Here is a 265,729-nt window from a genome sequence, read left to right as displayed (position 1 = left end):
ATTTCCTTTTTCCCAAGGAGCTACAACTACCAATTTGCACACGAAAAAAAATACTATTGCACAAACACATAATTCATTATTCTAAGTTTACACCTTAGTTCATCCAATCCTTTGGAGTTTTTATGGAAAACAAAAAATATCAAACAGATAAACAACTGAACAATTAAATATCACGTTATAATTTTATATATTTCATTGTAAAGACAGAGACAAATGAACTTCACAAATTTTTAGCAGAAATAAATACTGAATGCACATTGCATAATATTTAATATTTAATATTTAATTTTTCTTTTTTCTTGTTTTTCGTGTGAAATTTGTAACAAAAATGTAATAATAAAATAAAATGATGAATCCGTAATGTGCATATTTGTAAAATCGAAACAATAGAGACAATTTCACGGTGTCCTTTCGTGCTTAGACAATCTTTACTAGTATTGAGCATTAATAAATTCATGTATGTGGTCAAATTTTTTTTTTTTTTTTTTACATCGAACTCATTAAATAAATGATGTAGTTGCATATTGTGAACATTATCATTTTTTGTCAGCGAAAAATAAAATGATCAGATAATTTTTTTTTTGAATATTTTCTCAACAATAGTTAAACATAAGCAAATGATTAAATCTACTTCAATGAAATGAAAAAATATATATAATAAAATAAAACAGAATTTAAAATGGATGCGAAGTAATAGTCGCTTTTTTTTTGCTTCATATTACAGAAGCATTCGGTAAAATGGTTTACAAAGTTTAATTTAAATAAAATGGTAAAGAACTGTTCTGAAGCTATTATATTACTATTTAAAAAAATTAAATAATTTTTTTATTTTTTTTAACATAAAGATGTAAGTGGCTTTACCACTAGGTTAATTATAATAAATTATTTATTATATATTAAATTGTAGTAATAATTACAAATGAACACTATTTTAAAATTAGTAAAAAAAAAAAAAATAGTAATAATAATGATTATAATCCAAAAATGAAACAAAAAGAAGCATGACAAATCGAAGCAGATCGACCCAAAAGAAGACAAGAAAAAACAAAAACAAAACAAAACAAAAAATAGGAATATCTTTAGTATCCATTACTCGCAAACATATATTGTGCAAAGTATTTAATTACACATAAAAAAAAAAAAAAAATGAAAACTCAAATTTCTTAAAATATAAAATAAACTGTTCATGAGATTTACAAGTATTTGAGATCATGCACTGACTAAATACCCCAGTACATTTTGGTAACTACAGGTTATATAATCATTTTTTACCATTCTTACTAAATCGCTTCTAATTAGGTACATTATTTTCGTAATTTTAAATCCGTGATAGAAAAACAATTACAAGTATATATATATTTTAATAATTCAAGATGGCTTGATAACAATGAAATGCACTTTTGTTTGATGAGTAAAACCGTGTTATTTTAGTCCTTTCATGTTTCCACGTTTTGTCATTCTTCCGTTTTGTCATTCTTCCGTTTTGTCATTCTTCCGTTTTGTCATTCTTCCGTTTTGTCGTTCTGTCGCTATGCCACATTTGCCAATTTGCAAATGTATTCACTGTTCCGCTATATTCACGCAAAATTTCATTGTTTCATTCGTATATATTAACAATATTTCAATCAAAGGAAAAAAAAAAAAATATATATATTATACTTTTTTTTGGTATTTCAGGTTTATTATATGTTACATAATATTATCTTTTTTTTTTTTTAATATCATCCTTTAAATTAGAATAATTATATACTCCAAACAGTGATTATGTATTTCTCTATTTCATTCTATGGAGTAACAAGAAAAATTAATGCTACCATTTTGTTTATAAATAAAATTGTGAAATTATAATGGTCTTAAAATATTCTACGTTGTAGATATTCAGTCATATCCTTTGTCAAATTGTTTAACGTATCTTTAAACTTACTATCAGCTCCAAGTAAATTAACAACGGATTTCAAAAACGTTTCAATTTCCTGTCCAGAATAATCAGCATTTATATATGCTTGTAATTTCGTATATGGTTCATTATCATCACTTGATATATCAGTAGTATCTTTTCCATTACTATGAGATTGTTTTTTGAGACTTTCCCCCTGTTCAGTATCTTCGTCTGTCTTGACTTCTTCATCTATCAAATCTTCAGATATATTACCTACTCCATCTTCTTCTTGACTTTCTTCCTCCTTCTCTTTCCTTACTTCCTCCTCACTATCAGTAACTATATTTTTGGCTGTATTATCATATTCTAACAAAATTGTTTCTTCTTTATTTTTTTGATCGTCTGGTGTTCCAGATATATGAACATTTGTTTTTTGCTTATTTTTGTCATCTTGTAATAATGTTCTTACTGCCGGTTTATATAGTGAACTGTAAAATAATTTAAATGCTTCAGATAAACCCAAAGTTAATGGATCTAATGTGCTATCTTGTCCATTTCTAGCAGTTGCAGCGCTTTTATCTTCATTATCTGTTAAATATACCTCTTTTGTATTTGGTGCACTAGTGGATGAGATTAATGCTTTGTTTGCTGGTTGAACATGTTCATGAGAATTTTGAAGTTTTCCATTTTTATTACTTTCATTTTCTTCTTCATTTTGTACAGGTATTGTTCTATTAGTTTGGGATCCATTCCTCAAATTAGCTACTCCCCCATTTGTAATTTTATCACTTGCAACAATATTTTTATATAAATATAAACTTAAAAGAAACAAGTAAATAAAAGAAATATTAGGATGTACTCTCCTAATTTTTTGCTTTTATTAAATATTATATAATTTTGGAAATAAAAACAAAAATTAATAAATGACAATTTTATAAAATGCCCTGTTCTTAAGTAGTTTAATTTTTTTTTTTTTTTTTTTTTTTATTATTTTAAATAAATTAGAACAATCATCGGACACTATTTAATTACACTAATAATTATGCGTACAAATTACATTTAAGAAAAAAAAGAAAAAAAGAAAAAAATTAACTTCTATTTAAAAAACAGTGGTACGGTGTTTATATCGTTTTTACAATATTTAGAATAATTCAATAATATAAGAGTATAGAATTATTACATCATAAATAAAATAAAATGAACTATTTTATTAAAAAATAGGAGATATTATGTTCCAGTTTCATTCGTTTATTAATACTTTTTTTTACGAAAAAAAAAAAACGGAAAATTGGATCCTATACACTATTGTGTAACACACAATTTTCTAGTCAATTTTACAACCATCCTGTTAAGAAAAAAGTTTTACCTTATAGTGCGTACATTTTACGATTAATGAATGATAGTACATAATTCGTTCAAATTAATATAAAAAAGAAACATAATTTTTAAATAAATATTTTTTTTCTTTTTTTCTTTATTATTATAGGAAAAAAAAAAAAAAAAAAAAAAAACTAATAATTTTTTTGTAAAAAATTTTCAGAATTTTCACAAATTTTGCAACAGCGAAAAAAAAGTTTTAATTTTGGATAAATATAATAAAATAATAGAACAAAAACACTCTTTTTTTCGTTTCTTTAAATCTTTCACTTTCATAATAACTTAAAATTTGAAACATTTAAAACTAATAATACCTCAAAAGTAAAATATTAACGGGGACGACATCTACAATGTTCAGAAAACATTTTTTTTTTTTTTTTTTATAATGGACAATTGCTATAGTTTATATTTCTCTAATTGTTTTATAACGGTACTTATTAATATAATAAAACAACAATAAGTGAAAAATATTTAAACGTAAAAAAAGACATTTTTATTATATAATAAAAATTATTTTTTTAATGCCACTTAAAAGAAGGTTTTCCCAAATTTTTAAAGTACATTTATATATATATATATTTATATGCATACAGATATATGTACACAAATTTTCCAATGAAAAAATTACATGTAATATAATCATAAAAAAATTAATGTTTACATGCACTTTCATTTAATATAGATAACAATTTTATTTGCACTACGCAGAATAGTAAAATTTGTCAAATTAGTTAAATTTTCAAAGTAATACATGTAAATTCTTTAATTAGTTAAACCTAAAGCACACATTAAATTTCACTAGTTAAATAAAGAATAAAAATAAGTAATGTCCTTTCAATAATTTACTATGAAAAAAAAAAAAAAAAAAATTATTTATTTTTCTATTACCTACTAACATCACCTAATAAAAAAGCCATAAATTTACATTATTAATAGACAGTTTGTTGAACTAAAAATTTAGATTACTATACTTAAGGTTAATACGATTAATAAATTAGTACATATTCGCTAGTCACATTTTCACTTTTTAATTGTCCCTATTTTCAATAATTTTCATAGTGTACTTTCTGCTAATTATTTCTTAAATATGTTACTTTAAGTACCTATTATATTAATCATTTGCGACAAAAAAAATATGTATAAAAATTATTATAGTTTTGAAAACATGGTAGATTAATAGATATATTTATATAGAAATAAATCCATATATACACGCTTTTAACTATACTGCAGAAGCACATTATTTCGCTATTTTATATTATCTTAATATTTGCGTTTTTTCTTTTCGTAAATTTTTTAATAATGAACATTATTCTACCAATGAAATTATCATTAGAGTTTATTTATGTCTGTATAACTGAAACATAAAATTAATAGTTGTACATTTTTTTTTTTTTTTTTCATGTTTTAAACTAGCTTCCTATTCATTTTTCTAATAAAATACAAATTGGTAGACATAATATTTTAAAATGTATTATTATTTTATCTAGTTTAATGAGGGAATATTATTATTTTTGATCGAAATGAAAAAAAGTTTCCTTTTAAAAAGTTCTATTTTGATAAAAAATAAAGAGGAAAAAATTTTGCAAAATTTTTAGGACTATCATAAAACCCATTACAGTCATCAGATAAAGTATACAAATTCTTAATTAAAGCATCAGCTATTTTTCGAACCTCATTTTTACCTCTATAAATTCCAACTAGTGATTTATGATCCTTAAAACCGTTAAGGGGGGTATCAATTAATTCTCCCTTTTTTTCCATATCTTTTTCTTCTATTTCATCCTCGTGTTCTTTCATTTCTTCTGCTTCTTCTGTTTCTTCTTTCATCTCTTCCTCCCTATGGGTAATATAATTACATTTTTATGAAGATACATATTTACATCTTGTGATATTTGAATTTTCCCTTTTTGGTGGTTCGCTAGGAACGTCACTTAAACTATCCCTATTATTGTTTATATTATCATCCCCTTCCTCTCTATTTTGTAATTGATAAGTACAGTATGGACCTGTAAACTGTTCTATTGGTTGCTCTATTGCATGTGCTGATAACAGTGGTGATAATAATGATGATAATTCATGTGATATACTCCGTTCTCCTATTTTTCGTTTTCTATCTCTTTTTCTTTCATTTTCCTTTTCAGTAACACTATCTTCCTATTCAGAAGATACATGTCTTGATTCTAGAGCATACATGTCTTTATTTTAGTTTAGGGATTCCTTGGAAAGGGGATCTGCACTATTTGAGTTTGCAATTACAACTTTTCCTTTTTTGTTTTTCCTTCTTCATTATTAAGGTTCTGTACACCCTTTTTTTGTTCTTTTTTTTCTATTCGTTCTATTCCTGGTCAAGGAAATTTTGTTTCTTTGATTTTCTTCTAATTTTACATCTATATCGATTTTTATAGGTTTTACTATTTATACGTGATTCTTATATTTGATCTGCCTTTATTCCATTTGATCCTTCTTCTTTTTATCTGTATGTTCTCCTTTTCATATTTCTATCGTATTTACTTTTAATCTTTGTTTTACCCTTTATAGTTCTTTTTTTTTTTTTTTTTTGTCTCTTTTTTGGTTCACTCTGTGGTTGCGATCCTAGTACTGGGGTAATTTCTTCTGATAACTTTTAAACCCGAAAATATGCTACTCATTTTTTTTTCGTGTTTTTCACTTCTTATTATGATGGTTTTGTCTTTCAATACAGGTTTTGAATTTTCTTTATGTTTTTGTTCTGTTCATCTTAATGTTTTTGGTTGTGATATTAAATCTCCTACTTCTTGTGGTCCATGAATACTTGGTAGTTACAATCATATTGTTTTATATCAACATTTCTTTCTTGATTTTCTGATTTGTGTTTCAGAATGTCCAAATTGTTGAAATATATTTCCTCTTAATAACTTTTTTTCTGACTTATCAGCTGATGAAGATGGTAATACTTGTATTTCTACTCCCGGTAATTGTGCATCTTACCTTTTTTATTGTTTCCCTTCACATCCTTTTTTTTTTTTTTTTTTTTTCCTAAATTTTCTTCAGTATCTTCTTCACTGAAATCATTTTTTCTGCCTCCTACGTTAAGATCTACAGCAGGAAGGGCTCCTTTTAATAGTTATTCTTTCTTAATTTAGTATGCTGATAATTTATATTCTTCTCCCCATGAAAAATCATAAAGAATAATAGATGATGCATTATCCGATGTACGTAACTTTCTTCCTATTATGTTGTAAGTCCTGTCTCCTTAAAACCTCATAAATCTTCATCAGTCCTTATCAAACTCTTTTTCATTTTATAAAACGTAAACATTTCCTTCCATTAAATTCTTTTCTTTATCTTCAGAAAAATTTTCATTTCATATTTTTGAATTACTATTCTTACCTTATTAATAAAAATGACCAGTTACAGAATCTTTTCATAAATTTTGTTTTCTATGATTCACAATTTTCTTTGCTTGCGCCATTATTTTCATGCTCACAAAAATTTTTAATTATCAGGAAAAAAGTAATGTTCACTTTTTTTTTCAACTTATAGGATCTTTTTAAACATATCAGAAAAAAAGAGCAAAAATTGAAAAAGTTATATATTTTGTTCCATATTCTTGTACAATTCTTTTTTTTTTTATTAAAAAATTAGAAAAATAAAAGACATGTTAAAGCTCTAAAATACTTATAGGTTAGCATGTATAACTCTAAAATGAAAAAAGTTAATTTTTCTTATAATTTTGAAAATTGAGATAAAACTATTTTTGAAACAGTGAAAGACTTTAAAAAATAAATATACATAGAAAGTCTAAAAGTATATATATGTACATATTTTTAAAATTCAAAAAAAAAAAAAATTGACATATAGAATAAACGACTTTTATCATTATTTTAAAGAACTATTTTTTTCCTTAAGGAATATAAAATAATAAAAAATTTTGACTTCCAAAAAATAACTGTAGATTTTAAAAATGTGGGCATCCGAACTGTTATGCGTGCATATAGTTTACTTTTCTTTTTCATAAATAAAAAAATAACAATTATCTTTATCCTCTTTTCAGTTTTTTCTTTCAATACAATATCATTAAGATGGTTAAAACGTAGTTACTATTTTCATTTAAAACGTTTATATATGCATGTATATGTAGACAGAATTCATTGTAACTGTCTGACTAAATACTTGTACATTCCAAGTCGCGAAATTGAATAACTATCTAATTCATTAATTTTCGTAAAAAAATAATGTTTACATTTCATGTTCTAATCGCAGAATTTTGTTTATCTTATTTAAGAAAAAAAATGTTTGTAATATTATTTGCTTTTTTACAATTTTGTTACATATGATAAAAATACAAAATTACAACTTCAGCTAGATATATTTATTCTGATATTTACACATAAGTAAAAAAAATATAAATTTATTATAATATAATAATTAATTATAGTATAATTTTGTTTGGCTATATACATGCATGTATATGCATATATACGTATATATGTGCACATATATATATATATATATATGCATACATATCCTTAATTAGGCTAAAGGCCTATCACCTATTCCTTTGCTGCATATATCCACACTGTTTGTTTATGAATTTCCAATAATTTCGTTATACATCTCTCCACGAATTATTTCTTGCATATTCTTTTTTAATTATATGAATTTTAAATTTATGATAACATATATACTGAAACAATTAGACCAAATACAACTCGTGATAACTAAATATCGATGCAGCAAATTTTTTTTAGTTCATAAGGAATCGATATTCCTTTAATATAGTAGTGTTCCAAGTGTACTACAGTTTTAAATATTTTTTTTTACTTTTTTTAATGATGAATTTTTTTTTACTAAATTGAACTTTCTTTTTTCTTCTATTCATCAAATTTATTATTTTGACATATTAACAATAATGAAACTCTAGTTAAATAACAAATGCGTAACCATTTATGTTTTACTTTATTTTATTTTTCTTCTTTTATCTAGAGAAAACATGTGCCTAGTGAAACTATTCAAACATAATAACAGAATGTTTTTAGAAGTGCCCTATCTTGTGCATAACAACAGCTGTGCGAGGTACTAATATTAATAATAATCAATAAACACAATTTATATATGCTTTTTTGTTTTTTTGTTTTTTTAGTATTTATATATTATTAACCATTTCAGCAAAATCTTTTACAAAAAACATTACTGAATCTACAACCTTAACGACACCCTCATATGTATTAGTGGCCATAGTTCCTAAAGCTTCAGATACTTTTACAACTCTTTCATCTTTTTTAAAATTATTTACAAAAGATATAATTTCTTCCTTGATATTTGATAGATCTGTTTCTACTTTTTTTGAAAATCCTTTTTCATTTTTTTTCTCTTTATTTTTATCCATTTTCTCTTTTTCTATCTGTTTTTCAATTTCTTTCTCTATCTCTTTTTCTATCTCTTTATTTATCTCTTTCTCTATCCCCTTCTCTATCTCTTTCTCTATCTCTTTTTCTATCACTTGCTCTGTATCTTTCATAGTATTAACACTTGATTCTTCAGATATGCCTGTCTCATTTGGTGCATTTTTTTCTACTGTTTTATGTGAATCTATCTGTTCATTTTTCTGTTCCTCACTTTTTCCTGGTCCTTCCTTTTGATCTTGTATTTCCTCTTCCTTATTTTCTTTTAGTATTACTCCTTCTTCCTCTTTTTTCTCTTGTACTGACTGTTCATCATTTTGCTCTTCTTTTAATATTTTAGTATCTTCACTATTATTATGCTCTGTAGATACTTCATTTTTAGGGGTCATTTCAATATTATTTTCTTGATTGCTTAAGTTTTTTACTGCATTATCTGATATTTTATTTTTTTGTACTAGATGATCTAAATTTGAACTTATGTTTGATGTTTCATCTTTCTTTTTTACTGCACTCTTTTTAGCTCCTTTACTTTCTTTCTTATTAGAAATATGTTTATTATCCTGAATTTTCGAAATCTTATTACCACTTGTACTTTTATTACTTTTCTGAACTGTATAATTATTCGATGAATTTTTTACTTTATTAATTTGCTTCACTGAAGAAACCGGTTTTTTTTTGATAACATTTTTACTACTTTCGTTTTTATATCTTAAATTTGACTTTTTCTGACCTAAGCTAGAAATATTTTGATTATTATTTTCCACTTTTCCATTTATTAAATATATACTTATATTAAAAAAAAATAAATAAAACGTAATATGCTTAATATTCTTCATTATCAGCTTTTATTTAAAAAAAAAAAAAAATGTACGTAAAATAAAAAAAAAAAAAAATAAATAAATAAAATAAAATTGGAAATATTAGAATAATTCTACATAAAAAAAATATTAAAGTTGATTATTTTTTTATCAATGCTTAAGAATAAAATAAAAAAAAACAAAATTTTAATTGTACTTTCGTTTCTCAGGGAATAAAATACATTATAGACAAAAAGAAATAAAGAAAACAAAAAAAAAAAATCAATAAGACACACACACATTTATAGGATATCTGTTCTAATGTACAAATCTAACATTATATAATAAAGAAATATATAATTCTCGAAAACAGAATATAATAATAGGAGAAAGCATTTGAATTATTAATAATTCCATCCACTAAATTCGCATTTAAATTCTTTTAAATATTAAAACACAAAATATCAATTACAATAAAAAAAAAATAATAATAATACACTAAAAAAAAAAAAAAAAAAAAGTAGAACATTCCTTCGAATAGATTTTATAAATATGTTTTTTTCTTTATTATTACATATAAAAAAAATATTGAAAAGTAACAGCTTTTTTCTATTAATACATGTAATGCACAATTTTTTGAATTTTTTGCATCTTCATTTTCCTATTGTATATCTTACGAAATAAAATCAAATTATTCATTTGTGTATGTATATTTACACATTAAAATAAGAAACGAAAAAAAGAAAAATTATGCGCTTTACAGACTTTATCTAAAATTAATGGACATTTTTCAATTTACATTTTCCCCTGTCTAAACTTTGAAATAAAAAAATATTCATTCTAAAAATGTGTATATAAGGATTGTATAACAAATTAGGAAAATGAAAAAAATTATTGTAATTTCGATTTTTTTTTTTGTTTTTTCTAACATAAAATTGTGAAATTTATATATCTTAAATTATATGTACAATCAAATTTCCGCATTTAAAATATGGCATGCATATATTATAGACAAATTGTGTGCACTTAAGTTTATTTATTTATTTTTAAAACACCTTAATAAAAAATAATTTTTTTAAATGATAATCTTTTTTTTTTCTTTTTTTTTTTTTTTATATTGTAATAACATAATATTACCGTAACGGCATAGTGGTTACGTAATCTCTCAATTTAAAATAATTAAAATATAATTAAAAAAAAAAAAAAAAAAAACAAAAATGATGACACATATAAACATTTGTTTTATTACATACAATAGTACATTAGAGAAAAAGCGAAAAAGAAAATATACAATTTAAATATCATGAAAATATAGGTGCCTATAAATGTTAATAATACCTGGAAAAAAGTCGTCACGTTTTTTCCAATTTCCTTATTAGGAAGAAAAAGTAAAAATAAATTGAGGCGTATTATTCTTCCTTTTTATGTACTACATTACTGTACATTCGTAATATATAAAAGAAAGGGGTGTATAAATATTTAAAATTTTGTAAACTTCAAAAAAAAGAAAAAAAAGTGTCAGTATAAGTATGAACGGGAAAATGTGAGGATAAGTGTAAGAGTATTTGTAAGTGTATGCGTAAATGTATTCGTAAATGTATGCGTAAATGTATGCGTAAATGTATATGCAAACACAAAATATCCCTGTACCCCTGAGAGTGCAATAAAAAAAATATATTTTTTTCTTTCATTTGTTCTGGGAAATTTAGGAATAACACTATACGCTCATAGTGTAACACAAAATTAACTCAAATACAATCCTGCTGTTAATAAGATTCATATATGTTAGTGAATGGATATATTTCTATTTACGTTAATGTATTGTATGTGTTAATATATTTTATAATATCTTCCATTTCATAATTCTGATATGATAATGATAATTCATATTAAACTAGTAACAAAATTAATTCGAATTCTACTATATACGAAAGGTCAATAAAATAGGTTGGACTCGTTTAGTTATTATGAAACCAGGTCATATTACAGTACTTCTATTTTAATTATGTTTACACCTATATTAAAATACCGAATGAGTATTTCATTCAGCGAGAACAATTTTACACGAATTCAAATAGATAATCACATCTGCGTATGCATATATATGTATATATATGCATACATATATACGCCCACACATTTATGCTACCTTTTAGCTTACACCTTAGGCGCTTTTACTTATCATGGTAAGTAGTTATGTCTTAAAAATTTATTATCATATGATGAATTCAAATATGATAGAAAATGGTAGTAGTAATAATTAAATATGTAATTATGTATATATATATATATATATATATATATATATATATATTTAACATTTAATTTTTCATAATATAGTTGGTAATATCCCCTGCAAAACTCTTTATCGTGTCTGAAACCTCACTATCATCATCAATTAATTCATTCATTGTGTTTACCAATGATTCAGTTAATTTTTTAACAGCATTATCAGATTTATATTCTTCACTATGTGATTCATGTACACTTTTATCACTTGGTACAGTATTTTCATTTTTGATCTCTTCTTCTGTCTCATGGGATGTTTGATCTCTTTCTTTTTCATTTTCCTTCGTTTCAGCTTGTTGATCTCTATTTCGTTGCTCATGTTGTTCATTACCATCATTGTCTTTTTCATCATCTTCGTCATCTTCACCATCATCTTCATCGTTATCTTCATTATCTACATCATATGTATCATCGATTTCTTCATGATTGTGCACAGCTTTCTCCAATTCTTCCTTTTTCTCTGAATCTGCATCATCCTCCTTTTCTTCTTTTTCTGCATCCTCTTCTTCATATATTTTATGTTCATTTTCAAGTATTCCCACCGGTATTAGCACGTTTGGATTTGTGTTTGGCAAGCTTCTTGGTCCTCCTAAAATAATATTTGAATGAGAAACTTCGGAGTTCTTTTGATATGATAACTCTTTTAATGGATCTGGAAAAATTGATTCGTTAAACTCTATTCTCTCGCTTCTTATTCCTAAGATATCTGATGTTTTTGTTTTATCTGATTCTGAAACTTTTTCATCTTCATGTTTGTCATTAGTTACTCTTTTTTGTTTCTCTTCCTCAATACTTTGATTCAAATCATTATATTCATGAACACTATCTACATCTATTTGTTCTGAGTTTAGTTTATCTTCTGGAAGTACTGATTCAGATTTAGAACCTACATCATTTACTTTTTTAACATTAGCAGATTCCATTGTGCTTGACATAATATTATGTGATTCAGTAAAATCATTTTCAGTTTTGGAGTTTTCTGTATTCTCTAAATTTTCCTCTAACGTAGGAAACACATTATCTACTTCAGGGTTACCAGAGTTATCACTATTATGAGTATTATCTAAATTTTGTAATTCTTCATTCCCCTTTGCCTCATCTGTGTCTTTTTCATTTAACGGTTCAGTACTCATTGACATGCCATGTCTTAAATTAGGTTTTCCCTGATTTACATTTTCACCTCTCGTAATATTAATTTCATTTAAACATAAGTTTAAAAGAAGGAAAAAAAAAATACTCGAAATTACATTCATTGAGGAATATTTTTTTTTTTTTGTCTATATATATATATATATATATATATGTATATATCTACAAATATATATGTATATATCTACAAATATATATGTATATATCTACAAATATATAGGTAACTATTTAGAAACGTTTCAAAGGTACGCAAAAAAAAAAAAATAAAAAACAATTAATTATTAATTCTTTATTTGACATAAAAAAGAACTAAATAGAGAAGTAAAAATTGAGTAACATCAAATTTAATTAAATTTTCTACCTTCAAATGTCAATTAATTTTTTTATTTTACAAAAATTTAGATAAAATTAGTAATTACACATGCATTTACTTTTATGAGAAAAATTCATAAAAGGTTCTACTAAAATCAATAAGTAACTATGTCAAATGAATTTGTAATTAAGTCAAATCAATTAGTAATTTATTCAATTGAAATAATTAACAATTTTCCCTAGTTACCTAAGTTTATTTTTTTTTTTTTAGAGAACTAAAATATGGATATTTTTTTTTTTTTTTTGAATATGAAGTACAACGCTTAAAGTTTACAAATTCTAATTTTCTAAAATTCTCATTTAAGAAAATTATGTATGAGTATAAAATTTTCAAATTATGTATTTCATCAGTACTATGTTACAATTTTGATCTGTCTTAATATAAAAAAATTTAATTATCTTCGAATTTATAGTTGCTCTTATATGAACTTTACTATTGACAGTGGCAATTTATCTTATAATTAAAATTTTCAAACATTTTGTTAGGTGCAACATACTTTATGTGAACACAAAGGAGGAAAAAAATAATGGGAACGCAAAGAACAAGAAAAAAAAAAATTATTTTTTTTTGTTTTATCTCCTACAGATAATTTTATATTTTATATTTAATATGAAAAGGACAATTTCATTATTCATAAAGTAATAGTTTCATTTAAAATTTGTACAAGGACAAAACTGAAAATTTGTCTTTTCATTTTAAAGAAAAAAAAAAGGAATATTTAACTTATTATTATTTTTTCATTTCATTAAACAAAAATTACGTGTTTTAAGAGGAAAATAAAAAAAAAAAAAAAAAAAATTCAACCATAACGCGCGCATTCATAAATTGCCGCATTTTTCTGGTATTCGTGTAACGTTTTCACTGTTGTTCCTTCAACACAAAGATTTATCAAAAGTAAATTTTTATTATTTATCTGTTAACTACAACATTTATTTAATAAACAAAGAAAAGGAAAAAGAAAAAGAAAAAAAATGAGAGGTAAATATAACGATAGACATCCCTGTGCTTTTATAAATAGAAAAATAATTTATTTTCATTTTCAGCCAATAGAAAAGCATTTTTAATTGCACACTTAAGTAAGATAATATGCAATGCATTAAACATGAAACAGTTAATTATTGTATATTTTTTTATTTTTTCTATGTTTTTTAGTGTTTACTTATAAGAGTAATTATTCAATTTAACAATATTTCATTTAATGATCATTTATTTGACACATCCACTTATTCGGGAGTTATATCACTATTTCTTAAAATCCTTTAGAATGCAAGATTTGTAAATGTTTTTTTTCTAGTTCTTTTAGTTATGATATTTTAAATTTGTTAGTGCACGTCTGTGAAAACAATTGAATTATTTTTGATTAATGTGTTTTAGTAACATGATTTTTACGCGCGTTTAGTTAGTACTTAAAGACATACCCTTTTTTTTTTTTTTTCAATTTTTACGTACACACGTATACCCACATTGCTGCATCTATTGATTATGTTGTCCTTTTTATTACTTTTTTTTTTTTTTTCTGGGGAATTTTTCAAAATTTAAATGAATTAGTTATTTCACAAAGTTAATTAAAAAATTTTATTACATTATATACATACACCAAAGATTTGTGTATAAAAAAAAAAAAAAAAAAAAAGGTACATTATGGACACAACAATGTAAAACAATTCACTCATCAAATTAAATATTTGTATTTTTTTCTTAAATAATTTATCATCTATTGTGATATATTTAAACTCACGGTAATTTTACGTATATCTGATGTACAACTAATAGTTCTTTGTCTAACTTCTTAGTTATGGACAAAAAAAAAAAACGGAAAAATTATTATTATAAATGCGCATTTTTTATTCATTTCAGTATTAAGGAGAAAAAGCAAATATGATTAACTCAGTTAAGACAGTTCAAGCTCTGCTATATACATATATGTATAGATAAATATATGCATGCAATTTTGTCGTATGTTACCCCTGTAATAAGGAAGTTTTATTTACAGAGGAAAAATATTATAAATATGTAATTATTAATATAAGGAGTAAGAATATTACCAATTGCACAAAATTTTTTTAAGTATTTATCTACACTATCGTAACACATCCAATGACAAATGATCCATTTGGATTATTTTTAAGTTTTATAAAATATTACTCTACGTTTTGCATAAAAAGGAGAATAATTAGTACATCACACATTTTCTATGTGTAAATGTTTTTTTATGTATAAACACATAACTTAATAGAATGTTTATTCTGATGATATCAAAAAATTGTATATATTTTCTTTAATTCGCTAATGTTCATATATGACCTATTCCGATATACTTTCTTTTATTATTATTATAATCGTTATCATTTTTTTGTATTTAATTTTATAGGCGATTTTGTGAATTATTCCTTTTTTTCTTTTATAATTGGTTCGTATAATTTATAAAATTTGCGCACATATTATTAGAAACAAAATTAGATTCAGTAATCCATTTTAATTTAATTAAAAAGATTAACTGCTTTTAGGTAGTTCATCACATAGAAACATTTCGTTTTGTTATATATACGTTTACAGATGCGTTTACAGTACTTAAACTTTTTTTTTTTTTCTTTCATAGTACATATATAGTGTTCAATTTGTTCAAACTCGAGGAGGTTCACATATTAGTTATTATGCATTAAAAACAGTTAATTAAAACCAGTAGTTTTAACTATAATTCTATGTATAAAATAAAAAAGAAGTCACTTCTTTTTCTTTTAGTAATATATTTAATTCTCCCAACTTATTCCTATTTAAATAAATAGGAGGAATTTAAAATATATTGCAACTTCTAAAAAAAACGAAAAGATATAGAACATGAACAATAATAGATACGTAAATAATTCATCTCGTTTCTCATAAATTTATGTCAATAAAAATTGAGTAATATCTTTTGATAAATCTTTGATTGTACTATCAGCCCCATTAGAATTATCGAGTAAACTAATCAATGTGCTAACAAATGTATCAGCCATTTTTTTAATTTCAATATCTTCTCTGTAATCTTTAGCAAGTGAATCATGGGCCTTAGTATCATTTGTTCTGGATTCTTTTTCTTCATTTTTTTGTGATGGCTCTTTCTCGTTTTCCTGCTGTATTTGTTCCTCTTCTTGTTCCTCTTCCTCTTCATCCTCATCATCTTCTTCTTCTTCCATATCTTCTTTTATTGTATCTTCAGTTATTACTTGCTCTTGCTCTTCCTCTTCTTCTGTATCATCATTGTCAACATCTTCAATCTCCTCTTTTACGAGCTCCTCCTCATTGGTTATATCAATATTACCTTTATCAGTTAATTTTATTTCCTGTAGTGAATTGGTTACTGTTGTGTCTGGTTCACTTTTACTTCCTTGATCCTCAGATCTTACATCTGCTTTCTCACCGTTTGTACGATTTTCTGGACATACAGTATTACATTGGGGGCATGTAATACTACCACTGGGACATTCAGCACAAGGTTGTCCTTCACATTCAGAAGGACAAGTACCTGAACCTTTAGAACAATCTTCTCCTATACATTTAGGACACTCATCCTTTTTACAATCACAAGGAGTATCACCTGAATTCTTAGGGCATTTTGGATCTGTACAGGGAGTAGAATCTTTACATTCTGGATTTGTACAGCCTTCAACAGCTGTTTCTGTGGATGCAGTAAGACCTGATCCATGTTCACGATGTGTAGTTCCAGATTGAGATTCTACACCTTCTGCTTGAACGCTCCTCAGATTAACAGTACTTTCTCTTGTATTATCACCACCACTTGCACCGTGACCATCATTACCTACCATATTGATATGATTTCCGTCTTGTTGTAAATTTGCATCTCCATTATCACTACTACCAATCAGTTGACCATTGTACTCAGAACCTTTTCTTAAATTATTTTTTCTATTATTTATACCTTGCTCATTGTTATCGTTATTTGTCGGTCTAGCACTACTTATATATATACAGAAATAAAAAAAAATTAAATAAAAAGTAATATTCAAAACTCTCTTCATTTTCAACTCCTTTATAATTTAACTATTACAAAACTTTAGGTTATATAGAAAAAAAAGAAAATTCTTTTTTTTTTTTTTTTTTTTTTTTAATTCTACTTAATTTATATAAGTTTAAAATTTAACCTAATATTAAGATATGTAAAATATTGAAAACAATTAATAAGGTATTACTACATTACAAATTTTATAACATATTAAAGGTACATTCATTTTTATTATTTTACTAAAAAAAAATAAGAAATGTTACAACTACTTCATTAAACAATAATGTCATAGGCAAAATGATTAATTCACAAATATTTAAAATATAAGTATATTTTTATAAACGGAAAAATTAGCTGAAAAAAGTATAATTTTTACATTTTTCCTAAAAGTGTCATTTCCTTTTTGGAAATTATTGAAATTAAAAGTTTTTTTTTTTTTTTTTCATTAGACAATTCACAACATATATTTTAGGTACTAACTCTATTTATAAATCTTATTTTATAAAATTAAAATAAAAATAAAATAAAAAAAAAAAAAAAGAATGATTAAATGGTTAAATGATTAGGTAGTGAAACTATAATATACATAATTCGTCTTCATTAAGAAGGTATCCACATCTTCCTAAATTGATTTAAAACAGAGAAACAAATTTAAAAAAAAAAATTTCTTTTTTTTTCTTCGTTTAATTTTTAATTATAATGAAATTTTAATCATTTTACTTTTCGTAACATTTAAAATGGTTAAATAGCAAATAAATAAAAAATTATTTTAATTATAGGCAGAATAAGAATTAAGCAAAACGTGAAGACATCATTTCGCGTTTTTGCAAAATAAAAATTATTTAGATGTATATTAAATGTGTGTGCAAATGGAAAATTAGTTATTAAAAGAAAAAATATTTCTATATATTTATTTTTCTACCTACCTACTTATTTATTAATTTATCTACTTCTTTATTTACTTTTTATTTACTTTTTATTTACTTTTTATTTACTTTTTATTTACTTTTTATTTACTTTTTATTTACTTCTTTATTTACTTCTTTCTTTCTTTCTTTCTTTTTTTTTTTTTTTTTTTTTTTTTTTTTTTTTTTTTCTTTCAATTTTTCTTTTTTACTTCTATTAGAACCATTTAACAAGGAAAAGAATTTTCACAAAACAAGGAAATTATTAATTACACGTAAATTACAAAAATTTAATGGAAAGCAAAGATAACTGCTTATACCAGACATGTCTACAATAATTCGTAATGAATTTATATTTTTAATTATTACAACGTTTTAATATTTATGCCTATTAATAATGATATTTTGTACCTGTTACTCCAAAAAAAAAAAAAAAAATTACTTCAATGCAATATTGAAAAACGTTTCCCTCCTTTACTTTTTCTGGTGCGTTAACTCATATATCAACAATTTAGAATAATTTTGCACGCAACTGTTTTTTATATTTAATTTTAATTTAATAGTTGGTCATTTTAAAATTAATTACTCTATTATATTTAATGGACGTATAATCAGATAAATTAATATATATATATATATATATATATATGAAGAAAAAAAAAAAAAAAAAAAGATAATACAGTGTAAATATAATATAACATTTGTTATATGTACATGCAATTCTTTACGGGCATCCCCAGCTAATATTCTCTTAACCTAATTCAAAAATTATAATTTTAAAAAATACTAAACAAAAGGGAAATATTAATACACTAGTATTCACAAGTGCATATTTATAAATATCCTTTTTTAATTATAGTTAAATATATTTGTAAAATATCCCCTTTTAATTATTCACAAACTGGTAAAATAAATTATTCATATCATTTTCTAAACCGTTGAGGATATCTGCTACATTTAGATCTCCGCTGAATGAACGTAACATACTTTTAACAAAAAGATTAGCTGCTTTCTTAGTTTTATGAACATATTTATATTCTTCTATATATGGAGTATAAGATTTTGTATCATCAGCTGATGGATTTGATTCGTCCTTACTTTTCCCTGCTTTATGTTGTTGTTTTTCTTCCACTTCTTTCAATTCGTCTTCTTCTTCCTCTTCCTCTGTCTCTTCCAGTACTTTCTCCGCTTCTGTTTCTGATTGCTCCTCGACTTCCGTCACTTCTTCTAATTCTTTTACTACTGTCTCATCTTCATCATTTTCAGTTAGTTCTTCTTTTACCTCTTGGAGGTACGGATTATTTTGTCCATCACTTGTTGTTACATTTGGAGAAGGAACAGTCGTTCTTGTTGATTCACCTTCATTTCTAATTTGTCCTGTATTTTGTGGAATTGTTGTACGATCTCCTGAAGAAGTATTTTCTTCTTGCCTCTGGTTTGCATCTGCTACTTCGTGTCTTGTTTGTGTACCACCACTAATAGACTGTTTATCATTAGTAGTATCAAAATCATCGCAATCAATAAATTCATCAATAACATGACAACATTCTTCATCTTTATGATGATCTGTACTTTCTGTAGCATGTGAATCACTAGTTTTAGATTCTTTATCACTAGTAGTATCAAAATCATTACAATCAATAAATTCATCAATAACATGACAACATGTTCCATTTTCTTGATGATCATCATGGTCCTCCTCTTCCTTGTGAGTTTCTGTGCCAGCAATAGGTAACGTGCCACTTTCACTGACCTCTGAATTATTTAAAGCAGTATTACCAGGATTGTTGTCGTTAACTAGGTTTCTAGTCAAGCCCTCAGTACGTCTAACTTCACTTTCATGGCTACTATCGGAGGCATCTACGCCCTCATTTAATTTTTCATCATTTCCTCTAATGCTTATATCTCCATGTTGTAAATCTGCAAGCCCATTTACACTATTACCATAAAATTTATTATTATACTCAGAACCTTTTCTTAAATTATATTTTCTCTGAAATGTTCCTTGTTCATTGTTGTCGTCATTTATCACTCTTGAACTAGTTATGTATATGTAGAGATTTAAAAAAAATAAATAAAAAGTAATATCCAGAATTCTCATCATTTCGATCCTTTCTTAAAAAAAAAAAAAATTAAATTTAATTATTATTTATTTATCTTATGAAAAAAAAAAAAAAAAAAGATCTGATATAATAAGATCAATTAAAATAAGTGTTGTTCTAATAAAATGTACAATTTTAACATTACTTCATTGTTATATATGTTACTTAAAAATATAATAAAAAAACGCATATTTTGTTTATATTTAATTATGTAAATTTATTATAAATTACTTTGCGTTGTTATAATTATGTATTAAAAGAAAAAAAAAATTAAATAATTTCACTTTAAAAATTACAAAGGTAGCGGTACAATGTGCATATAAATATGTGGAGATTTGGAAAATTAAATGAATAGAAAAATTCTATAAAAAAGGGAGAAAAATATTTATACAAGCAAAAAAAAAAAAAATATATATATATTATATACATATATGCATATATACGTACATATATGTACATTCGTATTTAACAAAATTAAATATTTTTTTTTTTTTTTTGTTATTTTCAATTTAAAGCCATTTTTCTTTAAAATGTAAAATTTAAGCTTCCTTTTGGCCTATTAATTACAACTTAACAAATAATATTGACTTTCCCTTTATTTTCAAGATCAAAAATAAGAAAAATAAAACTACAATAATGCTAATTTTATATATTATGTACTTGGTTCTTAACTGCGGAGAGTGTTTAATTAGTTGAATTAATCTAAAGCTAATTAACAACTTTTCAAGTGAATACTTTTATGTATCATTTTCACAAAAAATAAGCAATTGTTTATACTATTATAAAATTTCCATTGTAATTCCAGATTAACCACTCTTCATAATTATTTAAAGAAACACTCAAATGACAATATCATATTTATGCAAAGTGAATTTGCAAGCATTTTGTGGAATAAATTATTAAAAATTATTTACAGATGAAGAAATATAGCAACGTGAATAATATATATATGATTAAATAAGAAATTTTTATTTCTTACGAGTGTAAAGTTATCTTGGCCCTTTGTCCTTTATCCTTTTTTCTTTTTTTTTTCTCATCTTAGTTTTACTAATTTATCATTACGCTAACGAAATGAAGAAGAAATAATTTTCTATTAAATGAAAATTATAAAATGACCATAACATGTCCAGTTATATTCCCATATTGGACTTACACAAATACCAGTTCTTACCATTTTTACATTTCATTGAATTATAAGTGTTCTAGTACTTTTACATACTTCTTAACTATAATATAGATATAATATTAAAGGAAAAAAATATGTAAAGACTATTAATAAACCATGAAAGTTAACTTTATTAAGAGATCACAAAATGCAGTATATTCGATTAATTCGTTGTATTGTTCTAGTGCATATTTCTTTAATTCATAATAACTTCCTCCTTTAAAATATTTCTCATTTTTTAATTGCAAAAATTTAAGTTAATGACATGTCACTTTCGAGATTATTTACTCTTAAAAACTCATGATACCATGATTAAAAAAAAGTAGATAAAAATAGATTTGTATACTGCTATAATTTTTATTCACATAACGAAATGTTTAATTAAAACATATTTATGTTAATTTAACAAAACCAAAAAAAAAAAAAAAAAAAAAATATATATATATATATATATATATATATATATATATATATATATATATATAGCAAATATATTTACATATATGTACCACATTTAAAATTACAGTAGAATTCGTATATGTCTAACATTACGAACACAATGCCAAAAATATACCTTTTTTTTTTTTTTTTAATTTTATTATACTTCAAAATAGTGAATAAGAATATATTAGGATTGATGAACAAATTAAATTATGAAATTTCCTGTGTCCTATTCAAATTATTTAAAAAGAACGAAGTCACATTTTTTGCTAGATCTTTAAGTGAATTATCAACTTAGTTACCATCATCGAGTAAACTAATCAAATCTTTCACTAAATTTTAAGCTTCATTTTTAATATTGTTAGCATAATTATTATCTCCGATAAGTGCCTCCCCTTCCGTTTCATTTGATGGAATTTTTTCTACGTCCTCTTTATTTACTTCCTGCTCTTTATGTTGTACTTGATCTGCCTCTATCCCCTCTTCATTTACTTCCTGCTCTTTATGTTGTACTTGATCTGCCTCTATCCCCTCTTTATTTACTTCCTGCTCTTTATGTTGTACTTGATATGCCTCCATCCTCTCTTCATTTACTTCCTGCTCTTTATGTTGCACTTGATCTGCCTCTATCCCCTCTTCATTTACTTCCTGCTCTTTATGTTGTACTTGATCTGCCTCTATCCCCTCTTTATTTACTTCCTGCTCTTTATGTTGTACTTGATATGCCTCCATCCTCTCTTCATTTACTTCCTGCTCTTTATGTTGCACTTGATCTGCCTCTATCCCCTCTTTATTTACTTCCTGCTCTTTATGTTGTACTTGATCTGCCTCCATCCTCTCTTCATTTCCTTCCTGCTCTTTATGTTGCACTTGATCTGCCTCTATCCCCTCTTCATTTACTTCCTGCTCTTTATGTTGTACTTGATCTGCCTCTATCCCCTCTTTATTTACTTCCTGCTCTTTATGTTGTACTTGATCTGCCTCCATCCTCTCTTCATTTCCTTCCTGCTCTTTATGTTGCACTTGATCTGCCTCTATCCCCTCTTCATTTCCTTCCTGCCCTTTATGTTGTACTTGATCTGCCTCTATACTCTCTTCATTTATTTCCTGTCCTTTATGTTGTACTTTACCTTCCTCTACCCCCTCTTCAGCATTCACTTCTAAAACTGCTTCTTCTTGGGTATTGTTAATTGCTTCTTGTATTTCATTTTCATTTTGATCTTCTCCTTCAAATGTATCGCATGGTGTATCAATGGTGTCGACATTATCATAATACCTGTCACTACAACAATCATTTAAACTGTCCCAATCAGAATCACTATCTTCTTGAGAGTCATCTCCGAATTCGGAGGAATGAGGACAATAAGGAGTTTCAGGACATTCAAGAGGTCCATGGCAGTCCAGTGGTTCGGGACAATCAGGGATTTCAGGGCAGTCAGGACATGTGAAATATTCAGAACAATCGGGACAGTCTATATCACACTTGAGGAATTCTTCTGAATGGTTACTAATATTAGACTCCTCTAATGTGTTTATAGAGTTATCGTTAACAATATTTTGAAGAGATTCATCTTCATGATTTGGGGGGAAAATGACAGACGTTTCAGTAGCCGGAGGGTCTGGAACTTGTTTAAGATCATCCACACTTACTGCTTCGGAATTATGAGGCTGTCCATCATTAGCACTATCGTAAGATAAATTATTATCATGTTTGACATTACTTCTTAAATTATGTTTTCTTGTATTTGTGACATCACCATTTTTAACGTTATTCACTTCATTTCCTTCGTACTTGCATACACACGAATTAAACAAAAACAAATATAAAGAAGTATATAAAATGTTCCTCATTATGATCATGTCTTAATATAAAAATGTTCAAATGTTCACATATATGTATATTTATATTTATATTTATAAGTACATATTCTTTTTTTTTCTTATTTTATTCGAATTACAAGCGATTTATTTTGATGCTCACAAACAACAAAATATACCGATTAATTATTTATTAATCTATACAATAAAATAACAAATTTTTAGGAAAACAAAAAAAAAAAAAAAAATTAAATAGTCTTTTTTTCTTTTTTTTTCTTACAAAGTTTGCATTAAATTAAATTTAATAAATTCTTCTACTCTGCACAAAGACAAACAAAAAATGTAACTGTTAACTAGAATAATTCAGTTAACTATGAATTGTTAAATAATATTATACATACATAAATATGTATTAATGTACAGATAAATTAATTTCACTTGAATTCAAAAAAAGTAACGACACTCTATTCATTTGCGAAATTGTGGACATTTGGAAAATAGCAAGGCAGAAGAATTTTTTTAAAAAACAAAAAATTATATTGCAAATGAAAAAATCAAAAAAAAAAAAAAAGAAAATTAATAAAATAAAGAAATTACATTTTACCATAATTCACTGTTATTCTTATGGGTTATTTCCGCTTCTCAGTTAGTTCAAAACCCAACAACAGTTTTTCAAGTATGAGCATTTTTTCCCCTTAAATTTCCCAATAAAATTTAATAGCTCATTTAATGACGACAGTGCTTTTAATATTGTTTCTGTTATAACGCACATCACATAGGAATAGAACAAAAATGAAATTATATCATTTTTTATTTGTTCAAAATAAAAATTACATAATTTTTGAGACAACGTACTCATATTTCTGTAAAATAAGAAATAGCTAGGTGTGCAGTACTGTTGTGTGTGCAAATAAGAAGTCATTTAGTAAAAAAGGGCTTTTCTTCATTATTTTATTATTATTATTATTTTTTTTATTATTATTTTTTTATTTTATTCTTTTTAATTACTTTTTTTTATTATTTCATTATTTCATTATTTCGTTATTTCATTATTTCGTTATTTCATTATTTCATTATTTTATTATTTCATTATTTTATTATTTCATTTTCACTTTATATTTTACTACTATTCTATTATTTTTAACAAATTAATCAATAAAAAGGCCTTTGAAAAACAAAAAAAAAAAATTTTTTTTTTTTGCAACAAAAATAATAAAATTAAAATAGTACAAACAGGTAGACGTCCTCAAATATCGGTTATATATTCATTCATTTACTCTTAAAAATATTATATTTCACAGTATCATAAATACAGTAGTCTTCACGCCAACTTGTCAGCTATAATATTCTTTTTGTGCTAAAATGGAAAATAATAAATTAAACTGTTTAATGGGTTTATCAGATGCTCACTCTTTGAGTAATATGGTGAGGTTCTACTATTTGTTTTATACAAATATATATGCATATATGTATGAATTATGGATGCACGTAGCCTCCTTAAAATAATATGTAGCGTATAATCATTTTAGACTTAATTTTTAAATATAAAATATTAAATATTAAAATCACAACAAAATTATTATTATGATGATTTGCGTTCTTTAATATATGTTATAATTCAACGAAACAGAACATATGTTCAAATGACCTAAAATTATATAACTTTAGTATCTTCTCACATTCATTATTTACTTTTTCATACATCCATCAAATTTTTGATGACGAATATTTCAAAATTTTTTAAAGCATATTTTTTTTGGAATCTAAAGAAATTGTTTTATGTTGTTACATTTATGCATTTTTTTTTTTTTTTTGGAACTAATGATAGTATTATTCAATAAATAAAGCGAAACAAATGATCCTGCTTTATTCTCTCATTGCACTATATCAGCCAATTCTTTCCTTGTAATAATGTAACCTAAAGCCGTAGTAATGTATACATTAAATTTTTTGTTATATAAAGTAAAATAATACAAAAATATTTATTGTAATAAATAAATACATAAGAAAAAAGATAAAAAAAAAAAATAAATAAACAAATATTGTTTTATACAATAATGGAATATTCAATCTTTTAAGAATTACGCCACATTACAAATAGTTCAAAAAAAAGACCATTTTTTTTTTCTTTAAAATAACGTAGATTTATAACTGCAAATAGCATATTATAAGATTATCAGCAAAGTATAAACTATGTAAACGTGCTATACATATTTTTACGTAATTATTTTTCATATTAGAAAACAATGTTGTTACCATATGTTTTCATATAAAACTGATTTTATTACCACGCTGATATTCTAATGAAAAAGGACAAGTAACTTTTATTTATGAAATATGACAAAGCTTAACATACACGTAGGCAGGATGCACTATTGGGCGTACCTATGAAATCCTCAAATTAATGCGGTTATAATAGTCATAAAACATTAGTACTTACAATATTTTCCTAACTTCAATATAATATATATAAAAATAAATATATTTTTATTTCTTCCTACTTAATATTATCCTTTCATATATTTTGTGAAAATGACGCAATAACGAAGAACAATTTGTGAAGTTAATCTTCATTCTATAAGATTAAATTATTTTTTATATTAGCAAATTATCATTAAAAAAAAAAAAAAAAAAAAAAAAACCTTAAGAAAGCAGTTCTTTAGTATTTAAATTTTTTAAAAAAAAGAGTTCTATTTCTTTTAGTAAAGATTTTACTGTGTCATCAACCTCCATATTATCATCAAGTAAATTAATTAACCCTTTTACTAAAGAATCTGCTGTCTTCTTAGCATTATTAGCATCTTTATAATCTCCCATAAGTGATTCATGAGCCTTTGTGTCATTTGGTGGGACCTCATTTCGTTCTTCTTTTCCTTTCTCACCTTTTTTGGCATCCTTTTCTTCTTCTGCGCTTTCATTCTCCTCTACTTCTTTATCCGTTTCCTCACTTTTACGTCCTTCCACCTCTTCTTCATCTTCATCTTCATCTTCATTATCCTGTAGATCTTCATCCTTCAAATGAACTTCCATTTCTGTCACTTCCTGAACACTTTGTTCATTGTCTACTTCATCATCTTGCTCTTCAACTTTTTCCTCTAATACAAGTTCTTCCTTATTCTCTTCTTGTTTTTTGTTTTCATCAGTTACGTCCTTAAGGATGTTATTATTTTCTTCATCATTTTGTTGATCTCCATCAACAGATGTAGTAATTTTTTGTCTACTTGCGTCTCCATTATCTGGTGCATCAGCAAGAGCATTACTGTTGTGTGTATCTGCCCCTTTGTCACTTAATTGGACAGTATGACTATTAACATCGACAGATTCAGCACTTTTCTTCCCATGTTCAACTGGGTCATTCTGATTCGCAATATTGCCAGGTTGAGTAGTTATAGCAATTTCTTCGGTAACTCCATCGCCTGTCCTTTTTTCCACGCCAATTACAGTACTCATAGGTATTGTATTTCCCTCATCCATGTCCTGGTGTTCATCTTTACGTGGACTACTCTGTTGAGAATCTCCTGTTGGTGGACTTGCAATAGCTTCTTTTGGTTCATTAGTTCTGCCATCATTATCAGTCGTAGAAGCCTTATCATCCTCCCTTCGTTCGCTAGTACCTCCCTTGTTATCTCCCCCAGGTGGAGAATTCTCAACAGCCTTAGGTCCCCCATCAACCGTATGTTCTTCATTAACCATAGGACTTTTAACATCCTTAGTACTTACATCCGTAGCAGGAACCTTAACCTCCGCAGTAGTTTCAGCACTTGTCGAATCTGCATCTCCCTTAGGACCTTCTTGAACACTTGCAGTACCACTTTTAGAACTAATATCATTTCTTGGATCTGTATCACCTTTTATACCATTTTTACCAGGGTCGCCTTCAAGCGGACCTTCTCTATCTGGAGTACCATCTTCTTCTCCTTTCGTAATACTTAAGTTTTCATTTTGTGAATCTTTACCTTCTTTCTTTGAGTCATCTATATCTTCTGAGTTTAAGTCACTATTTTTACGTTGTAAAGATAAATTACCAGTTGTAGAACCATTTCTTAAATTATATTTTTTCTGATTCATAACTTCCTTACTCGTCACATTACTTTCATGTGTACACAAATTTAAAAGAATGAGGAAAAAAGAAATACGAACGAATTTTATCATTTTAAGATTTTCTTTTTGTTAAACATTAAAAAGGGGAAAATGTATGTATGTATATATATATATATATATATAAATTCATAATTTAGGGCCAACTTTACTTCAGTAAAAACTGTTTCAACTTTTGGTACGCTTTAAAAAAAAAAGTTAAAAAATTAGCAAAATTCTATAATAAAAGGGACATACGCCCATATTATATATATATATATATGTAAACCTAGTACGCTTAAAAAAAAAACATTACTTCAAAAATTCAAGCTCTTTTCTTTCTTTTATTTTAAGTTTTATTTTATTTTATTTTTTTTTTTTCTTAAAATAAGTGAAATTAAATATTGTTTAAAAAACTTATTTTGCTCATCTAATGGTTCATAAAGTGTCCAATTTGGCGATTATGAACCAAGGAAAAAAAAAAAAAAAAAGGATTAATCATACTAATATACTAATATGCCAACACATTTATGATATAATATACTTAAAATTATGTCATATTATTGTATATGTCACGTCCGTACAAAAGTGCATACACAAGTGCAAGTACTTATTATACGAACTTCACCAGAAAGTATTCTTATTTTTTCAATTTTTTTTTTTTTTTTGCTTCTGAATACGTTTACAAGATAAAATATAATTATAATTAATAAGATAAAAATGAGCAATGTGCAATACATAAAAACTATGGTATCTTCGCGTGTCGTTTCCATGTCCGAATTTTTTCTTTTAGCACTTAATTGAAAATAGTATTATACTTTTCATTTAGGTAATAAAATGAATTTTAGGTTTTTTATACCTCATATATATGTTATATTTAATGTGTGTGCAAAAAAAAAAAAATTTCTTTTTCTTTTTTTTTTTTTTTTTGGTTCATAAAAAATAAAAATTTGTAATCTGTATTTTTCTGTTACATGGCAACATATTATTATTAAACTAAATTTAATGGAAAATAAAAAAAAAAAAAAAGAAAAAGGACAACAAAAAGGATGATATATGATACACTACTTTTTGCTCAAAAATCATTCAAAATATCATTCTTATATGTCAATTTAGCTATCTATGAAGTACTTTTCGACACTCCATATATGAATTATTAAAGACTGTATGTTCATCTTTTAAATCTATTACATATTATTCCAAAAAAAAAAAAAATAATAAAGGAAAATTTTTAAAATAATTTTCCATTTTTTAAACAAAAAAAAAAAAATTATACACTTAATTTCCCTTTTTCAGTAAATACACTCATCATTATATTATCAATAAAAGTCATAAAAAGCATTTTTATAAAATATAAAAATAATAAAATAAATCTATTCCTGTTGACAGATTTACATACTCTTTAATCACCTTTTTTTTTTTTTTTTCTAGGATTATACTTATTATTTTATGTTAGTCTTTGCAAAATATATCCCTTATATGTTATTTTATATTTATGAAATTCTTAATTAATGTTATAGTATTTATAAATAGTATAAGGAGTTGTAACTAACGCTAAATTAACATATTCAGGTAATTATGTGCTCACTTAATTAAAAACCGATAGTGTTGTCAACTTATTTTTATAATTTTATTACCCATTTACATAAACACAAATATATGTATATGTTCTCCTAACGTTAACAAAAATTTGTTTTAATTTGCATAAAATTTGCTAGATAAATTAAGGATGTATATCATTCGAATTCTTTTAAAGGGATTTAATTTTACAAAAAAAAAGTTTGTCTTTTATTTTTATTATTACTATTATTATTTTTTTTTGTTTTTTTTATGGCATTTCGAAGTTATAGCCTAATTTGCGATATAAAGAAGAATATTACAAAAAACATGTCAAATATATATATATATATATATGTATGTAAATATATGTGCTCCTTTTTATTCACTTAAAATTAAGTGAATAAATGAGCTATATCTTTTTCAAATTCCTTCATGGTGTTGGAGACCCCAATTTCTTGATCAAATGAACTTAAAATATTCTTCATTATATTCTGAGATTTTTTAACATGATTGTAAACTTCAAGATCTTTGGCAATTAACTTGTGGGCATTAGTATCATTAAATGGAACATCTTTTATTTCTTTTTTTTGTTCGGTTACATTTTCCTTTGGAAGTTCACCTGCTTCCTCTTTTTTGTCCTCTTCTACCATATCTTCTTCATCTTCTACTTCTGCCACCTCCTCTTTTTCAAGCTCTTCTTCATATATATTTTCCTCTCTCGAATAACCATCATCATATTCGTAATCATCATTGTCATCCTCCTCCTGCTTTTCCTCTTTTATTTCATCTTCACTTGGGTGTATATCGTTATTTTCCCCTGCAGGAATTGTTAATGGTTCTAACGCGTTTTTATTTGATGTTTCTGTTGGGTCTTGTACACTCTCCACAATTTTTGAACCTTCTGCTTCATTATTCGACCCAGGTACATTTACTGCTTTTTCTTGTGTATCCTGAGAAGGTACTGGCACACTTTCCTCTCTTTCTTTGCTTTCTTCTAAAGGCCGTGGTGCTTCTCTTCCACTATCTAATGTTGTTGACTCTGCTGTTGGACGTGGTGCCTGATGTGGTGTACCATTTTTTTCTGTGTTTCCTGATTCCCGCTTCCCAGGTTCTTGTGCATCCGTTGTATCCATATCTCTTAATATTGATCCTGTTTCTGATTTTACTGCAAGGTCTTTTGTAGTTAAATGTGTTTGTCTTTCTTTTTCTGCCAATTCTGTTCCTTCTCTGGGGGGTTCTAGTTCCCTTGGATCTTCAGGTACTTGATGTTCAGATACTTCTGAAACACCTGGTTTTGGATCAGTATTCACTTTGCCATCCTCCGGATCTGGCAAAGATGACGAATTTGATGAATCTGAAGAGTTTAACGAACTTGGTGAACTTTGCGAATCTGACGAATGATTGGGACCTGAAGGATCTAATGAATCTTTTGAATCTTCAAGAACTGGAGAACTTGATGGTTCTAATGAACCTTCAGGATCTCGTGCCCCTGGTAAACCTGATGAATATTGTAGTGTCTGTGACTCAAGTTCTTCCGCCTTTTTCGATGGATCTTTTGATCCTCCCACTTCAGGATTTTCTGTTACCACTGCGGTTTCTGATTCCCCTGGATTTTCAGGTAATTGCGGACCAAGTTCTTGGGAATCTGTTAATACTCCATTTCTTCTATCTACTGAATTTTCTAATTCTTCACTTTGTCCTTGTTTCTTTGAAGGGTCTTCTTCTTCTTCTTTTTCTTTGCTCTCCCTGTCAGTATCTGCATCATGTACTTCTAAGTGTTGTGCTTGTTCCACTGCTCCTGCGCGTCTATCATCAGTAGATGAAGCAACTTGTTCAGGAGAGTCTATTCGTCCATCTTCTACTTGCCTTCCACGTATATCATGTCCATCTGCCTCATCTGTATCTGCCTTATTGCCAGCAGATGCCTTATCATCAGGACTTAAAGCAGCTGGAACATCATCTTGTCCTTTAATTATGTTGTTATGTTCATCATCACAATGTTCTTCACTTCCTGTGTTCACATTTTCGTGTTCGTGTTGCCAAGAAACAATGTCATTTATAGAACCATTTCTCAAATTTGTTTTTCTTTGATTTACTATTTCATTACTTACGAAATTATATTCACGTAAACATAAATTTTGAAATGAGAAGTAAAAAACAACATTAAATATTTTATTCATTTTGAACTTCAAAAAAAAAAAATATATATATATATATATATAAATGTTAAGGTATCTCAAAATGAAATAACACAGAGCACAAGACAAGAAAAAATTGGAAAATTGTGAACAGTTTCGGTTTAACTAATTTTTAACGAAGTAAGAAGAACAAATACACCGATTGTTTATTTATCACATATAATATAAGTTTTAAAAAAAAAAAAATAATAAAATATACGAAATTATTATGTTACGTATAATATCATTCATTCTGAACACTTCTTTTTTCCATCTTTTTTCTTTTTCCTTTTTTTTTTTTATTTTTTAAACAAAAAAATTGGGAAAAAAATGTAACTGTTCCTTTCAGTTATCAGATTAATATAAAAATACCATCTATAATTTTTAAAAAATTAATAAAAACATTTCCATTACCCTAAAAGAAGTTTTTGAAAATGTGAGAAATTTTCCTTTTTTTTCTAATTTTATTACTCCCTTTTATAGAAAAATTTATAGAAATTTGCTTCCTCGTTGTTATCAAATATGCAGATTGCGACTTCGTAACTGTCCTATTTTAACATCGTTAATAAAAAAAAAAATAAAAAAAATAAAATAATTACAACTGTGTAACTATTATAAATATTTACCTTACACATTTCATTATTGTTAAGGAAAAGTAAGCAGTTCACTTGTTTAATATTCAGAAATTCACTGTCTATAAAACATTAATTTTTTTCTAATTTTAACATTATAGTAAGGAAGTTTTACTATGAATATAAAAATTTAAACATATATAATAATTAATTGAGTAAATGAAGGCGTAACTATATAAATTTATAGTTTTCATTTATTTTCGATAAATCGTGCAAAATTAAGTTAAATATTTAAACTATTCATTAGTACTGATTTTAGATTTAATATATACAATATTTTTATTGTTGGGAAGACCTTTGGGTTGATGTACTATCTTTTTTTTTTCTTTTTTTTTATTTTCCTGAAATGTGATTGGTTGCTAATTATATATTTATTTCCTTTATTTATAATAAATTAGAGTTATGTTTGAATTAGGTTTAATAATAAATAAATAAAACTCAAAAAATTATAAGTGTTACTATACATAAACATTATTTAAAAAAAAAAAAAAAATCAACGAAAAACATCTACGGGAATTTAACGTGTTCTGGTATCTCTTACCTCACACATTGTAACATCTCTTCGTAAAAAAAAAAAAAAAAAAAAAAGTTTAATTACGTAAAATTAAAAATACTTTGTTTCCTGTTTTATGGATACTAAAAAATTATGAGCTACTGGTTTCACATATTTAACTGAAATGTTCGTTCTAATATTTTGCAGAAAGTTGTTAAATTATATAATTCGGTAAATTGGGGAAAGATAAAATTAATTATACACCTTTGCAGGTTGAAGAATTTTAATTCGCTAACAATTTTGCAGTCGGTATTTCTTTACCTACAACTATTTTATAGATACAATTTTTATGTACTTGCCTATATATATGTATATATATATACGTATAAAACTTCATTTCAGAAATATTTTTTCTGTATGCAATATGTAACACATAACAACTATGTTAAAAGAGAGTACGATAGTTCTAAGGAAGAAGTAAGATATATCTTCCCATCATACATAAAAACATATTGCCGTATTGTTCGGTCGTATTTTTATATAACTTCATAAACGTACATTTTTTTTTGCCTAATTTTAAGCAGTGCCCCTTTTTTGAAATATTAAAGATTAATTTTAATTTTAAATTATTTGTGGTTATGTATAAGCAATCTTTAATGATAGAAAAGCATCATTCTACGTACAAGCAAAAATAATGATAACTTCATTTAATTTTATTTATTTTTTTATATTTTTTTGTTTGCATGTTTGCTTGCTTGTTTGTTTGTTTTTCCCCCTCATTTTAACGGCTGACTAAATACCACCCGAAATGACTTATTATACATCTCATACTTATGGATAGTTTCATAAAAAAGTAGCTAAATTTAATATGCGCGTCAAATACTACATCAGCTTTTCCCTTAGCGCAATATTTTTATTACTTCACGAGCTGTCATATCAACCTGAAAAAAAAAAAAAAAAAATTCTAATTCAATTAAGTGCGAAAGAAAAAGAAGATATAAAAAAACATATCTTCTACATATTTAAATAATATATTTCCTTTGAGCTTCTATCCTGGTTGGAATTAAAAAAAAATATTGCCTTTTTCTAAAATCGTTTGCTTAAATTTTATGCTGCATTATGTAAAGTTGGTATCATGTATTGTTCGTGTATTCCTATGCATTCTGGAGCTCACACTTATTTTTTTTTCAGTGGCTTGCAACAAAGATATAAAAGTTTAACCAAGCAGTAGTAAGCTGTATATCACCCTCGTTACTAATATATCATACATATAACATAAAAATACATGTGCATATATATGTACACACGTATACACTCTTTTATGTATACATATATACACTTATTTCTCCTTCCCCCCAATTATTCAACACAATAATGTACGATGCTCACCTTGAGAAGCACGGTATCGACTACTTGTTCAGGAAAGATGTAAACAAGCTTGAAGGTATTAAAGGTAAAATAAAAACTATCTATGAAGATTTTCATGTGCATGAAATAACGAAAAATAATAATATTCTGCATTTGAACCACCTTATTAATAAAAAGAAAATTAATAAAATTATTGAAGATAATGAAAAAAATGAAGAAAGAAGTATATTACAAAATGTTAGTAACCCCGATTTACACTTAGACTTACTGTCTAAATATATGGACGATTATAACAGAAATGTCTTAAAGAAATTTTTAAATATCCTCTTTGAAATATATCAATTAAAAATGAAGACAGAAAAAAAGGATAATACACTCGAAAATATAGAAGTTAATAGTGAGTTCAAAAAAATTACCATCCCGTACTGCATTTTGAGTAACCTTGATGATATTACAATGGAGTATAAAAATAGTGTTCTTAATAATTTTATATGTGAAAACAATCAAATAATTGATAAATCAGCACAAACAAAAATAGTACGGAAAAATATTCACAATCTAATAAAACAATGTTATCCCTTTCTATTGACTGAAACTAAAAATGCTTCTTCAATGGAAACTGTTATATCACATGGAAATATACTAGATGATAATTTTTTGAAAGACAATTTGAACATATATTTGGCTGATAAAAAAGCAAATTTAGATGTACCAAATGATAGCAAAATGGATATTCCCGAAAAAAATGTTATCGAAGTCTATCCATCACTAATTTGTCTTAAGACTATATTTCCTAAATGTTTTTATAACAAGCTAAAAAGTAATACGAAAAAGTATCGTTCTGTTAAAAGTGTGGACTTGGAAAAGCTAATATGTGAACGGTTGGGCAAAATGGAAGATTTAAAAAGATGTTCAAAAAAAAATTCTGAACAACATGAACAACTTAGTTGCTCAGGAGAAGCCCAAAAAAAGGACTTGTCAGAAATACAAAATTCGGAGTATACTATCTCCAATTACAGTAATAATGGAAAAGACAATAATGATAAAATTAAACTAAAAAATATGCATGACTACTGTGATGATGATAGTAGTATATTTAGAAAGAAAAGAAAAGTAAAGAATGAAAATTCAGATGTGGAAAATTTATCACAAATAAGTTATTACAATTGCTCAAGTACTTTAAACATATTGGAAACCAATCAAAAGAAAGGAAGTCAGAATAGTGTGGGCACCCTCAATGTTTATAAGCCTCGCCCAACTATTAATTCTTATGAAAAAGGTGAAAAAACGAACTATGAAGAGGAAGATATATATTGCGATAATACCAAAAAAAATGATAGTGAACAAAAATTACTACTTTCTAGCAATAACAATAATAATGGTGCTTCAAAAGAACTGAATTACAATCATTGCAATAACGGGGGAAATGTAACCTTCTTAGATAATTTAAACGAAAAAAGGAAAAAAAAAAGTGAGTTAAAAAAGGAAAAAAAATTTTTACATTTTAATTTATACAAAGAAAATAAAGACATTTGTGAAATATTAAACAAAATAAAAATTAATTTAAAAAAAAAAAATGCAGATATATCGTACTGCGGAATTAAAGACAAAAGAGGAATAACTGTACAGAAATTTTGCATCCATAACTTAAGAAAAGAAGATATATTTAATCTGATTATTAACAATACCAACTGGTGTAATAATGTGTACATATCAAATTTAGAATATAAAAAGTACAGACTATCTCTAGGCGATTTAAAAGGAAACTTTTTTAAAATTTTAATAAGGGGTGTAGACAATGATACTCAAGAACAATATAAAATTCTTTCTGAAAATTTAAAGAAATTTGGGTTTGTTAATTATTATGGTTATCAGAGATTTGGTAGTAAAAAAATAAAAAATTATGAAATTGGAATTTGTATTTTAAAAAAAAATTATAAGCAAGCTCTTTTTTATATCATTGAAAATGCAGGACTGGATCATGAGAAGAAGAACACCTTAATTTCTTACCTAAACGGAATAACAGAGGAAAAAAGAGGTTATTCGAAAGAGGAGCAGGTAACTAATGAGGGAGAAGAAATAGAAGATCAACAGAATTATTATTCATGTAGAGAAATGGCACAGTTACAAAATAATAAAAATCAAGAGCAAAATGTACCTAACAAAAATGCAACATGTACTAGTACTCATAGTAATAACAAAACTTTTGACAAAAAGGAAAACATAATTTTAAAAAAAAAAAATTTTAAAGATGATAATCAATTTAAAATGAAGCACCACACCTCAAAGCAATATCAAGAGGACTTCCTTCCCAAAGAAATAAGAGAAATAATAAATTCTATATCAAATCATTCACATGTAGAGAAAACTATTTTAAGATCTTTGAAAAATAATAAAGTACTTAAAAATGCTTTTATGACTATACCCAAAGATATATTTTCTTTATTTATACATGCTACACAAAGTTTAATTTTTAACATACTAGTTAATATTAGAATGAAAAAGTATGGTTTTAAAGTTATAATAGGTGACTTAATTGAAATGCAAAATAATAATAGGGAAGATCTAAGTAGTGATCAGTCGAATGCATATTATTCTAACGACTCAACAACAATAAATGATGAAAATTTGTGTGAACAAAATATCGTTATGGTAACACAAGAAAATATTTCCTTATATGATATTTATGATGTCGTTTTACCTTTGCCAGGAGATAAAAATACCATTTTTCCTCATAACTTAATTGATGATTATAAGGAAGTATTGCACAAATTTAATCTCTCTTTAGATGACTTTAAATCAGAAAAAGGGTTCTTTACATCTTCTGGGTGTTACAGAAAAATTGTTGTTAAACCACATAACTTCAAATCTTTTTTTATTAAAAACAATCTAAACAACTTGAATACAATACCGTTCATCAAGAGTGACCTACATAAGTTGCTTAACGAGGAAAAGAAGGAAGAGAGAGAAAGACCCCATATGGAATACCATACTACCACAGTGCAAAAATGTGGTAACAAGTGCTATGATATGCGTGATAGCAATTGTGATGGCAATTGTGGTGGCAATTATGATGGCAATTGTGGTGGAAATTATGATGGCAATTGTGGTGGAAATTATGATGGCAATTGTGGTGGAAATTATGATAGCAGGGGTGATGGAAAATGTTATGGAAAATGTGGTGACAAGTGCTATGATATGAGTGATAGCAAATTTGATAGCAAATGTGATGAAAAAAAAATTAGTGCTCACTGCATAAATGAAGGTCGTGCACTTCATAATGAGAGGGACTCGCTTTTAGATACAGATCCAGATCAGACTGATCAGCTAAAGGAAGTCAATGTAGAGGGAACTGCTCATCTGGAAGAAGTTGAATTGAGGAATGAGGAACTAGAACAAATGGAAGAACACTTAACTTTTATCGCAAAGGATTTTTATCACGATCATTTGATTAAAGAAATACCAAATTACCAAACGACATCATCCATTTTTTTAATGTGTACATTGCCGAAATCGTCGTATATCACAGTTGCACTTATGGAGGTGCTAAATAATTAAATTGATCGTTTGTATGCTATGTGAACTTACACTATTATATTCCTTTTAAGAGAATAGCCACTTTTGTTTTATGTTACCAATTTCCATATATTTATACTACCTCTAAGAATATATACTCAAAAAGATCGTTTACATAGATAGAGACAATATTAATATTTTACTATATTTATAATTTTTTCTGCTTATTTGAGGAATGTTTTTGTCTCATCTTTTTTCGAAAGCATCCCAATACTATATATAAAATATATTATCTTAATATTTTATTTTATTATTTTTTTTTTTCCGTTTTAACGGTCCATATGAATTTAATACAGAAGAAAGTTTTAATTTTTTAACGTTATCTTTTATAATCTAATATAATAGTTAAGTTATATTATTTATCTTCCTTTTTCTTTTTTTTTTCTTTTTCTTTAATATTTTTCTCTTTTTTTTATTTTTTGGTTTATCTAACTAATAATAATACTCCATGAATATTTGCCAAATAGCCAAATTAAAATATATATATATATATATATATACGTATAACATATGAATATAAATTTACCTGTCTAAACATACTGTTTTCTAACTTTTAGAGGCTAACTTAAAATAGGTCAATTATTCAAATCAGTAGTTATCTAATTTGGGGAGAATTATGTATACAAATGCACAGCAGAAAAATTTAATGGATGTATAAATATGTGCGGGAAACGTAAACTTAAATATATATATATATATATAGGTATAGTACGTGTGCGCATAGGTATACAAATATCTACACGAGCGTGCACATGCATGCCAATATGTCCCCACAGGGGAGCTTTGAAAAATTAAAAAAATTTTAGCGGCCCGTTCTTCTGTGTGGCGTGATAAAAGGGCTTACCATCAGGTGATGCAAAAACCATTGGTATTGTTTTCTCAAAAAAACAATTACTATTAATAATAGATAATTCTAAGGAGTTTACTTCTTTCTTAGTTAAATTGTCCCTTTGCTTTACAAGTGTCTTATAATTTTTGGCATTTACTAGTGTACCAGTAGGAATATTTTCCTGGGGAGAAAACGAGAAAAGTTCATTATGAACATGCGGAATAATAGCACTAACAGTAACATTATTTATGGTAATTGGTTTAATATTAAGTACTGCAACGGTTAAGGTATTAACAAAATTTGGTTGGTAGGGTTGATACAAAACAGCGGGATATTTTTCATGATCCACTTCTATCTCACATACGGTTGCTTTCAGTAATTCTTCATTTTTTATAATATTAGTAATTTTACAAACTCTCATAATAACCTTCTGAATTTTTATTTTTGCACTTTCCACTTCAAATTTTTTAAATAAAATATGATCATTATTTATGAGAACCCCTTCTTGTAAATTATTTAACCATGGATTCAAATCAACAATACATTTTTTGGGTGCATTTAATTTTTTAAATATTTGTGAAGAAATTGATGGTACTATAATATCTAAATAATGTGCAATAAAATAAATAGATTCTAACATTATTCTTATAATATGTAACTTTTTATTTTTATCTTCATCTTTGTATTTCCATGGAGCTAAATCCGTGAGATATTTGTTCAAATCTTTGCACACATTAACTGTTTTCTCACAACATTTCTGAACACAAAAAGATTTCATATAATATTCTACTCTGTTAATAAAATATAATAGGCTAAAGGGTAAATCAATATTATATTCTTTGAATAATGGAGGGATTTTTGAATCGTTTGATAACTGACATAAGGATAATGTCCTTTGAACTAAATTGCCAATAGTATCTGCTAAATCAGAATTACACATATCAATTAAATTGTCGATATCAAATCGTAGATCGAAACCTCTCTTAGATTCTTTTATTACATGAAAACGAAATGCATCCGAACCATAAGTATCTATAATTTCCACAGGATTAATTACATTTCCTAATGATTTGGACATTTTCTTTCCATCTGCAGCTAATACAAACCCATGAGAAAATACCCTTTTTGATAATTCAATATTAGCTGACATTAATATAGTTGGGAAAATTACAGTATGAAACCATGCAATATCTTTTCCAATTATATGAACATCTACTGGCCAATATTTTACTTTTTCTTCATTCATAAAACAACTAGAATAATAATTTAGTAATGCATCCATCCATACATACATAACATGTTTTGAATCACTTGGAACTGCAATTCCCCATGTGAATTTAGTTCTACTACAGGATAAATCTTCTAATGGTTCCTTTAATCTTTGTAATATTTCATTTCTTTTCTGCTCTGGTTGAATAAAATCAGGATTATTATGTATGTATTCTATTAATCTGTCTTGATATTTTGACATTTTAAAAAAATAAGACGGTTCTTTCATTTTTTCTAATTTTACATTATTCATTAGATCCATATAATTCATTAATTTTGCTTCATTTTCCGTTACATATGTTTCTTCTCTAACATTATACCATCCTTCATATTCACCTAAATATATATCTCCATTCTTTTCACAAATATTCCATATTTCCTGCGCTATCTTTTTGTGTTCATCACGTGTTGTCCTAACATAATAATCTACATCGACATTTAAAATATTATTTAATTCTATAAATTTTAACACATTCATATCACATAATTCTTTCGGAGTCATATTATTTCTTGCTGCTTGATTTGCTATTTTCATACCATGCTCATCAGCACCTGTTGTAAAGAAGGTATCTCTTCCTATGTTTTTATGGTATCTTGCAATAACATCAGCTAAAACTATTTCATATGCATGACCAATATGTGGATCCCCGTTAACATAATTAATAGCAGTTGTAATATAAAATTTCTCATTTTTTATATATGCATTCATATTTTTTTCATGAATTTTTGAAATAAATAAATTGTATATATTTTTAAATTTATATATATTTTCCACGTTTTTTATAACTTTTTGTATATCAGTTAAATTATTTAATTTTTCAATGTAATTACTAATATTCACCCAGCTTTCTTTGCATATTTCAATATTTGAATGTTTCAATGATGTGTATACAAAAACATCCGCAAGGGATGGCTTATTTTCCCCATCGTCGCTACCATTTCCGCTACATATAAAATCTTTATTTTTATTTTCTGTTAAATATAGCTCCAACTCATCTAAACTTTCAATAATATTATTTTTATTTAAAACTTCAATATTCTTTTCCAATAGTTCACTCCATTCAACCCATGTTAAATATAAACGAAGTTTCTCATCTACACTTTTCTTATTTTCATTTCGTAATCGATGGAATAAAAAACATATTGCTTTTGTAGAACTAATAAAGTTGTTCTCATATAAAAGTAATGGCTTTTTATTTATTATTAAACTTTTTTCAACATCAAAACTCCTCGTATAAAAAAAGTCATCACACAGTTCAACACAGAAGTTATATATGTGCGCAGCAAGCATGCATTTTACTGTGTTTGAAAAATATTTATGCGGGTACAATATCATATTTCATTAATTGATATAAGTATTATCCTCTCTTTTTTAAATAAAATAAAGGCAAAAAAAAAAATTTTTTTTTAAAATTCAATTCTGTTATAAAATTTTAGTTCATGGGAAAATAAGGTATTTGTAAAATTGTAAAAAATCTTGCTAATACCTTCGAAAATTACAAAAAGTGGTGAAAAATTGGAAAAAAAAAGGTAAAAAAATATATAGCAAATGTTAAAAAATAAAAAAAAGGATACTTAAACCATTTAATGAACAACTGGATGAACAGATGGATGAACAACTCGATGAACCATTGGATGAACAATTGGATGAACAGATGGATGAACAATTTGGTGAACAATCGAATAAATAATTGACTGCACAAATAAATGACTATATATATATTAATAAAATCAATGCTCTCACCTGAAAAAAATTAGTAAAAGTTATATTAGTAATAATGATAAAGTTAAATTTTTCCATAAATTATTTTTTCTTTTAGTTATATATATATACATATATATATTACGTATATATATAATATTCATACTAAAGGAAAAATTCTGAATAATAATAATTATTCGTGCTTGGTTTAATGCATACACTTATTTCTGTCATATATATACTGCGAAAATTTATGTTTAATTATATACCTTTTTAATTATTTGTATTAAAAATGTAATAATAATTAAATGTACGTTTCGATTTGAACTACTTTAATACTCGTTTGTTATATATCTATATATACACATATATATATATATATTTTTTTTTTTTTTTTAAATTCTACAAATTTGAAAGGGCTTTATAAATATACAATATAAGATTGAAGTAAAAATCATACTGCATATACCAAGAGCTATTTTTTTATTTTTTAATCTCGATATGTACGTACGAATATTCCATATATATAATGAATATACATACAAAAGCATACATCAGAATATATATATATATATAATATTGCAAGTGAAAAATATGGCATCCTTTTGGTATACTTAAAATTTTTTTTTTTTTAATACGGTTTAATAAGCTTATTTTGAAAAAATAGTAGATCAAAAACGAGACAGAAAAAGAAACTGTTTCAAATGATTTGCCTTTTTATAATTTATCTTTTTTTATTTATTTTCAAAAAGAACTAAAACGCGATAAAATTACAAAAATGTGATAAAATTACAAAATATATTATAAAATTAGAATTGTATGTTATTTTAAAAATTTTTATTAAGTAAATTATATGTATTTTTTTTAATATATAATAAAAAAAATTTTGGGAAAAGAAAACAAAATTTTTCTTTTTTTTTATTCTTCTTTAAAGTAAATATTAATGTATTCCAGCGCCTACAAAATATAAGATTAAAATTTTAAATATTTAATTTTTATTAAATTTCTCTATGTTTATCTTTCTATTTTTATTTTACTTTTTTTTTTTTTTTTTTTTTTTATATATTCATTTAATCCCTACGGTAACAGCATCTTTATTATCCTTCATATTTTTTAACACATTTTTAAATTCTACTGAAAATGGGCTGCAGTGACTTTATAACGGGGAAAGAAAAGTATTGTACTGACGATGATCATATCATAATATTAAGATATGCATAAATACTTCTAGTTTGTAAATACATATACAGGAATGCATACATTTATACATACGAATATACACATAATTATATACTCATATATATATACAGGTATGTACACACACATATACACAGACATGTACACACACATATTAACTAATATATCCACTCGTATATACACTCATATATTTGTGAATAATTCAGTATACACATGTATATATAGAACTAGTATGGATAAAATATACTGAATGTACCATTCAGGTATTTGGTTGTACAAGCAAGATAATTTTAAAATATCCAACCAATTATTGCATTCCTCAACATCCATTAGGGAATGATTTGATTTCCTAAAAATAGTTTTTATGTAATAATCTTGTTATTAACTACTACAAAAATAGTTAAATTATATTATTTTTTTCTTTTTTCCTTTAATAAATATTACGAAAGAATTTTTTTTAAATCAAAGTAAATATTTGCCCATGCAAATAAAGTCAAACTTTTGGAAGATAATTTCACAGAAGTCCTATTTTTAATTAATTCATTTATTAGTCGTATCTGGGGGTTAAAAAAATAAAATAATATAAAAATGGAAACATAATTAAATCGTATATAAGAATATATTAGAGCACAAAAAATTTTTTACGCCTTTTTTATTTTTTTTTATCTATTAAAGTTATAACAATTATGCGTTGTATATTTCCTTCGTAAGAATCCAATAAGTTTGAGTTCTAAATTAAAAATTAAAAAAAAGGGGACAATGCAAAAAAAAATAATATATTCAAATATTTGTAAAATAATATTAAAGATAACTTCATTTAAATTGTTGTGAATATTTACTACCTCTCGTTCGTCCTTCTTCGCGTTGTGGTAATAATATAAATTATGTTCTGCATAAAAAACAAAGGTTTACACATCCATATGTATGTATTTATGTGTATATACATATATATATATATAAGTCTGCGCTCATAATAGGCATTGTAGGAAATAATATCATCGAAGCCGGTAGTCCAGAAATAGATAACCTAGTAGCAAATTGTGAACTTCGTTTGTTAGATAAATAGACATATTGTACGAATCATCATATATCTTGGAAGAAAAAAGGAAAATAAATCATTTGTATATTCATGAATATATCATCTATTGTTGTTATAAATGGTGTAAAAATTATTCGTAATTGTAATATATAAAATCATTATTTTTATTTTTTTTAACTATCATAGACTCTTCAATAGAATTATTTTTCAGCAAGAGCATGGACTTTATTGTTATAGCGTAAAAAGAGCTCTCTAATTTGATTTGACTAATGCAAAAAAAAAAAAAAAATAAATAAATAATATAAAATAAAGCAAAATTAAGCAACAAAAGTAAAATATGATATAATAAAATACAATAAATAATCAAACATATGCAAGATCTTCGTATAGGTTATGAGTATAGTTCTTATAAACTTTTTTTTTTTTTTTTTTTTTTTATATATATTCTTTTTGTAAAGTGGTATAACTTATTCTGCCTAATAAAAGAAAAAATTTCTCTAACATCATAGAACTTTTTCTTGTTTAGAAACTCTTCCATACATAATAAAATATATTTGTTAGAAGGGGGGCACAATAACCATCCATTAAAATATTTTAAAAGCTTCAAACGAGGAAAAAAAAAGAAAGAAAAAGCACTTATTAATGGAGAGATAAACATTAAAAGAAATATTGATTTGTAAAATAACTTATCGTAAAATAAAAAAAATAAAATAATAAATAATAATAATAATGATAATAATAAATAAATTGTATTTCAAACTTATTTATTTTATTCCTTTAGTCTTATATAGGATTTTTCTTTTTATTCATAATGTATGAGTACATCTTTTGCTTCGTTAAGTTGATTAGTCCTCAAAATGAAAATAAAAAACATATTAACATCTTGCTGAGTATTTAAGTTTCTCCCAAAATTGTAATAGATGTTTAATAAATGCAAAGACAATTTGTAGTCCTCTTCCGTCTTAGATCTGAAAAAAATATTTAAATTAAAATAATTTTTATCTTCTTGTAATGTTATTTTATATTTTTTGTTTTATATTTATGTTTGATATGTATAAAATCTATCTACAATTTAAAAACTTCAAATAAATCGTCCATTCTTAGTTTGTGCAACTGATTCTTTTTTGCATAGTTTTCCAATATATCTATTTTTGATTTAATCAGTGAGGTGTTAAAACTGTTAAAAAAAAAAAAAAAAGAGCATTTACAGAAATATATATATAAAAAAAAAAAAGAAATAAGTATTCAACATACATTTTCATACTGAAAAGGAAATTTTCATATTTAATTACAATGCATTTTTGTCAGTAACTATACTTATTTCCAATAATTCTATAATTATTTCACAGTGTGTAATATTACTATCTTGCACTTCGTGGTAAAAAGGCAGGCCTTAGTCGGTTTGTTTTCATGATGTTACTTGTATATTAACGAAGAAGCACAAAAAAAAAAGAAAAAAACAAAAACAAAGTAACAAACAAAAATGTATGCAAACAAACAAGAAAGAAGGAAGAGAGACGAAAAAGGAAAAATGAGGACTAACGACGAAAGAGCAATAATACTCCCTTATTAACGAATATGAAAAATATTCATACAAAACAGCACTGCTTCATATTCATTAATATGTGTTATTATAACATGAAATTATTTAATATGAAACAAATGTAATACAATTATTTTTGAGGTGCTTAAAAATTTAATGAAAAAAATGTATTAATTTTACATATTTTAAATTGTTTTAAAGTTTTCTTTATATAATAAATATAACATTCAGAAATATAGAAATGCAAAAACAAATAAAATATTGTAAAATAATTGGATAATATAAATTAAAACAAGGAATCGACAAAAAAAAGAAAAAAATAAATAAAAATGAATATGCATGTATATATTGAGTTTGTATACATATAATATGCTTAGATGTATATATATACATGAATGTTGAATAAAAGTATTGAAAAGTTTATGAGAAACATAAATTGTGAATAAAAATATGCACAAATATATACATGTATATATAATGTTTATCCCATATAACAAATGTTGATAAAATATATTAAATGTATGTATACGTTTTTACTAATACATATACTTAGTGATTTAAAAATTCAAAATAATATATTGATAAATACAAATTCAAATTTGACTAAATGCATACAAAATGTGTATATTTATTTGTGTACGCATAATTGGTTATTACATCTCTTTGATTTATGTTTGCTCGTAAATCTCTTCAACATTTATGTTTTTTTCTTTTTTTTCAAAAAAAATTATTTCATATTGTTTACCATCCAATCTAGGGCTTCTGTAATACCCAGATTTTTAGTTGCGCTTGTACTAAAGATGGCCCATTGCCTATCTCTTATTGATGTCAAATTTAAATCTTTTGATATTTGAGAAATGGAAAGACAATCTTTTACATCTTGTTTATTAGCAAAAATAACTAATAAAACTCCTTCTAAATCAGGTTCCTTTAATATCATATTAATTTCATATTTGGTACTAATTAATCTTTCACCATCTGAACTATCAATAACATAAATAATTGCATTTGTATTTTTATAGTAACACCTCCAATAAGGTCTAATAGATGACTGTCCTCCCAAATCCCATACTTGTAATTTTAAATTTTTGTAATTTACTGTTTCTACATTAAAACCAATTGTAGGTATTGTCTGAACAATTTCACCTAATTGTAGTCTATTCAATATAGTTGTTTTACCAGCATTATCTAAACCTAATATTAATATCCTTATTTCTTTATTCGAAAATAAACGAGAAAATACTGAGGAAAATAATATTCCCATTTTATATATATATATATATATATATGCCGCACTCTTTCCCTGTAAAATAGGTACTCTGATAGATATTTACATATATGCGCATATACACACATATATATAAATAAATGTATATATTGCCTATCCTAAGATGTCATTAATTTTTCTCCCCACACACACTTCAAATTCTTCACTCTTCTTTTTTTTTATACTCTTCTTTATTAGCTTCGTAAATTGTTCATAATTTTTTTTTTTTACAAAAAAGTTGAAATTACACACACTAAACATGCGTTTTTACGCGAACAATAAAATTCATTTTTATTAATACATTATTGTTCTCATTCATTGGACATAATATTTTCGAAATTGTTAACAGTTATTAGAGTTATTCCTGTATTATGTTATATAGTGTGCTTTTTATTGATGTAATATATTTATGCTTACTGCATTTCACTGCGCTATATAGTATATTCTTAATTCTCTGACTTTGTTACTGTGCTACTGTGTAATTATGATTATCCTAGTTCAGTCTAACGATTAATTGGGGAATTATTTCATGCATTTCTCGTATATCATGTATTTCATATATTTCATGTAATTCATGTAATTCATGTAATTTATGTATATCATGTATATCATGTATATCATATATTTTATGTATTTTGCTTATTTTTTTTTTTTTCTTTTTGTCCCTGTTTTCCTTTTTTTTATCACGATCTTACAATTTTGCCATTATATAAATTTACAAAACTTATATTTTTGCTTTAAAAATGAAACAGCATAAGCAGTGGCATAATGCATAAAACAAATTCCTTTCCTTTCGTTACGTTTCGTTAATTTTTTTTTTTTTTTTTTTTTTTTTGTTACTACTATCATATACGTATTATTATTGACTATATGTGCAAAATTTGTTGAAGTATATTTTTTTTGTTCTTTCTTCTTTCTTATGTTTAAAAGAAATTATAATTTTTTTCTTTACGGGAATACAGCTACGTGAGAATTCATTTTTAAACATGAATTCTTTACATTTTATCTAATTAAGGATATAATAATTTTTAATAAATGGTAAAAAGGTATGTAAACAATTAAATTGTTTTTTTTTTTTTTTTTTTTTTTTGTTTATAAAAAATAATATGAATCAACTTTTGCTAAATAAAAAAAAAATTATTTTATTTCCTAATAATAATACAAGAATCAGTTACACATTTTTTCTGCATGTTGTTTTATTCATATTTTATAAGTAAGTCTTTTTTTATAAGGGAATATTATTTGAGAACGAAATTACACGATTTAGGAAAAATTAATTATGAGAGATACGTGTATTATCATATAACAAAACAGGCCTTATATATTTTTCTAGAAAATAAATATGTGCGATATGTGAGTAATAATACGTATGAGAGGGTTCCTAAAAAGGAGGTAACTGCGTATAAATCCATTGAAAGGGCTGAACCGAAAGAGGTGCAACAACATCAGCAGAGGAACGAACAGGAACACATTATAAAACAATCGGGAATAACAAAAAAGGAAACAAACAAATCGGGAATACTCAAAGGGGAAGAAATGAGGTCTAGTAAGGGTAAAAACGATGAAATGACTTTAGAAGATGTCAAATCGAGGGTTAAGGAAAGGATAGTGCCTACATATATTGAAGTAGATAAAGTATGCAATATAATGAACAAAGAAGGAAGTATAAACTCAATTATTTACAAAAATAATTATCCTTATTATAACATAGATCCATCGGTTAAAACAAAAAAAATTCAAATATATTATAACTGTGAAATGTTTGATATGGATAGAAAAATTAATAAAATAAAAAAGTTTTTATTAAATGGTAGCCCAGTCGACATTCTCTTAATTTATAACAGTGACGCCACTATTAGAAAAAAACTTAACAAAAAAAATAAGTATAGGGAAGATGAGAACAAAAAAAAGCATAGAAATTTTTCAAATTTTCAAACAAGTAATAAAATTACAAAATTTACAGAATCGCAAAAATTAAAAGACACCAAGTACTCTTTACATATATACTTCAAAATAAACTTGATATTAAATCACATAAAAAAAATTTCAAAAGTAGACGAAATATTCAGGCATATCCAAAACAGTAACAATATTATTCTAATAAAAGCCTATCCTAAGTAAAGCTTTGCGTGTCTTACGCGCCAAGGAAATTCGCTCAAGTGTAAACATGTACATATACACATGTGCATGTACATATGCATATGTAATTTCTTTCCCATATTATACCATTATATCCTGTCTTGTGAAACTTCTTCCCATCTTACCTCGGATAATATACAAAGGTGCTATTAATAGAAGTATTCGATATAATTTAAAAATACATTAGTTAAAAATAGCGCACAAGGAACATTTTGCGTCTTTTGATTTATTGTCATTTTTCCATATTATACACCCAGTTTATTATTCCTCAGTTGTAAATACATTTCTAATAAGTTGTTACTTTTATTTTAGACAAAACAATTTATTCAACATTTAAAATTATTTGATGTTTCGTTTAAATAAATACATTAAGCGTTTGACGTAACTAAAACAAAGCTGAAATGAAAAGAATTGCAACGAGGTGAAAGGACGTGAAAGAAAATTAAAAATAGGGTAAAAAAATGAAACAAAAAAAAAAAAATAAAAATAAATAAATATGATGATTCACAAATAATGTAACACATTTTATAATTCTTTAAAAACATCCTAAGCATAAGAGAATGTTAAAATATGTGCATACGTAAATATAAAATTAGGGTTAGCACATTTTTGTTTTCTTTTATTCTGAAATCTTATTTTATGTAAAATCAAACAAGAAATGATAGAATATCCTATGTAGATTATACAATAACAAATGTTCTGCATTAGGGGAAAGCTAACATTAGTAACACATGTACAAACATTTAGAAAAAATTAAAAAATAAAAAATGGCATGAGGTCTTATTCTGTGTACACTTCTTTACATGGAAAATACATACTTACATATGTACACATACATGTATATATGTCCATACTAGGAATCCCATGTAAAACTTTAAAAAATAAAGTTAATCATCCAAATCATGTAAATCAAATGTTTTAATAGACGCATTATTCGAGCTACTAAGATCAGCTAAGTTACATTTGCTTACGGCTGCCTTTCCATATTTCTCATACACCTCATTTAATTTTTCAAAAACCTAAAAAATAAAATAAAAAAAGGGGAATAAGTATCTCGCTACGTAACTATTCTAACACATAAGTATTTACGGGTACACATAAAATACTTGTACATATGAATAAATAACCACAGACACGCATACATATATGTATATATATATATATATATATATATATATATGTGCAGCACTTACATTCGAAACATTCGAAAGCTGCCTCTTTTTTTTAAATTGCGAAAGTACGCATGTCTCCCAAGTAATTCTAACAACTTTAATTTTATCATCTGATAAGATTACAAATGGTTTTAAAAAGTACAGCAAAAATAAATTCTTAGGGCATTCACTGAAAAGGGGGGAGAAAAAAAAAAAAATAAAAATAAAATGAATAAATATATAAAACAATAACACATTATTACTTTATTGACCAAAATTAACATAATATACACGTTTATGTGTTAAAGTTATAATAAAACGGAGCAGGTAATATTCATTTTAAGTAACATATTTACAAATAAATTTTCTTATAATTTCGCTATTATTACTGTATTATTTTATCACACATATTTATAAAAATTTGCCTATCATAAAAATGATTACTCCTGAAAATGTAAAAACAAAATTAATAAATGTTGTTAGAACAATCCAAATGTTTTAAATTCTATCCTTTTTTAAACTTGATATTTTATTGATTGAATATGTTATTATTATATTTTATTTTTTTCTTTTTACTTTGCAAATGTGATTATAACTGTTTTTATTAAAGACACTTCGTCTCCACCCGTGAAGGAACGACTCTGTAGTTTGTAATTGTTTTCATTTGTTACTACTATATCTGTATATTTACGAAAAAAAAAAGGGAGAAGTAATAATATATCATTTTCAATACTTTCAACTTTGTAAGTTCATTCTTTTTTTTCATTGTATGAACCTTTTTTGTATTCTTCTACTGGTAATAACTCTCCATTCCCCTTAAAAAAATTGCTTTTAAAAAAAAATAAGAAAAAGTGAATTATAAGTTTTATTAAATTGTTATAAATAATCTATATTTTACTTCTTTTTTTGTTAAAAGTATTGTAACAATATAATTAAAAAATAAATTTTTTTTTTCTTAAACTTTTTTTTCTTTTTTTTGCAATACTATAGACGGGGGCACCCCTTTATTAAGAACAGGTAAAAATAGCTTGAGGTGTATAAGCGAATAGCTGCAACTTCATCTTTGCATAACCTGAAAAATGGGAAAAACGGTGTATATATATACACGTATGCGTACAAATATATATATTTATATACATGCTTACGTAGAAACATATATCTGCATAAAATGAGTAAGTATTTACGCGAACATGTTACATCTAAGAGTACACTTAAATGCACATACATATACTTATGACCATACTCCCATTCAGAACGATGCGATAGAAGGGAATATTTAAAATCAATGGTACCTAAGAAATATGGGAAAAAGACAATTCCTAACTAACCTGGCATCATCAGTTTTTGATACTATCCTAAAAATAATTTTTGAAACTTTTCTGCGTAACGAATAATTTAGCGTCTTAAATTCTAAAACATGAAACAAATAAGACATAAGTATTTTTTGTATTGAACAAGGAAAGAAAGATATAATTTTATCATAATTTTTTAAAATCGCTTTTTTAACTAATACATTTGAATCTCTTAAAAAATAGTAAATAAAAAAGTGGAAAAAAAATAATAATGAATCATTCGTGTAATACTTTTTAAATTTCTCTATAAATTTTATATAAACATTTTCATATTTATTAAGAAATTTTTTATAAAAGAAAAAATTTTCATTTTCCTCATTTATAAAAAAATCGCTTTCATATAAATTTGCATTGATTTGCTTTTGTATTCTTTTTATTATCTTATTATAACTTTCTGAATTTTCAAATTTATCTGTTTTTTCTTTATTTTGATTTGTTCCATTTTTCTCCGAATTTATATTGCGCTTGTCTGTCCAATTATCTTCCCTATTATCTTCCCTATTATCTTCCCCATTGTCTTCCCCACTGTCTTCCCCATTGTCTTTCCCATTGTCTTCCCTATTATCTTCCCTATTATCTTCCCCATTGTCTTCCCCACTGTCTTCCCCATTGTCTTTCCCATTGTCTTCCCTATTGTCTTCCCTATTGTCTTCCTCATTATTTTCCTTACTATCTTCCCCATTATTTTCCTTACTATCTTTCTCATTATTTTCCCTATTATCTTTCCCAATATCCTTTCTCTTAATTTCCCTCACAATTTCTATACTCTCTTTTTTCCCCCTTTTGCTCGTTTCTTTTTCCTGCTTATATGTGTCATTACAATTGTTCTTCTCTTTCTTTCTCTCGGTTAACCGGTTCGATCTGCTCTTCACATTAGTCGAAGCGCTTCTCAAACGAACTACAACTTTATCTCCCCTAATGTTGTCTGTATATGCATTCTCCTTACATTCATTGTTCAACTCGTCTTCTACTAATTTAATATTTTGTATTCGTTTCATACTATAATAAGTCGCATAATCATTGTTAAATGTGTGCATTATTTCTGTGTATTCATTTCTTTGTACATTTTTAAAATCATTTCTGTATTTTTTATTTTCTGCTTTTATGGAATGTGATAAATGGAGACTACTAGTATTTTTTCCTCTTCTCATTCTATTATCTTCCTTTCGTATAAGGTTGTTCAATTTTTCTTGTTCCTTATTTAACTTTTCAACATTAATTTTTAAAAATTTTGCGTCGAATAAATTATGTAAAATATCATAAAATAAGGATGCTATAATTTTCCTTATAAAATAATACGGGTATGTACATATGAAAAAAAAAACATGCGAAAAGAATCTAAAGAAATATTCTCTAAAGATTAAAATTAACATGGGTATATGTAGTGCTGAAATATATACTGCATTTATATTATGTGAGACAATAATATTATTTGGCGTGTCAAAAAAAAATTTTTTTTTTATGGAATCAAAATCAATGGCTCCAATGTTGTATATATCATTGTCATCATCATTATTATCATAGTTAATAGGATCATTATTTCCCTTTTTATTTTTATTCTCCTCTTTCTTTTTTTTTAAAAAAATTTTACCATATATCATACTGCTTTTAATTAACTCCAACTCGTTATAATAACATCCTTTTATTAAATTTATATCGATTGTTTTGTCATGGTTAAATGTGTTATCTATATCAGTTAAGTCATTTTCATTTAAATGAACAAATTCGTTTCTCCTACTTTCCCCCTCCATGTATCCAACATTTTTTCCATCCACACCTTTCTTTTCTTCTTTCTGTTCCTCTTCCTCGGTTTCTACTCTTTTTACCGAGTGATAATTATCAATTCTTCCGTAACGGTCGTCATTGCCGTGTATTTGAAAAAATTGACTTATGCTTACACAAAAATGAGTATTATTAATTATAAGATCATTGATTAAATTATTATTGAAAAAAATTGACGAAGACGACAACATACCGTTTGATGATGCTGAAATTGACGGAAGCATAGAAGTTGAGTAAGACGTCTCTAACAATGCAGATGAAGAGGGAATTAATAATGTTCCCCCCTCTTCCACTTTTTCATTAATCTTAATAATTCCATTATTATTTATATCCTTTTCTTCCAATACTTCTTGAGGTTTTTCATAATATCCATTTATTATATTATATTCATTGTGTTCTATACATATGTCACCTGCACCTTCAATTAATATACTCGAAGAACTATTTGGTTCATTACCCGATGAAGATGAATAATGAACATCCTTTTCTTTCTCATTTTCTTCCCCTTTCACGTATGTTTCCCCTTTTGCCTTCTTCATTATTTCTACTCTATCCATCACTTTTACATCCCCTTCCTTTATCTCAAAGCACCCCTCACTGGTCACTACCGCTACACCTTCACCTTCACTTTTAGATGGGTATATAAGGGCATTTTCCTCCGTCGCTATTTCCCCAGAACTTTTGCTTCTTTCCTCTTTAATACTGGAGTTACAAGTTATCATATCATGATTTAATCCATTCGACTGTGTCGTAATTTTCCCATTTAGTTTTACATTTGCTTCTTCACTTTTATTCTCATCCTGTAAATGTTCGTGCAAATTGTTAATTTCATAATTTCTTTTAATCAATAAATCACCCTCTATTATTATATCTTCCCTTTCCAATAAATTATCATTTATACTCGAACATCTTTTTTCCCCTTTTTGTGGTACAACAGAATGATTTTCATTAGTAGTAGTACTACAACTACTACTCCGTACTTCTTTTTCTATTCTCATTATGTTCATATTTATCAATTCGTCCACTATTAGCCCTTCCTTATCCTCTTTTGTATATGCAATGTCTTCCTTTATAGAACGAAAGGAAGGGTGAAATTCTCTTGATGGTTTTGAAACGAGATTAGCAAGACCAATAAGGGATTCAGAAATAGTCGTACGATCTATGTTATTTTTATCAACTTCAAACCCTTCTTGATTAACATCTTCAATTGGTGCTACTATATCTTTTTCTATACCTTCGTTTGTTTCTGCCCCTTCTATGTAGGTATTTTCATCCTTTGTTATATTCAGAAAAAAATAATTGTTCTTTTTTTTTGCCGTTTCGTTTAAGTAATTTAATGTAAACAGATGAGACGAGAAAACATTGTTAAAAAAGAAAATAATTTTGTGGACATAAAACGGGTGTATTAAATTAATATCCTCAAAAATGCATATAAAAAATAGTAAGTTTATTAAGGAATAATAAAAAATAAACAAATTTCCATTTCTTAAAAAATTATTAAACAATGGTACAAAGAAATTAAAAAATAACGTTTTCGAATATAAAGAAGAGATATGAGCACAATTATAAATATTTATTATTTTAATTATATCATTTTCATCATTACACATATTTTTAAAAATAAGAAAAATTCTTGATAAATCTTCTTCTTTTAACATTTTACAAATATTATAAAAATAAGAAGAGGTGTATATTTTAATTTCTTCATCTTTTTTCTTAAAAAAATATTCAGTATATGGAATTAAAAAACTGAATATTATGTCTCTCTCAAATATATGACATATCTTAATTAATAAAATAAAACCAATTGCTTTATACTCTTCATTTGTTATAAGAGATAATATAAATGGGAATATAATATTCTTTCTATATTTTGAATTAATATGAGTAGATAATATTAATAACGATTTCATTACATTTCCTATGATACTTTTATTATCATAACTTTTTATAAATTTATCAAGAATTGGAAATATCAATTTTATTATGTCTTCACAACCATCACTGTCATTATTATTTTGTAAAAGGTATGCACATAAGTCTCCTATTTTATTACATATTTCATTTTTTATTTCTATGTTATTATCATCACTTAATTTTACTATTAATGGGTAAATATATTTCTTAAAATTCTCGTAATTTATATTATTTAGTAATTTCATTAAATCTTTCATAAATATTATCTTTCGGCATTTTAAATTACTGCTACCAAACAAAACTGCCTTCTCTAGTGGACTTATATTTTCATCAATTTCTTCATTAATGTTTTCTATATTCAGTTTAAAGAGGGTAAATGTCAGACCTGAGAAAAAATCAAGCCCATACGCAAAGGCAAAAAGAAATTTTTTTTTTTTTTATACATGCACGTGCATACATACATTAACATTATGTCAAAATAATTAACTTTTAATAGATAAAATGAAACTTATATGTTTAATTTTTAAAAGATATCACGCACATACGTACATACATACATATACGTGTAAATATATCGATAAACGTATGGAAAACGACGTTTTCTAGATGTATTTCTCATATGTTGTTATGTATTTTTATAAATTCTGTCCATGTCTAGTTCCTCTTATCATAAAATTCTTTTTTTTCTTTTTTTTTTTCATTTTTCATTTATCTTTTTTTTATTACTAAAAAAACATAAATAGTATTACCTGTTAACTTTGAAAAAATTCCATTATTTTGATTTACCATTTTTCTGTACTTGCTTATTATTGCAAAAGTTTAATTTCTTTCAAAAAGAAAATTCAAAGAAAGCTAAGAGAAATAAAATAACTGTTCAATATTTTCATTGTTATTTTTAAAGTCATTTCTAATGATATAAATTCCAGATATCTGATTGGAATACAAAATATCAGTGCTTGCTTCAGACGTTTTTAATTTGATAATATGTATACACCCCTATTAAATTATTTGGCGAACTGCTCTTTCTTTGATTGAACCAATTTAAGGAATGGAAAATATTAAAATGGAGCTATGGACTAAGGTCTCACACACATCCACGAGCATATATGCACATGTTTATTTACATACATACATAAAAACACACGCACATACATACATATATACATACATATATACATACATATATACATACATATATATATACATATATACATACATACATATATACATACATATATACATACATATATACATACATATATACATACATACATACATATATACATACATATATACATACATACATATATACATACATATATACATACATACATATATACATACATATATACATACATATATACATACATATATACATATATGTATGTTTATTTTCTGGACTCCTATTTATGTTACTGTCATTTCACTTCAAAAAATGAAGACGATTAAATGTTTGCTTAAACTCCTTTACAGATATATAATGACAATTCCTTTGAATGTGAGTCTTACTTATTGGTTTATTCTTTCTCAAAATACAAACTGTTTTTAATATTATTTTATTAACATATGTACGTATATACACGATAACATGTGCTGCTTTTATTTCGCCTTTTCAAAAAAAATGGGAAAGAAATCATTCCGAAAAAGATACACATGGATACGCCCTTACGAACATATAAAAAATGTATTTACACTAATGTGCGTGAATATATATGTATATCTTTTCATAAATATGAGAACATATAAAAGTACCATTACTTAGGTTTAAATAATAAAGCACGTTCACTAAACAAAAAAAATAAACACTCACACATATATATGTATAATTATATATATGTATATAAATACGTACATGTATATGATCAAATATTATCTATATTTTCATAATGTTTACAACCAGGTATTGTTTTATTATGTCAAGCAGAAAAAAAACTCTTAAAAAAACTGCTTCCTTTTTCGTTCATTTTTTTTTTTTTTTCCAATTAATTTTGAAACAAATGAGTTAATTTTAATTGTTTTGGGGAATTTTTTATTAGCCTAATTTTTAATTTAATGCAAAAATTAGGTTAAAACATCAAAGTGAATGTACTACTGCAGTTAATGTACAATAAAATTCCCAAATAAAACAAAAATATAAAAAAAAATATAACGCTGATAAAAGTAAAATATATATTTTTTTAGTTGTTTACTCATTTTGTTATACACATGAGTATCATAATTTTTTGGGTTACTTTACCAAGTGGGTCGTCTCACGTGTTTGCTTTGAATTGTTAATCTGGTAAATATAAACATAACACATCCACAATATATATATACATATGTACAAATATGTACTCCTTCGATACCTAACATGATATATATATATATATATAACGTTTGAACGGTTTTTACTAATAAAATTATACAGGTATAATAACGTTTACGTGTGCATAAATTTTCTTTTTGTAGCTTTTAAATTCATCATGTATTATGTTTATGTGTTTTTGTGATTATTCTTATTTTGGAAATTATACTTTAGTAGCTACACCTGTTTTGATTTAGTACTTACTTATTTTTTCTTTCCCTCTTTCTATTATTTTTTATTAATTTTGTTATATCCATTTTTAAGCATTTAATTTCCTTCAAATGGTGTGTTCATATTTTTTTTCTTTTTTAATGTATAATATCCATATTTTTTACTTTTTACTAATTGTGTAGAGACTATAATGCTTTATACTGTTTCTTATGAAAAAAAAAAAAACAAAACAAAATTATGTTAAAACAGTATTGCTGCATAAAAGGTGAAGTTACTTCAATCAAATTGTACAAAATTTGATTTTAATATTACATTATAAAGGCTCCTTTCTTTCTTTTTTTTTTTTTTTAAAATGGAAAATTATTCTCACTCAAAGAGATAAAAAATTTTATATTATTTTATTAATTTATATTTTATTTTTTTTATTTTTTACGAATATTTTTCATTTACCCAAATTTACCTTTTCTACAAGTATTATGTGTATAAATTCATATGTATTTGCACTCATTTTATAAAAAGGAGATTATTTTTAAAACGTTCTTTTTTCCCACCTATTTAAGTATCATTCATTTGTGTTTCCCGGAGGAAAGAGAAAAAAGAGAAAAGATCAGTTGTTGCTTTATTATGTGTAAGGAATATTATAAGAATACAATTTAATACTTTTACAAAAACGTTTTATTTATGGTATGTTATTAAAATAAAATGTAGTTTCTCCTGCTTCTACCTTTTTTTTTTCTTTTTTCTTTTTTTAATTTAATAATTTTTGCCTCAAACAAATAATATAATACCACTGCATTATCGCTTTCTCATCCTATAATCGCGAACATGTATTAGTACTGCGATATATATATTAATATATATGTATATATTAGTATATATAAACATATGCAACTTTTGTAAATGCAAATAACCAATTTGATACGTCTGATTTGTTTATTTCCTTGTTCATGTGCCTTACCTTCACAGTATTCCCACCTCCACTTTATACTTATTTATGGCTTTACTATTATCTGGTTGTGAGAAAGATAAAATAGGTGTAAAGGATGATTAAGAACTGCAAAAAGTACATACAATTTATGCATACGAGTTATTCGAGATTTTCTAGTCTGAAAAGCAAAGCTTATGATGTGACAGATCACCACTATGATGCTGTTATTGTAGGTGCAGGTGGGGCAGGGTTACGCTCTGCCTTAGAATTATCTAAAAATAAATATAAGGTAGCTTGTATAAGTAAATTATTTCCAACCAGATCTCATACAGTAGCAGCTCAAGGAGGTATAAACGCTGCATTAGGTAATATGACAGAAGATGATTGGAGATGGCATGCCTACGATACTATTAAAGGATCAGATTGGTTAGGAGATCAGAATGCTATACATTACATGTGTAGAGAAGCACCTGAATCTATTTTAGAATTAGAAGAATTTGGTCTTCCTTTTTCTAGAACGAAAGATGGGAAAATATATCAAAGAGCTTTTGGGGGGCAAAGTTTAAAATTTGGTAAAGGAGGACAAGCATATAGATGTGCAGCTGCTGCCGATAGAACAGGGCATGCCATGTTACATACATTATATGGACAATCCCTTTCATATAATTGTATCTTTTTTGTTGAATATTTTGTGTTAGATTTACTAATGTTAAATCCGAACGAATGTATTGGTGTTATATGTATAAACATAGCAGATGGGAAAATACATAGGTTTTTTTCACCACATACAGTCATTGCAACAGGAGGTTATGGTAGAGCGTACTTATCTTGCACATCTGCTCATGCATGTACAGGTGATGGGAACGCAGTAGTTGCACGTAGTAAACTACCATTACAGGATTTAGAATTTGTGCAATTCCATCCAACTGGTATATACCCAGCTGGTTGTTTAATTACTGAAGGTTGTAGAGGAGAAGGTGGCATTTTAAGAAATAAAGAAGGAGAAGCATTTATGATGAGATATGCACCTAAAGCTAAAGATTTGGCAAGTCGAGATGTAGTTAGTAGAGCTATGACTATAGAAATAAATGAACAAAGAGGATGTGGTCCAAATGCAGATCATATCTATCTAGACTTAACTCATTTACCCTATGAAACAATAAAAGAAAGGCTACCTGGTATTATGGAAACAGCTAAAATATTTGCAGGGGTAGATGTTACGAAACAATACATACCAGTTTTACCAACTGTTCATTATAACATGGGAGGAATACCAACAAATTACAAAACGCAAGTATTAACACAGAGTGTGGATTTTAAAAAATTAAAAAACAAATCAACAGATGATATTATTGTTAAAGGTCTTTACGCAGCAGGAGAAGCAGCATCTGCATCTGTTCATGGAGCTAACAGACTAGGAGCAAATTCTTTGTTAGACATTGTAGTATTCGGTAAAAGAGCTGCACTAACTATTATGGAAATAGATAAGCCGAATTTGCCCCCAATAAATGGAAACTTAGGAAATATAGGAGAAGAAACATTACAAAGAATAGATCAAATAAGATTTAATAAAGGAAACATTCAGACATCTCATGTAAGAAAAAAAATGCAACTATGCATGCAAAAACATGCTTCCGTTTTTCGTATTGGTCCATTATTAGAAGAAGGATATAAACAAATACTTGATATATGTTCTCTTTTTAAAGATATATATGTTAACGATAAAACCTTAACATGGAATACGGATTTATTAGAAACATTAGAGCTTGAAAATTTATTAACCCTCGCCTCCCAAACAATATTAGCTGCCATAGACAGAAAAGAATCGAGAGGGGCACATGCACGTGATGACTTTCCTGAACGGGATGATAAAAATTTTTTAAAACATTCTTTAACCTGGATGACTGATAGAAATGTTGAAAATTCCAAATATTTTACTACATATAGGAAAGTTATTACAGAACCATTAGACAACGAAATGAAGCACGTTCCCCCTGTTAAAAGGGTTTATTGAAACTTTTGCTTCATTTACTTCCCCTCCCCAGACTATGTAATCTCTCTTTTAAACATTCATAGTGTTTTCCATAATATGCAAATGTGTTTGTGTGCATGTATATATTTTGTTACATATGTATGGGTAGGCACCTATACACAATATGTAAACTCCCACTTCTTCCTACTTTTATTTTTTTTATTTGTTATTACCGTCAAATTCCTGTGTAATAACTTTTCTAATTACAAAAAATTTAAGTTCATTATTTTTATTTGGTACTTTCATTTTGAGAAGTTAATATCTTTTTTTTTAATTGTTTTTTTTTTATGAAATTTATACATATATTCTCGCTAAATATATACATTGCCATCGAAAAAAGATATAAGTTAAAAATTATCCATATAAATATTTCTTAATAGTTCATGTTCCAGTTATTTTTGTTTTCTTAACTATTCTATTTTAATTAAAATGTTTAAAATTACCATAATTATTTGTTCCATATGTTTTGGGGTTATAACAGGTACTAAATGTTTTCACCCCTTTTTCTCTTTAAAAATAATGCTTTATTTTAACGATACAACTGAATTTCATTTGTCCATGTTGAACGTATTTTCTTAAAATATAAAGGGGCGTTGCCGAGTATACAGCATACATACATATACACATACATATACAAATGCATAAACATAATAGATATTCATACATATATATATATTAATATTGTAAAATTCATGTAACATTTTACGCATTAATTATTAGAGCAGAAAAACAGGAAGACACTGCGTTTTCCCGCTACAGATGTTCATTCCAAATGTGTATAAAGTTAAAAATAAAATGAATAATGAAAAATTATCGACAAATGAATTATAAACGATAACAGAACAACTGGACAAAGATGTCTTTATAAATGGACAAGCAAGATATATAAAAAAAAAAAATGCTTAAAAAGTAAGACAAATTTGCAGAAAAAAAGTAATAAAAATTATACAGAATTTCTTACAAAAATTCATAAAGATTATACAAAGTCGGATAAAAAATTACTTAAAAATTAGCAAAAAAATCCATGCATATTTTTGCATCAGAATTTATGTTGTCAAATAGTATATACATTATTACTCAAACTATAAGGGGGCAAAGTGTTAAGATATATATTCATATATATATGTATATCCGAACTTGGTCCATGCTTTGTGTTCCGTAATATAAGCACAACTGTTCATCATTATATCCACCATTATAAGGAAGAAACGAAATGAAAATATAATGGTATAAATTTAATCATTATATTTACCTTCTCTATTCCTATTCAACCCATTCTCCTGCTAATATTTTTACTGTAACTAAATTGCGCTCAATTTTTCGTATATCTACTATTTGATTTTTCCCTAATATTACTTCTTAAACCCTATGGATATTAACTTGTCTAAACATACATGTCCAAAATTTATCCAATTCCCACAAGAATATGTTAATAACGCACCGGAATTCGAAATTACCCAAATTTTCCCCTTAGCATCAAAGTCTATACAAGATATTTTTAAATTATCTTTTATTATTATTTCATTCCAATTACATTCATTTTTATTCCAAATAGCTAATGCTCTCTTTGAGTTAACAGCCCATAGGTCCCCCTTATTATCAAAAGATAAACTTGATAATTTATGAAAACCCCTATATTTTATTTTACACCATTTCGTTTTATTCCATTTTAACAATTCCCCCTTACGGTTTATACACCATAATATATTTTTTCTATCAAACGCTATATCAATAATCTCTTCATTAGCTAAATTGCCAAAATTTTTAAACCTGTTCTTCATTAACTTTAAAATTTCGTAAGAATTATTTATGCACCAAATATTACCTTTATTATCATATCTTGCTTTCATAAAAAAATTAAAATAGTTCTCCATTTCTTCCCATTCATATCCATTCCATATTTTAAGAACATGATTTCTATCAACCACAATAATATTTTCAAATGTTTTTAAACCATTGTTTAAATTTAATGAATCTTCTTTGAAATTATTTGAAGTGGTGCAAGGCAATTCACCTTTAATAATTTTGTAAGTTAACGTTTTACTTTGAATTTTTGTTTTTTCTTTACTTCTTTTCTTGCTACCTTCTAAAGATATGTTTATTTGTTTATCTTTTCTATTTCCTCCCTTTTTTTTGTTATTCTGTGTAAAATTATTCTCTTTATGTGTTAAGTATACTTCCTTATTTTTTACTTCTTCCTCACTTCTATTATATTTTTTTACTTCTTCCTCTCTTCTATTAATATTTTTTTGTTCCCCTTCTTTTCTATTATTTTTTTTTTCACCCTCCCTTCTATTATTTTTTTGTTGTTGTTTTTCTTCAACTTTTTCTGCCTTTTTGTTTATATGAACATCGTGTGCTTCAGATATATCATTCTTTCTATGAGAATTTCTTGAAAACATAATATTATCCTTGCTTTTTACATCTCCCCAAAATAATGTCTTTTGTTCCCTGACCTTTACGTTATCATCCTTTATTTTTGAATATTCTAATAGAACTGAACCTTCTTTCATTATTATCGCCGAATCATTTATATTTTTTTTTATGGGAGGAGCGTATACAACCTTTTGCTGTTCCTTTATGCTTGATATTTCTTTATTATTGCGTTTTACATTTCCTATAGTAATAGAATTTACACTTTTCGCCTTTTCTAGAGAACTCACTCTATTAATAGGAAATTTCATATTTTGATTTTCATAAATAATTTTAGGATTGTTTTTATAATATGATTTTAATGGTGTACTAATACTGGAACTAAAATTTGTAGGTACTACCATTGAATTTGCATTCATGTAGTTACTAGTATTTTTGTTTATATCATCATGTTTCATTTTGTTAAAAAGATTAATCATTTGCTTTCCTTCCTTTCTATTTTCGGGTATATAGCGAGAAATACTATGTTTCAAAGATGCTGTTTCAAATTTGTCCCCAACTCTACTATGTTGCACATATATTTTTGAATTTTCGCTTCCATTAAAATTATTTTGATTATTAAAGCGGTTTGTATTATTATTCTTTAATCCATATCCTTGGTAATCTATTGGTAAAGGAAGTATGCTTCGAGATATATTGGATGGACCGCTTACTATATTTTCATTTTTATAAGGATTCACATTTTTATTATTTATATTTAATATCATCGGATTAGTGTATTCATAATTTGTCTTTTGGCTTGTGTACATTATTAATATTATTACTACTGTTATTATTTTAACTTTTTTTTTTATTTTTTAGTTAAAGACGCACTTTAATGAACAGATCTTGATAAAAGTTTAAATAAAAATTATATTTGTTATTTTTGTTATGATATCTCATACATTTTGTAAGTATAAATTGTTAAAAAAAAAAAAAAAAAAAAATTGCCTGTTAAAAAATGGTATAATTATTATTTTATTTTTCAGTTGCAACCAAATATATCAAATATTTACAAAATAAAATAAAATAACGTATGGACTATCTGAAGTCTGAAATATTTTTGTCTTAATGAGACTTTATTTAACTAACACTGTGCTTTTTACAGTTGTAAAAGAAACATAAAATTAAATTTTATAAAACGTTGATTTTTTTATGTTCTATGCATTATTATGTTGTAACCACAGAAATTTGCTTATACATACATATATACACACAAGATTTATACATAGTAAGACGCACCAGAGCTAGCCATTTTTTTTTTTTTTTTTTAAATTTAAGCTGATAAGTAACTACGACTTTGTAAGAACATATTTCTTCAACTGACAAAGGAGGCCATAGTTTAAATTTAAACCATTATTAAAATAATATATACCTTTAAACGAAATTGTAATACACAGTTTGTATATTACTTCATAACGTATTCTTCTCCATATTAATATAATCATAAATCAGAATAAAAAAAAAAAAAAATATATGAATTGTACATAATTTTTAAAAAAAATAACTATTTTCCCCATATATAAAGAAAAAAAAAAATATATATATATAACATGAATTTGTAATAATTTTTAAAATAAACAATTGTTTATTCTATATATAAGGGGTGGGGAAAAAATAAAATAACATAATACCATTAATGATTACTGATTAATTTTTACTCATTGTATGGTAGTTACCTTGATTTTATCTTTTCATATTTCTCTTGAAAAGCAGTTAAATTATACTGCATATTTAATTTTAACAAAAAAATGATTAATACGAAAAGATAGTAAGTAGTAAGTCACAATATAAAGTTCAAAGGTCATTTTTAAAAGAGAGAATGTAAATTTCATATAACTTTTACAAACTGCTGAAGCATGCTTTCTACAAAAGCACACACAAATGTATATATGTATGTACATATGCTTGTACATATGTATGCACATGTATATATAAGCAAGTTCAACTTAAATAAATAATGCCTATAAAGGAGACATTTACAGCCTTTTGGATCTACATCCAAAGAAAATGAAGAGTCGAATTTTATAGTACATTTCACTTGAAAAAAAAATTGTAAAAATGATAAAACTTACATTAGTATATATAAGAACATATATATATTAAAATGTTATAAATATTTAGGAATCTTAACAAATATTAAAAATAATATATATGTCTCTATCCTTTTAATTTTTTCTCTGAATATTTTTTAAGCACCTTTATGTTATCCATCTTTTTTATTTATTAAACTGATGTCCACATTTTTGATAAACTTATGATGGTAGGATCCTCTCGGTAAACATCTCTAAATGTCATTGGCTTAGGATTACTAACATCGATAATGCTTACAACGCGGTTAAAAAAATGAACCTTTCCGGATTTGATGGCAGTTAGTGTATAATCTCTTCCTTGTTTTACCCCATATCCAGGCTTAAAGGTTCTTCCTCTTTGTCTAACTATAATATTACCAGCATGCGCAAAATTATTTCCTAATACCTTTACACCCAAGTTCTTGGGGTTACTATCCCTACCATTTTTTGTGCTTCCTACGCCTTTTTTTTTAGCCCATAGTTTATTAAAACGCCTAATTTTTATTATACTTACATTTTTATAGGAATTTCTTATAAAGCAATCTTTCAAGTAATGTTTGTTAATAAATAAATTATGCTTAAAATTGTTACATATGTTATTGCTTTTTCTTCCTAACAAATTTATTCTGTTAATATATAAAGGTTTTATCTGCGTAGTTTTGATGTTTTTCTCCCATCCCAAAAATTTTAAATAGGTCCTTGATAGCTTGATATTATATTTTGTTTTTGCACATATAACACATTTGATTAATATAAGTAATGTAAACAAACTTTGGAAGCTCATTTATAAATAATTTTTATAAAAAGGAATTAGCAACTTGCAACTTCGTATTTGCATTTCGCAATTTCTCTCATATATATGTATGTATATATCTTCTGCACATTTGATTCGTATAAAATAATTATTAACATATTTGTATTAAAAGTGTAAACATATATATATGTGTATGTATAAATACGTGTTTACAACTGTACATATTACACAATGCAATAAATTTTTGCGTATCAATTACATAAAAAAAAAAAAAAAAAAAAAAAATGGTCACATCAATATAAAAAAAAATTAGCGTTACTAAAAAAAAAAAAAATTTTACATGTCATAAAATTTAAGAACAGAGGTATACCATTCATTAATTTTATTAAATTGACGCTAAGACTGCATTTCATGCATATCACGAATCTTTTAATCTAAGTATAGAAAACTGTTACATGGAATTAAAAAAATATATATTAGCTGATAGCTAAAAATAGAGAATACGTACATATACACACAAATATTTACACGTGCAATGATGAAGTTTCCATACATTTATTTTTTGTTTTATTGCATTTTAATTACTATAAATTCTGATGAAGAAATATACATCAAGCTAAATGAATATGAAATAAAAAATAATTTTAGTGTTCGTGTCTTGAAAAAGTCTTCTATTAAATGTGGTTTAGAAATTCGTGATGAAGCAGAAATTGAAATGAGGACATTTTGTAAGGCCATTAATATTATTTTTTATGCTCATATTAAACAAATTGTTCAACAGAAAAATAAACTGATGTTCCGTGTAATAGCCATTAATATATATATGTAAATATAGCTTTAAAATAAAAATTTTATTAATTTTATTTTATTTATTTATTTTTTTTTTTTGTCATGCTTAAAATGATCACATGTAGCCCCTGGGGTGAATATTATGCCACAAATATTATCGGTAAAACGTATATAAACATATAATACATACTTACGTACCCACACATATACCTATGTGTATATGTATAATCCGTTATGTGCTATAATTGTCCGTTTTCAAATAAGTTTTTAACATAATTCAAATTTCTCAGGACTATCAATATGGCTATGCTCACCAGAAATTTATAGTAAATTAATATGCGTGTATATATAATGTAATATAATACTTTTTCTCTTTCATTCATCCACCTCTATTTTTTAATACTGCTTATGCCTTATTTTATTATTATTTTTTTTTTTAAATACTTATTTCATCATATTTGTTGAAACACTTGACTTTTTCGAAGGTTGGAGAACATAACGTATCTCCTTTAAATAAGGGATTAAGAGGAATGTGCATTGGTGAACTCAGGTTCAAAAAAAAAAACAGTCCTTTCTTCTTTTTTTCTTTTTTTCTTAGATTATTATAAGCATTAACATTATTTTCAATATTCAACATTTGTTTACATATTGATATATTTCTTCTACTCAGACGTATTGGTATACTTGTGGCAGGCATCGGGAAAATATACTATGAAATCACCCTGAAAGACTATAAAAAGAAAAGCGAAATTAACACAGAACTTTAAGCTGTTTTGAGGCATTCATACATGTACGCATATTCATGCGTATACATTTGCATACAAATTCATGCGCATACATACAATCTATAAGCATTGTAACAAAATAAATTTTCTAATTGTACAATTTTTCAAAGGCATTTACCTGTTGCATTTATACGCTTGAAAAAGATTTTCTCCTCTCCAAAATTTTTTTATACTAATAATATGAACAAAACATTGTACATGATACACAATTAAAATAGCTAATTGCTAATATCTAATAAAAATGAATTTCCTAAAAAACGCAAAATTATTAAAAGAATTTTTCTCTTTATTAACAAAATAATAAAGTAAAATATAAAAAAAGAGTTAATTAATAAGCGAATTAACTAACACTTCATGCTTTAGTGAACTTGCAAAAAAAAAAAATAAAAAAAAAATAGCAAAAATATAAAAAACATATAAAATAAGAGCAAAATAAATAATTACAAAAACAAAACCAAATAAAAAGCACGCACAAATTTGATCATATAAAAAAATTCGTGTAATGGAAGAATAAAAAAATAAAAATAAAAAACAAATTGAGAAAATTAAAAATAGGTTTATACTTAATGTATTCGTTAAGCATACTTATTTAATATGACTGCAAAATTAAAAATATATGAGAAGAAACAAAACAGCTACTTAAAGAATGTACTACAAAATATAGCGCACTGATTTAAACTACTAAAACGCACACCTATTAAGAGGAATTACTGTACAAGTGAACGAGCTAGCAAGCGAGTAAAATATATATATAAATATATGTATATATATATATATGTACATATATGTATGCACATATATGCATGTGTATATATATGTGCTTATATTTATATATGTCCATACCTGTAAAACTTTTATATTCATATGTATCAACCTGCACGCGTATGTAATAACAATCGACTGGGACTACGTTTGAAGTAGCTGGAAAGAAATAACAAAATGTCGTTGAATATTCAGGAGCAACAAAAAAATAGCGCAATCAATATGCTGAACTTAAATGATTACAATGATAGTTTGAACAATAGCGACAATATATTATATTATTCGCATGACAAGATATGGAAAATATTAATATATGATTCGGAGGGTCAGAATATCTTAGCCCCTTTACTGAAAGTAGGAAATTTAAGACATCATGGTGTAACATTAAATTTAAATTTACATAAAGAAAGAAATTCAATACCTGAAGTGAATGCTGTTTATTTAATAGATAATAATAAAGAAAACATAGATAAAGTTATTAGAGATATGATAAATAATATGTATGGAAGTTATTATATAAATTTCCTTTCCTATATAAGTGATGAAAATTTTGAATATTTTGCTAACGAATGTGTAAAAAATAATATAGTATCTTATGTATCAAAAATCACAGACAGATATATAAAATTCATTAGTTTATCGAGTACCACGTTTTCGTTAAATATACCTCATTGCTTTAAAATATTACATGAAACAAGTGATAATTTAATACAAAATGCTATGGATCAAATAACTGAAGGGTTAGTTTCTTTTTTAGTTACCTTAGGGGTTGTTCCAATTATTAGAGTTTCACCAAATAAAACGTATCCCTCAAAAACTATTGCAGAAAAATTGCATAAAAAAATTTATGAATTGTTAAATTTAAGGTCTACCAATAATTATGTTTTTAACTCAAAATCTATTCAAAGACCTCTCTTAATTTTAGTGGACAGAGATATTGATTTAAGTGTCATGATACAGCATGCTTGGACATATCAAGCCTTAATTCATGATATTTTTGACATAAAACTAAATAAAATTTATTTGAATCAAATTAATTCCAGTGAACAAAATAGTAGGAGTGGAAGAAATGGTAACATACCTAATAAATATTACGATATTAATAATAATGACTCCTTTTTTTTAAATAATTGTAATAAACCCTTTCCAGAAGTTGCAAATAATATCAGTGAATGTTTAAACGAATATAATGAAAAAATGAAAAATTTGAACAAGAATGACAAAACGAACAATGATAACATTACAGGGGGTTTAATGTCCGCCATGAATATACTACCAGAAATGACGGAACATAAAAGACTATTAGATATGCATACAAATATATTAACTGATCTAATAAAAGAAATAAAAGAGCGAGATTTAGACAAATTTTATGAAAATGAGTTTGATTTTGAATGTTCTAATGAAAAAATATGTATACAATATATGAACAATATTTTAAATTCTATAAAAGGTAATAATTTTGATAAATATAGAGCCTTTTTATGTTTATATCTTGCCAAAAGGAATTTAAATCCTCAAACGCTTGATGGCTTTATTCAAAAATTAAATAGTTTAAATATAGATACATCATCTGTCAATTTTATTAAACAGTTAGAAAAATTTAAGTCAATGAATATAAATATAAATGTAAATACACCCTTAATTCATTCAAATAGTGGAAGTACAACATTTAAACAACAGTTAAACACATATAGTAATATATTTATTGATAAAGGTTTTAACATATTACAAGGTGCCAAGAATTTATTACCAAGAAGAAGAGAAATAAAAATTACGAAACTTGTTGAAACGCTAATAGAAAATAAACCTTCTTCTTTAAATGAACAATTTATTTATATTGATCCTAAAAACCCTCCAAGTACACAAATGGACAAATTATATATTAAACAAGAAAATATAAAAGATTGTATTATCTTTGTTATAGGTGGTGGTAACTATATTGAAGTGTCAGCTTTAAAAGACTTGGAAGAAAAAATGAATAAAAAAATTATATATGGTACAACTGATTTTGTGCGACCGGAGAACTTTCTTCAAGAGCTCAACGAAATAGGACGAGCCTTTACCGTTTGAGCCTGCCATATGTGGAAGATAACAAAGTGGAGGCCCAAGCGATACTCGTGTGTGGAAATTTGTTATGTAAACTTTATCAGTTCCTTTCACTCTCTTTTTTTGTCTTTTTTTTCGTATATTTTTGGCCAATCTTTGACCAGTTTTTGTTCCATTTATGGTCAATTTTTTCCATTTTTGCGATGCTGCTTAAAATGTTATATTTCGTATGGTGTACCACTGCATTGAAGACCAAACAATTACATATTTATACGCACAAAATTATGACATAATATATATTCAAAAAAACAAAAAATTGTTGAAATTTGAAAGATATATTTGCTGTAAACATTTTTAAAATATTGCAAATGTGAACATATACCATTTTGGTGCCATTTTCCTTATTTTTTATTTAGTCTTTCCCCATCATTCGTTCATTCTTTCCTTCATTCGTTCATTTCTTTTTTCTTTTTTTTTTTTTCATTTATAAGCACAAACAAAAATTAAGCATTAACCCATATGGTGGAACTTTTCTACATTTCGAGCAAGCAGAGGAAGTTATAATATTGGTTGTTACAAATACGTGCATACATAAACATACATATATATGTTCAAATACTTACATATGCGTACCTGTGCGAATATCTATGATTACCCATTTTAAACAAAAAAAAGGAATATGTAACTATGTGTGTACAGTCATATTATGCATTTACGCTATGAGACCATGCAACAAAAATGAGCGTAATTAAATTTATATTTTCCCTTTTGTTTTACGTAAAAAGAGTATTACCACTTCATTAGACAAAAAGAAAAGGAAATATACTAATGAACAAGTTAAGCATCAAATATCTACGCCAATAGGTGAATGGACATATGCGCACAAAAAAAATATGTGATAAATTGTGCATTTACACATACTAATTTATTAACTTTATAGTATTTATTTGCTCCCATATCACCTCAACTTAAGTATATCATTACTTTTCTTTTCAATTTTCCGTACATATATAAATAATTATAGTACGGAATAATTTTAAAAAAATATATTTTATTTTTTTCCTTTCATTAATTTTTTTTTCTTTTTTCTTAATACAATATTGTTAACTTTATACGGACAAAACAAAGTTCGGTAAAACAATATAATCTTATGTCATTATTATCTAATTACAACAAGCTATCATATATTAAAATACATTATACATTGAAATATTTAGCAAAATAGTTACTGTATACATTAAGAATTTTCTTAAAAAAAATTTGTTATTATTTATTTTTTTCATTGAAAAAATTCAATTTAACGTTACTTATATATACTTGGTAATAATTTAAATAATATATGAACCCTTGACAACTCCAATAAAAAAAAAAAGGCATTCATTATGCCTACATGAAAATTTGGTTACATCCTAAATTATAATGTTTTTATATTTGTATATTTAGCTGAAGTTCTATTAATATACGTTTTGTTCAAATTAAATGGAAAGAAAAGTAAAATGATATATAAGGCAAAATTATGCAAATGATAAACAATATATCTACAATAAATATATATGTTACATCTACGCGTCGTTCTTTCAATTTATATTTTCTGCTTAAATATCATTTTCCTGTTTTTCGCTTTTTTCGTTTTTCAGCTTCTTCATTTTTCATTCAAAACGTTTAAAATTTAGAAAAAAAAATTTTTATTTTATGTACAGGTTATATTTAAACGTAAATAAATATTCACATTATTTTTCTTTTTTGTGAAACTACTTCGATATTGTGAAGTTCATCTAGCTCATTGGGTTATATATATATATATATATACTTGTACGCAAAACGCGAAATATGTAATATATATATGTATACTATAAAATATTCATTATTAAGTATACATAACATAAATCATGTGATAAATACATATACATACCAAAATATACGCTATAAATATACATATGTATTTATATATGTACATATATATCACAAAATTTTTACACACATATATAGTAAAATATATACGTATATACATTATTAAAAGTGTAATGTACATATATCATGAAATATGTTTTACTTATATAACACACGAAATATACAATATATAGTTAAGTTTGGTATGTATACTTTTTGTGATGTGAGTTTATTCTTACAAATAAACTTTTTTATTTGTAAATTTGGTACATTGTCAATCTATAATTATATTTCGTTTTAAAGATTTTTGTCCAACGCACTTTAATCAATAATTTTGACGCGACAGTATTGTCTTTTTTTTTTTTTAAGTACGTGATCCTTGATATATTTATTGCTCTATTTTTATTAATTTTACCCTCTTAAATTATATATATATATATATATATATATATTTATTTATTTATTTACGTATATTTTTAATATATATTTGTTTATACATTTGTATATACATTTGCATATATTGCCCATATACTTCATATTTATTTACACATGTATATATGAATAAAAATATAAATTTATTTATATATATATATTATATATATATATATAAAATACATTTTTCTGCATATATATAAATTTATACAAGACGACATGTATAAATGCTAATTTATCGCTTCCTGTATTATTCCATTTATGCTAATTTTTTTTTTTTTTCTTATTTTATTAAAAAAAATTAAGATATTAGCTCATTGATGAGCACGCTTTAAAAGGCTTAGTTTTTATCCTTTTATATTATATATGTATATATGTGTATAATATATAAATATATGTATGTGAATATATGTACAAATATGTATATATATATATATATATATATATATATATATAACATTACATGCATGTATATATATTGCATTATTGCCTTTTTCTTTTTTTTTTTTGGTAAATATATTACACACATTACCCACTTAAAAGATATTTTTTGACAAAAATAGAAAATCCATTTGTTCACACTATTTTTAATTTATATATATATATGTATATATATAAATAAATAAATAAATAGATAAATAGATAAATAGATAAATAGATAAATATATATATATATATATATATATATATGTATTTTTTTTTTTTTTTTGCTTTATATTTAACTTCATGTTTACATATACAATGTATATATATTTGTATATATACGCATGTATATATACATGGAAAATTAAAAATTAATGATTAAAGTTTAATTATGAAATTATGTTTATTCGACTTAATTTAAGTTGTAAAAATATATATTTTTTTTTTTTTTATGATTTAGTATTATAGTATAATATTTGTATAGGAACTTTTATTACAAATCTTTTTCTTTTCTTTTCTATTTTGTTTTTTTTTTTTTTTTTTTTTTTTTTTTTTTTTTTGGTTATATTTTAAATACACACATAATAACCTAAAAAGAGGGCAGAAGAAAAAAAAAAAAAAATAGGAAGAGGTATATATATATTGATGGTAGTTTTCGCAAAAATCAGACACTTCTTTTTGGTAAAAATTAGAAATCTCATTTTTAATAAATCAGAAACCCCCTTTTTTTGAAAAAATCAGAATGCTTCTTTTGATGAAAATTATATCCTCCATCTTTTAAATAAAAAAGGGAAAAGGTTTTTACAAAAGAACAGAAGCCTAATTATATATAAAAAATAAGTCTCAAGTTTTATTGCAATATTATGCCTTAAACTAAAAAGTCATATTTACCACTCCAAACCAAGTTATTGTAAATATATACATTTCTTTGTTCGTCACGAGAACTTCACAAAGAACCTTGCAGAGAACCTCGTAAAAAATCTTACAATTTTTTAGAATTAAATGCCATTTTTTTCCTTTATTTTTTTGTTAAACCATATATATTATATATATATATATATATATATATTATATATAATATATATATATGAAAAATGAAAAGTGAAAAACAAAATATAAATAATATAAAATAAATATTACAAAATAAATATTACAAAATAAATATTACAAAATAAATAATAAAAAACGAAACATGTAGGAAAACCATTTTTTAAGCTACACACTTTTTAAAAATTAAACATTTTGAATAATATACATATACATGTTATGCATACATACATATATAGTACATACATATGTATAAGTATTATATGTGAGTATAACAGTACAGAATTAAAATAAAATATCCACCATCAATATTATCACTACTAGCTCACATTGTACTTTTTATTAAAATAAACATCTATATATTTATTATTACATGCTGCTATCGTCCAAAATTAATATAGTAAGGTAGTTAACAAAGAAAAAAAAAAAAAAAATTATTACTATAAAATTGTTTATATTGTTTATTTTATATTATGTACTTACTAAAAAATCGAAGCAGTAATATAAAGAATGATTTAATTACATATATATATATATATATATATAAATATATATATGTATACACATATCACACACGAAGGGATTAACAATATAATAACATTCAGAGTATCACAAATTCTACTAGTACAATAGCATAAGAAGAGCATCAGAAGGAGGGGAAAAAATACAGAAAAAAAGAAAAAAGAAGAAAAAAAATATTTAGATATATAACAATGAATCATCAAACATCATTAACGAGAAAGCAGTGCGACTTTACCAAGCTGTTAGTACAAAAAAAAAAAAAAAAAAGAAAAGAAAAGAAAAGAAAAAGAAAGAGAGAAAGAAAGAAAGAAAAAAATGAATCCTAACAAATAACTTTAAAATATATATGTAACACCATTTATATGTAAGTGTATGACTTTAATATGCATATATTCATATGTACATGTATAAATGTATTTCGGTATATATAATATATGTAAACATATACAACTGTGTGCATTTCTCGTAGTATTATGGCTGGGTATGATTTAGAATTAAACAATGGAAGCACACAAGATTTTGACGTGATGTTTCATGGGCCAAATGGAAGTAGGAAGACTTTATAGTTTTAGAAATATCTACACATTAGTGTCGCATGCGTGTTTATATATACACATGTGTATGTATGTGAACCTCTTTGTATGCATGTGTGTAAGCGTGTATTCGTATTAATCCTCGTTATAGCATATATAATTACATATGAATTTGTGTTTATAGTGGTATCCATACCTTATTAGTATATATTTGTGTGTATTTTTGATTTCTTTTCAAATTAGCCGCATATGAAGGAGGAATATGGAAAGTTCATGTAACCTTGCCGGATGATTATCCTTTTGCTTCTCCCTCTATAGGATTTATTAACAAATTATTACACCCGAATGTTGATGAAGCGTCTGGGTCTGTTTGTCTGGATGTCATTAACCAAACATGGACTCCGCTATACAGTAAGAATAGGAGTATACAAACGCGCACACAAATATGCATGCGGACGAGTATATGAAAATGCATATGAATATAGGAACGGATAGATGATTGTACAGTATAGCACACCGATACACCTACCTTCTTCTTTTTTTCCTTTTTTTAAGGCCTTGTAAATGTTTTCGAAGTTTTTCTACCCCAACTTCTCACCTACCCTAATCCATCTGATCCCCTAAACAGTGATGCGGCTTCATTACTTATGAAAGACAAAAATATTTATGAAGAAAAAGTAAAAGGTATTCTTTTCGATATATTTTTTTTTTTTTTTATGTTTCCTTTCCAGTGCTTGTGTGTTTTAATATTTTTCAAATTGAATTATGAATATGTATTTTCTTCACTATAAATACATACTTTATCATTTCAATTTTTTATATTTTCATAATTTTTTTTTCCTTATCAACAGAGTATGTTAAGTTGTACGCAAGTAAAGATTTATGGGATAAGCAAAAAAAAGAAAAAAATACTTCAAATATGAATGGTAACATATCACCAGTTAGTGAGTTATCATATGTCGACCAAGAAGTCCAAGACATAGACCTTGACAACTTATGACCCGTACCTTTTTTGTGTGAGTCCCTTATTTATAAATTATGGAAAACGGAAAATATGAATGAATAAGATGAAGAATGTTAAGAAAGAAAATAAGAAGATGAATAAGAAGACGAATAAGGAGACGAACAAGAAGAATAATAAGGAGAAAAGAAAGCAGTAAAAACAAGCTTAATATTGTATATACATGTAGCTCCCTCACTCCGTTTTAGTCACTTATGCTTATATACAACTAATTTATATTTAGTACAGACTTGGGTTTGATGCAATTCTCTTTTTCCTTTTTTTCCATTTTTTCCTTTTTTTTTTTTTAAGCCCTTATTTTTAGTTCGCGAGCAAGAAAAATGAAATTATATAAAGTAAATTTACATTTTTTTATCAGTTGTATCTTGTATTAAAAATTTTTTTTTCCTTTTTTTTATATTCATTAAAATTTAGTACGAGAATATATATATATATATATATATATATATATATATATAATATGTACAAACACAATTCTCCCTTTTTTTTTAACAGAAATTTTTTATTTGTAAATTCATGTTTATGAGTACTTACCCAAATGCATTAAAAATGCTTTCTCTTCTCTTTTCTTTTTAAATATTACTTTGTAAAAAACTTAAAATTTAATATTATACTGTATACTATTTAAATTTAGTAGACCTACATATAATTTTTTTTTTCTCTCTTTGATGCTATATTTCACTGACAACTTCTTTCATAAATATAATTATTTTTTGTGTTATCAACATTTAGCAGCTAAACAAGAATTTAGCGTGTTATATTAAGGCCCTTTCTTTTCAAGTGAACATTTGTTGAGAAGAATGTGTGCCTGTATGGTTCATTTTCGACCTTTTTTCGTTCGTTCGATTGTGCATTTTTATATTCATTCGTTTATGCACTTTTGTGTTCATTCGTTTGTGCAATTCTGCGTCCATTCATTTGTGCATTTTTGTGTCCATTCATTTGTGCATTTTTGTGTTCATTCATTTGTGCATTTTTGTGTTCATTCATTTGTGCAATTCTGCGTCCATTCGTTTGTGCAATTCTGCGTCCACTCATTTGTACATTTTTTCATTCTTTTTTTCTTTTTTCTATTTAAGTTCATTCATTTAACAGTATAAAAAATTAAGCAAACTCTGAACAATTCAATTAGTATGTAAAATAGTAAAATTGAGGAAAAATTTTAATGGAAAAATAGTCTTATGTTGTACATATATATGTATATGTACATACGTATATACATATATACATACATATATATATGTACATACCTGCTTAAATGTTCTCGTATGAACATAAACAAATACACGCACAAGAACGTGTGCATACACATAAACGTATACATTTATATAATCCAATACAAGTTTAATAAACAAGATTTTTTAAAATTTCTTATTTATCAGATTAAATTTATGTGTCAATATATTCTTACAACTGGTGGCATCGTTCTGGGAGAAATTTGTTTATCTTAACATAAACATGTTTTTTAATCATTATACTATGCTCTACTATACTAACTATACTATACTATACTAACTATACTATACTATACTAACTATACTATACTATACTATACTTTTTTTTTTTTTTTTTTTTTTGATAACATTCAAAAATAGCACTAATTTCTTTTTTATAACGTTATTTGTTTCTCATATGTTTTACCTTAGTATCCCTTGCATTTTCTACCTATAAATTGTAGCTTATCTTTTTATTGTAATGGTCCGTTATAATTGTTCTTATTCGCTTTTCCCCTTTTTGACCTTACACTTAGAAACGATTTTTTCGTATAAGCGTCCTTAGTAAAATTCTGTTTACTTCTAACAAAACCTATTTGTAAATTATCTTTATCAAAAATAGTGTAGTAAGATTTTAAAAACACTTGGCCCAAGGTCCAACCATCTATATGATCTTCCTCAGATTGATCATCTGCTTGAATTCCTAAAACACATTCTCTTGTTGAGTTAATCTCATCTAAATACTCAATGACATAGTCATTTGGAGACAATACTAATTCAATAATAGCTGTACCATTTATTGATTTCATTTCTTTTGCTCTTATTTGAAATATTATGTAAGGTAATTTATGTTTATCCTCACAAGAATTTATTGTTAAATCGTTTAAGTAGTTTTCCATAGTCTTTTTTGGAGCATATATTAAAAAGGTCCCCGTATCAACTATGGATTTACTCCCTCCATCGTGAAACCCTTCGTATTTTACTATCAGCTCGTCACCTTGCTCCTTGTTCACATTAGGGGCATTTTCCTTTCTGATTCCAACCAGATCAACTTAGAACAAGTCACAGCAGGAGAGCAAATTGAGAAAACAAATGGACTGTTATTCGCATGTACATACACATACATATACATACATATACATACATGTTCATACATATACATATATATGCATAAATACCCATACATATACATATATATGCATAAATACCCATACATATATATACATAAATATACATACGAATTGGCAAATACATCTATTAAGAAAAACGAAAAAGTGCTGCTTCGCTTTTCTTCGCCTTTCCAGAATCTTGTGAATACTTGTCCAAAAGCCCATTTCAGTTGAAACTGGGGTCCAACTAATTCAGAGGAAAAAGAAAAAGAAGGAATGGAAAATAGAACACAAAATAAAAACTTTTAACGCTAAATTACTAAAAAAAAAAAAAATAAAGGAAATGAAAATTTCATCCCTTACATAATTTCTTCATCGGGCGATCTTTTCAATCGATTATCCACTCCACCAAAGGTAATATATCCTTCTGAAAAAAAAGCAAGACAAAAAAAAAAAAAAAATTATTTATTCTCTTTAATATCCCAAAACAAAAAGGGTTCACGCCTCTTCTCATCCTAGCGTATAAGAACGTATCCATATATGTTTACCTCTATCCGATATATAGTATCCAAAAATATTTTTGTAATTTTTAGCTGTCAAGATTTTGTCATCCTTCACGTGATCTAAACTGAAAATAGTGTTAGAGAAAGATACATGTTTTGCTTTTTAATTCTATTATTTATATAATATTGTTTTGTTGTGTTATTTCTTTTTTTTTCTTCTTTTTTTTATGGATATTATGAATAAATAAAATGTTTTTAACGAACAATGGCTTTACTCCACGTTTTTGGGAATCCTCGTTCTCGAATCCCAAGCCCAATATACCATCCTTATTCGATAAAAAAAGTACACACATAAGAGTATATACATGTATATATATATATGTACATGCATAAAGCACAATTTACATTATTATCAATGCCCAAAAATTGCCAGAATATTTCGTAAAACGCCTGTTTACCCACTTAAAATCTTCTAAAACTGGTATATCTACTTGTGTCTGAGAAAAATAAACGGGTATTATGACGTATATTTAAATTTTGCATTTACATCATTTTAAAATGGGAAGGATATGGTGTGTGTGTGTGTGTGAATATATATTTTGAAATGGGCATAAAGGCATCTTTCAAGAGGACCACGAATCTAAGTGGCTGCAAAAAGTGTGTTGAGACATACAGCAAAAGCGATGTTTGTATCAGGAATGGACAAAGCTTTCCCTAAATTCACTGTATCATATCCTGAAAATGTCCGTAACGGTTATAAAGAAACAGTTTAAAAGTTCGATGGGTTTAGGAATACTTTTTTGATGTATACATACATATATGGATAGGTATCTAATACAAACATAAGTATTATCAGCAATTGAAGTTGACTAAGGATAAAGGAAGAGGTAGTACTGAATAAGCTTGTCAATAATTGTAAATCTCTATCATTTACCGTCAAATCCCATTATTTTTCCACTAAGATATTTTACTTCTAACAAGCTGGGTAATCCTTTCTTGTCATATTTATATTTGAAAGAATTGGTCCTTTTGTACTTATTATGAATAATAGTATTATTAAATTTTGAACCTTTACAATTTTCATAGGGTATCCAAAATTCCGTTGAACCAGTATCAAATAAAACATTAATTTTGTTTTCTGAATTTTTTCCAATTGTTACCTGTCCATAATATGTTGATATTTTTTTCGAAGGAATATCTTGCTTATTTAATTTTATTGATATCACATTATCTCTCTCATTTGTTTGTACAAAAGAACTCATTACAAAAGCTCCTGGATATTCCAAAAATTTGAAGTGCTTCGAATAAGAGTTTCTGATATATTTTGCATTTTTTTCTGGTATTGTATAAGTTTCATTATTTATCCTACTGTTCAAAATAGACAAGACAAACTTTATTAACAATATTTTCAGAAGAAAATAAACACTAATGTGAGCTACTACTCTGTGCATACTTATAAATATTGCTTTAAAAAAAAAAAAAAAAAAAAAAAAGCAATCAGACAGACAGACAGACAAACAAACAAACAAACAAATTTACTTGTGCGGACTAACGTAGAGAACAGTTATAAACATAATAAATAGAAAAAGAAAGATACGATTTTGAAATTTTATCATTAAAAAAAAAAAAAATTAATTTAATTTAATTTTTTTGATAATCAATTTTTAGTTATACTTTTCACTATCTTTCCTCATTTTTAATATCATTTATTTGCATTTCCCTTAAAACTGGTTTAATCTGGTGCTTCCAATTTTGTATGTTTTATTTTTGAACAACATCTGATGTCTTTACACTTGAAGTTTTGCTCTTTTTTTTTTTTTTTTTTTTTTTTAAAACAACTGCAAATGTAATTTAAGTCAAAAGTAACACAAATATTAACCTTTATGTCAAGGACAGAAATCAGAACAAAATGAAATCATATATGTTGTAGATGATGCTTACGTGTTGCTATTCGTTCGAAATAACATAAACATTTTGAAAAAGGAATATCATAATAGGAAACAGCAGCGGGAGCGGCAGCTCCATCTGGTTAGGTGAAGTAAGGGAAGTGATTGAAAATATTTGTATACATATGTGCGCACGTAAATACATACATACATTTATGTGTGTTTGTATACAGAATCAAATGAATCTGCTAAAATTGATTCAAACACTTTACTCCCCAAAACCGATTAGCAAAATATGTATGTGCCAACCCCCCAAATTACGTTTTTCATAATATGCTCATTTAAAAGCACAAGGGTCACAATATAACAGCAAAAGTCTAATAGTCATATGTGTGAGTTTATGTGTAAATAAAATGTATATAGAGTCAACATAATTGTTGAAAAAAAAAAAAAAGATTTATTTCCTCTTATATTTCCAACCACGGTATAGTTTTATTTACTTTGTTTTCTGTTTCATACTTTTTTGAAGTTATATTATTTGTCTAATTTGCATTTTTTAAGATATATATCGCTAAAAATTAAGAAACATATTACTTAAGTTTGAAAAAAAAAAAAAAAAATAAGGAAGAATACATAAATACAATGATCATAATACAAATAAGAAGCACATATAATTATGTACAGATAGGTATGAACATATAATTATGCGCATATAGGTATACCCATATATACATATAATATGTATACATGTGTTAAAATAAAAAAAAAAAAAATTTAGTTTTCTTACAAACACTTTATTAAAAATATATTCATAATTTAAAACATTTTTGAAACAGGGTATAATATTTTAATTTTATGAGGGACACAAATATATATATGTTGAACTGCTGTTTTTTCTCAAATAGAAAAGAGTGCAAAAATTACAAATTGTCAAAACAAATGTACACTTGATACATATATTGCAATGTGTGTGCCTAAATGCAATGCATGCATACATACATAAATACATACATATATACGCACAACTAGTTTACGTTATAAGAAATGAAAAGAAATAATTAAAATTTTTTTTTTTTTTTTTTCTCTGTATTACAATAGCAGTTCCTCATCACAGTAACTATTCTAAACTGTAATTTCCATATGGTACTCCCTTTCTGTTATTCCTGTTTTTACTGAAACATAACTTAGATACTCACTAAAGTTGTTATCCTATTTTTGCTAATGAACCGTTTAGACTACTACGCATTCGGAATGACATGCTGCTCACTCTTGTTCTCTTCATTTGATTGCTCATGTTTAACTTTCAGCTGTTGTTGCTCGTTCCATCTAATATTTTCTTCTTCAACTTTTTGCAGACGCTCATTTATTGTCTTTTCCTTTAAAACAAAATTATTATATCCTGTGACTATTAACTGATTGTTAAAATATGCTTCTATATTTTTTCCAGTAATTGCAACTAGAGAACTTGAAGTATTATATAAACTACAATTATCAAAAACTAATTGAACATCTTTAACAAATTCTGTTGGGGAGGCATATACACCTTTTTTTAATTTCGCCTTTATACAACTAAAAGACATAGGGTTTTTAATTACATCATAATAATCCGGACAATTTTGTTTTTTTGCATCAACTAGTTTTTCAAAAATATGACCTCCTTCATATTTACTTAAACTTTGAATTATTTGGTTAGCTAACATATACCACTGTTTATTAAAAGGATCATTCAAGTTATTTAATTCTGAACTAGCATTGGATATATTCTTTGGCCATAATGCTATATCTGGAAATTTTCTTTCAAATTCTTGTATTTTTATTAATGGCGCATCTAGCCATAGGTGAGGATCTTCATCTTCCAGCGGTCTGTATTGTAGCTTATACTTTTTTCGCAGTATAGTGTCTGAGAATGGAAAAAAAAAAAAAAATATATATGAGATATGTTCAGATATTACTCAAGTGAGCATTTAGAGGTGCGGATTCACCGAAATGCCCATTTAACCCCAGTTATCAGTTGCACCCTCATCTGTTACATAAACATATATTTTTTTTTTTTTTTCAGTTACTGTTACTGTTGGGAGCCACTTGTGTATTTACGCTATTATTATTTTCGTTTTCTACACTGCTTCCTTGGTGGACCAACACATTTTCTATATAAAAATAATAAAAAAGAAAACAATTTATGAAACGTGAAGAAAGTATAAAATTTCAGAGTGTAACTGTCAACATGAACACTCATCTATGACTTCAAAAACATATACTCGGGTGCAGTGGACACTGTGCAGTTAAGCATATTTCCCATATATGGGTGCATGCACCTAGGAAGAAAACACGCTTAACAATATGTGCATTAGAAGTTCCATAAAACGTACTCAAGAAACATTTGTTCATATGCTCATTGGGGTAGTTTATTTTTCTTCACTCAATAAATAAACAGAAAAAAAAATAAAAAAGAGGACAGAAATGATAGCAGAAAGAAAAACAAACATGAAAGCAAAACAGAACACAAAAAAAAAAGAACATAAATAAATACATAAAGGAGAACAAGTGAACGCAAACTTATGTACATACATCCGCAAGCACATATATACGCGCAATATCTTCTTAACATACTTAAGCTGCTGGACTGCGCTGCAGCCTCAGTGGAGGATTTACTTATGGATCCGGCGTTTTTCAGTAGAAGGATAATGTTATTATGACCATTTCCCTTAGCAAATGTTAAGGCTGTTCTCCTTTGAGCGTCCTTTATAGATGGGTTTACACCATTGTCTAATAAACATTTAACGGTATCATACCTTCCATCTCTACATGCATAAAATAAACAAGTTTGTTTATTCAAATCTAATAAATTCGGGTTAGCTCCTTTTTTAATTAAAGTTTCTACACATTCTGTTTTCCCTTCTCTCGATGCGTAAAATAAACATGTCTGACCAAAATTATCTGCATCATTAGGGTTACAACCCTTTTCAATTAAATAATTACATAATTTTGTAAGTCCTTCCCTTGCTGCATAAAATAAGCACGTTTGTTTCATTAAATCTTTAGCTGTTGGACTACATATGGAAAACTTTTCAAGAAGCAATTTGCTTAGTTCAACTGACTCATCATCATTCTTTCTTGCAGTTACATAAAATAAGGGTGTTGATTGTGTTTGTTTATCTACTATTTCAATTTTTTTCTCAAAATCTCCATTTGCATTTACTTGATATTCTTTATAATTTGCTTCTAAAAATTTCAATACATTATCTATACTATCTTCTCTGATAGATTTTATTAAAGGCAATGTATTAAAATCTTCATACATTATTTGTTATATTTTGAAAAAAAAAAAAAAAAAACAAAAAAAAAAAAAGATTGACTGCTCTAGCATATTTTTTTTTTTTTTAAATTTTAATCCTTGTAGCATATTTTTTATTAAAAAATTTTGATTCCTGTAGCATACTTCTTTTTTAAAAAATTTAATTGCTGTAACATATTTTTTTTTTTTTTTTATTCTTCTTATTTTTGTTATATTGCAGATATTAAATAATAATAATGAACAACTAACTAATAAGTTTGGTATATGGTCTCCGCCCTTTTTACAAAGTAATAGAACAGTGAAAATATATTTGTATATATATATATGCATACATACATATACATAAATATTTATACATATGTAAACCTTTCCTTCTCTTTCCCTATTTCACCTATATTTTCCAGTTACATAATTCAAAAAATCGTGGTATTAATGTTCCCTGCTTTTCTATTTACTACTTTGATTTATGGTTTCACTTCCTTGATCTTTGCCCGGTTACGAGCATCCTTCACTTTTACGACGTATGGTATGTACATATAATATGTACGTATATTTACATATATATCTATATGTATATATAATATATACATATATGTATTATACTGTACATAAGTATATTTAACCAAACGATATAATATAAAATATAATCTAAGGAAAAACATGGGCAATATTTCAAAATGTTCAAGCATTTAACTTTTTATTTATGGCTTATATTTTAGTGCGGAAAAAAAGATACTATACTATAAAAAAGAATGATGGTAAAATGATTTAAAAAAAAATTAATTAAAGGTTACTAAAATGAGGAGCAAGAAAAAGGCAAATCAAAAAACTTTTTCTCATAACAAACTATTTAATTTTTAAATAAATTTAATAACAACTTAGCAATAACTATATTTTTTTACATATACAATAAAAAATTATGTGAGCAAGAAATTTTTTAAAAATTTTTCGCATCGTTTGCAGATAATTCACAAAATAAAAAATATACACAAGTGGTACGCAGGTCGAAATGCAAACATATACAAACATACATGTAAACGAGTATACATATATATAAATACCATATGTATGTTTCGTACTCGGCTTGTTAATTACGCCTTCATGAAAACCTCTTTGAATTTTGTTATTTTCTTCCCTTTTTTTTTTTTTTTTTCCAAATTAAAAAAGAATATTATTATAACATGCTAAACGGGTTAGCAGTTATGTTCTCTTAATATGTTTTCACAAACAGTAACTAATATTGTTCGTAAAATTTGGCTTAATAATTTTTCCAACGGGAAGAAAAATTATACGCATATATACATGAAGTATGTATATACGCGTATTATATATATATATGTACATATACATACATTTATATATAAATTCATATACTTATATATATATATATGTTCCTATGTTTACGTAGAAAATGCGAGTGAGATGTTAAAAATATTACGTGATAAACATAAAGTGAAAAGCAAATATAAGGAGATATAAAATTATGCTAAAAATAAATGTATGATGACCTATTTTAGCGAGAAAATTTTTTTTCCCTTTCTCTTAATTTTTTCGATTTAATAAAAGAAAAAAAAAAAGGAAAAGGAACTGATACTTCTATGAATTAATGTTTTCAATTTTATGCTGTAGTTTTATTCGGCGTTGTTTTATTTAGTTTTTTTTTTTTTTTTTTTCTTTTTTGTGAATTTTAATTGTCTTCCGCCAACTTTTAAATGTAATATATAAAAGTAACATAATATTAAAACATCCTAACCTTGTAACAGCATTTAAATGAACCATTCAGCGATTTGAAGATATGGTAGTGTTCGTATTCATAAGGAAAATTATATTTTAAGAAAAATTGTATTAATTTATACTTAATATTTCTGTACAAACAAGTATAAAGGACAAACATTTAAAGGAGTTAATATGAAAAACCGTTCAGTAGGACAGCAAAATTAATAAGTGTGAAATCCTATGTATAGCATATTTTATGGAAGATAATTTTTCCAAAGTGATATGCTTCCAGTTGGCAGTTGTAGCGATTGTACTTTTTTTTTTTACCAATATAGTGTTTAAACTATTCATATAAAAATATAATAAAGGTAACAAATAGAGAGTAAGACTGAATAATGAAGAAAGAGATATAGAAAAATCATCATATTGCGTATAACAAAAGAGAAAAATTGGCAGTATCATGCGTAACTAGAAGACAATAAGCTATTATAATAGATAAGAGGGTGATAAGAATTGAAAAGAAGAATAAAACAAGAGCTTTCTAATAGATCGAGATACAGGAGCCAAGCTAAAATTCGTTAGAGGGAAAAGAAAGCTGAAAAATTAGCACGTAATCAAGCGTCTAACCTGCAAATCGGCTAATTTTGTAACTAGTTGAACGGTTAAACTTCTAACCTATTAACATGCTAATTTGCTACGTCTAACCTAAAGGTAGGAAAATGCGAATTCAGATAAAGGGGGGCATATGGAAGAACTGCGAGGATGAAGTGCTGAAGGCGGCTGTGATGAAATACGGACTGAACAACTGGTCAAGGGTTGCTTCACTACTAGTCCGAAAATCAGCTAAACAGTGTAAGGCTCGTTGGTATGAATGGTTAGATCCATCAGTTAAAAAAACAGAATGGAGCAAAGAAGAAGAAGAGAAACTTTTGCATTTAGCTAAACTATTCCCTACCCAGTGGAGAACAATTGCCCCTGTTGTAGGTAGAACAGCTCAACAATGTTTAGAGCATTATGAGTATCTACTTGATGAAGCTGAAGGAAAGGTACATGATAAGAATAAAAATTTAAGGCGTCTAAGACCTGGTGAAATTGACCCAGCACCTGAGACAAGACCTGCACGAGCAGACCCTGTTGACATGGATGAAGATGAGAAAGAAATGCTTGCAGAGGCAAAAGCTAGACTTGCAAACACGAAAGGGAAAAAAGCAAAAAGAAAAGCAAGAGAAAAACAATTAGAACAAGCTAGACGATTAGCATTATTACAAAAAAAAAGAGAACTAAAGGCTGCTGGTATTACTTCCTTAAATTATAGAAAAAATGACAAAAATAAAATTGACCATGTGAAGGAAATATTATTTGAAAGAAAACCACCGAAGGGATTTTTTGATGTAAGCGAGGAACAAGATATTGAAGATGTGAATGAACAAAATAATAAAAAAATTAAAAGTATTAAATCTATGGAAGTCGAAAATATAAATGAGTCTACACAGTACGACAAGGATGGAAATAAAAAGGAAAAAGGAAAAGGTACAAGTAAAGGAAAAAGAATGAATGAAGAACAGAATCTGTTGTCCGCTATTGATAATTATGACAAGCAATTTAACGAACTTAGCCATTTAAGAAAGCGAGTTCGACTAAATTTACCTGAACCAATTTTGAATGAAAGTGAGTTGGAAGAAATTATTCAAATAAATAAAGAAGCAGCTTCATTCAACCAAATTATTAAAGAAAATAATGATAATTATAATAATAGTAATAATAATAATAATGCTAATGAGTATAGTGGTGGTATTGTACCCATTAATAATATACTTCCGAGCTTAACAAATTCGGTATATATTCTGAACGATAGAGATAAATTCTCCTCTATTGGAACAAATTTTTACAATAGATCCATTGCATTTTCAAGTAAGTTAGACCTAAGTATACAGCAAGCAGCACAAAACATTATTTCTAGAAATATCAATGATCCACTTATAGGAGTGAACAATGAAGCAATGGAACCACAGGAATATGAACAGTTATATCATTGTGATAGTACTAATGGCTATACTAACCAAGCTGATTATTTTTCTCCTACAGATAATACCAACATAATTATTAGAGATAATGTAAAACAGGTAAAAGAAGAAGTAGAAAAAAACAAAAAGATAAATGATGAACAGGTAAATAAGAACGAAAAGGAATTAATTAAAAATGTAATTATTACCGATATAAAAAGTTTTAAAGGAAATATTAGTCAGTATGCAAGATCAATTATGTCATATAAACGTCCGAATAATAATAACTCACTAATTCATAACAACTCTTTACTGAGTGACTTCTATGATGATAATTATGAAGAAAAAATTGACAGAGCAAAATTACTTATAAAAGCATCACTAGCAAATTTGCCAAAGGAAACTAATGTAATAGAACTACAAATGCCACAAGAAGAGGATGTAGTGAATGGTCAAAACATGGACGAAAATGAAGAAGCAAGTTTAGAAAAAGATATTCAAGATATAGATAGAGAAAAAAAAATGCAGGAATATTTACAACAGAAAGAAAAATTTAATAAACAAAATAAAATTGTTAGATGGAATCTTCCAAGACCTTACTTTTTAAATAAAATTAATCTATTTACTAATATGTTACAAAATGATTCGAAAAAGCTGGAGCAGTTGGTACAGGACGAAATGACATTACTAATTAAAAATGATATGTATAATTATCCCATAAAAAACAGCACTCCTATTCAGAACCAAGTACCTCTCAGTGATATCGACAGCACATATATGCAGCAAGCCATTGATTCGATTAACCATGAGATGGAAGAAGTTCACATTGGGGGGAAGGCGAATGATTCGTTGATTAGAATTACCAATATGGGAGGTGCTCAAGATAGAGTTAATGACCGAGATGAAGACCGTGCTGTACATGATGTATGTGAAGCACATGATACACATGATACACATAATACACATAATACACGTGATGATGAAAAAAGAATTATGCCAATCTCGAATGAGCACAATATGCAGTATTGTGAAGAAGACAGTGTAGATATGTGGAAAAGAATTAATGACGGCATAATTTTTTGTCCTTCAAAAAATTTGTACACATTTGTTGAATATATGAACGAAGCTGATATAAAAGCTAATTACAAATACAGATGTGAAAAGCTGAGAAGTTTTATTCAAAAAAATATGGAAATATATAAAAAATTAGAAAACAAATATGATATTTACACTAAGGGATATGTGTTAAAAATTAAAGGTTATAAAAAATCATTTGACTCTCTTTTTAATTCATATATTAATTGCATAAATGAAAAAGATGCATTAAACGCCTTATACGAAAACGAAAAAAAGCACGCCCTCGAGAGGATTAAGGAAGAAAAGGAGGAAACCAAAAAAGAAATAGAGTACCATAAATCCTTGCAAAAGTTGTACTCCGAATTGCTGGAATGCAATGTACAGCTGAAGGAGCAGTGTAAGCAAGTGGTGCAAGTAAGCGGTAAATGTACCGTAATTCAAATGAGCAACGGACATTGAACGCTTAGCCCTTATGTGCATAATTTACACACCTTTTTAGTACTTTTTTTTTTTTTTTTTTATTTTTTGTATAACTGAATGACTTCTTGAAAATACTTCATAAGTCATGCATTTCGGGTGCAACAAAATGTTTGTTATGTGTAATGTGCGAATAGTGTTACGTGTACATGCGTCCATCATACATTATGAAGTGCACACATATGCAAACTGGTGGCTGAGATCCGTTCAAATTAATAGTCCGTAATTTTAAGAAAATTATTTTGTTTCTGTTGTCCATCCATTTTTTGACGCTCATTTATTGCTCCCTGTTTTTCTCCCCAGACCTTGCATGTACCCACACACACAGTTTTTAACTCCACATTGCGGGCACTTGGGTTTTTTCAAAATTTTCGAGTATTCCTGTTCTTCTCCTGAGGAATAGTCAATTATCTTGTTCGGCTGAGTATATTTGTAAGCCTTCATAAAATAATCATCTCCCTGCTTATTTAATTCCCTTTTTCGTAGAAGGTCGACAATATTTTCTTCCTCATCCGTATGTTCTCTCGCTAGCTCACCTTTCTGTATTTCGTCCATACGCTCACCACTATTCTGCTTTACGTCAACTATGAATTTGGAATACGGGTTCACCTGTCTCTTCCTTTCATAAGCATTTGAGTTAAGAGCATTAATAGTTGGGTTCAACTTGTTCTTTTTGTTATGTTTTTTGATTAAAACTTTTCCAGAATGGGTTATTTCAATTTCTTTGGGCAAATTATCCAAATTGTATATATGTTCAGTATTCATATAAAAAGAATTATTTTTTTCTTTTACTTCTTGTTCTTTTCTTTTTGCGCCTTTGTTTATATATTCTAGGACTCCATTTTTTGAATTATGATCATAATATATGAAGCATTTTCCATCAGTGGTACCTAAAAATAGGTGTTTTATATATTCATCATAATGAACACATATAATACCTGAATGTTCATAATATTTTTTATATATCAAATCAAAAGTATTAGTAGTAATATCATATATTTGGATCATTCCATGTATATTTTTTTCCGTTTTATTTACAGTAGACACTTCATTTAAAAATTTGTTCATATCATCATCTCCTTGGTATATTTTTATATAACTATTTGTAAGAAATTCTTTTTTTGAATCTTTCAACTTTTGTGTCTTCTCTTCTTCAAAATCTAGTCTATTTTCTATATATTCGTATGCTTGATTTTTTGCATTTTGAACATTTTCTTCTTTTTTTGAAATTTTTTTTTCTTGTGTACCAATGACTAAATACTTTTCATCCTTATCATAAAAACACATATTACTTTTATGAACAATTGTGTTGATATTTTCAATAGTATTAATTGGTATATTTAAATTTCGTCTATCCCAATATTTAACTGTGCTATCTAAACTTCTGGTATAAAAATAATGGTTCCTTTTTTTAGAAGTTAATATATCAATTACAGCATAATTATTATGTGAAACATTTGGTTTAATAATATGTGTACCTTTATAACTATACATATAATCATTTGATATTTTATTTCTTATTTCTAACTGACCACTCTCACAGCCTATAATAATTGTATTTCCATCCATACAAAATTCGCTACATAAAATATTATTATTCATCATATTTTTTTCATTAACTATTTTCAAACATTGATGATGAACTAATTCATTATCTATACCATAACAATTATTTTTTGTTAAATTCCATATCCTTAATGTACTATCTAAACTACCACTTATAAACACATTTTCCTCTGATGGATTAATCCGACAACTGTTAATTTGTCTTGTATGCCCTTTCGTTTTATTAACATCCTTAATATACATATCACCCCTAATAGTATTCTTAATTAGTTCGTAATTTCGATTATATACATAACATTTATTTCCATTTGCTATCAATGTAATATTATTCTGTGCATCTAAAGATTGTATAATTGAACCTTCAGATAAACTTATCAATTTTGTATACCCTTTTTCATACTTATTCATATTTTTAAATTCATAAATTCTTACATTGTTATCGTTTCCTGACACAACTAATGTACTCCCTTTCCTTACTGATCTTATTTCACATATATTTTTCTTATGTATATTTAGTATTTCCTCCTTCATAAGTGCAAAATTTAGTTTGCTCCTTTGCTTGTCAAAACCCTCGTCTAACGGTGCATTATGTTCATCCCCCTTTTCATTATCCCTCTTTCTCTCGTCACTCTGTCCTATGCTACTTTCGCTGTTCGTTGAAAATTCGTTTGAGGCACTTCCATCTGAAAATTCGTCTAGGTACTCGTCCTCTCCTACTACGTCCTCGTTATTCATCTTTGCCAAGCCCTCCTTCGTTAGCAGTGCTAGAGGTGTTAGCGGTGTTTGCACTGCTTGCGGTTTGGTCAGTTGGTAAATGCCTGTTCCTTTTTGCTTCTTCCCCTTGGCTGCCTCCTCTATGGTACTACCTTCTTACTGCTCCTTAGTTTCCCGCTTATCGTTCATTTACCCAATAACTTACCACAGTTGTTTCCTTTTTAACTTCTCGTTGGAATGCTTGAAGTGTATTTAAGTCATTTTTTTCCTTCTCCCCTTATTACTTTGTGAACTGCCACTATTTCGCTAGTTATTACATATAGCTGGACTAGCGTATAAGAAAGAAAAAAAGGAAAAGAGAAAAGAAGTAAAAGGAATGGTAAATAAAAATGGAAAAAAAAATAAAAAGAAAAGAAAAGAGGATAAATTCTTCTTTTATTAACAAAATTTTTCACAAAATGTTGGTATTTTTTTTTTTTTTTTAAATTAAACCAACTCTTCTTTTTATTTGGTCAGTTTTAATTATTCATAGGAACCTTGAACACGCTTTGAAAATTTTTCTTTCTCTTACGTTTACATTTAATGACTATCATTATCGTTCTCTTTATTTTATTTTTTTTTTTTTTATTTATTTTTCTTTTCGTTTATATGGATACCTTACCAAATTTTATATCGTTCATAATAATGTAAAAAGGAAAAAAAAAAAAAAAAAAAAAGAAAAACTTAAAATCATGGAGCTCTTTTATATAATTTTATTAAATAAAAAATAATTCAGCGTATACCTATAAATGTCTTTTTTAATGAATAAAAGTAAAGTATTCATATGTTATATGCAAATTACGTTTTGTTTTTATTATGCTGTAAGTTAAAAATTGATACATCGATACGTTGCTATACCGTTATGTCACTACATCTTTAAATAGATAAGTGCAATTATTTACATAATACGCATACGTTTTATACATAAAAACATTTGCATGCATTAATAGATTCAAATAGTATCAACGATGTACCTTCTTCGTAGAGATGTAAATTTCATGTGTACACTGACCTTTATATTCTACGTGTGATCAAAAAGATTTTATTAAATAAAATGTTTTCTTAACAAATTAAAGGAGCAGTTTTTTTGCCATATGTGAACTGATACTTCAAAATTGACCGTTGTAAAAAAAAAAAAAAAAATTAACTGAATGAGGAAAAATGAAAAGCCTCTTGAAAAAAGATCATATAATAAATGAATAAACGGAAAAAAATAAATAAATATATATATATATATATATAATACCCATGCTAGTGCTTACTGAAATAACTACATAAATAAACGCATAAATAAATAATAAATGCGTGAATGGATAATACGCACGCAGCAAATGAACGATTAATATATGTGTACGACTGTCGAAAGAACGATTCGTAAATAAATAAAAAAACATCTAACACAAAAGCCAGAGTTCAAAAGTAATTACATCAAACTGATATAAAATATTAATTACGTTTATTCAAAATTAAAAGATAAATAGTGCGTTTTAAAATTTACTAACATTCAACTTATGTTGGGTGCGTGTTTCTTAATGTACATACATATGTAACCGTACACCGTGGTGTTATGATACAGTAATTGCCTCTGAATGTAACAGCACATCCTGCCTTAACCGAGTAGCACATACTATCTTGATCTTATGCTAAATATATGTCCACATGCGTATATATATATATACCATACTCGAATCAGGCAGCACTACCGCTTTTGATCCTCTCCTATATATTGCAGAAGGTCTTTAACACATGAAATATGGCATTATCATTATTTGAAGGGGCTATATATTTTGCACTTGACTTAACTTTATTTGATGCATTGATCAGACTTACTGAATTAGCTAATCCTTCCAACATCTCCATATCATTCTCTCCATCTCCAATTGATAAAGCATTATTTAAACTTATGTTATAAAATTTACATATCTTCTTAACCCCTTCAAATTTATTTGTATTACAATTAAACATTTCAATATAACACTTAAAAGTATTAGCTACATTAAGTTTATGCGAAAACTTTTCCTTACATAACTTTAAAATGTTTGATAAATTATCTTCCCTCAAACACATTAAAACTTTATATACTGTCAATTTTTTAAATTCTTCTTCACTTAACACCTTTGGTGTTATACATTCTACTTCTATATATTCTCGAATAGAATCGTTCATAGAAAAACAGTAAGTAGCGTCTATATTATACCATATGAAATATTGTGATATATTTTCTTTTTTTGAAAAATTATGTATTTCCATTTTTATATCATCATTCATAACATTATCAATAATTCTCTTTCCATTGGGGTCATAAGTAACACAACCATTTAAATATATTCCTGGCATTAAATTTATGTTATGTTTTTTAAGTTCTTCATCAATTATTCCTTCAACAGAGTACAAAGGACGACCAGTTGCAAACACTATTTTTACATCCTTCTCTTTTACTTTTAGTAAACTCTCCAAATTTAATTTAGAAATTTTATTTTCACTGTTTAATAAAGTCCCATCTAAATCTGTAAAAATTATTTTTATTTCATCATTCAGGTTACTCTTTTGAACTTTATTACCATTTTTATCTTTTATTTCAAGCATTTTTGCCTGCTCCTAAAATTTATCTAAAATTTTTCCTAATTTAATTATGAAGAGTTAACTATAGAGCACTAAAAAAAAAAAAAAAAAAAAAGGAGCCTTTAAAAAAGAGCAATAAAGGTAAAGTCGTAAGACAAAGTAGTAAAGGTAAATCAGTTACAAAAAAATATATTTTATACTACAAAAAATGCTTTATTCAATTAACAAACCATATGAGAATTTTTTTTTTTTTCTTTGGTGAATTTATTAAAGGCATAAAAAGCGCAATCTACTCATTCTCATATGTATACATATATACATATATATATACACGAATATATACATAAATATATACATATAAACATTCATACATATAAACATTCATACATATATACATACATATATACATACATATATACATACATATATCCACATATATATACATTCATACATAAATACATACGTGTATGTAGATTTATTTTTATTGAAATATATAATTTTTGGAGCTCCTTTTTTAAATACCGAACTTTTATTATGTGATTTTACTTCTTCTATAATATAAATACTAAAGAGAAAAATAAAGTGTAAATTTTGTATTAAAAAAAATATTTATTTGACTAAAATAAATTTTAAAAATATCCTCAACGCATTCCTTTACGCATTATGTGCATTAATAACATTCCTCAGTGGTCGATAATGATATACTTATAAACGTATATATGTAATATATGAAAGATGATATGTAAAAACTTAATATATACATAAAAAATTTATTATCCTTTCTCCAATTTTTTTTTTATATTTTACGTTTTGCATTTCATTTTATATTTTATACTTACTACATTTTATTTTATGTGTTTTACATTTTACTTTTTATTTTATATGTTTTACATTTTACTTTTTATTTTATATGTTTTACATTTTACATTTTATTTTTTTCATTTTACATTTGATAATTTTTTTTTTTTATTATTTATATATCGAAAGACTTACATTTAATGGTCATATTGTATATTTCAGTTCGTTTTTAACTTTCCCGTAGTTTTTATTACTGTATATTTTTTATTATATTACTTTATTATAATATATATATACTTATATTTTCGCTGTTTCAAAAAAAAAAAAAAAAAAACATGGTTAAACATAAAGATCACAAAAAGAGTGACCTGATACGAATATTATCTTCAAATATTAGCAAAGAAAGAAACAAGGCAGTTAAGCTTTTGAAAAAGTTCGAACCTTTGCCCAGAAAACATTTAGATGACAAGTTTGATGCAAAAAATATTGCTGTTCATAAATATAGCGCCTTGAAAGCTTATATGTAAAGATTAGAAAATTAAAAATTCCAATTTAATACATGCTATTATATATATATATATATACATATATATATGTATGTAATACTTCCATTTCGCTTCAAACAGTTTATTTGGTTTGTTATAAATTTTTTTTTATTTTTACAAAGGTGTTGGAGATGCGATAAGGTGAAACAAACGAACGTCAAAGTTCACTGGGATACAGTAGAAGGTGTGTAGGAAAATTATATTGAGTTGCATATGTACATATTTGTATTTGTTTTTGTATTTATATTTTTAGTGTACGTAGATATAGAGTTTCATTTGTATATGGGGATAAAAATGAAGAATATGATATAATGTGAAAAATATATTAGTATATTTAATGTACCATTATGCTGTTACTGTCTGAGATTAAATTTTGTACTTTATATATGTAACAAGGTATGAAATGATAAATTTGTAGAATATGTGAGCAATATTAAATACATTTTTTGCGTATATAACCTTTTTTTTTTTTAGGAATGAAAATTATATGCACCTCTTGCCATAATAATTTACTTTCAATGAAAGAAGTGGAGAAAGTAAGAAAGGAAAACAATACAAATAATGATATTTTAAAAAATTTAAAGAAAATATAAGTTTTTCTTCCCCCTCTTCTTACAGTGTAAAACTTTCCGTGTTTGTTTACCCATTTTTTTTAATATTAATAATGTTATAATGAAATATATTTAATTGAACAAGTAAAAGAGTTAACTCATCCTTAGTTACTACCAAATAATAAGGAATTACATTATGTAAAAATACGAAATACTTAAGGATAATGCATGCTTAGAAATAATATTCCATTTTTTCTTTTGTTAAATATGTTATAATATTCTTAAAATAAATATGCATAATTTTATTTTTATACGCAGAATAATCATTGTTTGCTTACTTGCTTGTTTGTTTGTTTGTTTGTTTGTTTATTTTTTTGTTTTTTGTATTAATTTCCGCATTAATTGCTGTTTAGAGAGTATATTATAGATTATACAAACAAAAAAAAAAAAAAAAATATATATATATATTTTTTTGTTCTCGTTACATATCTTCCTGTAAGATGTTATCTGCGTAATATTAGTTATATTTAGGTTTTCCTACATATACTCTTTTAATTTTTTTCCCCATGATTCTCTTTCTTTTGAATTCCTTTAAATAATACATTTCAAAATATCATGTAGGATTTTGTAACCATATTGAAAAAAAATTTTATATATATTTTGAAATTAGAAAACTTTTATTATTTTATTTTTTCGTACAGTTCATTTTGAAAAGAATGTATTACTAGTAAATATTTAGTGTTATTCGTCATAGAGATATGTAAATATTTATTCTTTCAAATAGGAATTTTAAAATATTTTAACAGTAAAGAATCCATATATTTTTCTACTTCTCACATGTATTTTTAGTGATCCACGCATGTTGTAGAAACACCGAAGTTTCTTAAATTTTCTATTTTTTTTTTATATATAACATCGAAAAAAAAAAAAAAAAAAACGGACACCATAAAATAATGCTTGTTCAGGTGAAAACATAATTAAAAAGTAGCTATATTATTCCTTATAAAATGTATTTTGTATTTTTTTTTTTTTGGCAAACACATATATGTATATAATGGACAGCCATTTGTGCTGATAAATTGTAATTCGTGTGTAAATATTTTCCTATTATTTTCTGTTAATTTTTTAAATTAAATAAACTGTAAAAGTTGAAATTAAATTTAAAGATTAGACAGAAAAATGCCCTTCGAAAGCTTATTACAAAGGAAAAAAAAAAAAAAATATTGGTGATGCTACCATAAATTATTGCGAATTTACGTGCATTATATAAAAATAATGTTTCCTGGAAAAAGTTCATGTGCACTACATACACATATATATACATACACATATATATACATACATATATGTTTACATCTATAAACACACATACATATATATATATATATATACATATACGTGCGTGTAGTTATGTATTTATGAACTTCATGGTATGAACTTGTGACGCATTACAAAATGTATAATATTAAATACGATTAGTTAATTTTAATTTAAATGAACACTTTAGAAGAACATGCAAAATTTTTTTTGTTTTTTAATTCTACATGAAATATTAAAAAAGAAAAGAAAAGAAATTAATTTGAAAATATTAACCATATAACGTCACTTTATATCATGCAAAATCGATTATTAATAAATACACATATATAAAATTGTATTAATACTCTTTCAAAATTGCACCTTTTTTCATTTTTTTAAATTATAGAAAAAAAAAAAAAAATGCATACGTACATGCATACATATATATATATATATATATATAATAAAATATACAACAAATATATTTTTCTCCTTTTTATGTTTAAAACGCTTCACTTGTCAATAAATTAAAAATATAAAAATGAGAATTTTAGAAAATGTAAAACACGGAAAAAAGGGATATCTAAAAAAATGAAAAATATACTACCATTTAGGTGGTATAAAAGAAGACCATAGGTTCTGATTGAATGATAAGGCATCTCCTTACCTTCAAAAAACGTAAAAGTATTCTGATATATATATATAATTTTTTTTTTTCTAAACATGATTTCAGCTGTACATCAACTTGTTCGATTACAAAAAAACTATGTATATATATATGCGTACTTGTGTGTTAACATACGGTTTATCAGATATTTTCCGAGCACAATTTTATTTCATTTTATCCATTTTTTATATCTAATTTTTGGGCCCTATAAGCATTCACCTTTTTTGTATTTCCCACCTAAGTTTTCCTCGATTAATTATAACCACATACCATTATATCCATTTGATGATTATCTAAATTAATCTGTATATGAATTAACAACATTCTCCATTTTCGTTTCATTATCACAACAACAAAAAGAATATTTAGTTGGAATAATAAGTGGTTCTTGCACACCTACAAAATTATCTCCTCCATAAATTAACGGATTATTATTATTATCTCCATCAAATCCATTTTTAAAAAGGTCGAAATAATCTTCTTTTAACGTTTCACTACGTGCATCTATAACTTCTTCAGGTATCTCTCGTTCAGTTTGTTCACAACTTACTGTCGATGTTGAATAAGTAGGATCTACGTCAGTTACAGTATCTTGTTTATTATCTGTATCGGTAAAAACATCCTTTTTATCAGAGGAATTTTTCAAATCTAACTCCTCGTTTCCACATTCTTGAAAATTAGTGTGCACATTACTATCATGTTCGACATTTGTGCCAAGATTATTACCCTCTTCTAAGTAATCTTCAAGGTTGCTACCCTCTTCGATGCTGGTGTCAAAGTTACTAGCTTGTTCTAAATTATTTTCGAGATTACTAGTTTGTTCAAAGTTAGTGTCGAGATTACTAGCTTGTTCTAAATTAGTGTCGAGATTACTAACCTGTTCTAAATTATTTTCGAGATTACTAGTTTGTTCAAAGTTAGTGTCGAGATTACTAGTTTGTTCAAAGTTATTATCGAGATTACTAGTTTGTTCAAAGTTATTATCGAGATTACTAACCTGATCTAAATTCGCATCGACATTACTAGCTTGTTCTAAATTAGTGTCAAAATTACAAACCTGTTCAACGTTAGTGTCGAGATTACTAGTTTGTTCAAAGTTATTATCGAGATTACTAGTTTGTTCAAAGTTATTATCGAGATTACTAACCTGATCTAAATTCGCATCGACATTACTAGCTTGTTCTAAATTAGTGTCAAAATTACAAACCTGTTCAACGTTAGTGTCGAGATTACTAGTTTGTTCAAAGTTAGTGTCGAGATTACTAACCTGTTCTAAATTATTTTCGAGATTACTAGTTTGTTCAAAGTTAGTGTCGAGATTACTAACCTGTTCTAAATTATTTTCGAGATTACTAGTTTGTTCAAAGTTCGTGTCGAGATTACTAACCTGATCTACATTAGCATGGACATTACTAGCTTGTTCTAAATTAGTGTCAAAATTACAAACCTGTTCAACGTTAGTGTCGAGATTACTAGTTTGTTCAAAGTTAGTGTCGAGATTACTAACCTGTTCTAAATTATTTTCGAGATTACTAGTTTGTTCAAAGTTCGTGTCGAGATTACTAACCTGATCTACATTAGCATCGACATTACTAGCTTGTTCTAAATTAGTGTCAGAATTACAAACCTGTTCAACGTTAGTGTCGAGATTACTAGTTTGTTCAAAGTTAGTGTCGAGATTACTAACCTGTTCTAAATTATTTTCGAGATTACTAGTTTGTTCAAAGTTAGTGTCGAGATTACTAACCTGTTCTAAATTATTTTCGAGATTACTAGTTTGTTCAAAGTTAGTGTCGAGATTACTAACCTGATCTACATTAGTTTCAAGATTACTAGCCTGTTCAACGTTAGTGTCGAGATTACTAGTTTTTTCAAAGTTAGTGTCGAGATTACTAACCTGATCTAAATTAGCATCGACATTACTGCACCCTTCAACGTTTGTTTCCAGGTTACTATTCCACCCGATGTCCATTGAAGATGAGCTGCCCTCTCCTCCTAAATCTTCCTTGTTATACGTCTTGTCATTATTATCCCTTTGAGATTTTCCCAAAAGAATGATATTTTCATCGCTATTTTTGTCTTCCTTTTTCGACTTATCCTCCTTTAAATTTTCTGGTAATTTCTTTTTTTTTTTATTCAAATACACACCAAGCCCTATACCTGTTACTATAACTGCAGCTAAAACTAGAACAGATCCTAAAGAATAAATAATCATTTTATTTTTATTATTTCTTTTCCTTTCCATCTCACCTTCAACTGCTTTTAGGTTGAGAAAAGTTCCTCTAGTAACACCATTATTTTTCGACAAACATAATATTAAAAAATGTGTTACAAAAAATAAATTAAACAAGTAAAACACTTTAGATATTTTCATTTTAAAAATATTGAACAATAGAAAAGTATTCAGAAGGAAGTTTGCTAACACAACTTGTATTTTTTTTTTTTTTTTTTTTTTCTTTCAAGGTATCTAAATATTACATAAATAATTAAGCATATACAAGTATATGTACTTAATATGTTTTTGTATTATAAATGTAACTATATATTTGAGAAATACTAAAAAGGATTTATTTTATTTTGCTTAATATAGATTATTTATTTAAAAATATTTGCCATAATAAAAAAAACAACGTATAATTTTTTTTTTTTTTTTTTTTTTTGTCGTGTTTGATTATCCTTATATCTCTTGTTCTTTCTAATATTACTTAACGTTTCTTAATGTTAATTATTATTATCATGAATTCTATTATTATTATTATTATTATTATTATTACTATTATTATTACTATTATTATTACTATTATTATTACTATTACTATTACTTTTATTTATTTTATTTTTTTTATCTTATTTTAAGGTATCGAAATATTAATTATTGTTTAAGTTTTTCCTATATTTTTTTTTCTATCTAGTAATTTTTACATGCATGCTAATAATTTATTCAAAAAATAATAAAAAAAAATTTTCTTTTCGTCATTTATGTGTGATAAAGCACATGAATATTTTCGTATACTTAAAATATTTTTAATATATTTTTTATTTCATTTATAACTTTTCATTTTTACGTATTTACAAATTTGCAAATATATTAAGTAGAAAGTTGTAGTGTCATACATGTATATATGTATGTATATATATATATATATATATATTTATTTATACTTTTATCATATTGACCGTGTATGAAATTATTTGAAGAGGATAATTAAATGAATTTAATTTCTTATACGGAAATGAAAAGCGAATATACAAAAATGTAAGGAAAAAAAGACCTTTTAAAAACGATATATAGAAATATATATATATTTAATATTCCTTGGATACACCGTCATTAATTTTAGATCTTTTTGCTGAAAAAAAATGTATTTAGCCTTAAGAAAAAAAAAACAAAAAAAAAGGCAAAGTAAAATATAATGATGAATAAATTGGTCGATTGAGGTGTTTTCTTTAAAAAAAAAAAAAGGAAAATTTGTTAAAATAATGGTGTATCAAGGTGGAAATTTTGTACACAAATAAATAAATAAATATATATATATATATATATATATATATATTTTTTTTTTTTTTTTGTATATAAATACATATCTTTATGTATATGCAAAATATGTATTAAATATTAATATATACACGTAATTGTATACTTATGCGCATGTCAAATCATTCGTATGTAAAAACTACAGTTAATCGTTGTGCTGGTCTCTTCACGTTTGTTTTTACTTAAGGAAAATTAGACATTTTATATAATTAAATTTTTCTTCTTTGTTTTTTCTTTTACGCACAAGTAGGGTTTACTCCCTACTCTCGCTCATAATGTTCTGTTACATAAATATGTTTTTTGTAACGGTTTATATATATATATATATAATTGAACCAGAAAATTTTCATATTTTAAAATATTTTAATTTCCCATTTTATGTGTTAACATATATAAATATGTTCACATAATTTCAAAGTTGGACACTTTTACATAATGAAAAAACGTCATTTTCCTTATTTGAATGAACTCGTTAATTCGTTATTAATTTTATATATATAGTTTGTTCCATTCAATGTAATTCTTTTATTTTAATATTTTTTTTTTTTTTCCTTACAAATTTGATAGTAAACGAAAGTTCGACTGTGTTATATATATATGTATGTTTACATGTACATACGTATAAAAGGATCGTATAATATAGTGACCTCTGCAACGTTTACATGATGTAGTAGCAAAAACTCTGCAAAATATATATGCTCTACTAAACCAATTGGTACTACTAATGGATAAGTTCCATGGTGTTTAAGATATATCAAAAGTAATGTACTTCATACGTATTTATCAAAATATAACTTTGTGAACTGCCTATTAATTTTAATTTGTGAAAACTACTAAAAATTCCAAAATTCAAACAATCGAAAATTCGAAAAATATTTTTACAAAATAATACCTTTCTTGTTATAAGTAATGAATGAACATTTAGCCGGAATGTATTTTAATTTTTCATCCTTGCACTCTTATATGTTACATGCAAAAGTTCATTTACTCGTTTTGCTTTGCGGTATAGTGCACCATAGCAAACTGTGTGTATAAATTGTGCGAAGGCGAGCTTAAACGTACATACAAATATATTTATATATACACATAAAGATATACATACGTATTACATATATTTTTTCTTAATAGTTCATTTCAAAATAGCGTGAGCACTTATCCAAAACTGTAATATAACGAAAGTTTATAAAGTAAACGAAAAATTTCTTACTTCAATAATGGTAATATAAATTTCGTTAAAATAAAAGCACATTCTGCCTTTTCTGCGCACTTCCTTTTTGTAATGGATGAATTTTACAGATATACAAATTAACTTGAAAGTTGATTACACTTAAATATATAACATAAATACATATATACAATAAATGCATACATAATATATATGCTCTATGCTACAACTGCATCTGTATATATACTTAAGCCTTGAACAGCTGGAGTTAATGCATATATACATATCTAAATCAAATAAAGCATAGCTTTTTTTTTATATTACATTTTTTCATCATGTATTATTATATATACCCATACTTTATCCCTTTTGTTAATAAAACGAAAATAAGATAAACTATTGAAATTATTGTTAACTTGCTGCTCACATATTTTTTTACTTTTTACTATAGTGAATGCTCTCCAGATACACAATGGCTATTCTTTGTTCATTTGGTAAAAATTATGTTTTACGTCAAGCATACATAAACATATATATATATATATATATACATATATATATTTTTTTTTTTTTTTTATATATGTATATAGCTCATGCTTGTAGAAGTATACCCCCGAAAAATATGGTATACATGCATAAACAAATATTTATATATCTATAAACTATATATTTTATCAATTACGGATATACGAGTACATTCGTACTTAAACATTCCCCCCCCCCCCCATCATGTGTACTATGTTAATAAGCAACTGAGATAGGTTAGCATTCTTTTGTATCCAAGATGATATTACATAAAAATATAAAATATTAACACATGTTTCATTATATATCATGAACTTTGAGCATATTTGAATATACTTGATTATATTTTAAACTTATTTAAACATATGTGAGTATATTTTTACGTGTTCTCAAACATGATTAAAAAAGAAAAAAGAGAAAAAAATGAATAAAATGAAAAAAATGAATAAAATGAAAAAAATGAATAAAATGAAAAAAATGAAAAAAGAGAAAAAAATGAATAAAATGAAAAAAATGAATAAAATGAAAAAAATGAAAAAAATGAAAAAAATGAAAAAAATGAATAAAATGAAAAAAATGAATAAAATGAAAAAGGTAGTTTTTTTAAAATTCATACAATTATATATCAATTTTATTAACCTAGAAAAATGCAATAAATAAAAAAAAAAAAAAATAGGTTCAGTTCATGCCATCCTGTTTCCCCTTTTTTAAATTTGATCCTTTTAATTATAGCATGTTCAGAAATTTATGAAATATACTCAAATATGAAGTATTATACCTACCATTGTGACATGTTTATGCATACATAAATAGTATATTCATAATATATTCATAATATATTCATAATATATTTATACTATATTCATAATATATTTAATTTATATATATATATATAATATATATATATATATATATATATATAATATATATATATAATATATATATAATATATATATATATATATAAAATTCTGACTGCATTTTACCTATATATTTAAAGTCATTAATTTATGTATTATTGTGTAATATATATACATATACTATAACATTATAAAATAGTGAATCTATATATAAAAATAGGCCTTATTTAATTATTATTTTTGTTCGTAATAAGTAAATACAAAAATAAAATGAATAGTAAGTGAATAAACTAACAAAAATAAATAAAATTTATAAAATATATATATAATTCAATCAAATGTGGGAACATTTAATTTTTAATATGCATTTATTATAAAATTATGTAATAATATAATGATATAATACCAAATTAATAATGTATTTATATATAATTAAAAAAGTATAATTTCTCAAAATTAATTTTTCAAATTAAAAATAAAAAAAATATATTAACAAATTTAAAACACATTTAAACGTTAAATAAATACTATATAAGTAAAATAATATAAATATTAAATTATATATATGTATGCAATTAAAAAATAAATTCATAAATTAAAGGAATTTATTATAACTGCTATTTTATGCAATATTTAAAAAATTTAATAAAAATTGTAGTAAGCGCGATGTAAAACATTATAAAGCTTGAACCAATACACAATTAAATTATTATTGTAATAATTATTTTATTATACCTTATAATTTTGAGCTATGCATATTATAATATATATGCATATAATATTATATTATATGTATTTATTATTTATAAATATTTTTATACATATATAATTTATATCATTTATAAAAAACTTAAATTTTAGTAAATTACGACAAAACCATTTATTTTATTATACTATACTTTTATAATTATTTACAGCATATATAGTTTTATGTATGAATAAGATTTAACAAAATAATGAAGTGAAAAAATTAAAGTGTCCTTATACCCATAAAAGTAACATCACTTTAAAAAAAAAAAAAAAAAGAAAATTAACTTGTTGTTTTATGAGTAAGTTGAAACATTAAGAAAAATTTATTAACAAGCATCTGTTATGTTGTTATAAAAATTGAATTAAAGTTATATTAATTGCATGTTAAATAATTTTTTTTATACAACGAAGTAGTAGTAGTGGTACAGTGTTGTATGAATTTTGAATTTTTTTACAGCAGAGCACAGATAAATATGCAAAAATAAATATACACAAATTAATATACAAAAATAAAAAAAACATAAATAAGTATACATAATATATATATATATATATATATATATATATATATATATATATATATATATATATATATATATATATATATGTACGTGCATATTTAAATAAATATATATTTGTGTACGTCCCCCCGTCAACCAAGGAAGCGTAGTATATTATTAGGCAATTCCAGTTTCATTATCATATATATATGTTTCATTACACATATATATTTATATTTTATTACCAATGAATATAAATTTTAGTAGGAAGATTTATTCTTCTTATCCAAGTATAAATAAAGTTATTTTACTATGATTAGCAATAAAACAATTTTTCGAAGAAGCCAACAGAACAGAAAATCCAGGTTACTTATTTTTGCCTGCGCGAATGTAAATGAGGGAATACCCTAGCATATAATTATTTTTATTAATGATTAAGTTAAACTCCTCAGGTTTATTTATATATATATATATATAACATGTAATAAAAGTATCTCCCTTTTTGAACAGTAGAAAACATCCAACACCCATATACAAGTTTGTCCCCCCCCCCTATATATATTACGTGTACATCCTTTTGTACGTACGTACATTCATGTATGTATTACTTGTATATAAACTTGTGCCAAGTACTCTAATTGAGGAAAAACAGATCAGCCCAAGTACCAAGTACAAACGTCGCATTTTGTGGGAAAACAGCTGCATATAGCGTTTAGTGGATGAAGACAGGGAAAAAAAAAAAAAAAAAAAAAAAAGAGAGTTTGTCTGTGAATATATATAATAGTAAATTTTAAGATTGTTCCAAAATAAAAATATAAAAAAAAATAAAAAAATAAAATAATAAATGTAAAAAAAATAAATAAAACGAACGTTCGTTCGCCCAGGACGCATTTTGCTATATATACAGCCTCCCCCTTTTCTCCTTCGCACCATATGTACAATTTTTTCATCAGATTTAAAAATTCTATTATTAATCAAATGTAATAAAATAGCCTTTATTAAAGGAGAGTGATTATTCATAATTCGTAGTCAACAGTTATAGGACAACATTATTTTTTCTAATAATAGACATACATATATATATATATATATACCATTTCCCCCATATTTTATCGCAAAAGTTAACACATTTTATATATATTATCGACAAATAAGCATCTTTGAAGAGCGCCTGTGGCGATTGATTGTGTATTTATATATATATATATATATATATATTCGAAGTGGACCCCTCGAGGAGATATATACTGCCCCTTAGTGCGCACCTACCTATATATTATCCATCCCCAGAACCCTAAAGCATTAGCACCCCACTCCACACGAGCAAAAATGAACTCAGCATTCGAAGGAATCGAAAAGAGAGTTGTCGTTAAATTGAGGAAGGAATTTTTTTCAGACAACAAAATAACATCACTTTTGGATGTACCCAGGAAATTGTGGGAAGATAAGTTAAAACTTATTGGTTGTAGTATTATTTCTGAAATTGAAGAAGATATTAATTTGCCCCGAGATGAAAGATGTAGAGTATACTTACTCTCAGAAAGTTCGTTATTTATATATAATGATACGGTTTTTATCAAAACATGTGGAAAGACTAAAGTATTGTTTTTTATTCCCTTTTTAGTTGATTTGTTGATATATAAGATTAAGAATAAATACGTTTTAGATAAGGATTGCTTGTATGATGAATCGTTTATTAAAAATAAAGACTTAACAGAAATAACAGATTTTATAAAAAATAGTTTTGAGTATTCATTCTTTACACATATGAATTATCAAAACGTAACAAATGATGGTTATTATGAACAAGAGTATCCGCACAAATCGATTGAAGATGAAAAGAACTTTTTTCAATTTTTTTTTAAAAAGATCGAATTTTCCAATACCCCATTATCAATGAATAGGGCACACTATATTTTCTTTGCACAAGTTAGTAGTAATAAGAGCGATGGAAGAGGAGGAAGCAGTAGCAGCAATGGAAGTGCCAGTTATTATAGTAGTAATGGCGTTAATGCACACCCCGCAGCTACCAATTACAAGTTTTGCTCGGAAATACATCTGTTCGGTATTGCCAAGTACAGAGAGATGAAGCATTTTCATGAGTTATATTTGAACGAAGACTCACTGAATATTTTTTCCAAGAATATTGATAGTGCAATAAAAACCTATGATGAAAATGAAAAAGTGGAAATATGTAGTAGTGACTATTCATTGGAATGGACAGAGAATTCGTCCAAAAGTACGACAAATACAAATAATGTTTACAAAGACGGAACACAGTTACTCACCATTACAGATGAAGTTATATCACCCTATACTGAGAAGAAAAGTGTATTTTCAAGTGACATCTCGTTTTCATCTAGATTATTAGAATCGAGTGAAAAGATATTGGATGAAGCAATGACAAGTTGTGAGGATATGGTTTCTTTAAGATATGACGAAGATTATTTGAACACCAATTGTAATAGAAGAAACAATAATAGTACAACCTGTAGTAGTGTCTATGATGAAGGAAAAAGTAGTACCATCTTGTCGAGTGAAACGAAAGATCAGTTCAGACAGAATGCACTTGATTCTATCTCTCAACATAATATAGACGCTGGAAATAAAATGACGAAGAAGGAAATCGTATCCGGAACAGAAGTAAAAAGAGAGAATGCGTATTTAAATGAGTTATACTTTGCACAATATTCCAGCTGTAGAGATGCAGGAACGACATTGATACATTCCAACCAAAGTTATAACAATTATAACATTGATCTGAGAAATACATATACAAGTTTGAACAATAAGTATTCCGTTGATAGTTGTTTGAAGAATGGAGGAGTATGTATGGAATTATCATCTCCATCGTTCATTAGTAATGCAAATAATACGAATAGTAATAATTACAGGAGTTCGGAATATCATGGGTCCAATTTCTGTGTGAAGAAGATAGACACCAATATATATGAATGTAAAAATGTACAAAATAAGGAAAGGTGTTTATATAATGAGTTTTACTTTACCCCATGTGGTTATTCTTGTAATGTGGTTCATAAGAATAATTACTTTTGTGTACATTACTCGCCTGAAGATTTGGTATCCTATGTGTCCATTGAAGTATCATGCAACATAAAATTTGACACGTTTATGAATTTTATGAACAATCAGTTGAATTTTTACAATGGCAAGTTTATGTGCATCATTAACTACTCTTATTATCCGGATGATTGTAGGGCATATTGCAACCCGTTAACGATAGGGAGTGTTCATAATAGCATCAATGTTAGCAGTGTTAGCAATGGGATCAGTAGGCTGGGCAAAGGAGATCAACTAACGTATGGATACACTGCATACAATAACGCGGAAATTTATCAAATAAACAAAAAGTTAACGAAAAACTTAATCATAAACAATAATCAGTATTATTCACTAATCGCACTGAAGCAGAAATCCGTTGGCTTTCTCAAAATTCAGTATTTTGTCTACGAACTTAAAAATATGAATGAGGAAAAAACGACGAACATTTTATTTCCTTGCGGAATTATTAGTAGTAGTGGCAGTAAAAAACATGTGGGGAATAATTTCAGTATCACTCCATTAAGTTCTAATGTAGTCAATGACATGTACAAGTATAGTTACATATTTTGTAAACAGAACAAAGTAATGATAGTAGACATCCCATCGGATAGTAACACAAGCAATAGCAATAGTGCAAACGGATTAAGAAATGTTTCAAATGATTTACTCATCTTGGAAAATGCGGAAAATATAGAAAAGGAGCATAAGGATAGTAGTTCATATGACGAGCAAAAGAAGAAGGGTGCAGAAATAAGAAGAGGTAGAAGTAGTGTAGGTGCTAGGAATTATTCTAAGGGGACGAACAATACTGTAGTTGAGGGGAATGAAGAAGAGGGAGAAAGAGAAAGGGAAGGCGAAAGAAGAAAACTGAATGACGACAAAGAGGAGGGGGAAAATGGTTCAGATGTGAAAGCGCAGAAGGACGAAGCGGGCACATGCATAGAAACAAAGCACAAAGAAGAAATGAGGAATTATTATAAAAAGAATAAAATCGAAATGTTTACACTAAGTAAGATATTAAGTGAAAATATTGACACATCGGTTGTGTGCATTAATGTACAAAAAATTCTTGCACAATATATACGTTTTAAGAAAAATTTGCCGAGTGTTACACCATTTTATTCTGTGAAGAGCAATAATGACGAAATCGTATTAAAATTTTTATATGGATTAAATTGCAATTTTGATTGTGCTTCAGTAGGAGAGATTAAGAAGTTAATAGCAATATTTCCAAACATAGAAAGGAACAGAATTATCTATGCAAATACTATTAAAAGTGTTAACTCGTTAATATATGCAAAGAATGAGAATGTTAATCTGTGCACATTTGACAATATAGAAGAATTAAAAAAAATATTGAAACATCATCCCAAATGTTCCTTACTTTTACGTATTAATGTAGATTTCAAGAATTATAAATCATATATGTCTTCTAAGTATGGTGCGAATGAATATGAATGGGGGAATATTTTACAATTCGGTAAAGAAAACAATTTAAATATTATTGGTGTGTCATTTCATGTAGGTAGTAATACGAAAAATTTGTTTGATTACTGTCAAGCTATTAAATTGTCCAGAGATGTATGGAATATTAGCAAAACTATTGGCTATGAATTTGAAATATTAAATTTAGGTGGAGGATATCCAGAGGAGTTAGAATATGATAGTGCAAAAACGCATGAAAAAAGAAACTATTGTACTCTGAATGAAGAAGAATTAAAAAAAGATATTATGAACTTCTTGAATGAAAAATCAGTTGTTAAAACGAAATATAATTTTTACAATTTTGAAAAAATCGCCTTAGCTATTAATATGTCTATTGAACATTATTATAAAGATATAAAGAATAAACTCAGAATAATTTGTGAACCTGGTAGGTATATGGTTGCGTCTTCATCCACGCTAGCTGTTAAAGTAATCGGGAAAAGGCATCCAACTTTTAAGGATATTATGTTAAAAGATCTAAGGGATGAGGATATTCTTAATTTTTCCAAAGGACCAAACAACGGGGACATTGAAGTAACAAATAATGCTGGGGAAGAGGAGCAGGCAAAACAAGATGATAGGGTAAAGAGTGAAAAGGGAGATGCAAGCGAAGATACATCTGTTGGTACAAGTATAGATACATCTGCAAGTGCCAGAAGTAATGACGAGAAAACTGAGGATGAACTGTTAATGTTATCCCATGCAAATATCGGTAATAATTTTAGTAGTAGTAATTCGAAATTAGGCAATATTACAAATATTAAGAAAGAGGTTGTTAATATTAATAACAATAGATATAATTATTATTCGTATTATGTAAGTGATAGTATTTATGGTTGTTTTAGTGGTATAATATTTGATGAATATAATAGAACACCCGTATATGTAATTAAAAATAAAAATTATTCAAATAATTCCATATTAAGTTCACCATTGTATTTAGCAAACATATTTGGGCAGTCTTGTGATGGACTAGATATGATTAATTCAATTACATATTTACCTGAATGTGATATTAATGACTGGATTATTTATGAATATGCAGGAGCCTATACTTTTGTTAGCTCATCTGATTTTAACGGATTTGCCAAATGTCAAAAGATATATATCTTTCCCAAGAACGAATTCCCCTTTTTAAAATGAGAACATATAATACATACATGCATGCGTAAATACATACATATACATATACCTCACCCTTCACACGCTCACACGAACATACAAAGGTACAACAAGAAAGAACTCATTTTTCATTTGTGACCTTATATATGATATGTAAATGTATGTACGGGGGGGGGTACCATTATACAGAGGGCGCATGGCTCTGTATGACGATCCGATTGTATGTAATTATTTTCAGATTACATGTTCAAGTGAGGTTTTTCAAAGGGGGGAAAAAAGCACAGTAGGTGTAGTTACAACATGAAAAGAAATGGGAGAAATAAAAATAAGCATAAATTGGGAAGTATACAAATTAGAGAAGCAAAGAAGTATTAAAACTGTACAAGCTAAAATATATAAAAATTGTGTAAGCCAAAAAATTCAAAAATTGTATATGTAAAAAAAATATAAAAATTATATAACCAAAAAATTCAAAAATTGTATATGTAAAAAAAATATAAAAATTATATAACCAAAAAATTCAAAAATTGTATATGTAAAAAAAATATAAAAATTATATAACCAAAAAAATATATAAATTGTATAAGTAAAAATGCACAAAAAATAATCGAACCAAAGCGCAAAATGCGTCATATATGTTACAAAACATCAGCGTTCATAGGAACATTTATGAATTTGTTGATATTTACAAGTTTAGGCTTTTTATTATGTCTATCTTTATTTTTTATATATAATAATTAAAAAAGATTAAAATAACAGTAGAATAGGTTATCTTTTTACTTCATTTTGTTTTTTTATTTTGTTTTGTCAAATCCTTTTTTTTTTTTTTTTTCTTTTATATTTATATTTGAGCATTTCGACATAAAATGTGTGCAATAATTTTAAGAAATACAATATTGTAAAAGAAATGGAAGCAAAAAAAATAAAAAAAATCTCATATATATATATATATATATATATAATATAAATTACTATGTTATGTATAATTGTTTTAATTTTTAAAAATATTGGCGTTGTTCGTTTTTATGAATTAGATACACCATTTTAAACTGTTATAAAATGTATGTATTATATACATATATAAACGTATGTATATATAGTGACTGAAATGCGTAAAACATTTAACGTATTATTACATACTGAATACCCAGTTGTGCCATTTTGAATTTTTTATTGTTGTCTGAATAATATAAATAAGCATTTAACGGTAAGAAGCTTTCAATAAATAACAATATGAAGCCTAAAAAATGATAAACAAATAATTAATAATAAAATGACTCCATATATATATATATATATATATGCATATATGCATATGTATACTTAAAAATTTTTTATAATACCCTTTTGTAATTAATCTTTTTTTTTTTCTTATTTTATTATAATATTGTGTTATATTTTTTAATTTCAACTGCATATGCTTTTTTAATTAAATGCAAAATAAACAATTCAAACAATCTCAGCGCTGTCAATTATTTTTTAAAATGAATTATTTCCAAAAAATGTAAAGCGATTTAGCATAATTATATTTTAAGAGCATGCGTGAAACTACTTCAACAAAAAAAAAAAAAAAAAAAAAAAAAAAACAGGTGTTAATGCATATAAAATAAAGTAAAACAGTTAAATTAAATATTAAAAAAAAATAGCACTACAGAAAAGAAAAAAAGGTGTTGTAATTTTAACGGCCATGTGGCATATTAAGGAGAATACTTTTTCTTTTTCTTTCGTTTTATTTGTTCCTTTTATTGCTTTTATTTTGTTCCATTTGTCCGCTTTTTATTTTTACGTATATTTGGCACACTCCTATACTTGCGCTGGAAGGGCTTTATTTTTTATTCTTTTTGGTCTTTGGCGTAGCTTAAAATTGCAATATCTTGAGTTGGAATGTGTATTTTTTTTTCTCTCTGTTTTTTTTTCAAAACTTAAATTAATTCTTCTTTGTTTTTCTGTTATGTTATCATGTTCTTTAAGTTGTACATAATAGTCCTCCTTATTAAAATAGTCCTTTGTATTTTCAACAATATTATCTTGAGCATTTAACTTGGTATAATTTTCATCATTGCTACATTTATCATATATAATGGAATTGCCATTATTATGGTCAGCTATGTGATGATCATCGTTATAGGAAGCGTTAGAATTCACGCTACTTCTTATAACGGCCTGATCTGCAAGGGGGTCTGATGTGAATACGTACTTCCTTCCTTTTTGATAAGACACAGCCCTAACCATCTTATCTCGATTGACTGCTAATCCTCCTCTGCTTATTACAAATCTGTAAATTGCCTTTTCAATAAAATCGTAATTCCCAACCTCTTTTTCTTTCATTAATTCATACAATTTTATAAGCTGATAAGACAAAGGTCTTTTGGCTGATTTTGATGGATATTCATAGACATGAGTAGCACACCATTTGCTTAAGGCTAATAAATAGTTGTTACTAATATAATTTTTTGAAATTAAATAATTTAAACAAATAAAAGGATCATCAAGTTGATTCACATCCTTTTCATTTTTAAATTCATTAATTCTTGTTAAGAATTCTTTAATTAAATCCTTTTCATATAATTCCCAACTATATGTTAATAATTTTATTTTTTTTATATGATCAAATATTTCCTGAACAGTTAATAATTTTAATTCTTTTAATTGTTTTTCATCCACTACATAATAAAATACCTCATCATTTATATCTAACGCTCTTAAACAACCAACAATGGAACATAAATGAAGATAATCAAAAAGATTAATATTTTTAATTATAGATTTACATAACGTTTTTATTAAATCTTTGTTTACTATTTTTAAGTTGGCAAAACATGTTAACATGTCCACATATTCCTCTGGATATAATTTTGAGCAATATTTTATAATTGAATGAAATACTTGTATAAATAATATTCGAGGAAAAATATTAGCTTTACAATATAAATTTATTAACAGTATAAAATGTCTAGGCTCTAAATGATTTATTTGTTTTATAAAAACATCTGAGAAACTCTTATATAAATGTCTGTCCAGAATATTCATTTTTTCGAAGGATGACAACAATAATAAAGCATCAAAATACTTAAACTCATTGCATTTTTCAATGGCATTTCTTGATATTTCACTCCATATAATAACATCATTAATTTTTTTAACACAGCAATTTTCAGAAAGTACCCGAAGTTCTTGACTTTTTAAATTTCTTATATTATTATAATTATTTTCCAAAATTATTTTATGAACATAATCATTACTTTGTGTACAAAAAAAAGAACCAAATATACTTTGCGCATATTTTTTCTTACTATTGCAAATTACTCCACTTAGTGGAAGTAGCTTTACGTATTTAATCATTTTACATATTAAAATAGTGGTGGGACGGTGAGGACGAAGTATAACGTTATACGCTCAAACTGCCGCAAAAGTTCATATAATCATAAACAAGCAGAAATAGTTACACTCATTTGAGCGTGTGTTATTTTTATCTGTTCAATTTTTTTCCGTCGTATGGCAAAAAATGTTAAAAAAAAAATAAAAAAAAAAAAAATATAAAATATAATATAACATAATATAATGAACTAAAGCAGTAAAAATCGAAAGCGCAAAATATTAAAAGGACACTTAAAAAAAAAATGCGAGTAATATGCCCAGTTTTTAATAAGTTTCTATATATATGTACAGATTATTCGTGCATCCGCTTTTAACTGCATATGTTCCCCCATGTTCAACGAAAAACAGGCCTAACAGCATTTAAACCTCCCTGAAATTGCTCTTTCTGTTGACATGTACAGGTAAAAATGATGGCCCCTTCTTCTCTCCTTTGGACTTCATAGTGTAGATTTTTTTTAACAATCCAAAATTGTAAGCATAGCAGTTCGAACAATTTGAATAATGGAGAAAAAAGTAAAAGAAAAAATAAAAAGAAAAAATAAAAAGAAACAAATTAATTGAAGCAAAATTAATGTTTCAACATTAGTGTTGTAAAATAAATGAAGCAAAATTAATGACACAAAATAAATAAAGCAAATTAAAGGGAAAAAAAAATTTCGACATGTGAAAAAATATGCAAAGTTACATTCATCATACACTAATAATATGAGAAATTTCTTTTGTTCTTTTTGTTATTATCATGGATGATTCAACAGATCATTTACAAGATAAACTAAGAAAGGAAAGGACAAATAATCAGTTAATTGTAAATCAATGCAATTTTGATATAATTGAAAAATATGTAGATTCCTCGAGTGAAGCTGAAAAAACAGATGAATACCTGAAAGAAGGAAACAACAATAATCAAAATGACGAAACATGGAAATACAAGCCGCGCTCAAGTTGTATTGACGCAAATACGCGTAAGTTAAATACGAATAAGTTCAGTACGAACAAGCTGTATAATAACACATTGAATTATAACAAGACAGTCTCTCAGCATAACGCTAGCTTTCCCCCAGCTTTGCACAGGAGCAAATTGAACTTACAAAAGGATAACTTAGATGAAAAGCTAGACTTGCGAAGAATTTATGAAAGCATAAATAACTCTCCTGAAGGATATGTTAATGATATAAAAAAAGAATGTAACGATGAGACGATTCATCCAAATTTAGTAAACACATGTAGCATTGAAAGTACGAATAATGAAGAGAAAAGCAATACACATGCTAAAAAAATTAAACGGGTCGAAGAAGAACAAGGTAATGATATGAATGTACAGAATAAATACAACATAACATTTCAGTTAAACAAAAATGAGTTAGCCAAACTGCAATGGACAAATCCTGTAAATGATGATGAAGTAAGAGAAATAAAAAATTTGAAGGAAGTAAAACTACATGAAATACGTTTTGATTTTTCAGGAATATTAAGAATTCAAATAAATGAACACTTATTCAATGAAAAAAAAAAAAAAAATTTTTAACAATTTTGATGGTTTGTATCATCACAATGAAGAACCATTAAATAGTGGATATACATTTCCTGAAATTTTATTTTTATGTCAAAGTTCATATAGTAATCAAGTGTGCATATCACTAAAAATTCTTAAAAATATTTTTATTAATTTACATTTAAAAGTAATTTATGTCACTGAAAAGAAACTCATGCATTTGTTAAATGACTATGATGATATAAAAAACAAATACTGCTTTGGTTTTACCTTTAGAAGATTTGTAAATTATTTAAACAATGATTTAAATATATTCAAAAAATTACTCTCTTTGCTCAATTTTCATAATAACAAAAATGTAGAAATTAACTGTATTCACTGTTTGGCTAGCTATTCTTTCCCAAATAATGTCTCTACTTTAACACAGAATGTAATATTTGATCAAAGCAAAGAAGAACGTTCTTCTAACTTAAAATTTTATATTGATTATGAATTGTTTTGTATTTACGACTTCCTTAGCGATAGCAGCTTCCTTTTTGAAGGTTACAATATGTTTTTTTATTCCAGCAAAAAGGAAAAAAATCGCATGAACAGTACAGGTAAGAGGGGAAAAAAAGAGTTTGAAAGGGGGAAAGAACAGGAGATCGAAAAAACGGAGAGTGACAAAACGGAGAGTGACAAAACGGAGAGTGACAAAACGGGGAGTGATCAAAAGGAGAGTTATGAAACGGAGAAAAATGAGGACAAAGTTGCGGGGGAACAGGATGCAAATAGGTACGTCCACACAAATAAGGCAAATTCTACCATCATTAAAGACGGAAAAGTTAACAAGTTTATAAACTTTATTAGTAAATATAAAGAAAATGAACTGTTCAGAAAAAACGAAAAAGATGATGAAAAAACAATAAAGAGGAGTAATAGGAACAAAAATGAAAAAAAAATGAACAAAGCAGACAAGAATGATACAGATGTTTATTTGAACTATGAGATAGTGGCTAACTTGGAAAGAATAAATAAATCTGTTGATGATCCTTTAAAAAGAAAACAGATAAACTTTAAAATAATAAGTTTATATAAATCTAAAAGTTACAAGTATAGTGAAATTCTGAACAGTTTAAGTAATGTGTTGTTAACCAATTTTGGAATAGTTGAAATAGAAAATAGTTGTGTGTGTCTTTTGATTGGACTGTTGGTTATGAACAAACAACAAATGAATATACTGAAATGCTCGACGTTAGTAAAAAATTTAGAAAAAATTTATCAGTCGAAAATTATAGGTAGTGAGTTAAACAATGAAAGATTAAAAAGAGAAAATAAAAAGACAGACAAGAATATTGATTATGTGGATATAAATTTTACGTACAATTTAATAACATTAATAAGATATATTATTATTTATAATTATGATAAGAAAATTTTAGAAAAATTTGATGTATTATCCTTTTTAATATTTTTTAAAACACTTCCTTTTAATAAAGAAAAAAAAAATAAAGAAATATATTTTTTTTTAGCTTGTGAAACATTGAAAGTATTTCGACTTTTATTATACTGTAATATATATATAGAATCAGTAGACTACTTTCACGATTTAATTAATGAAATTAGTAAGGAAAACATAAAAAATAATGTAATATATAAAAAGTTTTTGTCTCAGGCATATTTATACATAGCTACCTACAATATCATTTGCACTGATCTTGAGCTATCTGGCTTTATATATTTGACTAAAATTGTTAGAACACTGAAGATTCAGCTGTGGAATGTTTTTTGTATGGATTATGGTGAAACGGAAACCAGTGCACACAATTCGAAGTACAAAAGGAAAGAAGAAATAACAGCAAATGCAACAACAGCAAATGCAACAAAGAATAAATTAGACTTGACCTTTAATCATCTGTGTGACTTAGAACTGATATATCAATGCTGCTGTTATTTGTACTCCTTTTTTTTTTCGGTTAAAAGAAAAATATATATCTATAGAGAAGAAAGCATGAGCGCCGATCATACTGTTAGTCAGTTGGCGAATCTTGTTGAGCAGTTAATACACGCCATAATAAAGGAGTTTATTAATTTTTTGAATATGTATAGAAATGTGGATACTAACAAATGTAATAAAATTACTAGTGATGTAAGTAATAACACAAGTAGTAGCATAATTAATGACATGATTAATCGAACAAGGGAATGTCCTTTTCCGTTCTGTTTCATTATTTATAGTAAGGATGTCGACTTACACTTTTTTTTTATTATGTACATACAAATTTTAAATATCCTTTTATGTGTTACTTTGGAGCTATATTATATTTATTATGAAAAAGAAAAAAAGGATATCACCTGTGTTGAACGTTTGTTTGCCATCTTTAGCCAGGACTCTTTTAGTTGTGTTAGAAGAAACATTTTTGAAATAGAAAATGTTCTAGACTCATACAACACCCTTTTACCGCTTTCTTATCTGTTTTATAACCTCTACAGAATTGTAAATGCTTCCATCGAAAATTCTTGCTGCGAAAATGCTTCCATCGAAAATTCTTGCTGCGAAAATGCTTCCATCGAAAATTCTTGCAGTGAAAATGCTTCCATTGGTCATACTTACACAAACAACACTAATAGAACACATTTTGAATTACTGATCCACTCTCTCTGCTTCTGTTCGTCTGTTCCCCTTAGCTCTTTTTGTCTCAAGGAAATTGTAAGCGAATGCGATACTGTCAAATTTTATGCGAAAACTGTAAAAAATGGTAATGTATTTTTTGGAAAAAATTCTGAACAGTGCAGGAAAAATGAGAATGATCAAAAGGAAGATTATTTGGCCGATGTTGAGGGGGGAACAAAGACGATTTATACAAGTACCTGTGATGATAATTCTTTTCACGTAAAGTATGATACAAATGAAGAACAAAAGAATAGAATAGTGAACGAAGGGAAAATGATAAGTAACTATGATAGTCTTGGCATTTCAACATGTATATTGCTATTTTTACAAAAATATATAGAAGGGAAGTTTTTAATATATCATAGTAAAAAAAATATATTCTTGTTACTTTTGAAAAATATTTTTAAACAGTGTAGTAAACCAATAAATGATGTCACAAAGGATGAAGAGTTAATAATTCGTGGAGTATTAAAATTTTTTTTGAATAATTATATAATCAAATTTTTTTCTGAACATATGAACATGTCAACTTTTTTGAAATATTTCATTCAACTTTTTCTTGTTAATAATTATAAATTAACTGGAGACTATCTAAGTGAGGAGTTAAGTATATACACAGATCTCGTGCACATAGCACAGGAGTACATATTTAATCGAATAGCATGCCTAGAAATGACTGAAAAGCAAGGAGGTATGTGCGAAGATGATATAGTATACCTACAAAATATACAACAAATTATTGACGATTTTATTAAAAATGAAGCAGTTGAGCAACGTGAAAAAGTACAAGCAACACAAACGTATAATAATCATCATATGATAAACATTTTTGAAAAAAACAAAAAAAATATTTATTCCAGTGTAAGGCAAAACAAATTGGATATTAGCAAAAGTTTATCTGTATTAGTATGTGAAAAAGTCATAGAATGTTTTAAGAAAGGCTACTTTTTTAACCCTTTACTTTTAGCAATTTTATTTTTTTTCTCTTCCGTTTCATTTCCACCTGAATGTAGAAGAGTCTTTTTTAATGATCATGAATTAATAAAAATTTTATCAAAAAATGTTTTTATTTATTTTTTTGACAATAGGAATTATGTAATATTTACTACGTCTACATATTACGGGAAGAAGGAAGAAAATTACCTTATCGACTTGACTTCTTTATTTCCTTCTGTTCTTTCATTTATTCTAGACCTGAAAAAGGATGAAATACTAGGGGTGGATATAAATTTAGAAAATTATTTTAAAAGCATTCAATCAGTTTATTCGCATACCAGCTTAATGCATTTTTTATTTTATACAAAAAGCAGAATGATATAATGTAAAAGGTGGGGGATGAAAAAAAAAAAAAAAAAAAAAAAAAAAAATTGTGGAAAATATTTTGTAAACTGTATTTTGTTGAGCCATCTGTTAATATAATTCATTGTCGTGTTTTGAATATATGATAATCATTATTTTTACCCCTTTTTTTTTTTTTTTTTTTTTTTTTTATGTATATAATGAGTATAATTCTATACGTGTAGACAAGCAAATCTTGCGAACGTTTCTTTGCTCAACTTGTAGCATAAGTTTGTCCCCCTATGCAAACTTTCAAAAAGGAAACACGAAAGTGTAAAAAGGGTGAAGTGAACAAAAAGTATAAAAAGGTTAAAGAAATTAAAAGATGGCATATACTTTTATATTATCTCATGTATTATTAATTTTTTATCTAATTCTTAATACTGTCACCATTTGTTGATGTTTTTATGTTTGCACATTATACCTTATGTTTACAAGAGGGAACAACCATGTGCAGACACATAACGCGTAGCATTATACACAGCTTTTACGTACTTGTATATAAACATTTTGTATTATCAGATCAATTTTCTTCGTGTACCAAAAAACTGTTTGCTTAAATTATATTGAAGGGGGTTTAAATATATATTTATGTATTTATACGTACATATATACATTTACTACGTATATGAGCATATCTGACCCTTCCCATTTGTATTTTCTGTCCTGCAGGGGATAACCCTTTATTTTATTTTTTTGTTTTCTCCCCATCATATTTGTATGCCTATGTGTATGTATACATATGTATTTTAAAGTGAACTGCCATCATTTTTCATCATCGATTTTTTATTTTTAAAAATAATGCTCATACTTTTTTATTATATATAGCATTCATAAAGTGATGTGCCTCTTCTTTTTAATGTTGTGGAACGGTCTCTAACTGCATGCTTAATTTTAATGTTAACACCTCAAAAAAAAAAAAAAAAAAAAAAAGATAAGAAAAGAAAAGAAAAGATAAGAAAATAAAATGAAAAAAATAATAAAAATTATGTATTATGTATCACTTCTCCTAGTTTTATTTTTAAAACACTTTTTTCGACTTAATTTACATAATTAAAATTACTGAAATAAATAAAAGAGAAACACATAAATACAAAGTATAGATGTGTTTACATAACTAGTATAGAGTTAAAGAGAATGCAGAATGAATTAAATATTTTACAATTTTAAAATTATAGAATTTAGTCTTATTCCCCATATGAATAATGCATGGATTATAAATACTTAACAGAAAAAAAGAAAGAAAAAAAAAAAAAAATAAATAAAACTATAATTTTTTCTCAGTAACAAATTAATAATTTGATTTGAAAGAGAAGTAAAATAAAAAAATAAAAATATATATAAATAAATAGTTAATTAATCGAATAAATAAAGAAGTACTAAAAAGTATCGAAACGCAAAAAGGGGGAAAATAAACTGTAATATAAAGCAACGCTACATTTGCATTGTCCATTGTGAGAAAGATAAAACAAAACTCCATCGTTCCTTTAGCCTTGTCAGTACATGTATATAGTAAATATATGCACGTGTTCATGCTTGTATGTATGTATATACATATACATATATATATAAATATAATATATATATATATATATATATATATATATATATATATGTGCTCGCTTAAATTAACAAGGCAGGACGTGACAAACAGGTATAGTGTAGTTCATGGCAACCTACAACGTTTTGGGGGAAATAACTACAATTGACGAAGATGAAACCATAATATCTTATCAATATTCAAGAATTAAAAAAATAGAAAATGTGGAAAAATGTAGAAAGTTAAAAGTTAGTCTTTTATATATTTTAACTTTTTTCTTTCTTTTTTTTTTTTTTTTTTTTTCACACGCGTTATATAATTATTTTATCGATATGTGTGTTTGGACTGATGTGTATTGTCATTTGGCTTACGAACACAACAGGGGCGAGACAAATCAGAAGTATTATAGACATACATCAGCCTATATTTCAATCCATGCATATGTCCATATGTGCACATTTACATTTTACGTGAAAAAGTGCACATGCCACACTAATGAACAGTGCACCACGTGGATATCTTTGCTTTCATTTTGTTTTCTTCACTAATGGGCACCTCGATATATATATATATATATATATATATATATATATATATACATGTAGCTTCTTTTTTTTTTTTGTCGTTTTTATTTCTTCATTTTATTATTTTATTTTTTCCTTTCATCTACTTTTTCCACTCTCCTTTTTTCTTCCCCCCTTTTTCGTTCAGACCCTGCAGCTCATATCTAACTGTATTGAAAAAATAGAAAACCTAGACAACAATTTGGAACTTGAACATTTAGAATTATATGAAAACATGATTAAAAAAATAGAAAACATATCAATGTTAGTAAAGTTAAGGTAAATTGTAACACATTCATTTTTTACACAGACTAGTAGTGCTTATACAATGCACCCCTTGAAGCGCACTATATGTCTTTTCCGTTTGATCGTGCATATGTATGTACGTGTTTATACTTCCATATATATGTATGTGTAACTATGTACCTTCTCTCATATATACATATACCTCTTCAGGGTGTTAGACCTCTCTTTCAACAAGATAAAAATAATTGAAAATTTAGAAACTCTTGTAAACCTGGAAGAGTTATACCTATCTAGTAACAAAATTACAAAGGTAAAAAAGTGGTATGAGTGAACATATTTTCGTTAAACGTATGTCTACTTTTTAACTGTTCCAAATGAAAAGCTTAATTTTTATTTGCGCATGCGCAAAATATATATATATTTATATATATATATGTATACTTATGAGTTTGTATTGGGTATATTTGTTTACGTGTATATATACCTGTATATGTACATACCTACGTGCCCATCGATGTGTAACTGTAAAGCATCCCCTCACACACACACACCCACATATACGTGTGCGCTTCTTCCCCTGTGAGAACAGATCGAAAACTTGCACAATTGTAAAAAGCTGAAGCTATTAGAATTAGGTTATAATAAAATTAGAAAAATAGAAAACCTAGAAAACTTGACAAATTTAGAAGAATTGTGGCTAGGAAAAAATAAAATAGAAGAATTAGACTTACCACATTTACCAAAATTAAAAAAATTAAGTTTACAGCATAATAGACTAACCAGTTGGTCTGATAAATCCATTAAGAACATCTTACACATCAATGAGTTATACTTGAGTTATAACAAACTAAATTCCATTTTAGACAGAATAAAAGATTTAAAATATTTAAAAGTACTAGACTTATCATATAACGAAATTGATGATATAGTAATATGTTCAGAGTTAAAATCATTAGAAGAGTTATGGTTAAATAATAATAATATTAACAATATAGAAATGATTGAACAGTTAAGGAAAAATGAAAACCTTCAAACATTGTATTTAGAGAAAAATCAAATCCAGGATATGTTAAAAGAAAGTTATAGGAATAAAGTAATAAGTATTCTTCCCCAGTTGAAACAGTTGGACGCTCTGCTTATTGCACCCATAAAGGTAACGCAAGCTGAGTAGGATATGAAGATACACTTAGGGCGATGCAGGTGGTAGAGGAGGTAACAGCGATAAGTATATTGATAGTGGTCAGGGTGGCTAGAATGGCAAGCTCTGTGAAAACGGAAAGGAATATAAGCGGATGCACAGAAAAACAGCAAAAATGGAATGAACATATTACAGTATACTATGCCTTTTGCGCCTCAACTAGTACCGCTTTTTTTTTTTTTTTTCCCCATCTCATGTATCATTATGCGCTAACATCTTACTTATGAAAGGTAAACCCCGTAATACACAGGAAAGCTTAAATTTGTGTGGTTTATATAAGTCCATAAAAATATTACTAAAAAATGATGGCGTTAAAATTCAATAAAGGACAGGAAAAAAAATAAATATAATAAATGTTATTTCGCTATGGAAGAAGGGGGCATAACTCAGTGCGCTTTACTTTTAAAGCAGTTTTATACTTACGTTTTTCAGTACGCAAACGCTTGTGCATGTTCATATATATATATATATATATATATATATATATATATATATATATATATACGTATGCAAGTACGTATGTATGCTCATGTATATATATACTTATGGATCCCCGCCGATTAAAGTTTCCTATGTTCTCATAAGACCAGTTTTTATGATTCCTTTCTTTTCCTTTCCTGTTCATGGAGAAATTTTTTTAAATCTGTATAATTGTTAGCAGTTTTTCGTACAGTATTTTTTCGTTATTTTACTTTTTTTTTTTCATTACTATTGCTTCATGAATTTTGAAGTTCGCAATTTGCAGTTAGTATTTAAAATTTTTAATTTAAATTTTCTATCATCCCGTACGATGTCTTATATTATAACTGCGCATATATCATATGTTATAATTTAACCGTACATTTGTTGCTCATATGCATACGTGTACAAATAGGTCTACAAATAGGTGTACAAATGCACGTACAATAAGTGTACAATACATACATAAAACCATACCTCCATTTTTCCCCTTTGAAACGCCTCAAAAGGAGCATATTAAACAAAATAAACGGGAAATTTTTTTAACCAAAATTATAAATGAAAATAAAGATTAAATTTATCATCTTTTATGAAATATCCAAAGCAATAATAATCATGCATTTCTGCATTTAAAAAAATGCGTTGTGTCTCCACCTTCTCATTTCTACTACATTTTGCTTTTCAATTTAGTCATTTTAAAAGTTTATATTTTGTCATAATTAAAAGATTGCTTTTTGCTGACTTCGCTCTTTTGGTCAATTCTGCTTTTGCTTTTTTTTTTTTTTTTTTTTTCAAAAATGTATTTACCACATGCACCATTTTATGCCCCATAGTACTTAACAAATGCAAAAAAAAAAAAAAAAAAATAAAATAAAAATAATATAAAAAAAAAAAAAAAAAAAGAATTCTGCATGAAGTATAATAAATTCTTCAAAAATATTGTAAGCGAAAGGCTGAAAATGGAATATTCTATTTTCTTCCTTTCTTCCTTTCTTGCTTTTTTCATTTTTTCATCCATTCCTTTTTTTATTTTCTCAAAAATGGTCTTTTGAAAATATAACCCTCACGTCAACAATTTATAAAGCACAGGAGAAGCATTGCAGAATGTATTTATGTATGTTTGTTTATATATATGTTTAATTATATATATATATATATATATGTTTCTTTATATATATGTTTAATTATATATATATATATGTGCGTACTCATACAGGGATACAATACACGTGTGTATAGTACGTATGTATATCAGTACCTGTGGAGTAGTACGTTGGCATATTAACATTATGACAGGTGAAAAGTAGCAAAATGAAAGCAAAGAAAAAGAGTGTAAAGAAAAGCAAGTTAGAGGTGAGTAACAATTTAATTAATGAATATTATAACATAATTCCAAATATTGAAATAGAAATTGAAAATTTACTAAAAACTTTTCATGTAAAAAAATATGATTACAAAATAATTCATTTTTTAATTGATATAATACAAAATGAAACGCTTAAAATACTAAGGAATGCAAAAAGTATAAAGGAAAGTATAAATCATAAAAATCTTTCTATACATGATGAACCGAATAACAATATTATAAACAATGATGAGAATAATTATGATGATCAAAGGAAGAATAGCACAATGTTCGACCAAAGCAAAAATAGAGCTTCGTTTGACAAAAGTAGTTCAACAGTTAACCTAAAAATTTGTAACATAAAATGCGATGATAAATGGAATGACAGAAAAGATGGGGAACAAGAAAAGGACGCAGAAAGAGAAGGTAAAAATAAAGGAGAAAAGAATGATGTTATGAACGATCCAAACTATAGTGAGGAAAAAGAAAATGTGCATAAATGTGCAGCTAGTGGTAGTAATAGTATAAGAAATAGTAGTAACTGCAATGAGGACCATAATGACGGGGATTGTAACAGAAGAAATGGAGAAAAGGTAGTAAAGGGAGCCGTCGGTGTGGAAAGGGGTGTAAAAGAAGATGCTGGTGCAAGCATAGAAGCTGGTGTAGATGTAAACGTTGACTCCAACGAGGGTATTGACTTGGAAGGGGAAAAAAGCCAAGATTGCATAAATAACGCAAATGCGAAGATGAACATTATAAAACATAAACAGAGTCAGGAAAAATTGAACCTCCCAGAATCGTCCACTAGCGAAGCAGTGAATACGAAGGAAGGAGAAGAGGGAAATAAAGACATACGTCAAGAAATAGAAACAAGTGAGAATAACAAAAATGAAGGAAATTTAGAAAACAGTAAGGAACTACAAAATGAAGCAAGTACTGTGCAACTGCAGAATGATGAAAACAATTATGGAATATTTAAAAAGATTTCAAGTTATTTTACAAAGAAAAACAAAGTAGAAGAGGAGGCCTTGAACAGTATTGAACAGATAAACTTATCTGGGGTATTCAGTAATGGAGATGATAATAATCTAAACAACTTATTATGTGAAAACAACAATGAACTTATAAATATAGGAAAGCTAAATACGCAGGAAGAGATGGATCAGAAGACTGTTGAAGAATTTGTTCGTTCCGATAAGGAAAGAAGTGCACATGATGAGATGGTTAACGAAAAGGGGGAAAATGATAACATGCTTAACGAAAGAGTGTCAAGTGATACTGTCATAGGTACAGATGCGATGAATGACGAAAACAAAACTGTTAACAATACAACAGACGAAAAAATGAAAAATGAAGTTATCGATGAAAAAGAAAAAACAACTAATGAAGAGAATAATGTGAAGAATGCAAATGATGAAATTATAGAGAACAATATGAACAGCAACACGAACAGCAACACGAACAGCAACACGAACAGCAATATGAACATCAATTTGAACAGCAATGTGAACAGCAATATAAATAGCAATATGAACAGCAATATAAATAGCAATATGAACAGCAATATGAACAGCAATATGAACAGCAATATGAACAGCAATATGAACAGCAATATAAACAGCAATATGAACAGCAATATAAACAGCAATATGAACAGCAATATAAATAGCAATATGAACGGAAATAATAAGGATAAGATACCATACGAGGAAAAGGAAGATAACAAAAATGGCAGTATCAGTATGGCTGAACACAATAATGTTAATGAAAAGACGACGCAAAATAACGATAAAGATGGAATAAAAAAAGAGAGCGTAAATAATATCAACGAGCAAGTGCTAATAATAGATGAGGTGAGCGTAAACCTAGCCATAAAAGAATATGTGTTAAAATATATTTACAGAAAAAAAAACGATGATTTCTTATTTGATGAATTAGCATATCAAACAAAAGATACAAACAATATAATTATTGATAGAAATGTAAAGTACCCAAGTGGGTTTCCTCCTTACCTACCTGATGATTGTTCTATTAATACAGTACTCCCATCATGGAATATCAAGTACAATTTTAATTCTGCAAAGAAAAAAAGTTATATCTAAAAAGGGGGATCGAATTTTGGGGGAAGGGGAGATGGGCAAGAGGGGTCAGTTGGAAAACACATACCCAGTCGAGCACATTGAAAAGATAACATACACACTATTGAACATGCATAAATAGTTGGAACCTGTTTAGTTAAAGCCGATTAATCTAATGAAAAACGTGAAATCTTGAGAAGGGAAAAGTAATATCGTAAAATGAACAGGGTTAAAACACAAACAATATTTTTTCCATAAAAAAGAATAAAAGTATACAAAACAAATAAGCTAGGAGAGTGTAGCATGAAACGATATATGAGAAATACAATCAATATGATAATTGAAATTCTAAAAATTGTTAAGCTACATTTTTGTATACGCTTATTAAGGGTAGTATTTTTATATTCATTTTTGAAAGATATAATGTGCAGGGTTTGTAGGGACCATCCCCTTCAATCCAGAGAAGAAAAAAAAAAAAAAAAAAAAAAAATAGAAATAACACATCATATAGTGTAAGATAAGCAAACGATGCAGTATCTTTATAATAGGATCAGATTGATAAGTAATTTATGTCTCAAAAGTTTGCATATATTATAAGTGGATACAAAGGAGGAAACAAAAAAAAAAAAAAAAAAAATTAGTTCCCCTGTGAATTATATTATTTTATATAATTGTATAATGTTCATTGTTGTTTTTAATTGGACGCTCTTCTCTACCATTCTTTGCATACGTACCGGGAAAACATCATTGTAGACTTGTATAATTTTACATTTTGGCTAATTTTTTCTTTTCCTTTTCTTTTTTTTTTTTTTTCTTAACCCTTCTTTTACTTTATTATACGTTCTTGTCCTTTTTTATTGCAAACTTACAAATCCCACCGTGTTAATCATCTGCATAACCCCGAGCATCAGCTCAAGTCCAATGATTATAATTATAATCCTCTCTAACCTCGAAGAATGTTTTTGGTTAACATAATCAAGAAATGAGTTTAAATAATCAAAAGTCCAAGTTAGTCTATGATTTAATAAGTCGACCCTTTGCTTAATATCAAAGATATTTAAAATGTTAAGAAATAATTTTTTCTGGTATTCTAATTCCCATAAAGCCTCAGGAACATCAAGTATATCTTGTTCAATGTTTAATTCATATCTTAAATTGTGTAAAGTAATTTTTGACGTGAATAACTGTTTTGATAATAGGTCTAAGTTTGTTGATTTAATTTTTTTTTTTAAAATTTCTATATTATTATTTTCTAAAAGTAGTTTATTTTCAATTTTTTTTTCTAAATTATTTAATCTAACAGCACTTAATAATCCAAAAGAGAAAGAAATCTTATCTGTCGTTCTATAATTATTAGAACTTAAGTAAATAATAGAATTATTTACATAACTTTTATTATTCACATTTTGTACTTCTAATTCTTCAAAATCGTAGGTTTCTATAGTCTCATTTATGTTTATATGACTTTTACAAAAATGTAAGAATTTTGTTATATTATTTTTCTTCATATTCCATATTACTACACATCCATTTTTAAAAAACACACCTGAACTATCTTGTTGATTAAAATACTCACAACTCTCTACATATAAATATGGTTCTTTATACAAAACTTTACAACCAATGTTCTCATATGCATTTTTCAAAATTTGTAAATTCAATAATTTACATAAATAATATGCTATTACATTACTTTCCGGGGTATCACATTTTTCGTTTATGAATGGTTTAATACTACCGAGTAGTCTATCTCTTTTTATTATCCTTTTTTGCGTGTATATTTTATTACTCATTTTTTCCTTATTACCACTACTGCTACTACTATTACTAGCAGAACGATACGACTTAAAATCAGTTGCTGAACGTAGATGTTTTAATGGCCTTTTCCCATATAATATTAATTTACAACTCAGCATCTTATCTACTCATGTGCTTATTCACTTTTTCATTTATTATGCATATTTATGTATATTGTACATATTGTACATATTACTGCACTTATGCATGGAGAAGGGGGGGAAGAATGCTCATATTAATGATACACACATGTCCATGTATATGTTCTCAAAGATCAGCAACCGAGCGCACATATATAAATGCATAAAAGCATATGTATACATATAAACTTTTGTATACGCAATTTAGTATATTACATATAAATGCACGCTGATAACCAGGGCTACTAAGCAAATTTTCGCTCTAAATGGACTCATGTTTAAATAGGAATTCTTGCATTTTCCTTTTTATATTTTTTACATGTTAAACATAAGCAAGAGGAACAAAAAAAGGGGAAAAATTGCAGAGAATGGTCAGAAATTTCGAAAAATTATAAAAACAACAGCAAGATAATACAAGGAAAAATTTGAAATCGCTTAATGAGAATTTATTGTAAGCTTTCTATAAATTTATATATATATATATATATATATATATATATAAAATCGTTAAGAATTGATACCTTTTGTTTCCATTTCTTAATAACAACTAAGTAGTGTAACAGCTGTGCTCACACTTTTTACTTTTGTCAGTATATTAATGTAAAAGTGCCTTTTTTTTTTTTGTTTTTAAATAATTTCTCTCTTTCTTTAATAAGATATACAAAATAAAATAAATATTTCTTTTATCCTTTAATTTTATTATTCTGTACTACTTTTAATTTTTTATAATTTTCTTAAGAAAGAAAACTTTTTTTAATAATTATGAAAAAGGCTCATTTAATTTAAGAACATGCTTATGTGGGTCTCCATCAAATATTTTCCATAGCATACAATGGGAAGAAATGGGTAAATATGTATGCTTACGAACGTGTGCATATATACACATATACATAAATGTATATAAATATGTATATGTATTAATGTACATTATATAAATATACAAACATACAAATATATAAACATATAAATATACAAACATAGAAGTATAAAATATATAAGTATACAAACATATAAGTATAAAATATATAAGTATAAAACATATAAATATACAAATATATAAATATACAAACATATAAATATACATACATATATGTTTTTTTAATACTGTAATATTTTACTAATGTGTAAGGTAAAATCATTTAAAAATATGAAACAAGTAATTTATAGCTATGTAAATGAAACAAAAAGTTTTTTGCGGTCTTTGTAAGAATAGTAATCTGATGCATAGAAAAAAAAAAAAAATTAAGCAAAAAATGCAAGCACAATAAATACACAACAATATTAAGCACAAAAAATATGCAATAAAATAAGCAAAAAAATATGCAATAAAATAAGCAAAAAAATATTCAATAAAATAAGCAAAAAAATATGCAAAAATATAAGCAAAAAAATATGCAAAAATATAAGCAAAAAAATATGCAATAAAATAAGCAAAAAAATATGCAAAAATATATGCAAAAAAATATGCAAAAATATATGCAAAAAAATATGCAAAAATATATGCAAAAAAATATGCAGAAAAATATGCAGCTAAATTTAGCACAAAAACCAAGCAAAATATTCAAGCAGAAAAATTATAAAAACCAAGCAAAAAATAAAGTAAAAAAATCCAACAAACCACCATATGAACGTTTAAATAAACAAAGAATAATCAAACATATAACGTATAGGTTATGGTTGTATATAAGTATATATATGCGTATACTTGAGCGATATAATAAATTCGCCCTATTCATAGAATATGAATGTAATCAATAGTAACGGAACCCATACATAGAAACAATGAGAGCAAACATGTAATATATCTTTACATATATGTACACTGATATTTTTATACGCTTATAACTTAATAAAAAATATAAGTAATTTTTGTATCCATATTTACTTAAAATGATTATACGCGGAATTCCTTCACATGTAATGATTAAAATTTATTTTCCCCTATTTACTTCCATTTTCTTTTCTTTTCTTTTCTTTTACGTCTCATCTCTTTTCTTATTTTCACCTCTCATCTCTTTTCTTGCGTTCACTTTTGATCCATTTTCTTTTTTTTTCATTTTTTTTTTTTTTTTTTTTGTTCATTTCCCATGTGTTACCTATGATTACATTTCACCCTATTCTTTTCCTCTAAGTACATGTATTTTAAGAAGATATATTATGCTTGATCTAATAATGCATTAATTTTTTTTTTTTTTATTATATATTTTTTTTTGTGTAAGATGAATGCATATTAATGAATATTTAGTATGCTATGTGATAACAAATTATTAGAGAATAAAAACAAAAGTAAAAACACAGGTAACCAATCTGAACAGAGGTTGAGCAGAAGTAGAACAAAAGTTGAATAGAAGCTGAAAAGAGGTTTAACAAAAGCTGAATATACATTGAGTTTATAGTGAGAACATATAGAATTTACTTAGAAGACACGTAGTATATACGGATAATACGTCAAACACAAATACTGAATTAGATTCTAAACAAGCGTGAAGAAAAGAGTTACACAAGTTACAAGCGCAAGGCAATTATCAACCTTTTAAATGCCTATGTAGAGAAGATAAAAAATATTCATTCATTTTTCTTTTTAATTTTTATTTTTTTAATTTTTTTTTTTCATTTTCAAGTTTACATGAACTTTCGAAAATAATGGATATATATGGCCCAGAAGTTTGGTATAATAATTTACCAAATGTAACAAAATATTTGATAACATTAATTTTTTTAGTTACTTTATTGATAACTTGTAATTTATTAAACGTTGTATACCTTTTATTAGACTGGAATTTAATATATAATAATTATCAAATATGGAGAATTTTTCTTAACTTTTTATATATTGGGAAATTTTCTTTATCTTGGGTATTTTTCATGTCCTTATTTGCTCAATTTTCCTCATCGTTGGAAAAAAATGCAGTATTCTCAAGTCCTGGGTCGTATTTATATTTTATTACTATTCAGTGTACCTTTTTATCCCTAATAAGTATTTTCTTTTATTGGCCAAGGGGTAAGTACAAAAGCAGCGATAAATTAAAAAAAGAAAAAGAAAAATTGTGCCGTATTTATACACCCGTGTGCATTTGTCTATGAATAAGCACGTAAAAAAAAAAAAAAAATATATATATACATATATGTATATACGTGCAATTTTATATTTGTGTACTTTTTTATGTGTTTCTACATATACACACACACATACATATGTACACGCTTAAGCATATATATATATATATATATATATATATATATATATATTAATTACCATGCATAAAGGCCAAAACCACTCCTTTATTTTATCCATTTTGTAGGTTATCCATTTTTGGGAAATTCTCTTTTATTTGCAATAATATATTATTGGTCTAGGAGAGAGGCATGGAGTCAGGTTTCGATTTATTTCTTTACTGTAAAAGGGTATCAGTTACCTTTCGCTTTAATCTTTTTACATTTTATTATGGGACAGTCCATATGGATTGACATTATGGGCTTATTATCAGGACATATGTACTATTTTTTTAGGGAACTTCTTCCAAGAGAGGGTATTACAAAAAAATGTTCTTGCATTAACAAAAAATTTATTCTGAACTGTTCATGTAAATGTTTTTTTTTTTTTTTACCTTAACATAATGGATATATATATATATATATATATATATATATATTTTTTTTTTTTTTATTTTTTATTTGTTCAGGTGGTCCAAATTTGTTAGAAAAGACTCCACAAATATTTGACAAGATAATGATGAAGTTGCGAGAATTTCGCATAAGTCAAGGAATAAGAGGTAATTTCTCGAGATATGGGTACAGAAATATTAATAGCCCAAGAACGACGAACAGTAGTGGAACGAGCAGAAGAGTTTTCATTGGAAGAGGTGTAAGACTAGGCGATAGTTGAAAGTATTTTACTTCTTAAGAAATATTCTACATGAGCGCATATTTTTATATGTGTATTAGAGTTATGTTTATCAAGCATTGTATTTTTTTTTTTTTTTTTTTTTTTTTTTATAAGATCCCTTTTTTCCTTATTTAATATATCTTCAAAAAAGTAAAACAAAACAAGATAAATTAAAAGATTAAAATATTCATATGCACTTATACTTGTTTTATTACCGTTGTTTTCTGTGTAATTTTAAATTACTGTTATATTTGGTTAAATATTTTATTTATTTTGTTCTCTTATTTTATTGATTTTTTTACTGATCATTTTTTTTAATTGCTTCCAAGGTTTCTGTTGTATATTTACACTATTGTATCATATATAAATATAAATATATATACACATATATTATACATGCACATATATAAATATATATTTATGTACATCTTTTTCAAAAGGTAGTTTTACTGCTAAAACTTTTTTATTGTTATTATCTTATCATTAGTATTTTTATTACTATGTTAATTTTTTAGCTGAATTTACTAAAACCGTATTATTTCTTCTTATTTTTTTTTTTTTATTCCTTTTTCATTATATTTTTAATCATATTTTATAACACACTTTATTGCCTTTTTCTTTAATTATTTGTGTAATTTAATTATAAAAATGCACAATTTTATTTTTTCTTATTTTAAGTGTTCGGGCTAAAAAAACGAAGTACACAACACATGTGCTTACATTTATATATATATATATATCCAACAAATTTCACATACGTGAACGATTACAACAAAATGTACTTATTTGCACGCTGAGGCTTACTGCTTAACACAGTTTTTAAGATAGCATAAAAGGGGGAAAAAAAAAATAGAATAGAATAAAATAAAATAAAATAAAAATTATTCCCCGCATATATGGTATTTTTATCAATTTCGTACTCAATTTTTTGTTTTATTTTTTTGTTATTACCCAAGGTTTGACATTCCTATATACAATTTTTCCTTAATTTTTAAACGTTTATAAAAAATAAATATACAATTGGGGGTAGTATTTTAAAGAATACTCCTTCTGAAGGCTCAAAAATGAGAAGGGACATATCACTATTATGTATACATGTATACATATATATGCATATATCTATGCTTATATGTCCATATCATAGTTCCAATTATGTACAGGTAACAAAATTATTTTTTTTTTTTTTCGAATGTTATTCCCTTTTACTCAGGTATAATAGCTACAGCTGTAAATTAAAATGAAATAAGAACGAAAAGGCAAAGAAAAAAAAGAAACAGTTGAAAGGTTGAGCGAATTAGAATACACACAAACGTATTTGCATTTGCCATGTTTGGATAATAAAATCTTTTGAAAATTTTAAGGATCTCGTTTTAAATTGAAAAATTATATTATTTTGTACCTTTGAAAAGTGCAAAAGGAAGAAGGCAAAAACCCTATTCGTAGATTTACTCTATATTTTTGGTGCTCAAGTTTATTTGAGTTGAGCACGTGTACATTATACTTACATAAAAGTATACACATCTACATTCTTGTCTGACCAAATGGAAACGACAAATCTCTTTTACTATTCTAATATTAATACTAGTTACAATACATAGAGTTCACAAAAAAAAAAAAAAAAAAGGGGATATTCACTCTGGATTGAACAATGGAATGTACAGAAAAGCAATATAGTACAGACAAAGGAAAAAATGGAAAAAACGAAAAAAACGATATTTATAAAAAGGAGAGAAAGTGTTGTATTTGTATGGTAAGTGATTTTTTTTACCCAAATTTAGGAGGAATAGAAACACATATATTTGAATTATCCAAGCACTTAATAAAGAAAGGTAATACACATAAGCTGAAAAAGAAAAAATGAAAAGAAGCTGGAAAAAGACATAATTAAAATATGTAAAATGAAATTAAGATAAAATTAAATAAAATTAAATAACACTAAAACAAATAAAAGCAAAGGTACGTCCTGCGCAACTGGATATATATATATATATATATATATATGTGCACGTACTAAATTTTATGAATATGAACATACAGAGCAGTATTTGATTTAAAAGGGGAAGCTGTTAAAAATGGCATGTGATATCTGCTTACAAATTTTTCAGGATTTAAAGTAATAGTAGTAACTCACTGCTATAATAATAGGAATGGTGTAAGATGGATGGGTAATGGAATAAAAGTGTATTATTTACCTTTGGAAACTTACATGGATGTTGTAACATTTCCGAATATAATTGGTACTTTGCCATTGTGTAGAAATATTTTATATAGGGAAAAGGTTGACATTGTCCATGGGCATCAGGTTTGGTCATTTTTCATTTATGAGCTCCAATGTGTATTTAGTGTATGTATAAGCCTATATATGTATGTACGTGTGTGTGAGCCTATATGTGTATGTACGCGTGTGTGTGTGTGTGAGCCTATATGTGTATGTACGCATGTGTGTGTGAGCCTATATGTATATGAACGCATGTGTGTATACGTATGTGCAAGTGAAAGAAGTTTTACTTCCCTAAGTAGGCAACGTCCTGTCTGGCGCACCAGTTCATCCTTCACGCAAAATCGCTGGGATTAAAGACGATATATACCGACCATTCATTGTACAGTTTTTCAGATAAGGGATGTATACATGTTAATAAATTATTAAAATATTGCATAAATGATGTCGATCATATTATATGTGTTTCTCATACAAATCGTGAAAATTTGGTTTTGCGAACAGAAATAAATCCATATAAAACATCAGTAATAGGTAATGCACTTGACACAAAGAAATTTATTCCATGCATTAATAAAAGACCCAAATATCCTAGAATTAATATTATAGTCATAAGTAGATTAACATATAGAAAAGGAATTGATCTAATTGTTAAGGTTATTCCTTTAATATGTAAGAAATACCCTTTTATAAAATTTATTATTGGAGGTAATGGACCAAAGAGAGTACTATTAGAAGAAATGAGAGAAAAATATCATCTACATAATTCTGTTGTATTGTTAGGAAAAGTAAAACAAAATAAAGTAAAAAATGTTTTACAAACAGGACATATATTTTTAAATGCTTCTTTAACTGAGGCTTTTTGTATAGCTATTATTGAAGCAGCTAGTTGTGGTTTACTTGTTATCTCAACTGATGTAGGAGGTATATCGGAAGTATTACCGCATGATATGATGATATTGTCAAAACCTAATCATATCGATTTATGTAAAGCAGTTGATATTGCTTTGGATATGGTGAAGGGTGTTGACTCGAATGCATTTCACGAGAGGGTAAGTTCGCTTTATTTGTTCCGCTGCACGTGCTTTATATTTTGCATGGTAGAGATGCACATAGTGGTTAGCAGTTAGTAATTAGTGGTTAGTAATTAGTAGTTCGTAGTTAGTAATTAGTAGTTCGCAATTAGTAATTAGTACTTCGTAGTTAGTAATTAGTACTTCGTAGTTAGTAATTAGTACTTCGTAGTTAGTAATTAGTACTTCGTAGTTAGTAATTAGTACTTCGTAGTTAGTAATTAGTACTTCGTAGTTAGTAATTAGTACTTCGTAGTTAGTAATTAGTACTTCGTAGTTAGTAATTACCAATTTGTAATTAATTTTTTTTTTTTTTTTTCCTATTTAGCTAACTAAAATGTACTCATGGGAAAAGGTCGCTGATAAGACAGTACGTGTTATACATATAATAAATGCAGTTTTATTTATGTGAGCTTATGTGTATATACATCCATATATATATACATACACATATTTATCATGATATTGTGATACATTTGTAGTGCAGAAAATTTTCAAATTGGTCAGTTTGTTAAAATGTTTTATTCCGCTTCATTCTAGTTTAATTTATGCTTTACCACAGGAAAAGGTATACATGGACGTTTTATCGTACGCAAATAACACAATCCTAAGTAGGATCCGAAAAATATATAACATCAACACTGTCTTTAGTAAGAAAAGGAAAGGAGCGGAAGGGGAAACGCACTGAAATAAATTAAAACTACACAAAATGATCGAAATGATCGAAATGGCCGAATTGAAACGAGTGAAACGGACGAAGTGCTCTAAAGGAGCTGTACATATACTTCAAACAAAGCGGTGTATCTTCATCCTTTTTTGACCCTAACTTGTGCTAATTTATTGTGACAATATGTTGGCCTAATTCGTTGTGCTAATTTGTTCATTTTTTTTTTTTCTTTTTTTTTTTTTTCCTTCCCCTTTATTCAAGGTAAAGTTTATATTATCCTAATAATGTTAAGTTACATATACTGTCAGCTGCTGGAGTGGCTTAAGCCCAGGTAGAGAAAAGTTAACAAGGGCAAACACACCCATATATGTACATGTAAAATGTACACGTATAATATATGCGCACAGTATATACGCACATTACATACGTATAATAAACGATGTACAGTTCTTCAATAAAAAGCGAACAAGCAAACATATTTTATCCCTTACACGTATTATTATATCTTTGCTCAATTCTATACAGAAAGGACATAGAAGAAGTTGTAAGCTTTCCTCACTTAATTGAGGAAGAATAAGTTTGCCGAAACAAATCCATTTTAATAAACATTTCGTCCAGGAGTAAGAAGTGTGCATGTAATTTGTTAAAATAGTTATGTATAACAAGTTATTTTTAGAATAATAATATTTTTTTTATTTTAATATGATATATTTTAATATAATATATTTTAATATAATATATTTTAATATAATATATTTTAATATAATATATTTTAATATAATATATTTTAATATAATATATTTTAATATAATATATTTTAATATAATATATTTTAATATAATATATTTTAATATAATTTATTTTAATATAATTTATTTTAATATAATTTATTTTAATATAATTTATTTTAATATAATTTATTTTAATATAATTTATTTTAATATAATTTATTTTAATATAATTTAATGTATATTATTTCATTATTTTTTCGAAACATTTTGTAACTTCACATATGCGATTCTATTAGGTTGTATTCATGCTGTATAATTTTATAATTTAGAAAATAGTTAACATTATACTGCACTCTAAATTTTAAGGGCAACTGTTTATATTTAAAATCGATATAATTTAATAATAAGATTTCATAGAAGTGATTAGTTAATTCTAGGTATTTATTTTCATAATTGTAATGTATTATATTAACATCTATAAGACCTAGAAGGACAGGATTGTTCAGATTTATAATATTTTTACAAAACACTTTTTTCTTCTTTATAAAATGTCGAATCACTTCAAAAATGGTGAAATAGAACTGCACGAGGGTTAGCCCTGTCTTTGTGTTCCCTTGCGCTTTTCCACAATCATTTGGACTTCGTTCGTCTTGATTGACTTTAGGACCACCATCATCATTCCATTGGACACCTTTGTTTTCACCTTTAGCACCCTCAGGATAGTCTCTCTTCATTTTCTCAATATTGGGTAAGCTAAAAAAGTTAATAATCCTTTGCTCAAAATCTAATATAAATGTATGTAAAACGTTCTGATGGATATTTTTTAAAAATATTTTTTGGTGCTCCACTTTTTTATGTTTCATTATTTCTTCTATGGAATTGTATCTATTAAATTCCTGCTCCTCATCCATGTCGTAAATAATGTTTTGTTTTTTCTCCTCTTCGATTTCTTCTATCAATTTTACATCGTTATTAAGTTCATTATTTATTTTGTCTAATCCTTTGCAAATTATTTTAATTAAATGTACATTACCACCGATCATGGTATATATACATTTACTTATATCTTCATTTATTACAAAACTTGGCATCAGAAGACAGTTAACCATATCATATGGCATTTCGTCTATTTCTATTAGGTTATTCTTTATCAGTACATAATTTTCCAGTTCTTCCTTCGATAAACCGTTATAAAGATATTGGTACTGGGAGTAGTTTATACGATTGCTATTATTACTACTTACTTCTTCTCCATTTTGTAAATTTTCTATATACTCCTTACTTGTTCCATGTTGTACTTTGTTATTACATCTTTTTTCCCCCATAACTTTTGCGCATACTTCTTTTTCATTATAAATTCTGTCATCAGTACAGCTATGCTTGATGGTTGTATTACTCATACCTTGGTAACGCTCTCCTTCATGCAGTTTCGACATCATTTCATTAACCAATTTGGGTGAATACCCATCCGAACAGTTTGGTCCACTATTATTACTGTTTTGGAGGAAACCAGGTATTTGTCTTCTTTCTTTGGGTGTTCTAACTCTCGGGTTGGAAGAAGACAAAACCGATTTTGACATAGATGGGGTAGGGTTATCCTCACCATTGAGTAAACACTTTAACAGCAAATTATTATAAATAAAAATAGCTTTCATCATTTCAAGATTTTTTACCGAATGAATAATTACAGGTATATTATATGTGTACATATTTTCAATTAAAAAATTTACAAAGAAATGGAAATTTCTCACTGGTTGGTTACTTACTAAGAACAAATTGAAATTGAAAAAGATAAAATAAAAATTGTATGAATATTTCACTTCCAACAATTTTATAATGGATAAGAAATAGCTATATATATACAACCCATCTGAATAGTTGTCCACAAGAATATTATTTGAATTTTTTATATAATATTCTCTTTCTTCATAATCAGCCATCATTTTAAAAAAATATAAAAATGCACTAAACTCATTTAGGTAATTACAAAAACATGTTACATTTAATTTTTGTAATAATATTTTTAAAAATGTATCAAACTGTTTATAGTCAAATTGTTTTATTTCCAAATAGGGAAGAAAAGATTCTATTACTCTCCTATCATGATCATTGAAAAAATCATACATTCGAGGATTCTTTAAAATGTGTACAAAAAATCGCGAAATTTTTGAATATAACAAACCCTTATTTTTATAAACTACAAGTTCTTCATATATATCCTTCAGCTCAACATTTTTAAAGGTAATATCATTGTTGACCTCTTTTAATAATTTATGCCTTAAATAATTTTCTATGTAGTGCAGTTTCAGGGGAAACGATACTGCGTCCTTGCACTCGTTGAATGCCTGGAAGTCGTACTCAAAAAATATGCACTTCTTTTTTATTGCACCGATGCTACGGCTACCACTACTACTACCACTACTACCACTACTACTACCACTACTACTACCACTACTACCACTACTACCACTACTACTGCTGCTCCTCCTGTTATTTGTTTTTTCCTTCAGTGACAAGCTCTCCATCTGACCACGCAAAAATTTCTCCTTCGATTTGTTGATAAAGAATCTCTTCCCCACCCCTTCTGCACCTAGAACAAAGTAGCAGCAGTTGTGAACTCCGTTTTTTAGCTCTCTTCCATTTTTGTTTCCCTTTTCAAATATGTTAGCAATTCTTTTTATATAATCCTTTCTAATTATACTCTTCCATTTGTCGTCAAAACTTTTGTTGTGTTCAATTATTTTCCTTTGTGTTGCATTTGTACTATATTTATGAGCATATTTAAAAAAAAAAAAAAAAAATGATCCTTAGTAATATTCAATCCAATAAACTTATTACCCCTGCTCAACCGTATTCCATTTTTTGAAATCATTTTATGAACATTCTTTGTGTTTCCTTTCGTGTAGTGCTATTTCAAATTTTCGTTTTTCCTATTTGTTAAGTTTGCTTCACCCGTTATATCTGCTTTATTATATCTGCTTTATTACATCTGCTTTATTATATCTGCTTTATTATATCTGCTTTATTTACTACTCATTGCCTTTTATTTATCTGTCCATGCTCTTTTGCGTTTCTGTTCCTACTCCTACATATTACATGTGCATATACCACTCATTCGTCCTCTTTTCAATACTTTACATGGAATGAGAAAATACGAAAATTTTATTTTAATCCTTAATTGGTCATAAGAAAAGAGTAGGTGCGGAAAAGAAAAGATAAATACAGCATAGTTGAAATAAATAAATACACCAAAGTTGAAATAAATAAATACACCAAAGTTGAAAAAAATAAATACGCCAAAGTTGAAAAAAATAAATACGCCAAAGTTGAAAAAAATAAATACGCCAAAGTTGAAAAAAATATATACACAAAATGGAAAAAAAAAAGAATATAGTCGAACCAAAAGTGAAAAATGAAAATTAACTCCTTCAAAATTTCACTCTTCCATTAAGCGTTGTATAAACAAAAAAGCAAGGAATAAAATTTAGCGCACAACAAAAAACCTTATACTCCTTTTCCTCTTCCTCTTCATCCATTCCCCTATCTTACCCATTTTATAATTTATCCATAACGTGAACGAGTACAAATGGGTCTCGTACCTTGTGAGGAAGAGGAAGAGGAAAAGGTTACTAAGGAACAGTATATATAGAGGGAAAAAAAAAAAAAAAAAAAAAAAATATAGTAGCATAAAGATTAGGAAGTACAAAGGTTGGGATGCATATGTTGAGGTAATAGAGATTTGGTGAATAGACAAATTGAAGAGATTCGTTAAGAATACATTCTCGTGTTTTTTCCTCTCCATGAATGAGATAATTTTATAGCTACCAGGAAAAATACTAGTCTTTTATTTCTTCTTCATTATACCTACTTGATATTGAATATTTTTTCAAAATTTACACAAATTTTCGAATTTTAAAAATTTTAAGAGTATGGAAAAATACCATATCTTAAAAGCAGTGGTTAAGTCCAACCATATTTTCCATACGCCCAAAGTAGTATTCTTCACAGCTAAACATTTATCTTTTTTTATTTTAAACTTCTTACAACAGTATCATTATTATTACATTTTTGAGAATTTATACAACTTGAAAAAGTCTTTATAATTGTGCGATTTCTAGCACATGTTATGTGTAGAGCACTTAAATATAAGGAAACACAATAAAAAAAAAAAAAAAAAAAAAAAAAACATACAGACGTACATATGTACATACTTTGCATATATATATATATATATATATATATATATATATATTATATATATATATAATATATACTATACACACTTGCAACTACGTTGCACTTAAAACGATAGTGCTAATTTCGAGATTTTTTTTTGCAAAATTTTATTTTTTCATTTTTCCAAGAGAATAAAATAAAAAAAAACAACAAACAAAAAAACAACAACAAAAAAACAACAACAAAAAAACAACAAAAAAAAAACAACAAAAAAAAAAGTACCTTCAGAACAAATTAGCAAATAAATTAACATAGCAGACAATTAACATGTACTTTTGCTGCTACGATCTTTTGCGTATATACCCAAGTGCACACACATATATACACATATACACATACATATATACATATATATATATACAAATACTATATACACATATATATGTACATGTACGGACATACATGTGTTCTTTTTATGGGAAGTAACTTTACTGTAGTAGTTTCACAAAAACAAAACTGTAGATGATCTAATGGACGACTTTATAAACGGGGATAGAGAATTAAAACAAAAAGCATGGAATCTTCATTTTGCCAACAGAAGAACGAATAATAAACTTAAATTAACGAAAAAGAAAAATAAGAAATACGTGGTTAAATGGGTTAAGGTCTGAAATGCATGATGTGGAGTCTTCATATAGCTTGTGTGTGTGTGAATATGCGCCTGCATATGTACATGCAAATGTAAATGTAAATGCATGTGTATGTGTGTATGTATGCACTTATGTATGCAAGTACGTATGCACGTATGTATGCACGTATGTATGCACGTATGTATGCAAGTATGTATGCAAGTATGTATGCACGTATGTATGCAAGTATGTATGCACGTATGTATGCACGTATGCGTGTATTGTGTATATGCATAAATATCACTCCTCATACTTTAGCAAAAAGACAAAGAGGAGCTATTCGAAAGATGGACGAAAACTACAGTTCCAAATGAGGTTTCGAATTTTTTTTTTTTTTTCCTTATTTTTTCCCCTTCTATACATATCTAGAGAAGGTTAATTATATCATGGTAAATTCTTTTTGTTAATGATCTCTTTTGTTAGAAATACAACTCAGAAGATAATCAAATGGAGAGTGTAAAAATTAACAGAGAAAGGTAAACATTTTTGTTAATCCTCATTTGTGAAAATACATGAAAAAAAACAAATTTTGCCGTGATTGAATTATAAATAAATTATGTTTTTGAAAGAGAAAAGAAAAAAAAAAAAAAAAAAAAAAGAACATATATAAGTATAAGCACATACATAAACCCACACATAAACACATACATAGACATATACATAAACACGCATACGCATATGTGTGCAATCCCATTACGCTCCATTTATATTGTTTCTATGAACACCCAAATTAGCTTGCCAGACATAGATATATACCCCGAAACAAAACAAACTAGAAGAAGCTACAGATTAAATTTACAGAACATTCTTAATGTAAATGCTTCCAAGAAGAACTATATAGACCCCTCTAGCGACTTGTACCAAAAAAAAAAAAAAAAAAAAAAAAATTTAAGTGAACAATTAATGAGCATATATATAACATATGCCCCTCCATTTTGAATTATATTAAACTTAGTTCATTTGAAGAAGAAGAAGAGGATAAAAAGGAGAACAAAACGGAGGGCAAAAAAGAAGACAATGATTAACCGTATAAAGGCATGTTCACTTTACGCTTGTATTTATCCGGCGCATCTCATTTTTCTTTTCATTTTTTTTTTAGTTTATCTTTTTTTCCTTATTTTTCTCTTTTCCTTCAGTGCCTTATTCCTTTACTTGTCCTTTTGGAATAAGTACATACGGGAACAAAAAAAATTTTTTTGCATAAAAAAGACTTTTTACGCATCATTTAATTTTTTAAAATAAATAAATTCATATGTTGTATTATTCTACTGTTCTATAAATGTTCTTCCTATATGATCATACAAACATTCAACAACGACGAAAAATGCTGTAATTGCATAAGTTAGTTTGAATGAAAAAATTGGGATTAACCTAAAAGAAATTACAATTAGATTTTCATACCTCTTTGAATTTTATTATGATGTGTAAAACTTTCACTTCGGAAAATTGTTCTCCTAAGCGGGCATACATACATACATACATACATACATACATACATACATACATACATACATACATACATACATACATACATACATACATACATACATACATACATACATACATACATACATACATACATACATACATACATACATACATACATACATACATACATACATACATACATACATACATATATATACATGTACGCATACATGTAATTGCGCGTGTATTTTCGTTTTTTAAATAGTTCAAACGGCTGTGAATATTTCTTGCACAAAAAAAAGGAAAAAAATAAAAATATGTTTCGAATAATAATAGCTAATTTTTTTTGTAAATAGGATGGTTAATAAAACAAGAGCAGGATATATCTTAATTTAAAAAAAATAAAATAAAGTACATATACATAAATACATAAAAACTTACATACATATATATATATGTACATATGTATAGACTGTGCAACTGTACATGTATTTACACGTTTCAAAAGCATAAAAAACGCACTTTTTAAATTTATTATTTTTATATTAAGAAAAAAAAAAAAAAATGGAAAAATACGGAAAAATAAGGAAAAAAAAGGAATTAAAAGGCAAAGCAAAGGTACATGCAAAAATCGAAACACTCAGATATTTGAACATATAAAAGTGGGAAAATATGAAAATGTAAAATTTTATAAAAAAACTGTTTAATCAAATGAGTATTGATTTAAAAAAAATTTTTTTTCCCTCTCCTTATCTCTCTTCTCTACCCTTCTTAATTATATTTTTTTTTTTTTTTTTATTATAATTATGCCCCTTCTCAATTTTTAAAATGAAAACTTTAAAAAGGCTGAGCTAATGAATCTACATTTATGTTGTTACTTAGTATTGGCATAAACATGTACATGATAGTGCATATACATAAAAGGATATACATATGCATGTATAAATAAACAAATACATATGTATATTTATGTATATAAATATAGTATTATGTGTATATAAGCATCCGTGTATATCTATATATAAACCCGGATGGACATAAGAATTAAAACATTCAATAACAAAAACATAAAAACAAAACTTTTTGATGCATTCATAGATTTCTAATTAAAAAAAGAATACATATAAGGTACGCCCGTAATGTATATATATGTATGTGTGCATATAATATATACGTATGTGTGCATATATATATATATATATATACGTATGTGTGCATATATATATATACATATGTGTGCATATATACATATATATACGTACGTTTGTATGTATATACATATATACTCATAAACACATACACATCTCTTGGCATGAATAATTCAGGCTATTGCATAATTTTTTTTTTATGCTTTATATGAACGTTGTTCGATTAAGAATTTATAATATATTTAAACATTTCACCCCAATATTAGGGAATATAAAAATAAATAATATATAAAAAAAGAAAAAAAAAAAAAAGGTAAAAGGTAAAAACTAATAATATATAAAAGCATTTAAAATGGGGGAGGAGAGAAAATAAAATATGAAGAAATGCTTTATATTGACTTAAAAATAGTGTTCGTATGGGTACACGTGCACACACAACTACGTGTGCAGGCGTAAATATAAGCATACGCATACATATAATCAGTATATAATTACATATATATATATATATATATATATATATGTGTATGTGTGTAGATACATTTATGCATACACTTATGTATACAGATATTTTCTTTCCAACTTGTGCTGGAATTAAAAATAAAACTAATAGGCACTCAAACCCATGTTGCATAATAAAAAATAAAAAAAAATAATGAGGAGGGGGAAAAGGCATAAATGAATAAATGCACGAATGAACAAATGCACGAATGCACGAATGCACGAATGCACGAATGCACGAATGCACGAATATATAAATAAACGAATTAATGACTGAATTAAAAAAATATATTAACAGTTGCATACCTGCGCACCTAATACATCGATATGCAAGCATGGTATGCTGTATAAGGGTGATAAGCACTAAAGCCGTAAGAAGGCTTTTGTCTTTTTTTTTAAAAAAAAAAAAAAAAATTATGTAAAATTTTTACTCATTATTAATTTTTTCCATAACATATTTACAAATTCATCAGACTGTAACGTTTCTTTAATTACGTTATGTATGGTGTTCCTATTTAAGGTTATACATTTATTTTTGTTGTCTTCCACACAGTTATCATTGTTAGTATGATGGTTATCACTGTTATTACAGTTACTACTGTTATTACAGTTACTACTGTTGTTACAATTACTACTGTTATTACCTCTGTCAATACTGCTGTTATTACCTCTGTCATTACTGCTGTTATTTCCATAGACATTACTGCTGTTATTTCCACAGACATTACTGCTGTTATATTTTGCCAATGCACTGTTTTGTTCATGTTCTGTAATATGCTTACCCTCCGCATAATTGATGGTGCTATTGTTCTTCAAAAAGTTACACGGGTTTTCAAAAACATCATTTTTATTATCATTATTATTATTATTATTATTATTATTCCTATTATTATTTTTATTATTATTATTTTTATTATTATTATTTTTATTATTATTATTTTTATTATTATTATTATTATTACTATTATTATTATTATTATTACTACTATTATTATTATTATTATTATTGCTATTATTATTATTATTATTAATATTACTATTATTATTATTATTATTACCATGGCTGTAGTCATTACCGTAGTTGTTACTGCGAACATAACTGTTGTTATTATTAATGAAAATGCTGCTGCTATTATTATTGTAATATTTTTTTTCATTGTTTTCAATTTCATTCTGCATCTTTAATAAGACATCATACGAATCGGTATTATATGAACTAAGAATATTTCTTTCTAAATTCTCATGTGCATTGCTAAAGTTATTATGAATCGCATTAGGACCCGGGTGGATGTTCATTTTGCCTGATTTTATCTTAATGATGTCTACCATGGAGTTTGTCATATTTTTCTCTTCTTCATACGTATTATTACTCATCATCATTTCTATATCCTTACTATGCAAACTTTCGACTGAATTACTTTGGCACAACTGTTTTTCATTGTACTTTCTTTCCATCTGCTGGTAGTTCGTTGCTAACTCGTTATTGCCATCCTGTTTCCCCTTAGAGTAACTGTATGCCTTATTATTACTGTAATTATTATTATTATTGTAATTATTATTATTATTATTGTAATTATTATTATTATTATTGTAATTATTATTATTATTGTAATTATAATTATTATTATTATTGTAATTATAATTATTATTATTATTGTAATTATTATTATTATTATTAATGTTCTTATTACTAGTGCTTACGGTACTGCTTACGTTACTGTTCTTATAATTACTACTATAATTTGCGCTCTCCCTTCTTTGCACGCTCGCTTTGATAGGGCCATTACAATCGTTCGCACCACCAACAATGCCAGCGTTATTTATGTAATGATTTGCACCACAACATCCTACTGCTCCTGTTCCTGCTCCTGATTCTATAACGGTGCCTCCAACAACGCTGCTACTATGAATATTCTTCTTTTTTTTCTTTTTTTTCTTTTCCTCATCCTCTTCTTTAAAATCATTATTCTTACTTAACCCTAATAAACTCATAATGGCTTCACCCCCCGATTTTGCGCTAATGTCCTTATATGAAAAATTGCTCTTTTCTTCTGCTACGGCATTTTTAACTATACCACCAATTGAATTATTTCTATGACTATTTTCATAATAATCATCATTGGAAAAAAAATTCTTACCCTGCTGATCCTTTTCCTGTTCTAATGACAAACCCTTAATTAGGTAGAGCAAATTCTTCCCCGCCTTATCACCATATTCTAAATGGTTTTCTTGATTTAATCTTTTTAAGTAATCGTTGTTACTTACATTTTCCATTTCATCCAATGTTTTCTTCTTAATATGTACAACACCGTTACCATTATCTTCATCATTACCACCACAGCCATCTCCATTATCATTGACGCTGATACTAACGTTGTGCACATTTTTCATGTAGCTTTCGTAGGCGTCCACGTTGCTACTGTTGTTGCTCATATTGTTACAGCTACCTACACTTTTACCACCATTTACATCGCGCTGCTTATCCGCTTTGAACTCAGAATTATGTTCGTGCTCAGTCTTTGTACTGTCTGTTATTAGAGGAGCTATCTTTTTTGACTTGCTCTTCTTTTGCATGTTATTATTATCATTTTCTTCGTTACCTCTAATTTTGGTAAGGACTCTCTCTCCCCTCGTTTCACTAATAATTCCACCGTAATTCCTTATAATATTGTTTTTACTATTTATTCCAATATGCCCATCGTTACAGCTGTAATCATCTACCTCATTGTTACTACCCTTATGCAAATCCTCGTCCTTCTTCTCATAATGAGTACTAACATTATTAAAAGAATCATCATCTATTTTTTCTATTCCTATGGACGATGAGGAACAACACTCTTTAACAACATTACCACAACTTTTTGATAATATTAAATTTACACTTTTTGTATAATCAATATGCATATTTCTATTCATGCAATTATTATCTGCATTAGTAGTAGGAATACCATTAGTAGTAGGAATACCATTACCAGCAGTAATACCATTACCAGTAGTAATACCAATACCACTACTACTATTAATGTTTTTTCTATTTTCTACACGAGCCTTTTCAACTAGCTTTTTTAACACGCTATATATTTTTTCCTTCTCCTCAGTACTGTAAAACCATAAACTGTAAATACTTTTTGACTTCTTTTCTTCATTTATGGTTCTATAAAATATGTAATTTTGATCTGTTGATAAATTTATGTTTGAATTAATATCTTGTAATAAATGGTTTTCATTTTTTTTATTTGTTATAATTAATCTATATGTAGGTGTTATGGATCTCCTGACAATGTACAGGAATCCTTCAACATCTGCCCTTGTCCATTTTAATTCATCTTCTTTCATTTTATAAACAGTAACAAAACATGATTTCATAATTATCTCAGTAATGTATATGTCTATACTCTTTAACATTTTAAAACATATTTTTTCTCTCAAAAGACTCATTTCTTCATTTAGTTTATCATCTTCGTCATTTTTTTCACTTCCTCCTACATTATTGCCACTAACATTGCTATTGTTTGTTTTACCTACGTATATTTCTTTGTGTTCCTCTATATACTCCTCTTTGTGATCCTCTTTATACTTATTCCCCCCTACATCTTTTATTATTTTGTTAGGTATGCTTACAGAATTATGGATAGACGACAAGTTATTCCTACCATCTATGGCTGATGAAGTATGAACAGCCTTACTTCCACTACCGTTATTATTGTTACTCTTACTACTATTATTGGTAATGCTGTTATTGGTAATGCTGTTATTGGTAATGCTGTTATTGGTAATGCTACCTTTAAATTTATTTTTGTATTCGTAAACTTTTTTTTGGTGATACGAATTGTAGTCATATAAATACGAATTTTTATTATTGTATTTTAAATTATGTGTGTAGCAGTTGTTGGCACTTGTGCTGTTCGCATGACCATGTGCAGGATTGTTGCTGTTACTGTTGTTAAAGCTGTTACTATTGTTAAGGCTGTTACTATTGTTAAGGTTGTTACTATTGTTAAGGCTGTTACTGCTGTTATGACCTTTACTGCTATCATTATTATTACCATGGTTTTTATTAGTACTACTAATGTTCGCGTTTTTGTTACTGTTATTATTGCTGTTTCCATTGGCATTTCCACTACTACAACCAACACTTCCGCCATTCCCACCATCCTCCGCCCTATAGCTACTCTTCAAATCGCTATTGGCATGATTCCCTATGGCCTTATTAGAAACCTTTTGCTCATTGAAATTATATGAACCGTTCATATCATAACGGTTCACACGACTTTTCAACTTACCGTAATTTGTGGACATGTTACTTTTCTTTTTCATTTTTTGTCAAAAAACTTAAATAAACAAAATGGAGTATATATATATAAACAACATGAAATAACTATCTATCTATATATATCTATATTTATATATCTATATCTATCTATATATACACATACACATAAACATACAAAAATAAAAAAAAGCATATAACATATAACAGATATGTAAACTATATCGTGTCTGTTATAATGCCATATACATTTAACGTTAAATGATACTCTAATGGAATAAAAAACTTAAATGGACATGCATACACAAATGGGTACATATATACGCAAATTCATACATAAATATGTAATTAAAAGTACAAGATATTAAATATATACATATATATATATATATATATATACAATGAGCATTTATAAGCTATAGTGTTATACTTATTAATTATAAAACTCTTTTGGATAGATTAAAAAATATTAATATATATTCAAAAAAATAGGATGAAAAAAAAAGGTAAAATACGTAAAATGGATGAGCAGGTGAAAAATGAAAAGATGAAAAATAAAAAAGTGAAAAATAAACAAGTGAATGATGAAAAACATGAAAAACAACATAACAGTTCAAATTAAAATGTCCATCAATTTAAAAAAAATAAAAGAAAGCAAAAAAAATAAGCATATATGAATAATGTAAATATTAACATAATGAAAAAACTACAGTAAAATTTCAAAGAAAGTATTGTATTTTACCTTTCAATAAAAAAAAATGACAAAAAAAAAAAAAAAAAATTTCTAATATATAATATTCTCAAGGGCCCATTTAAATTGTATTATATAAAATACATATGTATGTATATACATATAAATATTTATATATGATTATTATACATAATTGTTCGCATTTACGTTTTACATACAAAATAATATATACAATGTTATATATATAAGTATGTACATATGTTCGTATTTACGTATGTTTGTACGTACATATTTTCGTATGTACGCATAATAACATACATTATTGAAAAACCTAAAAATTCACAAATTAACAAACATGCATATAAAATGTAACAAAAATAAACCAAAAAGGAAGTAAAGAAAAATGAATGATACTAGAATACAATATACACAAAGAGTAGTAAATTAAAAATAAGTATTGAACAGCATTTTTAAGCATCTATTTGTGCTTAGATGTTACATATATGTACATTATATATATTATGTTATTTTATTTTATTATAATACTGTTTTATTATATTATCATTTTACTATATTATCATTTTACTGTATTACCATTTTACTATGATACTGTTTTACTGTATTATCATTTTACTGTATTATCATTTTACTGTATTATCATTTTACTGTATTATCATTTTATTGTATTATCATTTTATTGTATTATCATTTTACTATATTATCATTTTACTATATTATCATTTTACTGTATTACCATTTTACTGTATTACCATTTTACTGTATTACCATTTTACTATATTACAATTTTACTATTTTACTATATTACTATATTACTATATTACTATATTACTATTTTACTATATTACTATATTACTATTTTAATATATTACTATTTTTTTTTTTTCCTTTTGTATGCACAAATCAATTGAGCTACAGAATTTATGTATATGGGTATGGGAAAAAAAAAAAATGCAATTTTAAAATAGCTAATAAAAAAAAAAAAAAAGTTAAAATAAATTCATAATTATATAAGATAAATACACGTAAACGTAAACGTAAAAAAATATAAAAAAAAAGAAATGTGATGGTATATAAAAGAAAACAATTAGAATGAAACAAGAACAAAGGGCTCGACCATTTATTTAAGTATTTGTTTCATATAGCTGCGAATTTCACTTGATTTTAATTCATTATGAATAACATCATATGAGTAATAACGCATTAAGTATATTCCGTATGATATTCATACGGTTGTAAAATAAAATAAGGTTACTTGCTAAAATGTTTGAGAAATTGCTTTTCTTCAAACAACTGTTTGTTTTATTGCTGGACGTTCGTTTATGTTAACATGAATATACATATATATATATATATATATATATATATATATATAATATATAATATATAGTACATAAAAAAATATATATGTATACGTATGTAGGTATAAATACCTATGTATATGCATATTTTTATTAACACAAAAAATTCTATGCTATATTCTTTAAGCTATCTTCTAAATAAATTTATTAATACAAGGTTTTATCAAATCATTTTTAATATGTAATTAAAGCTAATACACATGAAGTTCGTTCTCTATATTTACGATTCTCTCTTAAATTAAAAAAAAAAAAAAACCTATATATATATATATATATATATATATTTATTTATTTATTTATACGTAAGTAAGCATTTATAATAATAAATATTATTTTGCAGGAAAACACAAAACATACATTTTTCATAACAAAAAATAAAATAAAAATTGCATGGAATGGAAATTTATAACTAGGACTTAGATATTTTCATAAAAGATAAAAGAATAAAAATTAATTTCATTTTTGTATCTTTGTATATTATAAATATATGAAATAATTGACCTTGAGAAATAGCAAAATGTAAATATATATAATACATATATATTATGTATATGTATATATGTGCTATAGTTTTTTTTCCTTTTTTTTTTTTTTTTTTTTTTTTTTATTATTAGCGAATTTAAAATTGCATTTTTTTTTTTTTTTTTTTTTTAATGTTTACACACAGACAGGGTTACATATACATAGATAAAGAAAATGAACCTAGTGAAATATAAAAGGTTTATTTTTATATATAATAAAAGAGATAAAATTTACATTTGCTTATTTATTGTCCTCATGATATAAATAATTTTTACGGAAAAATATATTATATAAAATTATAGTTTATATATTGTGGGGGAGGGTCCCTATTTTTATGAAAATTAAAAAGCTAATAAAAATAGTATGATGAAGTAATATGATACTTTTTTATGAACAAATTTATCTTGACACATTGATAGTGCAGAAATATGGTCAATTTACTGCAGAAATATGGTCAATTTACTGCAGAAATATGGTCAATTTACTGCAGAAATATGGTCAATTAAGGCTTATGACACCTTAACATTTTATAATTATAACTACATAAACAGGTATATTATTCTAGAGTATATTTTTTTGTCCTTTCTTTTTTTATTACTTTGCTCCTTAACGCATTCATAAATTTTTAGAGTCATCTGCAAATGCTATACACGCGATCTAGCTACACAAATGTAAAGGAGAAAAAAAAAAAAAAAATTACAACTTCAATGTTGACTGTTAATACAAAATGTATTACAACCTTAACCGCTCATAAAAAAAAAAAAAAAAAAAAGCACAACCTCATCTCATTAAAATAAAAATCCTAAACAATTATAAAAATAATCAACAGCCGTTTTGTTGCGACGAATAACAAATTTCGACGTGAATAAAAAAAAAAAACAATATACATACATACATATGTACGTATGTACGTATGTATATATGTATGCATTTATGTGTGTATATATGTATGCATTTATGTGTGTATATATGTATGCATTTATGTGTGTATATATGTATGCATTTATGTGGGTATATATGTATGCATTTATGTATGTATATATGTATATATGTATGCATTTATGCGTGTATATATATATATACGTATACATGTATGTATGCATATATATATATATTTATACATTTATATATACATAAATATGTATATATATTTATACATTTATATATACATAAATATGTATATATATTTATACATTTATATATACATAAATATGTATAATGAATTGCAAAAAAAGAAACGGCACACTCGAAAAAATAGTTCGGGCTTAATCGGCTTTAATGGTATATTGGACTGTTCAGACGACATGCTTATACGAACAGTACGTAACTATACATACATACACACATACATACATGCTTCCACTTATGAACACGCTGTCGATAATAACCCACCCCTTCGTATGGTATTAACATCTTTTCGTCTTTCTTCCTTTTTCACATACTCATAAGCATACACATACATAAAAAATTGCAACGCCTTTTTCAATTTTAAAATAATTACAAAAGGATTTTTTTTTTAAATTAACACCATGTTATTTTAAAAATTCTATGGGGAAAAAAAAAAAAAGAAAAAAGAAAAGAAAAAAAAGAAAAAAGAAAAGAAAAGAAAAAAAAAAAGAAAAGAAAAGAAAAAAAAGAAAAAAGAAAAAAGAAAAGAAAAAAAAGAAAAAAGAAAAAAGAAAAGAAAAAAAAGAAAAAAGAAAAAAAAGAAAAAAGAAAAAAGAAAAGAAAAAACAAAGAAAAAAGAAAAAAGAAAAAAGAAAAAAAGAGAAAAAAGGAAAAGCTTGCGAAATTCCCACGCCTTGCAGTAACTTCCGTTTTCCTTTACCAAAGTTAAATAAATAATGAAATAGTGGTATAAGGCAGTAGTGCGCTAGTGCAATAATACAGTATTGTAACTAAGGTGGGCGAGAAAATAAAAAAATTGGGGCGCACGAAAAGATACGTTAACACGATAACATGCAAACATGTGAACATAGCAGTATGCAAATTATGAATAGCTTTACTTTTTCCATCGTTCTCTCCCCAGGAATTAAAAGATTTCATTTTTCTTTTACAATCTGTCATATATAAATGAAAAAATGCATCTCGAAAATCTATTCAAAACGGTACACAAAACAGTACACTCAACACCACACGCAACTCTACACACAACGATACACACAATCCTTCGTACGACGCTTCACAAAATTGAGAAGGATAATACTGTTTATAACCTTTCTTTCTCTATATAAGCACTTCCTCCTCGGCTTAACATGGACCACTAGCATACAAAGAAGTGCATCGTCATCAAATAAATATGTACCTCTTTTAAATATATGTTATAGAAAGAGAAGGAAAGCGTTCCCTCACATTTCACATGTAGGAGTAGTATTTTTTAAAAAAATATTACCTAGACAAAAAAATTATTTTTGCCTAAACAACTACAATGAATGCAATAACTGCAATGAATGCAATAAACGTAGTGGTAGAAGAAGGAAAAATATACTTCACTTCATATCATTGAAAAATGTTGTAAAGGAAAAGAAAAGACAAACTAAAAATGCATTTTATAATATAAGAAAAAATATAAAGAAATATGAGGCTTTCCCTTTGTACAGTCAAGAAAAAGAGGGTTCACAAAATAATATCAATATAAAGCCGCTAAACCGTTTTAGTGATGAAAAGGAAAGAACTGACGTGAGTAAAAGGAACGAAACGGGAGAAAAAAGCGAAACAGGAAGAATCGAAAGTAACGATGATGATGATGATGGTAGTAATGCTGATAATGAGAATGGCGATAATAATGAGAATGACCATCATAATGATAATGATAATGAGAATGGCGATAATAATGAGAATTACTATGATGACTCCGAAGGGACAAGTACAAGGCACTTCTTAACCGAAACAAAGTATTACAAAAGAAGCAAATATTCGAAGGCTGGTTATATGAAGGAAAAAAAAAGTTACAACTATACACCAGGGAAGGAAGAAAATCATTCTTTTGACGATTTCATAAATAGCGAAACTAGAAAATCGTATACAGAATCGAAAGAAGAATTGATAAGGTATGATATAAAAAAGAGTTTAGATGAAGCAACTGTTAGTCTTCCAGATTTATTATACAGAAATTATTATTCTGATAGGAACAGATCAAATGATTTAGATTTATTACACGAAAAAGACAAGAAGGGTATACAAATAAAAGGGAATATTGTAGAACCTAATACTACATGTCAAATAAAGCAACAAGGAAAGGATAAGAGATCAGAAGGAAATAGCAAAATATCAATTATGAGTGAATATACAGTTATAGGAGAGATAGTAGGGGTACATGGACTCTTAGGGTGGTTAAAAGTAGTAAGTTTTACAACCTTTAATGATATAAGATTTAAAAAGAATTGCTATCGATACCTTATTATTAATAATAATCCAAATCCATTACCAATTAAAATAGTTGATATAAAAGAATCGTTAAAAGTAGGTTTTCTTTATATTAAACTGGAAGATATTAATTCCAGAACAGATGGACTGAAATTAAAAAATTGTTTAATATGTGATGATAAAAGAAATTTTCCGGATATTGAAGAAAATCAATACATATCTACAGATTTACTAAATTTTGACATTTATATTTTTAATGATTTCACTAATACATGTATTGGAAAAGTTTTTACCTTCTTATCGAAGTATGACTATATATGTCGTAAATCGATGCAAGAAATTTCAGATGATCTTATAAAAATCCAGCTCAACAAGAATATTCCTTTACAAAGGGTTTTTCATATCATAAATGCTTCAAAGGTGAATGTCGCACCTGTCTCGGTCAGCAGTATGGCTAGTAATACGTCCAACAGTATGTCTAGCACTATGTCCAGCAGTATGACCAACAACTCGACTGATATCCATCCGACCAAGAACCTCAACCCCATCAGAGTGTTGATTAATCGGAAAAATTTTGATCTTTACCAGCACGAAGACAGAAGCTGTGATACAGAGAGTAACGACCCGAGTGAACGAATAAAGGACGACAAAAATTACTACGATTCGTTAGACAACTTTGATGGTTGCTCTTATAAAAAAATATACAAATGTGAATTTTGCGATGATATTTATGATAATGTATCGGATGCGAGTAAGCACGAAAGTACTCACTTTCAAACGGATGAAGAGATGTTGTACAATGCGTCCCAGTTGGGTAATGACAAAGAGAAAATTTACGAAGTCACACAGAAAGATGCCAAAAGGGTTAAAAACGTTGACTAGTAAGAAGAAGAAAAAAAAAAAAAAAAAAAAAAAAAGCGAGAAAGAAGAGGGGAAAATGTTGAAAATAGTTGACCCAATAGTTGGCCCAGAATTCTGCATAACAGTCAGCACGTGAGGACTAACTCTTTGTGCACACACACTAATCATTTACGCGTTTTATAGTACAAACACTTGCATAGATCATAATGTCTGTATTGTAAGCATATAGTTTATTCCGTCTACTTTTTCTTATACAGTCTGTCATCACTTATATGAACAATTTTTGATTTACCTCGTTCGACTCTCTCTCGTTCGTTCATTTGTACATTTTGCTTCGTTTTATATAATTTGTCCATACTTTATTAAAATTGGCTTTAATTTTATTTAATTTGGCCATATTTTAATAAACTTGGCCATATTTTAATAAACTTGGCCTTATTTTATTTAATTTAGCCATATTTTAATAAACTTGGCCTTATTTTATTTAATTTAGCCTTATTATATTTAATTAGCCTTATTATATTTAATTAGCCTTATTATATTTAATTAGCCTTATTATATTTAATTAGCCTTATTATATTTAATTAGCCTTATTATATTTAATTAGCCTTATTATATTTAATTAGCCTTATTATATTTAATTTTTTTTTTTTTTTCCTTTTTTTTTTCTCTCCCCCCCTCAGCTTCTTCGTCCCAATTGTAAAGGAAAGAACTATAAGATCTGTAAACTACGAGATGAAGAAAATTTACTTAAACATATCTACTGTTTTTCTATTGGACAAACAAAAGTAGCTACGACATATGGAATCACCTGCCTACATGTTTTTATTATTAGTTTGTCTACATTTTTGTAAGGAGGAGAAGCCTTCAAAAAAAAAAAAAAAAAAAGACTATCTCAAAAATGCACCATTTCCGTATCATTAAAATTAAGCATGTACATATTATAGGCACTTCAAGCTAAACAATATTTTTTGCAGTACTCTCATAAACAACCCATAGTTACAGTTTGTTTTTGTAACATGTAATATGTTGTAGTACAAACAAAAAAGAAAAAAAAAAAAAAATATAATATAATAAAGTAAAATAGAACAAAATTGAGCAAGCTCTTATAACATTTTTTTTTTTTCTTTCCTCTTCTGCATTTTGTTCACAAAACGGTGTAACATGCGACTATTTTTTTTTTTTGTTTTTTTTATTTTTTTTATTTTTTACTTCCCTTAATCATGTATTTTACTTCATGCATTTTTTTATATATTTATGAGTTTTCCCTTTTATAAACAGTAAAAAATTAGATCTGTTCTGGATTTAGTTATGATTTATTTTTTCATGCTTTATTTTGTCATGTTTTATTTTGTCATGTTTTATTTTATTTTAATTCGAATTTTTTCAATAAGCCAAAATTGGCGCATATATTTATACACACATATATAAATAAGCATATAAGCATATAATTATATAAGTCTGTAAGTGTGTAAGTATGTACACTTGACAGAATATTCCTAGAACTGCTTCTTTATTTCGAAGAATGATGTTAGTTGCTAAAGATGAAAAATTATCACTTAGTGTTCGTCGTAGTGTTCCTTTGTGTCTTCCTCTTCAATCGAATAAACAATGGTACGAAAAATAGTAGCAAAGTACATGCAAAATATATACAAAGTAGTCTCAAAATAATTACAAAATCTCTCGAAAAAAAAAAAAAATGAGCCAAATTTTTATATTATATTATGAACGTGTTATGAATATTGCACTTGGGCGATGGTACAATAGGATAAAATGTTGTTATGAATAATGAACCTTGTAATTTTTCCCAATTTGCATATGTGAGCCTATTTGCTATATCTGCATTCGCACAGTGCCTTATATTTTTGTGTTTCATCTTTGAAGGCGAGCTGCTCTCCATGGATACGATAAACAACCTAATGAAAAAGGGGCATGTGATAGAGGACAACAAAAATTTTACAAATTTTTCTTTTTTTTATTTATATAATGCCCTGAGGTGTACATTAACACAACAAGTGTTTGAATCTTATGAAGACGAAAAATATGAACGCGAAATATTTATCATAAAAAATAATTTATTACGTCTGAAGGAGCAAAAGGATAATCGAAATTTGTGGATCTTCTTCGAGTTCCACCTTTTCGACTCGTTGATATCTTCCGTGAGAAAGAAAAGAAAATGCGTATAAGGGTGTTCTCATGGATATGCGCATGCGTATACGCATATATAGATATATATACTAATATATAGATATACATACACATCTATTTGTATATATATATAAATAATATGCACATGTATATGTGTGTGCTCACTTGGGCATCTCCGTGCTGCCATTTCATACCAGTTGGCAGTGATATTTTTTGTTTTGCCCTCTTGCAGATTGAGGAAATAGAAACGCACATGAGAAATTACAGCATAGGACTCATGGAAATGTTTAACGAACTGAAGCTAGCTGACCCCAGATTTAGTAACATGGTAGATCTAACTCTAAACATTTGTGATGATCCCATTTTTGCCGTTGAGGAGGTCAGCATGTATTTAGTCATAGTTCCTTTCCTCCTAGAGAAGCTAGGTGCAAAAAGAAAAAATAAAGCAAATTGTAGCGAAGCAATGCGAAACAGAACAGAATAATCATGCACTCATAATGCACGTGCAATAAACTAACTTCACAACTTTTTATGTCGAATATTCTCAGCAACAACCTGAGAAGGGGGGTCAAACATAACAATATGACATCAGTTTTTCTTTATTTATTTATTATACTTTTTTTGTTATCTTTTTTTTGTTATCTTTTTTTTGTTATCCTTTATTTGTTACACTTTATTTGTTATCCTTTATTTGTTACACTTTATTTGTTACACTTTATTTGTTATCCTTTATTTGTTACACTTTATTTGTTACACTTTATTTGTTATCCTTTATTTGTTACACTTTATTTGTTACACTTTATTTGTTATCCTTTATTTGTTACACTTTATTTGTTACACTTTATTTGTTATCCTTTATTTGTTACACTTTATTTGTTACACTTTATTTGTTATCCTTTATTTGTTACACTTTATTTGTTACACTTTATTTGTTATCCTTTATTTGTTACACTTTATTTGTTATCCTTTATTTGTTACACTTTATTTGTTATCCTTTATTTGTTACACTTTATTTGTTACACTTTATTTGTTACACTTTATTTGTTACACTTTATTTGTTACACTTTATTTGTTATACTTTATTTGTTATATTATATTTATTATTTTTTTTTTTGCCCTACGAGGTCGACCCGCCATTTTGCCCCAATTGTAACTCCCCCCTCACACACCCACAGAAATATCAGCAAAAACCTACACAGATGAAATGAAGCACCTTCTTCGGAAGACGCTAAATTGTTTACACATTTTCATATCGTTAATATGTGAACACAACATAAATATTACAGATATATACAAGAAAGAGGTAAGAATGTTTTTAAAAGTAAAAGAGTCTTTTGATTTTGTTTCACTGAATGAAGACAATATTCTGTCACTGCATGATGAAATATATTTAAAAAATAAATACGGGAATATGTTGATAAAAGATTTATTTTTGTTATTTAAGAAAATTTTTTTTTACGAAATGGACGAAGAAAGATTATATTATTACAATTATATACAAGTAGTACCTATATATGTAAAGACTGAAAAAGGAATATATAAATCGAAAAGTTATAATAGAGAAAAATCATTTTACTCTTTAATAGAGAGTGTATATAAAAAGGAGTTACAAGTTAATGAAGGCATAATTATGATTACTGTATTTAAACAGTATAATATTAAAAATGATGCTAAGAATAATACTAAAACACCTTACTATTTTGACGCAGACATTATATATAAAATAATAATGCATCAAGTTTATAAACCTATATCTCCTACCGCATCCGATATAAATTTCAATTTTTTATATTCCACTAATATAGACAGCTCATTATATAAAACAACAGAAGAAGATATAACTTTAAGTCTTATATTATTAATTGATACTACGCTTAATATAGAAGATCTTTTAGAAAAAATGTATAATTCTATTTTTTCAAATGATATATTCTTAACTAATAAAGAATTAAATAAACAAAGAATAAAAGTAATAGGTTCTTGTATTTATAATCAAAAATCTCAAGCTCCCATTTTTCAAGGTTTCTTTTCTCGTGGTCTTAGTTCCTATATCCTTTTCAAAATTCGTGAATGGTTAAAACCGAACCAAAAGTTAATCTATTTATCGATTGAAAAGGCAGAAGATCATAACCACATTAGGTCGGGGGTCATTGCCGAAAGGATCCTCAACAATCCTCAGCAGCTCTACCAGGTGGTGCTGCTGTTCGAGAGAAACGTAAGTGGATCAAAAAAATAAATATAAACAAAAGTTACAGGAACAGTAACAATAGTAGTATCCGTATAAGGAACAGTAACAACGATGATAACGATGACGATTCTGCGCTATTTTTGACTAACGTGAAGTGCATCTTATCTGTTATCTATTGCTTGTTTTATGTTTCCTCAGTTTTTTCACTGATTTATTTTTTGTCTCAAATATGTGGTCTCTCGTTAATTCACATGATAATTTTAAGCGGATGAATTGAATAGCACTACTGCTTTATTTATATATTCATTTATGTATTCATTTATGTATTCATTTATGTATTCATTTATTCATTCATTTATTCATTCATTTATTCATTCATTTATTTATTCATTTATTCATTCATTTATTCATTCATTTATTCATTCATTTATTCATTCATTTATTCATTCATTTATTCATTCATTTATTCATTCATTTATTCATTCATTTATTCATTCATTTATTCATTCATTTATTCATTCATTTATTCATTCATTTATTCATTCATTTATTCATTCATTTATTCATTCATTTATTCATTCATTTATTCATTTATATATTCATTCATTTATGCATTTAATTATTCATTCATTTATTCATTTATATATTCATTCATTTATTCATTTTTGTATTTATTTTGTTTTATTTTTCCGCCGATCCGCTATATCCTTGTTCTGTTACATATACAACGACCCCTTCACCAACTTGCGCATATTTTGGATACTTCTTAGGTGTTATTATATATTTTTTTTCTTTTTTCCAGGCCATTATCAAATTTGACAAGTTTGAACAAAGCGATGAGTGTGATATGTGCTTAGTAGGGTACAAAGGACTGTACACATTGTACTTATGTATTTTTATACCTACTACTGTGAGTTTGATTATTTGTTATTTCTTATATAAAAAAAAGAAAAATACAAAAAAAAATATGGTTGATGTTAAAGCAGATGAACTGACAAACAAAAGGATATCCATTGAGCCAAGTATCGCCCCCCTCAAGATATAATTTTCTTTATTCCTTTTTACGACTAAAATTGAGGTAAATATTTTAGTTAAGTTTTTACGGCAAAAATTCAAATGGTGTAGTAACTTTGATTTATTTCCCAATTTCAAAAATTTCATACATCTTGATATATGTGTCTTACACAAAATTATTGGCACATGTATATTTACTTAATTTTTTTTAAATTAATTTTTTTTCTTTCTTATTTTGCTGCGCATATGGGCATTTACTTTATGCTATGTATAATTGCTCATTTTGTGCTTTGTTAAAATTTTTTAAAACGTATATTTTATACTTCATTTCTGTTTTAACTTTTCTTTTCACATTTACCTTTACCCTCTCCCTCACCTTCGCCTTTAATTTTAACTTTAGCTTTCATTTTTATTTTAATTTCTGTTATAATTATTGTTCTGATTTTTTTTTTTATTTTTTAACGTTACCACTCTGCCATACTGTAACGATATTTCCGTTCTCTTTCATATTCGCATATTCCGAATGGAAATGTGCAAAATTTTGTAAAATTTTGCAAAAATGCCCAAACATAAGTGCTAGAACGTGGAGTTTTAGTGATACCTCTCATACCGCCATAGACTTTTGAATGTTTTATGATAAAGCGATTAGAAGGACATAAAATTCTATGCGCGAAATTTTGTCCATTTGCTATATTATACTGCACTTAAATAAGTTAAAGGTACCTTACCATATCTGACTACTCCACCATAACTACTCCACCATATCGTACACTCCCGTGTGCTTCTTTTTCATGCATCTAACAAAATGAGTAATATTCGGTTAGGATTACAGTCAAATGAGTATGAAAAGATCCAAAGAAAAAGCTGGACAAATATTTTATTCAGTCAGAGTGATGATGATGAAGAGGAAACGTCCCCTCCAACAGTAAATAGTATATACACCAATAAATAATAAAAAATAAATTATAAAAAATAAATTATAAAAAATAAATAATAAAAAATAAATGATAAAAAATAAATGATAAAAAATAAATGATAAAAAATAAATGATAAAAAGTATACGATAAAATATAAGTAATAAAATATAAATGATGAGAGCTGTAAATTATGCTACACATATAATGTATATATATGCGTTTGGAAAAAATAAAAATGGAATAATAAAAAATGAAAGAAGCATATCTGTTCAAGAGCATTCATTGCAAAGGGCATACGTACGTCCATATATGCGTATACATGTATGTATATGTGTATATATCTGTTTATATATCCGTATGTATGCATATATCTCTATGCACTTATCCCCGTGTACACAACCGTATAAATATATCCATAACCACTTATCCCTATGATTATCCGTTCAGTGCCTCCCTCCTGCTTCTAAACATTTTGCGCTCCATTATTGTCCTTTTTCCTTTTTTTTTTTTTTTTTTGCCTATTTTAACGAATATATAGAGGAGGGCAAGTTTTACAAAAAGCTGTATGCCTTCATAGAATCAAAAGCTACATACATTAACCTAATATTGAGAGCAAAAAGCGAAGAAGATAAAGCTGTTCCAAAAAATAAATACTCGAAAGCTAGTAGGAAATCGTTCCAAGAAGAGAAAGAAGAAAGGGAAAGATGTTTAAATGAAATCAAGGATATAGTTAAAGGTATATTTCCCAGGCGTTCCGATGAGTACATAGACGTGTACCTTAAGGAAATTATGAGTAAACACTAGTAGATACGCAGAAAAAGAGCAAATAGAGTGCATGAGCATGTTTGCGCGTGTACAACACAGTATGTGCGTACATCCATATACACATATATATGCACATATTTACATACATATGTGCATTTATGTACTCCCATATACATTATATACATATATATACATCCATATACATGTATGTATGTATATATGTATGTATGTAAGTATGTATGTATGTATGTATGTATTATGTATGTATGTATGTAAGTATGTATGTATGTATGTATGTATGTAAGTATGTATGTATGTAAGTATGTATGTATGTAAGTATGTATGTATGTAAGTATGTATGTATGTAAGTATGTATGTATGTAAGTATGTATATATGTATGTATATATGTATGTATATATGTATGTATATATGTATGTATATATGTATATATGTATGTATGTATGTAAGTATGTATGTATGTATGTATGTATGTATGTAAGTATGTATGTATGTATGTAAGTATGTATGTATGTAAGTATGTATGTATGTAAGTATGTATATATGTATGTATATATGTATGTATATATGTATGTATATATGTATGTATATATGTATATATGTATGTATGTATGTATGTATGTATGTCTCTACATGGATGCGCCGATGACGCGTTTCCTCCTTTCAGGTGATCCCCCGAAAGAGAATTGCCACCTTCACAAGAAATTATTCCAAAGGAATGATAAAAACATGTTTGTAAAGCACAATATAATAAGTTATGTATTCAATTTTGTGGACTGTAAAACGTTGATGAAATTTAAGGAGTGTTCCAAAATTGACAACGAAATAGTAAGTTTATATCTTCGAAAAATTTTATATTCCTTATCTTTTAAAGATCAAGAAATAAAAACTAATATACATTACTGGAAAAATGTAATTGATTATTTTTTTTTTAAAAGTGGAAAACTTAAACCAATAGATAGAACATTATACCCTTTAGTATTAAAAGAACTAGAAAAGAATAAAAGTTTTTGTGCTATTACAAAAGATTCAATGGAAAGTACTATTTTTATTAGTTTAGATTACTTTAATGAAAATCTTATATCATGTTGTAATCATACTAATCCTTTACCTCATACATGTATACCTACGAATGAAATACAAGGAATTAAACAATACAAAACAGAAAATATTACTATGGTTGATTTTGTTCAAGAATATTATAAACGATTAACTATTATTGATGATGAACTCATGTGGAGTGTATGTTACTTTAGAAAGTCTACTCAGTTTCTTTCCTTGCTTCTTTTGGAGTATATTAAATGTATGATGCTTGTTCTTAACAAATATAAAGGGAGCTGTATTTTTAAAAAAACAGAATATTTGGTTAATTGTGGACATCATATTACTCATCGTATTTGGATACAGCTGTTTTATGAATACGGAAACGAGTTAGTTGATGTTCAGGAGAAAAGGAAAAAAAAGAAAAAAAAGAAAAGAAACGCCCAAAATGATCATAAGGTTTCTGCGGCTGCCGCGTTTGATGCTGATTATGGTGGTCAATACGATAATGATAATGATTATGCTGATGATGATTCTACCAACAACAACCGCACCTTGTACTTAACCATCGCTGACCATTACAAGTGGGATGCATAGGAGGGTAAACCCGCTCTTAACTTCACTCCTTCGTTCACTAGTTTATTCATTTGCCCTTTTTTTTTTTTTGTATAAGGAGGGACAACGACAGTGCGGACACTGCCTCCATTTCGCTTGCATTCTCCCCCTTGAGTCTTTTTTAAAATTTACAAAAAATAATTTTAAAAATATTCTTATTATAAAACTGTTTTCATTTTTTGTTCTTATTATATATACACAAATGAATTTCCACTTTGAAAATTAAAATAAAATAAAAGATAAAATAAAAAAAAAAATAATATAATAAATAGTACTAATGATAATTAATAGTACTAATGATAATAAATAGTAATAATGATAATAAATAGTAATAATGATAATAATAATAATAATAATAGTAATAATAATAATAATAGTAATAATAATAATAATAGTAATAATAATAAGGGTAACTATTATTATTATTATTTACAGCAATGAACTGTAAAACGTAAAAAAATTATAAACACAAAATAGCTTAACACTACTTTGCGTATTCAAAAAATGGAAACTGCAATGGGAATTTGTTATGCGTGTTAATAGCGCATAAGTATACACATGCCTATACAGCCACACTCATATATACGCATACACATAAACATACATACATATATGTAGAAATCCGTGTATAGGTGAACACTTTTTCTTGGGCGCTAAAAATTTTTAATTTATCGCTTCTTTTTTAAATAATTAATTATAATAAGAAAAAAACATATACATTAAAAAATAGAAATAAACAAGAGAACGAATAAATAATGAGTAATAGTAAAATTTTGAGAGTTACAAATATGCTTAGGGGAAAAAAAAAAAAATAAGAGTCATAACAAAGTTGAATGTTATATATCGAAGGATCCAATTGCCTATTTCTTTATCCCTTCTTCTTCGGTCCTATTATATTTGAAAAAAAAAAAAAAAAAAATTCAAAAATTTTATGTAGCAAACAGTGTAAATAACAAAAAATATTTTATTACAATTTTTGTATGACCATATGACACAGTTACATATAAAACCGAAATAGGCATATTATCTATAAGTCCATATTATATACATGTACATATATTTGTACATTTACACACATATTGAGCTCAGAGCGTGTAAAAAAAAATAAAAAATTTTACCGCTCATCCTTTTTGTTCTCGTTTTTTGGAAAAGACTTACACTCCCCTGGTATAAATGGACAAACGTCATTTATATATATATGGGCAAATTTTTACATTAAAATTGTACTTCTTTTTTTCATTTTTCATTTTTTTTTTTTCCTTTCTCTTTTAAAATGTTTACTTTCACTGCTGGATGAAAATGAGTCCGAGTCGGAGTCCGAACTTTCACCAAAGTTTTTTGGCTTGTGGTATATACAACATACTATTTTGACGATGTGTTTGAAAAAAAAGCGGAAAATAATTATGTGTACAGATACTATACATGCGTACATGAGTACATAAGTACATAAGCACTAAATGGTAAATAATAAATACAAAATGCCTCTTCGAATATCGCATTTGTGCATACACTTTAAATGCAAGAATTTTCATGTTATTTGTGCAATTTTTGCATGTACATAACATTTTATATTTCTTTCTCTCCATGTAACTACCTTTTTTCTACTCGTCACTCTTAATTTACATTCTCATTCTCTATCACTTTTTTATATCTCTTTCTCTTTCCTATTTCTCTTTTTGACCATCTTTATAAACTTACCTTTTGATGACTTCTTTTGCGCATTTTCATTATCCACAGTGCTATCATCCCACCTAACCATTTTTTGAGGTGATAACTTTAAAATTCGTACGATTGTGTTTTGATTTCCATTTTGGTCATTCCTCGTATTGGTTTCTTGAACATACGTAGTCGTCGTTGTTGATGACGAGTGAACATGAGACATTATAGAAATATGTACGTATATGCACTTTATATATATATATATGTATAATATGTATATATATATGTATAATATGTATATATGTACAAATTCGTAAATGCAAACATGTACACATATACAAATATAGATAACATATATGTATATTTATATGCAGCTAAAAATGCCATCAAATAAACTTCATTAGAGAAGCACGGAAAAGGAATACAATACGATAAAAAGAATTAAATGAAAAATGGTAACCAACAACTTTAACAGTCTTATTAATACTATACACTCCTCCTTTCGCTATGTGGTGCATGAAAATGGAAATGAAAAAAATATAAACAAATTTACAAATAGATATATAATAATATTTAACAGTCAAATATGTATATATAATACATACATTTAATGAGTGACAATAATATTTCTCATTTTTTCAAATGTAAATGAGGAAAAAAAAATTAAGAGCAGGTAATACCCTCTTTTTATAATTTTATAAAAAGCAAAAAATATTTATTTCTTCCAATGTATTAAAAAAACATCATTTTTTGGAAAAATAGAATTTATATGTTATCACATTTTGTACATGTTCCAATTAAAAAAAAATATACTTCTGTATATATGCACAGTTATATATATACATACAATTGATACATAATTACTTGCACATATATTTACGCTTCTTTTTTATAGTAATCTCTACGCGTAATTTTATTTTAAAGGAGATGGATTTTAAGCTTTTTAATAAATATTACTATGTTCAGAATTCATAATTTTTTTTTTTTTTTTTTGCTTTTCGATAAACATATTGTCAATCAGCCATTTTTCCTTTTCCTTTTTTTTTTTTTTTTTTATATCATGTTCAGAAAAAAAAAAAAAAAAATTCGATAAAAAAATGGTTATTTTATGAATATTATTTTTCAACTTTTTACATATACATGGTTAATGCGTATAATATATATATATATATATATAAATATACATATGCATATTCTTATATATATTAAGTATATGTAAAAAGTACACTGAGAAAAATAATATCTGTAAAATGAGAAGAAAAAAAAACTTGTTGAATAATTCCTTAATTTATGTTTTTATTTTCACTGTATATTTTTAAATTATGAAAAAAAAAAAAAAAAAAAAAAAAAAAGTAACTTTATTAAAATTGTATGAACAGTTCATAATAATAATAATGTAAAGCGTATATATGTAGAAAAATGTATGAATGTATAAACACGTATACATGTACATTTTTACATATTATATACGTGTTTAAACATATGTCATATTTTTATCTTAATATAAATTTTCATAACATGCTTATGTTGCATATATTACAAATAAGTGGTGAGAAATGGAAAAAATAACAAAAAAAAAGATATAATATAATAAAGTAAAATCAAAAAGTATAACGAAATTGAATGAAGTAAAACGAAATTGAATGAAGTAAAACGAAGTTGAATGAAGTAAAACGAAATTGAATGAAGTAAAACGAAATTAAATGAAGTAAAACGAAATTAAATGAAGTAAAACGAAATAGGATGGAATGAGGTCAATGTACTATCATCATAATAAATGAAGGATTGCAAAGGGTTTATGAAAAATTAAAATATGTTATATTTTATTTAAGTGGTTGCAACTTATTACAATCATATCTATATCTATATATTTATATATATGTATATATGCACGCGTATATATACATATGTGTCTGCGCGCGTGTGTGTGTGTGTGTTAACCTACACACATCATGGGACACCTCTTACAACATTGTGTTAAGTTCCACTAATAAAAATATTATCTCAGGTGTTCATGAAATAAAATATAATCATTTATTTATTATGCCTTTAGTATTTTAAAGCCTTTACAAATATGCATTTGTGCAATTATTTATTAAACTATGTTGTTCTCATCTTGCATAATAACACATATTCTTCTCATTTTTTTTTTTTTTTTTGTACCACAATATGAAGATCATATACATATGACAACTCGTATGCCACATATACAGTGGCACACATACGATGGCATACATACAATACGTACATGATGGTTGTACATGCGTAATGGGAATTTTATGAATACCTTGGTGCAACTTATAATTTTCTATATTTCCTTCTCATCTGGCCTCAAATATCCATTTGAAAGTAATTACATTTTGTAAAATTAAATTCTTACATATAACTGTAAAGCAAATGCCAACCGGTGCATTATATATATATATATGCGCCAATTAAAATAGTCTTAAAAACAAAAAGAATATTTGGTAAATAATTAAAAAAAAAAAAAGAAGAAAAAGAAAAAAAGGGGACATTAAACGAATCAATTAAAATTTCAGCTTAACAGTTCAGGAGAATTTTTATTTGTTCTGAGCTCAAACTACATTTGCATCTTCGCTTATTTTAATTTTAAATTGATGCTGTAACATTTCTTTGCAGTTTAATTACTACCATTACTAATACCAATACGATTATCATTATTATTACCATTCCTATTACTACTATTATTAATTTTAATATTATTTTTATTATATTTTTTTTTTTTTACCTGTTTTTACAAATTCAAATATCTGCAATCTATCCGAATACTCAAATTACGTAAAAATCCCCAAACCAACCTCCTACACATCAAATGCTAAAAGGGGGATAAAAACATATATCTTTTCCTATTTCTTGTATATAAATGCATATATATAGCTATAAATATACATGTACACATATATACATACACATATATATATATGATCAAATTTCGTAACTTTCATAATCATCTTCATTATCATCACTGTCCTCCTCATCTTGCAATTTTTCCTTTTTTTTGGATATTTGAATTAACCCCTTTTTTTTTTTCCTTCTTTTTTTTTTTATTTCATAATTGTCATCTACAGAATTATCATCATTATCATCATCATCATTTTCTTCTCCTTTCTCATTTCCATCCTCTGCATAATCAAAAATGTGGGTTTCATCAAGTTTTCTTTTTTTCTTAATATTTTCATTACTAACAAAAGTTAAGTAGTTAACAGCATCATACATTTGCCAAATGTTTTCTATAACTTTGTTTTCATTATTTATTCTTCTTAGTTGTATAGGATTTACTGCAGATACAATTCCAACTGATATGAAATTATATATATCATAATAATTATAAGGACCATAAATATTATTGTTACTATCACAATTCCATTTAAATTGCCATTGTATTTCTATATTTTCCTTGTATTGTTCTAATTTTTTACATAAGGATTCAAATTCATTTTTTGTTAAAAAGTACACATTCTTATATTCATTCGTTAATTTTTGTGTTAAATCAATTAAATTGTTAAACCGTCTTTCTATTGTTTTGTAATCGAGAGTTATCTTTTGATATGCCTCTTCTAATTTTTGCAATTCTTTTAATTTTTCATCATCCAATACTCCTGTCTCATTTTCTTCTTTATTAGTAGTTATGCATTCTTCACCATTCATCGACTCCCAGCATGTGTCAATGTTCACTTTGATAACTTCGTTAATATTTTCCTCATTTGCAGTTGCCTCGTTAGTAGTTGCCTCGTTAGTAGTTGCCTCGTTAGTAGTTGCCTCGTTAGTAGTTGTCTCATTAGCAGTTGCCTCGTTAGTAGTTGTCTCATTAGCAGTTGCCTCGTTAGTAGTTGTCTCATTAGCAGTTGCCTCGTTAGTAGTTGTCTCATTAGCAGTTGCCTCGTTAGCAGTTGCCTCGTTAGCAGTTGCCTCGTTAGCAGTTGCCTCGTTAGCAGTTGCCTCGTTAGCAGTTGCCTCGTTAGTAGTTGTCTCATTAGCAGTTGCCTCGTTAGTAGTTGTCTCATTAGCAGTTGCCTCGTTAGAATCCTCCTCTTTCAGTTCTTGCTTCACTTCTTTATCCTTCACCTTCTCCTCTTTGACATCTTCCCTTGGTGGGGGCTTCCCCACCATTTGCTCTTCATCGTGTTTCTCATCATCTGCTCGGTCCTCCTTCCCATTCACTTCATTCGTGTTATCTACCTTCACCTTGTCCACCTTTACTTCCTCCTCATGTTGTTCATTAATATCATCCCCCTCGAGGTTGTTGTCCTGAGTATTTTGCCTCTTCCCCCCACTATCAGAGTAGTCCTTCTTCCACCTCCTGCTCCTTTTAATATTAACTTGCAATATATTTCTTTTATTTTGTCCTCCATAATTTGAGGGAGGTCTATCTGAATGCATATCGTTAAATGACTGACCATCAATTACAACCGTATGGTCGTCAAGCAATGTAGACTTTTCTGCATCTGATGTAACAAAAGAATTAAATTTCTGTAATTTCAGTTTACACTCGTTTAAATAATTTTTACATAATTTTAAATCATTCTTATATCTTATCATCGCTTTAATTGGTGTCTCTTTGTCAATTAATAAACAGGACAGAGAGTATAGCGCATCGTATATATTCACAGTGCGCATATAATTATTTAAATTATTACTACTGCTATTACTACTGATATTACTACTGCTATTACTACTGATATTACTACTGCTATTACTACTGATATTACTACTGCTATTACTACTTATATTACTACTGCCATTACTACTGCCATTACTACTGATATTAGTTCTACTATTACAGTTACGGTTACCACTGCCGTTACTGTTATTATCACCAATCGTGGACATAGCTGCATTATGTATTTTTGACTTTAATTTATGATTGGAAAATGTCGTAAATGGATCCTCTTCATCTACTGCTTTTAACCATGCCTCTTCAACATCCTCATAATCATAATCATTATAAATGTAATTACCATGTTTGTCTATATATCCTTCTTTTAATTCATTTTTCATATTAAATGGCTCAATATCATATCCGAAATAATCTTTACTATAGTTTGTCGTTCGCTCCTCCGCATTTATTAATGCTTTTTGTATATCGTCAATTTCGAAGGAACAGTCCTCATTGAACGTTTGATTAAATCTTTCTCTTTTAGTTACATAGTCTTTCACACCATTACTGCTGTTGTTGCTGCTGTTGTTGTTACCAATATCATCAGCACTGGTGCTATCATTCATACCCTTTTTTCCTAATTGTTTTTTTGACTGCTCCCCTTCCTTATAGTCCTCATCAGCCTCCTTACTGTTTTCAAAAGGTTCATCATTATTATCGTAAGCTGCAGTTCTGTCTTCTACATTTAAAATTGTATCTTCATTTTTATATTCCCCTTCATTAAAATCAATGTTATACATTTCATTGTAAAAACATTCAATATAATTAAAATTGTTTAAGGCAAAATTAAAATAATTATTTTCATTTTCATCTTTTTCATAATATATGGTTTCATTTTTATCAGAAAATTGCACTTTTTTTTTTTTTTTTTTTTCAATATCGTCTTGGTTTTTCTTTAGCTCATTTTCTATTTTCACTAGATCAACCTCTATGCTGTCCTCATTCAGCATTTTTTGGGGCACTCACGAGGGGATAGCGCGTTCGAATGTGTACGAATATATATATATATATATGTATATATATATATATATATGTGTACATATATATTATACTTCGAGAATTGCGTATATTGTACGTATACAAATGTGAATATGCAAATTCATATATATATATATAAATATATATATATATTTATATATGCTTATATAAACACCTGTTTACCTGTACGCATATATGATATATACAGATGCTTATGCGGACTTATCAGAGCCGTATGTACTACTAAGAATTGCTTATTCTGCTCTGCTTGTGCAAATTTTACAAACACAATTAGAAGAAAACAAAAAAGGTAACAACAATGCTTATACATAAAAATGTAATGTTTATCATGTTCTCCGCTTCAAAATATAAAAATATTTTCATATAAATATTTACATACATGTGCATACATACATATATACATACATACATACATATATACATACATACATATATACATACATACATACATACATACATACATAAGTATATGCTGAACTTAATATTTATTACTACTAATTGAGCAGTTATCCAAATACATTACAAACGTTTCGATTTATTTGTAAACATCTATTTTTATATTTTGCAGCTGGAATGATTTTTTCAAATAAAAAAAAATAAATAAATAGTTTTCGATACAGCTGAAAAGCGAATAAGGAACAAAAATACGTAAAAAAAGAGCTAGGAATAAAAGCGAATGGGAAAAAAAAAAATAATAAAATAAAAAATAAATATAAAAAATAAATATAAAAAATAAAAATAAAAAATAAAATGTATATTAAAACATACTGATGATATATATTAAAACGCAAAAAAATCCCCTCTCACATTTACATAACAAAATAAGAAGAATATATAGTTATATATTTTTATGCGGTTTGTGTTTTTTTGAATTTCAAAATGTTCGGCCATATAATATGGTACAATATGAAAAAAAATAAAAAAATATAAAATAATAAATACCCCACATTACATAGCTACAAAAAAAAAATATTATTTGTAGCTTCATATATATGTATGTATATAAAAAACAAAAAGAAAAAAAAGAATTCTTGTTTTTTTAACAACGGCATATGAAAAAAAAAAAAAAAAAAAGTCAAAAAACAAACAGGACATAGGTCATTTCATTATACATATATATCGTACCTTACATATAGATAAAAGAAGAAGAGCGAAGAATGGATAACTGAGGAATAAGTATACTATAAAATTTACAAATTAATTAAGAAGGATATTTTTAACAGTTAATCTTTAAGAGAAAAGAGAAAAAATATAGGAAAATAGAAAAAGCAAAAACGAAAAAGCAAAAACGAAAAAGCAAAAACGAAAAAGCAAAAACGAAAAAGCAAAAACGAAATAGCAAAAACGAAAAAGCAAAAACGAAAAAGCAAAAACGAAAAAGCAAAAACGAAATAGCAAAAACGAAAAAGCAAAAACGAAATAGCAAAAACGAAATAGCAAAAACGAAAAAGCAAAAACGAATAAGCAAAAACGAAATAGCAAAAACGAAATAGCAAAAACGAAATAGCAAAAACGAAATAGCAAAAACGAAATAGCAAAAGGAAAGGAGAAAAAGGAAAAAAAAAAAGAAAACATACGAAAAGAGAAAAGGGAAAAAATTGCACTTAAAATGCGATAAAAAATGCATTTAAAAAAAGATTAAAAAATTTGGGGAAAAATTTTTAAAAATTTTAACATATAAACTTTTTATTCTGAAATTGAAGTTTAAAAGAATATGGAAGGCTGTGCATAAATGTACATTTGTGTATATATGTTTGTATGTACCATCAAAGGAGTATGATGCTACATATTGCATATATATACACACCATATATGAGCACATACGATTATATGTACATGTACAGGTATATGAACTAAGTACATATACATATATACGAATGGAAATATGTACGTATCCAAAAATTTTGAGATAAAAGATTTAAAAACAATATGTATCACTTGCACGAAGATATAAGAAAATGTAAAGTACACATATGTCTTTCTATATATATAACGTAAATATACATGTTACATATTTTCAGAGTACATCTTTTTTTAATTAATAGCAACGTATGAAAGAAACGCACTAAACATGTGGTTGACATTAAAACAAAACAAAAAAAATGAAAAGGAAAAAATAGGGCATACATACATACATTTATGTACATACATATATAAACATACTAATATATACACACTGAGGATAATTAGACCCATTAATTCTGTTTCAAAATTAAAAGAAAAAATTTAACCCGTAGGGAATAAAACAAAACAAAACAAAAAAAAAAAAAAAAAATAATAATAATAATAAAAAATAAAATAAAGTAATATAAAATCTAAAAGTATATATGTAAAAGGAAAGTACGTCCTTTTTGCGGAGAAAGTGGGCTTACGCTCTTTAAAATCTGCATTATGTATGCATATCTGTATACATAGCCATATACATATATGCGTATATATATGCTTATACATATGTGTGCAAATATGCTTATACATATGTGTATGTATACTATGGGTGGTACTTGACGTGAACTCCTTCATTCGTTCCGCCCTTCATTACAACTGCTACTGCTAACACTTTTGCACATGGTACGTAATCAGACGTGGTTTTTTTTCCCCCTCTAAAATGTATGTAAATATAAAAAAGAAAAAAAAGGCACATACGTTTTCATACTTGTCACTTATTAAAATTAAGAAGCCAATTAGGAACTATTTGATCGTGTTTCTTTAAATGTTCAATTAGCTTGTCAATTATTTTCTTGTTTGAACTATTAAAGTAATTTATTGCTATTCCTGTTTTTCCAATTCTCCCTGTTCTTCCTATCCTGTGCATGTATTGTTCAAATTCGGAAGGCAAATCATAATTTATTACTAATTCGAGATCTGGGAAATCTAAGCCTCTTGCTGCTATGGATGTAGCTATTAATATTTGAAAAGATTTGTTCCTAAACTTTTCAAAAACTAATTCCCTCCGAGCCTGCAGCGATTTATACACGCAAATAGTGGTATGAGCAAAGGTGAGTATACATGCAAATGTTATCCCTCATTAAGATTATGTAACATGCATTACGAAACGTCCTTGCCCATGCAAACACAGCCCACATGTTGACATTTTCAGTGGGGGAAATAAATTGAAATACGTAAGAATATAGTTAAGGACATAACATGCAAGCAATATTTAATGGTACCACGTTTCTCTTAAATATATATATATATATATATATATATATATATGCATACATACACACACATGCTTACATATACACTCGTGCATGCATAAATCGCGCTTCACCTGATTCATCTTCCCATGTAAATAGTTCACGTTAAAGCCTTTCGACTTCAAAAAGTTAAAGATGTGATTAATAGAAGTTCTCAATTCCACAAATATTATCGCCTGACCTTGTAAGGTTCGAATGTCTCGAAAAAGTTCATTCAACTTTGATTTCACCGGTACGTATTTGACAATCTGCGAAAAGGCGGGCACGTCAAATGGGGAAAATCATCGATAAAACGGGAAAAAAAAAAGAAAAAAAAAAAAAAAAGAAAAGAAAAGAAAATAATAACAATAACAATAACAATAACAACAAACGAAAAAAATAAAAGAATAAAATAAAAAAAATAAATACTTTCTTTCAGCATTATATATACGTAAATGCAAATAATACAGACACACATTCGTACAAACATGCGCATATATATTACGTGAGCGCAGGTGTAGGTACATCTCACTGAGCATGTTCCTAAAATAATCATCTGCACACAGTCCTACCTGCTTGATGGAATTTTTAACATCCTTTTTTTGTTTTATATTTAAATAAATATAAGGGGTAGCTATAAACTTTTCAATATCATCTCTCAAATTATCAGACAAGGTAGCAGTGAAAAATATGGTTTGCCTTGTTTCACTTGGGCATAAATCCTTTTGAAAAATTATTTCATCCATCTGATTTTTCAAACCAAGAGATATCATTTCATCAGCTTCGTCAAAAATTAAATATTTAATAAAAGAAAGACTAACTTTGCAATTGTTTAGTAAGTCTAGTAACCTCCCTGGGGTTGATACTATTATTTCGGCTTGCCTTTCATTTATTTGTACTATCTACTTGGAAATAAGGAACATTCTCATTTTTTTATGTTTACACACATTAATATGTACACATGTATACCCACATACATATATTCATAACCACATGAACATGCAATAAAAAAAAAAATAAAATAAAAATACCTGGTCTTTCATCGTTTCCCCCCCGTAAAAGGCCATACACACAATGTCCATGCCTTTTGTTAGACTATTTACCTAAAAAAGCACAAATATTTAATCCTATATATACATACATATATATATACATATGTGTGCATTTTTTTTTTTTTTCCCCATCCATAATATTATGATTCAGCAATAAAATAATTCTACGCCTTATTATAGTTCTCTTCTTAACGGCTAGCCAAAAAATGACAATTTTGCAAATTAAAAAAAAAAAAAAAAAATTTACCTCCTTTTGTATTTGAATAACCAGCTCCCTTGTTGGACAGAGGACCAGACACAACGGAGAAATGCATGCATATGCTCCAGGAAAATGAGGCCGAAGAATTTCATTATCTTTTTTAAGATTTGAAATTATAGGACATAGAAAAGAAAAGGTTTTTCCACTTCCTGTTTGTGAAGAAGCAATAAGGTTCATTTTTTTTTTTATTATCGGTATTGAATATTTCTGAACAGTAGTCATTTGGTTGTACCCCTTCATACAAATATTTTTATATAAAATATCTCCACATAATGTGCTTTTAAAAAAAAAAAAAAGAAAATAAAGATGAATACGGCAAATATGTACATAGTGTACGGAGAACAAGTAAAACGGGAAAAAGGATGGGAAGAATTACGCACAAGGAGTGGCACAAGCATATTCATATAATATATATATATACATATATAGACATATAAAGACACATATAAACATATATTTATGAACAGTTTTCTACACATATATAACGTTATTCCCACATATGGCATGTACATGTATGAGTCATTTCGTATGGAAGCATATATTACCTTAAGTCTTCTAAGCTGCTTAACGGACTAGGAATTACAATTTTTTCCTTTCCATAACTTCTACATTGAACAAAATAACATTCATCATCGAATATATTGCATTCGTATTTTTTGTCTACTTTATTCATGCTTTTTTCATCATACTGGATAAATCTGTTATCAGCATATTTGTTTAATATCATATTATCGTGTCGATCAGTTTGCCCCTCATTATAATGTGTATGCCTCTCATCACTATATTGCATATGCCGCCTATCATCATATTGCACATGCCGCCTATCATCATATTGCATATGCCGCCTATCATCATATTGCATATGCTGCCTATCATCATATTGCATATACATCTTATCATCAAAGTTCTTAACATTCGTACAATCACCTTGATTATCCCATTTACTTTCGTACTTCTTGTACCTCAGATAATCATGTTTGTTCTCTGTGGGTGAAAAATGGACATTCTCCTTAGTTTTATATTCATAATTACTTTTATATAAATTTTTTTTTCTTTCATATGAATATTTTCTTTTTTCATCATACGCCATTTCCATCTGATGTGTGTTATCACTGCCATTTTTATTGCTATAACTATTACTGTTATCATTTTTACTATTATTCTTTTTATTATTATTAATATTATATACGTAATTATTATGGCTCACATATGGTAACCTTCGATAGTTATCAGTTTCATTATGTAAACTACTAATTCTATCAGTACTATTAATATTATTATTGTTACTACTATTGTTACTGCATGGACGACCTTGAGCATTTTTCGAAAAAAATAATCGCTTTCCATTATTGTTGTTACTATTTGAGATAGCAGAGGTATATGATGAGTACTTCTCAATCGAGTTATTTCTTATCTTCATGAAATCCCTGTAGTTATTCGTATTTTCCATATTTCCAATTGATATATTATAGGGGTCTTTAGAATAATTTTTGCACTTCCCGTCATTTGCGCCAACAGGGTGCGTAAAAGGAACGTTATCACTAGGGCTACAATTATTATTAATGTTACTATTATTTTTATCATTAATATTCCTATTACTACTACTGTAATTCCTATAATTATCATTCAGGCCACTATAATTGTCCTTCACATCATTATCATTGTCATTTATGCTTCCGTAATTGTTGGCAAGGTTTTTCTGGGTGGGCATGTTACTGCTGTCCCAATGAGCCCAATAGTTTCCCTCATCATTATTAGCGTAAAAATTGTTCATATAATATTCATCATTAGGAATATTAGAAATATTAGAAATATTAGGAATATTAGAAATATTAGAAATATTAGAAATATTACAATTATTAGGATTATTAGGAATATTACAATTATTAGGATTATTTGAAATATTACAATTATTAGGATTATTAGAAATATTACAATTATTAGGATTATTTGAAATATTTTCCCAACTATAAACGTTTTCGTCAACATGTATATTCACACCATTCCCATGGTTAGCGTTACTCACATCACTCGCATAAACAGCACAATTGAATGCGCATTCGACATAGTTTTGATAATCTCCCTCTTCTCCATTATTCTTTTCTTTATTCTCGAGGGTCATCAGATATTTATTTATCACATCGTTTAATGAACAATTTTCATTATCTTTACCAATACTATCATTTAAATATGCACTATCACAATTACCTTCGTTAAGATGACTTGTATCATGTTCAAATGTAATTACACCATTATTCAGATCCTTATAATTTTTAAAATTTTCGTTATTATCAACTATTTCATTACAATCGTTCTTATCAAGATCGTACCTATTTATAGCACTTTTTTCAATTCCTTCTTTATTTTCACTCATTATTTTCGATTAATAAAAAAGAAAAAAAAAATGCTTCCACTATGATTATAATATATGTATGTATATGGATATATATATATATATATATATTTAGATATATCACACTTATCTTATTATATCATAATTGTGTACGTAAAAAAAAAAAAAAAAAAAAAAAAAAAAAAAAAAGTCAACGCACAAATGAGGAAAAACTCACTTGCTGATATATTTGCAAAGTTGTTTTTTCATGATGAAGTTGTAAAGAACTCTATTGCTTATTTTCGCACTTTCGGTTAATTACAGTCTTTACCTACTGGTGCTATTTATGAAGCTTCTTAATACTTGTATCAATTCCTAACACACTTCCTACCACTTTAGTTATATAAAATACGGAAGCACTTATAAAATTTAGCTTTCTTCGACACTAAAACTATTTGTACTTTCTTCGAAAAGAAATGTATTCACAAATACAGTACTTTTCATTTTCCCTTTTACTGACTTCCACACTACAATTATTGTTCCGTAAATACTTTTATATTTAATTAAATTAATAATGTTACTAAATATTTTATTTGATTGAATGATAAACTTTTTTTTTTTTTTTTTTTTTTCTTCACTCATTTACCTGATTTTGTTCATAAAATATAATTTTCCCCCATTTTATTTGCACTAGCGCTTTTGAGAAATTGTCATTAAGTAGTTATCGAAGTTTGTTAAAAGAATCTATACGTATATGAGATATGTATGCGTATATGAGATATGTATGCGTATATGAGATATGTATACGTATATGAGATATGTATGCGTATATGTCATATGAATGCGTATACGCAATATGCAAATGTATATACATTATGCACATCCATATATATATATATATATATGTACTCATATACGAACATATTCATACTTATATACCTGCATACTTACTCAAACGTACACTCGTACAAACATTCATTTAATACGTTTATGTGAGTACACGTACGTATATTCAATATGTATATCTTTCACCCACATATATAAACTTCTTACAAACACGAATTTTTAAAAACTCACTTCTAGTGATTATATTGTTATCTACGCCTTTTAACAATATACATAATTTTATAAAAAAGTAAAAAAAAAAAAAAAAAAAATATACATGCTGACTATTTTCGTAAAGTGTATTATTTTATCAAAATGAAGAGAAAAAAAATAAAAATTGAAAACATCACTTGCTATTCCAGCATGTGTACACATATGTACATATCCCAATGCATATATGTATACATACACATTCTACACATAAACGTATATATACATGTACATGTACATATACATATATCCACATATATATATATATACATATATACATATATCCATATATATATATATATATATATATAATACATGACACTTGGTCATCTTAGCAATATCGAATTTTTGTCATTTTGTTTTCAACTTAAAAAAAAAAAAAAAAAAAAAAAAAAAAAAAAATTATTAAGTGTAAAAGGTCAGGTTAAAATGATGCATATTGAACATTCATAAAAACTGTAAAATGAAAGAAATTTTTTTTTTAATTTTTTTTTTTTTGCCCCTCCGCAATTATTATATCATCTAATGACAGAAGTATTTCGTATTTTTCGAAAGGTACCTGAAGGGACTGCATCAAAAGAGTAAAATACGTTAGATAAAATTAAATCATTTAAAATTATATATTAGATTGACATAAATTAAATCATATTGCAGAAAAGAATCAAAAGGTAAAATATATAGATAAAATATATAGATAAAATATATAGATAAAATATATAGATAACATATATAGATAAAATATAATGAAATAAAGTACACAATATAAAGATATATAATGAACGAACTACAAACGATGCCTTCTTCTGCATCCTTTGACTCTTCGAATTGTAAAGTGTGTATTCGTATAACTACCAATATGTAATTATATATATACATATATAAGATGGCATGCTATATACGTGGTAAGTATATACGTATATGCAACTCGCTCTTAAGCAGCGTATACACATGTGTGATACACATGTAAGCAATACGATTAAGACATACACATATATATGTGTATACATATACATATGTATATTTAAATACGCACACCTGTTACACACTTCTTAGTTATATATTATGATCAAATTAAACATATTAATTTGTGATAGTATATGAACTTTATTTTATTTTACAAAATTGAAAATTCGCCTGAACGCCTTTTTATGTGGGTTGAGTGAAATGGCAAAAGGAAAAAAAAAAAAAAAAAAAAATAATAATAATAATAATAATAATAATAATAATAATATAATAATAATAAATAATAATAAATAATTATATAATAATAATAATAATAATAATAATAATAATAATAATAATAATAATAATAATAATAATAATAATAATAATAATATAATAATAATAATAATAATAATAATAAATAATAATAATAATAATAATAATAATAATAATAATAATAATAATAATAATAATAATAATAATAAAATAATAAAAATAAATAATAATAAAAAAATAATAATAATAAAATAATAATAATAAAATAATAAATAAATAAACGAAATATACAAAAAAAAATATATATAAACAACAATATACACATGAGAACAGTCAAAGTTGAGGCATATATAATATTCACACCTACATAATGTGGACATTTATATATACGTAAGATAGACTATTTTTACTCGAAACAGAAAAGAAATAACGACTTGAGCTTAACAATTGAGAGCCTACTTACGCATTATGTGTGCATGTAGCACACTCTAATTTACATGTTCTGTACACACACATATATATTTAAATACATATATATAAACGTATATACATATGTACATTTATTCACACATGCATACATGTGTGTATAAACTGTAAGCACCGCGGAAAGGCTGTCAAAATGATTATCCACAAAACGCCATACGATGATATATGCATATTGCGCGATATATAAGAAAATAAAAAAAAAATATATTTATATAATGAAACACACAAAATAAATAAAATGAAGTTAAATAAAATAGTCGTACAAAAGCGTTAACTTATGTTTTTACGCATGTTTATCATTACAAATGTTTTATGAGAGTTATTGAAAAAGGGATAAAATAAGTAGAAGAAAACTATAAAATTCATGCATATATAAAAATGGTATAAAAATTATATATTAAAAAAAAAAAAAAAAAAAAAAAGATCTAAAAACAGTGAGGTGAACAAATACAAAAGAGGCAGTTATTATGAGAAGGGGGTTACACCATTGTCATACTGTTCATATGTTCACACAAGTACATTTACGTACGTATATAATATACGTGTTGCTCTAGTTGCTACAAATCCGTGCTCCTGTGCATGTGTATGCACATATATGCATGCATTTGTGCGTGTATTTATGTATATCATTCATGTATGTATGCTCATAAACGTCATAACAGTTCTTTACAAGATACAGTTTAAATGCTATTTCTTTTACCCATTTTTCTATCGTTTTTTCTCGTTTTTCGCTCATTGTTGCACCTTTTATTTTATTATTATTATTTTTTTTTTTTTTTTTACTTTCTCTTAAAAATACCATCACGTCAAACTGTACTTGCGGAAGTAGGAACTACTTTTCATATTCCCCCACTTCTCTTCCTCAAAACGAGATGACTAACAATTTTGTCTAAAACGTACCCACAATGGCGTGTGGCAAGGTGGAAGCAATACGCGGAAAGCAATACCCGAGTTAGCAAAGACCAACTGGGCACACCAAATGGCATACTTGTGTGGTACCCTGCTGTCAAACCAAGTGAACATACTCTAAAGCGAAATAATCTTTACGCCGCTATCCTGTTGTGTATCTAAGGATAACAACTTTTTGTTATACCCCTTTTTGAGTTTATTATATTTATGCTTCCCTTTTAGGAGAAATTCTTCATAGGATACCTTGGAGCATTCAATTTTTTTTCGTAATTTTTGTCTATTTAAATTGAAAGAAAAGGCAATATATTCATAGAAATAAAAATCTTTCTTGTTCAGGTTATTTTTAAATATATTTACATTTCTACTATGGAAAAGGAATGGAATAATATATTTAATTTTATCCTCATTTATCAAAAAATCAGCATTTAAATAATGAAATAGACTTTTTGAAATAATGTCTTTTGAAAACATATTTATAAATTTTTTATTATAATATTTTCTTTTCACTAACATATCTCTCATGTTTAAATGATTACAATCTGATCGTTTCTTATCAATACATTTGTTATTATTAACACTGCTGTCATTATTATTTCTGATACTGGTAGAAGAATTTACGTGCGAAATATTTTCATTACTCCTCGTTTTATTGCTCCTTCTCATTTCGTTATCTATACCATTAGAATAATTAAGCGTCATACATGAACTGGGTCTGTACGAGTTATTGTTAATAATATCATAATTACAGCTATTTTTCCTAAATAAGGAAGTAGAACTCCCTTCTTTATTCATTTTATCATCTACATCATATTTATTGCTACCATATGAATATAATAAATTACTATCTATACTGATTACATACTTATGAATAATGATGTCAAATATATGAGATACAGTATTTTTAAAATTATATATCTTCTTACTCGAATAATAGTTGTTGTTATTCCTAATACATTTATTGTTATCAGATAGGAAGTTATTACTACTGGTCAATGGTTCCTTATCCCCTAATGATATATTAGTATACTCATTTTTACTAAACAAATTATTTTTCATCTCAAAACTGTTCAAACCTTTATCCAAATATAAAGAGCTCCCTGTTATTTCTTCGTTACTACTACATTTATAAATAGATGAACTTCTTGCATTTTCAGAATTTAAATAATAATATTTAAGGTCTTCATTATTTGTGTGTGCATATTTTGGTATCACTATACTAGACTTGGAATTACAATTATATACATTTTTATAATTATTAAAATAATTTTTATTTTCTGATATCTTTTCACTATATAGATGTATTAAGTCATCAAATTCTTTTTTTTTACTCTCGTTAAAATTATTTTCTATTTCATAGTTCGATATATATCCCTTCCTACCTGTACTACTGCTATTAGTACTACTACTGTTGTTGTCTTTTTGTGCATTTGAAGTATTACTCTTTCTGTTTTCCTTATCTTCATATTGATTGTTAACCATGCTGATTCCATTTGAACATGTTTGCATAGCGCAATTATCATTATGCCATAAATTGGTATTTCCCTTATTACGGTATTTCTCATTCTCCAACTCAACCCTGTCATTTGTATCATCCCCCTCATGAATCTCATCCAGCTGATTGTTCCTTTCCACTTGGTCATTCTGCTTAACTCGATTGTTCTTCCTAACCTGGGTGTTGTGCCTAACCTGGTTGTTATCCTCCACGGCAAGTCTCCCCTCTGGTTCCCCCTCAATTTCCCCCATCATTTTGGATAAGCGCAAATACTTGTGGAATGTTTTATTATAACATATACGAATAGTAGCCTTCCCCAAATCACTGCTATTATTACCAATGCTAGACAAATACTCATTCAAAATATCTTCATTTTCGTGTCCTATATAATTGCATTTGAGAAAATTAATTTTCCTTTTTTCATTTTTTTTTTGCTTTTTTTTTTCTATATTTTTCTTTTCATTTAAGTTATCAATTGTACTATCACTTTCTATTTTTTCATTTAGTTGATTTTTCGAAAAAAAATAAAGAAATTTTTCATTAATCCCTGGCATACTCCTACTCCTTGCTTTTTTACGTCTTATCCCATTACTAATACTTTGTAATATATCAAAAGCATTTGGTGTATTCTCATCCTCACTTACAAAAAAAATATATGGTTCATCCTTATCATTTATATATTCACCTAATCCATATTGTTCCTCCATTAATCTACTAAAGCAATTTGATTTATCCCCTAAACTATCATTCATTTTCCTGTTCTCTTTTATATGACTTGAACTGCAATCCTCATTCTCATCCGTTAGCTCGTTTTCCGTCGTCTCATAGAAAGTTTTCGTCGAATCGTTCTCGTCCTTGTCGTTCAGCTGTGTGCACGCACGATCAGGCAGAAAAGGAAATCACATATACATATATATGAGTATATATACACACATATATATACACACATATATATACATACATGTACATACATACATACATACGCATATATGTAATAAACTTTCCAAATAAACCTAATTACACACCGTGCAGATTGGAGCTACTTATACGCACAGTTTTATAAAAACGCACTCATAATACAAATTACAAAAAAAAAAAAAAATTTTCTCTTCATCTAAAAATTATATCATATGTAATGACATTATCAGAGCGTTTATCAAAAAAATGCATCTACTATTTAATATGGTATTAACTCAACATAAAGACGGAACATATGTAGGGTGTATATGTCTACATTCATGAAGATATACAAACACGTGTATGCATAGGCGCATAAACATCGTGCAAATTTTGTAGTAATTTTTTATTTTTTATAATTACTATTTCTCTTAAGTCTAATATACACTTGAGTTCATTTTCTAGAGCCCTGTTCTTGAACCTCACACTGTTATAATGCTCCTGAAAATTTGTATGACGGAAAAAATATACAGTCAAAATAAGGAAGCCATTAAGAGGAAAAAAAAAAAAAAAAAAGATAAAAGAAATGAACAGCTCGGTTAACAGTTAACGGAGTACGGTGAAATGAATAACGAATGGAAAAGCATGAATAGGGGGGAAAAAACCACCTTCAACATCTTATAGATAAAAATTTGGCACGTATACAATTCCATATGTATATATTAAAAAGAAAAAAAAGAAAAAAAGACATACGCTAGAGGCATAGTGTAACTGTATGCACTTGTTGTCATCGCTATGATTTTTTATTTCTAGGATGCACCCATTTTCCTGGTATATTAATATATTAACCTGTTCATATACAAAAGGTAATCACATATATATTAATTTTGTTCATTATTATTACATTTTTTCATATGTCATACAGTGAAATACAGATGAGGAGTGGGTAGATAATGCAGGGAATAAAAAAATAACTCATTAGTGAAGAGATATAAAAGGAATAAATCATACATGTTATTACAGTTCACAAAAAATAAATAAATAAAAAAAAAAAAAAAAAAAAAAAATTAACATTCATTTTTATTGCTTCAAACTTTACGTTATATGCATAACATTTGACGGTTCATACTTAATTTTTTGTATCTTTCTATTTGTTTACTTTGAATAATTCTCCCACGGCTTGAAGTTCTAACTGCCCTCCCCATGTACCATCCAGGCTTATTCTTAAAAAAGAATAACACACACAGTAAATGAACACATGCAATAACAAGGGTCAAGAAACATATATATTTATATATGCACATATATACACACACAATAGGATGTCTGTATATCTACATACAGGCAAATTATATGGAAGCACACAACGGGAATGTATATAAAATGATACTTACACCGATCTTCCACAAATTTTAATAGCTTACCTTTCTATATAAGATTTAAAGCTTTCATCATATTCCAAGAAATTCTTATACTTTTCTTCGTTTTTTAATAAATGTTCAACCTGGAAAGAAAAAAAAAAAAAAAAAAAGAAAAAAAAGGGGGCATAAAAATATAAGCATGTATGTCCTTCTTGTTAATTATAAAACCTGCCACTTTCCATATCGCGTGCGTAATAGGTCATAAATACAGTCATACAGACAAGCATACAGTCAGACATGAAGACAAACAAACAGGTACATATGCACACATGCAGACAAGTAAACACGAAGGTATACAAACAAACATGAAGCAAAAAACCAAATTAATTAACGGCGCAAAAATCGCACTTCAAACAAAGAAAGACAACTAACCACTCGTTTTCTAATTTCTTTATAGTTCTCCTCGTAGTTATATAACTGATCCGAAACTGCTCTAAATAAACAGTTTCCATCTGTTCTTATGCTTTTTATATAAAAATTTTTTTTAAAATTACTGTCATGATAATCATTTATCTATGTTAATTGATAGAAAAAAAGAGATAAAAATGAATGAATGAATGAATGAATGAATGAATATATATATATATATATATATATATGCACATAACGACTACTTTTATAATAACGTATTAACACGTCATAATAATATTAAAATAGTAATGAACATAATAAACCACTAAAATGGCTAGCTAGAAAAAAAAAAAAAAAAAAAAAAACTATTTTTATAATTATTTTGAATTGATTCTTTTTTTTTTTTTAAGAGTTTACCAGTGAATATGTAATTCCCCCATTAGGTGCTTTACTTTCTTCGTAATCCTAAAAGTTAAAATGATATAAATCGAAATATATAAACATATTATATTTATACGTAAATTACATATATGTGTAGTTGTGTATATATCTTATCATATACATTTTTTCCTTTTATTTCTTTTCCTTTCTTTTTTTTATTTTACCGCCCTTACTATGTTGTTTTTTTCCTTAATTTTTTTCCTCCTTTGCGGACTATTCCTCTTTTGTTTTTTCATATTTTTATAAATTATTTAATAATCCTCATTTAAATGATTAAAACCAAAAGTACGTAAAACAAAATTCTTCTAATTACAATCTGCCTTTTTTTTCTTGAACTGTATTCTAGCGGTGTACAGAAAAAAAGTAGGTGCAAGTAATCACAGCACAACGGAAGGTGTTTTTGTATGAACACTGGAAAAATGCCAACTAAATAAAATAAAGAAAAATAAGGCAAATTTGGAAAAATATAGCAAAATATAGCAAAATAAAGCAAAATAAAAGAAAATAACGAATAAAAATCAGTCGGTACGTAAAAAAATCATAATCATTTAAAATGCTACATTGAACTGTACTGTATCACTTTTTCTTTTTCTTTTTTAACTGTAATTTTTATATACATGTCTAGTGCTTAAATCGCTGAATATTGTGTATATGTGCAAACATAAATATACATATATACATAAAGAAATGCATACATACAGAAATACACATGCATGTACTACATATGTGAATATGCGTAAAACTCGTCAGTCGTCAATACACGTTTTGGTCATTCTTTAAAAACATAAAACGGTACGTAGAAAAAATTTACAAAATTTTATAGTGGCCTTATTTCAAACTAAAGCATATATATATATATATATATATATATATGTTAACATTTTTAAATTTAATACTTTTAAATGAATAATGATAATTGTCTGATTTCTTAAAAAAATAAATGCAAACGATGATTATAAGCTTTTTTAAAAATAAATATAGCAAAGAGAAAATTTCAGTTCACAATATGTATATATATATATATATATATAAATGAAAAAAAAAAAAAAAAACTTAAAAGTTGTATTACTTGGTATTATAATACTGCAATAAATTGTGTTTATAAATACACACAAGTGTACATGCGTATATATACCCATAAATATACACACATATATATACATACATACATACATGTATACATTTAACAATTCTAAAAGCAATACAGATATGACAGTTGCATATGTTCATGATAAATAATTTAAGTTTCATTCCTTTTTTTATTTATACATACATAATATATCAATATATACTTACATTTTCATACACATGCGTGCATATTACTTGTTTTAGCAAAAGCACTGGATCCAATCGTTTCAAAACTTAACAGTTATGGTAAGGCATTATGAACAGATATGATTTTATACAATTTATTTTATTTCGCGCTTTCCTCTTTGTTTTCACTTACAACTGTAATAGTGTAAATTATATTATATTTGTGGTATTCTAAATACCATAAAAAATTTAAATAAATGGGAAAAAAAAAAAAAAAAAAAAAAATTAACTACGAAGTTTAATGATATATATACATCTTGTTAACAACATATGACACAAAAATAAAAAGGAAAAAACAAAGTAAAAAAGGTAATAAAAAAAAAAAAAAAAAAAAAAAAGGAATTAGACATTAAAAAAAAATGATTTAATGATATAAAAGTGAAGCGAACAATTTTTTTTATTACACGTAAAGAATTTTTCGTTTACATAACAAAGCGTGCAATAATTCAAAAGTGTAATTAACAAAATAAAATAAAAAAAATAAGGCGAAATATGTGCGAACGTGTAACATACGCAAATACACAATAATGTAAACAATTATGCAACATGGCCAAATATTATTATAAACAATTTTGCAGCATAAATAAATAAGCAGCACAAATAAATACATAGTACAAATAAATACGTAATTCAAATAAATACGTAATTCAAATAAATACGTAATTCAAATAAATACGTAATTCAAATAAATACGCGCCATAACACAAAAAGCAAATAACGCTTCACCCACTTCAAAACAAAATTTATGAATTCCAAATATGCGCGTATGTACAGATAAAAATGCACATATACATATATATACAAATATATATGTATATGCGAATGTACATACGCGTAAATATTTCTTATTTAAAAAAATCGAAACTCCAGAAATTTTGAGGAGAATCATTAACTTTTCTATGATACCTATGGCGTGAAAAAGACTGAATAATTTTATTTTTTTTATTTTCTTTTTTTTTCGCTATTTTTTCTTCCTGTTCATCGTCAATTTCGTAAAACTTTTCTTCCTGTATTTCATTTGGTTTAACTAAATTATTGTAATAACAATTCTTTTTGTTTATTGCATATTTATCAACATACTTATAACTGTCTGAACTACATTGTAACGAAGAATTAAAAAAAGTTTTATGTCTGTCCTTTTGAATGTTATGAACATACTTTTCATTTAAAGTATTTTCCATTAAGGCATTTTCATTTAATTCTTTTTTATTTTCACAATTTTTGATAGAATTTTGATATATATTATCCTCTGCTTTTTTATTAACTTGTTCATGCTTAATTAATATATCATTAAGAGAATTTTTATTCATTTGCATATTCGTAATATGATCCATCATATTTGGTTTATTTATATATTTTTTTTTTTCTCCTTTTTTAAAATTTTCATATTCTAAATTATCAGAATATATTTCATTATAAAATGATTTACAATCTTCACAATCGAAACCCCTTAAATGTTTTCTTCTTTTCCCCCTGATAACTTCAAAAAATAAGTCTTTACTTTTTTTTTCTTCATTTTCTCTTATATCATTTGTATTACGCTTATTTGGTAATAATTCAACATGCGAGTAATTTTTTAAAATTTTATTCCGTTCATTTAATTCTGCTGATAACAAACTCTGGGTATCTTCCTTTTCATAATTTAAAGAATTTGCCTTAGATTTAGCACCTTCTTTCAAACTTTGATCATGATCTCTTTCTGAATTTACCTTATCATTGATTCTCATACGGTATGATTTATTGGTTGAAGCGATTTTTATCTTCTCCTTTTGGTTATCCTCCTTACCGTTAGATTCGTCTTGCTCTTCATCACTGCGTTCATCGTTAAGTTCATCACTATGCGTATCATCCTTTTTTCCATTCTTGCTGCCCTCCTTTGCACCCTTCTCACTGCGCGCAATTCCATACTTGTCCAGTTTACTAACAAAAGAGCTGTGGAATTTCTCACTATTCCTATCAGAATAGAGATCAACATTCGTTAGATCAGTATTCGTTCGATCAACATTCGTTCGATCAACATTCGTTCGATCAGCATTCTCATGATCATCGCTGTTATACTCCTTTGTGTAAAATCTATTCGAAAAAAGACGTTTCATAGTGTATTTGCTGATTATATTAGAATATACATCCCCCCTATCATTTTTTTTACTTTCATCACTCGGTGTATTTGAGTCTTCTACATTGTTATTTAACTTACTAGAGATTACAAACTCATTTATGCTTTGATCAATATTTGAATTTTTTTTTGTTTGTTCATAATTATAATTATTTGATGGTAATAAAGTTAAAAAATTGCTATCTCCTTTATATTTATCGGACTTGTTGTTTATTTCTTTACTTAATATACCAGAAAATTCATTTCGCGAGTTATATATGTTACTGTCCTTTATACTACCCTTTATACTACCCTTTATACTACCCTTTGTACAACCATTTGTACAACCATTTGTACAAACCTTTTTACTAGACCAATTTCCATCTTCACTTTTCCCCTTGACCAAATGAAGAAATTCCATTTTATCCTCGTCAAGATCATTTTCATTATTCCATTTTTTATGCAATTCTTCAACTTTTAGTTCATCCATCCTTCGTTCACTCGTTTTACGTTCATCCATCCTTCGATCTCCCATTTTACGTTCATCCATCCTTCGTTCTCCCATTTTAAGTTCATCCATCCTTCGTTCTCCCATTTTAAGTTCATCCATTTCTTTTTGAATTTTTTTCAATAAACTTTTTTTATTACTGTCTTTAAAATCATTTAAGTACACACCTAGAGAACTATCATTATATAAATTTTCCTCCTTTTTTTTTTTTTTCTCCTCATTTTCCTTATTACCTTTTAAGTCATATCCCTTTTTATCAATTTCGAAAATTGATGCACTATCTTTTACTTCCTCAATTAGTGTCGATATCTTTTCTATGAATTTTTTTTTAAAGTCAAATATTAGTTCGTCAAATATTCTCTCTAATACCGTTTCAATACCTACATATCTTTCTTTTTCATTCAGTGTATCCTCACATAATTTTTTAAAAGTAGCCATTTTTATAACATTCGTGTATCTAATGCTAAGGAAGGACAAAATTAAAACGAAAAAAAAAAAAATATTTTACAGGATGTTAAGCGAAATTTAAAGATAATATACAAATATGTATTATCTTCTAATAAAATTGGAGAACAGGTCTGACAAAATGTATGAACTTGTGACAAAATGTATTAACGTGTAACAAAATGTATTAACGTGTAACAAAATGCATAAACGTGTGACAAAATGTATGAACGCGTAAGGAAATACATGAACACGTAAGGAAATACATGAACACGTAAGGAAATACATGAACACGTAAGGAAATACATGAACACGTAAGGAAATACATGAACACGTAAGGAAATACATGAACGCGTAAGGTAATATATAAACCCTTAAGGCAATTTATTTACGGGTAAGGACATATGAGATCATGCATTAAAACACCTTATGACTTATGAACGTACGAGAAAATAAAATGGCTCCATAAATTGGCGTATCACAACATTGTAACTCTTACTGTGCATTTTATCTTAAAAATAAAAGATAATATATTTGCTATAGTGAAGTAGCATCATTTTTTGTATTTTCATTTTCCTTTTTTTTTTTTTTTTTTGATAAAAATTCATAAAAGGGAAACTATTAACACGGCTTTTTCGTTTTTGTTTTCACACTTATTTTCGCACTTATTTTCGCACTTATTTTCACATTTATTTTCGCATTTATTTTCGCATTTATTTTCGCATTTATTTTCGCATTTATTTTTTCATTTGATTTTCTCTTCTTTCATTTGTTCAGTCTACTCAACGTTTAATATAATTAAGAATTTAAGGAAAAGAAAAAAAAAATTACATAAAAAAAAATGGCTTAAAATGTAAAAAAACAAAGGAGCAAATTCTAAAATATGCAAGAATAAACGGGCAAAAGCAAAAAAAAAAAAGGGAAAAATGAAAACAAAGTAGAAAAGAAATCAAAAACAAAATCAAAAACAAGAACAACTATAAAAACAAGAACAAAAACAACTATAAAAACAAGAACAAAAACAACGATAAAAACAAGAACAAGAACAACAATAAAAACAAGAACAAGAACAACTATAAAAACAAGAACAAAAACAAAAACAAAAGCAATAAATAACACGAATTATTACAAAAAATAATTATTAACAAAAGACTTAAGAAAAACTAACAAATGAAAAATTAGTTCAAGAAAATACATTTTATAACGGTTGACGCTAAAAGCGGAAAAAGGTTTATATTAGCCAAAAATATAAACAAACAACTGCTCCTGTTTATTTATGTGTTAACTCGTTAATTCATTTTTTTGTTAATATAGTAGTTAATTTATTTGTTTATTTATCTGTTAAAATACATTTGTTAATTTTTTCTTTTTCATTCCGTCAACGAATAGACTTATTGGACAAGAAAAGGCTTAAGTTTCTAGTTAATTTCAATGCTGCGTACATTTTTGCCCATTTTTATTAAGAAAACAATAACTAGTTTTATGCTTTTCACACAATCCTTCTTTATTATAAGTATGGTACCCTAATGTGTAAGATGTTCGTACACTTTTGCTTATGAGTATTCCTTGATAAATCAAGCACACTGTATAAACATTTACCCCTTCTTTCATCCGAGCTGTCCGTACTCTTTTGTTCCTTTTTATGGTATTTCGTAAAAAGATAATCATAATTTATAAGTCCTGTTATCAGACATGTATTTTTCCCCACTGTTCAACATTATTCGACGTGGGCAACGGCGCATATTTGCCTCTGTAAATTCGTCATATACACATACACATACATACATACATACATACATACATACATACACACATACACATATACATACATAGACACACACATATATACAAACATATATACACATATATATACACATATGTATAAACACATACATATATGTATATATTTTACTTGTCTTTCATTTTTTGTTCTTCTGCCTCTCATATGTTTGTGCACCCATTCATACGTTATGAGAGCCCTATATGCTTTACTCTGCACGTATATTGGTCCTCATTGTGCTTCTATTTTTTTTTTTTTTGGAACAATTTTTCCGTGTAAGCAATGACTGTTCACAAGTCTGGATCATTCCAAGGGGAAGATGGAGCTAACTGAAATTTTGTAACTTTGGTTAAAACACCTGAATTCCATAAACCTTCAATAATAATACCATCAAGAAATATTAAGGTACCTTGTCCTTCCCTTCTATTAAAGGCATAATTACCAGAATAAATAGATCCATCTTCTTTACATGTAAAAGTACCAAATCCATGCCTTTGGTCATCTACCCATTCTCCTTCATATTTATTTCCATTTGAATATAAAAGTATTCCAAACCCATTAGCCTTATCATTTTTCCATTCTCCTTTAAATTTATCACCAGAAGCATAAATTAATTCCCCTTCCCCTGATTTCCTAGCAAATTTCCATTCACCTATATATTTATCCCCCTTAGTATATGTTAATGTACCTTTACCATGTACTTTATCATCTTTCCAATATCCTTCATACATTTCTCCATTAACATAAGTTAAAACCCCATAACCATTTTTCATGTCGTTAGACCAATCCCCTTCATATTTATTACCATTTAAATATTTATATAATCCTTTTCCTTCCATTTTACCATCTACCCAATCTCCTTCATATACTCCTCCATCGGCAAAGAAGTATGTACCTTTTCCTTGGATTTTCCCTTCAAACCAATCTCCTTCATATGTTTCTGCAATTTTATTTTCATTTCCTTTATATATAACACATCCTTTCCCATGTCTTTTATCATTTTTCCATTCCCCTACATATACATCGCCGTCTTCATATGTATATGTACCTCTACCATCCATTTTCCCTTCAACCCATTCTCCTTCATATTTATCGCCATTGTTATAATTTAAAATACCATATCCATTTATTTTCCCATTTTTCCATTCTCCTTCATATATATTACCACTTACAAATTTTGCTATCCCTTTTCCATGAATTTTGTCATCAATCCATTCTCCTTCATATGTTGCACCATCAGCATACGTAAATTTTCCTTTTCCCTCTCTTTTTCCATACATAAAATCCCCTTCATATTTCTCATCTTTTGAATAAATCAAAACGCCATGCCCGTGAAACAATCCGTCTTTAATATTTCCGTTGTAACAGTGTGCCTCCTCGGTCATTGTCGAGGGGTAGGCGGTAACTGTGCTCGCGGGTACTGACATATATATATATATATATTTATGCAAATATGTACATGCAAGTATGTACATGCAAGTATGTACATGCAAATATGTACATGCAAATATGTACATGCAAATATGTACATGCATATATATATGTGCAAATATATTTATACATACATATACAAAATTAAATAAATAAATAAATATATATATATATATATATATATATAATTAAACGTGTATATACAATTAAACAAATATATATAACTAAACATATATATATAATTAAATATATTTATATATGATATTTTTTTTTTTTTTCCTTCTTGAACTCAAAGTTTTGCTTAAACACATGTCCATATATGTAAATTTACCCCTACCTGCATGTATACACTTTTGTCTAGACGCATATGAACACAATTACGTTCACGTGATAATTTGTACAAACGGGAAAACAAAAAAAAAAAAAAAAAAAAAAAAAAAAAAAAAAAAAAAAAAAAAAAAAAAAAAAAAAAGAAAATGAAAACAAATAAAACCAAATAGAGAAAAATGAAACAACAACAACAAAAAAAAATAACAATAACACACAATAACACTAACACAAATTAACATAACACAAACTAACATAACACAAATCAACATAACACAAATTAACATAACACAAATTAACATAACACAAATTAACATAACACAAATTAACATAACACAAATTAACATAACACAAATTAACATAACACAAATTAACATAACACAAATTAACATAACACAAAACAACATAATAAATATATTTTAATTTCCACATATGTGAACTGTGTACACATTCGTGTACTATAATTTTTCATGTTGCAAGATTTGGTACAAATACATTTTTAATGCAATTCTAGAAAAATTAAAATCATTGCTGATGTAAGAAATGTTTAAAATATATGTACTCATTTTTTTAAATTAAAATGAACAATTTACACCAGTATTAACGAACAGAGAACAAATAGAAAACACACGTGTCTCTTTACCATTGCTACATTTTACTCTAATTTTACAATAATTTTACAATAATTTTACACTGATTTTACTCTAATATTGCACTGATTTTTATTTTACTTTCATTTAATTTTAATTTATTTCTATTTCATTTATTTGTTTTTTCTTCACACCATTCTATGTACTTCAAACAGGTATATAAAACGACGTGAACTGCTACACTGCAGTGGCACAAAAATTCTTTTTTTTTTTTTTTTTTAAATCTAACAATAGCATATCGATGGTACTTTTTTTCGTTTTATTTTGTATTTTCTCTTTTTCTATTCCACCTCAGTAGGTAAAGCGCGAAATGAGGGTCTTCATACAGGACAAAAAAAAATATATTAAATATATATATATATATATATATATATATATAAGTTTTTTTTTGTCGTAAAAATAGTGTGACATGGTAAATATTTACCAAAAACAAAATTACCTGAACAGTTCATAAAAAAATAAAATAAAATATAACTATACATATATATTAATTATTCATCTTTTAAAAATAAAGATATTCATTTTAATGTACTAATAACAAATACTTTAACATGTTGACGTTAAAATGAATGATCAAAATATTCGTTCTACATTACGTGTATTTATTTTACAATCATGTTAAAGTATGTTCCTTATCTTAATGAAATGAAACATGTATAATAAAATAGGCTGCTTCATATGAGAGAGATTATGTAAATAAGAAAGTTTTAAATATAAAATAATGTTGTATGTAAATATATTTCGTTCGTTCTTGTACTGTCTTCAATTTAAAAAAAAAAAATAAACATTCATAAATATAAAGTCCGTTTCTCATATTAAAAAAGCACAATATTCAACATTTTAGAGTTTGTTTTTGTGCACACAACGCAGAACATTATGCATATATATATATATATATATAATGGTATACAAATATTTTAAAAAAAAATTAGAGCTGTGGGGGAATATTTATATCACATTTAGCCTTTTTAAAAACTAAATTATTTTTGTCAACACTGCGGACAAATGATGAAATTTAAAAGCATCGCGTAACAGTGCAATTCGCTCATTTAGGCAATCGGTATTTCGTACCATATATTTATATATGTGTAATTACGTAAAGGTAAAAATATGCATCTCTAAATAATCATAAACTGTGTACTAATCCAATCTGTTAAACTTTTGGCGCATTACAATTTGCTTGCAAAACAGAAACGAAGAAATATTCGGTTGGGGGGGGGGCAGGGGAGTATTAAATAAATAGGGATTAAGTAAAATAAACTTGAAAAGGCAATTAAATAAAACGGAATATATATTATTTACAAATTACAAAACAATTTTGCTCTTCCTTATTTCTTTTATTTCTCTTTTTTTCTCCTTTCCTTTTTGCCATTTTTTGCTACTTCAAAACATTGATGAAGCATTAACTCTATTTCAATTAATGACAAAATGAATTAAACATGTCAGCATAGTATATATGATGATGTTCAGCACCTATTATTTTCACTTTTATTTATTTATTTTTTTCTTAAATGTAAATTATTTATTGTACATAGCTATATTTGTCAAAAAAGAGGGGAATACTTAATATGCGAATAATGTTAATGTGGTATGCTGTATATATATATATATTTATTTATATATATATTTTTTATTTTAACATTTTTAAAGCGAAGGAAAAGCTTAAATAAATTTGCGTATAATCATAATGAGCGAAAGGAAAAATGAAAAAAATATTGCAAATGAAAGTATTATTTATATTAAAAAGTATTTCACTTTACATGATTCTACTGTTGTTTCGATAAATCAACTCACTCAGATCATTTTAAATAAAAGGTACATATTATATTATACATACGCTGCAAAAAAAAAAAAAAAAAAAAAAAAAAAAAAAATTAATTAAAATAATATTACTTTTCTACGTCTTAAAAACATGTGCATACATAACGAAAATAAGGTTTATGTTTGATTTTTTTCTACACCCTCACTCCTCTTTTCTTTCAATTTCATTTTAGCTCGACCCCTGGTAAAGGGCTCCACAAAGCAGCAGAGTTGCATACTCTTCTGAAAAGTGAATTAACATATGAGTTTATAAAAATATTCGAGTCATTAAAATCACTACTAGTCCATATGAAAGAGTGTGTTGAAAGAATGAAAGCACTGCAAAGATGTATTAAAGAGTGTAAAGATAAAAACGCTACCACTACTACTGCTACTACTGCCAGTACTACTTTATTACATTCCTTGGACGTCTTCTTTAACAACACAATGACATATTTTAGTCAAGATTATAAATTAAAAGAAAAGATACATGAAACACTTGTTCATGTTGATGGTACATGTGAAGATGAATTAAACAGAATAAAGTTGATGTGGAAAGAATCCCCTTTTTTATTCTTAATATTTCAAAAGTATAATGTTAACAAATTAATTATGGAGTATACGCAGATCTAAATTATGGCATAATCATATGGAATACATACATAATACTTGCGTACATTGTGTTCATATTTTTATTCCTTTTTCAGTGAACAGTTATGTCATATATATATATATATATATATATATATATACATATACATATATGTGTGTGTATGTATTTACATATTTATTTATATGTCCCCATTTTGAAAAAACAACATTAGCGTTATATATGCATTTTAATAAGGATATCATAAATTCCAATTTATTTCATAACTTTTTAAAAATATTAAAATAATATTTGTATTCTTAAGAAGGAACATTCTCCTTCATGCACTCTATACTTTTTTTAATTAAAGATTAAAATTGTATCATACAATATTGGAATATTTATACATATATATATATATCAATGTGTGTTTCCCTCAAACAAACAAAAAAATAATAATAATAAAGGAATAAAAATAAAAATAAAAAAACTACCACCAGAGTAGGACTATTGTAAGACTAATAAAACTTCTTATTAAAAACCAGTTGTCTAACTTAAACTTTAATAGGAGAGGGCGAGTACATATATATGTATGCCTTGAAAGTTATGCGGACGGCATTGCGACACGTTTGAAGGAAACCACAAAAGCGTTTTACATTCCCCTGCATACAACATCATATGATGTACGTACAGAAAGTACGTACACATATACACGCACTCAAGCATATATATATATATGTGCATTGCAAACTATCTTGAGCACTTTGCTTTTTTTTTTTTTTTTTTTTTTCCATGCATTAGCAATAAAAATCCACGCTTCCTCAAAATGTCACACCAAAATTCGAGTAAAAAAAAAAAAAATCAAGTTCAAAAAACAAGGACAATAAAATAAAGTAGTACGCATATATTAATAAAAAAATATATATTTTTTTTTTATATTATTTTGTATAATTTAAGTTTTTATTTGTTTTATTACGTCAAAATTTACCTTATTTTCCTCAGTTCATAATTAACCTCATTTCAATATTAATTGAATTTGTCTGTTTTGTTTCCTCGTTTATTTGCTACTTTTTTTTTCTTTTTTTGTTTTTTGTAGAGTTGTTTTAATTTTGTGCAAAAATTAATATTACCTTAACAAATCATATCAACAAATTGATAAAATATCATAAATTTTGTAAGAACAGTTCATTTTTTTTTTTTTTTTTTGTTCTCTCCTATTATTATTATTATTACTATTACTACTACTTACATATACATATTATTTCAATATGAATACCTATTACAGTGCGATTCTTTTCTTTTTAATGCAACTTGCAATAAAACATAATAAAGCAAAGGTCACCATAGACACGGTATGTAAAAATGGGTATCTGATTCAAATGAGCAATCATTTTGAGTGTGTATGTGATGATGGACATGTACATGTAAAGGACGATGTGTGTGAACAGAAACAAGAATGCAAAGAAGGAACTAAATCTAAACCTTGTGCTGATTTTTCTACATGTGTTTTGGCTAACACGCCAAATAAATATACTTGTATGTGTGCTGTAGGATATACTAATGTAAAAGATGTTTGTGTTCCGTCTGTATGTAAAAATGTATCTTGTGATAAAGGAAAATGTATTTTAGACCCAAATAATGAAGATGTTAAAACTGCCATATGTTCTTGTGATATAGGCAAAGTTCCAGATCCAAATAACAAAAACATGTGTACAAAAGATGGGGAAACTAAATGTACATTAAAATGCTTAAAGAGCAACGAAACTTGCAAAGTTGTAGAAGGACGTTATAAATGTGACTGTGAAGATGGTTTTTCTTTTGATAAAGAAGAAGGTATATGTACTGCCTATTCAGTATTTAACATTGTAAATTTAAGTATCATTTTCATTATAGCTTTAACCTATTTATATATTATTTGAATGTAAATTTATGAGTACATTGGATATATTTGTAAAGTTAAAACACTTTTTGCTTACAATAAAATTTTTTTTTTTTTCTTTTTTTTTTTTTTTTAATACTTTATCGTAAATTAATCATTTGTATCTTTATATATGATATATATAATATATATATAATGTATGCACGTATGTATGTTTTTTTCAATACTCCAAATTCATCTTGAACAGTCAAAAAATTTGTTTTTCACAAAGCAAAAATAATTACGAGAAAGATAAAGAAATAAAACAGTAAGTTTTCCTTTATTTGAAAAAATATAAATTATGCCAAAAAAAAAAAAAAAAAAAAAAAGGGAAAGATAGAAAAGAAAAGAAAAAAAAAAAAACTTATTACTACAAAATCAACTTTCATCCAAAATATTTCTAAAAAAGTACAAAAAACAGATGTTCAGAATAGAACTAGACTAGTGGTAAAGTGCACTTAACTGAGAACACCTTGTCATCATGTCAGTATTCTCCATTCGTTTCCTTTTCTGCATATTTTTATTTTTTTGTTTTTTGATCTTATTTATGCTTATTTTTTTTATTTATATATAGTAATTTTGTTAGAATATCTGGCTTCTTTTTGTTTATTTATATTTTGCTAATTTATTACTATATATGGCTTCTTGTTTTATATTTTTGTGTAGCTATTTTGTTCGTATATGTGGCATCTTTTTTTTTTATTTTTTATTTGTAGCTATTTTGTTCATATATGTGGCTTTTTTTTTTTTTTTTTATTTGTAGCTATTTTGTTTGTATTTGTGGTTTTTTTTTTTATTCGTAGTTAATTGTTATTTTTTTTGGCGTTGGGCATACAATAAGTTATTCATATGCACATCTTGTTGAGCATTTGTTCTTTGTACTGTTAAAACAAAATTTTAACACAGTTTTCCTGACGTGCTTGCATGTTCATATAATAATTTATTATTTTTACAATGAAACATATATTTCCGCATGAAGTCATGAGCACATGATAACTTGTTAATATTTCTAAAGAATTTATAATTTTTTTTTTTTTTTTATAGCTACTGATAAGTCATTTGTTCATAAAAAATTAATTTTTTTTCAAGCGATTCCTATGTTTTGGACTTCAGCAAATTGCATACTCAGTGTGGTTATGGGAAATGTATTTTTTGAGAAAGTGCATTTATAAGGAGGTGCACTTATAAAAATATTGCACTTACAAAGAAAATACATTTTTGTGCTTAATCACTATGTTATTTCTACATTAGAGTGAAAATATCAAAATGGGAATACTTCGTCAATAAATGGTTACATCGCCTACATTATGTCCTTAACCGATGGTTATAAATCAAAAAAAATAATTTGTATAAAATTGCGCATGTTCAAAATTTATGATTTGTTTTCATTTTCATAAAATAAATTCTTACGTACAAATGTTCTACAGATATAATTCTAGCTAATCAAAAAGTTTTGAAGAAAAAAAAAAGTGATCATATTTCCGATATTAATTTAATTGATAAGTATAAAAATATATTTCTTCATATAATCTTAACAAAAAGGTGTGTAATTTGCGTATGATTTATTACTAACAGAAAACTCAAGTAACATATGTGCTAGCTATAATTTTTAATTTTAATGAATATTTTATAAAAGCTCACAAAGACCTTTTTTTTTTTTTTTTGAAAAAATTCTGAACGGACATGTAGATACAACAACAATAAAAAAAAAAAAAAAAAAAAAAAAAAAAAAAAAAAAAAAAAAGGAAGAAAGAAAGAAAAAAAAAATACATAGACATAAATATACATGAATGAATAAAGAAATAAAACATAATATAATAAAATTTAATACTTTCTACATTTTTTTTTTCAGTTATTTGCTATTTTGTTATTTTGCTATTTAATCATTTTACCATTTTACCATTTTTCATTTTATCATTTTTCATTTAATCGTTTCACCATTTTTCCATTTTATCATTTTTCATTTAATCGTTTTACATTTTATCATTTTATCGTTTTTTTCTTTCTTGTTCAATTTGTTCAAATTTGATTTCTCTGTATATTCACCTAGCACAAAAGTTTTGTAAAATTTTTTATGCTGTATTGTCTTAAAAATAAAAAAATAAAACACATTGAACCTTCTTAAAAATAAAAATGAATTACAGTGTATTTCTTTTATTTTTCATCCAACTTGTAATAAAATATAGTAATGCAATAGTCAATGAGTCCACAGTATGCATAAATGGAGATTTAGTTCAAATGAGTAACCATTTTGAATGTCGGTGCAATGAAGGATTTGTTTTAACATATGAAAGTATTTGTGAAAAAAAAGGACAATGCGAAAAAATTGAACATTTAAATAATTTCTGTGATCACTATGCTACATGCACAAATATCTCATCAGCATCAGACCCAAAGAAATTAGCATGTACCTGCAACAGAGGCTATATACCAGTAAATGATCAATGTATTCCAAGTATATGTGATAAGGTTGTATGTGGACAAGGAAAATGTATAGTTGACCCCTATAATGCAAATATTACAAAATGTGCTTGTCATGTAGGCATAGTACATGATGAAAATAAAAAGTGTGAAAAACCCGGAAAAACCAAATGTACACTGAAATGTAAAGAAGATAAAGAATGCAAATTACAAGGAACATTTTATGAATGTGCTAAGATAGATGATGGAGGAGCAGGTAGTGGAGGTGAAGGTGACGGAGGTGAGGGCAGCGGTGGTGAAGGTAGTGGTGAAAATGGAAGTACAGGCTACAGTGTAATGAATGAAATGTCCATGTTCAGCCTTTTAGTTATACTTGCAGTCTATATGATGGCAGCATTATAGTTTGCATCATTTAGCTGGATATAAACACGTGTAATAATTATAATCATAGTGATAACAATAATAATAATAATTATTACCATTATAACTACTATTATTACTACTATTATTACTACAATTATTACTACAATTATTACTACAATTATTACTACAATTATTACTACAATTATTACTACAATTATTACTACAATTATTATTACTATTATTATAGAAAAAAAAAAAAAAAAAAAAAAAAGCAGCAATTTTTGAACCCTCGTTTATTGCACAATTGTATTATGGACAAGCTTCATAAAAATGATTAGAATTTTTTTTTTCTATTTTCCAAACATTTTTGTCATCATTGTATAAAATGGTTTTTAAAGAGAAATTTTAAAGGAATGAGCCCATACATATACGTACATACATATGTGTATATGTGCATATATATATATATATATATATGCAAAATTACACCAAAGCATGTAAAGACGTAGTTGCACAAAGAGTATAATAAGGAGTTTTTTTTTTATTTTTTAGTTTATGCTTTATTTTCCTCCTATTCATTTTAAATTCGTTCCTTGTTATGTCTTTTTTTTTTTTTTTTTTTTTTATGATTCATTTGTTTCCGTTGTTATAATAATTTTCATTACTATTGTTATCATAATCACAACTTTTTTTTTTTGTTAGTATATATGTAGTTTTTTCGTATTTTTTTTTTGTTTTTTGTTTTTTGTTTTTTGTTTTTTGTTTTTTTGTTTTTTTGTTTCCAGTATCACAACCAACGATTTAAACTAAATTCTAATTATATCAAATTTTAGGGAAAAAAGAAATGTCACAAGGGTAAAATTATTATTTTTTTTTTTTTATTTTTTTATTTTTTTTTTTTTATTTTTTTTTTTTTTTTTTTGTTTTTTGTACAGAGCTATTAAAAATATGCATTTCCTTTTGCTATCATGCATATGACATTCATGATGGTAATTACTGTTAATTACTTACCATTAAGGAAACGAAAACAAAAGATCGAACAATAATTATGTACATGTTCGGGTTTTGTTTCTCCAATAAAGGTACCACACAATAAAATAAATCAAATCAAATCAAATCGATTTGATTTGATTAATAATTGTTCAAAAAAATAATTTACAAATAAGCAAGTAATCAGAAACATAATGCAACGTCATTTAATGCTAATGTACGATATAATTTTGTGGAAAAATAAATAGCTATGTTTTCAAGGAAAAAGTAATAAAATATACTGTGCTTTCCCACGAAAAAAGGGGGGGAAATGCAAACAGAAATGAAAACAAAACACAAGCACAAACGCAAATACAAACACAAACATAAGCACAAAAACAAACACAAACATAAGCACAAAAACAAACACAAATACAAACACAAACATAAGCACAAAAACAAACACAAATACAAACACAAACATAAGCACAAAAACAAACAAAAATACAAACACAAACATAAGCACAAAAACAAACAAAAATACAAACACAAACACAAACACAAACACAAACACAAACACACGTACAAATACATACACCTTCATGGATGCAAACCCGCATGGCCCAACAACAAAGGTGCAATCCCAATTCAGGAAATACAAAATAAATTTCCTACTCCAGAAATAGTCCACAAAAATGATATCATATTTTCACGCTTTCTCTTTTTTCAAAACACAATAATTTTTTATGTTAAGAAATATTTTTTAACTTTTTGGACAGTAAAACATAGTCTATTTTATTTATGTCTTTCAGATTTAAAGATTTTAAAAAAAATTTTATATCTTCATCAATTAACCTTTCATTTGAATTCATCAGAATATATCTTAATTTTTCTTCATCCATATAACCACTTTTTTCATTGTCGAACACTTCAAAGCATCTAACTAACTCATTTAATGATATTGGTTCAGTATAAGTGTTCATAAATATATTCATAAACGTTTCAAAATTAATAGGTTTTTTTTTTTTTTTTTTATCAGTTTATTATTTAATAGGGAATTATTTCCTATATTTGTTATGCCATCTTCTTTTTTATTATTTTCACTAAAATTATTTAATTTTGCAATTAAACTTTTTATACGTTCATGGTTTGCTATACCTTTTACTGTATTTTTCTTAATATAATTTTTACTTTTATAATTTTTGTTATCCTCTTCATCTTTTTTGTTCTTTCCATCTTCTTCCCTTTTGTCCTCCTTATCTTCATCATTATCATCCTCAAAATGCTTTTCAATAATTTCCTCTATTTCCTTTTCCGTCTTGGTTTGTCCTAGTAACCGCAATAATGTTTTAAATTCATGTTCATCAATTTTATTATCTCGATTACTATCAACTATGTTGAAATTTTTTTGTATTAAATGAATTTTATCTTCCGGAATTACTCCACGCATCGCATATATATATATATATGTGTGTGTGTGCGTGTCTATGTATGTATGCGTATATGGGAGTATACGTATGTGGCCGGATACGTATGTAGCCGGATACGTATGTGGCAGTACACGTATGTGGCAGTACACGTATGTGGCAGTATACGTATATATTATGCAAACGTCTAACCTTTTTAGGATTTTAATTTTTGCAGTTGTAACTGCATTTTAAAAAAGCAACGAATGTTTCAACTCCGCGTATTCCAGGTTTAGTAAATGTGTACATACGTGCATACATACATAAAAATATACAAGTATTATGCACACACGCGTCCTTTTACCTATTTGCTTGTTTATGCTGTCTGTGAAATTTTGATAAATGTGAGCATTTGGAGAACAAAAAAGCACACAAAAAAAAAAAGAAAAAAAAGATAAAAAAGAAAAAAGATAAAAAAGATAAAAAAGATAAAAAAGATAAAAAAGATAAAAACGATAAAAATGAAAAAAAAGATAAAAAAGATAAAAAAGAAAAAAATGAAAAAAATGAAAAAAAAGATAAAAAAGATAAAAAAGAAAAAAATGAAAAAAATGAAATAAAAAAGAACAAAAATGGGCAATAAAAAAAAAGTGATATACACGAAATGGAAAATGCCCGAGATGGTTTCAAAGAACGAAGAAGGGTAAAATGGGAGCTGCTCTGAACAAACAATGTTTTGTTATACCTTCCAAATGTTTCCTTCTTTATAATGCACTGATAAAACTGTACATATGGATGTACATTTAAAATGGGTACCCATAACTGTTTAAGGTTTGAGGTATATACGTGTATATGTGTAAGGGAAATAAAAAATAAAATACGTTACTTTTGAAACAGTTATCCTTAACTGCACATATGACATATTAGCAGTACTTGTAAACAGGGAAAAAAAAGATGGAAAATTGCCAAGTTGCAAATATGCATATATGCACATGTTCATACATACACACACATCCACATGCTTGTATAAACACATCTGCATATGGTTGTATACACGCAACACTAGTGTTCAGAGAAATGTATATTTTTTTTCAAAATCGCACATCGACGTTTTCCCCTCTCCCTTTAAATTCAAAAATAAAAATAACGCATTAACGTGTTCATATAATATTCACCATTTTTTTTTTTTTTTTTTTGATAAAATACAAAATTAGTATGCTTTCACAATAAAGTGCTCAGTCCGGTAAAGTCATTCAAATAAAAATTATTTGTATTGTTGTTGTTGTTTTTCTTTTTCTTCTCAGCTCGGGTGCTTCTTTTATCATTTATTTCTTTTAGTAAATGGTCTGAAGGATGTAAATACCTATCTAGTTTACTTTTACATTTTTCAAAAATAAATTTTTTATCTTTTACTTTCAATTCTTTGTAATTTGCCCAAACAGCAAAATTATGTAAAATTATTGAACATGAAACGGATACGTTCAAAGAAGCTGTTCCATTTCCATACTGAGGAATATATATAATTTTATCGCATAAATTCAAAATACTGTCTTCAATGCCTGTGCCTTCATTTCCAAATATAAACGCTGTATCTTTTTTAAGAAACGGTTTGGTAGTAACTGAAACAGAGTCAGATGTTATTTCACAACCATATAATAATATATTATTATCATTTAAATAATTTTTTAATTCTGTCATACTATTAAAATGTTCAATTCTTATATATTTGTACGTCCCCATGTTTCCAAAAAAATTAATTTCATTTTTTCTTCGACCAACCAAAAATATTTTATTAACATTAAAAGCAACACAGCTTCTTATAATGCTTCCAACATTTTTCTTTTTACCTATATTGTAAATAACCACGTACATTTTTATTTTGTCATTTCCCGCATTTACTGCAACGGTATTTGCTTCAACACCTTCACAGTCAGCTATGTCCATTTCGTTGTCAAGTACTACTCTGCTGCTTAAAAATGCAAAATGGGTTTTATATCTCCAACTACATTGCAAAAAAATGACAAATAAATAGGAAAAAAAAAGGAGAAAAAAAGGAGAAAAATTGGAGAAAAAAAAGAAGAAAAAAATGACAACAAAATGACAAAAAAATGACAACAAAATGACAAAAAAATGACAACAAAATGACAACAAAATGACAAGAATGTGATAAAGAAAAATTTTAACTGAAATTACAAAAAAAATATGAACAGGCAATATTTTTCCCCCCTCCACTAATTAGCTATCCTTTGTTGATTTTGCATCATGCCTATTAAAATTGTCACAAATATACATTAACGAGCATCATCTTATTTCACGTTTTTCTTTTTTTTTTTCTTTTAATTCGTATTGCTCATATTGCGAATATATGAATCTTAAGGGAGATAAAAACTGCATATGCATATACATATATATATATATATATACATACACTTGCTTATATATAACGTAATTACTTATGGCCTCTTCTTTAGAGATGATGTTTCCTCGAAAGGAATTTATGTGCAGTGATGAGAGTCCCTTTATAGGAATACCGGCAGAGGCTCTCATTCTGAGCATATTTGTTTAAAGAAAAACAGTATTCACTACATCTATTAGTAGATCATAAGTAAAATACAAATCTATTGAACCAACATATATATATATTTTTTTTTTTTTTTTTTTTAATCAAAAAGGGAAGAAACAACGAAGTACGTTTTTCCCGTCATTTTTATGTCGTTTTTCAGCTTTTTTCTCCGTTCTTTTTCCTCTTTTTGTTTGTTATATTTCTGCCTATATGAACTTTTCCGGGTAACTTCTCCTCTCGAAAGGGGCAAATAACAATATAATTGCATATCGATAATACACGAGTTGTAATTTTTTTTTTTTTTTTTTTTTTATTTGCTCAAATGAGGAAGTAAACAAAATAACTTCCCGTTGTGCTATCTTCAGCTTGGTATTACTTTTTTTTTAGATGTAGCTAGCTCAACGTAAAAATACACGCACACATATATATACATGTATGTATAGGTATATTTTTGTGCATTTATGAGTAAAGTATGTTCATTCGTGTGTGTACAGGAATGCTCTAACCATTGGGTTACTTTCTTGCGGTCATTACGTGGTGAAAGAGTCCAGGTTTACTTTCCTTTTATATAAAAGAGAGCCCAATAAGGATATATCATTTTGGCTTTTCGATTTTTACTCTTTGCCTTCCAAGTCTCTCCTGGTCCTTACTCGGATCTTTTCCCATAATTAGATGTTTTAACATGGCGATAGAGAAAGAAAAAGGAGTACAGCAGAAGAGATGCAAACAGTATGTGTTAGGAATAGAAGGAAGTGCCAATAAATTAGGTGTAAGCATAATAAATGAAGAAAACAAAATTTTAGTAAATATGAGAAGAACATATATATCTGAGATAGGATGTGGATTTATACCTAGAGAAATTAATGCACATCACAAATACTATATAATAGATATGATAAAAAATTGTTTAAATAAATTAAGTATAAATATAAGGGATATATCATTAATATGTTATACAAGAGGACCAGGTATAGGATCAGCACTATATATAGCTTACAATATATGTAAAATTTTTTCCCTACTTTTTAATATACCAGTAATAGGGGTAAATCATTGTATTGCTCATATTGAAATGGGTATATATATAACGAAGCTATACCATCCTATTATTCTTTATGTAAGTGGTGGGAATACACAAATAATATATTATAATAATCATAAAAAAAGATATGAAATTATTGGTGAGACTTTAGATATTGCCATAGGAAATGTTATTGACAGGTCAGCTAGAATTCTTAAAATATCCAACTCACCTTCACCTGGTTATAATGTTGAACTTTTAGCTAGACAAAAATATTTACTTAACATTAAGAAAAAGCAAACGATTAATAATAATGCAAAAGAGATAAACGGGTATCATACAAAACATAATGACCATAGTCATGATGAATTTGCTTCTCATTCAGGTAAGGAAAACACGGGAGATAGCAAATGGGACGATGACATAAGCATTCTTACGGATGTTCAACATGTGCAAAATAATCAGTCGAATGTACCAAATGAGCTCAGAAAAAAAAAAAAAAAAAAAAAAAAAATTATGATGATACGTGTGATTTCACTGAACTGCTATTCTTTCCTTATACGATAAAAGGTATGGACATATCCTTTAGTGGATATGACTTTTATATTAGTAAGTACTTTGCAAAATATATCACTAATAAAAAGGCCCACAAAAAGGAAAGAGGCGGGATGAAAAATAGAGCAGGGGGAACAGATAAATTAAACCAAAATGTTAAGAAGAAGGCCAAAAGCGAGAATAATGCATTAGGTGGAGAAGACACACAAACCAGCGATGAGCATCAATCGGAGGATATGAAAAATGTAACTGAATTACACGAATGTAAAGAATCTGATAAACGAGGAAATATAGAAAAGGGTAGAGGAGCGAATGACCTCTCAGAGGATGCCCATAAATGCTTGCATTATAATTCAAGCCTCCATTCTGGAATGAAAGGAAACTCGTATTATGAAGATAACATTATATATAAAAGCAAAAATAAAAAAAATTATGGAGGTAACGATGATGGTGATACGTACGTAACGGATGACTGTTCTATAGAGACTGATAGCGATTTCTACGAAAAAGATTTAAAAGAAGCGGAAAAAGAAGTAATAAATTTAACTGATGAGGAAAAAAGAAAAATTCAAATATGCTACAGTTTACAACATCATATATTTAGCATGCTCATTGAAATTACTGAACGAGCTATTTCGTTCACCAATAGTAAAGAGGTTATAATTGTCGGAGGAGTTGGATGTAATTTGTTTCTCCAAAATATGATGAAAAAAATGGCAAAACAGAAAAATATTAAAATTGGATTTATGGATCATAGCTATTGTGTTGACAATGGGGCTATGATTGCATATACGGGTTATCTAGAATATTTACACGCGAAAGATAAAACTGTCTACAATTTTGAAAATATAAGTATTCATCAAAGGTATAGAACGGACGACGTTTTAGTAACGTGGAGATAGCATCAACTCGTGGGAGAGGGGACCTGCACGTCAGATAATTTGGAGGTGATATATTGATCTGTTTTTTGACCATTTCAACCATTTTGACAATTTTTACGCCTTTTTTTCTTTTTTTAATGCACCCACGGATTATTCCCCTTGTGAACAGTTAAAACGGAGTAATGAATCTTATTTGCCCCTACACATATGTGGATTTTAATTTTTTTGAAAAAGCATGTGGATAGATCAGCTTCACTTCTTTGGAACTTTTAAAAAGGTTAACCAGTTGGTAAGAGTTATAAAAAGAGAAAGGTGCGCAAAGGTACACATGTACATATATATACATATATGCATACATGTACACATATATGTACACGTAATATGCATATATGCGCGCTAAGCACACAACGACTCCTCATGAAAATGCATTAAAAGGAAAAATTGCATGAAAAGAGTTGACACTTTTTTTTTTTTTTTTTTTTTTTTTTTTTGTTACATTAAAATGAGCACACACACATGCACATGTAGATGTAGATGTAGATGTAGATGTGTTTACATGTGTGCAAAAAACGGACGACACTACGGGAAAAATAAAGAAGCATAATTTTAACTTCATTTAATATGCCTATTTTCAATATTTTCCATATTTCAATCATTTTTCCATTTTGCGTAGGCAGCTTTATTTCTTCGTTTTACATCTTCGTTTTACATCTTCGTTTTACAGCTTCGTTTTACAGCTTCGTTTTACAGCTTCGTTTTACATCTTCGTTTTACAGCTTCGTTTTACATCTTCGTTTTACATCTTCGTTTTACAGCTTCGTTTTACAGCTTCGTTTTACAGCTTCGTTTTACATCTTCGTTTTACAGCTTCGTTTTACATCTTCGTTTTACAGCTTCGTTTTACATCTTCGTTTTACATCTTCGTTTTACAGCTTCGTTTTACTTCTCCATTTCTGTATTCCCTTTCCAACATTTTCTTTGCTGGTGACAAGGTGGGCCGCTACCTAGCTACGATATGAGCAACTCTACAGATAGGTCCTCTATATAGGTAAGGAGGCTCTTAGAATGACTAATCCACTTATCTATGCTCTCTTTCATAAAAAAAATTTTTTCATCATTAAGAACTCTAGGTTTTACCCACGTTATTTTAACAGATTGTTCAATTTCATCAATTATACATGTTAATATATTTTTACTTTTAGCTGTAATTAACATTTTCTCAACTTCTTTTATATCAATTTTACAATGTTCAGCAATCTCTACAAAGGATATATCTGATCTTTGTTTCTTTTTTTTAAAAGCCAGATCCATTAATGCTAGAAGTCTAATTTTTTTGAACATACTTTTTTCATATTCTTTCAATAATGAATTTTTTATATTTGCTTCATATTTATGTACTAGTTGATTAAAGGAATCAATATTACCTTCATTATATATGTATATTAGCTGATAGAGCCAATTCGTTTGTTCATTATTTTTTATGCACACATTTATAAGTGGTAATTGTATAATTTCCCCTATATTGTATACATCCTCACTAATTATTGAATGCATGCATATATATATACCTATATCTAATATTTCCGTTTCATCTAAATTGTTTAATGGTGTATATGCTAAATATAAAAGTGCATACTTAACATACAGATCTGATTTATTTAAAATTTTATAATAATTCATTAAAGCAAAATTATAAAATTTATGTGCTACTACATTTAGTCCTATAACCCCTTGTAACATATTTTTTGTATTTTCTATTTCATCTTCACAATTTTTAAAGTCCCCTACATCTATATATTTCAGTATTAATATACACCTATATATTATAATAGCATCCTTATCATTTTCTAAATTTTTTTCTGTTTCTTTTATATAGTTTATTGTCCAAGTCGTATCCATTTGAACCGTTACCATGTATAACAACTCTGCATATATAGTCTTCTTCAACTTACTTATTAGTGGAGATAAATATGTAAAAAATAAACGAAATTTATCCTTAACATGTACATTTTTATTATTAACAAATTTCTGTATTTCTAATGTTAATTCATGATGAAATTTTTTCTCTTTGTAATTCTTTATTTCGTTAAAATTTATAAAGTCATACTTTCCTTGTAACTCACTAACTAGTGTATCCTCGTTTTCATTCAACAAACTATTAATTTCCTCGACCGCCGTTGTCATCCTTTCTTCTAATCCCGAATTAGTTCCTTATTCGCCCAAGCAAGATTATAATATACTACGTAGCTGCCTTCCGATGAGTTATACTCCAATCTTGATGCTCTTTCAACTATGTTTAACATACCAACATATATGCGTTCCTACGCCTTGTGCGCACGTAATCATGCTCCTGCGTTCGGTTTGCTTTTTCCCTCTAGCTTGAAGTACCAAGTATACCGCTTATTCAGTTATTCACCAAGCATACAACTGCTGTTCCCAGTGCTGTTAAATTTAGATATATATTCTTAAAAAAAAAAAAGAATTTTCCTTTCGTTTTCCGCTATTTTGTTTTTTCGCTTTTCCGTTCTGAGTTATTTCGTTTTGTAGCTTTTTTATTTTTTTGCCGCGTGTATATATTTTTTTTTGTTTTCACCCAAATATAGGTAGCGTGATAAAATTAAGGGGGAAAAAACTGTTCGAGCTAATCAATCGTCTTTTGCAATATACTATTGTGAGCATATGCAGTGAGGATTCATTTTTTAATAAATAAATTTCTTACTATTTCTTCCTTTACGCGCGATTGTACATATATATATATATATATATATATAGATATAGATATAGATATAGATATATATTTTTATATATTGTTATGCATGCCTTACTGAGAAACCATCAGTGTTCCATAAACATTTTTCTTCATTTTTATGCATTTCTTATCATTCAAGTGAAAGAGCTATCGTATAAAAGTATGAACATAAGTATCATAATTTAAAATAAATGGCAGCTGAATATGAACTTTTTTTTGGAGTCTGTAAAATGCCGAAATTTAAGTATACTTAAAAATATGCACAACGAAGAAATATGTATTAATAATACACATGAATTTAAAATAGTCGCAAGAAAAAAAAATAAAAAAAAAAAAAACGGGAAAAAAGGGAAATTTCTTAAATCTCTTTCAGAAAAGGAAGAACTCGGTTGTTTATTTTTTTTTTTCTTTTTTTTCTTTTTTTTCTTTTTTTTCTTTTTTTTATTTTTTATGTACGCAGTAAATACCTCGTGAAAGCACTTTATTTTTTTAAACGAGGAAAATTAAAATTCTTTTCCTCTTCATTATGTACGTATGAACAGTATATATATATATATACGAATGTTCCAGTCGATTGAAATTTTTTGTTTTAATTTTTCCCAATTGAGGTGTTAATAAAATTTAGAAAAAAGAGATAATAAATAAAGAGATATGAAAAAAAGAGATAATAAATTAAGAGATAATAAATAAAGAGATAATAAATAAAGAGATATGAAAAAAAGAGATAATAAATTAAGAGATAATAAATAAAGAGATAATAAATTAAGAGATAATAAATAAAGAGATAATAAATTAAGAGATAATAAATAAAGAGATATGAAAAAAAGAGTTAAGGGATTAGAGAAAAAGAAAATATAAATGATCGTTAATTACGTATCCTTGGCCATTTTGTGATAGTAGAGAAGAATAATAATACAACGAAATGAAGTAAAATAAGCACAACTATTCTTAACAATATAGGAATGTACAATTACACTAATAAAATGATAGATAAAAAATTATAAAATGATAATTGATTATTCTAGTGTTCAAATGAGCTTATATGTGTAGGACCTCTGATAGAACAAAACTCTTGTAAAAACGAGAAAGTGCACGTAAAAATTAGAGCTACATATATCTCACTATTAAGGTGCAAAAGTAACTTGCATTACAAAGTGCGCTACACCGGGAAGAAAAAAAAATATATTAACTCATTAACCATTTAACCAATTAACCATTTAACCAATTAACCAATTAACCAATTAATCAATTAACCAATTAATCAATTAACCAATTAACCAATTAACCATTTAACCATTTAACCAATTAACCAATTAACCAATTAACCAATTAATCAATTAACCAATTAATCAATTAACCAATTAACCAATTAACCAATTAACCAATTAACCAATTAACCAATTAACCAATTAACCAATTAACCAATTAACATGTTAACCGGTTAACTAATTTACCAAATAATTAAATAAATATAACATAATACAATACAGTAGGACGCTGTAAGGCCATGAATAATTATTTTCAAATGGTTCATCGTTATTCTACGTAAGCGTCTCTTGTGTAAATTACCATCAAACGCAAACATCATAAAAATAAATGAGTAATATTTTATACTAGGTCCTCCTTTATATATGGTCTACATTAAAAGGCATACACAAATGTACATCCAACACATACACACAAATGTACGCATTTTTATGCCATCTTGACAGGACAAACGCATAATACATTTGAAAGATAATAAATATCCCCCCCTCTGTTCACCTTTCCATCGTACTAATATATGCAGTATTAATGTCCACTCATTATATAATGTTGATGAAAATTAGGTAGTGCTGGGAAGACTATTGGTGCTGGGAAAGGTGCTTCTTCCAAGTGAACAGCAGAAATAAGAAAAAAGTTTTATACATGCAACTTAACCAATAACAATAAAAACGTAAAGTGGTACACACAAAAAGCCCCTAGCTTACGGGTATTACAAGTACGCACATTTACATTTTAACATGTCCATTTTATTACATCTCTCCTAACTTAAATAAAAGTATCATGTTAACAATCTTTTGTAAAATAGTACTGCACCCTGAAAATGATAAGCAGTTTTTACGAAAATAGGTTCAAAAAAATATTACTTTATACTCCAAAGCCACGTGGGTACTAGTCATTATATGTATACATGTACATACATATATAAACACATATATATATATAATAAAATAAAATGAGACATTTTTGTGCGAAATGACGTGAAAAAGCTTATGTGTATGCACATGTTTATACTTCATAATTTTTCTGTTTTTATATTTTATTTTATTGTATTGTATTTTATTTTATTGTATTGTATTTTATTTTATTTTTTTTTTCTTTTTTTTTTTTTTTACTTTTTTTTTTTTTTACTTTTTTATCAAATGACATTTTAAGTCATTCTACCTGTAATTCGTGGGCAGGTACAGTAAAACTCTTGCTAGATCTGTATTATTATATTTAATTCAAGTTTCATTTTATAAAAATAAAATCGTCTGGTTGCACAATATTTAGAAAATAATCTTACTGTCCCATATGTTGTTCTTGTATTGATCTCCATATATTGCAAAAGGTCAGCACGTCCTTACTTTTTTATTTTTCTATTTTTTATTTTATTTAATTTTATTATTTTTTTCATTATTTTTTTCATTATTTTTTTCATTATTTTTTTTATTTTATTTTTTGTTTTTTTTTTTATTTTATTTTTTATTTTTTTTTCATATTTTTATTTAAAATATTGCACACAAATTTTCCCAAAATTAATGCTAAGCCGTTTTGGAGCCATATATATATATTTATTTATTTACATATTTATACTGTAAGAAGTAAAGAACTTCTTTTACAACAAAATGGAAACAGGTGATAGTTTACATTATGACCAAGAGAGTAACATAAGAGCAAACAAAATTCAAAAGAGAAGCAAAAAACAAATAGAATCGTTGGTTTATTCCTTGAAGAAAAATATAAAAAGTAGGCTCTTAATTTTGTGTGATAATTTACATAAAAAAAAAAAAAGACGCATGAATAGAGTAATACGTATATACATATGTATATATATATATATATATATATATATATATATTTAACCTACTATTTTCTGATAAATGTGTAAATATTTACAATATTTATGGTTACTTTTACATGAAAAATGTATGCTTTTAAAAAAAAGCTTTTTCCCTTTATTATTATTTCGGATGTACTCAGTTCAGTGTTAAAAGGGGCTTTCATTTTTATGTAAATATTTCGAAATTGTCCTTTAAGGGGGTAATGTTTGTGTTAACTAGTGCCTATTTGCGCATTTGCGCTATTCACATAATTATAGTGCACTTACGCTGCGCTAAATTCTAAGCGAACTCCACGAGCAAACATGTCGTTAACTTAAAAGTTAAATAAGGCGACAAGCGACAAAGTTATGCACATATGTATATATATATATATATATATATATATGCAATAGTTATGCACACGTGGAACACCAATTTTCTTTACTTGTTACTTGCAAAATATATTATACTTTTTGGTCGAATATAAAATTTATACAACTGAGTTATTATTTCTTATGCATATTTTATCAGAGAGTGAAGAATTAATAAATAGAGCAAATTATTTTTTCCCCAATGATGATATGTTAGATCAAATTCTTTTCAATTTGTGTAAGTGTATACCAAATGATAAAGATATATTGGAAAAGACTAAAAGAATTAAGTCTTATAACTCAGATATATTTTTGGAGTTCACAGATTCTGATGCAGATAGTTGGAGCAATGATAATAGGTTTGATGATGTAAGGTTATATGATGGACGTGATAAAAAAATTAAATCTAAGAATTTTATTAAGTTAGAAGGAGAAAATGAAAAAAAAGAAATAAATAAAACAAATCCTTCTTCTTGTGTAGAATGGCTTGGGTTTGTTAATGAAGCAAATGGGTATGCAGCCGTGAAAATTTTTTCTCCTTTTATTTATCAAGAATATTATACTTATGTAAATAGGCTCGTATTCTTTTTATTTCAAAAAACAAAATGCCTTCAAATAGGGGACTTTTTAAACAACCACAAATTCTTATATATAACTATTCCATTATATATGAAATGTAAAAATAAGCTATGCGTAAAACTATCACATATCGACGTGTCAAAAGATTCTTACATTTAAAATTTTTCGCTTAGGGGCATTTTTTTTTTTGCATGCTTAATATAACATATGTCATATCATAGCATAAATCATTAACAGCAACCCTAACGCTACATTACGTTACACGTTCACTTATTTTTGCGTTTCTCATAAGTGTAATTAATACGTGTACATAAATATATAATACATATATATATATATATATATATTCAGCTGCTGTATTGTAACGGCTATCAACTTATTCCTTCTACTATATAATTTTGCGTATAACATGGTTCAAATAAACCAATTTACCTTTATATTGCTAAAAATTTTATGTTTTTCAAAATGCAGTACAAGTAAATTTTCAAGAACTAACCTAGTTTTTTCATTATTCACCACCTTATATGTACATAAAAAAAAAAAATATAGCTTTTTTTTTTTTTTTTTTTTTTTTTTTTTTTTGTAGTTCTTTAAAAAACGATTATTTTATGAACATGTTCATTCTTGGTGCATAAATTTAAAAGGTACTTCTGTGAGCAAGAATGTTATATATGCATATATGTTATTTCTCATTTTATACACATATATGTACAAAAACACATAATTACATATATATATATATATATATATGTATATATAATCATTGATAAATATAGTTCGCTTTTTACCAAAAAATAAATTTTTTTTTTTTCAATAAAATATTACAACCTAAAACATAAAAAAAGTCGTTTTAAGTATACGCATTTTTTTGGTTAAAATATTTATCGAATAAATAAAAACAAAATAAAAGTTAATAAAATGGGAAAACAAAGTGCACTTTTGGCAAATAAATTTTTTTTCTTATTTATACGCTTCATTTTTCGCTGTGAATTATAGCCAATAATGCTAAGATAGATAATAAATTTATTACTATACTATTTTTTTCTGCATTTTATTATATGGGGGGTTTGATATAACAGTACAACAGTTGATGGATAAATTTTGTGTTTTTAATTATTCATAAATAATATATGAACAAAGTTAATTATTCATAAATAATATAAGAACAATGGTTTAATTTTTTTTTTTTTTTTTTGTTCATAATTTTTATTTCATTTCAACACTTGTTTTATTCTTTTTTTAAAATTTCATTTTATAATCTTTTTTTGTACCTCCATACAATATTTAACTTTTCTTCCCTCATATATATAAATTTATATATATTATTTGTACGTATAAATATATATATACATTATATTTGTACGTATAAATATATATATATATACATATACATTATATTATTTGCATATATAAATATATATACATACATTATATTATATATAAACAAAATAAGTACTTCATTTTTTCCATTCACAGAAAACTTTTATTAAAAAAACAATAAAATTTAAAAAAGAAAAAAACAGAAAATTCATCAAGTTAAAAATTGCAATAAACTTTACTAAACATAAACATATAAAAAACAGTTGAATATATTAAAATAAATTTATATATTATTTATATACATATTATATATATATATATATAATATATATAATATAAATTATGCCGTTTAAAGAACAAAAAACTGCAATTTTTTACCTCAAAAAAACCTGTTTTTGCTAATCAAAGCTTTACATACTATTTATTTTATTTTACCTTTATGCTTCCTTTTTTCCTTTTAACTCATTTTGAGCTAACATGTTTTTTTCATTGCTTATAATAGTCGTGTTCATTTATACTACATATATGGGTATCGTATAAATATATAATAATACGAGTAATTATATAATGTACATGTATAATTATATATATTTTGTACTTTTATAATAGTACTGCATTAAAATATTTATATTAAAAAAAAAAAAAAGAAAAAAAAATTTAAATATTAAAATAAAAATATATTTAAATAAAACAAAAAAAATTTGAAGGGTAAAAATATTTTCAATATTTTCTATTTATATTTTTGTTTTTATTTTTATTTTTATTTTTTATTTTAATTTTAATTTTAATTTTAATTTTAATTTTAATTTTAATTTTAATTTTAATTTTTTTTTTTTTTTTTTTTTTACATTTAACAAAAAAAGCATAATAAATTTTGTTTATGCTTTAAAATCACATTAAAGTAAAATAAAAAAGTAACAATCGAGTAAGTAAATAAATATAAATATATATTTATATTTATTTATTATATATTTACGTACTTTTTTATTACATATATATATATATATATATATATATATATATGTTTTTAATACAACAATATAAATGTATTTATCATTATTTGCCGTTTTAAAACCTTTTCTTATGCTTTTAGTAAGTAAAAAGGAAAAAAGGAAGAAAAAATAATGCATAAATATATATATATTGTTGATTTTTTTTTTTTTTTTTATATTTGTTAACTTCTATTTGTATACTTCTTTTTATTTTGTACTTTTTATTTTTATCTTTACACTCGTATAGTTACGTGTGGTATATGTATAAAATATATTATACCTCCTTGTATTGAAGCAGGGGAGATACTAAAACGCATATATATTTTTTATATACATTTATGCAAAATATGTATATATATATATATATATATATATATATGGCATAATATCATATAGTATATTATAAGCATATATATCATTTGTACATTTTTACTATCTGTATATTTTTGAAAAAGCTTAAAAAAAAAAAAAAAAAATTAACACACACACACACAACAGTAGCAATTATTTTGTGAAAGCTGTTATATGCAACGAAAAATAAGTTGTAGTAATTTTGGAAATATTGTATCGTGAAAAAAAAAAAAAGAAAATAAACGAATATACCTATAAACGAATATATTAATAAATAAATGAAAAAAAACTGTAATTGTAATATTTCATGAAATGCTTGAATTAGCCTCGTGCAAAAATGTAGTGTCAACTTTTATAATTACAATAACATCATATTTTTTGTGTTGCAATATTTATATAATATTTATGTAAATAATTAAAACGTATAACTTATAAATATATATTGCGATTAAATTAAATTATGATGCAAAAATACACATAATATATTATATATATATGTATATTATATATATATATATTACATAGCTACGTTTATTTAATGTAGTGAATAACAGTTATATATATATATATATATGTACGTGTTAATATTATTGTTACTTTTTTCTGTTATATAAGGTTACTTTTTTTTTTTTAAATGTATATACTCCTTTTCTTGTAACTTTTATACCTTATTAAAACTTCCCGTGTATGATAGAACTACCAGAGTATTGTCTAATTGCCATTTGATCAAATTTATTTAAGTTGATTTTATTTGTATTGTACAAAAAGACTCCGAGTATTATTAATATTATATGTACAGTTTGTATATATATTTAATTATACCTGTTCGTATCGCTTTCCGTTAATACCATTTTTTTATTTCTAAAAAATTTTGACATATTATTCCCTCATCTCATCTCCCCAAACTTTATACATAAATATTCAAAGTTGGAAGACAAAATCGTTTCAGTATTTACCGTCCAGTAAAGTGACTTGAAAGTAATAAGATTTATACAAAAAAATAAAATAAAATATTAAATAAAAAGAAGATAAAAATAAAGAAAACATAAAAATAAAGAAAATATAAAAATAAAGAAAACATAAAAATAAAGAAAAGATAAAAATATGAATGCAAAAGAAACAAATAAAAGCTTTTTTTTTTTTTTTCATATGAATGCTCAATATTTAAAGCTAACTTGTGATCCCAAGTAGTGTCTAAACGAAATAAGCTCTTGCACATTGACTTGAAGTGTTGTAATGAACTCAAACCAAAATTGTAGTTGTTAATTGTCAATAACTAGCGCCATTGGAAGCATATGTACAATTAGAGATAAACTGAAACATAGGGGAAAGAGAAAAAAAAAAAAAAAAAAAAAAAAAAGTAAACGAACGAACGAACGAACGAACGAACGAATTAGCAAACTAACACATCTCACCTCCTAACAAACGAACAACTTGTATAAAAGAGCTTTTCCTGAAAAAGTTTAAAAAAAAAAAAAATTAAAGATTAAAAAGCAGTGCATTATTATGTAAAGCAGAAAAATCATAAACTTTTTACATTTTGAATAAGAAATTTTGAGAAAATTAAAAAATATATTATATTAACATTAATCAAAGTTGTATAGTTTTTTACAGCACACACACACAAAATATATATATATATATATTTTTTTTTTTAAATTAAATAAATATAGGATAATATTTAATTATACGTGTGTATGTATAAATAGGAGGTAAACCACCCCCACCCCCGCCACGCGACTGCTATCCCACATCCCCATATAATATTATATAAATAGACGTTACCTTTATGTTGTTATTTCGTATGTGTCATATTTAGGTATATTTGCTACTATAGTGTAGTGCATAAATAAAAGAACATTTTGGACATTTTCATTTATTTCATAAATATTTCAAGGGAATTCAATGAAATAAATTAAGAGATAAGAAAGAAAGAAAAAAAAAAAAAAAAAACTTCCACATATTTATGAAAGTAATCATATAGTATGACAGATATTATACCTGCTTGTTAAATTGATAGAAAAGTTTTGTTGATTTTTTTTTTTTTTTTTTCTCGAATCCACAAAAATATAGTTAACAAAGAAAACACATATTTTATAGTTTATGTATAAATGTAATTGAGAATAGTGTAACCAAATTTTAAAATCTCTTTGATGTGTAATTAATTGAAGAATATATATATATATATGTGCATACATATTATATACATACATATATATGGACATATATATATATGCATATATGTAAATATCTAATATTTCTGAAAGCGAAAATATATACCGCACTAAAAAGGGGGAAATAACAAATTCCACAGTATCAGTTATGCACACGTTTTGTGTATACATATACACAGAGGAGTATATACACGAATTATATATATGTACTAGTGTGTGTGTATGAGTTATTTTTGTATGAACAAATGCAAGATATTAATTGCAGCCATATTAGCTTTTTAATTTTATGTCGATAAGTTTTACAGTGAAAAAATGAGCTACAGTTTATGTATTCTGGAAAGAAAATATAATAGGTGGAGAAAAGGGTTCTTAAAAAGAAGAAATATATAGAAATAAATAAATAGATACATACGTAGATTAGTGCGTAGATAGGTAGTAGATAGCTACATAGATAGACATGTAGAAACATTGATATATAATTTTAGAGCTGACGTAGGTCAACAAACAAAAAAGTATAGTGTGTATGAGTTATATTAAAATTGAATACATACACCATCCTTTTTTAATAATATTTTTTTTTTTTTTTGCGATAACTCACTTAAGAAGAGGGGGGGAAAATTGAATATACCACTTCAAACCTTTTCGATCATAAATAACTATATAGAACGATTAACATTTTACCAGAATTGTATTATATTGTATTAGTTGAGTATAATTCATTGGCTGACATTCTTGTTGAGGCTCTTTATGAACACTTTGGTAATATAGTAAAAAGTATATCTAAAATAATTTTCATTTTTAGTATGAATAGAGTTTGTTTTGTATTAACTGTGTTAGTACAATTTCGAGCACATTTTATTTCTCTGTTTTTAACCTTGACATACGTATGTGTGCATATATATATATATATGCATATACTATTATTTCGCTTTACTTGATCGTTGCTGCGTTCATTGTATAAGAGCAGTAGTTGCATTACTCCACGCGAGGAATTAGTATAAAGTATTATTACTCAATTAATGTTAAATTAAATTTAAAAAGATTTTTATATATGAATAATGAACTCCCATTTGTATCAAATTTTATATACATAAGTATGAGTGGGAGTTACTAGTTCATTACTTTAAACGAAAACGTTGAACTGATTTACTGAAAATTCATATGCATATATATATGCATATATGTATATAAATATATATATATATATATATATTTATATTGGAACTAATTCGTTATGCATTATTCCATTTTGTCTTTTTAATGAACCATGTGCATATTTTCATACAGTGCTCGCGTCGATTTTTTAATCTACGTTATATGTATTTAAAAAAAAGAAAAAAGAAATATATGTCCTATTTGTATGAGTTTAAAATAACACCGTAAAGTTGCCCATGCACACATGCACATACACATGTTTACGTACATTTGACAGACTGGCTTACTTCCTGCACTGTTCAGGTATAATTCGCATCCATCAGAAATAATGGAGAAGAGCGAAAGTCAAAGTCACACGACGTATTACCAAACAACATCATCGAATAATGATAGCATAACATTTTCCTATGAAGATATAAAATTAAATAAAAATGAAAAGGGAAAAAATCATGATAGAAAAGGTGCTAAGAGCACCAGGGGAAAACACATAAAAAAAAATAGCGATTTAAACATAGGTTACTATAATCATATTAAAAAAGAACAACAGTGTGTGAAAAATGATAAGAAGCTATTTCTTGATGGTGAAAAATGTAACAACTATATTTTTTTACGCGATTATAATAATAATAATAATGTTAATAATAGCAGTAATAATAGCGGTAATAATAGCGGTAATAGTAGCGGTAATAATAGCGGTAATAATAGCGGTAATAATAATTACAGTAATAGTAGTAATAGTAATAATAAAAATAAAAATAATGTGCAATCTGTTAAAAATAGTTCTCCTTCTGACCATGCCGTAAAAATAAATGAAGACAGCTGTAAAGATAACTGTGCGAGTTGTGCATATACTTCCAATAATTATGGAATAAATAAATTTTACCATCACTTGCGCAACAGTAATGGCAGTAACAATAGCAATGACAATAACTGTAACGATAACAGTAACAGTAATAATATTAATGTGTCTTACAGTGTTAATAAATATACCCGTAATATAAACCCATTTAATAATAAGAATGGGAAACATGTATTTTATGAGAATAAGAACGGAAAAAATAATAGCAGTGGCCACAACAACAACAGCTTCAGTGATGGTTTAAGACTAACCAAGGAGTTACTTAATGACCTGGATAAGAGAAACCAGAACCTTCGGGAGGAAGAGTGCGATAGAGATAGCGAAAATGAAAATTTTTTAATATATGTTAAGAAAAAAATAGAGGAAAAAAAGGAAGCAAAAAAGAGGAGGCTCAGTAATTATTATAATGAACAGAATGATCTTGATTGTAATCGTAAATGTAATCATGATTGTAATCACGAGAATGATCAAAAGAAAAGGGACAACTACTTGGCTAATAACCATAAAGGCATAATTAGCAGTAACAACGAGTTTGCACACAAACATGAAACTTACAAAACTTTCAATGATAGCAACTCTTTATTCAGTGATGAGTCCACCAAAGTATTTGTTAACAAAAAATGCAAAGTTAACATTAACATGTGTGAAAATCCTTGTGATATGTGGTATGGGCTGAAAAGTAGTACTGGGGAAGACGTTTTTATTAATAGTTTAAATAATAAAAATAAAAGGAGGAAAAAAATGGAAAATATGAAATATATGAAAAGTATAAAAAATTTGAAAAATATGAAAAGTATGAAAAGTATGAAAAATATGAAAAATATGAAAAATATGAAAAATATGAAAAATATGAAAAATTTGAAAAATATGAAAAATTTGAAAAATTTGAAAAATATAAAAAATATGAAAAATTTGAAAAATATAAAAAATATGAAAAATATGAAAAATATGAAAAAGGGGGGAAGAACGAAGCATACGAATATGATGAATACGATTCAGTTAAAGAACGAAACAAGGACGAAAACAAAAAATTTAGAAAAATATTTTATAGGTAAAAAAAAAGGGAAATATAATAAAATTTGTTCCAATTATTACATGAAATTAAGCAGTAATGAGGATAACATGTCTGATAACACAATAGCAACTATGCATATAGATGGCAATTGTAAGTATAATGAAAAGAATGATACCAGAGGTACAAAAAATAATCCATACAATTGCAACAGCTACAATAATAATAATGGCAACTTAAAAAAATTTTATAATAATAAAAATAGTTCTACAACAAATGGTGGGCAGTTCGAAAAAATAAACAAAAATTTTTTAAACAACACTAACAGTAATAATATTAATAATGCACACAGTAATGTGTTCAATAATGGGGGGTACTGTAATAACCTCATTAATCACCATAATAATACTTATCACCAGCTAGCTAAAAAAGCAACAAAAAAAAAAAATAAAAAAAAAAATATGACTTGGTCATGCAAAAAAAATAATAATAACAATTATGGGCATTCACATAAACGTAGAGTGCATTTTGCACCAGTAAAAAATGGTAAAAAAAATAATAATTATTATGAAAATGATAATAAAGCAATTAAAATTAATATCAGAACTCATTGTTCTGACAACAGAAATAATAATAGTAACGTTGTTGATGAAAAAAGTGGAAGTATTTATAATAACAACTGCGGAAGTTATAATAACAGTGACATGTACGGTTTAGAAAATAAATGTAGCAATGTGATAATAAGTCATACCTGCGGAGAAGATGGTAACAAGGATGACGCTAGTAATAAAAGCAAAAGACTGTCCGAGAATAGTTCTATGAATTACCATAGCAATAATAATGTTGATAATAGTAGTGCTGGTAGTTGTAGTGTGGTCTGCGGTGGTTTGACCGAGCAAAATACGAACAGTGGTAGCAACCCCCAAAAGAGCTGCTCTTATTTGAGTCAATTGGAAAATTGTAATGAAATTAATAATGCACAGTATTCTTTGCTTAATGGTACTAAGAATAGCTTAGCGAATGACGTAGCAAATAGTGCAGTAGATTACTCAGCTAATAACGTACGTATAATGAATGCATCATATGGTGAACAACTCGATAAGCATAAAAATAATGGAAATAATGTAGAGGGTAAGAGCAGTCATTTCATTACAACACCCTCTTTCGGTAAAGCAGCGGGTTACGACAACAACAAATACATTAACATAAATAGTATCAGTAGTAATAGTTGTAGTAATCATATCAGTAATAGTAACGGTGGTAACAATGTAGACAAAGCATGCGCACATCATAAAAGTGGGATCGCGTATTACCATAGTTACAGAAATGTTTTTAAAAAAACAAGTGAACATAAAACATATAAATTATATAATCCTACTTCGGCTGCTACTACTGCTACTACTGCTACTGCTGCTACTGCTAGCAATAATACTAGCAATAATACTAGCAGTAATACTTGCAATAATGCCAGCAGTAATAATAACAGTAATACTTGCAATAATACCAGCAGTAATAATAGCAGTAATAGTAGAAACTCGAATAATTATCTTAGCATTAATAAAGAAAATGAAACAAACCCTTTTCCGCATCAGTCAGTAACCCATGGCATGATGACCTCCTCCTCACGTACTGATGCATATGAATATTACACTAGGAGCAAAACTAATAAAGACTATGTAAGTAGTACAGAATTTCACCATCACTGCAACAAAAATAATACCATTCAGAGTTACAACAGTAAAACATATGATATTATTAATAAGGAGGAAATTTTTAACAGTACAACAGAGGGTAAGGATAACAAAATGTATTTAACAAATGATTACATATATACAAATGATCAGAATAAAAATTATAATAATTATTATTATAATAATGTAAAATTTGACCTGTCTTATGAAATAGAAGACGATATAAAAAAAAAAAAAAAAAAAAAAAAAAAATGTGGAATATGTCCTTCGATAATAAGTCGATTCACAAAAATGCTCGGGAGAGAGTTCAGCGTATATTGGCTTCTAGGAGAGGCGTCAAATATTAGTCTTCAATTTTTTTTTTTTTTTTCTTTTTTTGTACCTTTGTGCTTATGGTGTCGTATGGATTGTATGTATATTAGTATATGCCATACATACATCATACATTCACACATACGCCGTACATACATATTAATATTTTTCGAGTACACATTTTAAGAGGAGCTCATGTAGAGGAAAACATTCCTTCTACAGAGTTACATGGGGTGTAGGCTGAATTAACAGCATAAAAATAAAATAGAAAAAATAGGTTTCGTTTCATGTGTATTGTATGGTGCAGCAGTTTTAGTTATTTTAACTGTTAATTGTTAACAGTTACTTTTTTTTTTTTTTTTTTCTTTTTTTTCTTTTTTTTCTTTTTTTTTTTTTTGGCGTTCAACCTTACCCAATTTACTTATTTAATCTTATTTCATTTCGTTTTATTTCATTTTTCCCTAATTACAACATTTTTATCAACTTTTGTCTTTTCGCTCAATCCATTCACACAGGTATACACAAATTTAGTGTTAAGCAGTATATAATATGCATGCAACAAAATCTGACTGCAAAAAAAATAAAATAAAAATAATAAATAATAAAATAAAAAATAATAAAGACTGAAAAAAATAAACAAATTCACTCTTGATTTTTTTTCAAAACAACTCAAGTTAACTTTTTTTTTTTTTTTTTCTGGTATAATATTGTACTTTCTAAGAGTTCAAAATGTTGAAGCAAATTTAAAAAAAATAAAATGCTTCATTTAGCTCCATTTGCGAAAGGTTAAAAAATTTAAGTGCGTTTGTACGTTCATCCCAAAAGAGGAAAAAAAAGACGTATGTTGTTTGTTCTTCGAGGAAAAAAAAAAAAAAAAAAAATAATAGTCAAAACAAAATAAGAAGTAACAGGATAACAGAATAACTTTAAATATAAAACACAACTTTTAAAAAAAAAATTTTCTTTTTTTTTATTTTATGAAAAAATGTAGAAGACGAGTTGGTGTTACTATTTTTTTTTTTTTTTTTAAACCATGGGAGAGTAATTTTTTTATTACACATATAAATGTATACATTTTGTACATTTATATATATATATATATATATATATATATTTTTTTTTTTTCTTTCTTTTTTTTTCTTTTTTTTTTGTAGTGCATGCACATTTTAAAACATTGCTATGTGTTTAATAATAAGGGGTTAAATACAGTTTTAGCAAATGGTTATACACATCATTTCGAAAGAAAAATAAAATATTATATAAACATATTGCAGTTCCAGGTGTGTGGACACAAATACGCATCCCCATACATACATACATACATACAATACGCACATAATATGTGCATAATTCAAATACACACACACATATGTATAATATTTTCTCGTTTTTTCATAAATATGGCATTTTCGAGTTTCCACGTCGTGTACATTTTTAAAATATAATTCTCTTAAGAATATATAACATATCGTTCAATAAGTGTACATAGAAAGGGTCATATAAATATAGTGCTCTCCCGAGTGCAAAAACAGAAGTGTGTTCAGGAGTGCATTCAAAATAGTTCTTTTGCTTCTGCCTGTATATACATATGCACTTTCGTATATACACCAATATTTACCGCCACACGTTTGTACATATATATATTATACCTATACATATATATATATATATATATATATTCACCTATACAAGTATAGGCGAGTGAAATCCCAAAGCGCACGATACATAAGAAATAAGGAGAGCACGCATGCACAAGTCTGCTTTTTGTATGCACGTATATATATATGTTGATACCTCATTAACTCAGTTGAATACGTAATAATACGTAGCAACACGTAAAAACGAGCCAAAATATGCGTGTCGCCAGTAACGCATAAAGGGGGGAAAAATAGTGCATTTCGTTTTTTACAAAAAAAGAAAAAAAAAAAAGTCAACGAAAAAGACAGCAAAAGAGACAGAAAACGAGACAGAAAACGAGACAGAAAACGAGACAGCAAAAGAGACAGCAAAAGAGACAGCAAAAGAGACAGAAAACGAGACAGCGAAAACGAGAAAGAAAATAAATAGTAAAAGGAACGAAGCACATATTAGAAAACTATTAATAGACGGCGCAAATAGCAGGGACGGGAAAATGGGCAGAATGCGCAAGACGAAACCCATTGTTCCTCCTCTGTCCAAAAATGCACTTCGAGTTTTAAATGTAATAATGACAATAGGTTTTATAAGCGCAGTTCCGCAAATATTGACCACAGTTATGACTACATGGAGGGAAGCAGAACCAATTGAATACAAGTACATGTTTCGTGGTAGTGAGCATTCATTATATGTTGACTATACATACTATGGATTGTATAAAGTAATATATGATGACAAACACGTAGAGACATGGTCACAGAGAGTACAAAATATGCGGAGTAAAGGAAGTGAAGGGATTCAAGTAGGAAAACATGCTGAATCTGCTGGTAGTTTATCCCTATGGACATCTGCATGTCAAGAAGCTTGTAGAGATGCAATTATAAAACGTATAGAAGCATATGAAAGAGTTTCTTTTATATCATTAATACTTTTATGTGGCATAGTTATATCATGTACACTTGTAATATTATGTATTGGATGGAATATACTATTTACAAAGAGTATACTAATATCAATGGGATGCTTTATGTTATCATTTATTATTAATGGTGGCATAGGGACTTATTGGTATTATGAGACTGATTTATCTTGGAATTTAGTTACAAAGGCTCAGCAATATCCTTTTCCTAGATGTTCATATTGCTTCTATATTTTTATCATTACAACTGGCATATATGCTCTTTGTTTTGTTTGCTTATTACTATTAGATTTATCTAACAAAAGTACTCAAAAAAAATCGCATATTGACCAAATGAATATGCATAATAGAAATCCTATGAACGCTAAAGCAATGTATCAACCTCTTTTTAATGATACAAATAATATGATGATGCCTAGAAGTTCCAGTTATACAAATTTAATGCCATTTAGTAAAGGTATGGATAATACTTTTTCTAATTTTATGCAATACAATAAAATGGGTATGAATCCTATGATGGGTCAAGGATTCCTGGGCTTCGGGAATATGCCCCCAAATATGGGTTCTAATATGCCTCTAAATATGGGTTCTAATATGCATCCAAGTATGCAACAAAATTTAAATCCAAATTTTTTCCCTCAAATGTCAAGACAATATTCTTTTTCTGGTGCGACACCCTCTTATCAACCAGACATGCAAAGCTTTGGTAACTTCCCTAGTAGAAATATGCAAGATATGTCTAGTATGTACTTCCCTCAACAATTCCCCGGGAAAAGCTTCGATGGCATGAACAACCCATTCGGATCGCAAACACAGTACAAGTTTTAAAAGAAAAGAACGAAAGCACGGATGGTAGGAAAATATGTATATATGTATTATATATATATATATGTATTATATATATATGTATTATATATATATGTATTATATATTTATGTATTATATATTTATGTATTATATATATATGTATTATATATATATGTATTATATATTTATGTATTATATATATATGTATTATATATTTATGTATTATATATTTATGTATTATATATATATGTATTATATATTTATGTATTATATATATATGTATTATATATATATGTATTATATATTTATGTATTATATATATATGTATTATATATTTATGTATTATATATTTATGTATTATATATATATGTATTATATATTTATGTATTATATATTTATGTATTATATATTGATAACGCGCAAGGAGGAAGATTACCGGGGGGAGGAGGCAGGGAACAACCGTATAAAAGCTTTTCCGCTTTATGATGAAAAATGGACGGATTCGTTATGAGCAGCCAAGATGAGTAGAAAATTTGGACATTAATATGGTTACGTCGTCATATGGATGCACTGCCTCATAGCCACATGCCCAGTATATCTGTTAAAGAAGCCAAGAAAAGGAGTGGAAGTAGGCCCTCACAGGAACTAAGCACTCTTTTACAAGCCTCTTCTATATTAGCACAAAACGCTTCTAAAAAAAAAAAAAAAAAAGGACGAAATAGTAATAATTATTTTTTTTACATATCAAATTTGCGCTTTGAAAAAAGGGAGAGGGAAAAAAGGAAACACTCCGGAGTGCGCATAATGACGTGTGGCATAATGAATTTATTACATCACTCATGCGTGTTTTGCAGGAATGTATATATATATATATATATATATATTGTATATATTGTATATATTGTATATATTGTATATATTGTATATATTGTCTATATTGTATATATTGTATATATTGTATGCTTGCATGGATATGGTTGTGGGGGAGAGCCATCCCCAAGAACGATACGAAAACCATGATGTATCTTAAATGGGATAAGATTAACTATAAGTTAAATGCTACTTTGAAGGGGGTGTAAAACATTAAAAGTTTGGCCTAAAGAAATAGAGTAAATGAAAAAAGGATATGATATGACAGCAATAACTTAATTTTATTAATTCTGTTTTATTAATTCTGTTTTATTAATTCTGTTTTATTAATTCTATTAATTTTATTAATTTAGTTAAATTAGTTGATTTAATTAATTGAATTAATTTTTTTAACATAAGCACTTATATATAATTTTACCACTTGACCGAAGTTGCTGATTTGTCGGCATGTTGATTTTTTTTTTTCATTTAACCTTATTTTGTTTTACCATTTTGTTTTACCATTTTGTTTTACCATTTTGTTTTACCATTTTGTTTTACCACTTTGTTTTACCATTTTGCTTTACCATTTTGCTTTACCATTTTGCTTTACCATTTTGCTTTATTATTTAATTTTACTATTTAATTTTACTATTTTTTTTTTTTTTTTTGCCGCATCCTACTTTTTATTCCTTTTCAAAACGTACATTTATACAAATATGCACACATGAAAACACGAATTATTCTTTTTTTTTATTTACACTAATTGTAAGAAGCTATTAAAGCACAAAAAGAACTATCAATATTTTTGTTGTTACCAACAATGATACAATGAAGAAAATTGCTCGGTGTATGCTCCATTTAGAGTAATATGGAGCTGCAATTCGGATGGGCCTAGAAAAAGGCTGACTTTTATTTATTTTATTTTATTTTAGTTTTAATTTTAGTTTTAATTTTAGTTTTAATTTTAATTTTAATTTTTTTTTTTTTTTTTTTTTCCTTTTCTTTTATATGCTTTATATGTATTAATACATGCATAATATATTGCATAGATATATGCATCTCAATATATATATATATATATATATATGTATTCAAGTATTTATCATAGCCCTTGTACACAATATGACGTAAGGGAAAACCCGTAGTTCCTTAAAATCTCCCTTCTTTTTTCTTATGACTACTACAAAAAATAAACATTTAATCCTACAAAGTAATCGCATTTATATGAAACGTTCATTTGAGCCCATACTGAAAAGGAGGAAAATACCATGTCGAATTTTGTATTCATAAGAACAAAATAAAAAAGAAAAAAAAGATATCTCACCCAATCAAGTCTACATAAATTCTACATACATTTTATATGTACGGGTCATTTTATTTTCAAGCAGGCTAACTTCATTACGCTTTCTTAAATTGTGCAGTTTTATCGCATTTAGTAGTAAAGAAAAGAGTGCCATTATATATGTATGTGTGTTTTACCTGACTGTGCAAGCTCTTAATTATACCATCTTTCCCTTCGTTTTTCCTTCATTTTCTCCTCATTTTCTCTTGATTTTATTTTATTTTTTTTTTTTGTTACGGATATCTAAACATAATTCGCCCACTTATAGTTCCTTTTTCGAACTGCAATTTTTATCTTTTTCAAAAGCGCGTTGAAATAGTTGATATAGTTGAAGATGCCGAGAATGCCGAAGAAGCATAAAAAATGATCTTCATTTATGAAAGAATTGAAACAACAAAAGGAGGAAATATATAGCCCGTTAATGCAGAGTTTTAGCGGCATGCGTAATGAAAACTTTTGAAAGAACAAAATTGACCATTTATTTTAATTTATTTTAATTTACGTTTTTAATTATTCATTTGCTTATTAATTTATTTGTTTGTTCATTTAATTTGTTTTTTGCAGTAATAATAGCGACAATAAAATAGGAACAGTAACAGTAGTATTATTTCTCATAATTTTTATCGTTCTTGTAGTATTGCTCATAATTTTTACTGTTCTTATAGTAGTGCTCATAATTTTTACCGTTCTTATAGTAGTGCTCATAATTTTTACTGTTCTTATAGTAGTGCTCATTATTGTAGTTACAGCTGTAGCTATAATATAATTTATGCCCGTAGTAACATTTCTGAAAGATCGTTAAAATAAATTTCTTATTTTTGACAAAATAAAATTTGACGAAAAAAAAAAAAATTGCTCATTAACTAATTAGTATTACGTATATGTATATATATATATATATATATACATAATAGCATAGGAGAAGAAGGTCCTCTTTTTACGTTGTCTCTTCATTCGTTAAAATGATTCCTCAGTAAAATAAAAAAAAAAATAGTAGCAGTAGTAGTAAAAGTAAGCGGAGAAGGCACGGACGAAGATATAATACAAAGGTATGCAGAGCACGCGCTTTGCATTTGATTTCATTTCGTTTGACTTCGAAGATATTGAAATATAGTCATTTGGGTTGATGGATAGCCTAAACAAGATAAATTTAACGCAAAAAGTGAATGCAGAGTTAAATAAAAATTTGGGAGTTGAGGATGACACACTTGCAGAATTTATAATATATTTATGTGAAAAATCCAAGTCGTTAGAACAATTTTATAAAGATGTTTTTGAAAGTGGTGGGGAAATTGAACAGTCTGTTCTCAAATATCTATATGGTATTATTAAGCAGTCATCTCAAACAAATACTGATGGTACTATAAATGATGAGGGGGAAAAAAAAAAAAAGAAAAACAAAAAAGGTGATATTGACAATGACAGTACTGAATCGTTTGATGAATCAAAGAGAGAAATCAATGAAATAGAAAGGAAAAATGAAAAAATGAAAAAATATCACTGCTTAACTATAAAAAATGATGATAATATTGTCAGTGCATTTGAACATAATGTAGACAAAGAGAATAAGGGGGAGACAACCGATCCTCATCAGAGATGCATGCCCCGACGGGGATCTTCAAGGGATAGATGTGAAGTGAGCCACAGAGAAAGGGATAAGGACAAGAGCGGTCAGGATAGGCATAGGGACAAAGATAGGGAAAGAGATAGGAACAGAGATAGGGAAAGAGATAGGGACAAAGATAGGGAAAGAGATAGGAACAGAGATAGGGAAAGAGATAGGGACAAAGATAGGGAAAGAGATAGGGACAAAGATAGGGAAAGAGATAGGGACAAAGATAGGGAAAGAGATAGGGACAAAGATAGGGAAAGAGATAGGGACAAAGATAGGGACAGAAACAGCGGGAGGCGAAACGACACAAAGCGGAAAAATGAATTGGGGCGCTCCCCCTATCAGGTGAACAAGAAAATAAAACACAGCAAAGATAAAAGGAGTTATAAAGGGGAGCACTACGATGATAAGGATAGTGGTAATGGTAGTGATAATAATCGGGATAGTGATACATATGACTATAATAACAGCTATGATTACGACGGACTAAGGGTTAATAATATCTTCAGAGGGAGTGTTAGTAAGGTGATGGACTTCGGTCTTTTTGTTTCGTTTAAAACTAAGGATGGGTATAAAGAAGGGCTGGTACACGCTACGGATATATTACCTAATTGTAAGAGACTAGTTAATATAAACGAACATTATAAAAGAAATATGAAAGTAAAAGTAAAAGTGAAGGGAATATTTGGAAATAAAATTAGTTTAAATATGTCTGAAGTGGATCAAAAAACAGGGAAAAATTTAGTGAATGATGATGAAGATATAGGAAAAAAAAGAAAATCAAATGAAAGAAATACCAATTATTATGCCTCTCTTTTTGATGATATGGATGAGGAGTACAATGATTTATTAAAAAAAAATAATTCAAAGATATTTAGTGAAGATCCAAAAGAAACTATAAAATATGAGAGTGTAATAAAAATGCAAAGTGACTATTCAAAATGGGAAATACAACAATTGATGAAAAGCGGTATTATATATGATGATAATTTAAAAAAGGAATATAAAAATTTAAAAATAGATGAAAAAATTGAAGATGAAGAAGAAATTATTGAAATAGAAGTTAATGAGAGAGAACCAGCTTTCTTAAAAGGACAAACAACAAAAGCAGGAGCAAAATTATCGCCAATACAAATTATTGTTAATGCAGAAGGATCTTTAGCAAGAGCAATAACTACTACGTCAGCATTAGCTAAAGAAAGAAAAGAACAAAAACAAAATGAACAAAATGCTATTTTTGACAGTATTCCCAAAGATATTAGTAGACCATGGGAAGATCCAAAACCAAATTTAGGTGAAAGAACAATTGCTGAAGCTTTAAAAAATATTGGAAAAAGTTATGAGTTACCTGAATGGAGAAAAAATTACATGAACAATAATATTTCAGTAGGTTTTAAAAATGCTATACCTATTAATGAACAAAGAGCAAAATTGCCAATATATAATTTAAAAGAAGATTTAATGTTAGCTATTAAAAAAAATAATGTACTTATAGTAATAGGAGAGACAGGTAGTGGAAAAACTACACAAATCCCGCAGTATTTACACGAAGCAAATTACACACTTAATGGTATTGTTGGATGCACACAACCAAGAAGAGTTGCTGCTATGTCTATTGCTAAAAGAGTCAGTGAAGAATTTGGCTGTATCTTAGGTCAGGAAGTTGGGTACTCTATTCGGTTCGATGATTGTACATCCAATGATACCATCATTAAGTATTTAACTGATGGTATGCTCCTGCGGGAAACTTTAAGCGACACGATGCTCTCCAAGTATTCCTTCATCATTGTAATTTAAAAAAAAAATAGAAGAAAAAAAAAAATTAAAATTAAAACAAAATAGGAGATAAAAAATGAATGAAAAATATGGAAAAAATAAAAGTTATAAAAATAGGAGATAAAAAATGAATGAAAAATGTGGAAAAAATAAAAGTTATAAAAATAGGAGATAAAAAATGAATGAAAAATGTGGAAAAAATAAAAGTTATAAAAATAGGAGATAAAAAATGAATGAAAAATGTGGAAAAAATAAAAGTTATAAAAATAGGAGATAAAAAATGAATGAAAAATGTGGAAAATTTTCGTTTACTTGTGAGTGCGCAAATGTGTGGTTTTTCCTGAACGGTTCATAAAATAAGTGACTTGTACAGGTTTAATTGTGAAATCTGTTCATACATTTGTGTGTATGTATATACATATGTATCTTTTTTGTTTGTTTTTATGTTTTTTTTTTTTCTAGCTGGATGAGGCACATGAACGAACCATTTCAACGGACATTCTTTTCTGCCTCCTAAAGGTATGCCATATTTATATAAATAATATTAAAAATAAGGCGAGTAATGAAAAAGAAAATTTACAAGGAAATAACAACGAAATTTCAGTGAGCAAAATATGTTTAATATCAGCAATAATTACGTTGACCTGTAGCCTGTTAAATGACAATATTTCATATAAAATAAAAGAATGTTGACAGGTACAAGGCTTACAATAAAGATATACCCATTTTACCATATGTTTAAGGAAAAGCATATCTAAATAATTTAAAAAATGGGAACAGGCTCTACCATTTTTTCTACATATTTCCGTTAAAAATTTTTAAAGAAGAAGCAATTTGATGCTCAACATTTTATTTTGCTACCTGAGTGCAGCGCGAAGTGGGCATAAAAGCAAAGGCGCGTGTATACATTAATGGTACATATAAATATATACGTATATGTATACATGAGCACATATCCTTTTTTGTTTTTCTTTTCATTGCTTCTGTGCACAATTGTTAGGATGTTGTAAGGAAGAGGTCCGATTTTAAATTGATAGTAACGTCAGCTACCCTCGATGCAGAGAAATTTTCCACGTATTTTTTTAATTCACCTATTTTTACAATTCCTGGAAAAATATTTCCTGTGGAGGTAAATAGACAGAATGAAATTGCTCATAATTTTATGAGTAGCAGTTTCCGGGGAACGTTTTGCGTATACATCGACACGTGTATCATGATATGCATCAACATAACATCCTTATAATATTTACACACATACGTCCACACATACTTCTACACCCACGTACGTGTTTGAGTATTCACATTATGCTACTAACTAATGTCCCTGCATTTTCTACCATTTCCCCCGCAGATTCTTCACTCGAAGGAGCCGGAAAGTGATTACGTAGAGGCAAGTCTAATAACAGTATTGAATATCCATTTGAATGAACATCCAGGGGATATTTTAGTATTCTTAACAGGTCAGGAGGAAATTAATACGGCTTGCGAAATACTCCATGAGCGTATGAAAAAATTGGAAAGTATGTGTCCTCCGCCTTTGATAATTTTACCGATATATTCATCTCTGCCATCAGATATGCAGAGTATCATATTTGAGCCTGCCCCCCCTGGTTGTAGGAAATGTATCTTATCAACAAATATAGCGGAAGCGAGTTTAACAATTGATGGTATATTTTTTGTAATTGATCCAGGATTTTGTAAAGTAAAAAAATATGATTCCAAACGTGATATGGATTCATTAGTTGTTGCCCCCATATCTAAAGCAAATGCTAAACAGAGAGCAGGACGTGCAGGTAGAACAGGACCAGGGAAATGTTATCGGTTGTATACAGAAGAAGCATATAAAAATGAAATGGCAGAGACAAGTGTACCCGAGATACAAAGAATTAATCTAGGTAGTATTGTTTTATTATTAAAAGCCTTAGGAGTAAATGATTTTTTACATTTTGATTTTATGGATTCACCATCAATTGAAACGTTAATTCATTCTTTAGAGAATTTATATTATTTAGGTGCATTAGATGATAATGGATATTTAACAAAACTAGGAAAGAAAATGGCTAATTTTCCAATGGAACCGAATTTATCAAAAATATTATTAACATCAATTAAGTTCAATTGTGCTGATGATGTAGTTACTATTGTTAGTATGTTAAGTGTTCAAAATATTTTTTATAGACCAATGAATAAAGCATTATTAGCAGATAAAAAGAAAAATAAATTTGTTATGCCTCAAGGAGATCTAATTACTTATTTAAATATATATAATAAATGGAAGGAAAACAGTTTTTCGAATTACTGGTGCCATGAAAATTTTATCCATTCTAGAGCTTTAAAAAGAGCACAAGATGTAAGAAAACAATTACTCTCTATATTTGAAAAATATAATTACGAAGTGAAAAAAAGTGCTAGTAAGAATGATTCAAGCAAATATGTAAATATATGTAAAAGTATTTGCTCTGGTTATTTCAATCATGTTTGTAAAAGAGATAGTCAACAAGGTTATACAACTCTGTTAACCAATCAGCAAGTCTTTATTCATCCGTCATCAACTCTTTTTAATAAAAATCCTTTATTCGTTGTTTATCACGAATTAGTATTAACAAACAAGGAGTACATAAGAGACTGCACAATTATACAACCACACTGGTTAATACAATTAGCCCCAAATTTATTTATTCCAGCAGATGAAAAGAAAATATCAAAAATTAAATTAAGAGAAAAGATTGAACCTTTGCATAATTACTACGAAGAACCGAACGCATGGAGGTTGTCCAGAAGAAAGGGATGATCAAATTTGTAAACGAGGCTACCCTGCTACACATGTGCATCGTGTGTAAGGTGCACAGCGGGTTGACGAATTGGCTGGATTGTGCCTCGCTTTTGTTTTGTCACGTGGGCTTGTGAGCATGTACGTATGCGCGTACGTATATATTTGAGCGCGTATATATGTATGATACGTGTACATGTGTGCACCTTTTCCTACTGCTATTGCTTTTGCTATTACTATTGCTTTTGCTATTACTATTGCTTTTGCTATTACTATTGCTTTTGCTATTACTGTTGCTATTACTATTGCTTTTTCTTTTGCTGTTACTATTGCTTTTTCTTTTTCTTTTCCTTTTTTTTTTTTTGTGTTTGTGTTCATTTTTTGCAAAGTCATTTTTCATCTCCTTGACAAACCGTGCACCTAACTTTTAACAATTAATTGAAAAATATTTTAATATTTCTTCCAATTGTTATTATGTAAAAACTAGCAAATTATTTATTGAGTGGGGAAGCTCCTATTTTGAGAGGCTTCCCCGGGAAAAAGTCCACGTGCGTTCCTATGGATGAGTTCGTTCATTTGTTCATTTGTTCATGCATGTATATGCACACATATAAATATATGTGTACTTACTTGCACACGCAAAAAAAAAAAAAAAAAAAAATGAAAATGAAAATTTCCACTTTACACAAAAATTCAAAATGTCACTTAAAAAAAAAGGGTAGTTTTTTTTTAGGTTTTTTTTATTTTTATTTATTTTTTTTTTTTATTTTATACTTATACAAATTGAGCAAATAATAACTTAACTATTATTCTTGATGTTCATGTATCTTTTTTGCAAATGCTAATTATATTTAACATATAAGGTAATTTATTACAAAAAAAAAAAAAAAAAAAAAAAAAAATGTATTTTCTTTTCTAACAAAAGAACTTAATAATTTGATTTTAAATCTCTTATTGACTCTGGCAATTCCCCTACTACTTGTAAGGCATAGAAACCTGGAGCATATTTACTTAAATCGTTATATTGAGCCATCCATGATTTGGTAGGAGTTGTAATAGCCATAAACCCATTGAAATTTTCTGTGGTACAGTCATGAATTCTATGTCTGTCTCCCGCCATTTGCAAAAACTTGCAGTTACTACAACCGTTTTGGTAAAACTGCAAAAAATGGAAAATATCATAAAATGGAGAAGGTGGGTTTATATTCCCCTCTATTTTACGTCACAATGTCTTTCACACACGGCACACGTGGATGTACATGCATACTTATATATACATAAGCATATAAAAACATATATATATATAAACATACACATATATAAACATATACATATATAAACATATACATATATAAACATATACATATATAAACATATACATATATAAACATATACATATATATTTATACATGCATGCACGTAAATATGCGTATACAACTCCCACAAACATGCTGAAAGTGCAATATCGCTCACGCATAAACACAGTACAAAGTTTAATCAAACAGTATAGCACATATAGTGTCTCAATAAAGGATATTTTTTTTTTTTTTTTTTTCCATCGATGGTGGATAGTTTTACCTCCATTTCTGTTCTTAACAAACGACATGATAAACAGGCACGTAATTTTAAAGCCTTGTCTTCTTGTGATATGTTCCTCGACTTTTTTAATAAATCTCTTCAAGCAAAAGGAGATAAAGTTATATGCACATATACATATAGTTGTATATACATATATATAATTATACATATACGTACGATTGAACAAAAAATGTTATTTACTTCAAGCTAAGGGTTCGATATATACATATGTTTACGTGTACGTAAACGTATCAATATATATACATATAGTATATACAAATAATATATATAATATATATATATATATATATATATGTATATATATATGTATATACAAATAATATATATATATATGTATATACAAATAATATATATATATATGTATATATATATGTGCGATACGACGCACGTTACTTTTCTGTCGTGTAGCAGTTATTCCATTTTTTTTTTTTTTTTTTTTTTATTTATAAATTATACTTATGTTCCGAGAAGGGTTCATCGATTTTTTTCATGTCACTCTTTTTCCTTCCTGTGCGATAAAAAATTTCCAGAAGTTAAAATTTTGTGCAAATATCAATACAAACTAAAATATACGTATATATATAAGTATATATATAAGTATATAAATAAATATAGGTATATATGATAAGCTGCTAAAGCACTTTCTTTTTTCTTGTGTTATTTCGTTTGGGAAAATAACCTTTAGAAGTAGTTGCCATATTATAATACGTATTCCCTTTTTTTTCTTTAGCTTGAAAAAAGGAAGTAAATAAGTTTCAATAAAACAGCAAAATATAAAAAAAAGAAAATAAAATAAAAAAAATAAAATAAAAAAAATAAAATAAAAAAAATAAAATAAAAAAAATAAAAAAAATAAAATAAAAAAAAAAAAATAAAATAAAAAAAAAAAAAAAAGCTATAAACAAAAAAGTTCTTAAAACGATTGATTATTATTTTTTATTTTTATTTTAATTTTAATTTTAATTTTAATTTTTATTTTTATTTTTATTTTAATTTTTATTTCTATCACTAAAAAAAGAAGTTTTTCTTCTTCTTTTCGTTCAGTTTGCGAGTTTTCGAGTAACTAAAAATTGAACTATTTTTATACAAAGTGACAATATAACAGTGTTTGTACATTATGCTAATTTATATAAATACAGTATTATATAGAGATATGATAATATATATATGCTTATACATTTTTACCGTATGGGGGATGGCTTTTTTTTTTTTTTTTTTCGTTTTGAACGTAAATCAATTTTTCATTTCTCTTCCAAATATGAAGCGGCAGTGTGGTACGCTGTTGTAATTGTATATACTTAATATTTTTGATGCTCCCTTTTTTTTTTCTGTTTGAAAATCATTGTTTTAATTATTATTATTATTTGAACGCGTTTGATGCGTTATTTGTTACGTGCCCTTTTCTTAATATATACATATATATATATATACATACATTGCACATTTCTTTTGGAAGAGATGCGAAAAAGATGTTATGGCATTGTATTTACAAGAATTATGGCATTGTATTTACAAGAATTATGGCATTGCATTTACAAGAATTATGGCATTGTATTTACAAGAATACATTTCAAGTCCTTAATTTTCATATTTATGTATATGTGCATGGAGATAGCAAGAGCTAAAGTATATATAATAATATCATTTTATATATCAGCCGTTGTTATTCATTCATCCATACGTGAAAAATACTCATAATATTATTCACAAAGGGTTTATGCGAAAAACGAAATATGAAACTTTTTTGCGAATTCTCATTGTATATATATTATACATGAACAGAGAAAGAGATGCCTCAAAGGCAAAGAAAGAATTAACTTTTACCATTTTTTTCCCCCAAAAATAAAAAAAAAAAAAAAATTTTAATTTAATTATGGATAAGTATTAAAATGTAAAAGTTGCTTAACAGTAGTTATTTTTATTTTTATTTTTATTTTATTATTATTTTTTTTTTTTAAATAAGGAATAACTGCACGTTATAATAAAATTATTCCTTTTCTCTTAAGTACATTGTTAACAATTTTTTATTTTAAAATTTCCTCATATTTTTTGCAATTAACAGTTGGAACATTGGAAAAATGGGGGTCTTGTGTATGTGCATACATATATACGTATGCATATATGCATATATATGCATATACATAAGCAGCATTTGTGTATATATGAAGATACATATGAACAGCAACCCACGCCCATGATTGCGTGTTTGCACCAATAAATTCGTCATATACTGTTAAAGGTCATAGTACACGAGAAGGGAAACACACTGCTAAATGTACAGAAGCGTAATATATATATATATGTATGTACTGATATAACGTTCACACGTATCGACGTGATGTTCATACGTACTAACATACATCCATACGAATATACGTCTGCAAATATACACATTGGAACAAATTCGTAAAATACGCTCGAAATAAGGCATAAGAATAGAACTCCTCTCCCCCATCTTACTTTACATAACTACTTTGTTTAAGTGTGAAAAATTTGTGCAAAAAGGAGGAAGAAAAAACAATACATTGTAACCCTATTTATTCTTATATAAATTATTTTTGCAAATATATGTTTGTTGCAACAAAAATTAGTATACAGTTGCACTACCCCCATTAATGATAAGCCGTCTTATTATTTTATATGCTAAGAGTCTGTATGAAGCGAAAAAAAAAAAAAAGAAAAAAAAAGATTGAACGAGGAAAAATCAAGGAAAACATGTTAGGAACTCTCATTTTTGCAACCATGAAAATAATATCCCATTTTGCGTTTTAATTGTAGCCTTTTATCATTTTGTACACTGCATAATTTATATACATTCACTTTTAATTTTGAAGTATCTTTTTTCCAAATGGGGGGAGATATAATAACACGTATCAATGATGTACTAACGTTAAACATAAAAAAAAAAAAAAAAAGAAAAAGTATGCACACAAATGGCTAGCTATATTTCCATATCAGATATTTAAAAAAAAAAAAAAAAAAAAATCATGCACAAAAATGGCTAGCTACCTTTTCACGTTAAGTATTTAAAAAAAAAAGAAAAAAAAAAGAAAGACAAGACCGATAACGCGGCACAGCTTATATCTGTGCTAAAACATTAAAACAGCAGGGATACATTATATATACATATATATATATATATATATATATATATATATGTACCTGCGAACGGTAAGAGGAGATGCGCATATGTATAAACAATATATGTTACGTGACGTACTACGACCCCCCTTCGCAGTTTGACCCGGGTATCAATTTTTTTGCCGTTTAATGTTATCGTTTTCAAAATGCACTTGATTTTTATACTCAGAATTATAGTCTATCATTCTTTGCAAATATAATTCCCTTGACACAATTGTTTGGTTATAGTATAACTTACCAAACAATAGCTTCTTACTAGTACATCCTTGTAAGGACTTTTTAATATCAGCTAAAAATTTCGTAACAGATTCTTCCGCATTTGCACCTTGCCTTCCTTTAGTAGTATTATCATCAATATCATCATCATCATCATCATCAAATATTTCTTCTCCCTTTTCATTGTAATTTAGAAGAGCTGATACATTTGGAGGTTTCAAAATTTTAAAGAAAGAGCAAAAGGTACTAACAGCTACTATGAATTTTAAGTAATATTCTTGTAACACTTCACCATATAAGTAGTCATCTCCTTCCTTCTGCAATGATTTCGATTGTAGTTCTTTTGTAGTTTCCATAGAGTATTTCCCCAATGTGTCTATTTTGATATTTAGAAAAAGAATGAACAGATTATACAAATCCATGGTTTTATTACATTTTTCATAAATCCTGTAAATGTTTACCAAGTCCTCTAAAGATGATATGTTATCATAGTAGGGGTTTAAATATATTTTATTGTCGCATACAATGTTAGTATTAGGATCACTATTTTCTAAATTTTCTGGAAAAAAGCAACATGAACACATCAGGCTCCCAGTTTTATATGGTTTGGTATAACATAATGTTTGTAAGAGTTCATATTTTATATCTCTTGTCATTATGTCTGTGAAATCTCGATCGGGTCTATGTATAATTAGTTCATATGCTAGAGGATGATGGTATATTGGTGGTAGTAATAGTAAATATAAATAATCATGTACAAACTGATTTAACAATTCTAGTATATCTTCAACATTTATTTGTTTCATATGTTCACCATTTTGTCTATTTTTTAAACTGCTGTTCTGTATTGTTAAGTATCTTTTATACGCTTTTTTCTTCATTGTCATTCCTGTTCTTCCTTCATTTTTTTTCCTATACTTTGTATTTCTGCCGAATTGATATGCCTCTCCGTTTGTGTCGAACTCATTGTCGTCTTTAGTATTTCCTCTTTGCATCTGAGCTTCTGACCCTGCTTCTAACTCGGTTCTCATCTCAGCTACTAATCCCTGTTCCGGGTGTGTCTCATTCGAAACATTGCAGTTCACCAACCTTTTCAAATTTCCATTAGCAGCAGTTGTGGTAGTACTACCACCCGGTGCACCCTTCTTTTCATTTATGTACTGTCTTAACATTTGAATAAGATCATCTAGTTTTGTAAGGAGTGAATAATAGATAGAGTAGGAAACAGAATATACTGTACAGCTTTTTGCAAAATCGTCGTTCATATATGTTTCCTTATCCTTTTGACATTCTTTCTCTTTTAATAAATACAAGTAGTCCTCTAAATTATAAACAATAGCATAAACAGTAGTATAATATTTTTTAAATTCTTTTAGCATATCTAACAAAATCTCTTGATTTTTATAATAATAAGGAGTAATAATATCAATTAAAAAACTAATGCATTTTTTTACATCTCTTTCCACTATTTTATACAATTCTTCAATATATAATATACTTGTGTTTTCTTGCCATTTTACCTTTTCAAAATTTTCAAATAATTTCCTAAAATATTCTGCTCTTTTTAACGAATTTGCATATTCAGACTTACACTTAATGACAATATTAATAAAATTGATGGCAATGTTAAAGGCATATTTTCTTTCAATTAATTGTAGAACACAGGTAGGTAAAGACGACTCGCATAAACATTTATTTATATCTTTAATATTATTTATATCATATAAATTCTTTACGCATTTTTCTTCTGTGCTCTCTAGTAATTTGTCAATATTATTTATAAAATTATCTTTTATTTTCTTATTCTCATATGAGTAAATTAAATCCTTAAACGGATGATCAAACCACCAGTTTATTGCATTTGCTTTGAATTGCCATGCCTGTAGGTTCCTGTTAAATATGCTATCATTTTGACATCTACTTCCTTGTTCATCCGCTGTCTCATTTTTCCTTGTACCACCATTGATATTGAACGTACTTCTTCCGTACTGAGCATTTGTATCATGTTGATCATTTACGCCATTCTTCTCTTCATATTCATTTTTTATGCCATTTTGCAAATTGTTTCCGCTTCCTTCTCCCTGCTGAGCTAGCATTGTTTTACCGCTTAACTGATGAGCCATACCACCAGTACTGTGCAAGTGAACGCTATTTTTTCTTTTTTTTGTTGTTTCTCTTTTTTCATCCCAATGTACAGAAACCATATTCACATCTGTGCTTAATTTATCCGTGTTAGTAAAACTACCCCGTTCAGGATCAGAACTGAGTGAGTGACAACTCGCATTATCGTCATCTTTACTTTTCTTTTTCTTTTTCTTGTTACTCCTATTTCTCTTTAGTGTAAAGTTTATCAACTCATTGTCGGAGTTGGTAGGTGTATGTACAATTGAATCCTTTCCATGTAGCAAAAAATAATTATGAACCAATACATTAGAGTAGACTTTTTTTAAATAGGATAAATGTCTATAGTATAAATTCGACGAGTAACAAAGACAAATAATTTTTTTATGCAATGTTCTGATATCATATTTTAAATAATTTGAAAAAGATTTTTGGTTTGAACGAACAAAGGTGTATGGAGAGTACTCGGTTTGAAATTCCAAATTATCATTCCCTTGCTCATCGTTTAAATAATAATATATTGGTAGCGATAAAAAAGAGAGTAAATTATTATCATAAAACTCTTTAGTCAATATATAAAGAATATAAACCAAGTGACTAACTGATTGATTATTTTTATGTAATAATAATTTTATTGCATGCATTGTTCGAAAATTTATCATAAATGGCAAAAAATTTTCAAACAGTATACTATTACATATATATTCACAAATTAATTTATTGTTCAGTATGTCTACTGTCTTTATTCTTAACTTGCTCTGAGTATCAGGAGTAGTTATTCGATTGAAGAAAAACGAAGGAGTAGATACTCCTAGTATAACACTTAGACACATCTTGCTATCTATTCGTAAGTTTATCAACACGTTCAATATTCCATTCAATATATTTATATTGAAATATTCACAATCGTGGATAAGGACTACTACTCGAACCTTCTTCCTGCCATCCGCAAAGTACTCGTTCTGCTTATTGTATAACTCCAACTTCCTGTAGTTGATACGCAAGTTATCACTGTTATCATCGTAGCTACAGTAGCTTCCATCACTACTGTTACTGTTGTTGCTACTACTGTTGCTCCTGACCCCACCTACCTTTCCGCTATTAATGCCGATGTTATTGTCATTATTACTCTCATTATACTTATCATCAGTTGCATCCAAGGAGGGCGTGTGCACGCCGCTTTGACCTTTATGACTCGACCCCCCCCCTTTCCGCATATTTACCTCACTCATAAGTTTATATAGTTCAACCAGCTTATCTATGCTCACCATTCTTTTGTTAATTTTACACTCTTGGTCCATTTCTTTGTTTAAAAAAAAGGAAAAATTGGAAATACCACTATTTCTTTCATTTTTTATACAACTGAATGAGTCCCTACTGCTGGTTCGTCTTGTATGCATACCCACATCATAACTATTATCATAACCATATCCATAATTATCATTGTCATTGTTTCCTTTTTTCTTTCTATATTTCGCTAAAAACGATCTCATTTTATACTCTTTATAAAGCTGATTGTATATATTGTATATGGACGAATTTATGTTGTTAGACGTACTTGAGTTGAGCGAACACACATATATATCGTTATCCTCATATGGTTCGTCCTTACAGTGTCTATCATCAAAGCAGCTATCATTATTACCACTCCTATAATTATTATCGCTTCTTCCCTTTTTTTCACTTTTGCACAAGAGTTTCAAAATGTCAGAATCTTCGGATATCCTACCCTTTTTGTAATTCCATCTTTTAAATTCGTAGGATAACGTGTCAATGATTATTTCATGGTCAGCAACGTTCGTACCTGCTGTCATAAGAATCAACGGGAGTTGTTCATTGTTTGATATAGAATATAGAAAAATTTCTTCAAATATATTACTTAAATTTTTTGATATTTGCATATCTATTTCTTTTTTAATTTTTTTTATTATACATGACCATGTTAATCTAAAAGCTTTATTTCTTAACAAGAAGCTGTTTATTTCCCCTTCGTTGAGTATATTTATATCATTCTTTTTCATATATTCATTGTTCTTTTTATTATTTTTATTAAATAAAATTGGCATGACCACAGGATTATATCTGCTAAACGTACTCTTTTTCCTTTCAACAAATATATATTTTTTATTATTTCTACTACTTTTGTTTTTACTTCTATTGCAGATACTGTTGTTTATGTACTCCTTGTTAGCTGTCTTTAAAATAAACCCTTTCCCCTTATATATCGAGCTTTTTCCTTCGTTCATCTTTTATGCCTACCCTTTGTACTACTCTTCACCTTGTTATGTATGTATATATACATATGTACACAACTACGTATATACATAGTAGCGTGTGTACACAATTGCAAACGTATATATATTTACAAACGTATATATATTTACAAACGTATATATATTTACAAATGTATATATATTTACAAACGTATATACATTTACAAAACTTTATAATCACTAAGTCTTACACCCACTACTTAACACTTGCTCCAATTTTTGGCTGTTTCCCAGTTTGATCTAAGTGGATATAATATACTCTTTTCCTCGTACTACTAAGCTTATATGTTAGATGCCGTTAAATGAACGATAGTGAGTCTATCTTTTATCCACTTGAGTTAGTTTTAAATAAAAAAAAAAAAAAAAAAAAAAAAAAGAGTCTTTAATAGAATGCTCGTTAATAAAATGGTGTATGCCTATTAAATTCTATGCAATCATAACCCATTCGTACAAACATTATATGGTTAATTTCTAGACTCACTATATTCTGTGTCTGGAAAAAAGAAGGCATGCACGTGTGCACATAAATGTAGACACATAATATGCATACATACATGTACATGTACTTATGTATACATGTACTTATGTATACTTGTACTTACATATGCACACATACGCGGGTATGCCTTCCTCCTTTCTAAGCACAAAAAAGCGCATACATAGGTAAAAACCACTTAACGAATATTTTTACCTTCAAAATGCACTTCTCTCTTTATAAATATATGTACATTAAAAAATAAAATTTTGTTCATCCGAGTATGAAGACAACGCTATGTCAATATGTAATTAACGAGCCTCACAAATGTATGTACATGTACATAATATATATGTACCTAATATATATGTACGGATATAGGTACATTTATGCACTATGTAAATGTCTATAAATGCAATGTTACTTAAAAAAAAAAAAAAAAATCAAATTTTATATGATATCTCTATATAACGTACACACATGTTTCATATTTTGAATTCACTCAAATGTTTAAACAAAATTGTGTTAAAATATGCGTATTGACATAATCACATGGACATAGATCCATAGATATATATACATAAACATATGTACATAGACATAAATATATTGACATAAACGCATAGATATAAACATATAAGCTCACTTAAATATGCGAAACATATTAGTCATCCTTCATAATTCAAATATCTTTATTTTATTACACACATATAACAAAATGAAGAATTGTGAAAACAAAAAAATGTGCATATTTAAATATAGACACCTCGGAATTATTACATGCGCGCATATGTACATGTGTGTACTCGCAAGAATATATATATATATAGTATGTATATATGCACATACATATGTGCATATAAGTATTTTTTTGTTTTTTCTTTTTTAAGAAATTATTATGTATAATACTTCAATACTGCTATATAGTTTTTAATATATATGCACATATACACACGAGAAATGAGAGAGCTCAAAATACAAATTACGTTCGTACCTCCGTTCAACACAAGGGTTTTGTGTCCACTTTTTTTTATTTTTTAATTTTTTACTATTTTAGTTTTTTCTTTTTTTTTTTTTTTGTTTTTTATTTTTATTTATTTCTTTTAATTTGTTTTAATTGAAAATACAAAGCAAAGAAAAAAAAAATATGGAAAGAAGTATTATTTTGTTTTTCTTTGCTTCATTGTACTTTATTTGTATATGTTTTATTTCGTTTTTTCTGTGTCTATATTTTTTAAAATACCTAAATATATATGAAATGAATAATAGAAGGATTATTCGCAAAACAGGGGCAAGCATTTATGTATTTTAATTTGTATTTCCACGTTTTTCTCTTTTTTTTGTTTTTGTTTTTGCTTTTTTTCTTTTTTTATGTTTTAACGTTCTCATATTATTATGTTTTAACGTTCTCATATTTTTATGTTTTTACGTTCTCATATTTTTATGTTTTTACGTTCTCATATTTTTATGTTTTAACGTTCTCATATTTTTATGTTTTAACGTTCTCATATTTTTATGTTTTAACGTTCTCATATTTTTATGTTTTTATTTTTTCGATTTTTTTTATTTCTTTTTTATTTATGCAAATTAAAAAAAAGGGCACAACGGTTCCACACATATATAGACAAGCATACATATCTGCACACATGTCTGCATATATGTACGTTTTTCCTATACATACATACATACATACAAACATACATACATACATACATATATATATATATATATATATATATATATATATATATATATATATATACTTTTATGCATATATAAGTAAGCATATGCAAAATGCATATAACGTAAAAATTATTGTTCTTTTGAACGAAAACAAGGACGAACGCTCCCAAGATGTACTTAAAGGACAAAACTTAAAATCATATATTTCAATAACAAAAAAAGAAAAATAAAAAAATATCATACAATACTATTCACTCTTATTAGTACTAGTTTGACTACTACTGCTACCAACAGCAATGCAAACTAGGTACACACATTTTTTTTGTCTTTTCAAAAAATTTTACAAATGCAGAATGGGAATAGTAAACAAACTTAAACGTCCACTTGTAAGGACATTTTCAATTGTATTCACTATATTCAAACGAAAAATTTCAAAAGGTATTGAGATCAGGAAAAAATGCGTTTAAAAGATACAAAAAAAGTGTGAGAACGACAAAAACAAACTGGGGAAAATACACAATAGTCTACAAAAACAATAATGTGTATAAGAGTAAGTATGTGTAAGCAAACAGGGGCAAATAAAATAATAAGCAAAATAAAAAATGGGTACGCAGAAACAAAAATACAAAAACAAAGATAAAAAAAAAAGAAAAAATATATAGACAAATGCAAACACAGACAAACGTAGACAAACATAGACAAACGTACACATAGACAAACGTAGACAAACTCAAACAAATGCAAACACAAATGCAAACATAGACAAACGTAGACAAACTCAAACAAATGCAAACACAAATGCAAGCACAGACAAACGTAGACAAACTCAAACAAATGCAAACACAAATGCAAGCACAGACAAACGTAGACAAACTCAAACAAATGCAAACACAAATGCAAGCACAAACAAACGTAAGCACAAACAAACGTAAGCACAGCCAAACTTAAGCACAGCCAAACGCTAACCCCGATAAACGAAAAAGATAAATTTTTAAAAATGTCTATGAAGTCTAATTTTAAAAGTATAATTGCACATTTAAAAAAAAAAAATATATATATACAAACAGATACAACGACAAAACGGGAAAAAAACAAAAAAAAAATAGACAAATAAAAATAGACAAATAAAAAAGGACAAATAAAAAAGGACAAAACAAAGAAAGACAAATAAAAAAGAACAAAAAAAAAAAAAAAAAAAAAAAAAAAAAAAAAAAGACAAAAAAACAAAAGGATAAAAATACAAATAAGCAAAAATACATATAAACAAAAATACAAATAAGCAAAAATACAAATAAACAAAAATACAAATAAACAAAAATACAAATAAACAAAAATACAAATAAGCAATAATACAAATAAGCAAAAATACAAATAAGCAATAATACAAATAAACAAAAAAACAAAAAAACAAAAAGACAAACTACAAATACAGAAAAACAAATATACAAATATACAAAAACATAAAAGAAAAAAAAGAATAGCACAAATAGATAGTTATAATAAACGAAAAAGTTTATCACAGCTATTAACTACAACACAAATACCACAAAATACCCATTTTAAAAATAAGAGGACAAGCAAACTTACATTTAAAGACTGAACAAAATTTTCATACCAAAAAAAACAATACATTAATGTAAATTATATATATAAAAATATATTTTTACAAAAACAAAGAATACAAATTTTTTATTATTTTTAATGGGAAAAGGAAATACACGAATATGTATATAATACGTTCATATTTACGCATATGTATATGTATATAATATGTTCATATTTACGCATATGTATATGTATATAATACGTTTATATTTACGCATATATATAAATATATGCACGTATATGTACATACGCGTAACGATAAAAATACGTTTTTTCAATTAAGCAAGAGACGAAATAATTTGACAATTGCATGCGACTATTTTTTTTTTTTTTTTTTTTTTTTTTTTATATGCTTTTTTTAATTTTTTCGTTCTTTCACCTTTTTACATTTAACAAATAAAAAATGCTTTTTATTAGCAAAATGGAAAAAGTAAGCTTATTTTAATTTTTTCTTAATTTAATTATTTTCCATTTTCTTAATTTCAGAGGTCTAACATAAATTCTTTTATTTCATTATATTTTAGTTTCTAATTACTCTAAGACCAATAATTTGTCCTTATTGGACTTCAAAAAGAAAAAAAAAAAAAGGTGGAATGAGCGGAAGTATATAAGCTGGTATCGTAATAGCACACACATCCTTTTATATATTTTTTTTTTTTTTTTTTTTTTCTTTAATTCCCCATAAAAAAATTAGACGTATATGAATTAGCGCATAATTCAAATGCTTAAAGGAGAATAGTTCTTTCCCGAATGAAAAATTTAAAAACGCAGTACCGCATGGCAAAAAATGAAACGAAAATTTTAAAAAATATATAAACAAATAAATTACCAATATATACTAGACGTTCGTAATGGTAACTACTCTGTGTGTATATATGTATATGTATGCTTGCAGTGGACTTTTAGAAAAATATTTTTTTTTTTTCTTTTATTTAAATATTGAATACTTGTAATTTAAAAAAAACATTTTAAGCTTTTTCTTGGCAGCAAATCTTGCTAAATTAAAAAAAATTATTTTAACGTCCTTTTTGAGAGGATATTTCGTTCTTTTACATAGTTTATATGGGTACAGAAATGGGTGAATGCTTTTCTTTTTTTCTTTATTTATTTCTCTTTTCTTTTTTAATTATACCAGAATAATCATAATTCCTTTTACCTTTGAAGTACCCCTTAATTTTGTACTAATCGATGAATTTGTAACTGTTCTCTTTTGAATTCAGTAAAGAATACAATTTTTTTGCACAACCTTGAAATTCTGACCTTGTTCATACGAAATTGAGGAAACCACATATCCAGCATAACTTGCTAAACGAAGATTATGCTAATGTCGGTATACATATGCATATATATATATAATATTTATACGTACACATATGCTCACACTTATACATTTTTAATTACACATTTGCATGCACACTCTTTTTGCATATTCTCCAATACAACGTTTTATGACTGTAAAAAAAAATTGCAATCATCTGACGACTATATTTACTATATTTCATTCTTTGGAGAGATTAATAATTCATATTTGTGTGTAAAAAAAAGAAAAAAGGAAAAAAAAAAAACACAAGAAAAGAGAAAAAAAGCAAAGTAAAATAATATTAGGATAAAAAATGAAAAAACAGAACTTACAAAAAAAGCTTTTATAATTATTACAGGTATATGTTAAAAACGTTGTTGAAATGTATAAAGTTTTTCCTTAATTCAATGTGATTGTTCCTCTTTTAAATGAACTGAAGATAATACGAGGCATAAAAAAATATATAAATATATTTCTTAAAAAATATTCGGTTAGTCTTTTTCTTTTTTTTTTCTTTCCTTTTTCTTCTCCTTTTTCATGTTATTATGCACTAATCAATACATTCATATTGTTTATTTTTTTTTTGAAAACACTGTAAATGGTCCGTAGTTATAATTCAAATATGACGACATGATAATGGACTGTACAACTGGGTACACACATAAAGAGCTAACTTTAAAAGAAAAAATATAATTACTAGATCAAATTTTAAATTCTTTTGATTGTTTTAATTATATTAAAGTTGTTCTTCTCTAAACGAGTGAACAAATAAACGAGTGAACAAATAAGGGTGTATACACAACAGTCATATATAGTACAAGCATCAAAAATCATGCGGGGCAGGTTCCACTACGCAAATCACCTTCAAATTCTTTAAATATCACTTGACTGTATGTTGGAAAAATTTTCATCTTTCTTCTATTTTTTCTTTTGACGATTTAAGAGCACATTTTTTACAGTGATAAATGCCATTAAAATGGTGAAAGAGAATTGAAAATAAGTACACGTGTGCGCGTGTTTTACATACATACATAAGTATGCCCATACTTATGTACCCTGTTTTTATTCTCTTTTTTTTTGCCGTACTTTGGCACCCCTCTTTTTTCCTCTTTTCAAATGTAGAAAGGGAAAATGCAATATATGAAAAAAAAAAAAAAAAAAAAAAAAATCAAATTATCAAATAAACAAATAAACAAATAAACAAAATGGAGCAAAACAAGATATAATAAAATAGGGTATACTATAGCAGAATACAAAAAATTATTTTACGTGGGTCGCACCCAATGCAAAATTATTTAATGAGAGAAGAAAAATGTAAACTATACTTTTGTGCAATGTTGAAGAAAATAAATGTAATCAAAATTGGGCACTTGGATTAATGCTTCCCAAAAGGAAGCGTAGCTCCGCTCTCAGAACGTATACATAAATACACATACTCAGATACGTGCGAACAAGTACACACACATGTACCTACGTGCGTGCATATTAACGCATAACCTATTTATCTACGCGTTAAGTTTTCGCTGCACCTGTTATTTTAAATTTGTACTTCCAAACTGGAATTGAAAAGAGGATAAACATATACATATATATATATTTATATATGTGTATATGTATATACTAACATACACATCCGTACCCGTAGATACATTCCCAGTCACAGCTATACCAGGATGGGGCTGCTTCGACCCAGGGAAAGAGTAATAGTGAACGCGATAAGAAGGGAAAGCAGGATAAAGTACAAGGCAAAACGTATGCACAAAAGATTTCGGTCATGGGCGCAACAGAGAGTTCGAGAATATTGGTTACCTATGAATGTGTCCTTAACAAGTCAGGTAAATTTGATGGATGGTCAGTATATATCTGCATGTGTGCAAAAGGCAGCAACATTGAGAAAACATGATTTTGAATTATGGAAAAGCTATAGTGAAAGGATATTAGAAATACGTGAAACATTAACACCTCAACAAGTTGGTTATATTTTTTATGGGATGGGAAAAAGTCGATTTTTAAACACCGATTTTTATGACCACATGTTAAAATATGTGGGAAAAAATTTAAATAATTTTTATAGCCATCCATTAATGTGTATTGCATGGTCATTAAATAGGATGTTAATAAGAAAAGAAGAATTTTTTAATGAATTTTGTAAAACTGTTATTTCCAAATTTGATGAAATCAGAATAAAAGATTTAATAAAAATAAATACGTCTATAGGTAGATTGGGTATAATGGATAAAAATTATAAAAATTTTATGAACAGACATATAATTAATAAACTGGATACAATATTTGCACAGGATTTTAGAAATGTAGTTAATGATATTACTATAATTAATTTATATGATGATGAAGCGAAGAAATATATATTAACAAGATTCACTAACATGTTTATATGTGCAAGACCACAACACTATAAAAGTGCATACAAATCTGCTGTAGCAGTGAGGGTTTTATATCCACATGTATGGAATTCTTTATCAACTAAGGTAAAAAGTTTTTATGTTCGATTAAGTATGAGAAGGATACACGACAGTAGTAGAAAACCATCTGACTTTCAGTGGGAAGTTTCAACCTGTTTAGCTAGATTAGGTATAGCTCATAGGAATACATTTTTATGGGGTTGTTATTATATAGATATTGGGGAAATTAATGAGAAACGAAATTGTTGGTTCGTTGATGGTCCTTCTTGTTTCTATACATCCACAAATATGTATACAGAACATATTAAGTTACAACACCAAATTTTATATGACCTAGGATGGAATATTAGGAGGATTGTTTGGTTGGATTGGCTTAAACTAGGAAATGATATCAATCAAAAAATCGAATTCGTAAAAACTGTAAGAGAGAAGGAACCCTTAGGAAAAACACTTAATCATTTTCCTCTTCTCAAACCCGATGAAATAAAAAATAAATTAAGAGAATTAAAGTGGTACAAAATTTGCAAAGATAAGGAAAAAGCCCATGCACAAGAACAGGAAAAAATACATCTCATCCTTTGAGGTGCAAAAATGGCTAATGGGAAGACTTTTGACCAAATTACGCCAAATGCAGAATGCACTAGGCGAAATGGGCGCAAAGGGGTTTTATTATTCTGTGGGAGAAGCATGGGTTTGTAGTTTGCACGCTCGCTTGTTCGTTCGTTAGTTTGTACATTTTGTTTTTATTTTAATTATTATTATTTTTTTTTTTTTTTGTTGTTGTTCTCGCTCACTTTGAAACGATCGGCACACACATGTACTACATATAAATGTATGTGTGTGTTATTAACACTTTTTAAGTGTTATGAGGGATACTTCATTTTTTTTTTCTATTTTTTCAACGCCATATGTATTGTAGCCTTATGTTGTACTCCTGCACACATATTTTGCAATTCAACGTCTCATGAACATTCCCCTTTTCCTTTATTTTATTTTTTTTTCCCACCATCTGTAATCACCACAGTACTATCAAAATGAGACAAAATTTTTTTTTTTTTTCTTACCACATATTGTAGCTTAATTAAGAAAAAAAAAAAAAAAAAGACAAACCATAATGTTAACATCTGTTTGATGGTGATAGGAGAAAACATCTTTTCAAGATTCGTTACATTGTTCTCTTTGCCATTGTTCTTGCTTGTTTGTTCATATTTTTAAGGCGATTTGGTTCATGCAAATGTAATTAAAAAAGGAAAAGATACATATATAAACAAAATTAAAAAGGCAGTAATTCGCTTTATTAGCTTTATTTGTTTTATTTAATTAATTTTCTTAATTTTCTTCATTTACTTTATTTGCTTTATTTGCTTCATTTGCTTTATTTGCTTTATTTGCTTTATTTGCTTTATTTGCTTTATTTGCTTTATTTGCTTTATTTGCTTTATTTGCTTTATTTGCTTTATTTGCTTTATTTGCTTTATTTGCTTTATTTGCTTTATTTGCTTTATTTGCTTTATTTGCTTCATTTGCTTTATTTGCTTTATTTGCTTTATTTGCTTCATTTGCTTCATTTGCTTTATTTGCTTTATTTGCTTTATTTATTTTATTTTATTTATTTATTTTTTTTTTCTGTTAATAAACTTATGGAATTTAATTTTTTTTATGTTTCAAAATAACAATTACCCATTTAGTAAAATTTAAATGGGTAGTTCGAGGTTATATGTAAGCAGCTCATGAGTTATATGTAGATCAATGTTACATGCAGGGTCTATTAAAAAATAAAAAGGGAAGAGACAAGTAAGATGAAGTGAAAGACAGAGCAATTCAACCGCGGCACTTAAATACAGTTCAACAGAAAAAAAAAAAAAAAAAAAAAAAAAAAAAATGAAAAAGCGAAATGGCGAAATGGCGAAATGGCGAACAAATTATGTTAATCATTTCTATGGAACTGCTTTATTCTCATAACATCCGATGAGAAAGGACAAAAAATAAAACTGTGTATTTGTCAGACGTGATCTTTGCATATGTGTATTCACAAAATTGCTATTGACCAAATATACCGAGCAACGTTACATGTAGTTTGAATGTTTTTTCATAAGTATATTGATGCAAGTCATAAAATTGAAAATATGTATATAAACATAATCATGTATAAACTAAAAACATAATCGGTTCTCATGATTGAAGTGAAAAAAAAATGAAAAAACAATTGATGTTCACCTACGCTGTGACATTATGCTGCGTTCTGAGGTGGTTAAATCAAGTAAGAGAAAATAAAAAAATAAAAATATAAAAATATGAAAAAAAGTACAAAACAAAAATTATAAAAAAAAATATAAAAAAAATTATAAAAAAAAATATAAAAAAAAATATAAAAAAAAATATAAAAAAAAATATAAAAAAAAATATAAATAATAAAAAATACAAAATGTTGAATTGTGAATGTCGAATGCAAAAATATATTTAAGAGAATGCTTTTTTCCAATTTTATTTGTACCATGCTACATCAAATGAGAAACAGTTAAAAAAACGAGGAAGCAGTTTTATTAAGCGCTTCTTATTGAACTGTTCACATATATACTATTTTAAGAAAAAAAAAAGAATATGCACAGTTTAATTTAATAACTTTTATTATTTTATTTTTCCCAAGGGAACATATATATGCTTGTGGTTTATAGTAACTATATTCCACACTTGGCATTACTTAAAAGAGAAGAAAAAATTTCGCGCATGTGAATATATGGACACAACCTCCAATATGAGTCATTGCATGTGTATACGTATATGTATGCGTATATATGTATATGTATATATATGTATATGTATATATATGTATATGTATATATATGTATATGTATATATATGTATATGTATATATATGTGTATATGTATATATATGTGTATATGTATATATATGTGTGTATGTATATAAGTATATATGTATGTGTGCGCGTGAGCTTTCTCTTTTTAGGCAAATGTGGCATGTGCCATAAACAACGAGGTTTCATTAGACGATTTGGATGGAAACACGCTTCTAGCCTTCTTCTTGCTGGTACAGCTGAACATACCATATTTTTTGAAGGGCTTTTCACAAAAAATAATATATGAAAAATTACTTGATGGTCTAATACATTTATTCAATGAAGAAATTGGAAAAAATAAAATTATAAAAGAGCAAAAAGGATTTGACCTTCAGGATGTTAGAAGCACCGTCGTTGGGGTAATCTACACACAAATGTGCTTTATCCTAAGTCGTTGTCATCTTTTACTGCATTGAAATCTGTTTATTCCTATATACACTCTACGTGGGGGTACATGTATAAGCATGTATGTACCTATGCATGTGCATATGTTTGTGCGCGCGTGTGTGTACATATACGTATACATATTTATCCCCAGTGAGCATGAGAAACATGCAATTGCATATCCCCTCTCCCCGTTCACGTTACAGTTGGGAAACATCTTAACAGACATAAGAAGAAAAGAGATCAAATATTTTACCTGGATCGATTTAATTTTTAAAGAATGCTGGAATGAACAAAACAACTGTGCAGCATTAACCACAAGGAGGTGTGCTCTATCGTCCCTAAGCATGCTTCCAAAAAAAGTCTTACCAATAACATGCACCACTTGTATACTGTATGCTCTAAATTATGCCCTACATTCGAAGTATTTATTTAATAGTATTAACCGTGAGCAAGTGTGTAATGATGAGAATAATAAAAAGTTGGTCGCTATAAGTACGGACATAAGTTACGTAAGAGAGTATAGTGTGTATCTCAATAGCTTATCAACCATATCAGCATTAAAAAATATACAAAGTGAAATTTTTGTTTTTCATATAAAAAGTGCTAAGGTATTAATTAATTTGTTAAAACAAAATAATCTTGAAGCGTTTACACGTATTGTGAATAATTCCCTGTCTGAAGTTATAAAAAAAAGTGCTGACCTGTACATAAAATATTCACAAAGTAATAATTTTTTTTTACCAAATGGTAGTAGTGGTAGTAGTGGTAGTATCAGTAACAGCAGCAGTGGTAGTGCTCTCACCAGAGAAGCACTTGAAAAATTGTTTGTGCTAACAGTTAATGGATATGCATATTATGATAAAGCAAGTAATGAAATATTGCGTGCTCACGATTTTGGCTTATTTTTTACAGAATTTTATTTAAAAAAATGCACTTCTTTATTAACGGGCAATAATTTATTTCTTCAAATTGAAATAGGATATTCCCCTGAATTTAATATTAAATCTCTTCAAAATGGAAGTTTCATAAACTTAGTTGAATTCGAGTTTATCTTAAATCCGTACCTACGTATAGGTCCAAATGATTACTCCAAATCAGATTTATTTTTAAAAAAATTAATTTACATGAACGATAAAGACGGAAGTAGCAATGTGTTTACGTATGACGAATTTGCCAGGGATATTGACGTAGCTGAAAATTTGCTCCCTTATGACGCGCATAAACCCAAGGGGGTTGTAAGCGATGATAGTAGTGGTAATAGCCGTGGAAGTGGAAATCCTTTTTTGCGGAGTTCTCCCCCGGAAGAAAGAAAAAGCGAAGAGAATTCTAAAAAGAAAAATCTGGAATTAACCAAGGATCAAACCATTTTTTGCATTTTGATGGTCAAAATATTGCCAGAAAATAAATATACTCAAATGAAAGAGAGCATTATTAATCTCCTATCTGAACCAGTTAATTCGAGAGCATTAGAAGGATTTAAGTATAATGACAATAAATTAATAAATAAGGAGCTTATTGAAATATTAGGGGAAAGCTATAATAATCCTTATACCAATATAAAAAGGAGAACAAATCACTTCGGATATAGAATAAATAAAAGTGATATTCATTCTATAGAAAAAATGATACTCGATGGACACAAGTTAGTTCAAATAGCTTTTCATAATTTTATTTCTATACCTTTAAATATGAGAAAAAAAATTTATTCAGCAAATCAGATGTTTTCTTTGTTTGAACACAGATATCATTATCTTAATGGTTGGGACACACAAATATTATTTATTAAAAAAATACATCCAGAAGATATTATTGAAAAAAGTTTTACCGTTTATTCTAATGATAAAAGTAATAATCATTTTTGGTTCATCATATGCTGCGGTATTATTTCTCTATTTATTATTATAGTATGTTTCATTTTTTACAAATATATATTCCAAAAAAAATTTAATTTCTCCTTGCTTTTTAAGAAAAGGAAAACTAAAAAACATAAATATAGTACTTTTACTACTCGATACAAGTACCATAAACATAATTCCAAATTTGCAAAATATTCCAAAGAGAAAATACAACATGTGGATAAAGAGGAATTACGTCATTTAATAAGGAGAAAGACAAAATTTAGCGCTAAGCACCACAGGAGATCAAAAAAGAAAAATACAGCCACACACAATGAAATGTCCAAAAAAAAGGATCACCCCCCAAGTAGGGATTATTTTTTGGAAGAAATTACACCAAATTATGAATTCAAGTAGAATTAAATAAGAAAAATTAGGATTTTTGGAGGCACAAACATTCATCGCTTTACTACTTTCACTGCGTGTTCGTACGAAAAAAAAAAAAAAAAAAAAAAAAAATGAGCACCTACACAGGTTTGCTCAAATGGTTAATATGGCTAGTTGGAATTTATACAAAAAAAATAAAAAAAGTTATGACCAATACATTCTTGAAAAAGAAGGAATATAACCAGTACACACTTGAAAAAAAAAAAAGAATATTACCAGTAAAAGCTTGAAAAAAAAAATATATGACCAATACATGTATGAATAAAAAATTATGACCAGTACATGGTTGAAAAACAAATTATGACCTGTACATGGTTTAAAAAAAAAAAAATATATCCATTGCATGTAAAGAAAAAAAAAATATGAACATTACATGTTCAAAATGGCTAGTCAAATTCCATAAAAAAATAATTCCATAGAGTAAAAATTATCCCCATCTTACAAGAACGAATTGGACAAAACACTCGCAAAACGTCATACGTTAGGAAAAAGATAATTAGTATATGTTCTACGTGTACGAAAATACATATACATACATACATACAGAAGTATGTATATGTACATGCATATACATGTGTGTATGTTTTTATTTGCTGCAAAATTGCGAATGTTCTTTTATTTCTCCTGTTTTGTTATTAATTCCACTTTTTAACAGATGCATTGTATTTTCTTATATTTTATCTCATTTTATTATAAAACAATTTATTATAAAACAATTTATTATAAAACAATTTATTATAAAACATTTTATTATAAAACATTTTATTATAAAACAATTTATTATGTTATATTTCACTTTATTTTATTTCATTTTATTCTATTTCATTTTACTTTTCGCTCCATTTACGAATTATTTAAGGGATCTCCATCTGTTCTTCCCCCTCTTATGCAATTTTGGTATCATGCCAGCAATGACTCAACCGTTAAGTTAATATTTTCATTTGACCATAAATCATTTAAAAAATAGGAAGCTAACATAGAACTGTTCGTTTTCGTTTAAATATTAAAAATAAATTAAAAATAAATTAAATATGAAATTAAAAATAAATTAAATATGAAATTAAAAAGAAGATTAAAAAGGAGATAAGAAGTGAAATTAAAGATGAGATTAAAAAGGAGATAAAAAGTGAAATTAAAGATGAGATTAAAAAGCAGCTTAAAATTAAATTTAAAATAAATTTAAAGTGAAATTAAAAAATGAAATAAAAAATAAATTCGAAATGAAATTCAATATGAATTAAAAGTAAATTAAAAACGAAGTTCAAAATGAATTAAAAAGGATAGAAAAGAAAAAAAAAAAAAAAAAAAAAAAAGGTAACTCCCATTTTTCAAAAATATGAAAGTTATTTCCATTTTATAAGCACACTGAACATTCACTCATATTTCAATGAACATTTCGAATAATAAAAATAAGTCATTTTTCCAGAGTGACGCATGCAAAATTAAAATCTTTTACCATATTTGGCATTAAATTATTTGTGGTAAACGTGTGTTTATTCATATGGCATAAACTTTACAAATGTGAGTATTTCTAAATACATACGACGTGGACTCAAGTGTGAAAGCTTCCCATGCGTTGGACTTCTCCCAATAGGAGCGCAAAGCAACGCTCTAAAAGTATAACTCCTTCACGTTACTTTTAACGCTGTCATCCACGAAAGATTTTTCCAAAGCCCATTCGTTCATTTGCATAAATTCTTCTAAAGTAAAATTAAGGTGTGTATATAATTCTTCGTAATCATCATTAATATTAGTTAAAAACATTCCTGGGTCATCGGAGTTTACCGATACTTTTACCCCAGCATCGTAAAGTTTTCTAATAGGGTGTGTGTCCATGGATTTTGCATTTTTTAATAATACATTTGAAATGGGACAGACTTCTAATAATATATTTTTTTCCTTTACCAACTTAATAAGCTCTTTCGATTCAACAACTCTAATACCATGTCCTATTCTCTCAACTTTTAAAATTTCAATAGCTGAATAGAGTGTATTTAAATTTGGTAAATTAATATCTTCCCCAGCATGAACAGTTAACGGTATTCCACTTTCTCTAACATAATTAAAAATTTCACTATATTGCTTTAAATCTATTTCATATCCACCATGATCAAATCCTACAAAATCATCTTTATGCTTTAAGCAAAAATCGGCACATAATTTAATATTGGTTGCTTCATGTCCTGTATCCCCTATACATATTAAAGCTACATGAATATTATGATCCAACAGTTCAACTACTTCTTTTATTCCTTTAACTATAGCTTCATGTACTAATTCTATATCTAATTTATGCTTAAATGCAATAAACGTAGGAGCATAACGAAATTCCATTAATACTACACCTTCTTTATATTTATTAAATACAGCATGTTTTGCTAAATCTGCTATAACTTCATAGTCTTGAAATATATCCGCAACTCGTATAGCCTTTTCAACAAACTCCTCTAATGATTTCCCTCCTTTTGAAAATAAATAATAATCAATCACTTCTTCATCTGATAAATTTGGCTGTAAATTATACTTACGTACACAGTTGAGGAAAAAATCCGATGAAAAACATAAATCTAAATGACAATGTAACTCACATTTTGGTATTCTCTTCCATATTCTGTATCTCTCCTTTTTACTCATGCTACTCAAGTCTATGTTCTTTATTTCATCCTTCTTTAAGAAATTTATCGGCTCATTCAGTGCATTCATTTTTGCTTTACTAGCTTTGTGAGAAAAACGGGAAAAATGGGATAAAATAAAAAAAAAGAGGGAAGCTAGAAAAAAAAAAAAAAGTGTTTTCCTAATCTTAATATTATTTTCTCCCCTGTAATTTTGCTCTTACGCTTGTTACACCTTTTTTGGAAGCTGCTTCCTACACTACTTCACTATGTACATATATATATATATATATATATATATATGTGCATGGGTATGTATACGTCTAAATGTATGTTATCCTACTTGTAGAAGCATTTATTTAACAAAAAACTTCTGTCCTTTTATACAAAAATTCGAACAAATGTTTCATTCGTTCGGAACAGAGCAGGAAAAATATTGAAAAATTTCACAAAATTTTGGTAAAATTTTCGTTATGTTCCCTTAAAATATTCAAAATTTTTCGTGATATCTTGTTGAAATTTTGTTCAAATTTCATTGATATTTTGTTTTAATTTTTGCCAAATATTCAAAATAAAAAACTCAAAATTTTGTTGACTCTTCAGAAGCGCGTAATTTTTTCATCAATAAAAATTAATAATTAAATGCTTTTTTCACAAAAGCTGTAAAAAAAAAAAATATTTTAAAATAAAATAAAATGAAATACAACGCAATACAAAATAATATATAATAAAATAGTATAGCATAATGCCGCATGAGTGTATTATCGTATATTATAATATAGCACACTGTATTACAGTATAATAATAAATCAGTGCAAAAAACGAAAAATCTGCATTTTTCGTACATAAGAGAAAAGTAGAGGTGTAGGGTTTTTTAAGTTTTATTCAACCGTAACCTCTATCTTTGCGTTATTATACAGCGGGAGTATATACTATATATATATATATATATATATATATATATATATATATATATGTATATAATATTATTTTTTTTTCTTTTTTTCTTAATGTATGTTAACGCATGCATATACGTACATGTACATATTCATCTAGCCGTTCTTCGATATATATATATATATATATATATATATATATATAGATATATATATAGATATAGATAGATAGATATATTTAATGCGAATGCATTTGCTCCTATATCTTTACACGTGCATGCATAAACAAACGCACTTATTGCTCAATAAGCTGCTGAAATGCTGAGTATCGACCATATTAATTCCAGGGTCTATTAAATTTATTTATACGATGTGCAAAATGTAATTTGTACAGTGCGATTTTTTCTTTAGCCTTTGCACTTTTAAAGAGTTATTTATTTTTTCCTTCCATAGGATATTTATATATATATACGTATATATGTACGAAAGAAGAGTATACCTGCTGAAGGTTATATTTATTTATATTTATGTATTCAATTTTTATTTTAATTTTCACGTACATTTAAATATTAACTTAAATTTTAATTTTCACTTACATTTAAATATTAACTTAAATTTTAATTTTCACCTACATTTAAATATTAACTTAAATTTTAATTTTCACCTACATTTAAATATTAACTTAAATTTTAATTTTTTATTCCCCTTTTATTATCCTCCTCCGTGTCG

General features: G+C 26.6%; 62 protein-coding genes and 2 pseudogenes across 64 annotated transcripts; 28 read left to right on the top strand and 36 right to left on the bottom strand.

Moving 5' to 3' along the window:
• Nucleotides 1-1,853: 1,853 nt before the first annotated feature.
• Nucleotides 1,854-3,223, bottom strand: MKS88_003420 (uncharacterized protein; the record flags this gene model as incomplete). The annotated part of the gene is made up of 2 exons (XM_067216509.1): nucleotides 1,854-2,697; nucleotides 3,198-3,223. The coding sequence occupies 2 exons, from the start codon at nucleotides 3,221-3,223 to the stop codon at nucleotides 1,854-1,856; spliced, it is 870 nt and encodes a 289-aa protein (XP_067073149.1).
• Nucleotides 3,224-5,119: 1,896 nt separating this feature from the next.
• On the bottom strand, nucleotides 5,120-6,666 carry MKS88_003419 (annotated as a pseudogene). Its single transcript has 4 exons — nucleotides 6,654-6,666; nucleotides 6,227-6,322; nucleotides 5,859-5,987; nucleotides 5,123-5,409 (listed from the first exon to the last, which is right to left on the bottom strand). Coding segments are annotated over exons 1-4 (525 nt in total).
• Nucleotides 6,667-8,384: 1,718 nt separating this feature from the next.
• On the bottom strand, nucleotides 8,385-9,479 carry MKS88_003418 (liver stage antigen 1; the record flags this gene model as incomplete). The annotated part of the gene is made up of 1 exon (XM_067216508.1): nucleotides 8,385-9,479. One exon carries the CDS (start codon nucleotides 9,477-9,479, stop codon nucleotides 8,385-8,387), a length of 1,095 nt encoding a protein of 364 aa, XP_067073148.1.
• Nucleotides 9,480-11,761: 2,282 nt separating this feature from the next.
• Nucleotides 11,762-12,982, bottom strand: MKS88_003417 (uncharacterized protein; the record flags this gene model as incomplete). The annotated part of the gene is made up of 1 exon (XM_067216507.1): nucleotides 11,762-12,982. One exon carries the CDS (start codon nucleotides 12,980-12,982, stop codon nucleotides 11,762-11,764), a length of 1,221 nt encoding a protein of 406 aa, XP_067073147.1.
• A 3,154-nt stretch (nucleotides 12,983-16,136) lies between these two features.
• MKS88_003416 (uncharacterized protein) lies at nucleotides 16,137-17,270 on the bottom strand (the record flags this gene model as incomplete). The annotated part of the gene is made up of 1 exon (XM_067216506.1): nucleotides 16,137-17,270. The coding sequence occupies one exon, from the start codon at nucleotides 17,268-17,270 to the stop codon at nucleotides 16,137-16,139; it is 1,134 nt and encodes a 377-aa protein (XP_067073146.1).
• A 1,775-nt stretch (nucleotides 17,271-19,045) lies between these two features.
• Nucleotides 19,046-20,263, bottom strand: MKS88_003415 (uncharacterized protein; the record flags this gene model as incomplete). Its single annotated transcript, XM_067216505.1, has 1 exon — nucleotides 19,046-20,263. One exon carries the CDS (start codon nucleotides 20,261-20,263, stop codon nucleotides 19,046-19,048), a length of 1,218 nt encoding a protein of 405 aa, XP_067073145.1.
• A 1,943-nt stretch (nucleotides 20,264-22,206) lies between these two features.
• MKS88_003414 (uncharacterized protein) lies at nucleotides 22,207-23,718 on the bottom strand (the record flags this gene model as incomplete). The annotated part of the gene is made up of 1 exon (XM_067216502.1): nucleotides 22,207-23,718. The coding sequence occupies one exon, from the start codon at nucleotides 23,716-23,718 to the stop codon at nucleotides 22,207-22,209; it is 1,512 nt and encodes a 503-aa protein (XP_067073144.1).
• Nucleotides 23,719-26,328: 2,610 nt separating this feature from the next.
• On the bottom strand, nucleotides 26,329-27,837 carry MKS88_003413 (uncharacterized protein; the record flags this gene model as incomplete). Its single annotated transcript, XM_067216501.1, has 1 exon — nucleotides 26,329-27,837. One exon carries the CDS (start codon nucleotides 27,835-27,837, stop codon nucleotides 26,329-26,331), a length of 1,509 nt encoding a protein of 502 aa, XP_067073143.1.
• Nucleotides 27,838-29,714: 1,877 nt separating this feature from the next.
• Nucleotides 29,715-31,502, bottom strand: MKS88_003412 (uncharacterized protein; the record flags this gene model as incomplete). The annotated part of the gene is made up of 1 exon (XM_067216500.1): nucleotides 29,715-31,502. One exon carries the CDS (start codon nucleotides 31,500-31,502, stop codon nucleotides 29,715-29,717), a length of 1,788 nt encoding a protein of 595 aa, XP_067073142.1.
• A 2,496-nt stretch (nucleotides 31,503-33,998) lies between these two features.
• MKS88_003411 (U2 snRNA/tRNA pseudouridine synthase) lies at nucleotides 33,999-37,550 on the top strand (the record flags this gene model as incomplete). The annotated part of the gene is made up of 1 exon (XM_067216499.1): nucleotides 33,999-37,550. The coding sequence occupies one exon, from the start codon at nucleotides 33,999-34,001 to the stop codon at nucleotides 37,548-37,550; it is 3,552 nt and encodes a 1,183-aa protein (XP_067073141.1).
• An 809-nt stretch (nucleotides 37,551-38,359) lies between these two features.
• Nucleotides 38,360-41,002, bottom strand: MKS88_003410 (methionine--tRNA ligase; the record flags this gene model as incomplete). The annotated part of the gene is made up of 1 exon (XM_067216498.1): nucleotides 38,360-41,002. The coding sequence occupies one exon, from the start codon at nucleotides 41,000-41,002 to the stop codon at nucleotides 38,360-38,362; it is 2,643 nt and encodes an 880-aa protein (XP_067073140.1).
• Nucleotides 41,003-42,286: 1,284 nt separating this feature from the next.
• On the bottom strand, nucleotides 42,287-45,016 carry MKS88_003409 (uncharacterized protein; the record flags this gene model as incomplete). Its single annotated transcript, XM_067216497.1, has 12 exons — nucleotides 42,287-42,325; nucleotides 42,450-42,513; nucleotides 42,822-42,914; nucleotides 43,010-43,122; nucleotides 43,248-43,295; nucleotides 43,408-43,454; nucleotides 43,593-43,656; nucleotides 43,783-43,870; nucleotides 44,072-44,205; nucleotides 44,428-44,572; nucleotides 44,674-44,781; nucleotides 44,967-45,016. The coding sequence occupies 12 exons, from the start codon at nucleotides 45,014-45,016 to the stop codon at nucleotides 42,287-42,289; spliced, it is 993 nt and encodes a 330-aa protein (XP_067073139.1).
• Nucleotides 45,017-45,874: 858 nt separating this feature from the next.
• MKS88_003408 (ADP-ribosylation factor) lies at nucleotides 45,875-46,411 on the bottom strand (the record flags this gene model as incomplete). The annotated part of the gene is made up of 1 exon (XM_067216496.1): nucleotides 45,875-46,411. The coding sequence occupies one exon, from the start codon at nucleotides 46,409-46,411 to the stop codon at nucleotides 45,875-45,877; it is 537 nt and encodes a 178-aa protein (XP_067073138.1).
• A 1,191-nt stretch (nucleotides 46,412-47,602) lies between these two features.
• MKS88_003407 (translation initiation factor IF-3) lies at nucleotides 47,603-48,535 on the top strand (the record flags this gene model as incomplete). Its single annotated transcript, XM_067216495.1, has 1 exon — nucleotides 47,603-48,535. The coding sequence occupies one exon, from the start codon at nucleotides 47,603-47,605 to the stop codon at nucleotides 48,533-48,535; it is 933 nt and encodes a 310-aa protein (XP_067073137.1).
• Nucleotides 48,536-49,440: 905 nt separating this feature from the next.
• On the bottom strand, nucleotides 49,441-55,544 carry MKS88_003406 (armadillo repeat protein; the record flags this gene model as incomplete). Its single annotated transcript, XM_067216494.1, has 8 exons — nucleotides 49,441-49,572; nucleotides 49,747-49,894; nucleotides 50,094-50,150; nucleotides 50,281-50,383; nucleotides 50,480-50,532; nucleotides 50,690-50,776; nucleotides 51,033-55,140; nucleotides 55,505-55,544. 8 exons carry the CDS (start codon nucleotides 55,542-55,544, stop codon nucleotides 49,441-49,443), a joined length of 4,728 nt encoding a protein of 1,575 aa, XP_067073136.1.
• A 2,769-nt stretch (nucleotides 55,545-58,313) lies between these two features.
• MKS88_003405 (flavoprotein subunit of succinate dehydrogenase) lies at nucleotides 58,314-60,212 on the top strand (the record flags this gene model as incomplete). Its single annotated transcript, XM_067216493.1, has 1 exon — nucleotides 58,314-60,212. One exon carries the CDS (start codon nucleotides 58,314-58,316, stop codon nucleotides 60,210-60,212), a length of 1,899 nt encoding a protein of 632 aa, XP_067073135.1.
• A 1,370-nt stretch (nucleotides 60,213-61,582) lies between these two features.
• Nucleotides 61,583-63,412, bottom strand: MKS88_003404 (thioredoxin-like associated protein 2; the record flags this gene model as incomplete). The annotated part of the gene is made up of 1 exon (XM_067216492.1): nucleotides 61,583-63,412. The coding sequence occupies one exon, from the start codon at nucleotides 63,410-63,412 to the stop codon at nucleotides 61,583-61,585; it is 1,830 nt and encodes a 609-aa protein (XP_067073134.1).
• Nucleotides 63,413-64,868: 1,456 nt separating this feature from the next.
• Nucleotides 64,869-65,498, bottom strand: MKS88_003403 (ribosomal protein L27; the record flags this gene model as incomplete). The annotated part of the gene is made up of 1 exon (XM_067216491.1): nucleotides 64,869-65,498. The coding sequence occupies one exon, from the start codon at nucleotides 65,496-65,498 to the stop codon at nucleotides 64,869-64,871; it is 630 nt and encodes a 209-aa protein (XP_067073133.1).
• Nucleotides 65,499-66,003: 505 nt separating this feature from the next.
• Nucleotides 66,004-67,024, top strand: MKS88_003402 (uncharacterized protein; the record flags this gene model as incomplete). Its single annotated transcript, XM_067216490.1, has 5 exons — nucleotides 66,004-66,196; nucleotides 66,383-66,417; nucleotides 66,548-66,583; nucleotides 66,743-66,807; nucleotides 66,928-67,024. The coding sequence occupies 5 exons, from the start codon at nucleotides 66,004-66,006 to the stop codon at nucleotides 67,022-67,024; spliced, it is 426 nt and encodes a 141-aa protein (XP_067073132.1).
• Nucleotides 67,025-67,981: 957 nt separating this feature from the next.
• MKS88_003401 (Sec1 family protein) lies at nucleotides 67,982-69,877 on the top strand (the record flags this gene model as incomplete). Its single annotated transcript, XM_067216489.1, has 1 exon — nucleotides 67,982-69,877. One exon carries the CDS (start codon nucleotides 67,982-67,984, stop codon nucleotides 69,875-69,877), a length of 1,896 nt encoding a protein of 631 aa, XP_067073131.1.
• A 4,481-nt stretch (nucleotides 69,878-74,358) lies between these two features.
• MKS88_003400 (ubiquitin-conjugating enzyme E2) lies at nucleotides 74,359-75,700 on the top strand (the record flags this gene model as incomplete). The annotated part of the gene is made up of 5 exons (XM_067216488.1): nucleotides 74,359-74,408; nucleotides 74,637-74,716; nucleotides 74,944-75,111; nucleotides 75,256-75,384; nucleotides 75,552-75,700. 5 exons carry the CDS (start codon nucleotides 74,359-74,361, stop codon nucleotides 75,698-75,700), a joined length of 576 nt encoding a protein of 191 aa, XP_067073130.1.
• Nucleotides 75,701-77,408: 1,708 nt separating this feature from the next.
• Nucleotides 77,409-83,734, bottom strand: MKS88_003399 (aspartyl protease; the record flags this gene model as incomplete). Its single annotated transcript, XM_067216487.1, has 12 exons — nucleotides 77,409-77,986; nucleotides 78,254-78,291; nucleotides 78,408-78,471; nucleotides 78,593-78,672; nucleotides 78,812-78,873; nucleotides 79,006-79,044; nucleotides 79,221-79,282; nucleotides 79,482-80,012; nucleotides 80,489-80,572; nucleotides 81,701-82,333; nucleotides 82,503-82,580; nucleotides 83,044-83,734. 12 exons carry the CDS (start codon nucleotides 83,732-83,734, stop codon nucleotides 77,409-77,411), a joined length of 2,940 nt encoding a protein of 979 aa, XP_067073129.1.
• Nucleotides 83,735-86,163: 2,429 nt separating this feature from the next.
• Nucleotides 86,164-88,983, top strand: MKS88_003398 (pre-mRNA-splicing factor CEF1; the record flags this gene model as incomplete). The annotated part of the gene is made up of 1 exon (XM_067216486.1): nucleotides 86,164-88,983. The coding sequence occupies one exon, from the start codon at nucleotides 86,164-86,166 to the stop codon at nucleotides 88,981-88,983; it is 2,820 nt and encodes a 939-aa protein (XP_067073128.1).
• A 291-nt stretch (nucleotides 88,984-89,274) lies between these two features.
• Nucleotides 89,275-91,302, bottom strand: MKS88_003397 (WD repeat-containing protein 70; the record flags this gene model as incomplete). Its single annotated transcript, XM_067216485.1, has 1 exon — nucleotides 89,275-91,302. One exon carries the CDS (start codon nucleotides 91,300-91,302, stop codon nucleotides 89,275-89,277), a length of 2,028 nt encoding a protein of 675 aa, XP_067073127.1.
• Nucleotides 91,303-93,039: 1,737 nt separating this feature from the next.
• On the bottom strand, nucleotides 93,040-93,906 carry MKS88_003396 (haloacid dehalogenase-like hydrolase; the record flags this gene model as incomplete). The annotated part of the gene is made up of 1 exon (XM_067216484.1): nucleotides 93,040-93,906. One exon carries the CDS (start codon nucleotides 93,904-93,906, stop codon nucleotides 93,040-93,042), a length of 867 nt encoding a protein of 288 aa, XP_067073126.1.
• A 1,109-nt stretch (nucleotides 93,907-95,015) lies between these two features.
• MKS88_003395 (uncharacterized protein) lies at nucleotides 95,016-95,818 on the top strand (the record flags this gene model as incomplete). Its single annotated transcript, XM_067216483.1, has 3 exons — nucleotides 95,016-95,203; nucleotides 95,348-95,409; nucleotides 95,700-95,818. 3 exons carry the CDS (start codon nucleotides 95,016-95,018, stop codon nucleotides 95,816-95,818), a joined length of 369 nt encoding a protein of 122 aa, XP_067073125.1.
• Nucleotides 95,819-98,040: 2,222 nt separating this feature from the next.
• Nucleotides 98,041-100,116, bottom strand: MKS88_003394 (uncharacterized protein; the record flags this gene model as incomplete). Its single annotated transcript, XM_067216481.1, has 1 exon — nucleotides 98,041-100,116. One exon carries the CDS (start codon nucleotides 100,114-100,116, stop codon nucleotides 98,041-98,043), a length of 2,076 nt encoding a protein of 691 aa, XP_067073124.1.
• A 6,289-nt stretch (nucleotides 100,117-106,405) lies between these two features.
• On the top strand, nucleotides 106,406-110,767 carry MKS88_003393 (S-adenosylmethionine decarboxylase/ornithine decarboxylase; the record flags this gene model as incomplete). Its single annotated transcript, XM_067216480.1, has 1 exon — nucleotides 106,406-110,767. The coding sequence occupies one exon, from the start codon at nucleotides 106,406-106,408 to the stop codon at nucleotides 110,765-110,767; it is 4,362 nt and encodes a 1,453-aa protein (XP_067073123.1).
• A 1,782-nt stretch (nucleotides 110,768-112,549) lies between these two features.
• MKS88_003392 (heptatricopeptide repeat-containing protein HPR1) lies at nucleotides 112,550-114,088 on the bottom strand (the record flags this gene model as incomplete). Its single annotated transcript, XM_067216479.1, has 1 exon — nucleotides 112,550-114,088. The coding sequence occupies one exon, from the start codon at nucleotides 114,086-114,088 to the stop codon at nucleotides 112,550-112,552; it is 1,539 nt and encodes a 512-aa protein (XP_067073122.1).
• Nucleotides 114,089-114,863: 775 nt separating this feature from the next.
• MKS88_003391 (RNA polymerase II-associated protein 1) lies at nucleotides 114,864-115,649 on the top strand (the record flags this gene model as incomplete). Its single annotated transcript, XM_067216478.1, has 1 exon — nucleotides 114,864-115,649. One exon carries the CDS (start codon nucleotides 114,864-114,866, stop codon nucleotides 115,647-115,649), a length of 786 nt encoding a protein of 261 aa, XP_067073121.1.
• A 181-nt stretch (nucleotides 115,650-115,830) lies between these two features.
• Nucleotides 115,831-119,589, top strand: MKS88_003390 (RNA polymerase II-associated protein 1; the record flags this gene model as incomplete). The annotated part of the gene is made up of 1 exon (XM_067216477.1): nucleotides 115,831-119,589. The coding sequence occupies one exon, from the start codon at nucleotides 115,831-115,833 to the stop codon at nucleotides 119,587-119,589; it is 3,759 nt and encodes a 1,252-aa protein (XP_067073120.1).
• Nucleotides 119,590-121,275: 1,686 nt separating this feature from the next.
• On the top strand, nucleotides 121,276-123,209 carry MKS88_003389 (leucine-rich repeat protein; the record flags this gene model as incomplete). Its single annotated transcript, XM_067216476.1, has 5 exons — nucleotides 121,276-121,395; nucleotides 121,859-121,989; nucleotides 122,167-122,266; nucleotides 122,546-123,049; nucleotides 123,147-123,209. 5 exons carry the CDS (start codon nucleotides 121,276-121,278, stop codon nucleotides 123,207-123,209), a joined length of 918 nt encoding a protein of 305 aa, XP_067073119.1.
• A 1,715-nt stretch (nucleotides 123,210-124,924) lies between these two features.
• MKS88_003388 (uncharacterized protein) lies at nucleotides 124,925-127,060 on the top strand (the record flags this gene model as incomplete). Its single annotated transcript, XM_067216475.1, has 1 exon — nucleotides 124,925-127,060. One exon carries the CDS (start codon nucleotides 124,925-124,927, stop codon nucleotides 127,058-127,060), a length of 2,136 nt encoding a protein of 711 aa, XP_067073118.1.
• Nucleotides 127,061-127,890: 830 nt separating this feature from the next.
• On the bottom strand, nucleotides 127,891-128,952 carry MKS88_003387 (uncharacterized protein; the record flags this gene model as incomplete). The annotated part of the gene is made up of 1 exon (XM_067216474.1): nucleotides 127,891-128,952. The coding sequence occupies one exon, from the start codon at nucleotides 128,950-128,952 to the stop codon at nucleotides 127,891-127,893; it is 1,062 nt and encodes a 353-aa protein (XP_067073117.1).
• A 2,267-nt stretch (nucleotides 128,953-131,219) lies between these two features.
• MKS88_003386 (DER1-like protein) lies at nucleotides 131,220-132,859 on the top strand (the record flags this gene model as incomplete). Its single annotated transcript, XM_067216473.1, has 4 exons — nucleotides 131,220-131,290; nucleotides 131,595-131,974; nucleotides 132,276-132,503; nucleotides 132,657-132,859. The coding sequence occupies 4 exons, from the start codon at nucleotides 131,220-131,222 to the stop codon at nucleotides 132,857-132,859; spliced, it is 882 nt and encodes a 293-aa protein (XP_067073116.1).
• Nucleotides 132,860-134,507: 1,648 nt separating this feature from the next.
• On the top strand, nucleotides 134,508-137,394 carry MKS88_003385 (phosphatidylinositol N-acetylglucosaminyltransferase subunit A; the record flags this gene model as incomplete). The annotated part of the gene is made up of 7 exons (XM_067216472.1): nucleotides 134,508-134,688; nucleotides 134,965-135,161; nucleotides 135,380-136,129; nucleotides 136,479-136,520; nucleotides 136,638-136,761; nucleotides 137,079-137,148; nucleotides 137,343-137,394. 7 exons carry the CDS (start codon nucleotides 134,508-134,510, stop codon nucleotides 137,392-137,394), a joined length of 1,416 nt encoding a protein of 471 aa, XP_067073115.1.
• A 429-nt stretch (nucleotides 137,395-137,823) lies between these two features.
• Nucleotides 137,824-140,420, bottom strand: MKS88_003384 (uncharacterized protein; the record flags this gene model as incomplete). The annotated part of the gene is made up of 2 exons (XM_067216470.1): nucleotides 137,824-140,311; nucleotides 140,398-140,420. The coding sequence occupies 2 exons, from the start codon at nucleotides 140,418-140,420 to the stop codon at nucleotides 137,824-137,826; spliced, it is 2,511 nt and encodes an 836-aa protein (XP_067073114.1).
• A 714-nt stretch (nucleotides 140,421-141,134) lies between these two features.
• Nucleotides 141,135-143,438, top strand: MKS88_003383 (uncharacterized protein; the record flags this gene model as incomplete). Its single annotated transcript, XM_067216469.1, has 7 exons — nucleotides 141,135-141,173; nucleotides 141,475-141,540; nucleotides 142,225-142,389; nucleotides 142,672-142,728; nucleotides 142,837-142,889; nucleotides 143,148-143,270; nucleotides 143,369-143,438. 7 exons carry the CDS (start codon nucleotides 141,135-141,137, stop codon nucleotides 143,436-143,438), a joined length of 573 nt encoding a protein of 190 aa, XP_067073113.1.
• A 2,466-nt stretch (nucleotides 143,439-145,904) lies between these two features.
• On the bottom strand, nucleotides 145,905-149,789 carry MKS88_003382 (mRNA-decapping enzyme subunit 1; the record flags this gene model as incomplete). Its single annotated transcript, XM_067216468.1, has 1 exon — nucleotides 145,905-149,789. One exon carries the CDS (start codon nucleotides 149,787-149,789, stop codon nucleotides 145,905-145,907), a length of 3,885 nt encoding a protein of 1,294 aa, XP_067073112.1.
• A 4,636-nt stretch (nucleotides 149,790-154,425) lies between these two features.
• MKS88_003381 lies at nucleotides 154,426-161,960 on the top strand (annotated as a pseudogene). Its single transcript has 8 exons — nucleotides 154,426-156,599; nucleotides 157,263-157,367; nucleotides 158,104-158,153; nucleotides 158,464-158,738; nucleotides 158,960-159,179; nucleotides 159,903-160,866; nucleotides 160,983-161,064; nucleotides 161,718-161,957. Coding segments are annotated over exons 1-8 (4,110 nt in total).
• A 774-nt stretch (nucleotides 161,961-162,734) lies between these two features.
• On the top strand, nucleotides 162,735-165,268 carry MKS88_003380 (uncharacterized protein; the record flags this gene model as incomplete). The annotated part of the gene is made up of 3 exons (XM_067216467.1): nucleotides 162,735-162,861; nucleotides 163,385-163,639; nucleotides 164,298-165,268. 3 exons carry the CDS (start codon nucleotides 162,735-162,737, stop codon nucleotides 165,266-165,268), a joined length of 1,353 nt encoding a protein of 450 aa, XP_067073111.1.
• Nucleotides 165,269-166,146: 878 nt separating this feature from the next.
• On the bottom strand, nucleotides 166,147-167,168 carry MKS88_003379 (protein phosphatase inhibitor 3; the record flags this gene model as incomplete). The annotated part of the gene is made up of 4 exons (XM_067216466.1): nucleotides 166,147-166,174; nucleotides 166,405-166,450; nucleotides 166,568-166,648; nucleotides 166,985-167,168. 4 exons carry the CDS (start codon nucleotides 167,166-167,168, stop codon nucleotides 166,147-166,149), a joined length of 339 nt encoding a protein of 112 aa, XP_067073110.1.
• Nucleotides 167,169-169,891: 2,723 nt separating this feature from the next.
• On the bottom strand, nucleotides 169,892-172,573 carry MKS88_003378 (protein GEXP15; the record flags this gene model as incomplete). Its single annotated transcript, XM_067216465.1, has 1 exon — nucleotides 169,892-172,573. The coding sequence occupies one exon, from the start codon at nucleotides 172,571-172,573 to the stop codon at nucleotides 169,892-169,894; it is 2,682 nt and encodes an 893-aa protein (XP_067073109.1).
• Nucleotides 172,574-175,278: 2,705 nt separating this feature from the next.
• MKS88_003377 (DEAD/DEAH box helicase) lies at nucleotides 175,279-179,483 on the bottom strand (the record flags this gene model as incomplete). Its single annotated transcript, XM_067216464.1, has 6 exons — nucleotides 175,279-175,578; nucleotides 175,894-176,067; nucleotides 176,371-176,700; nucleotides 176,830-176,901; nucleotides 177,098-177,386; nucleotides 177,655-179,483. 6 exons carry the CDS (start codon nucleotides 179,481-179,483, stop codon nucleotides 175,279-175,281), a joined length of 2,994 nt encoding a protein of 997 aa, XP_067073108.1.
• Nucleotides 179,484-183,266: 3,783 nt separating this feature from the next.
• On the bottom strand, nucleotides 183,267-187,987 carry MKS88_003376 (OTU-like cysteine protease; the record flags this gene model as incomplete). Its single annotated transcript, XM_067216463.1, has 8 exons — nucleotides 183,267-185,507; nucleotides 185,962-186,039; nucleotides 186,292-186,387; nucleotides 186,698-186,761; nucleotides 186,963-187,042; nucleotides 187,332-187,472; nucleotides 187,728-187,775; nucleotides 187,916-187,987. 8 exons carry the CDS (start codon nucleotides 187,985-187,987, stop codon nucleotides 183,267-183,269), a joined length of 2,820 nt encoding a protein of 939 aa, XP_067073107.1.
• Nucleotides 187,988-189,910: 1,923 nt separating this feature from the next.
• Nucleotides 189,911-192,106, bottom strand: MKS88_003375 (SAE2 domain-containing protein; the record flags this gene model as incomplete). The annotated part of the gene is made up of 1 exon (XM_067216462.1): nucleotides 189,911-192,106. One exon carries the CDS (start codon nucleotides 192,104-192,106, stop codon nucleotides 189,911-189,913), a length of 2,196 nt encoding a protein of 731 aa, XP_067073106.1.
• Nucleotides 192,107-194,182: 2,076 nt separating this feature from the next.
• MKS88_003374 (MORN repeat-containing protein 1) lies at nucleotides 194,183-195,277 on the bottom strand (the record flags this gene model as incomplete). Its single annotated transcript, XM_067216460.1, has 1 exon — nucleotides 194,183-195,277. One exon carries the CDS (start codon nucleotides 195,275-195,277, stop codon nucleotides 194,183-194,185), a length of 1,095 nt encoding a protein of 364 aa, XP_067073105.1.
• A 2,600-nt stretch (nucleotides 195,278-197,877) lies between these two features.
• On the top strand, nucleotides 197,878-198,733 carry MKS88_003373 (uncharacterized protein; the record flags this gene model as incomplete). Its single annotated transcript, XM_067216459.1, has 2 exons — nucleotides 197,878-197,888; nucleotides 198,295-198,733. The coding sequence occupies 2 exons, from the start codon at nucleotides 197,878-197,880 to the stop codon at nucleotides 198,731-198,733; spliced, it is 450 nt and encodes a 149-aa protein (XP_067073104.1).
• Nucleotides 198,734-199,957: 1,224 nt separating this feature from the next.
• MKS88_003372 (ookinete surface protein P25) lies at nucleotides 199,958-200,608 on the top strand (the record flags this gene model as incomplete). The annotated part of the gene is made up of 1 exon (XM_067216458.1): nucleotides 199,958-200,608. One exon carries the CDS (start codon nucleotides 199,958-199,960, stop codon nucleotides 200,606-200,608), a length of 651 nt encoding a protein of 216 aa, XP_067073103.1.
• Nucleotides 200,609-202,740: 2,132 nt separating this feature from the next.
• MKS88_003371 (ookinete surface protein P28) lies at nucleotides 202,741-203,430 on the top strand (the record flags this gene model as incomplete). Its single annotated transcript, XM_067216457.1, has 1 exon — nucleotides 202,741-203,430. One exon carries the CDS (start codon nucleotides 202,741-202,743, stop codon nucleotides 203,428-203,430), a length of 690 nt encoding a protein of 229 aa, XP_067073102.1.
• A 6-nt stretch (nucleotides 203,431-203,436) lies between these two features.
• On the bottom strand, nucleotides 203,437-203,970 carry MKS88_003370 (uncharacterized protein; the record flags this gene model as incomplete). Its single annotated transcript, XM_067216456.1, has 2 exons — nucleotides 203,437-203,626; nucleotides 203,879-203,970. The coding sequence occupies 2 exons, from the start codon at nucleotides 203,968-203,970 to the stop codon at nucleotides 203,437-203,439; spliced, it is 282 nt and encodes a 93-aa protein (XP_067073101.1).
• Nucleotides 203,971-205,109: 1,139 nt separating this feature from the next.
• Nucleotides 205,110-205,810, bottom strand: MKS88_003369 (calmodulin; the record flags this gene model as incomplete). The annotated part of the gene is made up of 2 exons (XM_067216455.1): nucleotides 205,110-205,303; nucleotides 205,360-205,810. The coding sequence occupies 2 exons, from the start codon at nucleotides 205,808-205,810 to the stop codon at nucleotides 205,110-205,112; spliced, it is 645 nt and encodes a 214-aa protein (XP_067073100.1).
• Nucleotides 205,811-206,987: 1,177 nt separating this feature from the next.
• On the bottom strand, nucleotides 206,988-208,313 carry MKS88_003368 (RNA methyltransferase; the record flags this gene model as incomplete). Its single annotated transcript, XM_067216454.1, has 3 exons — nucleotides 206,988-207,768; nucleotides 207,999-208,032; nucleotides 208,220-208,313. 3 exons carry the CDS (start codon nucleotides 208,311-208,313, stop codon nucleotides 206,988-206,990), a joined length of 909 nt encoding a protein of 302 aa, XP_067073099.1.
• A 698-nt stretch (nucleotides 208,314-209,011) lies between these two features.
• Nucleotides 209,012-210,807, top strand: MKS88_003367 (tRNA N6-adenosine threonylcarbamoyltransferase; the record flags this gene model as incomplete). Its single annotated transcript, XM_067216453.1, has 2 exons — nucleotides 209,012-209,821; nucleotides 209,965-210,807. 2 exons carry the CDS (start codon nucleotides 209,012-209,014, stop codon nucleotides 210,805-210,807), a joined length of 1,653 nt encoding a protein of 550 aa, XP_067073098.1.
• A 987-nt stretch (nucleotides 210,808-211,794) lies between these two features.
• On the bottom strand, nucleotides 211,795-212,970 carry MKS88_003366 (26S proteasome regulatory subunit RPN9; the record flags this gene model as incomplete). The annotated part of the gene is made up of 1 exon (XM_067216452.1): nucleotides 211,795-212,970. The coding sequence occupies one exon, from the start codon at nucleotides 212,968-212,970 to the stop codon at nucleotides 211,795-211,797; it is 1,176 nt and encodes a 391-aa protein (XP_067073097.1).
• Nucleotides 212,971-216,405: 3,435 nt separating this feature from the next.
• On the top strand, nucleotides 216,406-218,185 carry MKS88_003365 (uncharacterized protein; the record flags this gene model as incomplete). The annotated part of the gene is made up of 3 exons (XM_067216451.1): nucleotides 216,406-216,526; nucleotides 217,132-217,483; nucleotides 218,137-218,185. The coding sequence occupies 3 exons, from the start codon at nucleotides 216,406-216,408 to the stop codon at nucleotides 218,183-218,185; spliced, it is 522 nt and encodes a 173-aa protein (XP_067073096.1).
• A 5,685-nt stretch (nucleotides 218,186-223,870) lies between these two features.
• Nucleotides 223,871-230,798, top strand: MKS88_003364 (uncharacterized protein; the record flags this gene model as incomplete). The annotated part of the gene is made up of 3 exons (XM_067216449.1): nucleotides 223,871-227,416; nucleotides 228,571-228,696; nucleotides 229,296-230,798. The coding sequence occupies 3 exons, from the start codon at nucleotides 223,871-223,873 to the stop codon at nucleotides 230,796-230,798; spliced, it is 5,175 nt and encodes a 1,724-aa protein (XP_067073095.1).
• A 3,299-nt stretch (nucleotides 230,799-234,097) lies between these two features.
• MKS88_003363 (pre-mRNA-splicing factor ATP-dependent RNA helicase PRP22) lies at nucleotides 234,098-239,150 on the top strand (the record flags this gene model as incomplete). The annotated part of the gene is made up of 4 exons (XM_067216448.1): nucleotides 234,098-236,371; nucleotides 236,822-236,962; nucleotides 237,360-237,551; nucleotides 237,711-239,150. 4 exons carry the CDS (start codon nucleotides 234,098-234,100, stop codon nucleotides 239,148-239,150), a joined length of 4,047 nt encoding a protein of 1,348 aa, XP_067073094.1.
• An 18-nt stretch (nucleotides 239,151-239,168) lies between these two features.
• MKS88_003362 (transcription elongation factor SPT4) lies at nucleotides 239,169-241,426 on the bottom strand (the record flags this gene model as incomplete). Its single annotated transcript, XM_067216447.1, has 6 exons — nucleotides 239,169-239,224; nucleotides 239,346-239,549; nucleotides 240,126-240,288; nucleotides 240,708-240,804; nucleotides 241,185-241,236; nucleotides 241,408-241,426. The coding sequence occupies 6 exons, from the start codon at nucleotides 241,424-241,426 to the stop codon at nucleotides 239,169-239,171; spliced, it is 591 nt and encodes a 196-aa protein (XP_067073093.1).
• A 2,553-nt stretch (nucleotides 241,427-243,979) lies between these two features.
• On the bottom strand, nucleotides 243,980-248,452 carry MKS88_003361 (ORC3 domain-containing protein; the record flags this gene model as incomplete). Its single annotated transcript, XM_067216446.1, has 1 exon — nucleotides 243,980-248,452. One exon carries the CDS (start codon nucleotides 248,450-248,452, stop codon nucleotides 243,980-243,982), a length of 4,473 nt encoding a protein of 1,490 aa, XP_067073092.1.
• Nucleotides 248,453-251,094: 2,642 nt separating this feature from the next.
• MKS88_003360 (uncharacterized protein) lies at nucleotides 251,095-252,237 on the top strand (the record flags this gene model as incomplete). Its single annotated transcript, XM_067216445.1, has 4 exons — nucleotides 251,095-251,120; nucleotides 251,362-251,565; nucleotides 251,592-251,659; nucleotides 252,053-252,237. The coding sequence occupies 4 exons, from the start codon at nucleotides 251,095-251,097 to the stop codon at nucleotides 252,235-252,237; spliced, it is 483 nt and encodes a 160-aa protein (XP_067073091.1).
• A 2,978-nt stretch (nucleotides 252,238-255,215) lies between these two features.
• MKS88_003359 (heptatricopeptide repeat and RAP domain-containing protein) lies at nucleotides 255,216-256,547 on the top strand (the record flags this gene model as incomplete). Its single annotated transcript, XM_067216444.1, has 1 exon — nucleotides 255,216-256,547. The coding sequence occupies one exon, from the start codon at nucleotides 255,216-255,218 to the stop codon at nucleotides 256,545-256,547; it is 1,332 nt and encodes a 443-aa protein (XP_067073090.1).
• A 1,650-nt stretch (nucleotides 256,548-258,197) lies between these two features.
• Nucleotides 258,198-261,462, top strand: MKS88_003358 (uncharacterized protein; the record flags this gene model as incomplete). Its single annotated transcript, XM_067216443.1, has 3 exons — nucleotides 258,198-258,215; nucleotides 258,934-259,182; nucleotides 259,414-261,462. 3 exons carry the CDS (start codon nucleotides 258,198-258,200, stop codon nucleotides 261,460-261,462), a joined length of 2,316 nt encoding a protein of 771 aa, XP_067073089.1.
• Nucleotides 261,463-263,103: 1,641 nt separating this feature from the next.
• On the bottom strand, nucleotides 263,104-264,640 carry MKS88_003357 (adenosine deaminase; the record flags this gene model as incomplete). The annotated part of the gene is made up of 2 exons (XM_067216442.1): nucleotides 263,104-264,205; nucleotides 264,555-264,640. The coding sequence occupies 2 exons, from the start codon at nucleotides 264,638-264,640 to the stop codon at nucleotides 263,104-263,106; spliced, it is 1,188 nt and encodes a 395-aa protein (XP_067073088.1).
• Nucleotides 264,641-265,729: the final 1,089 nt, after the last annotated feature.

This window comes from Plasmodium brasilianum, chromosome 10 (genome assembly GCF_023973825.1).
Source record: "Plasmodium brasilianum strain Bolivian I chromosome 10, whole genome shotgun sequence".
NCBI classification, from domain to species: domain Eukaryota; phylum Apicomplexa; class Aconoidasida; order Haemosporida; family Plasmodiidae; genus Plasmodium; species Plasmodium brasilianum.
The sequence above is the reverse complement of the archived record's forward strand: the minus strand, read 5'-3'. Positions and strand labels throughout refer to the sequence as shown.